The 206787-nt window shown below is 46.1% G+C and overlaps 4 protein-coding genes and 1 long non-coding RNA gene across 16 annotated transcripts in view; 2 read left to right on the top strand and 3 right to left on the bottom strand.

The window, feature by feature from the left end:
• Positions 1-1354: 1354 nt before the first annotated feature.
• Positions 1355-4049, top strand: LOC134758215 (uncharacterized). The gene is made up of 3 exons (XR_010133146.1): positions 1355-1548; positions 3499-3564; positions 3808-4049. It is a non-coding gene; the product is annotated as an uncharacterized lncRNA (long non-coding RNA).
• A 65375-nt stretch (positions 4050-69424) lies between these two features.
• Positions 69425-88640, bottom strand: RIBC2 (RIB43A domain with coiled-coils 2). 2 transcript variants are annotated; one of them, XM_019017945.4, is made up of 7 exons: positions 88506-88640; positions 88119-88200; positions 84599-84943; positions 79420-79538; positions 75665-75892; positions 70786-70952; positions 69425-69557 (listed from the first exon to the last, which is right to left on the bottom strand). In XM_019017945.4, the coding sequence occupies exons 1-7, from the start codon at positions 88632-88634 to the stop codon at positions 69479-69481; spliced, it is 1149 nt and encodes a 382-aa protein (XP_018873490.1). In that variant the 5' UTR covers positions 88635-88640; the 3' UTR covers positions 69425-69478. The 2 variants fall into 2 exon arrangements, with proteins under 2 accessions (XP_018873490.1, XP_063560856.1); XM_063704786.1 differs by having other exon boundaries at positions 84599-84790.
• Positions 88641-88885: 245 nt separating this feature from the next.
• SMC1B (structural maintenance of chromosomes 1B) lies at positions 88886-158493 on the top strand. Of its 2 annotated transcripts, XM_019018720.3 has the most exons (25): positions 88886-89062; positions 93614-93802; positions 95656-95768; positions 95858-96061; positions 99946-100184; positions 103169-103427; positions 106035-106175; positions 107757-107839; positions 108700-108907; positions 112623-112808; positions 115480-115659; positions 118922-119068; positions 130279-130416; positions 130984-131100; positions 132509-132615; positions 139527-139668; positions 140569-140714; positions 142592-142745; positions 143755-143853; positions 147430-147586; positions 148389-148543; positions 149918-150069; positions 152728-152797; positions 156917-157027; positions 157900-158493. In XM_019018720.3, the coding sequence occupies exons 1-25, from the start codon at positions 88954-88956 to the stop codon at positions 157999-158001; spliced, it is 3708 nt and encodes a 1235-aa protein (XP_018874265.1). In that variant the 5' UTR covers positions 88886-88953; the 3' UTR covers positions 158002-158493. The 2 variants fall into 2 exon arrangements, with proteins under 2 accessions (XP_018874265.1, XP_055231351.1); XM_055375376.1 differs by lacking the exons at positions 152728-152797; positions 157900-158493 and having other exon boundaries at positions 88891-89062.
• A 2108-nt stretch (positions 158494-160601) lies between these two features.
• On the bottom strand, positions 160602-192416 carry FAM118A (family with sequence similarity 118 member A). 10 transcript variants are annotated; one of them, XM_055375378.2, is made up of 11 exons: positions 192003-192326; positions 180452-180643; positions 180030-180203; positions 179819-179874; positions 178812-179064; positions 174188-174409; positions 171849-171977; positions 169869-170154; positions 167207-167239; positions 166178-166261; positions 160602-162157 (listed from the first exon to the last, which is right to left on the bottom strand). In XM_055375378.2, exons 3-11 carry the CDS (start codon positions 180060-180062, stop codon positions 162138-162140), a joined length of 1116 nt encoding a protein of 371 aa, XP_055231353.1. In that variant the 5' UTR covers positions 180063-180203; positions 180452-180643; positions 192003-192326; the 3' UTR covers positions 160602-162137. The 10 variants fall into 10 exon arrangements, with proteins under 10 accessions (XP_055231353.1, XP_018874257.1, XP_055231352.1 ...); XM_019018712.4 differs by lacking the exon at positions 180452-180643 and having other exon boundaries at positions 192003-192416; XM_055375377.1 differs by lacking the exon at positions 180452-180643 and having other exon boundaries at positions 178812-179067; positions 192003-192378.
• A 13852-nt stretch (positions 192417-206268) lies between these two features.
• Positions 206269-206787, bottom strand: part of UPK3A (uroplakin 3A) — a 12043-nt gene continuing 11524 nt past the window's right edge. Inside the window, exon 6 of the mRNA XM_031005552.2 lies at positions 206269-206583. Within this exon, the coding sequence (XP_030861412.2) occupies positions 206424-206583 (160 nt within the window). The 3' untranslated portion in view covers positions 206269-206423. The remainder of the gene's footprint in view (positions 206584-206787) is intronic.

The following is a 206787-nucleotide window of genomic DNA, read 5'->3' as shown; positions in this document are numbered from 1 at the left end:
GACACCAGGGCCGGAGGGAGAGACCCGGGAAGTCACCGAGGCTGCAGGGGAGGCAGCTTTGGCGCTGGGCCTGCGGGAGCCTCTTGTATAGGAATTCATGGCTACGGGGTTACTGAGGATGAATTAGTCTTTGGAACCACAAGTAGATTTATTTTCCAAAGAAGAAAAATAAAATGGTGCAGGTGAAGATGCGGAGGAACTGGATGAGACGCATAGGAACGCCACTGAGCAGCTCAAAGCGGTGTCCCTGTGAGTTCACCATGGACCCCTTGAGCCACCAACGCCCCGCCCAGCCTTACACTCAGCAGAAACGCATACAACATGTGCTCCAAAAGCCAGAAAGACATGTAGGAGAACGCCCATAGCCGCACATTCATAATTCCTCCAATTGGGAAGCCCAGCGTCATCAAGGCAGATGAATATCGTGGAGTATTCGGGCTTAGGAGCACGACAAACGGAACAGGAATGAATGATCCGCAACTCACATAACGGGTAAATCTCACAGACATAAGTCAGAGTAATAGAGTCAGCCACAAAGGAACACTCGCTGCATGATTCCATTTACATAAAAGGCAAGAACAGGCCGGTGGCGGTGGCTCACACCTGTAATCCCAGCACTTTGGGAGGATGAAATGGGCGGATTGCCTGAGGTCAGGAGTTCGAAACCAGCCTGGCCAACATGGTGAAACCCTGTCTCTACTAAAAATAAAAATAAAAATAAATTAGCCAGGCATGGTGGTGCACACCTGTAGTCCCAGCTACTCGGGAGGCTGAGGCAGGAGAATCGCTTGAATCCGGGAGACGGAGGTTGCAGTGAGCCGAGATCTCACCACTGCACTCCAGCCTGGGCGGCGGAGTGAGACTCCGTCTCAAAAAAAAAAAAAAAAAAAGGCAAGAACAGTTCAGAGGTCAGGAGAGTGGTGATCCTGGAGTGGGAGCGTGCTGGGCTTTCGGGGGCTGGTTAGGTTCAGCTTTCTTACTCTGGGTATTGGTTACAAGGTTGGGCTCAGTTTGTGAGAATTTATTGAGCTGTTCATTTATGGTACGTGCCCTTTTCTGAATACATGTTGTTTCTTTCTGTTTTTTTGAGATGGTGTTTTACTTTTGTTGCCCAGGCTGGAGTGCAGTGGCACAATCTCAGCCCACTGCAACCTCCACCTCCCGGGTTCAAGCGATTCTCCTGCCTCAGCCTCCTGAGTAGCTGGGACTACAGGCATGCACCACCACGCCTGGCAAATTTTGTATTTTTAGTAGAGACGGGGTTTCTCCATGTTGGTCAGGCTGGTCTTGAACTCCCGGCCTCAGGTGATCCACCCGTCTTGTCCTCCCAAAGTGCTGAGATTACAGGCGTGAGTCACTGTGCCCGGCCACATGTTAAATTTTAAAATGAAAAACAAAAGGACAAGAACTCATCTCCCCACAGGGTGTCTTACAAGTTTGAAGTTTGCAGAGAGCCCAGGAAAGCTTACCAAGGGGACCAGCATGCTCACGCCTCTGAGGTTAAGGAGGCCCCTCAGGAAGAGGTGACATACGACTGGCCAGTGAAAGGTGAGCAGAGGTGGGAAGGGTTTCCTTGGTGTTGCCAGCTTTCCTGATGTCTCTGCAAAGGTTTGGAGGCACCAGAGATCCTGGTCCGTTTTGACTTTGGATGGGGTGGGGTGCGGAAACACAGCACATCAGCAGATGGCCCGAGGGAGGCATTTCTGAGTTGGAACAGGTTGGGAACTCATTACTACTTTGGTATTAACTTAATTCGTTTAAGCCATCGGAGAATGGGGTGCCCTAGAAGGAGTCTAGATGACTAAGGGAAGGTGGTGGAGGGCGAAGGGGGAACCAGAGGACCTGGGGGATCCAGAAAGAAGATGTAGAAACAGGCAGAGAGGTAGAAGGAAACCAGGAGAAGGCAATATCCAAGAAGGAATCAAAAAGTGATTCTGGGCAGGGCGTGGTGGCTCATGCCTGTAATCCCAACACTATGGGAGGCCGAGGTGGGTGGATCACTTGAGGTCAGGGGTTCGAGACCAACCTGGCCAATATGATGAAACCCCATCTCCACTAAAAATACAAAAATTAGCCGGGCATGGTGGTGCATGCCTGTAGTCCCAGCTACTTGGGAGACTGAGGCAGGAGAGTTGCTTGAACCCTGAAAGCGGAGGTTGCAGTGAGCCAAGATTGTACCACTGCACTCCAGCCTGGGTGATAGCAAAAGAAAGTGATTCTGGCTGGGACTGCCCAGTGTGGCCCAGTGCTCAGTGAAGCCAGGACTGAGAAGTCCCAATGGGGTTGGAGCAGGTGGCCGCTGGTGATGTGACCGGGGCCCTTTCTGGGGATGGGGAGGGAGTGGCTGAGAAGGGGGTGGGGATGAGGAAACAGGGACAGTAGGAGGAGGTGACTCCTTCATTCAGCTAGGCACTGACACTGCCCTAGGCAGGCAGAGGGACTGCTAGGAGGAGGAGGGCTGAGCCAAGCCTGCAACAGCTGGGGAGGGAGGCCGGAGCCAGGAGAGAGGACATGGAAACCTGGCCTCTCCCGGCCTTTCCTGAAGCTTCAAGAGCTTACTCCTGTTCTGAGGCGCACCCCCAACCATTTTTTTTTTTTTTTTTTTTTTGAGGCAAGTCTCACACTGTCACCCAGGCTGGAGTGCAATGCCACGATCTTGGCTCACTGCAACCTCTGCCTGCCGGGTTCACGCAATTGTCCTGCCTCAGGCTCAGGGGTAGCTGGGATTACAGGCACACACCATCACACCCAGCTAATTTTTTGTATTTTTAGTAGAGACGGGGTTTCACTATGTTGGTCAAACTGGTCTCGAACTCCTGACCTTGTGATCCGCCTGCCTCAGCCTCCCAAAGTGGTAGGATTACAGGCGTGAGCCATGGCGCCCAGCCAAGGCGCCCCCTTTTTAGGCACTCACTCTGGTCCTCATCCCAGGCCTGTCCTCCATGGCCTCTCCACATCCTCTTGTCCGTGTGGCTGGTGACTTGGAAAGTCAGGCACTGGGTGTCAGGAAAGTAGGCACCACCATGGACCCCTATCCCCCAGGACCAGCTAGAGGTCCTGACAGCCTGGGACAGGGTCTGAGGCCAGACCACCTGGGTTCCAATCCAAGCTCGCTACTCTCTGGCTCTGTGGCATTGAGCATTTGACTTCTTGGTACCTTGTTTCCTCATCTGTCACGTGGGGCAAGGATTAGGACTTTGCACTTTGCACGGTCGTGAGAATTGAAGGAGATGCTGACTCTCATCACATGAGCCCCACAGAGAAAACTCTGTAATGTAATCACTGTCAGCTGCTGTGCTGGTGGTGACAGTGATGTGCCTTCAGGACCACACAGGGGAGTACCAGTCCTGACCCCCTCCTCATTCACTGTCTGGCTCTGGGCAAGTCCCTTTCTGGGCCTCAGTTTCCCTATCTGCAAAATGCAGGAGACGGACTAGGATGCTTCTAAGCATGCTTCAGACCCCAAAACCCAGGCTGACTCTCGGCCCCCTTCTCTAGTTCTCAGCACATCCAGCTTCCAGAGGCCCACTGGAAGATCATAGGCCTGAGATTCTTGCAGTCCAGGTGAGCCACACCCAGGTGCTGGGAGAAGAACCCATCATGGGCACGGGCATTCCTGCACATTCTTGCTGAGTATGCCCCAAATGCAAAGCCCTGGTCACTCTGTACCCATGTCTCAGGGTCGTGTTTGCAACAAGCAACCTCAAAGGAGGAGGTACCATCTCCCTCTGGACGAGTTTACCGTAAAATCGGTAAATTCCCCAAACTCAGTGTTCTCCTGTGTAATGCAGCCCATTGTGTGTGCAGGCATCCACCATCCGTGATGGGCCCTTGACCTCGCCCACTCCACACCGACCCTAGGACTTGGAAGACACAAGGAACTCATGTGAACACCATGCTGAAACTGCAGCTATTATTTTACTGCAACTAATAAAGTCCCTGTCTCTGACCCAGGAGTCTCAGAACTAGATACTGGCAGTGCCTCTAATTGAATGGAGGTCATCTGACTCCCTTTGTATCTTGGGTTCTGTTTTTCAATAAAAATTATAGCGTTGTAACATTTCCCTGTCTTATTAGAAATCTCCATTACATATCCAGTGAGTGGATATGTTTAGAAGTCGCATACACATTTACTTAACCACTCACTCTCCTATTAGGGGACATTTTCGTCATTTAAACTTTGCAGCATTAGAAATTATGCTGCCGTGAAACCTCTGCGCTCCAGGTTCAGCTGTACCTCTGTGGCTCCCAGCAGGAATGGCCTAGAAGAGTAAGTGCTGCACCAAGAAACTGACAAATTCACAATCCAGAGAGAGACACAGCAGCTGTGAGTCTCTCCGCTTCCAGCCAGCATTGTGTCACTTCGTTGTTTAATCTGAGCTATTTCCACAGGGAAAAGAAACTCTTATCTTCTTTCAAAGTATGTTTTTAATCATCAGAGAGGTTGAACCCTTCTCATATGCTTATTAGCTGTTTCTATTTCTCTTTGGATGGCTCCCTTCATAACCTTTAAGTGTTTATTTTTGTAATAGAATTATTTAAAACAGTGAAAATCTAGGGAAAAATACAGAGTTCAACAATAGCCCATTTATGGTATGTACAGTTGGATTCAACCCTATCAATATTTCATGATTCAGTGGGATATCTGTGCCATTGTTGAGAAGACAGAATAGGATACATAAATAGAAATATGGTATTTGTGAACTAATATTCTGTGAAAAAATAGAAAACCAAATTGAGTGTGAGTGTGGAGCAAGGACCACGTAAAAGCTGTATTCATGTGGCTAAAGACTAAAAGGAAACTGAAAGAAAGTGGATGGTGTGTTTGACGAGTGAAAAATTTTTGTTGTTGTTTTTTGTTTCAGGAAACAGTTGAGTCAGGGAGGAATAATTGTGCCAAAAACCTAGAGACATATATAGTCACTGCACTTCAACCTGACCCCGAGTTTCTTGGCAACCAAAGCAAAATTCAAATTATGATCAAATTATGATTATACTGTTCTTGTTTCCTGACCAAAGACAGTCCACCATTAGGAGAGACATGGTTGTTTCTGGCATTAAATTATCATCATTTTTCTCCTGAGTCTTTTTTTTTTTTTTTTTTTTTGAGATGGAGTTTCGCTCTTGCCTACCAGGCTGGAGTGCCACGGTGCAATCTCAGCTCACCGCAACCTCCACCTCCTAGGTTCAAGCGATTCTCCTGCCTCAGCCTCCTGAGTAGCTGGGATTACAGGTGTGCGCCACCACGCCCGGCAAATTTTTGTATTTTTAGTAGAAACGGGGTTTCACCATGTTGGCCAGGCTGGTCTTGAACTCCTGATCTCAGGTGATCCACCTGCCTCGGCCTCCTAAAGTGCTGGAATTACAGGCGTGAGCCACCTTGCCCAGCCCCCCTCAGTCTTTATGTAAGAGTCAAGAGACTTGATGAGCAGCAAATTTGCTTGTAGTTTGCAAAAAATGAAACTGGTCTTTGGAAAAGTTCCATTAGGGGATGTAGGGGCCAGGGAGGCCCCCCACCCTTTGATCCCTGGGTCCTGGGCAAGATGACACACACCCCAAGGAATCTACTCCAAGCAGGAAGTCATTCATTATGTCCCGCTGTGACAGTCCAGCTTTTTTCCATCCCAGAGGAGCAGAACAACAGGTCACTCTCCCCTGATAACAAATAGCCCTCCAAATGTTTGAAAGATCATTATTGGCATGCATGGACTGTTTTTCCCTGAATTAGGACACAGACAGCTTTGACGCTGCCTAACCTCTGGAACACAAGTCTCCATCGGTTTTTGCACGTGGTGCTGCTGCTGCTACGCCCCGTCCGCTCCCTCTCTTAGCTTTTGGAGAGCAGCAGCTGCCCTGGTCTCTGCTCACCCCTCCAGGTGCACCTCAGCCTCACGTCCCTTGCACACATGCAGCAGCCCCCCAGCCCTTGCAGGGCTCCTAGAGCACCCAAGCTCCAGCCTCCCTTCCTTGCATCTTTGCTCAACCAGGCTCCTTCCTGTCCTGCAAGTCTCAGCCAAGATGCCACCTCTGCAGAGAGCCTTTCCTGCCCATCATCCTGACCAAGTCCCTGCACCTTGGTACCCTACACCCACCCCCCTCTTTATGACACATATCCCCCTTCATATTCCTTTATTTCTTTGTTAATGTATTGATTTTTTTTCTTCTGCCCACTAGTCTATGGGCTCCCTGAAGGCAGGGACAGTGTCAGCCCCGTTTTGCTGCTATGCCCTGGGTTACTGAGCAGGTCTCTGATGCTCAGTACATTTTTGTTGGTGCATGAATGGAGAGGGCAATGCCTAGCAGCTGGCGATGCCGTGTGTTTTGAGACAGAGCCATGTGTAACATGACAGCCACTGCTGAGATAGCCACTCTCTCCATATTACAGCAGAGGAGACTGGCTTAGAGAGGTGGCAGAGTCCCTGTACCCGGTGTGGCTTTCCAGATACTGCCCTCTGCCAGCATGGGAGCTGTGGTCCACTCACCTCCACACCTCCACTCCTGGGTCCATTTCTTTTCTTTTTTTTTTTTTTTTTTTTGAGACAGAGTTTCACTTTTGTCACCCAGGCTGGAGTGCAACGGCGCGATCTTGACTCACCACAACCTCCGCCTTCCGGGTTCAAGTGCTTCTCCTGCCTCAGCCTCCCGAGTAGCTGGGATTATAGGCATGCGCCACTACGCCCGGATAATTTTGTGTTTTTGTAGTAGAGACGGGTTTCAGCATGTTGGTCAGGCTGGTCTCAAACTCCCAACCTCAGGTGATTCGCCTGCCTCGGCCTCCCAAAGTGCTGGGAATATTGGCGTGAGCCACCACGCCCAGTCACTCCTGGGCCCATTTCTGAGTCCCTCCTCCACTAGGGGCTTTTTTCCTCACTGGGAAGGTCCCGGGGCAATGGCTTGATGAGCAATAAATGCAACAAGAGCTCCATGCTTTTAAGTGGGCTGCCAAAAAATTAGAGATTTCAAGTTATTCCACACACATAAAATTTGGAGAACCACGGGCTCTGCCAAGCCTCCAGTAGATGCCTCCCACACAGCACAACACCCAATTCAAGGCTGATATGGTCAGGATTTGTGTCCCCACACAAACCTCATCTTGAATTGTGACCCACAGGGATTTACGAAGAGACCAGGTGGAGGCAATTGAATCATTGGGGTGGATCCCTGCTGCTGTTCTCATGATAGTGAGTTCTCATAAGATCTGACTATTTCATTTTGTTTTATTTTTTATTTTTATTTTTACTTATTTTATTTTTTTTGAGATGGAGTCCTGCTCTGTCGCCCAGGCTGGAGGGCGGTGGAGTGCATCTCAGCTCACTACAGCCTCTGCCTCCCGGGTTCAAGCAATTATCATGCCTCAGCCTCCCAAGTAGCTGGAATTACAGGAGCAAGCCACCACACCCAGCTAATTTTTGTATTTTTAGTAGAGACAAGGTTTCACCATGTTGGCCAGGCTGGTCTCGAACTCTTGACCTCAAGTGATCCACCTGCCTCTGCCTCCCAAAGTGCTGGGATTACAGGCATGAGGCACTGCACCCGGCAAGATCTGATGATTTTATAAGGGAGGGGCTCTTCCCACTTCACTTGGCACTTCTTCCTGCAGCCTTGTGAAGAAGGTGCCTGTCTTCTCTCTCACCTTCCACCATGGTTGTAGGTTTCCTGAGGCCTCCCCAGACAGGCAGAACTGTGAGTCAATTAAACCTCTTTCCTTTATAAATTACAGTCTTGGTATGTCTTTATCGTGGTATGAAAATGGACTAATACAAAGGCGTTCCAGAATGCCGTGTACTGTCTTCATGGGACTCCTCCTGCAGTGACAACCCCATGTCCTCAGGCCAGGCGGTGATGGGGGAATCCCTGGAGGCTGAGGAAGCACCAAGGAAGTGGTCAAAGAAGGCTTCCTGGCCGGGCACGGTGGCTCACACCTGTAATCCCAGCACTTTGGGAGGCTGAGGTGGGTGGATCACTTGAGGTCAGGAGTTTGACACCAGCCTGGACAACATGGTGAAACCCCGTGTCTATTAAAAATACAAAAATATTAACTGAGCATGGTGGCGCATGCCTGTAATCCTAGCTACTCAGGAGGCTGAGGTGGGAGGATCACCTGAACCCGAGAGGCAGAGGTTGCAGTGAGCCGAGATCGTGCCACTGCACTCCAGCTTGGGCAGCAGAGTGAGGTTCTGTCTCAAAAAAAAAAAAAAAAAAAAAGCTTGTTGGAGGAGGTGACCCAACACTGGCACTTTCACAGTCTATAGGATGAGAGTAGGAGTTAAAGAGGTTCAGGACCAGAAGTGGCCTCGGGGAGGGTGACAAACATCCCAGATAAGGGAGCAGGCTGTGTACAGGTCTAGAGGAAGGATGTTGGGTTCAAGTAGTGGGTGTAGTTCAGCAGAGGTTGGGGATAGGGGTGATCAGAGGAGGGGCTGAAAGGTGGGTGGGGCCGCCACAGGAAGGGTGGACAGTAGGGAGTGGTCCTATACCAAACACCTCAAAGAGGGTTAAGAATTTAGTCCAGGCACCGTGACTCACACCACTTTGGGAGGCCAAAGCAGGCAGAACACGAGGTCAGGGGTTCGAGACCAGCCTGACCAACATAGTGAAACCCTGTCTCTATTAAAAATACAAAAAATTAGTTTGGCGTGTTGGCGCGTGCCTGTATTCCCAGCTACTCGGGAGGCTGAGGCAAGAGAATCACTTGAACTGGAGAGGCGGAGGTTGCAGTGAGCCGAGATTGCATCATTGCACTCCAGCCTGGATGACAGAGTGAGACTGCATCTCAAAAAAACAGAAAAAAAAATAAAAATAAAAAAGAAATTTGGCAGAAGCCAGCTGCCCTCCCAGCTCCCTGCTGGAGGCCCGTCTTGCACTTCTATCTAAGGATGTTAATTTCCATGTGTCGTTCGCCCCAGCATGTGCCAGGCCTTTGGTCTCATTTTACTTACACAGTCAGCCGTGAGAGACGCACGCTCTCCTGTCTCACAGCAAGGGAGGCAGGATCATAAAGGAACCAGTCAGCTTCACGAGGACCCATGGCAGGGCCAGGATGCAACCCAGGCATGCCTGGGACCTGAGCCATTTCTCACCACCACACCGCGCCCACACAGCACACTGCCAAATGATTGCTTAGTGTTAGGAGCTGAACTGTGTCCCCCGCAAATTCATCTGTTAAAATCCTAACCCTAGTCCTTCAGAATGTGCCTGTATTTGGAGGTAGGGTCTCTGCAGAGGTCATATGAGTGGGCCCTCCCTAATCCAATAGGAAGAGGATTATAAGAAGAGGGGGTTGGGACACAGACACACACACACCCAGAGTAGACCATGTGATAACCAGGGAGAAGACAGACAGCCCTCTGCAAACTAAGGAGAGAGGCCTCAGGAGAAACCAACCCTGCCGACCCATTGATTTTGGACTTCTGGCCTCTACAATACATTTCTATTGTTTAATCATCCAGTCTGTGGTCCTTCATTATGGCAGCCCGAGCAAACTAGTACAGCTGGAGACTTGAGGGAGAGGAATTATGTGTCTATGATCTGGGACATGATAGCTCTTTTCTTTTGTTTTTTGTTTGTTTGTTTATTTGAGATGGAGTCTTGCTCTGTCACCTAGGCTGGAGTGCAGTGGTGCAGTCTTGGCTCACTGCAGCCTCTACCTCCCAGGTTCAAGTGATTCTTCTGCCTCAGGCATGTGCTACCACACCCAGCTCATTTTTGTATTTTTAGTAGAGTCGGTGTTTCACCATGTTGGCCAGGCTGGAAACTCAGGTGATCCGCCCGCCTCGGCCTCCCAAAGTGCTGGGATCACAGGCGTGAACCACCTCACCCAGCCTGATCTGGGACATTGTAAATAGGTGTGAACCAGGGAAGGAAGGAGCAGGAGAGCACAACATTCCAGGACGTTCCAGAACCTCCACTATCCTGGGACACCAGTTCAAACAAAATGAACGTCATTTATCTTTATGTTAAAACATAGTTCCTGGGAGCTTATATCCAGGGCAACTTGAATCTATACTCCCATGTTGTAGTCCTCGAATGGAACCCAAATAAACTCTCTACTGGAAGAAAAATAAATAAATCAACCCCATAGTTCCTGAGTTCCATACTTCTACTCCGCTTTGAAGACTGAAGTTCCTATGCCACAGGAACAAAAGTCCAGAAACAGAAAAGCTGGTAGGATCCTAACACCGGGGGCAGGGAGAGTGCCGTTCTGGCTCTCTAATAGTAGTTGGTGGAGCTGGAAAAAGTGAATGTCCAAAAGATTAAAGCATGGGTGCTCACGTGGAAGAAACAGAACAAAACAAACCCGTTACGTGGCTGAAGCAAATGCAATTTTGTTTGTCTCTCATTTTGACAAAACGAGAGAACACGCACCAAAGGAGTTCTGGAAAGACTGCCCCATAGCCTGGGGGCAGCAGTGGCAATCGGGACAGTTGTTTCGTGTGAGTTTTTGTTTGTTTCAGGGAAGATTTGCATTTCTTCCATATGAGCCATAACTATTGCTTAGAAGTGGTGATCTTTAAATTTCCTGTTGGTCCAGGTTGCAGAACAGTGAAGTGGGATTCTAAAGGATGTCTTTCTTTTTCTTCCTGTGTTTGAGGAATTCCCACTTAAGAGCTCCATTAGGAGACCCGGCTTTCTTTCCACTACAGGAACAAAACTCTCACTTCTCCCCCATCAGCTTCCCTTAAATCTGGGGTGCTGGCCCAGGACCGAGGCCAAGCCATCAAATGTGGCCACCCCGGGCTTTGTCATGGGGGCCAGTGGCGGGAAGGAGCAGGGTGTCATGGGTAGCAATTAGCTAGGCCCAGTGTCTCAGGTGGTAAATGAATTTATCAAGACAGTCGTAAATAAAGAAAAGCAGATTTATAAGAGAAGATATGAAACTACGTTGCGTGGCCGGGTGTGATGGTTCATGCCTGTAATCCCAGGACTTTGGGAGGCCGAGGTGGGCAGGTCACAAGATAAAGAGGTTGACACCATCCTGGCCAACATGGTGAAACCCCATCTCTACTGAAAATACAAAAATTAGCTGGGCGTGGTGGCGGGTGCCTGTAGTCCCAGCTACTCAGGAGGCTGAGGCAGGAGAATCACTTGAAACCGGGGCATGGGGGTTGCAGTTAGCCAAGATTGCACCACTACACTCCAGCCTGGAGAAAGAGCGAGACTCCGTCTTAAAAAAAAAAGAAAGAAAGAAAATAGAAAAGAAAATATGTTAAAAGATTGCAATGGGCAGTGCAGCAGAGAAGGGGGTGCCTGCAAAAAGGCAGGGGCTGGAGGGAAGTTTCATAGGGTTGTGCTGGAGGCGGCTACTTGCAGAAGAGGTCATTGTGCCATGAGGTCGTTGTGCCCTCAGGTTGTTTGATTAGCCACCTCTCAGAACAATTGTTCATTGTTCTTCCCCACCTGGGGCCCCTTCCTCCTTGTTGCTTACTTATAGGAACTCCACATGTCCCCTCTGACAAAATAACAATGACAAATCTTTGGCATTGTGGCAGAGGTCTCATCTTTCAACTGATTCCTGCTGACCAGGGGCATAGGGTTACCCCTACCTAGGATTATCTATCTGTCAAGAGACCCTATGGGTCCTTGTCCCAGACTGCAGGACCTAGGATATTGGATCTTGCTGGATGGAAGAAGGGACTCAGAGAGGGGGAGCAAACTGATGTCCAGGCCGGGTGAGGTGGCTCACACCTGTAATCCCAACACTTTGAGGGGCCAAGGCAGGTGGATCACAAGGTCAGGAGTTCAAGACCAGCCTGGCCAAGATGGTGAAACCCTGTCTCTACTAAACATACAAAAATTGGCCGGGTGTGGTGGCAGGCACCTGTAATCCCAGTTACTCGGGAGGCTGAGGCAGAGAATTGCTTGAACCCAGGAGGCGGAGGTTGCAGTGAGCTGAGATGGCACCACTGCATTCCAGCCTGGGTGACAGAGTGAGACTCCATCTCAAACAAAACAAAACAAAACAAAACAAAGCAAAACAAAAAAAACCCCTGATGTCTAGCTGCATTCAGTGGAGACTTATAAAGGTAGCAGACATCACTGGGGAGAGACCAATATTCCCTTTGCAGCATCATTTGAAGTTGAAACTGCTGAATTCTAGAAGATAAAATGTTGTGTCTTATTTATTTATTTATGTAATATTTTGAGACAGAGTCTTTTTCTATTGCCCAGGCTGGAGTGCAATGGCACAATCTCGACTCACTGCAACCTTCACCTCCCAGGTTCAAGCATTTCTCATCCCTCAGCCTTCCAAGTAGCTGGGATTCCAGGCATGTGCCACCATGCCCAGCTACTTTTTGTATTTTTAGTAGAGATAGGGTTTCGCCATGTTGGTCAGGCTGGTCTTGAACTCCTGCCCTCAAGTGATCTGCCTGCCTCAGCTTCCCAAAGTGCTGGGATTACAGGCATGAGCCACCATGCCCAGCCAATAAAATTTTGTTTCTTAAGCCAGTTGCCAAAAAGGCAAAGAAAAAAACCCTTTTGCAGTGTGACTGTTTTTCCTTATTGGAAGCCCATTTAGATAACCTGGAAGTTAAGCTCAATGAAAAAGTGTTTGAATTTAATTAGACAAAAGAAGAGTGTGTTCAGGGTTATGAATGTAGGAGGGGAATACATGACTCTTAGGAGCAGTATGAGAAGTTTTCGTGTTTTTTTTTTTACATTGAGAATTCAGATATATTAAGAAAAGTTAAGGGTACAGAATTAAGTTACTTTAGAGGAAAACAGTGCTTACGTTTTTGACCTTCAAGTTGAAACATTTTAGCATTAGGTCATAACAGAACTGGAGGAAAAAGTTACAGGAGCTGATAAAAACTGAAGGAAAGAGATGTCTGGATGCAGTGGCTCACACCTGTAATCCCAGCATTTTGGGAGGCCAAGGCGGGTGGATCACCTGAGGTCAGGAGTTTGAGAGCAGCCTGGCCAACATTATGAAACCCCCATCTCCACTAAAAATACAAAAAAAAAAAAAAAAAAAAAGCCGGGCAGCGCATGCCTATAATCCCAGCTACTTGGGAGGCTGGTGCAGAAGAATTGTTTGAACCTGGGAGGCAGAGGTTGCAGTGAGCCGAGATTGCACCGCTGCACTCCACCCTGGGTGACGGAGCGAGACTCTTCTTAAAACAAACAAACAAACAAACAAAAAACTGAAGGAAAGAGTTATTATCATAGGCCTTCTCCAGGAGAGAAAATGGTGAAAGCAGTGGGACACAGCAAACAATGAATTTCTGAGATATGATTCTGAGAAGTTTTTTAAAAGAAACATTAAAAGTAAAACTTCTTGCAATTTTATTAAGAGCAGATTAATACCTTAAGAAAACCTTGTTTTAACATAGGGGACCATTGTAAGAAAGATCGTCCTAAATAATTCCCTTTCAATTATAATCATCTTAATCCCGTATAAAATTCCTTTCATAAATTCCCCTTTATGAACCTTTTAATGACTTACACAAACCATCTACCACATGCCTAGAGTTTCTGACTTGTCCTAAACATCCCTCTTTCTTAAACAACCAGTCATTTTCCTTTAGGACAAGAGTTTACCATACAAGATCTTTTCTCATATAAAATCTCTTTCTTTATAACCTTCCTTACCAAAAATACCTCCTTACCTTTATGATCATTTTATGTCTCTCTTATTTCCTGGTTCCTTTTACCTTGTTTTGTATGTAACTTTTAAATAAACTTTGAATTATTCCTCTTTACCTTGTTTTGTATGTAACCTTAAATAAACGTTGAATTAGACATAAATTATTTTCCTTTTATTAGGAAATTAAGGTTTGTACAGCATGTTGCTGTGTGATTTCTGTGTGAAGGGGCAACAGATTAAGGAAGTTATCTACACACTGTAGATGTTCTCACCCCTCAAGAGATTGCTCAGTTAGATTTCTTCCTAGGGGTTCTCTGAATAAATGTGGGCTATTTTTAACCCTTGGGGCAGGACTATCTAGGTTGAAGTTATTCGTTCAAGATTTAGGTAGCTTTCTTGGGAGAAACAGGGCTATTAGAGGGAAAGATGAATTCAGAGGCTGTGTAAATATGAAGTAGGCGTCTATCTTGGAAAGTATATTTTTGGCCCAAAGGGGTGTGAGGTATTTAGATATTACCAGGGACTGGTGGGACAATGGCATTGGTCCCTTAAATAATATAAAGATGTATAAATTTTTTCTTTTGGAGTCAGGGAATGCCACTCGTTCCCATTACCCAACAGGATTTGGAGGAGAGTTGCTCAGAAAAGGAGAGTATTGGAGAATCACTATAAGTCATTTCTTTAAAGAAAATGATAACTCCAAAATTTTTTAAATGCAAAAATCTTTACTTGCTGATAGAGGGGACGCACAACTTTCCAAACAGGGTGCAATAAAGACAGCATGAGGCCAACTGAATCTGTCTCCTCTCCCCTCCCTTTTTTGTTGTTTATTAAAAGGTAAACAAGAATCTTTCATTATTTTTTAATCTTACATAAAAGTCTTGTTTAAAAGAGAAAACCTGATTTCACCTTTGCATTACTATATTATTAATGTTAAATCCAATTATTAATAGAACCTTATCAACAAATCTGTACAGTCTTAATTAGTTTGACCATAAGGTAACATTTCCATAAACCTCTTATAACTCTTTACAATTTTCTGTTAAACAGATCAATTTCCTAGGAAAACTGTTATTCAGACACATGGGCCCAGATTCCGGCTCTACATCAGTATGCTTTTATTTCAATGTTCAACCTATGGAAAAACTAATCTCTTTATATCTTAGCCAACTTCCTTATACGCACAGAACTTCTTACAAAATTAGCCCTTTACAAACCCTTTTCAACTTGCTTAAACCTTCAGTTTTGTCTCATGACTCTTTTAGGTTAGGCCAATCCTTAAAACCCTCTGAGCTAGACAAGATTACATTCCCTTTAACACCAGGTCCCAACCTCCAGGCCAAGGACCAGTACTGGTCCGTGGCCTGTTAGGAACCAGGCAACACAGCAGGAGGTGAGTGGCGGACAAGTGAGCATTACTGCCTGAGCTCTGCCTCTTGTGAGATCAGCGGCAGCAGCAGATTCTCATAGGAGCCTGAGCCCTATCATGAACTGTGCATGTGGGGGACCTAGGTTGTGCACTCCTTATGAGAATCTAATGCCTGATAATCTGTGGTGGAACAGTTTCATCCCAAAAACATTCCCCTAACCCCCTGTCTATGGAAAAATGGTCTTCTACACAACCAGCCCCTGGTGCCAAAAAGGTGAGGGGACCACTGCTTTAATAAAAACTGTATTCCCATGCCTTCTTCTAACCTCCCACCAAAAACACGTTCAACTTTCCTTGTATACTTTGCACCTAAACTCTTCCTCCAGTAGTGATACATTTGGCTGTGTCCCCACCTAAATCTCATCTTGAATTGTAGCTCCCATAATTCCCATGTGTTGTGGGAGGGACCCGGTGGGAGATAATTGAATCATGGGAGCAGTTTCCCCCATACTGTTCTTGTGGTAGTGAATAAGTCTCACGAGATCTGATGGTTTTAATAAGGGGTTTCTGCTTTTGCTTGGCTCTCTTTCTCTCTTTCCTGCTGCCATGTAAGATGTACCTTTGCTCCTCCTTCACGGCCTCCCCAGCCATGTGGAACTGTGAGTCCAGTAAACCTCTTTCCTTTATAAATTACCCAATCTTGGGTGTGTCTTTATTAGCAGCTTGAGGACAGACTAATACAAGTAGTCTCAAGCACATGCTACAATGTTAACTCTTAGCAACTTTTATTTTTGGTGAAAAACCTGGTGAGCAAGCAGTTTTAACCGTGTCAGAATTGCAGAGCTCAGGACAAGGATGGAGCTGCAGATCACATCTGACTCTTCTCAGCCTAGCCAGGGAACCAGACTAACTCCATATTTCTCCAGGCCTTACCTGGAATCTAATGGCCATAAACGGCTGGATGCGGTGGCTCGCACCTGTAATCCCAGCACTTTGGGAGGCCCAGGCAGGCAGATCACGACATCAGGAGGTCGAGACCATCCTGGCTAACACGGTGAAACCCTGTCTCTACTAAAAATACAAAAAAATTAGCCAGGCATGGTGGCGGGTGCCTGTAGTCCCAGCTACTTGGGAGGTTGAGGCAGGAGAATGGCATGAACCCAGGAGGCAGAGCTTGCAGTGAGCTGAGATCGCAACACTGCACTCCAGCCTGGGCGACAGAGCGAGACTCTGTCTCAGAAAAAAAAAAAAAAAGACTCTAATGGCTGTAAGCAGACAAGTCAAACAATTATTATTAATAGAAGTTGCAGAGGCAGTTTATGGCCTTAAAGTATCTGGCAAACAGTACCTGACCTGCTGAATTTAGTTCAAATGTGTGAACTTTGAAGACATTTTTGTTTTACTTTACCAACAATCTTCAGACTGTCTTTATTTATTTATTTATCTTTTTTTTATTTTGAGATGGAGTCTCACTCTGTCGCTCAGGTTGGAGTGCAGTGGCGCAATCTCAGCTCACTGCAACCTCCGCCTCCTGGGTTCAAGCAATTCTCCTGCCTCAGCCTCCTGAGTGGCTGGGACTACAGGAGCCCACCACAGTGCCTGGCTAATTTTTAAATTTTTAGTAGAGACAGGATTTCACCATGTTGGCCAGGCTGGTCTCGAACTGTTGACCTCAGGTGATCCACCCACCTCAGCTTCCCAAAGTGCTGGGATTACAGGTGTGAGCCACCGCACTGGCCCAGACTGTCTTTATTTTTTAAAGATAAGAGTCATGTGACCTAAAAGGCATTAAAGTTTCTATTTTTCTGGGCCATGACAAGACAGAAGCTGTCCATGGAGGGGGAAAAGAATCAATAAATGGCAAAAATACCACAAGTATTAAACCTCAAAGGACTCACTTCCAAAGCCAGGAATTTCCAGGCCACCACTGTGAAAAGGGCAAAGCCTTAACAACTGACCTCCAGCACAAGGTGATGGCTGTTGTTTTTTCCAGAAGGACTTTAGGGCATTTTCAAGCTTGCGAAAGATTTTAACTGCTCAAGAGAATTTTCTAAGACTAGCCATGTTATTATTATGCATCCTTCTTTTAACTTAACCTTTTTCATTCAATGATGTATGCAGTTCCAAGAGTGACTTAATCTAAAAGCCTAAGTCTAGACAGTAATTTTCCAGGTTTTTACCATATATTTGTTAAGAGGTATACATTTGCAGAAAGGGGTAGAGGAGGCATCTTTATGATAAGCAGCTCTTGAATGCAAAAGGGAAATTTATAATTTTACTTGCTGCCTCCAGAGTTTCCCTTGGCTTCATTTTGTTGATGATGATGTTTGATTTGGAAGCCAGCCGGGGCAGAGAGCCCCCATCAGTTTAAGGCCATCAATAGTTGGGATTCTGTCCTGGGGACCCTTCGGCCCTCAGGGCAGTCCCATTTCCAATGGCCGGGCTTGTAGCAGAGGGGGCGAGCTATGTGGGTTTGTTTCCCATGTGTCCCATTGGGGCAGTTTGCCTTCCAGTGGCCTGGCCTTCTGCACTGATGCCAGTTACCTGGAGGAGTGTCCTTGGGGCAACCTGGAGCCGGGTTGGGGCTTGTAAAGCAGCCAACAGTTGAGCCTGCCTCTTGTCCCTGCATTTTTCTTTCTCCTTAGCCCTGTCCTCCAGATTATGCTCTCAGTTATAAAAGACTGAGGAAGCTAATTTGAGGATTTCCTGCATAGGGGCCATGCTGTATTACACAGGAAAATTAGGTGTTTCTTTTTGAGAGTCTGAGGGTTAAATTTGTCTGTGTTCTAGGATGCAACCCAGAGGTGAATCTGAAGGAATAGATGGGTTTTGTCCCATGGTAGGGCTGGAAAAGGAGCTGCCAGCAAGTCACATCTGCTGGGACATGAATTGCACTTTCTTTTGGGGTATACCACTGAGGAAGAGGGTTCCACTCATGCCCACTGAGGGACTCGGGTACACCTTCTAAAGGGGTGTCCCACCTATCTGAAAGGACACTTTGCCACAGGTCACTTTGCCATCAGTGCTCAGCTCTGGGGCCTTGTCACACTGGGTGATCAGCCCAGGAATGAGGAAAAAAGGGTAAAGGATGAACTCAGCTTGGTGCCAGCCCAGGAGAGGGGGCAGGAATGTGGAAACTCTGAGGCCACGTGAGATCACCTGATTTGGAGACGTCCAGAGCAGGAGGTGTGGCTGTCTTCATGGAATAATTTAGAAACAGAAAGAGGGGGAGAAAACATGTGTGTCAATTGCTACACACAGAGGGATCAGGGACCTTTGACCAGAAAGGACAGGAGAGGCCCTTCCTTCCTTCTGTACAAGGCAGTCAAACCTGTTGACCTGCTGGCCTTCAGGCCATACCAGGGAGTGGCCCTGGCCAGTTGCAGTCAATCACCAGAGGGATACTAGAGTTTGTCCACTGGGAGACTGAAAAGGAAAGTAAACTCTGAACTCTCATCCAATCAAGCAGCAGCGGTCAGAGGCTTCCACATGGACACCTTTCAGTCTCACCAGAGTGCAGCCTTGGCTACAGACTTTCAGTTGTGTCCGTGTTTTGACACACTCCATTGAGGGTCCTGAGTTGGGAAATAAAAGAAATAGAGAGAGGGGAGAGGGTTCCCTGTAAGAAGAGAGAGTCCCCATGCTGGCCAACAAAATGTTGCAAGTGTCCACTAGCTAGGACTGATTTCGCAGGCAGTAAGGGAATTTATGAAGACAGTAGTAAGTAAAGAAAGGCAGATTTATGAGAGAAGATACGAAAATACATTGCAAAGTTGCAACGGGCAGTACAGCAGAGAAGGGGCTGTCCGCAAAGAGGCAGGGGCTGAAGGGAAGTTTTATAGAGTCCTGCTGGAGGGGGCTACATGCAGACAGAGGTCATTGTGTTCACTGAAGTCATTGTACCCTCAGGTTGTTTGTGATTAGCCATTTCTCAGAACAGTTGTTCATTGTGCTTCCCCACCTGGAGCCCTCCCTGACCTGGGGCCCTTTCCTCCTTTTTGCTTACTTATCTTATGAGGGCTCCTTACTGGGCTGGTAGCCAGACCATTTTGTTGGTCACCAGATGTAGCAGCAGTAGTGGGAAGGTGGGTTTCAGGACCAGCACTGATGGCAAAGTGACCTGTGGCATCCAGCATGGAGTGACAGTGGCATGGTGGTATGGTGGTCATGCCATCATCTGACTGGCTTTATGGCCCTGTCTGTATTCCAGATGTCCCTGTGTAAGCCCAGCTTCTAGGCTCAATCTGCAGTATTCCTGATGATTTTATGAGCTACCAAATATCATGTCAATAAATTCTTCCTATTTACAGCAGTCAGAGTGGGTTTCCATTGCTTGCAACTAAGAGTCATGATTGGCCAGGCACAGTGGCTCACACCTGTAATCCCAGCACTCTGGGAGGCTGAGGCAGGTGGATCACCTGAAGCCAAGAGTTTGAGACCAGCCTGATCAACATGGAGAAACCCTTGTCTCTACTAAAAATACAAAATTAGCCAGGCGTGGTGGCGCATGCCTGTAATCCCAGCTACTCCAGAGGCTAAGGCAGGAGAATCACTTAAATCCTGGAGGTGGAGGTTGCTGTGAGCTGAGATTGTGCCATTGCACTCCAGCCTGGGCAACACGAGTGAAATTCCATCTCAAAAAAAAAAAAAAAAAGAGTCATCATTGATGCTAGGATTGTTACAGAATTAGAGGAGGGGTGGATACCCCCAAAGATGGTGGACACTGAGAAAAGTGGTCCCAATTTCATTACCTCTGGAGGGAACAGCTGGACATGACTTTGGTTGCCTCTGGTAAGGGGAAAGTTAAGAACTTGGAAGGTGTGTGTGAGATGGTTGGGTTGAATTAAACCAAGGCAAGTTTGTGCATACAGGGAAAAGAGTGTTTGTGTGCACTGGGTAGCCAAGGGATGGAAAGTGGTGGGCACCTTTGGGGACTTGTGCCCAGCCCATGACTTCCTTTTGTTTGAGAACTGCACCCTTCTCACTGACCACAGGGTTGGTCCCTGGAAGAGTGTTTCTCTTACATGACCCTCTGTGACCCCTATCCCCACCCCTGGACCCAGCTAATCTGATTATTGGACTCTGTGAGATTCCTGACCATAGTGCACATTGTTCTAAGGGGCTTTAGGGAGCTGTAGAAATCCTGATACTTAGGCCACAGCCTGACCAATTAAGTCAGAATCTCCAGGGGTGGCTGTCAGGCATCCCCAGGTAATCTTGGGATGTGGGCAAGTTTGAGACTCCTGCTCTATAAAATCCTTCCATCAATCTCCCTTGATGTTTAAGGTAGTGCCTCCTGTTCGTTGCAAAGATATTTGACTGAAATAGCACCTTTTCTTTCCTTTTTTTTTTTTTTTTTTTTTGAGACAGTCTCACTCTGTCATCCAGGCTGGAGTACAGTGGTGTGATCTTGGCTTACTGCAACCTCTGCCTCCTGGGTTCAAACAGCTTTCCTGCCTCAGCCTCCTCGGTAGCTGGGATTACAGGCACCTGACACCATGCCTCGATAATTTTTGTATTACTATTTTTTTTTTTTAGTAGAGGCACAGTTTCACCATGTTGGCCAGGCTGGTCTCAAATTCCTGACCTCAAGTGATCCGCCCACCTGGGCCTCCCAAAGTGCTCGTATTACAGGAATGAACCATCGCACCCAGCCACGTCTTTTCAATATTGATTCTTTCTATCAGTGACAAAGTTGTCACTCTAGTTATTCACATCTTCTTTTATATGTGTTGATTAAAATCTTGCAGTTTTTTAAAGTGTAGATCTTGCACCTTTTTTCTTTATTTTTTGTTGTATATATTTAGATCTTGCACCTTTTTAATTTTTTATAGTATATATTTAAGGTGTATGACATGATGTTTTGATATACCTATACATAGTGAAATGGCTGCTATAGTCAAGCAAATCAACATAGCCATCATCTCACACAGTTTTCCTTTGTGTGTGTGTGGTAAGAGCTCCCAAAATCTACTCCCTAGAACAGTGGTCCCCAACCTTTTTGGCACCAGAGACTGGTTTCATGGAAGACAATTTTTCCACAGACAAGGGGCAGTGGTAGTGGGGAGATGGTTTCAGGATTACTCAAGTGCATTACACTTATCATTAGATTCTCATAAGGAGCATGCAACCTAGACCCCTCGCATGCACAGTTCACAACATGGTTCATAGTCCTGTGAGACTCTAATGCTGCCACTGATCTGACAGGAGGTAGAGGTCAGGTGGTAATGTTAGCTCACCTCCCGCTCAGGTTCCTGCCGTATATGACCTGGTTCCTAACAGACCACGGACCAGTACAATGTGAGAACAGACTAATACAAGGGGTCCCCAACGCCTGTATTGCTATAAACAACTACCTGAGACTACGTAATTTGCAAAGAAAACAGGTTTTATCTGCTCACAGTTCCACAGGCTGTATAGGACGCATGGCTGGGGAGCCTCAGGAAACTTACAATCGTGGAGGAAGGGCAAAGGGGAAGCAAGCACATCTTTACAAGGGAGCAGGAGAGAGAGAGTGAAGGCAGAAGTTCTACACACTTTTAAACAACCAGATCTCGTGAGAACTGACTCACTATCACGAGAACAGCAAGGGGAAGTCCAGCCCTGTGATTCAATCATCTCCCACCAAGCCCCTCCTCCAACACAGTTGATGCATGGTTACAATTCACCATGAGATTTGGGTGGGAACACAGAGCCAAACTATATCCCCCTGCTCTAGAAAAACTCTGAATTTAGTTCAATATTATTAACTATAATCCTCACATTGTACATTAGATCTTGCAACTTTGTATCCATCGACCTACATCTCCCCATTTCCTGCCTGCCCTATCTGCCCCTGATAAGCACGGTTTTGTTCTCTGTTTCTATGTATGCAACTTCTTTGAGTTCCATATATAAGTGAGATCATGCAATATTTTTCTTTCTGTGTCTGGCTTACTGCACTTAGCATAATATCCTCAAGGTTCATCCATGTTGTGGGTGCCTTCTTTAGTTCTAAGCACTTAATATTTTTATTGTCATTCTGATTGGAGTATTTTTTTCTATCGTGTTTTCTAATTTGTTATTGTTAATATAAAGAAAAAATCTTATTTTTCATATTACGTATGAATTTTATGTATTAATTATGCACAACTATATATGCATTGAGTACAACCATATGTATTTCCATGAGATATATAAAGGAAACATAATCATAACAACTAATATATCAAAGATCAGTGAAATAAATGTATTTCTACTATGGAGTATCCTATAACTCTTTAAATTTATAAATATAAAGATTGTTGCAACCAAGTTATTTGTTTTTTATATAAAGTAAAAATTAAACTTAAAAAAATTTTTTTGAGACAAGGTCTCGTTCTGTGGCCCAGGCTGGAGTGCAGGGGTGCCATCGCAGCTCACTGCAGCCTCGACCTCCCAGGCTCAAGCAGTCCTCCTACCTCAGCCTCCCAAGTAGTTGGGACTACGGACGCATGCCACAATGCCCAGCTTTTTTTTTTTTTCTTTTCTTTTCTATTTTTTAGAGACAGGGTCTCATTATGTTGCCTAGGCTGGTCTCGAACTCCTGGGCTCAAGTGATCCTCCCACCTTGTCCTCCCAAAGTGCTGGGATTACAGGCATGAGCCACCATGCCCAGCCAGAATTTTGAATTGTATGTACACTAGACTTTGTTAAAGTATATACAAATATAGATAAAATATTGGAAGGAAAAGGCAGTTTCATTAGGATAGTGGTGTTTGTATATCTTTCACACAGAATATTTTTTACCCTGTACATGTGTTACTTTTTCATTAAAGAAAAAAAATCTAAAACAGGCCATATGAACGATTCTCCAGAGCACATTTTTACAACGTCAGGTTTTACCTCTACCCTTGGAAAACTAGCCCTTTGTTTCTTTTTTATTTTTAATTATTTTTTATTTTTTGTTTTGTCTTGATTTTACTTTAGAGACAGTCTATGTTTTTGATATTTAAAAATTTATAATAAACTTTTTTTTTTTGAGACGGAGTTTCACTCTTGTCGCCCAGGCTGGAGTACAATGGCGCCATCTCAGCTCACCACAACCTCCGCCTCCCAGGTTCAAACGATTCTCTTGCCTCAGCCTCCCGAGCAGCTGGGACAGGTCTGTGTTCAGTGTTGGCTGAATGAATGAATCCAGTCCACCATGAATTTTTTTTTAGATGGAGTCTCACTCTGTCGCCCAGGCTGGAGTGCAGTGGCACGATCTCAGCTCACTGCAACCTCTGCCTCCCGGGATCAAGTGATTCTCCTGCCTCAGCCTCCCGAGTAGCTGGGACTACAGGCGTCTGTCACCACACCTGGCTAATTTTTGTATTTTTAGTAGAGACGGGGCTTCACCATGTTAGTCAGGCTGGTCTCAAACTCCTGACCTCGTGATCCACCCGCTTTGGCCTCGCAAAGTGCTGGGATGACAGGCAAGAGCCACCGCACCCAGCCTATTTCTGATATTTATATGCATAGTTTGCATAGTTCATCTCAGGGTACATAGTTTTGTAACCTGATTTGTTTACTTAACATTCTATCATAAACATACTTTATGTTGCGCCAAAGCCTTCCCAGCCATTTCTTCTCAATGAGTAATAAAGTCCCATCCAGTTGAGGAAACATCACCAACTTATTCCCCATTGGATATTCCGGTTGATTCCAGTTTCTCTGCTGTTACAAGAAATACTCCAAAGATGGTGTATTTGTTCATAAGCCTTTCCATATTTGGGATTATTTCTTTAGGACAGAGTCCCAGCAGTCAGACGGATGGATCAAAGGGCACATACTGCTCTAATGAGCATCTCTTTCTAAGTTGGCCCAGCCACCTGCCGTTCATTGGAAGGACAAATGGTTCTAATTAAAGGCCCAAAGTTTCTTCATGGGTTCCAGCTGCAGGTATGGAGGAGTTCCCTGGGGCGTGTATAGCCAGAGCAAACTTGCTCAGCTAAATTGTCAGTGCAGGGAGTCTCCGTTACAGTGTTTTTCTAAAGGAACTCAACAACTTTTGTATTGACACATGTTTTAGGAAAATCTGCGATAGCTGTGAGCCTTTAAAATTGCATGCTTTGTTTAGCAAGGAGCAAGTGCCAAAGTCTTTCCCTGGAGCTTGGGCTTGGGAACCTCCATCATCTCACCTCACAACTATGCAGCAACTCGGTTTATGAAGTGCTTCAACCTCTGTCTTCCTCAAATCATCCCCATTCTACAGATGAGAAAACTGAGGCCCAAATCGGTGAAGGGACTTGTCTGAGATCCCATAGTTAATAAGTTGCAAAATCAATAGTCTAGTCCCTCCAACTCTAGGTCCACTTCAGGATCAATTCATGGCGGACTGGATTCATTCATTCAGCCAACACTGAACACAGAGCTGTGCCAGGTCCTGGGCTGGGCCCTGGAGACATGGAGGTGTCAGTCCCAGCTTCCTTGAGGAGCTCATGGTCTCAGGGAGACGGATTCTTACACCAGCCATTTCAGTGCCGTGGAAAACTGCGGGATCCCTGAGAAGAGGTGGCCTGCAAGGAGCAGGGAGGGCCCTTGGAGGAGCTTGTGTTTGCCTGGAGCCCAGCAGATTTGCCAGGTGGGCAGGGAAGGGAGGGAAGGGCAGCATGGGTGAGGGCTGGGAACAAGAGAGGAGAGCATGCGGCAATTGGGTCAAGGTCTTGGCTCTCAAGAGACTCAGCTCCTGGTCTCCCGGGTGGAGACAACTATATAAAACAAACCTTAAAAGAAAAAGATCAACAGAGAGCTCCAAGGGACAATGTTGGGGGCCATGTCCACTGTCTCATGGGTAGCAAGGGGTCCTAATGCTTAAGAACGGGCTTTGCCCTCGGAGACCTGTATTTGAACATGGCCTCTGTATCTCACCGGCTGGATGACCTTGGGGAAGCCACTTACCTGTTCTGAGCTGCAGTGGATTCTGTGTACAAAAGGATGATGACACCATTCTCATACTGGTATTGGGAGCATTAAATTAGATAAAACATATAAAGCTTCTAGCCCCGCCCTTGGCAATGTCAGATAAGCGTTGGCTATGATAGAGGAGGAGGAGGATGCGGCAGGAAGAGGTGACCTTGGCAAACTTCATGGAGATTGTGAAACTTGAGCTGGGAAGAGTATGATGAGTTCTGTGGGCAGAGATGGGAGGGGAGAGGCATCTGAGGCAGAGAGAAGAGCAAAGGTTTGGAGACAGGCCTTAGCCTCTGTAGGCGGAGTGGGTGTCTCCATCACTGTTTCAGCCACATGCTGGTATGTCTTCTTCTTTTAGACAGAATCTCACTCTGTCGCCCAGGCTGGAGTGCAATCATGGTGCAATCAAGGCTCACTGCAGCCTTGACCTCCCAATCTCCGGCGATCCTCCCACCTCAGTCTCCCAAGTAGCTGGGACTGCAGGCACGCACCATCATGCTTGGCTAATTTTCCTAGTTTTTGTAGAGACAGGAGTCTCACTATGTAGCCCAGGCTGGTCTCAAACTCCTGGGCTCAAGTGATCCTCCTGCCTCAGCCTCCCAAAGCACTGGGATTACAGGCGTGAGCCAGTCCCACCCATTCCATGCCAGCATGTCTTTATGGAGCTCTAACCAAGGCCTGGCCCCATGCTGCCTGTTGGTTCCCATTTAACCCCGAGGCCTGGGAATCTGCTTTCTACAGAGGGAAGTGTGGGGTGTTCCGTGTCTCCTCAGCACCACCAGGGAGTCTGTCCCCCCTGTCCCCCTGCCACGCTGTGCCCAGGGCACCACAGTGGCTTCCTCTCGATGTCACAAACCTTGTCTGCTGGGCTTGGCTTCTGCTGGGGCTTGCTCCTGGCCTTCCTTCTGGCCACTTGGCTCGGCTCCTGTTTGTCTCCCGCACCCTCTGGCTGCATGGCCTTGTGGGTGGGTATAGCCAGAGTAGGCCCTGCAGACCCCACAAGCTTTACAACAAGACACTCTGCCAAGCGCCTGGGCTGTCCAGGAAGGCTATGATATCTCTGGCGATGCCCAAGGCCCAGCCATCCCCACGCCCGCCCCTCCCTCCTGCAGCACCGGGACTGTTAGGCAACAGCAGAAGGATCCTACCACACGCCCTGACTCCCCAGTGTCTGCAGGACTCAGTCCAGCCTCCCAAACTGCCACGTTTGGCCCTAGGGACACTCTACTCTGTCTGTTTTCTTCAGCTGCATCTTCAGCCTCCTCTCTCTGCATGCTCAGTGAACGGCTTCTTTATTCATTCATGCACTCGCTCACCAAGGATTTCGTTGAGTGTGACCATGCGCCGAGCACTGTCCTGGGAGCGGAATCGAACCAAACAGACAAAAACTATCTCAGCATTGCAGTCCCCCTCCCTGATCACAGACAGAAGCTTCTTGGTCTGAGAGGTACACCTGATACCAGGTGGTGATCTCACCACAGAACGGGGCTCTAACTTTATCTCTGGTCTTAGTTTCCTTCTGAATGTAAAATCTGCGGTGTTTATTCGGAAACAGGAAAAAGTCAGCCCACTTCTTGGATTTCACACTTTATAAGGCTGACTTCATTTATGACCATGTTGTATGCGCTCTCATGTTTCAGGCCACCAGATGCCTTTAACTCCCCCTGGGGTTTCAGGGTTTGATGGTGCAATATGCACCAGTGTGTAGATGTGGGGTGCAGGGTGGGTGGTCTGTGGGGCCGTGTGGGATGTGTGTTTCCTCTGCTCTCTGCCCTTCTCTGGGTCCCCACTGGTCCTTCCCACCTGTAAGCTCATGCTGGCATTGACGGTTTACCAATCTCTCTCACCATGGGTTGGGGCTGGCACCACACACAGCATGGCCCTGAGTCCTCCAACAACCTTGAGAGGCAGGTGTATTGTGCCCACTTTAGAGATGGAGAGACTGAGGCTGGAAAGGGCAGTGGCTTTCTAGTTGGCACGCAGCCTGTGAGAGGCTCAGCCTGGTTCTCTTCTCTCCCCAGCTCCAAGTTTAGAGCTCAATCCACAAAAGCACCAGACAACAAGAGACTTAAATGGATTGATGTGGTTGATTCTCCCAGACCTTAACCTTTGTAAGACTCTTAATGACAGGGGCAAGATGAGGTGGGGGCTTCTTCAAAAGAGCAGGGAATTGGCCCGGTGTGGTGGCTCATGCCTGTAGTACCAGCACTTTGGGAGGCCAAAGCGAGTAGATCACTTGAGTTCAGGAGTTCGAGACCAGCCTGGTCAGCATGGCAAAACCCCGTCTCTACTAAAAATACAAAAATTAGCTGGGCATGGTGGCAGATGCCTGTAATCCCAGCTACTCAGGAGGCTGAGGCACAAGAATCACTTGAACCCAGGAGGTAGAGGTTGCAGTGAGCTGAGATCGCACCACTACACTCCAGCCTGGGCGATACAGTGAGACTCCATCTCAAAAAAAAAAAAAAAAAGAAAGAAAGAAAGAAAGAAAGAAAGAAAAGAAAAAGAGCAGGGAATCACCTGGGGTGACTCACAACAGGTAGAGTGGGTGGGCATTGGTCCATTCAAGAACCCAGGACAAAAGCTTCAAGCAGACCTTATGTGGAACCACAGAGCCAAGCCCGGATTTTCAATATGATACGTTGGAAAATTCCATAAACCTCATTTGAGTCATTTAAGTCATATTAAAGGAAATCAAAAGCACAGAAAAACAGGGGCCCAGAATCCAACCACCCAGCCCACCAAGCTTCATTTTTTTTCTTTTTCTTTTTTTTTGGAGATGGAGTCTCGCTGTCTCCCAGGCTGCAGTGCAGCCTCCGCTCACTGCAACCTCTGCCACCAGGGTTCAAGTGATTCTCCTGCCTCAGCCTCCCAAATAGCTGGGATTATAGGTGTGAGCCACCTCGCCCGGCCCAGCAGGCTTCATTTGTCCACGTTTCCCTCTAGCTCTGGTTTGCTTGCATGGAGGCTTTCTGTAGCTGCAATCCTAGTGTCCGTGCAATTGTGCTTTTAGTGCTTTCACTTAAGCATGATTTTTTTTTAAAAAGCAAGTACGTGGATAAGCTATTAAGAGACATTCTTTTTCTACTTTTTAAATCGGAACACTTAGTAGATCATCACAGGCCAAAGTTCCCACTGCCACAATTAGAAAAAGCTGAATAAATAGCAAAAAACATACTCTGAAAGACATCAAAGAGCTGTGGAGGCAATGCGGCTTAGGTTAGATAAGACTCTAGTGCTGGGAGGCCCTGAGGTGAGTGGTAGGTCTCCAGCTGTTTTTTTGTTTTGTTTTGTTTTTTATTTTTCCTGAGGGCTGAGGATTGGGCTTCTCAAGGCAGAAAGCTTTGCAGGGTTAGGGAAGCAGCAGATATTTGAGTGGTCACATGGGAAAGTGTGCTAAGGACACTTGTGGGAATCTGGCCTGTTCTCCCTGGAGGTACATTTGCTGGGTTCTGGTGCCGGAAGCTGGGGAGTGGGGAGGAAAATTTTCTAAAGGGCAGAATTGTGCTTAGGGAACAAAAGATCAGCCTGGGAGGAGACCTGTCTCAAACACACTGCCAATGTCTCCTCTCCAGACACTTGCCAGATTTTAAGGCTACTTGGGAAGAGTGGGGAGAGCTAGGCTGGAACCTCTGACGGACAGAGCTTTTGTCTTGTCATCTTTTAGGGCTGAGGAGACAAAGTCCCAGGGGGTTCTCAATAAAGAGACTATGGGCCAGGCATGGTGGCTCAAGCCTGTAATCCCAGCACTTTGGGAGGCCGAGGCGAGCCGATCACCTGAGGTCAGGAGTTCGAGGCCAGCCTGGCCAACATGGTGAAACCCCGTTTCTACTAAAAATATAAAAATTAGCTGTGCGTGGTGGTGTGCAACTGTAATCCCAGTTGCTCAGGAGGCTGAGGTACGAGAATAGCTTGAACCTGGGAGGCAGAGGCTGCAGTGAGCCAAGATGGCACCATTGCACTTCAGCCTGGGTAACAAGGTGAGATTCTATCTCAAAAAAAAAAAAAGAGAGACCATGAAGGCATGGTCTGGAAACAAGGACACCCTGGACATAGGTTGAGTATGATGAGAACTGCAGCCCCGCCCCTTTACTGCTCAGTTTCTGATTAGAATGAGGTGAAAAGCCCCTTCATACTAGTTATCCAATAGGGATAGTTTGTATACAGCTTTTTTCACTTAAGCATGAATATTTTTAGGAGGTGAAGAGGACCCATCTCTGGAGCGAATGACATCACCTAGAGCCTTCTTCCTTCTTATATACAATGTTCAGCACCTCATTAAAATCACTAGACATGAAGAGTCAGATGCAGATATTAAAGTTAGTAGACAAGGACTTTAAAATAATAATGAGGCTGAACACGATGGCTCACGCCTCTAATCCCAGCACTTACGGAGGCCAAGGTGGGAGGATCACTTGAGCACAGGAGTTTGAGACTACTCTGGGTAAGACCCCATCTCCACAAAATTTTTTTTTAATTAGCTGGACATGGTGGTTTGTGCCTATGGTCCCAGCTACTAGGGAGGCTGAGGTGGGAGAATCCCTTGAGCCCAGGAGTTTGAGGCTGCAGTGAGTCATGATCCTGTCACTGCACTCAAGCGTGGGGGACAGAGTGAGACATTGTCTCTAGAAATAAATAAACAAAAAGTCAATAAAAGTAATAATGATTAATGTGTCAAATAGAGGAAATACAGATAAAATAATAAAAGTTAGATTTTTCAATGAGAAATTGGCATCTTTGAAGAAAAAGAATGAAATTAAAATTCTAGAACTAAACAATTAAGAACTTAAGGGGACCAGGCATGGTGGCTCATGCCTGTAATCCCAGCACTTTGGGAGGCTGAGACGGGTGGATCAATTGAGGTCAGGAGTTTGAGACCAACCTGGCCAACATGGTGAAACCCCATCTCTACAAAAAAATACAAAAATTAGCCGGGCATGGTGGCTAATTCCATGATGTAATTCCAGCTACTTGGGAGGCTGAGGCCCGAGAATCACTGGAACCCAGGAGGTGGAGGTTGCAGTGAGCCGAGATTGCACCACTGCACTCCAGCCTGGACAACAGAGTGAGACCCTGTCTCAAAAATTAATAAATAAATAAATAAAAATAAAAAAGTACTGCCTGAGACTGGGTATTTTATGAAGAAAAGAGGTTGAGTTGACTCACAGTTCTGCAGGCTTAACAGGAAGCACGACCGGGAGGCCTCAAGAAACTTACACTCATGGTGGAAGGAGAAGGGGAAGCTGGCACGTCTTACCATGGCAGAGTAGGAGCTGTGGAGATGGGGAGAGTGCCACACATTTTTTTTTGTTTTTGAGACAGAGTGTCCCTTTGCCACCCAGGCTGGAGTGTAGTGGCATGATCTCAGCTCACTGCAGCCTCCGCCTCTCAGGTTCAAGCGATTCTCCTGCCTCAGCTTCCCAAGTAGCTGGGATTACAGGCACATGCCACCTCGCCCAGCTACTTTTTGTATTTTTAGTAGATACTGGGTTTCACCATGTTGGCCAGGCTGTGGTCTCAAACTCCTGACCTCAGGTGATCCACCCGCTGCCTCCCAAAGTGCTGGTATTACAGGTGTGAGCCACTGTGCCTGGCCAAGTGCCACACTTTTAAACCATCAGATCTTGTGAGAACTCACTCACTATCACCAGAACAGCAAGGGGGAAATCCACCCCTATGATCCAATCACCTCCCACCAGGCTCCTCCTTCAACTGTGGGGATTACAATTCCACATGAGATTTGGGTGGGGACACAGAGCCAAACCGTATCACCCCTTCAAGTAAGCATAGCCCCAGAATAAGAGGAGAGAGAGAGAGGAACGGGAGCAGAGAAAGGAGTAGAGGAAGGAACAGATTATGGCCAAGAATTTCCAGAAAATAATAAAAGATAGCAATCCACAGAATAAAGCAGCTCTACTTAGCCCCAGCAGGATAAACATACAGAAAACCACATTCTAGGGACAGCACAGTCAAAGTGCTGGAAGGCAAGCACAAGGAAAAAGCAGCTGGGGGTGGCGGTGGGCAGGGGAGGACAAAGCACCTTCAAAAGAACGTTGATGAATTGGGGTGGGCAGAGGGAGGGCTAGTGGGGAACGTAGGAGCATCCTTTGCTGGTCACAGAGACACAAAGATGCACCACACGTGGTCCCCTCCCAAAGGAGCTGACAGGCCAGGAGGGAAACAGGATGGCAATGCCTTGGGCTTAGCTTGTGACAGGCAGACACAGGGAGGACCCGGAGAGCGCAGGAGAGGAGACAGGTAACCCAGACTGGGCCTCAAAGTAGTCTCCGCAGAGTGGGAGCTTCTCACCAGAGTTTTGAAGAACGGGTAAGAATGACTTAGGGATGAAGAAGCTTATTCCAGGGAAGAGTGGGGAGGGATAGCATTAGGAGATATACCTAATGCTAAATGACGAGTTAATGGGTGCAGCACACCAGCATGGCACATGTATACATATGTAACTAACCTGCACATTGTGCACATGTACCCTAAAACTTAAAGTATAATAATAATAAAAAAAATTAAAAAATTTAAAAAAAGAAAAAAAAAAGAAGCTTATTCCAGACAGAAGCCACCAGCAGGTCCTGTCTGCACCAGCCCTCACCCCACCCGGGTGCAGGCCCTACTATTCTAAAGGAGGAGTGTGGGCCGGGCGTGATAGCTCATGCCTTTAATCCCTGCACTTTGGGAGGCTGAGGTGGGCAGATCACTTAAGGTCAGGAATTCGAGACCAGCCTGGCCAACATGGTAAAAACCCATCTCTACTAAAAATACAAAAATTAGCCAGGCGTGGGGGTGATTGCGTGTAATTCCAGCTACTCAGGAGGCTGAGGCAGGAGAACTGCTTGAACCCAGGAGGCAGAGGTTGCAGTGAGCCAAGATCGTGACATTGCACACCACCCTGGGTGACAGAGCAAGACTCCATCTCAAACAAAAAGAAATAAAAAAAAATAAAGGAGAGTGTGGAGCATGGCACGGCACAGCCCTACCCAGGAACACAGCGGTGCCAGCATTCTCTTCCGCCCCTCTCAGAAACCTTTCCCTCCAGGCCAAGCAGCTTCTTGGATTTCAGAGCGACATCTCAGTTTGAAAGTCCACTTTGGAAGTGAAAAGCAGTACAACATCCTTTGCCCTGAGGCGTGGATCTTACTTCTGGGGACTGTTCATTTAACACACCTCTTAAAGGCAAATATTTTCAAATAACCTGTCTGGTTGGCAGCAATTAACCACCTCACACTGCTGGGCACTGAGCTAAAGGCTGAAAATTAAGGAACAAACAAGTCCAGGCCTGCCCTTGGGGAGGGAAGATTCTTAATGAGAAACATTTGAGGGCCAACCTTTGGGTACATTGCTTTTGAGCCAATGTGCTGTAATGTGATGTTTTTTTTTCTTCCCCTAATGGGGTTAGCTTTAGAAGTATGTTTGGCAAGCACTTTTAACAACCCGCACTGCATCTCAGCACATGTTCATTATTGGCATAAAACAACATTGGAATTGAGACTATCCAAAATGCATGAAAAAATTTGGAGGTATGTGTAATTTCGTAATGTTATGCCTAATCTCTAATGCCAGTTTTTCAGGTTTAAGTTTTGGCAAGTTAGAGTCACAATGGGGACATAGGCCAAACAAACAAAAAATAAGCCCAAACTAAAAAAGAAAAGAAATATGCATATGTTAAAGACTATCATTATCTCGCCGAGACTGAACCCTGAAATCAAAACTGAGACATTCCCCAGAGAACGTGTGTGCTTTTTATGGCAGGCTTTATTCGTGCCTAATCTCTTTTTGCACATGAAAATCACTTTAATAAAACTTCCCCACACATTTGCATTCTAGAAAGAGAGCGTTTGCTGGTGATTCTGAGGTCTTATAACTTCATTTTGATGCCAGGGGATATTTGAAATATGTTTTTAAAACTTTAATGGAAAATTAAACAGATCATAAAGATAGGAGATCTACTTTAGAGGGTCAAGTAAGAATTTGTTCATAGTTAAACAGAATTCATAATGCTTTAGAACTGAACCAAAAACAATTGTTTCTAAACGCTGAAGTCACCACCGAGACTCAAAACCTGGAGCTGGGCTGCCTGGATCCTTCTCTGCTGCAGCAATAGAATATTTCAACTGCTTTTTAAAAACACCACACAGTAATGACTCATTGATCAAATGAGTTGGAATGAATCTGGAAAATGCCAGTTTCCCCTGAGCAATTGCCCTCCCCAACCCCCCCCGCAATACTGAAGCTTACCACTTCCAGTGACAAGCCTTTGTTCATTTTGTCAATTTCGAATGGAAAGATTTCCAAAATATAGAAATATCCTTGCTGATACAGTTGGGATATTTGTCCCCACCCGTATCTCATGTTGAATTGTAATCCCCAATGTTGGAGGTGGGGCCTGGTGGGAGGTGTTTGGATCATGGCGGCCAATTCCTCGTGAATGGCTTGGGCTATCCCCTTGCTGATAAGTGAGTTCTAACCCCGAGTTCATACAAGATCTGGTCATTTAAAAGTGTGTGGCACCTCCCCTTTTTTTCTCTCTCTTTCTCTCTCACCTTTCTGCTTTTGCCATGTGACGTGCCTGCTCCCCTTCACCTTCTGCCATTATTTTAAGCTTTCTGAGCTTCCTGCATATGATGTACATTGGTTCGGTCCTGTAAGGTGGGACAACTCGAAGTGGGGGCTTCCAGGTTAAAGGTAGACAAGAGACAAAAGGTTGCATTCTTTTGAGTCCTTGACCAGCCTTCCACTGAATACACAATTTAGTCCATTCAGTAAATCTGCATTTTTACATAAACGATAGGGAAGAGGAAGCAATCAGATAGGCATTTGTCTCAGGTGAGCCTCAGAGGGATGACTTTGAATAGAATGGGAGGCAGCTTTGTCCTAAGCAGTTCCCAGCTTGACTTTTTCCTTTAGTTTAGTGATTTGGGGGTCCCAAGATTTTATTTTCCTTTCACACACAGAAATCCTTAATGTGATATGATCAAATCAAATCCAGAAATATACAAAAAGGACAATCCATCATGACCAAGTCAGACTGATCACAGAAATTCAAGGTTGGTTTAACACTTGAAAATCAATCAGTGTAAGTCACCACATTGCCATAAATCATGTAATCATTTCAATATATGCAGATGATATGGTTTGGCTCTATGTTCCCACTCAAATCTCATCTCCAATCGTAATCCCTACATGTTGAGGGAGGGACCTGTAATTCCCACATGTGGAGGGAGGAAGGTGAATGGATCATGGGGCCGGTTTCCCTCATGCTGTTCTCGTGATAATGAGGGAGTTTTCACGAGATCTGATGGTTTTATAAGTGTTTGGAAGCTCGTCCTTCATCCTCCTCTCTCCTGATGCCTTGTGAAGAAAGTACTTGCTTCCCTGTCACCTTCCGCCATAATGTTAAGTTTCCAGAGGCCTCCCCAGCCAGGTTGAACTGTGAGTCAATTAAACCTCTTTCCTTTATAATTTACCCACTCTCAGGTAAGTTCTTTATGGCAGTGTGAAAACGAACTAATACAGCAGAAAAAACACTTGACAAAAATTCAACAATCATTGATGCTTAGAAAGTCTCCATAGGCCGGGTGCGGTTGCTCATGCCTGTAATCCCAGCACTTTGGGAGGCCGAGGCCAGTGGATCACCTGAGGTCAGGAGTTCAAGATCAGCCTGGAAAATGTGGTGAGACCCCATTTCTACTAAAAATACAGGCTGGCATGCTGGCTCACTCCTGTAATCCCATCACTTTGGGAGGCCAAGGCAAGTGGATTGCCTGAGGTCAGAAATTCAAGACCAGCCTGGCTAACGTGGTGAAATCCCATCTCTACTAAAAATACAAAAATTAGCCAGGCATGCTGGCAGGCACCTGTAATCCCAGCTACTCGGGAGGCTGAGGCAGGAGAATCGCTTGGATCCGGGAGGCAGATGTTGCAGTGAGCCAAGATCGTGCCATTGCCCTCCAGGCTGGGTGACAAGATCGAGACTTAGTATCAAACAAAACAAAACAAAACAAAACAAAACCCAAAAATTAGCCGGGGTTAATGGCGGGTGGCTGTCATCCCAGCTACTCAGGAGGCTGAGGCTGGAGAATCGCTTGAATCCAGGAGGTGGAGGTTGCAGTGAGCTGAGATTGCACTATTGCACATCAGCCTGGGCAACAAGAGCAAAACTCCGACTCAAAAGAAAAAAAGTCTCAATAAACTGGAATGAAAAGGAACTCTTGAACCTGGTCAAGGTGGTCCATATAGACTGACAGTGAACATGCTCAATGAATGCAGGAAACAGCTGAGTTGTCGGTTCTGTATTTTTAGTAGAGACAGGGTTTCACCATGTTGTCCAGGCTGGTCTTGAACTCTTGACCTCAGGTGATCCGCCCACCTCAGCCTCCCAGAGTGCTGGGATTACAGGCGTGAGCCACCATGCCTGGCCTCTTTTTCTTTTTAAATTATACAGATAAAATTTAAAATAGAGATGGGGTCTCACTATGTTGCCCAGGCTGGAGGCTTTTTTTTCTAATATGTGCATTTATTGCTATAAATTTCCCTCATGATATTGCTTTAGCTGTGTCTCACAAATTTTAATATGTTGCATTTTCATTTGTATTCAATTTAATGTGTTTTTCTTACTTCCCTTGAGACTTCCTGTTTGACCCATAGATTGTCCAGAAGTGTGTTGTTGAGTTTCTAAGTATGTGGAGGTTTTCCTGTTATCTTTTTGCTATGAATTTCTTGTTGGATTCTATGTGATTAGAGAGCATACCCTCATGATCTCTCAATTCTTGAAAATTTGTTAAAGTTTGTTTTATGGTCCAAGATACGGTCTATCTTGGTGTATGTTCCCCAGCAGCAGTTGCTGAAAAGATACCTGAAATGTGAAAGCGGCTTTGGAACTGGGTAACAGGCAGAGATTGGAACAGTTTGGAGGGATCAGAAGAAGACAGAAAAATGTGGGAAAGTTTGGAACTTTCTAGGGACTTGTTGAGAAGCTTTGCCCCAAATGCTGACAGCGATATGGACAATAAAGTCCAGGCTGAGGTGGTCTCAGATAGAGATGAGGAACTTGTTGGGAACTGGAGCAAAGGTGACTCTTGTTATGTTTTAGCAAAGAGACTGGCAGCATTTTGCCCCTGCCCTAGAGGTTTGTGGAACTTTGAACTTGAGGGAGATGACTTAGGGTATCTAGCAGAAGAAATTTCTAAGCAGCAAAGCATTCAAGATGTGACTTGGATGCTGTTAAAAGCATTTGATTTTAAAAGTGAAACAGAGCATCAAAGTTTAGAAAATGTGCAGCCTGACAATGCAATAGAAAAGAAAATCCCATTTTCTGAGGAGAAATTCAAGCAGGCTGCAGACATTTGCATAAGTAATGAGGAGCCAATTGTTAATCCCCAAGACAATGAGGAAAATATGAAAAGAACATATGTTCTGCTCTTGTTGGGTGGAGTGTTCTATAAATATTGTTGAGATACTGTTGGTTGATGTTTCTGTTGAGTTTTCTTTTTCTATATCTTTGTTGATATTCTGCCTAATTAGTCTATAATTTATTGAGAGAGGGGTGTTAAAGTCTCCAAGTATAACTCTTGATTTATCTATTTGTCCTTTCAGTTTTTTTTTGTTTTTTTTTTTTGAGGGAGAATCTCGCTCTGTCACCCAGGCTGGAGAGGAGTAGCATGATCTCGGCTCACTACAACCTCCGCCGCCTGGGTGCAAGTGATTCTCCTGCCTCAGCCTTCTGAGTAGCTGAGATTACAGGCACTCGCCACCATGCTCGGCAAATTTTTTTTTTTTTTTTTGAGATGGAATCTTGCTCTGTTGCCAGACTGGAGTGCAATGGCACGATCTTGGCTCACTGCAACCTCTGCCTCCCGGGTTCAAGCGATTCTCCTGCCTCAGCCTCCCGAGTGGCTGGGATTACAGGCGTGCGCTGCCACGCCTGGCTAATTTTTTGTATTTTTAGTAGAAATGGGGTTTCACCATGTAGGCCAGGCTGGTCTCGAACTCCTGACCTCAGGCGATCCGCCCAGCTTGGCCTCCCAAAGTGCTGGGATTACAGGCGTGAGCCACTGCACCTGGCCCCAGCTTTTGATTCTCATATTTTGCAGCTCTATTCTTTGATGTTTACACATTTAGGATTGCTATGTCTTCTTGTGGACTGGCTCTTTTATCATTATATAATGTCCTCTCTGTCTCTGGTAATTTTCTTTGCTCTGAAGTCCACTTTATCTGGTATTAATATAGCCACCTGCTTTCCTTTGATTAACATTTGCATGATATAACTTTTTCCATCTGATATGGTTTGGCTCTGTTTCCCCACCCAAATCTCATCTGGAATTGTACTCCCATAATTCCCATGTGTTGCGGGAGGGACCTGGTGAGAGATAATTGAATCACGGGGGCAGTTTCCCCCATGCTGTTCTCATGGTAGTGAATAAGTCTCACGAGATCTGATGGTTTTATCAGGGGTTTCCACTTTTTCGTCTTCCTCATTCTCTCTTTGCCTGCTGCCATCCATGTAAGATGGGAATTGCTCCCCTTGCCTTCTGCCATGATTGTGAGGCTTCTGCAGCCATGTGGAACTGTAAGTCCAATTAAACCTCCTTCTTTTATAAATTGCCCCATCTTGGGTATGTCTTTATCAGCAGCATGAAAATGGACTAATATAGTAAGTTAGTATCAATTGCTGAAAAGATACCTGAAAATGTGAAAGTGGCTTTGGAACTGGGTAACAGGCAGAGGTTGGAACAGTTTGGAGGGATCAGAAGAAGACAGGAAAATGTGGGAAAGTTTGGAACTTTCTAGGGACTTGTTGAAAAGCTTTGCCCCAAATGCTGACAGCGATATGGACAATAAAGTCCAGGCTGAGGTGGTCTCAGATAGAGATGAGGAACTTGTTGGGAACTGGAGCAAAGGTGACTCTTGTTGTGTTTTAGCAAAGAGACTGGCAGCATTTTGCCCCTGCCCTAGAGATTTGTGGAACTTTGAACTTGAGGGAGATGACTTAGGGTATCTAGCAGAAGAAATTTCTAAGCAGCAAAGCATTCAAGATGTGACTTGGATGCTGTTAAAAGCATTTGATTTTAAAAGTGAAACAGAGCATCAAAGTTTAGAAAATGTGCAGCCTGACAATGCAATAGAAAAGAAAATCCTATTTGCTGAGAAATTCAAGCAGGCTGCAGACATTTGCATAAGTAACGAGGAGCCAATTGTTAATCCCCAAGACAATGGGGAAAATGTCTCCAGGGGATGTCAGAGACCTTTGCAGCAGCCCCTCCTACAACAGGCCTAGAGGCCTAGGAGGAAAAAGTGGTTTCGTGGGCCTGGCCTAGGGTCCCTGAGCTGTGTGCAGCCTAGGGACTTGGTGCCCTGTGTCCCAGCAGCTCCAGCTGTAGCTGGGACCACAGGCTTATGCCACCATGCCTGGATAATTTTTGTATTTTTATAGAGATAGGTTTTTGCCATGTTGCCCAGGCTGGTCTTGAACTCCTGGGCTCAAGGGATCTGCTCACCTTGGCCTCCCAAAGTGCTGGCATTATAGGTGTGAGCCACCAGGCCCAGCCAGTTTTCTTTTTTTCTTTTTTTTTTTTGAGACAGAATTTCACTCTTGTTGCCCAAGCTGGAGTGCAATGACACAATCTCAGCTCACTACAACCTCCACCTCCCAGGTTCAAGCAATTCTCCTGTCTCAGCCTCCCGAGTAGCTGGGATTATAGGCACACACTACTACGCCTGGCTAAATTTTTGTATTTTTAGTAGAAACGAGGTTTCACCATGTTAGCCAGGCTGGTCTCAAACTCCTGACCTCAGGTGATCTGCTCACCTCAGCCTCCCAAAGTGCTGGGATTATAAGCATGAGCCACTGCACCCAGCCCAGTTTTCAATTTTTTAAATTTGTTTTAAGCAAATTGCTTGCTGACACTTTTATCATGGCTGCTTTGAAATATTTGTCAAATAATCTTACATCTTTGTCATCTTGGGGTTGATATCTATTGCCTTTTTTCATTCAGTTTGAGATCTTTTTGGTTCTTGGTATAATGAGGGATTTTCAGTTGTAACCTGGATATTCTTTTCTTTTCTTTTTTTTTTTTTGAGACGGAGTCTCGCTCTGTTGCCCAGGCTGGAGTGCAGTGGTGCAATCTTGGCTTACTGCAAGCTCCGCCTCCTGGGTTCATGCCATTCTCCTGCCTCAGCCTCCTGAGTAGCTGAGACTATAGGCGCTCACCACCATGCCCAGCTAATTTCTTTTTGCATTTTTAGTAGAGACAGGGTTTCACTGTGTTAGCAATAACCTGGATATTCTTATATAACGTACAAGATTCCAGGCCAGGTGTGGTGGCTCACACCTGTAATCCCAGCACTTTGGGTGGCTGAGGTGGGTGGATCTCCTGAGATCAGGAGTTCGAAACCAGCCTGGCCAACATGGTGAAACCCTGTCTCTACTAAAAATACAAAATTAGCTGGGCGTGGTGGCCCATACCTATAATCCCAGCTCCTTAGGAGGCTGAGGCAGGAGAATCGCTTGAACCGGGGAGGCGGAGGTTGCAATGAGCTGAGATCATGCTGTTGCACTCCAGCTTGGGCAACAAAGTGAGACTCTGTTTCAAAACAAAACAAACAAAACAAACAAGATTCTGGATATTACTTAAACCTTCTGTTTCAGCTGACTTTCTCTGACACTGTTCAGGCAGGGGAACCTAGGGGCACTGCCTTATTACTGCCAGATGGCGGCAGAAGTCCAAGTTTCTCACTTAGCCTTTGTTGACACCTGAATGTTGAGGGTGCTGCGCTCCTCATTGCTGCTGGATCAGGGAGGGAGTTCAGGCTCCCTGCTAACCTCCACTGATACTTTCCTGGTGGGTGAAATGAAAATGCCTTATCACTTCTTCCCATCTGAAGCCTTGGGATGGCGGGAAGGAGTGGCCTCGTTACCGCTGAGCCATCGTAAAGAGTCCTGGCTCTCTGCTAGGCCTCCTAGGGTACCGCCCCATTGCAGATGAGGAGGGATGCCTTGCTAATGCCAGGTGGGGGTGGAAGCCCAGACTCTCTGTGTGTCTCCACTGACACCATGAGTTGGGGGAGCCTCATCACTAGCTGGCAGGGATGAAAGACCTGGCTCTCCACCTGACCTTCTCCAGTTCCAGCTCACTGAGGATGGTGGGGCACCTCATTACAGCCTCTCGTGGGTGTGGGTGGGGTGATGTTTTCTTTCTGTGGTGTTTAGCTAGAGCAGTTAGTCTAAGTTTTCTGTCTTGCTGGACTGCCCCTCTGCTAGTCCTTCGGTGAGAGAGAACAGGCTTTTGGTGGGACTGTTTTTGTCCGGGCCTCTTGGCATTTCTAGATGCCAGCTCCCCTAGCTCCAACTTTATAATATATATACAAGGCAGAAGGAAGACCCAGAGAGCCCACCATCATGCTGGCTCCCTGGGTCCTGTGGTCCCTAGTCGATTTGCCTTCTTAGGATTTTCTTCTTTTTTTTTTTTTTTAGATGGAGTCTCCCTCTGTCACCCATGCTGGAGTGCAGCGGCATGATCTCAGCTCACTGCAACCTCCGCCTTCTGGGTTCAAGCAATTCTCTTGCTTCAGCCTCCTGAGGAGCCGAGATTACAGGCATGCGCTACCATGTCTGGATAATTTTTTGGTATTTTTAGTAGAGACAGGATTTCACCATGTTGGCCAGGTTGGTCTCGAACTCCTGACCTCAAATGATCCACCCACCTTGGCCTCCCAAAGTGCTGGGATTATAGGCATGAGCCACTTCACCCGGCCTTCTCTCAGAATATTCTTATGTTTGTTTCATATTTAATGTCTGGGGTTTGGGATTGTACCTAGCGGGAGAAATAGGGAAAAGTATATCTTCTCCATCTTTCCAGAAACAGAAGTCTCTGTGCTATTTTTTGCAACTTCCTCTGAATGCATAATTCTTCTCTGTTGCCCAGGCTGGAGTACAGTGGCGCGATCTCGGCTCATTGCAGCCTCCATCTCCCAGGTTCAAGTGATTCCCGTGCTTCAGCCTCCTGAGAAGCTGGGATTACAGGTGTGCATCCCCACAACTGGCTAATTTTTGTATTTTTAGTAGAGACTGAGTTTCACCATGTTGGACATGCTGGTCTCTCTCGAACTCCTGAACTCATGTAACCCATCCTCCTTGGCCTCCCAAAGTGTTGGGATTACAGGCGTGAGCCACTGCACCCAGCCAGAAAGATATTTATTCTAAGAGAAGAAAGCTATCTATTGATTCAAGCCAGTGTGCGATGAATGCCAAGGGGTGGAGGAGCCCCAGGACAGCAGCTCAGCGGCACAGCAAGCATGGGACGCATGTCACCAGCAGTGGGTTTATCAAGGCAGTAGGAGCAGGACCTGTGCTCAAGGAGGTGGGGCCAGGCAGGCAGCTTGGGACAGATGTGGAAGGGGTGTCCCTGAGGATTGTGAAGCACTTTTCAAATAAAAGGCATCATGACTGCTAACCCCCTGGGGGTCCTCCAATGCCTGACTTTGATTCTGAGGCACCATAAGCCCAGGAAGCACACAGCTGTAGAATGTTAGAGCCAGAAGGGTCCATGGGGACCATGGGCCCAGGCCTCCTCTACTCAGGAAGCAAGGCTGCAGCCACACTGCTGAAGGGAGGAGGGATGGAAGCTGGGCCCGGGGAAGGCCGCCTGGCTGCACAGGAGGCTGGACTGAAGGAGAGGCCCACAGTGGGGGCCCAGCTGGCCAGCTGGACTCCAGGCTGGAGGAGATGGAAGCATCTGGAAAACATCATTCACTTCGACCAATCAGTGTTTAAAAGCCAAAGAAAGCCAGCCACAGCGAGCACAGGCTTGGTTGGGTCTTTTTCTTTCTTTTTTTTTTTTTTTAACCTTCCAAGTAGAACAGCCTGTCTGGGTGTTTCACTTTAGCTCAGAACCATTTGCTGGGCAGGGCATAAGCCTCTTATGATCAAAGTCTATGTCTACCCATCTTTAACTCTCAGAAAAGAGGCTGACTTTATTAAGGTAGAAATTCATACCTGATTAAGGAAAACTGTAAGTGAATTTTTTTGTTTTTTAGATGGAGTTTCACTCTTGTTGCTCAGGCTGGAGTGCAATGGCGCAACCTCGGCTCACTGCAACCTCCACCTCCCGGGTTCAAGCGATTCTCCTGCCTCAGCTTCCGGAGTAGCTAGGATTACAGGCGCCTGCCACCATGCCTGGCTAATTTTTTGTATTTTTAGTAGAAACACGATTTCACCATCTTAGCCAGGCTGGTCTTGAACTCCTGACCTCAGGTGATCCACCTGCCTCCCAAAGTGCCGGGATTACAAGGCATGAGCCACCACGCCCGGCCTATGGATATTTTTATACTTCAATTTTTATTCCTTTCCTGAGCCAAGCCCCTGGGGTGAGTGCTGGGGACTTGGATAAAACCAAATTCCTGTCTCAAGATGTCCCCATCTTGGGGAAGACATGAAATAGAATGAGGGCCAGGGGGAAAGAGGCCTGCCCCAACAAGACCAGTTCAGCATGGCCACACTTCCTCTTCCTTGAAGCAGTCCCTTCTGTGGGTCCCTCCTGTGACTCCACTGTCCTCTGGGTCTCCTGTGTCCCATCAGTCACAGCTGCCATCCCCCTTTTCCCCGTGGGTTTCCTGTGTGTTTAGTCCTGGCTCCTTCTCCCTCCACCCTCCATCCTGGCTCAACGCTCCCTCCTCTGTGGCTCTAGGCACCATCGTTTTCCCAGCCCCAGCCCCGCCCTCCCTCTGAACCTAGACACATACCTCCACCACCACCTGTTGGACATCTCAGAGGTTCTCAGAACTTGGCCTGTTCAGAACTGCACACATGCTGTTCCAGGAGGAATCATGTCCCTGAGAAATCCACACGTTGAAGTCTGTCATCACCAGAACCTCAGAATGTGGCTGTGCATGGAGACAGGGTGTTCAATGGGGTCATTAGGGTAAGATGAGTCTATTAGGGTGAGTTCTTATAAGAATGTGACTGGTTGTCTTCCCATTTAACAGATGAGGGCTGAGGTTGCCTTATTCTTTTTTTTTTTTTGGAGGGGGGGGATGGAGTCTTGCCCTGTCATCCAGGCTGGAGTGTAATGGTGCAATCTTGGCTCACCGCAACCCCCACCTCCTGGGTTCAAACAATTCTCCTGCCTCAGCCTCCCAAGTAGCTGGGATTACAGGCACCCGCCACCACACCCAGCTAATTTTTGTATGCTTAGTAGAGACGGGGTTTCACCATGTTGGCCAGGCTGGTCTCAAACTCCTGACCTTGTGATCCGTCCGCCTCGGCCTCCCAAAGTACTGGGATTACAGGCGTGAGCCACCGTGCCCAGCCCACCTTATTCTTCTTTTAAGCAGAGATTAGGACACACACACACACACAGAGATGCCCACGTGAAGACATAAGGAGGAGGAGGCATCTACAGGTCAAGGCGGGGGACCTCTGAAGAAACCAGCCCTGCCGACACCTTTGTCTCGGACTTCCAGCCTCCAGAACTATGAGGAAAGAAGCCCAGGATCTAAGCTGGGTGCGGTGGCTCACGTCTGTAATCCCAACACTTTGGGAGGCCGAGGTGGGTGGATCACCTGAGGTCAGGAGTTCGACACCTGGCCAACATGGTGAAACCTCATCTCTACTAAAAACACAATAATTAGCTGGTGTGATGGTGCATGCCTGTAGTCCCAGCTACTCGGGAGGCTGAGGCAGGAGAATCACTTCAACCCAGGAGGTGGAGGTTGCAGTGAGCCGAGATCGCGCCACTGCATTCCAGCCTGGGTGACAAAAGCAAAACTCAGTCTCCAAAAAAAAAAGAAGTCTGGGGTCTAAGCTGCCAGTCTGTGGGGCTTTGTCATGGCAGCCCTAGGATGCTGATTACATGTTTCCACCCCAACCCTGGCTTGCCTCCTGTGTTTCCTGCCTCTGTGAAAGAGACTCCCACCTAGCCAGCTGCCCAAGTCAGAAAGAGGCTTGAGATTCACGCTGCCTCCTCCTCTCTCACCACCACCATCCGCGTTCCTCAGGACCTGTCATCCCAGTGCACACAGCCAGGTAGGGCACCAATGGGCCATCATTTCAAGGAGACAGGGGGCCCGCATGTGGGTGCCGCCCAGACATTACTACAAAGCCCCAATAGTGCGGGGCTGTAGGATGGAGAAAATGCCCCAGGAATTTGGGCATGAGGCCTGGCCAACACGGCTTACTCCAGGCCCTTTTATAGCCATGCAAACCATTATGCTGCAATTTCTAAGTAAGGTATTTAGTGGTGCAAGAGGTCTGTACTGAGGGCTTCTCTCAATTCAGAAAGCCCTTACCCTGGACGATCTGAATACTATCACCATGAATTTGAGCACATCTCCCTTGAGGAGCTGGGAGTCTGAGGACCCATGTTCACCATGCATGCCTAGCCCAGTGTTTCCTAGGGTGCTTTGCTAAGAACATGGCCTCAGGTTCACTGAAATGAGTAGCAATGTCCATAAGATTTCTACATCTGTTTGCTTTCTCCCCAGGCCTCTACCAGACTGTTTCACAGATGCTCAAGACACCAGCAAACCAGTGCCACCGAACAAGTATGAGAAAAGAACAGGCTAGATTATGTTATCCAGAACTTCACAACCATCAGATCTAGACAGAAGGTATTTTGGTTTCAGCAAATATTAAGTGTGGTTTAGATCATCCCTGAGGAGCCTAACATGGGTGCCATGGGGATCGGGTGGGGGCACACTCATTGAACAAGGCTGGCCTGGGCTGGGGGTTGGCAGAAGGGCAGGGCCCTTCCCAAGCACTAAGCAGTTAGCCTGGGCCAGCCTGCAGGATGCCTAGGGCACAAGATCCCTACAGTGGCCTGGCGCCTGTCCTCCCAGGACCCACTGTCGATCGCAGGAGGTGGACAGTGAACACAGAAAAGCTGTAAGGTGTCCTGTGACAGATGTATGTGGTGGACACAGCAGGATCCAGAGGAAGGAAGAAAGCAGCTGCTCTTGAAAAGACCCTCAAAGCACGATGCTCAAGGAAGTGTTGAGAGATGAAGGAGAGGTGTTTGCCAGGCAGACCAGGTGGGGAAGGATAATCTGAGGAGGATAGATAGCCAGTGCAAAGGCTCAGAGCACTTTTGGAGTGCTGCCAGACCAGGGTGGGTGCGGGGCCCTGGAGGGGGCGAGGCAGGAACCTGACTGAGGGGGCTTTGGAGGTCATGTCCATCTTCTGTGATGTTACAGTGAGGGCTGCCCAGAAGGGTTCAGGAGAGTCACATGGTAGAGTTTGTCCTATAAAATAACCCTGGGGCCAGGTGTGGTGGCCCATGCCTGTAATACCAGCAGTTTGAGAGGCTGAAGTGAGAGAATCGCTCGAGCCCAGGAGTTCAAAACCAGCCTGGGCTGGTGGCTGGTAGTGAGACATCACCTCTATAAAAAATACAAAAATTAGCTGGGTATGATGGTGTACGCCTGTGGTCCAAGCTACTCAGGAGGCTGAGGTGGGAAGATTGCTTGAACCTGGGAAACTGAGGCTGCAGTGAGCTGTGATCGCACCATTGCACTCCAGCCTGTGTGACTGGGACACACTGAGATCCTGTCTGAAAAAAAAAACCCAAAAAAACAAAGAAAGCCTTGGCCCATGGTTCCTATATTCTCAAATGACAACCTCAACTTCCTCATCTGTTTTTTTCTTTGCTTGTTTGTTTTTTGAGATAGAGCCTTGCTCTGTTGCCCAGGCTGGAGTGTAGTAGCGTGATCTTGGCTTACCACAACCTCTGCCTCCTGGGTTCAAGCGATTCTCCTGCCCTAGCCTCCTGAGTAGTTAGGATTACAGGTGCACGCCACCACGCCTAGCTAATTTATCTTGTATTTTTTTTTTAGTAGAGACAAGGTTTCGCCATGTTGGTCAGGCTGGTCTCAAACTCCTAACCTCAAGTAATCCACCCGCCTCAGCCTCCCAAAGTGCTGGGATTATAGGTGTGAGCCACCGCGCCCGACCAGCTTCCTCATCTGTGAAATGGCAATAGTAATAGAACCTACCTCATATGACGGTTGTGCAGATTAAATGAGTTAATATAACTAAACGTGTTTAGAATGGTGTCTGCACGCACTTCCCTCAATATGATCCATATGACCCATTTTCTTGTGACCGTGTGGTTGTCAGTTGTTGGGATAAAGGCTGTGCCCTGGATGTCACCCACTGGAAGCTGGCCTAGCCATGTGTCTGGACAAGGGACCACACCCACCCAGAGAGCCCTGCATGGGGGCGGGGGTGGTTTTTCCTAATTCATACCTAAAATACCTAAAATGCTGGGGCCTCTGGGAGCAATAAAGAAGGCCTCACTTGTCACCTTCATCTTGGGGAGAGGTCTGGAAGCTAAAAGCTGACTTCTCGGGTAGTGCTGATGGACGGTGGTGTATTCGGAGGGAGGTCTGCCCCCCTCGAGTCCCTAGGTCAGGGTCCCTTTGATGGAACACGCTTCAGGCAGGATCAATTAGTCACACGCCGGTGGAATTCTAAGTTAAAATAAAATCTGCCGAACCTCAGAAGTGGATGTCCCAAATATGTCTCACTTCCGGCTCTGACCTGAGCGCCACACCGAGGGCAGCTGTTTAGCATCGTGTTGGACACAGATGAGAGTCAAGCAAATCTGGATTCCGATCTCCAACTCCCCGAGCCCCCGTGGCTGTGGAATTGAAGTGGCGTGACCTCCCTAGGGCACAGCGTTCTCTCTGTGACGTGGTATGAGGATCACAGTTCCCACAACGCAGCGGACAAGAGCCTGAACTCGGCGAATGTGGGTAGGGCAACCAGCAGTGCCTGGCACAGAGCAGGTGCCCATAAATACCAGCGACCAGCTCTCCGAGGTGGGGGAAACATGCACACATATTTTCCACTGACACCTAAATTAGGTTAGATGGCCGTGATCTGGCCAGAGATTTATTTTAATTAGCAAGCGGCAGGAAAACTTGATTCATGGATGTGAGTGTTTGATGATTTCTCCAGGTGGTAGGAAAAAAATGTTAAATGACAAAAACAAACTGAGAAACATTCTTGAGGGGGAGCAAAAAGAGAGAGAGGCCTGCTAATAGCACTGCCTAAATATAGCGAAGTGTATTTCTGTAGACGGCAAAAATGGTACCCAAGCCCTGGAAGAAAATACTGCTTCTTCCCAAATTTCCACCTGGCTCTTTCTTGAATCCAGGTGGCCAGCAATGGCTGGAAGCATTGGCTGGAGGAGTGTCAGCCCTGTAAACCTGTTGCTGGACTTAGCCTGGTGCAGAAGGACAAGGGTTAATAATATCCCAACCCTTCCCGGCCGCACGGTCTTGCTGTTTCTCACCTCCACTTTTTTAGCCTGCATTTTAAAAAGGAAACACGGCTCCAAAAAGGGCCCTCAGAGGCTGAATTTGGTTAAAGAGCTTTGCAAACAAACTCCAGGTCCTGAGCCCCACAAACCTCTAATTGGGAACAGGTTAGTAGAGACGCAGTAGGGAGTCAACCATGTGGTCTCTGACAACCTCCCCACCAAGTTCTTTCTTTCTGATTTCAACATAAACCATAACAAACACCATGCAGAACCAATTACGCGCACCCAGGGCCCAGGAGGCAGTGACTGCAGTCAGAATGGCTGGAAGTGGCCCCTTTAGGATGGGCTCCTCTGCAGGGAGGTGGGGACAGGGTACTCCACTGTCACTTCCGTGACCCTCTTGTACCCAAAGTCCATGCCTTCCTTCCCAAAGGAAAACCACACATTGATTTATGATGGATTCACCAAAACGTTTGACCATTCTGTGGGTGTTCAGTGAATCTTTTTGACCACGGAGCTGACTGCTCATAGGACCAGCCATTTGGAAAGGACAGATGGATCCATTTATATCAACTGGATTGAGGGGTTAGGACTTCCCCTCCCAGATATCAATTTACAGCTGCCCAAGAGCCTTTAGTGTTGGGATCCAAAAGAGGTGCTGGTCCCGGGCAAGGCAGGGTCCTGCAGCGGTGGGGGCTGTTGACTGTCTTATTAGGGAAGGCACCCGTCACTCTTTCCTCAGACATCTGCTGAGTACTGACTGTTCCGAGTTTGTCCCACATTCTGTGCAATACAGTTCTTGGTTTTTGTTGTTACTGTTGTTTGTTTTTTTGAGACAGAGTCTTGCTCCGTCACCCAGGCTAGGACTGGAGTACAGTGGCGCGGTCTCAGCTCACTGCAACCTCCACCTCCCAGTTTCACATGATTCTCCTGCCTCAGCCTCCTGAGTATCTGGGATTACAGGCATGGCATGCGCCACCATACACAGCTAATTTTTGTATTTTTGTTAGAGACGGGCTTTCATGATGTTGGCCAGGCTGGTCTCGAACTCCTGACCTCAAGTGATCCACCCACCCTCCTTGGCCTCCCAAAGTGCTGGGATTACAGGTGTGAGCCACCTCATCCGGCCTCAATATGGTTCTTTAGACTCTGTGCACCCACTGATCATAGGCTTGGAGGGTGGCTGGCTCAGGTCTGTGCTCTAGCAGGAAGAAGGGGGTGAAAGAGAATGTGCCACAGGAAGGGGCTTTGCTGGATCTTGGGGCCAGGGTAGCCCAGCACCATGCATCACAGTGGGCTTTCTGGAGTGAGACCACCTGGGTCCAGATCCTCACTGACTGGGTGACTTTGCACAGGTGGCTTAGCCCACGACAGCCTCAATTTCTCATCTGCAAATGGGAGTAATCAGAGCATGGAGCTCACAGATTGTTGTCAGCGTGACATGAAGTCATCCAAATAAAATGCTGAGAACATGATAGGGGCCCAGCAGGCATTAGCCATGATTACTGTTGTGCTAGAGATGCCCCCATCATTGACAAAACCACATCGAGCTCTTGTTAGCTCTGCCCTTTGGGTGTCTCAGGGCAGACTGGGAGGGGAGTTATGTTAGAGAAATGGGGACTGTTCATTCACTGAGCAAATATTTATTTCCTTGAGGCCCTCTAAAAAAGCAAAATGAATCAAATGCACATAAATCTGTTATTAATCAGAAACTCTCAGGCTGCAACAGGAAGGCCTCCCAGCACTGCGGAGATGCTGGCCTAGGCCTAAGAAGCAGTTCTAGCTGAGGGATGGTGGGGCCCAGGGTGGTCTCTGTCCTTCAGCCTGATTCCCAAGTGCAAAACCCAAGCCACAGGCTAAGATTTGGAAAGGGGTATAGGTGAGCTTGTGGCCTTCAGCCGGATTGCTCGAAAGCCCAGCACCACCCATTCCCTGTCCTGCTAATGCTTTGCCATCACCCCCAGCCCACGGGCATGGATCCAGCTCTTGGCCTGCCATCCAAGGTGCTTCTCAAGCTGGCTCTGCCCCTGTCTGGCCCCTCCCCTTTCAGTCATTCTCAACGACCCATCCTCAGAGCCCCTAACTGCAGGGACTGCCTCTGAGTCATCTCTATGTCCTGGGCCCTGCCCAGCACAGGTACCAGATCCTGCCACCAGACCATCAGTTCCATTGTTCAGGACATAGTGGACAGAAGGAAGGGGGACCGTCTGCACCCTGAGTGTCCTGGTCTCAGGGCAGTTCCTGGAAGTTCCCTACCACCTTTTCCTAAATCCTATATCTGAGTTTCTATGGATGTCATTTATGTTTTCATGTGAAGGTGGAGTTCAAGTGGAGAAAACTGATGCATTCAGGTTCCAATTTAGTTCTTAAGAAGAGCCATGGCCAAGTGGGAGCTGGGTTTTTCCAAAGATTACTTTGGCTGGAGGTGAGATTGGAGGAGTGGGAGGCCGACTGCTGGCGGCTGGCAAGAGGAGGCTGAAGCAATGGCCCAAGCTCTGCAGGAGGACCCTAAACCAGGACCGGTGCCAAGGGGGAGCCAAGTGAGAGAGAGAAGGGCCAGGATTTGATTGATGTGGGGGCAGCACGGTGGGGAGGATCAGGAATGGTTCCCAGGTTTCTCTCCCAGGGCCAGGTGGTGTCTTTCATCAATGTGGAGTCTGCAGGTTTGGGGGAAATGATGAGTTCATTTTGGACGTGCCTGTGGGACAGCCAGGTGAAGCTTTCTAGCAGCAGAAAAAGAAGGAACTGGATGGGCACAGTGGCTCGTGCCTGTAATGCCAGCACTTTGGGAGGCCGAGGTGGGTGGATCACCTGAGGACAGGAGTTCGAGACCAGCCTGACCAATATGCTGAAACCCCATCTCTATTTAAAAAATACAAAAAATAGCCAGGCGTGGTGGCATGCACCTGTAGTCCCAGCTACTCAGGAGGCTGAGACAGGAGAATTGCTTGAACCTGGGAGGCGGAGGCTGTAGTGAGCTGAGAACGCGCCACTGCACTCAGCCTAGGCAACAGAGTGAGACTCTGTCTCAAAAAAATAAGAAAGAATTTAGAGGGGAGATGGGAACTGGAGGTTTAATTTGAGCTATGGGATATTTACTACTGACCAGTGGACGCCTTCGCCCAGGGTGCTCCATCCCAGGCTTCCTGATGCCCGGAGAGAGGAGCAGGCAGGAGCCTCGAGTGTTGCAACATCCTGAGTGATTTATAGGGAAAATGTCCCTTGTGTTTGTTTCTCAGCACTGCCTTCCAAGAGGGAATCTAAAACCCCACATTCTGATCCTAAGTGTAATTTCCAGTCATTTCCACCGACAACATTTGGTTCTTATTATCAAAAGATACTCACACAGATGTAGCATTAAAATCTTGGCTTCCACAGATCAAGAAAACAAGATAATCTGAAGTATTGCAGCAGCCCTCAGACATTTACAATTCCAAGAAATGGTTGTTGGAGAACTCTTCTAGAATATCCATTTCCCAATGTGTTTCTGGGTGGAAGAAAGCCAGCCACTTGGTCAATTTCAGGGTGTTCATCTGAACTTTCAACCAGGAGGGCAGAACAGCCTCAAAGGGTGAACCCCTTAGGGATGAGGACCCGGGATCATTTCCTGGGGCTTCCCCGGGCCCCTTACCTCGGGGCACACAGACGGTGCTTAGTGACGGTTCGTTGGCTGTGAAAAGAAACAGGCGAATGCCACAAGCCAGCACATGCGAGGTCTTCCCATTTGACATCTCTTTCTGGAGGTTCCAAGGGCTGGTGACGGGAGAGGTGTGGCTTCTCTGACACAGAAGTGGAAAAATATACGAAACTCATGTTTGGAACTTTAATGGAGAACTTTTATCCTTCTCCCTGTTAAATTCTGTTTTAGTGATTCTGGATCCTTCAAAATAACATCCCCAGCATGGCATTCTCCACTCACAGGCCTTACATATTCCCAGAGTGTATCGTTACGTAATAATTTATTAAGTTCATCCTATGCATCAAGTACTTTAATGAAGTATCTCATTTAATTCTCAGAATAATACTGGGACAACCATATGTGGATCATCCTCATTTTACAGATGTGGAAACACAGACTTAGGAAACGTAGGTCATTTTTCCAAGAGAACACAGCCAGTGAGAGGCAAAGCTGGTATGTGAGCCCAGGGAAGGTGACCCACGCCCCATGACGTACTGTTCCTGAGTCCCTGTGAACACCAGCAGTGCCCAGGCTGGGTGGAAGGGGCCTTCTTGTACATTCGCCTACTTCCTCCTCTTGGGGATCCTGAGAGGTAGGTTGGTGTTATGATCCCCATTTTACAGCTGGGGAAACAGACTCACAGAGGTAAAGCGACTTGTCTGAAGTCACACGAACCAGAGGGGCCAGAACCCGGGTCTGAGGGACACCAGCAGGGTCCTTTGTCTCCCCCAGAGCTCCAGGACTTCACCCCTCCTCTGCAGCCTCCGCCTCCACCATTGCTCAGGATGAAACAGGCTCCTTCAGAGCCCACCGGGGCACGGAGGCTGAGAGGTAATGGCTTAGCCCGAGAAACCCCCAAGAGGGCCGGCACGGTGGCTCACGCCTGTAATCCCAGCATTCTGGGAGACTGATGCAGGTAGATCTCTTGAGCCCAGGAGTTCAAGACCAACCTGGGCAATCTGGTGAGACCCGGTCTCTACAAAAATACAAAAATTAGCCAAGTGTGGTGGTGCACAACTGTAGACCCAGCTACTTGGGAGGCTGAGGTGGGAGGATTGCTGGAGCCCAGGAGGTGGAGACTGCTGTGAGCCAAGATCAAGATCGCACCACTGCACTCTAGCCTGGGCGGCAGAGCGAGACTCTACATCAAAAATAAATAAATAGGGCCAGGTGCAGCAGCTCACGCCTGTCTTCCCAGCACTTTGGAAGGCCAAGGCAGGAGGATCACTTGAGGTCAGGAGTTCGAGACTAGCCTGGCCAACATGGTGAAACCCCATCTCTACTAAAATACAAAAATTAGCCAGGCGTGGTGGCACATGCCTGTAGTCCCAGCTACTCAGGAGGCTGAGACAAAAGAAGTGCCTGAACCTGAAAGGCAGAGTTTGCAGTGAGTCAAGATTGCGCCACTGTATTCCAGCCTAGGCAACAGAGTGAGACTCTGTCTTAGAAAATAATAATAAATAAACAAATACATACATACATAAATAGGCTAGGTGCAATGGCTCACACCTGTAATCCCAACACTTTGGGAGGACGAGGCGGGTGGATCACTTGAGGCCAGGAGATCGAGACCAGCCTGGCCAACATGGCAAAACACTATCTCTACTAAAAATACAAAAATTACCGGGCATGGTGGTGCCCATAATCCCAGCTACTCCAGAGGCTGAGGCACAAGAATCACTTGAACCTGGGAGTTAGCCGAGATCATGCCACTGCACTCCCAACCTGGGAGACAGAGCAAGACTCTGTCTCAAAAAAAAAAAAAAAAAATAGAGGCGGGGCGCGGTGGCTCACGCCTGTAATCCCAGCACTTTGGGAGGCCGAGGCGGGCGGATCACAAGGTCAGGAGATCGAGACCATCCTGGCGAATACGGTGAAACCCTGTCTCCACTAAAAAATACAAAAAAAATTAGCTGGGTGTGGTGGCGGGTGCCTGTAGTCCCAGCTACTTGGGAGGCTGAGGCAGGAGAATGGCATGAACCTGGGAGGCAGAGCTTGCAGTGAGCCGAGATTGCGCCACTGCACTCCAGCCTGGGTGACAAAGTGAGATTCCCACTTTAATAATAATAAATAATAATTAATAAAGAACCCCCCCCCCCCAAGGAGGTTCCAGGGGCCTCAGTGCAATTGTGACTGCACCAGGTGTGACTTGGGAACCCTGGCGAGGAGGCAAGAGAGCGGGGAGCCTGTGCAGCTAATTCCACAGGAAGGGAGACCACCCAGATCCAGAGGCCGAGGCCTTCCTCCTGACAGCTCCCCGGCCATTCATCTTGTGCACATGGCCACATAAAAGGAGTCGAGAGATCGAGTCCATTCTTTCCCTCCTCTGGGGCTTGCTTGCAAGGCGGGGTTGGGTCAAGGTTGGGGGAGCCTCTCTCTTCCTCCCTGCTTGGTGCCTCAGTGACCAGCCAGCTCCCTGCCCCACCCAGCTGGCCCCAGGCCACCGGCCGGGCCTGGGACTCAACTTGCCAACTTACAGCCTGAGGGAGGGCTGGGCTCTTCAAAAACAGCCTCAAATCATCCAGGCCGCTGACAGCCACAGGGCAAGCGCCCAGAGCCCATTCTTTCTGTCTGGCCTCCATCTCATCCGGCTATCCCAGGATCCCAGGAGTGGCTGTTGATGGAGCCCTTCCCATGGACTGGGCCTTTGCACACACATTGCACCAAATTCTCACAGCAGCCGAGCCAGGTAAGCCGGGTGATCTCCAGTTTACAGATGGAGGGCAGGAGTCTGAAGTGGGCTTTGTGGCCACGCAGCCTGGATTCCCATCCAGCTCAGGACTACAAGGTCTTGAGCTAGTCTCTTCACCTACCTGAGCCTCGTTTTATTCAACTCATCAGCAAAATGGGTGTAATTCAGGGTTCCTTTTTTTTTAATATTTGAAAAAAAAATTTTTTTTTTTTAGATGGAGTCTCACTCTGTCGCCCAGGTGAGAGGGCAGTAGTAGTGCAATCTCGGCTCACTGCAACATCTGCCTCCCAGGTTCAAGCGATTCTCCTGCCTCAGCCTCCCGAGTAGCTGGGAGTACAGGCACACGCCACCACAGCCGGCTATATTTTGTATTTTTTAGTAGAGATGGGAGTTCACCATATTGGCCAGGCTGGTCTCAAACTCCTGACCTCAGGTGATCTGAGCACCTCGGCCTCCCAAAGTGCTGAGATTACAGGCATGAGCCACTGCACCTGGCTAATTTGTCTATTTTAGTAGAGACAGGGTTTCACCATGTTGGCCAGGCTGGTCTTGAACTTCTGATCTTGTGATCTTCCCACCTCAGCCTCCCAAATTGCTGGGATTACAGGCATGAGCCACCATGCCTGGCTTGACAAAAATTTTTTTAAGTGTTGGAATTACAGGCATGAACCACTGCCCCAGCCAATACAGGATTTCTTGAGCTGAGTCCACAGATTCCCAAGAGATCCATGGAGAAGCCAGAGGAGAAGGGAACCCATGAAATAGAATGGGGGAAACTTGCTTTTTTTTTGAGACAGAGTCTTGCTCTGTCTCCCACGCTGGAATGCAGTGGCCTGATCTCGGCTCACTACAACCTCCGCCTCCTGGGTTCAAGCGATTCTCCTGCCTCAGCCTCCCGAGTAGCTGGGACTACAGGCATCCGCCACCACGCCTGGCTAATTTTTTTTTTTTTGTATTTTTAGTAGAGACAGGGTTTCACCATATTGGCCAGGCTGGTCTTGAACTCCTGACGTTGTAATCCGCGTGAGCCACCGTGCCCGGCCAGTGGAAACTTGCTCCTTTATTCCAACCAGCCTGTCCCTGAATGCAGTACTTCTTCCCATGATGAAGGTACAGAACATTCCAGGGGAAGATTAGCAGCACCTGTGACCATTTCCTCACTAAATAATGGCCAGCTATACTTCAAAATTAGGGTAGTTATTAGACTTATCACTGGATCTTTATTTATTTATTTATTTTTTGAGACAGAGTCTCACTCTGTCACCCAGGCTGGAGTGCACTGATACGATCTCGGTTCACTGCAACCTGTGACCCCCGGGTTCAAGAGATTCTCCTGCCTCAGCCTCCCAAGTAGCTGGGATTATAGGCGCACACCACCACGTCTGGCTAAATTTTTTTTTCTTTTGTATTTTAGGAGAGACAGGGTTTCACTGTGTTGCCCAAGGTGGTCTCTAACTCCTGACCTCAGGCAATCCACCTGCATCGGCCTCCCAAAGTACTAGGGTTACATGCGTGAGCCACTGCGCCTGGCCCTGGATCTTATTTAATGCATCAATGTGTCAACGTCCTTCCTAAAATGTGTCCCAGAAGAAGAAACAAGGCCACAGGTGCAGTCTATTTCCGCTCCTCACTTCCACCAGGTCTCTCTGTCCTTACAGCCCTGCCCCACCTGATTGGTTAAACCACCTGCTGCCTGGTGTCTCCTCCACTGGATGACCAGGACCGAAGGGGCTGGAGAAGGATTAACTCCAATGTCCAGTGCCTGTCCCTGCTTGGTGAGCTCAGCCCAAGAGATCCTTTTGAAATAAGACATCTATTTTTGTAACCACAACTCTATTTAAATAACTGCCAAGTCCAAAAACCTTGGAATCATCCTTGACCCATGTTCACACCCCACGTCTGATCTGTCGGCAGGTTTCTTTGCTACATCTTTACATTTGTGCAGTAGCGAATCACTTCTCACCATCTCTGCTGCCCATCCGGGTCTGAGCCACTGCTGTCTCCTACCTGGATAATTACCACGGCCCTGTCCTCTCTGGTCTCTTTCATCCTCCTTGCCTTCTTACACTCTCGTCTCATCCCAGAAGCCAGACAGGTCATTCCAGCATGGAAGTCCAATCACTCTTTGCTCAAAACCCTCCAAAGGTGTCAATCTTTTTTTCTTTTTCTTTTTTGAAGCAGAGTCTCACTCTGTTGCCTCTCGGCTGGAGTGCAGTGGCGTGTGTCGGCTCACTGCAACCTCCACCTCCCGGGTTCAAGCGATTCTCCTGCCTCAGCCTCCTGAGTAGCTGGGACTACAGGCACCCACCACCATGCCCGGCTAATTTTTGTATTTTTAGTAGAGATGGAGTTTCGCCATGTTGGCCAGGCTGGTCTCGAACTCCTGACCTTGTGATCTGCCTGCCTTGGCCTCCCAAAGTGCTGAGATTCCAGGCATGAGCCGCCGTGCATAGCCAGGACTTCTTCATTGCTGCAGAAGCCCAGGATCAGAACTTTGGGAATATTGCTGTGGGCTCTTGATAAACACACATTTTACATGTTCATTTGTTTTTTTTGTTTTGTTTTTTAAGACAGGTTCTCGCTCTGTTGCCCAGGTTGGAGTGCAGTGGTGCCGTCACAGCTCACGGCAGCCTTGACTTCCAGAGCATGAGTTCTCTGCAGCAGAAGCCATGTCCTCTCACCTCTGAACCCAGGGAAGAGAGGGATGCAGCACTAATGCATTGCTTAGAAGTGCTGCACTATGAGCATGAGGTTGGGTGTGATTCAGGCCATGTTGTTCCGGCCTCTTGACATGGCCTCTCCACCGCCGGGAGGTGGTGCCACTTTCCTGGCGTCCAGGCTTGGCTGATCACGCTCTCCGACAGCTTGGGCCATGATTCGGGCGCCACTGTGGGGTCACGCTGCCTGTGCCCCCTAGGGCTCACAGAGATACTAGGCTTTGGATTCCAGTGCCCTCCCCCAGACCTCCAACAGACCCCACGGAGCTGAGCCCCAGCTCTCTTCATTATCAATCACTCCATTATAACTGGGACACATACGTCTGTGTGCCTGGACTGTCACTGCCCCTAGGATGAGATTTTCCGGGCAGCTCCTCCATCATCACACAAAGAGGTATCTGGAGGATCCACATTCCTTGCTGTCTAGACCTGTCCTCAGTATGCCTGAACCCTGGGTGTTCAGGCTCAGGCTGTGAAACTCACGCCCACAGTTCACCAATTCATGCAACAAATATGGCATGGTCTCGGCTCACTGCAACCTCTGTCTCCCAGGTTCAAGCAATTCTCCTGGCTCAGCCTCCCGGGTAGTTGGGATTACAGGTGCCAGCCACCATGCCCAGCTAATTTTTTTTTTTTTTTTTTGTATTTTTAGTAGAGATGGGGTTTCACTATGTTGGCCAGGCTGGTCTCGAACTCCTGACCTTAGATGATCCACCCACCTCGGCCTCCCAAAGTGTTGGGATTACAGGCGTGAGCCACCGTGGCTGGCCAGATTTGTTTTATATTTTGAAGTCTTACCAACAGGATTTGCTGATGGATTGAGACAGAGAGAGCCCAACGATGGATCCAAACTCTCTGGCCTGAGCAATTGGAAGCATTGGGGTTTCCATAGCCTAAGACAGGGAAGACTTTGGAGGGACAGGTGTGGGTAGAGGGAAACCAGTTCTGTTCAGATGCCTTCATGTTGACTGCCTGCTTGTTAGACATCCCAGTAAAGCTATCAAGTCGACATTTGGGTACCGAGCCTGGAACTCACAGCAGAGGTCAAGCTAGAGAAATACACTAGAGTGTTGTCACCTGTCTTCCCCTCCTGGAGCTCTGCTGACTGTCTCCTTGCAGGCATTCTGTCAGAGGTAGCTGGGACTTTAGAACTGGGCACAATTCCTGGCTCCATCTTGAACTGGCTCTGGGACCTTAGGAAAGTGAGTTCCCCTCTCTAGCCCTTAGTTCTTGTGAAAGGAAAATCGCAGGACTCCAAAATCGCAAAGTCAAGGGGAAAAGTCAAGCTGGGAACTGCATCAGGCAAACTTGCCTCCCATTTTCTTCCTAGATAAGATAGCTACAAAGATAAACAAGCTGCATACCTCCCTCCCAATTTGCCCACAAGGAAATTCCTTGTGGGCCTCAGGATCTTTACCCTAAAACAGTTCTGCTGAATTTCACCCTGGCAATGTAAATTGATAGCTTATCTTCACAGATGTGGGACAAAGGACAGAACTCACCATCAGGCCTCTGCCCACCTGAGACAAATGCATATATGATTGCTTGATTGCTTCCTCTGCCCTATTGTTTATGTGAAAATGCAGATTCGCTGAGCCAGACTAGGGCACACAGGACTACTCCTCTACCCTCTGCTTCCGTGGAAATTGTGTATTCAGTGAAAGGCTGATCAAAGACTCAAAAGGATGCACCCATTTATCTTTTATATGCCTATGACCTGGAAATCCCTGCTTCCAGTTGTCCTGCGTTTCCAAACTGAAGCAATGTACATCTTACACATATTGATTCATGCCTCATGTCTCCCAAAAATGTGTAAAAGCAAGCTATACCACAACCTCCTTGGGCACATGTCAGCAGGACCTCCTGAGGCTGTGTCACAGACAAGTCCTTAACCTTGGCAAAATAAACTTTCTTTCCCTTTTTTTTTGGGAGACAGAGTTTCGCTCTTGTTGCCCAGGCTGGAGTGCAGTGGCATGATCTTGGCTCACTGCAACCTCTGCCTCCCAGGTTCAAGTGATTCTCCTGCCTCAGCCTCCGAAGTAGCTGGGACTACAGGCACCTGCCACCATGCCCAGCTAATTTTGTCTTTTTAGTAGAGACGAGGTTTCACCATGTTGTCCAGGCTGGTCTTGAATTCCTAACCTCAGGTGATCTGCCTGCCTCAGCCTCCCAAAGTGCTGGGATTACAGGCACGAGCCACCAAGCCCAGGTACAAAATAAACTTTCTAAATGGATTGAGACTTGTCTTAGGTACTTTGTGTTCACATTCCTCATCCTCATCGGGGATATGAAACTGGTAACACTTCTTGTAGCCTCCTGCAGGTTTGTTTTTTTTTTTTTTTGAGACGGAGTTTTGCTCTTGTTGCCCACGCTGGAGTGCAAAGGTGCAATCTCAGCTTACCGCAACCTCCGCCTTCTGGGTTCAAGCAATTCTCCTGCCTCAGCCTCCTGAGTAGCTGGAATTACAGGCATGCTCCACTACACCTGGCTAATTTTGTATTTTTAGTAGAGATGAGGTTTCTCTATGTTGGTCAGGCTGGTCTCGAACTCCTGACCTCAGGTGATCTACCCGCCTCGGCCTCCCAAAAGTGCTGGGATCACAGGTGTGAGCCATCGCGCCCGGCCGCCTCCTGCAGATTTTAAGAAGATAAGCTCTGTGGCATCAGCACACGCGGGCTCAGCAAGCAGCAGCCATGTACACCATCAGCATATTTTGCTGGACATGTTTATTGGTGCTGCAAGCCCACCGCCCTTTTTGCCTCTGAATATACTCTGAGCCGACTCTCCCCATGCGAGGATGGGGCCAGGGAGTGGGCTTTGACCTAGGGACTGTCCATCTGAAAAGACGATCAGGTCCCATAGGCCCCCTGGTCACGAATTTGAGCTGGGAATGAGGAGGCTGGGCCAGTGGGGCTGGGAGGGGTGGCAGTGCTGGAACTGAAAGGCCGTTTTAGGGCCAGTTACCAGATGGGCAGCCGAGGACACTGAGTGGCTTTGGGTGAGAGACTCTGTGGCTGTGAGTCCTGTCCTCAGGCTCTGCCAGGTTCCAAGGGATATCCAGGTAATAAAGTCGCATTTGTCAGCTCCAGAGCCCCGGGGAAAACCTTCAGGGGCGATTAATTCACAGATCAGCCTGGTGTGGAGGAGATGGCCCTACCCACTTTTTTCTTCAATAGGCTCTGGAATGTTCTATCCCCAACAATTGTGGACAATGAGGCTGGAGTCTTTTCTGACACTGTTAGAACAAGTGTGTTTGGAGAGCTTTCTGGAACGTCTGGTGAAAAGAAAAGACCCACTGACTCGCAGACATTCCATCTGCCCTCATTCCCATTCCTGTTTACTTCTGGGGGCCATGCTAGGGGTTGGCCCCAGGGACTTTGGATTCATCTTTCATTCGCTGGAAGAAGAAAGGAAGGCAGACCTTCCAGACTCAGTAGATGAAACTGACTTTGCCAGGTCTGGGCAGAGAGCAAGTGAGGTTCGAAGATGGGGGAGCATGAATCTGGGGGTGGGCTGGATGAGGTGGTGGGTGGGGGAGGATCAAGGCCTTTACTTGGTCGGGGCAAGCACAGATGAAGCCCCACCTGGCAACTACCTACTCTGTGTCACTCACAGCCTCGTTCTCACTCGGCTTCCTCCAGCTTCTTTTCACCACTCTCTTAACATCACGTGGGCACAATCCATATGGTTGAAAAGATGCCTCTTGCTGGGCGCGGTGGCTCATGCCTGTAATCCCAGCACTTTGGGAGGCCGAGTCAGGTGGATCACGAGGTCAGGAGATCAAGACCATTGTGGCTAACGCGGTGAAACCCCGTCTGTACTAAAAATACAAAAAATTAGCTGGGCGTGGTGGTACACGCCTGTAGTCCCAGCTACTTGGGAGGCTGAGGCAGGAGTATCGCTTGAACCCGGGAGGCGGAGGTTGCAGTGAGCCGAGATCGCACCACTGCACTCCAGCCTGGGTGGTGACAGAGCAAGACTCTGTCCCAAAAAAAAAAAAAAAAAAGAAAAGAAAAGAAAAGGAAACATGGCTGTTTGGAAAAGGTGCTCTAGAGGCCCCTGCTCCATCCCCAACCTTCACCCCATGATCCCTCCTGTAACCAGGCTCAGGACGCTGCTTCACCCAGGAGCGTGGGGACCTGTCACCTCATTGCACCAACATTCCAAAGTGGCTGTCGCTTCTGCAGAGGGAAACCCAGTGCAGGTGGAAACCAGATGGCCAGAGGCTATGCTGGGAGCAGGCGAGATAGATATGCCACCTGCTGGTGGACAGCTCTCCGGTAGACAGCAACAGCTCACTGCACATGAGAGAAGAGAGACAGACCCTCTCATATTGTTTTATCTTGTTTTATACTCAGAAAAGGAAAGAAAAGCGAAACGAAATGCAGGTAGCCCGGCGCCTAGGAACCAGACCCGAAACCAGGCCTGGGCCTGCCTGACCTAATCCTGGTAGTTAAAGATCGACCCTGACCTAACCGGTTATGTTATCTATAGATTCCAGACTTTGTATGGAAAGGCATTGCAAAAATCCCTGTCCTGTTCTGTTTCCTTCTGATTACCGGTGCATGCAGCCCCCAGTCATGTACCCCCTGCTTGCTCAATCGATCACGACCCTCTCACGCGGACCCCCTTAGAGTTGTGAGCCCTTAAAAGGGACAGGAATTGCTCACTGGGGGAGCTCGGCTCTTGAGACAGGAGTCTTACCTGATGCTCCCGGCCGAAAGAACCACTTCCTTCTTTAACTCAGTGTCTGAGGAGTTTTGTCTGCGGCTCGTCCTGCTGCATGCATACAGATGGTACCCGGTTTCTTAGGGGTCCTCCCTTTGCAGTCCTGTCAGGGGTAGGAGTGTGGTTGGTTTTTCTTTTTCTGTCCATTTCCATCACTCCAAAAAGTAGCCTCATGCCTATTTGCCATCAAGCCCCCTCACCCTGTCCCAGGCAAGCACTGATGGAATAGTTATCCCGATTCTGGAACTCCCCATAGATAGAAATGTAAATTGTGAACTCCTTTGTATCTGTTACAATGTTTCTGATTATGATTTTTTTTTTTTTTTGAGACAGAATTTCGCTCTTGTCACCCAGGCTGGAGGGTAGTGGTGCGATCTTGGCTCACTGTAACCTCTGCCTCCCGGGTTCAAGCAATTCTCCTGCCTCAGCCTCCCAAGTAGCTGGTATTACAGGAACACCCCCACCCCACCCCTCACCACCATGCCCAGCTAATTTTTTATTTTTATTTTTTATTTCATTTATTTATTTTTTTGAGATGGAGTCTTGCTCTGTTGCCCAGGCTGTAGCGCAGTGGTGTAATCTTGGCTCACTGCAACCTCCGCCTCCTGGGTTCAAGCAATTCTCATGCCTCAGCCTCCTGAGTAGCTGGGAGTACAGGCACATGCCACCACGCCCGGCTAATTTTTTGTGTTTTTAGTAGCGATGAGGTTTCACCATGTTAGCCAGGTTGGTCTTGATCTCCTGACCTCGTGATCCGCCCCCTTGGCCTCCCAAAGTGCTGGGATTACAGGCCTGAGCCACTGTGCCCCGCCCTGATTATGATTTCTGATTCTGCTGTTTTGACGGGTATATCAGCAGTTTGTTTCTTTTAAGCTGTGAGTGACAGGAATATAACTTTTGTTTATCTGATCACCTGTTGAGAGATATTTTGGTTGATCCAAGTTTGGTGCTATGATGAATAAAGATGCTATAAACATTTCTGTAAAGGTCTTTTTGTGATTTTTTGTTTTTTGAGACAGAGTCTCACTCTGTACCCGAGGCTGGAATGAAGTGGCGTGATCTCAGCTCACTGCAACATCTGCCTTCCTGGTTCAAGTGATTCTCATGCCTCTGCCTCCTGAGTAGCTAGGACTACAGGTGTGCGCCTCCACACCCGGCTAATTTTTGTATTTTTAGTAGAGACAGGGTTTCACCATGTTGGCCAGGCTGGTCTCAAACTCCTGACCTCAGGTAATCCACCTGCCTCAGCCTCCCAAAGTTCTGAGATTACAGGCGTGAGCCACTGTACCCGGCCTAAAATTTTTTAAATTTTTTGTAGAGACGAGGTCTCGCTATGTTGGCCAGGCTGGTCCTGAACTCCTGACCTCGTGATCCGCCTGCTTCGGTGTCCCAAAGTGCTGGGATTACAGGCGTGAGCTACCGCACCTGGCCTTATTTTTATGTTATTTATTTATTTTTATTTTTTATTTTTTGAGATGGAGTCTCGCTCTGTTGCCCAGGCTGGAGTGCAGTGGCATGATTTCGGCTCACTGCAGTCTCTACCTCCCAGGTTCATGCCATTCTCCTGCCTTAGCCCCCTGAGTAGCTGGGACAATAGGCACCCGGCACCATGCCCGGCTAATTTTTTTGTATTTGTAGTAGAGACGGGCTTTCACCGTGTTAGCCAGGATGGTCTCAATCTCCTGACCTCGTGATCTGCCCACCTCGGCCTCCCAAAGTGCTGGGATTACAGGCGCGAGCCACAGCATCTGGCCTTATTTTTATTTTTGTAGACAGAGTCTTGCTCTGTTGCCCAGGTTGGAGTACAGTGGTGTGACCTCAGCTCACTGCAACCTCAGCTCACTGCAACCTCCGCTTCCCGGGCTCAAGAGATTCTCCTGCCTCAGCCTCCTGAGTAGCTGGGATTACAGGTGCGCACCATCATGCCTGGCTAGTTTGTATTTTTAGTAGAGACAGGGTTTCACCATGTTGGCCAGGCTGGTCTCAAACTCCTGACCTCAGGTCATCTTCCCACTTCGACCTCCCAAAGTGCTGGGATTACAGGCATGAGCCACCGTGCCTGGCCCCCTTCCCATTATTCTAAACATAAGAACTTGAACACAGAATAAAGAACCATGTGCAAATGACTATTTTTCTTCCTGTTTATCTTATGGCTTCATTTTAAAATGAATAGGCTATCTTTTAGAACAGTGTTAGGTTTACAAGAAAATTGAGTAACAAGTATAGAAGGTTCCCATATGCTCCCTTCCCATAGACCCCTAGTTCCCCTATTATTAACGTCTCATGTTAGTGTGGTACATTTGTTACAACTGACTAGCCAACATTGACACATCATCATCACCCAGAGTTTATAATTTACATTAGGGGTCACCCTGTGTACATTCTGCGGATTTTGACAAATGTATAACGACATGTACCCAAGGTTACAGCATCACACAGCAAAGTTTCACTGCCCTAAAAATCCTTGTGCTCTCTCTGCCTATTCATCCCTCCCTCCCCCCAGTCCCTGGCAACCACTGATGTTTTTACTGTTTCTATAGCTTTGCCTTTTTTGAAAAGTCAGGCTGGGTGCGGTGGCTCATGCCTGTAATCCCAACACTTTGGGAGGCCAAGGTGGGTGGATCATCTGAGGTCAGGAGTTCAAGACCAGCCTGGCCAACACAGTGAAACCCCATCTCTACTAAAAATAACAAAAATTAGACGGGCGCGGTGGTACTTGCCTGTAGTCCCAGCTACTTGGGAGGCTGAAGCAGGAGAATCGCTTGAACCTGGGAGGCGGAGGTTGCAGTGAGCCGAGATGGTGCCACTGCGCTCCAGGCTAGGCAACAGAGTGAGACTCCTCAAAAAAAAAAAAAAAAAAGTCATATGATTGGACTCATACAGTAGATAACCTTTGCAGATTGACTTCTTTCACCAAGCAATATGCATTTAAGGTTCTTCCACATTTTCTTGTGGCTTGATAGCTCTTTTCTTATTATTATATCTTATATTAATAAGACTCCATTGTCTGGAGGTACCACAGTGTTTTTATCCATTAACTTATTGAAGAACACGTTGCTTGCTTCCCGGTTTTGACAATTATGAATACAGCTCCTGTAGACACCCATGTGCCAGACACAAGTGTGGACATAAGTCATTTGGGCAAATACAAATGGCTCTTGAACGCTATTATTTTAATTTTTCTGTGCTGTTTTGTTTTAGATGTGTCTTTTGTAAGTGGCGTATATATAACTAGAACTTTTAAAAGCCAGTCTGTGGAGAGCTAGTGTGTCCAGAACTGGTGGGTTCTTGGACTCCAAGAATGAAGCCGCGAACCCTCGCGGTGAATGTTACAGCTCTTAAGGTGGCGCGTCTGGAGTTTGTTCCTTCTGATGTTCGGATGTGTTCGGAGTTTCTTCCTTCTGGTGGGTTCGTGGTCTCGCTTGCTCAGGAGTGAAGCTGCAGATCTTCGCGGTGAGTGTTACAGCTCATAAAAGCAGTGTGGACCCAAAGAGTGAGCAGTAGCAAGAGTTATTGCAAAGAGCAAAAGAACAAAGCCCCCACAGAGCGGAAGGGGACCGGAGCGGGTTACCACTGCTGGCTTGGGCAGCCTGCTTTTATTCTCTTATCTGGCCCCACCCACATCCTGCTGATTGGTAGAGCCCAGTGGCCTGTTTTGACAGGGCGCTAATTGGTGCGTTTACAATCCCTGAGCTAGATACAAAGGTTCTCCACGTCCCCATCAGACTCAGGAGCCCAGCTGGCTTCACCCAGTGGATCCCGCACCGGGGCTGCAGGTGGAGCTGCCTGCCAGTCCTGCGCCATGCGCTGCCACTCCTCAGCCCTTGGGCGGTCAATGGGACTGGGCGCCGTGGAGCAGGGGACGGCGCTCGTCAGGGAGGCTGTGGCCGCACAGGAGCCCATGGAGGGGGTGGGAGACTCAGGCATGGCGGGCTGCAGGTCCCGAGCCCTGCCCCGCGGGAAGGCAGCTAAGGCCCGGTGAGAAATGGAGCGCAGCGCCAGTGGGCCGGCACTGCTGGGGGACCCAGTACACTCTCCGCAGCCACTGGCCCGGGTGCTAAGCCCCTCACTGCCCGGGGCCGGCAGGGCTGGCCGGCTGCTCCGAGTGCTCGGCCCGCCAAGCCCACGCCCACCCGGAACTCCAGCTGGCCCGCAAGCGCCACGCGCAGCCCGGGTTCCCGCTCGCGCCTCTCCCTCCACACCTCCCTGCAAGCTGAGGGAGCCGGCTCTGGCCTCGGCCAGCCCAGAAACGGGATCCCACAGTGCAGCGGTGGGCTGAAGGGCTCCTCAAGTGCCACCAAAGTGGGAGCCCAAGCAGAGGAGGCGCCCAGAGCGAGCGAGGGCTGTGAGGACTGCCAGCACGCTGTCACCTCTCACTAGGAGACAAATATAGCAAAATATTAATTGTAGAATCTAGGTGGTGGGTGTATGTGTACATTCTGTACAATTCCTTCAGTTTTTCTATATGCTTGAAATAAAATGTAGCAGGGAGGGCTGGGTGCAGTGGCTCAGGCCCGTAATCCCAGCACTTTGGGAGGCCAAGGTGGACGGATCACTTGAGGTCAGGAGTCTGAGACCATCCTGGCCAACATGGAGAAACCCTGTGTCTACTAAAAATACAAAAATTAGCCAGGCGTGGTAGTGCACTCCTGTAATCCCAGCTACTCGGGAGGCTGAGGCAGGAGACTCGCTTGAACCCAGGAAGCAGAGGTTGCAGTAAATCAAGATTGTGCCACTCCAGCTTGGGCGACAAAGTGAGACCCCCTCTCAAAAAAAAAATTAGGGGGGAAATGTAACAAAAACCCTTTGGATTTATGAAATCACAATGGGCCTTTCAGGGGAGAGTAACTCCCCATGTCTGGCCTCGGCTCTGCCTTCCACCCAGGGGCAACACACGGAACGTCTTTCATCCTGTGGACGGGAATCACAACATCCAGCAGTGTCGGGGCTGTTGCAAGAAACTGCCCAGCACAGGACCTGGGCCTTCGCAGTTTAATCACCTCGTTCCTCTTCCTGCCTGGAGAACTGCAGGGACTGTGTTGTGCTGCTGGTCACCAGCAGAGGGCGCACGGAAAGCAAGTCTGCGTCCAAAGTTCTCACGCCTGCCCTTCCTTCCTTCAGGAGTATTTTTTACAACGTTGCAGTCTTCAGAGTTAAAGCAAGCCTCTCCACGTTGGGGCGTGATTCCAGGCATATAAACGAAGTGGTGATGGCTGCGGCGGCCTCCTAGCGCTGTCTCCCTTTTCTCCTCTGCCTTCTTCCCAAGGATTTCCTTCCCTGTCCCTGTCTCCCATTAGACGTGGCGATCCTGGCCCAGGGCCTAGCCTGATCCAGGACAGGAAGAGTGCTCAGTGCTCATTGAATGAACCGACATTATTTCCCATTTCTCCCTTTATCTCCCCACTTGAAAGCAGGAGGATGAATGACAGTATTGGCTGTCACTCGCCCATCACTGGGGCCCTCCCAGAGCCTGGCTTGTTCAGCCTGGACACAAATGTTCCTAATGGAGTTATCCTGGGAGGCAACGGAACCAGGTGCCCTCCTGCCTTTCCCCTTGTTGTGGGTTGAATTGGGTCCTCCCACAAAAGATATGTTGGAGTCCCAATCCCAGGTACCTCAGAATAGAACCTTATTTGGAAATAGGTTAATTGTAAATGAAATAAGTTAATATGAGGTCATTAGGTTAGGCTCTAACCCAACGTGGCTGTTGTCCTTATGAAAAGGGGAAATTTGGACACATACACGCACACAGGGAAGACCACAGGAAGAGGAAGGCACAGATCAGAGTGATGCGTGTACAAGCCAAGGAACACCAGAGATCACCAGCAAACTACCAGGAGCTGGGGCAGAGGCCCGGAACAGATCCTTCTTCGCAGCCTCAGAGGGAAGCAACACAGCCTACACCTCAATTTGGACTTCTGGCCTCCAGCGCCTCGAGGAACTCTAAGTTTCTCCTGGTTAAGCCACTCGGTCTGCAGGCATTTGTTAATGGCAGCCTGGGAAATGAGTACACCCCCAACCCCTTTCCCTACAGGGAGTGTCCGTGTTACCGTCAGTCACTCTGAAAATACGCAGCTCCAGTTCAGGAAACAAGGGGTGAGCAGCTGGCTGAGAGTTTTGAAGCCCTGGGATCCGCATGGTGGCCCTGCCTGGTGCAGTGAGAACAGTGAGGTCCTTCATTTTGTGGATGCAAAACGAGGCTAAGCAGCTGCTTTCCAGCGGTGCGACGGGGGCAGTTTAAAGAGACCATCTGCCCAAGAGGCCCAGTGGGAGCCTGGTACACAGGGCGTGCTAACAAACCAACTCTCACCCTCCCCTCTCTGGCTTTACATCACAATCCACACTCTAGTTACAGGTCCTGAGGCAGTCCCCTGGGTCCCACCCGTGGTCCCACACCAGCCTGGGGGTGGCAGCATTACTTGATCGACTGAATTTGAACCATGTCTTCAGTGTGGTCATTTGTTCAAATGCTTTGCCTGGGAGCCCGTGTGGGCCTGGATCCAGAGGGAGGCATAAAGTCTGTCTGCAAAGCCTTGCCTCCCTTTTGGCAGCCCCTGGGTGGCCTGAGCCTGCTGGGCTGCTAGAGCACACCCAGCCCTCTCTGCCTGGCCGACAACTCTCTCCAAGCTCCCCTTTTACCTTCAGGATAAAGTGTGCAGCCTTCCTTGTGGGCCCTGCCTGCTCCTCACACCTTGGCCACACGCCTCTTCCTTCCACCCCCACCCCACACCGGCCCCCAGGCCCTCTACACACCCACCTCAGCAGATACTGCCCTGCCACTTCTCTCCTGGACACCACAGTGCCTTTGTTTATGCCTGCTAGCAAGTCCAGCCCCACTCTGTCCACCTAAAAACCCTACCGACCCTGAGGCTCAGGTGGAACGTCAGCCAGTGAAGGGTCTGAGCATGGGAAGAACCAGAGGGGCATGTAGACGGAGGGTAAGGTGAGCTAAGCTGTCTGCACTGGAGTATCCAGCTCTATCTCAGCTAAGGATAACATGCCAAGAGCTGCCATCTGTCAATGGCCCTGGGTATATGGCCCCACAAGAAACCCATGTGGAGGAGGAAGAGGTAACTGGGGTGGGGGGAACCCAGTCATTTCTGGGCCTTGGGGCCAGAAATCCCGTCCTTGAGGTCAAGGACAGGGCTGGACTTAGTCCCCACTCTCAGTGGAAAATGCCTCCCCACACCTCCTGCCTGGCAATTTCCAAGTCACTCTTCAAGTGTGGCCTGCAGCAGATAGCTAGTTGTCCCCTAATATATTACTTCATTTGTATACAATTGTAGAATGATGGTCTGGTCACACGGTCAGCCAGCTAAGCTTCCCAGCCTCCATTCACCTAGGTGTGGTCACATGACTGAATTCTGGTCCACGCGATACAAGCGGAGGTGAAATGCACTTTCCATGCCATGTCGTCATGGAGAAGTAGCATGCCGACCCCCTTCTTTTTTGCCTTTCCTCCTCGCTGCTGGCCAGAGCGTGGCAGGATGGTGGAGGCCGGAGCAGCATCCTGGACCACAAGACAGGAGCTGCGTGTGGCGGCGGAGAGGACAGAGCCACAAGCTGGAAGGAGCCTCAGCAGAGCCACCATATGAGCTTGCACTTCTATGAGAGCAGAAATCAGCCTCTGGTTTTGTTTTTGTTTGTTTTTTTGACAGAGTCTTGCTCTGTCGCTAGGCTGGAGTGCAGTGGCGCAATCTTGGCTCACTGCAACCTCCACCTCCCGGGTTCAAGCAATTCTCCTGCCTCAGACTCCCAACTAGCTGGGACTACAGGCGCACACCACCACGTCAGGCTAATTTTTGTATTTTTAGTAGAGACGGGGTTTCACCATGTTGGCCAGGATGGTCTTGAACTCCTGACCTCATGATCCGCCCACCTCAGCCTCCCAAAGTGCTGGGATTACAGGCGTAAGCCATAGTGCCCAGCCGAGCCTCTGTTGTTTCAAGGCCACTGCTGTTTCAGGTCAGCTGTAGGAGCCGGCCGAGTGAAGTGCCTGAGAGCCAGTTCTCCTTGGGTTCAATCCCAAGCGCCCACACTTCCTGGGGGTATGACCTCGCCAAGTCACTTAACGTGTCTGTAACTCAGGTTATTCAACTAGAGAATGTGAGTAGTAAAAATACGCACCACCAGCTGTTGTGAGAATCACATTAGTGAATTCTACATGAAGTGTTTGGATTTGCACAGAGCTTGGATTTGGCAGCAGTAACGATTACTGCAGCTGAACCTAGAGTCTGTGCAGAACACAGGCCCACCTTAAATACCACCTCTCTCTAGGGTGGCCCTGAGCAGGCCCGTGTGGAGCTACTTCCCAGAGCCCCACCCAAGACCTTCGCTGAGCTGAGTTGAACAGAAACGAATATTCCTCACAGAAATAGAAGGGAGAGGTTAGATAAATGTTTTGTCCATAGTGGACGATTACAGCTGAAGGGTACTTGTGGCCCAAGGAGTGTATCTTTAAAAAAGAAACGTGACTCTTTAAGGTAGCCACTCTTTATACGTGAATGATGGGAACAAGGGTGTGTTCCTCATTATCGACTTCCTGTATTAAATTGTGTGAAATAGTCTCCCGTGGGTTGATTTGTATAGACTTCATTCATATATTTTTTCCTGATAACAAAATGAGAAAAAAAAAAAAGGTCAGCAAATGTGTATACTTCCTATTCTTTTTTTTTTTTGAAAAGGCACACAAACTTTTTATTAGTGTGTTATCCCCAAAATACAGAATACGTTTCACACCTAATGAGCCCCCCAAAATGATCCATCTCAACCGCTCCTCAGTGGCGAGGGTCACTTTATAATTACACTGCAGTTAGATTAGGGACTTACACCAGTAACATTTGGGGACATATGAAAATTAAATCTCCGTGGGTGTGACTGTACACTTTGTTCACCCCGTTTGATTTCTCAGATCATTCTTTTCTTGTTTTTAGAGACAACATCTCTCTCTGCCACCCAGGGTGGAGTGCAGTGGTGCGATCATTGCTCACTGCAGCCTCCAGCCCCTGGGCTCAGGCCATCCTCCTGCCTCAGCCTCCCCAGTAGCTGGGATTTCAACTGTGTGCCACCACGCCTGGCTAATTTTTGTCTTTTTAGTTTAGTTTTATTTTAGTTTCACCATGTTGGCCAGTCTGGTCTCAAACTCCTGACCTCATAATCCGCCCGCCTCAGCCTCCCAAAGTGCTGGGATTACAGGCGTGAGCCACTGAGCCCAGCCCTCAGATCACTCTTAATGCTCCTTTTAGGCCTTCAGCAGAAGTGATAACAGATGGACCCACCAGCAACCAGATATCGGATTGGAGAAAATATTCCTGGGTCCCCCCTGAGTTTAAGCCAAGAGCTAGATAAATAAGTAAATAAATACTGTGTTTTTCAGGTGCAAGTTCACCTGTTTGCTTGCATTTGACATCTTCTTGTAGCTGGAGCTCTGAATTCTTGGAGTCCTGTCTATAACCAAGAGACTCCAGGCTTTTTCGGGGCAGCCCAGGAGCCCCTCTCTCTACCTGGAAAGCCGTCCCTGAGTAGGCAGTGCCATCCTCCTCCTGGGTCTCACCAATGAAGCCTCCTCCAGGAAACCTTCCTGACTCCCCCAGCAGACTCAGTGCTCTTCCCTGGGGCTTTCCGGTGCCCTCCACCCATGCACCCCGTGTGGACAGCAGTGACCCGTGGCCCATGGGTCTGTCAACCCAAGCCAGCCCACTTGAGGTCCACAGTGTCCAGATGAGGACCACCAGGGCGGGGTGTTTCCCCTCCTGCCCCCTCCTTGTCCTTGACCTCCACAGCCCCGCGGTCCCTCCACCCGGTCCCCCACCTGGCCCTGGTCCCACCCAGCACTCACTGCAAACGCTGCTCCTTGGCCAGGCTGAGGTTGCTGCTGTCCAGAGCTCTGCGCAGGTCGCGCTGCTGCCGCCACTGCTGCCGCTCAAACAGCAGGGTGGCGCAAGCCCCCTGAATCCTCCGCCGGTCCCAGTCCAGGTCTCGCTGGCGCTTTTCTTCCCGGAGCCTCTGGAAGGAAAAGAGGCGGCTCACCACCACCTTTCCCCAGAGCCAAAGAACCCCAGGGGATTATCTAGGAGGCCTGGCCTCTCATTCTACAGATGGGGAAACTGAGGCTCAGAGGACGAGCAGGTAGGTGACCGATGTCATGCAGGAAGCCAGAGGAGACCCCCAGCCTGCCCTCATTCCATGTGGCCCGGCTGCCCTCTCCCGTCAGGAGGTGCTGGCCGTCCTCCTTCTCCTAAAGGCACAGCAGGGACTCAATTCCTACAGCAGCCTCCACTCCCGGCTCCCGGGTGCAGGGCTCCCAGGTGCAGGGCTCCCAGGTGCAGGCTGGGCCCAGAGTCTTTCTCCTCAGGTCCTCAGGGGGCTCCCTGGCTCAGTCAGCTGTCAGATGCCACCTCCATGAGCCATGGCCGGCTGCCCCACAGCTGAACGCAGATCACCTGCGCAGCTTCCAGAACATGCAGACACCACAGCCTCACCCGGTGACAGGAAAGTTATGGTCCTAGAGGGGCACTCCAACCCCTGAGTTGCTATGTTTCAGCTCATTCCTCACTGCCCTCCTCACTGTGAAAACTCTGGAGCCCTGGAAGAGGAAGCTGGATTTGTGTGGAGGGAGGGGTACTTCCCCGTGTGTTGCCAGCTTTGTTAGGGCTGAAGACGAGTCCCCTTTGCCCAAGTTTGCCATTTTTAGGGCAGAGCCTCCTCCCGCCAAATAAGCAAGGATGTGTCCGGTGAGTGGCACGGGGGTCTGGGCGGCCCCATCCTGGGACTGAAGGCAGGCTGGCGGGCTTTGTCACCCACGAGGCAAGTCACCCTGCTCTCATGAACCTCAGTGTCCCCCACTGTAAAGCCAGGCTGCTCTCAGGAGCCCAGGGTCATCACACAAGCTGCTTGGTGGCAAACAGGGAATGGCATGGGACACACTTACCCGGGCTAAGAGCAAAGCAGACAGCCCAGCTGTTTGAGGTGAGATCTCAACTTTCCCAGTTACCTCCAAGCATAGAAAAGGGGATGGAGGCAAGGACCCAGAAAGGAGGCGGGCAGTATTTCTGAGTGGGGAGGTTTCATGTGTGTGTTTTCCCCCTTTGTGCTTTTCTGTCTTCTTAATTTTCTATAAAAAATGAAAACTAGACAGCAATACTGCTTTCAGGATGGCCGGCCGATCTTCTGTGCCAGACGGTCCAGGCAGAGCGGCAGTCCTGAAGCACAGAGCAGGGCCCTTTCACCTTGGACTACTTCCTGAACTTCACGCCCCCTGCCTGCCCAGGTCCCGGCCCCACTGCAGCCTCCCACACATGTGCACCTCTGGCCTGCAGAGAAGCAGGTGGGCGAGCTGCCCCACCCACTCCTCATGCCCTGGTCCACGCCACCGCCACTGTCCCTCCTCCTCCCCAGACCCACCAAATCAGAAGCTTACACCAACTATGGCACCTGCCACCCCAGCCTGGCCTCTTCCACCCACTCTTTGCAGGTTTGAGACCCTCTCCAGATCTCTCCTGCCAGGATTCTCAGTGGTTTGAGCACACACAGAGACAGCCCTCTCTTGTCCCCAGCTGCTCAGCTCTCCTGCCTCCTCTCCAAAGATCTAGTCCCGGCTTCACCTTCTCACCCCCTGGGCACACCCTACCAGTGGTTCTCAAACTTGAGTAGGCACCAGAATCCCCTGGGGGCTTTCGAAACCACAGACTGCAGGCCCCACCCGGCCGATGCTGCGGGTCCGGAGACCCTCCCTTTGGGACCCTCCACCCTTCCCTTGTCATTACCAATAACAGTCTCACTGCTCTAACCTGTCTCTTCCACTCTCTCTCCAAGTCCCTGATTCCAATGATTATGCCCCCCGCAAAGTGTGACCTCCAGTCTGCTGGCCGCCACTTTTCCAATCTCTCTCTGGCCCCCTGGTTCGTCTCATGGCAGATGCTCCCAGGCCAATACCCTCGGCCCCCTGAGTCCTTCACTTGGTCAGGCAGGTGGTGACCACAATGAATCCGGCTAAGCATGGTGGGGGACACCCTGACAGTGCTCTCTGGGGTGACCCAGACTATGGGGTGACCCAGACCTATGGGGTGACCCAGTCATCTGACTATGACCCCCTAGTGGGCTCTGGGCACTGTCCGACCATCCTGTCCCTTTCCTCCAGGCTGTTCCCTCTCCAGCTCTTCTAGATGACCATTTAGCACTAACTACCCCCGACCCTGCTCAGTTCTACCTCTAAAAGGTAGAAACTGACGGTCACTTCAGTGGTCCTGAGCCACAGCCCCCAGTACACATCAATTCAGGTCTCAATTCTGTTCACCCGCAAGCTCCCGCCCTGATGCCCCTTCCCGTGACTCCAATGATGGCTCTGAGCTCCCAGAGGCCACACCAAGCCCTCAACTAGCACTCCATGTCCCTCGCTCTCCTGCAGCCCAGGGACACAGCTCCAGCAAGTCTCTCCTCTGGCATCAATTTCCCCCTCTACTGCATCACTCCGGCTGAATGACAAGCATGCTGTTATTTCTACAATCAAGACAAACAAAAACTTTCCCTTCACCTCATGGCCCCCACCAGCTCCCACTCCATTTCTCTGCACCCTTTACAGCAAACGCCTTGTAAGTGCTGTCTGCATGTGCCATCTCCATTCGTTTCCTGCCTGTTCTCTCTTGAGCCCATTACGCTGGCAGCCCCACTCCTCTGCCAAACATGCTCCTTCCTGACAGGGTCCCTGGTGACTGCCATGGTGCTGGATCCAGTGTTTAGCCTGAGCCTGGCAGCAGCATTTGACCCAGGGGTTCCCCTCTCCTTCCCTCCCAAACACCTTTCCTCACTTGGCCTCCAGGAAACCACGACTTGCATCTGTCCACCTCCCTGGCGGCCCCTTCTCAGATGCCTTTGCTCTTTATCAACAGTGGTGGTGAGAAGGGGGGTGCTGGGGAGGTGGGAGCAGGACTCAGTCCTCAGCTTTAAATACTCTCTGTAGGGCCGGGCATGGTGGCTCACGCCTGTAATCCCGGCACTATGGGAGGCTGAGGTGGGTGGATCACTTGAGACCAGGAGTTTGAGACCAGCCTGGCCAACATGACGATACCCTACCTCTACAAAAAATACAAAAAGCAGCTGGGTGTGGTGGTGCATGCCTGTAATCCCAACTACTGGGGAGGCTGAGGCAGGAGAATCGCTTGAACTCAGGAGGCAGAGGTTGCAGTGGGCCGAGACTGCATGACTGCACTCCAGCCAGGGTGATAGAGTGAGACTGTCTCAAAATACATGCATACATTCTCTCTGTAGGTGACGACTCACATTTATGCCTCTGGCCCAGACCTTGTTCTGAGCCCTATGTTACATATCCAGCTGCCTCCTGGGCTTTAATTGGAGATTGTGGCAGAAAATACTACTTGTCTCCCAGTAACCATTTTTCGTTCTTCTTTAGTAAAACAATCACCAGCACTTCACTGTCTGGAATAAACACATTTCCTTGACTTCTTTAGAGTTAGGGGCAACCTTGTGACTAAGTGTTGTCCAGTGAAATATAAGTGGAAATCTCCTTAGAGTGTTCTCCCTTCCTCCTTCCTGGTAGCTGGACTATGCATGTGATGGCTGGTGCTCAAGCAGCCATCTTGCACTAAGAAGTGAGAGCCAGGAGCCAAGGATAGCAGGACATCAGTCAATGACCACAGAGCTGCCATACCAGCCCTGGACTGTTTTCCTGAGGATTTAGTCTACTTGCAAGAGAGAAAGTTCTATTTTGTTTAAGATGCTGTTATGTGTGGTTTTCTGCCACATTCAGGCAAATGTAATCCTAATAGATACAGATATCTAACGGACTTTGCACACTTAACGTATCCAAAATTGTAACTTTGATTTCCACCCCTCCCCACCCACCAACCTGCTCCTCCCACCACCTTCCCCGTCTCTGGAAATGCCAATTCCATCCCTCTAGTTGCTCAGGCCACAGGACCTAGAGTCGCCTTTAACTCCTCTCTTTCACACGTCCCCACCCAATCATGCATCCGATCCTGTCGACTCTACCTTCAAAACAGATCCAGAATCTGACCATTGCTCAGCACCCCCACTGCCTGTCCCGTGGTCCCAGCCAGCATCACCTCTCACTGTGAACACTGCAAAGGCCTTCCTGGAGATCTCCTTCCTTCCCCCTCAGCCCCTAGTGTCTGCCCTCAATCCAGGGGGATCACGCTGGGGATCCTGTTCAACCTAAGTCAGATCCTGTCACTCCTCTGTCCAAAACCCTGCAGAGTTCCCCGTCTCAGTCACAGAAGAAGCCAAAGTCCTCCCCAGTGGACTGCCAGGACCTCGACCGTCTGCCTCTGAGGCCTCCGTACCTGCCCCTCTCCTCACTCCACTCTAGTCACCAGGCTCCACGCCCTTCTCTGAGCAGGTCTGGCAGGGTCCTGCGTCAAGGCCTTTGCCCTTGCAGCTCACCCTGCCCGGTCGCCCTTTTCCCAGGTAGACACATGGCTCCCTCCCTACCCTCTTTTGGGTCTTTGCTTCAATGTCTTCCCATTCTACTGTCCTCTACCTTGGCACTCCTACTCCTGATGCCACATCATACGGGTGTGAGACTATCTGGCTCTTGTCTCCCACCGACTAGAAGGGAAACTCCTTGAGGGCAGGTCCTAGGGCAGAGCACAAGGCCTGCTACAACTACATTTGTGCCTGGAAGGCAGTGGGAGCAAAAAGCCTGGCTCTATGGGCTCTGGAAAAAGGGGCAGGGCAGTCACCAGCTTCTCCTGGATTTGCTGCTTCTGGACTAGGCGGATCTGCTCCAGCTGCTCCTGGGTCATGCCCTTCCAGCGGTCAGGGACCACGCGGTGGGGCCCGAAGGAGCTGGCTGCCTGCTGCGGGTTCTCGGAGAGCAGGTCCCCACGCAGGACGCTGGTGATCTCGGCCAAGTTGTCCTCTTGTTCTTGCTTTTTCTCTTGCTTTTTCCTTTCCACTGACTTGATGGCCTAAGCAGGTGAAGACATTAAAGATGGTCCGAGTGATCCCAGGGGCATTCTGACACCCAGGCCAGCAAATCTCACTGGGGGCCCTCGAGGGGAGGATATGCCAAGGGCAGCAGGAGTGGGTGGAGGGGAGACTTGTCAGGCACGGATGTGGGTGGGTCCTTGAACCCCTGGCTGCCTGCGCACTGCTGGGCGGGTGGGCTGGACTCGGGAGATCACCACCTGTTGGGTGTGTGCATAAGAGCTCCGGGTCTTGCACCAACTTGCCAAGGCAGGGAACTCCCTCCTTGAATTAGGCCGACACCCCGCGTGGGCCTGGTCCCACCCAAGGCAGGGCTCTGTGCCCCTGGCAACCCTTGGACATCTGTGGGCTGCAAAGAACGCTCAACAGAGTGATTTACAACAGTGGTAGAAAATGCACTGTCACTTCAGTGGTCCTGAGCCGCAGCCCCCGGTACAAAGTAATTCCAGGTCTCATTTCTGTTTGATTCCCTGGGGGGGGTCCCTGGCTGTGTGGCCTATACCAAGTCACCTCCCCTCTCTGGGCTGCAGTCATTTCTCTGTAAAGTCAGGAGATGGCTTAGGAGACATGTACTTGGGTTTACAGTTGTCCTCAGTAACACATGGACAGGGCAGTTTGCAAGGAGCTGGCCTCCCACATGTGCTCACCAGAGGCCAGCTTGATTGAGTCACACAGTACAAGCTTTGTAGTTAGACAGGCCCAACTTCAATACCGGACTTGCCACTGAGTACGCCCTAAGGAAGTCAGCTCATCCTTCCAAGCCCCTACACCCGTTTTTTTTGTTGTTGTTGTTGTTTTTTGAGACGGAGTCTCGCTCTGTCACCCAGGCTGGAGTGCAGTGGCACAATCTCGGCTCACCGCAACCTCTGCCTCCCAGGTTCAAGTGATTCAACACTGTTCTTACTTTGGGAGGCCAAAGTGGGCAAATCATGAGGTCAGGAGTTCGAGACCAGCCTGGCCAACATGGTGAAACCCCATCTTTACTAAAAATAGAAAAAATTAGCTGGGCGTGGTGGTAGAGGCCTATAATCCCAGCTACTCGGGAGGCTGAGGCAGGAGAATGTTGTGAACCCGGGAGGCAGAGCTTGTAGTGAGCCAAGATCGCGCCACTGCACACTCCAGGCTGGGCAACAGAACAAGACTCCACCTCAAAAAAAAAAAAAAAAAAAAAAGAAATGTGAGCAGAGGTGGCAGTACTGCTCCTGGGAGGAAGCCTGCGGGGACTAGCCACATTCCTTCTCTCCTCCTGCAGGGATCCTCTGGCTGACGGTCGCTCCATCCCAGGGCCTGGGCTCCAAAGTGAGGATGCCAAGGAACAGGCCTCACAGCCCGTCCATGGCGGGCAGGGAGCATGCATGGAACATCAACTTTCTGTTTAAGCCACTGAGACTGCTGCTTCTTACCCCAGCAAGGGTTAGCACATTCTGACCGACACAGGAGGGTGTTGTCGCTTCCTCATTCTGCAGATGATCAAATGGACGCAGTGGGTGGCCTGCCCAAGGCTGCAGGGCAGAGCCTGGTCTTGCACCCGTGTGGTCAGGCTCCAGAGCCTGTGTGCCACACCCTGATGCCACAATGCCTCTCTGACGAAATGAACCCCGACCCGAGAACTGGAGGCCCTCATGTGTGTCCTTTCTGTTGAACTGGACCGGCCTGCTTGGGCTTTGGATTAACATCCCAGGTTAATTTAAAAGCCTAGTTGTAGTTAGGAGCAGAGCTGCAGAAGCCAGAGGGCGGCTTTTCCCAGTGCAGGAGTGTTTGCAATGGTGCTGCCTCGTGGCATCCACATGAGGAGCCGGGGGTCTGAGAAAACCAGGCAGGCTGTGGATGGCCATTAAACATCTTCTAGAATATATGAATTGAATAAATTGATGAATGAGACAATAGGGTTTAGCAAAAGCCACTCCAATGCCCAGCAGGAAGGGCTCAATAAACACTGGTTGAATTGATGAATGAATGAGTGAATTATCATCATCATCATCACCATCGCTTCCATAAATGAATGAGCGGATCACCAGCCAACAGTGGACTAATTGTCAAGGGCCCCACATCCTGCCATTCACTTGCAGTGGGGACTGGAGCGAACAGCCTCCCCTCTTTGGGCGCCCTCTGTAAAATGAAGGGCAGGGATGGATGATCTCTAAGACCTTTGCAGCTCACTGGGTGGTGAGCTCGGACTTCAGGTGTCTTGCGTTGCCTTTTGGTCCTCCCCAGCACCCGCAGTTGGCTCTCCTCATTCCTCTCCCCCGTGTTGAAAACCCACATTCTCTGGTGTCTGGTCCAGCCTCTCTGGGATTTTTGACTGCCTGCCTCCACCAGGACAGTTTTGAGCTTGTATCTCCAATATATTTAGTTCACAGCGTGGTACTACTATACCTTAATGATAGCACATGCTTATAACTACACATGTACATGGAAATCAAAAGTGATGAGGTTAAAAATGAATATGAAGCAGGGCTCTGGTATCTGCTCTCCCACAGATCCTGCACAGCCTTCTTTGGGGACCATAGCTCTAGTTGACGAGCGAACCTGATCAACGAACCCAGGCAAAGTCCCCACCCACCAGAAAACAGAATTGCATTTGAAAAGAAAACCTTGTGGGGGGAGGGAGAGGCAGGGGGGCGAGCTCTAATTTCCAAAACGAAAAGAGGGCCAGATGTGGTAATCCCAGCACTTTGGGAGGCTGAGGCAGGAGGACTGCTTGAGCTCAGGAGTTTGAGACCAGACTGGGCAACATGGCAAAACCCTGTGTCTACAAAAAAATACAAAAATTAGCTGGGCATGGTGGCGCGTGACTGTAGTCCCAGCTACTTGGATGGCTCAGGTGGGGGGATCATCTGAGCCCGGGAGGTCGAGGCTGCGGTGAGCCATGATCGTGCCACTACACTTCAGCCTGGGTGATGGAGTGAGACCCTGTCTCAAAAACAAACAAACAAAAAAACCAAAGAAACAAAAAGAAGAACCTATTTCAGCAATTTCAGCATCAGGTTGGAGGGGAGGGGAGTGTGTGGGAGGAGGGGGGCCAGAGTTTAGAGAGGAGGCGGGAGGTCTCAGGAGGCCCCAGTGTTCGAGCTCATTATGATCTTCATCATCCCTGCCATCGGTGAGCAACCAAGTAGCTGTTCTCAGTAAAGGGGAAGTCTGAGAGGTGGGAAGAATGGAAACCAGTACCAGGCAGTGGAGCAGAGCTAGGCGGTAACAGTCTAGGTGGATGTCACCATCCTCATGTTACAGAAGAAGAAACTGAGGTGTAGAAAGGTGAGCTGACTTCCCCAGGTTACATGGCTAGTTTGGCAGGTTTCCCTCCAAGATTCAGAGCTAAGGGACAGGACTGGATCTCATCCATCTCTGTCATCAGGCAGCCCATCAGGGTCTCTGTCAGGGCCGGTCATGTGACCAGGGAGCAGGCTGAGACTGGGATCCCAGGGAGGCCGGAGAGCCTTGGGAAGCCGTAGTGGGCTCATCCTCCCCTCCAGGTGTGGAGCCCGAAGTCTCAGAGTACCTATACCTGGCTCTTGTTGAAGTCTTTCACAGATGCACAAACTGCCTTTCTGGTGGTGCTTTCCAGCTTCTGGAGGTGCTTGGCTGTCTCATCAAACTGCAGCCTTGTCTCTGTGTAGAGGGCCTCTGAAAGGAGGCAAGAAGCAATCAGATCGACCTGGCCACAGGAGCACCTTCCCACGTGTGGCCGTTCGTGCCTTTGCCTCCTACCACGTCCTTAGCCATGAGCATGAGGACGGGAACAATAATGACAGGACCTGCCTCTGAAGGCTGTGGGAGAGTCAAGCTCCCAGATGAGTGCTAGTGATCACTACTATGCTGGGGTCCTGGGACAGGCTGGTGGTGTGCCCCTTGCTGTCCTGCTCTATCCTGAGGCAGCTACATCCTTACAGTGGGCAAGAGATACTCTACAGCCCCAAGAAATGACGTTTGAGACCTGCAGGACAAAAGAAGTGGGTTGGGAGCAGGTGCAGAGGTTTTGGGAAAGGATTCAGCGAAATCCAGAAGTGAAAGAGCAAGAAACCAGACAGGACTCTATGGAGGAAGTGGGGCCAGATGACAGATACTGTGGAGTGGCAGGAGGACTTGGTCAGGCCAATGAGTAAGAGAAAGAGGAGGAGCAGGAGGTGAAGGGGTCAAGGTAGAAGGTCCAAAAGCAAAATGTGAAGATTTGGAGTCAAACAGAGGAGGCTCACATCCCAGCCCAGACATTTCCGAACTCTGTTAATCTCAACTATTACTTAGCCTTGCTGAGCCTGTGTCCTTACCTGTGAAGCAGGACACACCTCCTTTGCAGAATAATAACATTATTAGTAATAATACTATTATTATTAATACTTAATAATAACATTATTAATAATTAATAATAATAGTAGTATTAATAATTAATAATAATAGTAGTATTAATAATAATATTATTATTATTTGACACGGAGTCTCGCTCTGTTGCCCAGGCTGGAGTGCAGTGGTGCATCTTGGCTCACTGCAACCTCTGCCTCCTGGGTTCCAGCAATTCTCCTGCCTCAGCCTCCGGGGTAGCTGAGATTACAGGCGCGCACCACCACGCCCAGCTAATTTTGTATTTTCACTAGAGACAGGGTTTCACCATGTTGGCCAGGCTGGTCTTGAACTCCTGACCTCAGGTGATCCACCCACCTTGGCCTCCCAAAGTGCTGCGATTACAGGCGTGAGCCACCATGCCCGGCTTGCAGAATTATTACGTTAAGAAAAAGTCATCGATCAGAAGTTTCTTCATTCAAGTATTTGTGCCCTGTGGGTCTCCTCACTGTCTCCAAAAGCAGAGACCAAACTCTTTCATCTTCAATTTCTGGCCTCTGCACAGTCAGCCTCACCTCTCACCGTTCATTTGTTCATTCATCCATTTAACACAGAGCCATGGAGAGCCTAGCATGGGGGTCCCACTTTGCTGGGCACATGATACATAATGGGGAGTAAGACAGAAAGGGCTTTTCCTGCCTTCCTGGAACTTGCTGCCTAGGAGAGGAGACATCAACCAACACATGAACTCAGAATAAATGTATTAACACCAACTGTAGCAGTGACAGGGAGGAAAGGACGGAGAGACCAAGAGGAGATATGCTGGGGGCTCCCGGCTGAGGCAGCTGAGGTTCACGGGGAGGGTAGGGGATTGCTCCTCTGGGAGCAAATGATGTTTGAGACCTGCAGGACAAAAGTGGGTTGGGAGCAGGTGCAGAGGTTCTGGGGTGGGAAAGGATTCAGTGGAATCCGGAAGTGAAAGAGGAAGATGGCAGGAACACAGCAAGTGGAGGGGGCGGAGTTGACAGTGGAGAGGTGGGCAGAGGCCCAGCATGCAGAGCCTGTGGGCTGCAGGAGTATTCTCCATCTCTTTCCAAGTGCGTGGGAAGCCATTAGCGGGCTTGAAGCTGGGATCGAAGGGGTAGGGTGATGCTGTCCAACCCCGCATTTTTTTTTTTTTTTGAGACGAGTTTCGCTCTTGTTGCCCAGGCTAGAGTGCAGTGGCACAGTCTCGGCTCACTGCAACCTCCACCTCCTGGGTTCAAGTGATTCTCCTGCCTCAGCCCCCCAAGTAGCTGGGATTACAGGCACATGCCACCACGCCCGGCTAATTTTTGTATTTTTAGTAGAGACGGGGTTTCACCGTGTTGGCCAGGCTGGTCTCAAACTCCTGACCTCAGGGGATCCACCCACCTCGGACTCCCAAAGTGCTGGGATTACAGGTGTGAGCCACCGCACCTGGCCAAACCCCACATTGTTTAAAAGTATCACTGACTGCTGTTTTGGGAATGGACCAGAGAGGGGCAAGAAAGGAAGTGGAGGCCATCAGAAAGATCTTGGCAGAGGTCTGTTCAGCTGAGATGGTGGCTTGCATCACAAGGGTGACAGCAGGAATGGGGACAAGCAGACAGTTCAAAATATATGCAGGAGGTAGAAGGGACAAGAGTCAGAGATGGCCTGGAGTCAGGGGTGGGTCATGGACGATTCCCTAGACTTCTGGTTTAAGGGCAGGAGGTACCAGTTAGTAGGAGGAGAAAGATGGAAAAAGGAGCAGATGCAGAAGAGGATCCAGGGCTGCTCTCCGATATGTTGTGAGGGTTCCTGTGAGATGTCAAGAAGACTGCTGAAGAACCAAGTCCACAGCTGAAACAAAGCCTTCTGGCCAGAGGTGGACATTTAGACCACTTGGGAGATGGATGAACCATACAACATGTCAGTGATCAAGGCTATGGAGAAAAATAAAGCAACGGGATACGGAATGTGGGGTGGGAGGAGGGTACAGGGTTTAAAATAGGGGGGTCAGGGGAAGCCTCACTGATAAGATAGCACTTTAGCACAGCCCTGGAGGAGAGTGGTGATCCCTACAGATATCCGGGGAAAGACATTTCTAAGCAGAGGGAACAGCACATGCAAAGGCCCTGAAGCAGAAGTGAGCCTGATATACTCACGTCTGAAAACAGCAAGATAGTGTGGAAAGAATGGAGTGAGAGGGCAGCATAGCAGGAGATAAGGCCAGACTGTGAAGGCATTGTAGGTCTCTGAAAAAAATCGTTTACTCTGAGTGAAATGTTTACTCTGTAGGATAAGGGGAGAGACCCAAAGAGCAGCTGAGAGATGCTTTTTGTTTGTTTGTTTGTTTGAGATGGAGTCTCACTCTGTCGCCCAGGGTGGAGTGCAGTGGCGCAATCTCAGCTCACTGCAAGCTCCGCCTCCTGGGTTCACGCCATTTTCCTGCCTCAGCCTCCCGAGTAGCTGGGACTACAGGCACCCGCCACCACTCCCAGCTAATTTTTTGTATTTTTAGTAGAGGTGGGGTTTCACCGTGTTAGCCAGGATGGTCTCAATCTCCTGACCTCGTGATCTGCCCGCCTCAGCCTCCCAAAGTGCTGGGATTACAGGCATGAGCCACTGTGCCCGGTCTTTTTTTTTTTTTTGAGACAGGGTCTCACTCTGCTGCCCAGGCTGGAGAGCGGTGGCACAATCACGGCTCACTGCAGCCTTGACCTTCCAGGCTCAGTGATCCTCCTGCCTCAGCCTCCTGAGTAGCTGGGACTACATGGGCATGACACCATGCCCAGCTAACTTTTTAATTTTTTGTAGAGATGAGGTCTCACTTTGTTGCCCAGGCTGGCCTTGATCTCTTGGCTTCAAGTGATCTTTCCTCCTCGGCCTCCCAAAATGCTGAGATTACAGGCATGAGCCACTACGCCCAGCCGCCGAGAGATGCTGATAGCCTTAGTTCAGAATGGGAATGTTGGAGGGTGTGGAAAGTAGTTGAAAAATGGAGAGAAAGGAAGGAGTCAAGATTACTTGGGCTGGGGCCTGGGCAGCTAGAAGAAAGGAGCTGTCACGGATGTGGGTAGGTCAGGTCTGCAGGAAAGAACAGAGTTATTGGACTTGTGCTGATCTTGACAAGTGCATTAGACATCCAAGAGAAGTTAGATGAATTTATGAGTCTGGATTCAGGGAAGAGTCCAGGCTGGAGGTATAAACCTGGGAAATGATGGCCTATAGGTGGCATTTAAAGCCATGAGACCGGACAAGATCACTCGGGTGAGTTTAGCTGGTAGAGGAGAGCACCGGTGTGAACAACATCCAGAGGATGAGCAGATGAGAAACCAACAAAGGACCTGGATGGGAAGGGAGCTAATGTGACAGTGGTGTTCTGAAAGCTGAATTGCATGCGGATTTCCAGGAGCAGGAGGTGATCGACTGTTAGGTCAAGATGAAGGTCAAAAACCGACCTTGGATTGGGCGACATGGAGGTCACTGGTGAGGTTGGCCAGGGCAGTTCCAGTGGAGCAGGGAGGGCATAAATCTGGTAGGAGTCGGAGAAGAATGGGAGAAGATGATCTGGGGAGACATCACTCATGGAGAGTAGACTGGGGAGAGAAGAGGCGGGGAGGAGGATGAGCCGAGCAAGGAGACTGCAAACTAACAGGCAGAGAGGAGGGGCTCAAGAAGGCGGAGTGCATTCCTCTCTGTGCCTGGTCCCTGTTTTGTCTTCCTCATAGCTCCCCACTATTCCATCACCTGCTGACACACCCCAAGAGAGCAGGGATGTTGTTGTCTTCATTACCTGGTCTTTCCGGCACAGAAGTGGCTGGGAGGGTCAGTGCTGCTCGAGTGCAGGCATGAAGAGGAGCTGGGAGAGCAGAATACTGCTGACCTCAGTGAGGACGCATGGGGCTTTCTGCAGTTCCCTCAATGAGAGGCTGTTTCATGCCTTGGAGCCTTTGCCCAAGAGGTTCCCTGGGCTTGGGGAGTCCTGGTGAGGGCATGTGACCACCACGTCTGCAACTACACCCCCAAAGTCCCCTGTAGGAATTTCTACCACAGCACCCAAGAGACTCAGGAAGACCTGCATCTTTCCCATTCACCTTCCCCGCAGACTGGGAGGGCAGGGACCGATTCTGAGTTACCTCTGCACACTGGCATCCAACTGGGACCCCGACACGGAAAGTGTTTTCCACATGACTGAGGCGTGATTGCAGGTGTTTCCCTCCCGGAGCGCAGGCTCTGACTTTTCTTTCCCCACAGGGCCAAAGTAGCATGTGGCTGTCTGTGCACATTAGTAGGACTTTAAACAAATCCCACAAAAACTGTGGGGTTGCTTAAAAAAAAAAAAACTGTAGGATTGGTTTGTTGAAGAGAGCGTTGAGACCAGCTCATCTCTTCTGTTTCATTACCTGCGCATTTTTGTTCAGCACGGGCATTCTTCCATTCCCTTTGCTGCTGCAAAGACCATTCTCTGTTTTGTTCCTCTTGGAATTTCTTCCTCTCATGGAAGTTTAAATCCTCTCCCATGAATTTCTGCATTCCTGATACCGTATTCCGAACATCATTATCTGACTGCCGGGCTGGAAGATCTTTCTTAAGGGCTAGGGGGTCGGACAGATCAAATTCACGGCGAGTTTCTGGCTTCTGAAAGCTCTGTTGGAAGTCATTGATAGCCCTACAGAGATTTTTCCTATCCCTCTTTTTCCGGTTTTCCAATATGCACATGATTTTGTCATTTTGCCTCATTTCAGCAGCTGGAAGAGATACAGCATATCCATAAGCTTAGGATTCAGAGGAAAAAATAAATTTGAATCCATTTTATTTTTTATTATTTAGTTTTTTAGAGATAGGGCCTCATTATGTTGCCTGGGCTGGTCTCCTGGCCTCCAACCATCTTTCTGCCTCAGCCTCCCCAGTCACTGGGATTACAGAAGTGAGCCACTGAACCCAGCCCATGAATCTACTTTAAAAACTAATTTTTTCAGTGATTGCAAAAGTAATACAACCCTCCAAAAAAGTAACACAGCCATTAAAGGATTAGTATCCTGAATATACAAAGAGTATCTACAAATCAATTAAAAAAACCCCAAAACCCCAACCCAATAAATGGGCAAAGTGTAGGAACGGCCAGACAAATCACTATAAAGAAACCTGAGGCTGGGTGTGGTGGCTCACGCCTGTAATCCCAACACTTTGGGAGGCCGAGGTGGGTGGATCACCTGAGGTTGGGAGCTCGAGACCAGCCTGACCAACATGGTGAAACCCTGTCTCTACTAAAAATACAAAATTAGCCGGGCGTGGTGGCAGGAGCCTGTAGTCCCAGCTACTCGGGAGGCTGAGGCAAAAGAATTGCTTGAACCCAGGAGGCAGAGGTTGCTATGAGCCAAGATCATGCCACTGCATTCCAGGCTGGGTTACAGAATGAGACTCTGTCTCAAAAAAAAAAAAAAAAAAAAAAACCTGAGTAATCAATACAATTATGAAAGGATGATCACCCATACAAGGTGGGAAACATCCAATGAATCGAAGGCAAAATATTTAAAATGCTAATAATGGCACACATTAGTAAGGATGTGGGGAAACAAGATCTCTCATTTGCGGCCGGGCATGGTGGCTCACGCCTGTAATCCCAGCACTTCGGGAGGCCGAGGCGGGCGGATCACGAGGTCAAGAGATCGAGCTTATCCTGGCCAAGATGGTGAAACCCCGTCTCTACTAAAAATACAAAAATTAGCTGGGCTTGGTGGCACGTGCCTATAGTCACAGCTACTTGGGAGGCTGAGGCAGGAGAATCGCTTGAACCCGGGAGGCAGAGGTTGCAGTGAGCCGAGATCGCTCCACTGAACTCCAGCCTGGTGACAGAGCAAGACTCCATCTCAAAAACAAAACAAAACAAAACAAAAACCTCTCATTTGCTGCTTGTAGGAGTGTAACTTGGTACACTTACAACAAAACAATTTTTCAATATCCCATAAAACTACCTTTGATCCATCAATTCCACTTCTAGGTATCCCTTTCACATGTGCTAGGGACACAATTCATGGACAGTCATTGCAGCAGTGTCCACAATGACAAAACAACTGAAAAAAAAAAAATCTAAACCAGCCATCAGTATGGGAATGGATGAAGAAACTGTAGTTAATTCATATAACAAAATGCCATAAAACAATTAAAATGAATACTCTCTATATGTAAATCACTGATTAATTTCAAAAATACAAGCCTGGATGAAAGAAAAGCATACTGCAAATGGATCTATTCAATAGGATACCATTTACATAAATTTTAAAAACACATAAAAACAATTTTATACTGTTATGAATACATACATAAATAGTACAAGCATAAATAGTGCGTGGGGGCTGGGCCTGGTGGCTCATGCCTGTAATCCCAACACTTTGGGAGGCAGAGGCGGGAAGATCACCTGAGGTCAGGAGTTCGAGACCAGCCTGGCCAACATGGTGAAACCTCGTCTCTACTAAAAATACAAAAATCAGCCCAGCATGGTGGTGTGCACCTGTAATCCCAGCTACTCGGGAAGCTGAGACAGGAGAATCGCTTGAACCCAGGAGGCGGAGGTTGCGGGGAGCTGAGATCGCACCACAGCTCTCCAGCCTGGAAGACAGAGCAAGACTCCATCTCAAAAGAAAAAAGAAAAAAAAGCATGGGAATGATAAACACTTCTGAGGAGAAAGGAGGGGAAAATTAAGAGGTAGGGGGCAGGGCGGTGTTGTTATATACACATATATAAAAAACACAATTCTCAAAAAACACTGAAGATATCTGAAGCCAATTTGGCAAAATGTTAACATCTAGTCTGATGGTGGGTACATATGTACCTGTCACATTGTTTTTGTAAGATTGAATTACCTCATAACTAAAAATATTAATAAAAAAGATAAAATGTTTAGAACATACAGAACAGTATAAAGGAGAAAACAAAGTTTACTCATAATTCTATCCCTCCAACATTACCCTGCTAACATTTTGGCATATTTCCTCTCTTCTTCTTCTGAGCATATTTTAAAATATTTTAAAAACATAACAGCCCATTGTATGTACAATTTTGTATCCTGCTTTTTTTCTATTATAAAAATCTTTATGGTGTTTAAATACACTGAAATTTCTTTTTTTTTTTTTTTTAATTTATTTTTTGTAGAGATAGGGTCTCGCTTTGTTGCCCAGGCAAGTCTGGAGCTCCTGGTCTCAAGTGATCCTCTAGTTTTAGCCTCTCAAAGTGTGAAATTTCAACAATTGTTGAAATTGGTGGACACGATAGGGGAAAATGAGTTGTATTTGAAGTGGAATAATAATACCTTGAATAACAGTATTCAAGGTACTTGAGTACTATGATTTGAATCATGTCTATCTCTGAGTCAGCTTGAGGGCGTGAGCCTGGACATATGTGTTGTCTGGTATAAACAGCTGTCCTTCATAGACGGTCTTAAACTTTTGAGCAGAGCAAGTTAGTGTGTGTGTGTGTCTTTCTGTGTTTAAGGCTTTTCCTACCCAGTTTTTTAAGAAAATGAAGGAAAACATACATTTACCCTTAAAATCTATTTCTTATAATCCACATTCGAATTCAATAGCTGTTTTTAAGAGAAGAATCAGTGCATTAAGTTAACTGGGCACAAGAAATTGTGAAATTTAAAAGGAGGAAGAGTGTGAAAATGACAACTTTTTATATATGTGAAGAAAGGAGGGCTGGGTACCGTGGCTCATGCCTGTAGTTCCAGCACTTTGGGAGACTGACGTGGGAGGATCACTTGCACGCAGGAGTTCCAGACCAGCCTGGGCAACATAGTGAGACCCTATCTCTATTAAATTAAAAAAAAAAAAAAAAAGGCGGGGCAGGGGGGCGGTGGGGAAGACTGGAGTCTAAAGCCACACAATCCTAAACCAATAGATAAGCATTCAGGAAATGCTCACCAAAGGTTTCATGTCTAGCTTTTTCAGTAGCTTCTTTTATCTTCTGGTCATGAACTTGAACATCCCAGGCTTCAGTGTCTCCCTATAAATGGAAAAACAGAGGAGAAGGGTTAGAGCCAGATCATTTTATTCAGTAATAACAATCCTACTTATCATTATTTTTAATCTCTGCCCCACTGTAAACGAGTTGTAGAAAATCTGGCTCAGGGGAGGAGAACCGTTGGTGACTCCAGGCCAGCTCGAGAAGGAGCATTATTGGCCCTGCAGGAGGCCGTTTGCAGCCTCCTGGCTCAGATGTTTCATCCTAGAACTCATCTGCTTTCCCCTCCACGCAGCCCCTCGCCCGCATCTGCCGCTCTAAGCCCGTCCCGGCCCCTGCCCTTTCACCCCAATTATCCTGTTTCTGGCGTTGAAGACCCGCTTCTGCCTGCACAGCTCCGCGTGCCTCCTCTTTGCCAGGCTGGCGTCCTGCCGCAAGTCCCTGGGCAGCGCCACCGCCATGGTCTGGGAACCCATGGAAAGCCTAAGGGGTTTTTAGAACACGCAGGATCAGGAGAACAGGCGACGAAAATAAGCGAGCTGTAGCGCAGGCAAGGTTGGCTCCCTCGGTCGGGCAAGGGAAGGACAAGCCTTCAGCGCAGTTTTCCGTCGGGCTCCCAGTGACGCCGCAGAGGTACAGACGCTCCCGCTCTCTCGGAAACGTCCACAACTCGTTGCTAAGGAACGGCTCCGCGCTTGCCGCGTCTCGCTCTCTTCTCGCGACACTTGGCGAATCCCTTCCCGCGCTTTTTCCGCCGGCGCTTGATAACGCGGGTGAAGCGTGGAGGGTGGCGCCATGGCCCACCTGGAGCTGCTGCTTGTGGAAAATTTCAAGTCGTGGCGGGGCCGCCAGGCCATTGGCCCCTTCCGGAGGTTCACCTGCATCATCGGCCCCAACGGCTCTGGTAACTGAGCAGCTCAGGGCGCCACCGGGGCGCCTCCGCCGTCCCAGGCGTCCAGGCCACACGTGGCCTGTGGGGTGTGGGCGTCTGCCGCGGGCGCCTGGCCGGCCTTCCCCTTCCAGTCCTGGACCCTGACCCCGACTGGATCCCGGCCTGGCCCTGGCCCAGCCCCTGCCCATCACCCCACCTCAGCCCCGGTCCTCGCCCTCCACCTCGGGGGTCCTGACCCTTGTTCCTCCGCCCCACCTCAGAGGTCCGGACCCTTCCACTCGGCCCCGCCTCGGGCCCCGCTCTCGCCCTCCACCTCCTGGCTCCCGACCCTCCTCCGACACCCTGAGGGACCCCACCCCACCTCAGCTCCGGCCCTCGCCCTTCATCTCAGGGGCTCCCAACCCTCGCCCCCCACCCTGGGGCGCCCACCCTCGCCCTCCACCCCGGGGGTCCTGACGCTTCCTCTCCGCCCCGGTCCCGCCCTGGGCCCTGTTCTCTGCCCTCACTCCCGCTTCGGGGACTGCTCTGGCCCTTGGCCCTGGTCACTCCCGTCCCTTTTCCCTTCTCATCCCAAGTTGAAGTGAGAGGGAGCTGTCGAGGAGGTAATGGGTTCCAAGCAGCCAGAACCACCATTTGGATCCAAGGGAGCTTTGACCCAGGAATGTAGTGATGATGACCCAGTTTACTGAGCTTTTGCTAAGTTCCTGGCGACACCGTCTTTGGTTAGCCGTGGCACATGGCTGCTCTCCCCCATTTTATAGTTGGGGAAACTGAGGTCTGGAGAGGCCAGAGGACCTGCGAAGGTCTCTACTAATAATACCAAAATTAGCTGGGTGTGGTGGCACGTGCCTGTAATCCCAACTACTCTGGAGGCTGAGGCAGGAGGATCGCTTGAACCTGGGAGGTGGAAGTTGCAGTGAGCCAAGATCACGCCATTGCACTCCAGCCTGGCAACACAGTGCGACTCTCGTCTCAAAAGAAAAAAAAAAAAAAAAAGGCTGGGCGCGGTGGCTCACACCTGTAATTCCAGCACTTTAGGAGGCCGAGGCGGGTGGATCATGAGATCAGGAGTTCGAGACCAGCCTGACCAACATGGTGAAGCCCTGTCTCTACTAAAAATACAAAAATTAATCGGGTGTGGTGACATGCACCTGTAATCCCGGCTACTGAAGAGGCAGAGGCAGGAGAATCGCTTGAACCCGGGAGGCAGAGGTTGCAGTGAGCCAAGATAGCACCACCGCACTCCAGCCTGGGTAACAAGAGCGAGACTTCGACTCTAAAATAAAAAAAATAAAATAAGATAAATATAAAATAAAATTGGCCGGGCGCCGTGGCTCATGCCTATAATCCCAGCACTTTGAGAGGCCGAGGCGGGCGGATCACCTTAGGTCAGGAGTTAGAGACCAGCCTGGCCAACATAGTGAAACCCCCGTCTGTACTAAAAATACAAAAATTAGCTGGGGGTGGTGTCACATGCCTGTAATACCAGCTACTTGGGAGACTGAGGCAGGAGAATCACTTGAACCCGGGAGGCGGAGGTTGCAGTGAGCCAAGACTGTGCCACTGCATTCCAGCCTGGGCGACAGAGCAAGACTCTGTCTCAACAAAAAAATAAGGCCTGGCATGGTGGCCCACACCTGTAATTCCATCACTTTGGGAGGCTGAGGCAGGCAGATCACTGGAGGTAGGGGTTCAAGACCAGCCTGGCCAACATGATGAAACCCCATCTGTACTAAAAATACGAAAAAGCCTGGCGTGGTGGCGCACGCCTGTAGTCCCAGCTACTCAGGGGACTGAGGCAGGAGAATCGCATGAACCTGGGAGGCAGAGGTTGCAGTGAGCTGAGATCGCGCCACTGCACTCCAGCCTGGGCAACAACAGAACAAGACTGCATCTCAAAAATAAATAAATAAATAAAATGCACCGTTCAGTGGTTTTTAGTATATTCAAAAGTTGTGCAACCATCATCACCATCTACTTCCAAAACATTTTCATTGCGCCCAAAGAAACCTTGTACTCATTAGCAATCACTCCCTGTTATTTCCTCTCCACCTAGCCCCTGGTATCTACTAATTCACTTTCTGTCTCTATGGATTTACCTATTTGGGACATTTCATATAAATAGAATCAGACAATATATGGCCTTTTGTGTCTGACTTCTTTCACTTAATGTTTTTCAGATTCATCTATGTTACTCCTTGTATTAGTACTTATTTCCTTCTTATTTTCAAATAATATTTCACTGTATAGATATACTACATTTTGTTTATCCATTCATCAGTTGATAGTTTGGGTTGTTGCCACTTTGTGGTATGTCATGCTGCCTTGACTCTTGACAGACTATAACCTTTATTAGGCAGGGACAATATTAATGAAATTTAATGGAATAAATGGATTTGGATGAGAAGTATTTATTTTAGGCAGATTTAAATAAGGATTGACTTATTGATTTTAAAAGTTTATGTTTAGTTTTGTTACTTAATACTTAAATTACTTAATAATTTAATTCAGTGAATGTTTATCTTGTCCATATGCACTGTCTTACAATAGCCCTCAATGTGCAGATTATCCATTAACCCAAAAAAGCCGTTTCATACCTGTTAGTTGACTGAGACTCAGCTAAATAAATTTGCAGCAATTTATTTCTAGTTCTTTTTAGAAAGACCCTAAACCTCTAAAACTAAGCCATATTTCTGGTGGCTGATAGTATTCCTTTGCTTTGTTTATGTTACCTTCCTAGTTTTGGCATTGAAAATTAATTAATTATTTCTTTTGTCTTGAGATGGAGTCTTGCTCTCTTGCCCAGGCTGGAGTACAGTGGTGTAATATCAGCTCACTGCAACCTCTGCCTTCTGGATCCAAGTGATTCTCCTGCCTCAGCCTCCCGAGTAGCTGGGATTACAGGTGCACGCCACCACAGCTGGCTAATTTTTTGTATTTTAGTAGAGACGGGGTTTCACCATGTTGGTCAGGCTGGTCTCGAACCCCTGACCTTGGGTGATCTTCCTGCCTCGGCCTCCCAAAGTGCTGGGATTACAGGTGTGAGCTGCTGCGCCCAGCCTGAAAATTTAAACTGCTTTGTGGATATAGGGGAAGGGATGTGAAAAGGAGAAATAATAGTGATGGTGACAGCTGCATTGACATTGCACCTTGGAAATTGTCTTAGAGAAAATTATGGGCCAATGATTGGGTAACAGATTTAACACTGGGGTTAGGAATGCCCACAACTACCCTTAGGTTCAGTAATTTGTTGGGAAAACTCACAGGATTCTACATATAGTTTGACTCAATACTATTATTTATTACAGTGAAAAAATACAAAGCGAACTCAGCAAAGGGAAAGGGTATATGAGGCAAAGTCTTAGGAAACCAGTTGCAAGATTCCAAGTCCTTACCCATTGGTGTCACTCAGTGCTTCATTCCTCCAGCAGCTAGTGCACACATGTGAAATGTTGCCCACCAGGGAACCTCACTAAAGACTCAATGTGCAGCGTTTTTATCGGGAGATTGTCACATAGGCACCGTTTGCCTATCATGTACCCAAGTTCCAGAATCTTCTTAGGCCAGACCTTCCTCAGAAGAAATTATAAAATAATATTCCAGAATCCTAGAAAGAAAGCATATGTTCAGATTAAATCATATTGTTTGTACAGATAGTTTAGGCACTGTGAGCCATTCTTAATAGGGAATGTTAGAAACCCTCCCAACATCCAAATCCAAATCCCTGTAAGCCAGCCAACCTTGTAAGTAGGACTTTCAAAAGATAACAGTATCAAGCCTGCTATATAAATGTTGTGTAGCACCATCTCATACCAATCAAACAATTTTAATCTAGCCCTTGATCCTGGATTTAGTTAGCTTCTCTTGTTTTATTTATTTATTTATTTATTTATTTAGAGTTGGAGTCTCTCCTCGTTGCCCAGGCTGGAGTGCAGTGGTGCAATCTCGGCTCACTGCAACCACCGCCTCCTAGGTTCAAGCAATTCCCTTGCCTCAGCTTCCTGAGTAGCTGGGACTACAGGTGCGTGCCACCAAGCTCGGCTATTTTTTATATTTTTTGGTAGAGAGGGGGCTTCACCGTGTTGGCCAGGCTAGTCTCGAATTCTTGACCTCAGGTGATCTGCTCACCTTGGCCTGCCAAAGTGCTAGGATTATAGGTGTGAACCACCGCGTCCAGCCTTAGCCTCTCTTTTTTAGAGTATAAGAGGATTTGGTGCTGCACCAATGCTTTAGGTAGTTTCCATATTTATAAAATGAGGATAATTGAAACTCAGTGAAGTTAAATGATTTGCCATGGTGTGATACCTAACAATGGAAGAGAGCTGGGATTTAGATAGGTGTATTTCAGTCCTTAAATTTAGACCTCTTAATAGTCTACAATAGATGCATAGAAGAAATGAGTTATCTACATCAAATATTTCAGTCATGCATTTTGAACATTGATTAAAAAGGACATGTCTTTTGGCTATATTTCACTTCGATTGGTGGCCTGATTTCTTCAGCTCTGGGTAGGGCTTTTTATCATTAAGAATGAATAATGTTTTATCTCTTTTTCTTCCCCAGGAAAATCTAATGTAATGGATGCACTTAGTTTTGTAATGGGAGAGAAAATAGCTAATTTAAGAGTGAAAAATATTCAAGAACTCATTCATGGAGCACATATTGGAAAACCTATTTCTTCTTCTGCAAGTGTAAAAATTATATATGTGGAGGAAAGTGGCGAAGAGAAAACATTTGCAAGGATTATCCGAGGTAGTTTTTTATAATTTTTTTTCATTTTATTTTTCAAGAGTCAAGTAAGATTGCCCATTTTTTCTTTCTTTGGAGGGTATGGTTTATTATTCTACTGGTGTAATGAACTAGAGTTCTTTTTTCTCTTGCATAGCATATCTCAGAAGCAAGTAACAGAACCTGTTTGATTCGCCACATATTTCTCCAATTATGTCTGCTTTTCCTTAACTGACATAATTGTTCAAATCCCCCTACTGTCAAATAACATTTTAAAATCTGGATATTTAGTTAAGATGAAGGAGGGAGGGTCGGGTATGGTGGCTCACGCCTGTAATCCCAGCACTTTGGGAGGCCGAGGCGGGCGGATCACGAGGTCAGGTGATTGAGACCATCCTGGCTAACACGATGAAACCCTGTCTCTACTAAAAATACAAAAAATTAGTTGGGCATGGTGGCGGGCACCTGTAGTCCCAGCTACTCGGGAGGCTGAGGCAGGAGAATGGCATGAACCCGGGAGGCAGAGCTTGCAGTGAGCCGAGATCGCGCCACTGCCCTCCAGCCTAGGCGACAGATCAAGACTCCGTCTCAAAAAAATAATAATAAGATGAAGGAAGGAGTACCTTGAAGACAGAGAAATCATAAAATTTATTCTTGAGGTTCTTTATGTTTATCAGTTTTTCTTAGTGATGAACAAATTGTATGCATGTTTTTGGCTTTATTATAGACAGTTTTTTCTACCACCAAAAAGCAACTTGAGTGAAATGTTTGAATTTGTGTGTGTGTGTGTATATACATTTACGGGAAAAGAGCGGGGATTTGGGAAAGAGGAAGAAATTTTTTTTAAAGGTGTGGATAGATAAGAGACCAGTGGTTGCATTCTTTTGAGCCTTTGATCAATTGTTCACATGTGACAGGGGTAGAGGCATAGTCACTTCTGCATTAGGCTAGCTCAGTGAATCTGCATTTTTATATAAGATAATATAGGCTGGGCATGGGGCTCATGCCTGTAATCCCAGCACTTTGGGAGGCCACAGCAGGACGATTGCTTGAACTCGGGAGTTTGAGACCAGCCTGGGCAACATGGTGAGACCCTGTCTCTACAAACAATTAGCTGTGTGTGGTAGCGTGAGCCTATAGTCCCAGTACTTAGGAGGCTGAGGTGGGAAGATGACTTGAGTCCGGGAGGTCTAGGATACAGTGAGCCAAGATTGCGCCACTGCACTCCAACCTGGTCAACAGAGCAAGACCCTGTCTCAGAAAAAAAAAAGATAAAGATAGGGCAGAGGAGACAATCAGATATGCATTTATCTCAGGTGAGCAGAGGGATGACTTTTGAGTTCTGTCCTTTGTCCTGTACATGTGAAGATAAGCTATCAATTTATATTGTCAGGTTGAAATTCAACAGAACTGTTTTAGGGTAAAGATCTTGGGGCCCACAAGGAATTTCCCTGTGGGTAAATTGTGAGGGAGGCATGCAGTTTTTGTTGCTGTTGTTGTTGTTTTTTAATCTTTACAGCTACCTTATTTAGTAACAAAATAGGAGGCAAGTTTGCATGACCTAGTTCCCAGGTTGACTTTTCCCTTTGGCTTAGTGAGTTAGGGGTTCTGAGATTTATTTTCCTTTTACATCCTGACTAGGATATATGCTCTTCAGATAAGAGACTTTCATGTGTTTTGTTCACCACTGTAAAAGAGACCTTGACATGTAATAGACACTCAATATTTGTTGACTCATTAAATGCATTTATTCCCATGTATATTATTATATAACTGGCCATTTCAATAAGAAAAATAATTTTATTAAACTTTCGGTGGATTTTGAGGTATATCTGGTATTTATATATTTTTTAACAGGGTTTATTTTTTTATTTTAGGGGGATGCTCAGAATTTCGCTTTAATGATAATCTTGTGAGTCGTTCTGTTTACATTGCAGAGTTGGAAAAGATAGGCATAATAGTCAAAGCACAAAATTGTTTGGTTTTTCAGGTAAGTAGCTATAGTAGTTTATTTGATTCAGAGTTTTGAAAATACATCACTATATTTTATATGTTGATGTGCATTACTGTTTTTAAAAGGGAACTGTAGAGTCAATTTCAGTGAAGAAACCCAAAGAAAGGACCCAGTTTTTTGAGGAAATCAGCACTTCAAGAGAGCTTATAGGAGAATACGAAGAAAAGAAAAGAAAGTTACAAAAAGCCGAAGAGGATGCACAGTTTAATTTTAATAAGAAAAAAAATATAGCGGCAGAGCGCAGACAAGTAAAATTAGAGAAGGAAGAGGTAAGATGTCATGAAGATGTAACCATTAGTTGTTGGATATAAAACTTTCTATGTTAGAATCACTAGGTATGGGCTTGGGCTTACCAAGAAGATTAATTTAATAGTATAAGACAATTAAAGCCCAATATTCATTAAGATAAACTTTTTGATATATTTCCCACTATTTGGGTTTTTCTTTCCGAATAGGCAGGACAGCCTGAACTAGAAAAGTGTCTGATTTTCCCAACTAAAAACAAGCTTGAGGGGTTTATGTCTTATGTGGCAAAGGCTCTCAGATGTTTGGATATTAAACCCCTTATGCTCTTAAAAATTATTGAGGACCCCAAAGAGTTTTTGTTCATATGGGTTATATCTATTAATATTTATTGTATGTGAAATTAACACTGGAAGTTAAAAAATTTTTTAATGATCCCTGTAAAAATAGCAGTAAACTAATTACATGTTAATATAAATAGCATTTTTGTGAAAGATAACTGTATTTTCCACAACCAATTAGAAGAGAGACATTGTTTTACCACTTTTATAATTTCCTTAATGTCTAGCTTGATAAAAGACAGCTGGATTCTCATAAACACTTCTGTGTTAAATCTTACTTATGCTAAGGCCTAGCAATTTTGTCCACACTGTTAGTGCAAGTGTCGACACATTGAAATAGACAAAGTCTTAGTATTATTATGAAAATAATTTTGTTTTCAGGGACTCCCTAAAAGGGTCTTGGGAACCTCCTAGGAGGCCATGACCACATTACATGCAAATGTACTTCTGTACATTTCTTAGGCCCCTTCACAATGCCTAATATAGTACCTTATCTTCAGTTGTAGTTAAAGTGATATTTTTGAAACTCAAATCAGATCCTAACTTTCCATGCATAAAACCTTCCAGTGCAGTGCTTCTCACTGCACTGAGAATCTTGTCTCTTTTTTTCCCCAGGCTGGAGTGCAGTGGCATGATCTTGGCTCACTGCAAGCTCCACCTCCTGGGTTCACGCCATTTTCCTGCCTCAGCCTCCTGAGTAGCTGGGACTACAGGTGCCCGCCACCGTTCCTGGCTAATTTTTTTTTGTATTTTTAGTAGAGACGGGGTTTCACCGTGGTCTCATTCTCCTGACCTCGTGATCTGCCTGCCTCGGCCTCCCAAAGTGCTGGGATTACAGGCGTGAGCCACTGCGCCTGGCCAAGAATCTTGTCTCTTATAAGGCATACTAGCCTTGTCTCTGTTTACCTCTTGAGCTTTAACTTCCTATGCTTTGCTGCCACCTTGACCTTTATTATGTGTTGAACACACCAAACTCCTTTCTATTCTGGGGCTTTTGCTATTTCCTCTGCCTAGATAGCTGTATGCCTGATTTTACATACCTGGTAGTTTCTCATTCATGTTTTTATTAAAAAACCATTTTCTCAGGTAGGCATTTACTGTTCATTCCTCCAATCTAAATTAGCACCCACTCCCTTGTACTAGCACATTACCCTATTTTGTTTCTTTTGTAGCGTTTATTGCTCCATAAAATTATCTTGTTTATTATTTGTTTGCTTGTCTGTCAACAAAGAGTCAAACTCTGTAAAATATTTGAAGAGATTTATTCTGTGCCAAATATGAGTGACCATGGCCTGTGACACAGCTCTAAGGAGATCCTGAGAACATGTGCCCAAGGTGGTTGGGCCACAGCTAGGTTTTATACATTTTAGGGGAACATAAGACATCAGTCAATACTTGTAAGATGTATGTTGCTTCATTCTGGAAAGGAGGGGGAGCCAGGGCTTCCAGGTTATAGGTGGATTCAAAGATTTTCTGATTGGCAATTGATTGAAAGAGTTTTAGCTAAAGACCTGGAATCAATAGAAAGGAAATGTCTGGATTAAGATAACGGATTGTAGAGACCAATGTTCTTGTTATGCACAGGAAGCCTCCAGGTAGCAGGCTTCAGAGAGAATACATTGTAAATGTTTCTTATCAGACCTAAAAAGGTATCGGACTCTTAGTTGGTTGTCTCCTGGTTCAGGAAAAAAGGTTTGGAAAAAGGAAAGGGGATTCTCTACAGAATGTAGATTTTTTTTCCCCACAAGAGACAACTTTGCACGGCTATTTCAAGATATGGCAAAGAAACATATTTGCAGTTAAAATATTTTAATTTCCTTCCTTATCTGTCATGTGATACTATGCCAGCATCAGGTTGGAAAGTAAGCTATATGATATAGGGTTGAATAAAACCCCTCTGGCCAGGCATGGCGCCTCATGCCTATAATCCCAACACTTTGGGAGACCGAGGCAGGTGGATTACTTGAGGTCAGGAGTTTGAGACCAGCCTGGCCAACATGGAGAAACCCTGTCTTTACTAAAAATACAAAAATTAGCTGGGCGTGGTGGCACATGCCTGTAATCCCAGCTACTCAGGAGGCTGAGGCAGGAGAATCACTTGAAGCTAAGGGGCAGAAGTTGCAGTGAGCCGAGATCGCACCACTGCACTTTAGCCTGGGCGACAGAGTGAGACTCTGTCTCAAAACAGACAAACAAACAAACAAACAAAAAACACCCTCTGATGAAACTTTGTAGAGCAGACTCCCCAGGCTCCTTAGATAGAAATTTGGGCAAGAGAAGAAAAAAGATCAGAGTTTAGTCCTCGTGTTTATTCTCTGACTTTTCTTCCTCTCTTCTCCCCATTAGAATAACTGTAATATAAATTGCACAAGAGCAAGGTTGGGCTGGGTATGGTGGCTCACATCTTTAATCCCAGTACTTTGGGAGGCCAAGGTGGGAGCATCCCTTGAGCCCAGGAGTTCGAGACTAGCCTGGGCAACATAGTGAGACCTCATCTCTACCAAAATAAAAATAAAAAACTTTGCCTGGTGTGGTGGCACACGCCTGTCTTTCCAGCCACTCAGGAGGCTGACACAGAAGGATCTCTTGGGCCCAGGAGGTCGAAGCTACAGTGAGCTGTGATCGTGCCATTGCATTCCAGCCTGGGTGAGAGAGCAAAACTCTGTCTCAAACAAACGAACAAACAAACAGGATCAGGGATAGTCTGTCTTATTTTCTGCTATATTCTCAATGCATAGACCAGCGCCTGGCACATAGTAGATACTCAATACATATTTGAAGAAGTAAATGAAAAGTGGATGTTTCTTATTAGTGATGTTTCTCTGTGTCTTCATGTTTTCTAATATGTATACATGTCCTTGGTTTTGTTAGTGGAAAGGAGTGGCAGCAGTGGAAGTCAGACTATAATAATCACAATATACTGAACTGCAAAATTTAAACATTTTAAGGACAGTTAGAACGAAACAACTTCCTAATTGTTTTTTACAACATCCTAGTGGATAGCCTGTTACTTTGAATACTTCCAATATTGATTAGGAGCTCCTCTTGAGGTAGCCTGTTCCTTTATTTCTTTAATAGCACAAATGTTAAGGAAATTATTATTTTTCACATATAATTTAGCACTGTAAGAGTCCTGTTTTATCGGTAGAAAAACTACTTCCTGTAGTAGGAATTTTTCCTGGAGTCATTGAATTTAAAGTTACTAGCACCTTATAAGTCATATCACACTCTTCTTTCAGTTTACAAAGGAGGAAGCTGATGCCAGAAATACTGATTGAGTTGTGAAACTCACAGGTCCAGACAAAAGGGACCCAGGCTAATGCATGCCACTTCGTTGTTCTCATCATCATACCACTGAGCGCAAGAACACAAAATCATTTGCTGGTGTATTGGGTTATTTAAAAAGTATATTCAGAAACCCTCGCCAAATTATGCTACTTTTGGCAAGAACATTATGTCCTAATAAATAAACATTCATTAGTTAATTTGTTGGTATAGTAGTTGAGTTTATGAAAGGCCAACTTAAATATACTCCCTTTTAACTGCTGTTGAATTATACTCTTTTATAGGCAGAACGTTACCAGAGTCTCCTTGAAGAACTGAAAATGAACAAGATACAACTGCAGCTTTTTCAACTATACCATAATGAGAAAAAGATTCATCTCCTGAACACCAAGTTAGAGCATGTGAATAGGGATTTGAGTGTCAAAAGAGAGTCTTTGTCTCATCATGAAAACATAGTTAAAGCCAGGAAAAAGGAACATGGAATGCTAACTAGACAACTACAACAAACAGAAAAAGAATTAAAGTGAGTTTTTAGAAGTAGATATTAACAGTTGGGTTATATGTAGCTTGATAGAGGGAATAATATAAGTGACACTTTGAAAATTGATTTTAAAAATAAGCTTTTTACTTTGAAATACTTTTAGATATACAGAAAAATTATAAAGATAGTATAGGCCAGGTGTGGTGGCTCATGCCTGTAATCCCAGCACTTTGGGAGGCTGAGGCAGGTGGATCACGAGGTAAGGAGATCGAGACCATCCTGGCTAACACGGTGAAACCCCGTCTCTACTAAAAATACAAAAAATTAGCTGGGCATGGTGGCAGGCACCTGTAGTCCCACCTACTCGGGAGGCTGAGGCAGGAGAATGGCATGAATCTGGGAGGTGGAGCTTGCAGTGAGCCGAGATCACGCCACTGCACTCCAGCCTGGGCAACAGCGTGAGACTCCGTCTCAAAAAAAAAAAGGTAGTGTAGAATGGTCCTGAAGTGGTGGTGTTTGTCTGGGGTAATACCCGAGGTTCATTGCCTCACAGCAAGGAAATCAAGGACGCAGACACACAAGGAGTGAGGTTAAGAGTGGGTTTAATAGGTGAAAGAAAGAGAAAAGCTTTCTCATGCAGAGAGAGGGGCTCCCAATTGGGTATTCTGGTCCACAGTGAAGTACAGGCGGTTTTATAGATGAGCTTGAGGAGGCAGTGTCTGATTTAGGGCATGAAGGGTTGGTCAGATCAGGTATTCCATTTGCATAGCACGTGAAGAACTGCTTAGGACTAGATGTGCCATTTGCATAGTGCACAAAGAAGCTGGCCACCCCACCCTAATTTTTTATTATGCAGATTCTGTACCTGGCTGGCGCCATGTTTGCCAGCTTTTCTACTGTACACGTGGTGACAAAGAAAAGGGAAGATGGAGCCTTCATGTTGAACATAGCTGGCTTCTGAGTACCCCTTTTCTATTGGCTCAGCTGCCGGCATTCACTCGTGCAAGCTTCCAGCTTGCTTATGTACCCCGTTTGTAGCCTAATTTTTCAGGCTCCTCTTTGTTAGAAAAGAAATGATTTTGGGGCTGCTTTTCGTTAAAAGGGAAGCTCTGCTGAGGACTCTCTTAACCTTCACTATCTGCCTAAATAATTTATTTTTAGCTCCTGTATCAGTCCCATATTCCCAACACTCAGTTTCTCCTATTATTAACATCTTACATTATTATGATACATTGTCAGAATTAATAAACTAATATTGATACATTAACTAAAGTCCATACTTTATACATATTTTCTCAGCTTTTGCCTAATGTCCTTTTTATGATCCAGAATACCATATTACATTTAGTTATATGTCTCCTTAGGCACCTTTTAGCTGTGACAGTTCTTGTTTTTGATGAACTTGACAATTTTGAGGAATATTGGTCAGTTTTTTTATAGAACATCTTTCAATCCGGATTTGTCTGATGGTTTTCTCATAATTAGACTGAAGATACAGACTGTGGGGAGGAAGCCCACAGAAGTAAAATGTCCTTCTCATTATATTCTATCAGAGTGTCAGTGTATTATATATGTTACATGACATTTATCATGTACTATATCATATGTCATATCAACATGGTATCACTGTTGATGTTGACCTTGATCACCTGACTGAAGTAGTGTTTGTCATGTTTCTCCTCTGTGAGGTTATTTTTTCTCCCTTTTCATACTATAATCTTTGAGAGGAAGTCACTATGCTTAGCCCACACTTAAGGAGTAAGGAGAGTTATGTTTTACCTTGAGGGCAAAGTATCTACATGATTTTTTTGGAATTCTGCACAGATTTGTCTCTACTTAATTATTTTAAAATTAAATTAATTGTTATTTGTTTACATCAGTATAGATTTGTAGATATTTTACATTTAGAGTTATAATCCAATATTACATTGTTGATTTTGTTGCTTAGATCGTTCCTGCTGTGGCCACTGAGAACTCTTTGAGTTGGCTCCTGTGTCCCTTTGAAATATTCTCATTACTGTGATTTTTTTTTTGGAGCTCTTCCTTACTTTCTAGAAGATAAGTATCTTCTACTGTCATCTTGTATAAGCCAGTCCAAGCATCAGCTTGCCCCAGCTTGTATGAGCCTGCCCCAGGCTCTCCAAGGAACCCTGGTTCCTTTTATCAGAGAACGGTGTTAGGAACCAACATCTAGGTGGTAGGTGTGTTCGTTGCTACTGGAGTGTCCTTGCTTCTAGGCTTTCTCAGCTGTTGGAACTAGGAAATACCTGTGTATACTATTTATACACATAGCTATAAATATTTTCATATGTGACCATCTATATTAAGCTAAACATGAGTTCATATTGATGTCTCCCAATTCTAAGCCATTACCACATTAATCATTCTAGCCTTCTCTTGCTTATCTGTAACCTCCCACTTCAACAATGGGAAATCTGGCTTCTACCATCTGCCATCCATTTGCTTAATTGTGCATTTCCAGTAATCACGTGTAATAGCGTCAGAATTGTTAACCCGTACCCCCATGGAAAGCATCTTTGTAACTACAGTATAGTACTTATGTACAATTCTTTTGTTTTTAGTCTTACAGACTCCACTCATTTCTAGAATTAGGTCAGCATGTTTTCCTTCCACCCCTTCAGTAAGGCTGTTTCTACATTTATAATAAAGTTAGATTTTTTATTGCATTCTACATTCCATCTAGGATCCCTTAGCCTCCTGAGTGATTCTTTTTTAATTTGCTTACATTAAAGTTCATCCTTGGTGCTGTAAAGTAATACAGGTTTTGGCAAATTCATAGTGTCAAGTGTCTACCACTACAGTACCACTCTCAAAAGTGACCGTGTGCTTTATTCATCCCTCCCCCTGACCTTGCTCAACCTTTGGCAACCATTGATCTGCTTACAGTCTCTGAAAAGTTGATTTTTAGGATTTCTTTTTTAAAGTGGTTTGATCAAAACAACTTCTTCCCTTTATATATTAAAGAAATGAAATTTTCTTTAAAGCAAACATTTTTCCCTTTTCAGATCGGTTGAAACCCTTTTAAATCAGAAGAGGCCTCAGTACATTAAAGCCAAAGAAAACACTTCTCACCACCTTAAGAAATTAGATGTGGCTAAGAAATCAATAAAGGACAGCGAAAAACAATGTTCTAAACAGGAAGATGATATAAAAGCCCTGGAGACAGAGCTGGCTGATTTAGATGCTGCATGGAGAAGTTTTGAAAAGCAGATTGAGGAAGAAATTTTACATAAAAAGCGAGACATTGAACTGGAAGCCAGTCAGGTAAAAAAGGACAACTTAGGGGAAATCTTATGTTTCTATTATTTCAGCTTCTTTGAATTAGAAAAAAATTTAAAAGATGACCTCTCTGATATTTTAAGAGATTATCCTCAATGTAAATTGTGGGGATTTAAATTTTTCAGCCTGTATACAGAACTAGATTTATTTATTTTTAATTTTAATTTTGTAGAGAGAGGGTCTCGCTCTGTCACTCAGGCTGGAGTGCAGTGGCATAATCATGATGCAGGATTTTTTTTGTTTGTTTTTGAGATGGAGTTTCGCTCTTATTGCCCAGGTTGGAGTGTAATGGTGTGGTCTTGGCTCACTGCAACCTCCGCCTTATGGGTTCAAGCGATTCTCCTGCCTCAGCCTCCTGAGTAGCTGGGATTACAGGCATGCGCCACCATGCCTGGCTAATTTTGTATTTTTAGTAGAGACGGGGTTTCTCCATGTTGGTCAGGCTGGTCTCAAACTCCCGACCTCTGGTGATCCACCTGCCTTGGCCTCCCAAAGTACGGGGATTATAGGCGTGAGCCACCATGCCCGGCCGATGCAGGATTTTTCTCAGTCACTTTGTCAGCCAGAGACCCTCAGTTGGTGACGCCCTTGCCCAGGCCTTGCTTGGTCCCACGTTCACTGCAGGAGACACCCTGTCAGCCTGCCAGGCCGCACCTGGCCTGCACTCTGGCGCGAATCCCACAGCTGCCACGACTGCTCACTCAGCCCCCAGCAGAAGAGGGTGTGTGAGCGAGCAAGTTTAGTTTCCAGCCAGCTGTTCCAAGTACCGGCACAGAAGCAGGCTTCATGTGGTGCTTGGAGCTGGACCAGGTGTGTTGCAAGCCACTTCCACAGTGGGCTCTGGCGCCCAGATGAGGGGAACACAGTGGCACCCAGGCAAGGGTGCTCGTGACCCCAAAGCCCCAGAGGGGGTGTTACAGTGTGCTAATCAGCTCTTTAGTCCTTTCTGCAGCCTGAAGGATGCACGTCCGAAGGCATGTTAACAGCTCTGTCAGCCTCTTGACCCACTCTGGCCCTCAGCTCCGGGGCTTGCTCGGCCCCACCACTGCTTCCTGTCATGTGGGGCAGCTGCCCTCTGCCAGCAGAGGGCAGAGGGCCACAGTGTTTCAGCCTTCTGTGTACCCACGTTCAGTGGGTCCTCAGTTCTTGTCCTGTGTCTAAGAAGAATGAAGCTACACTGGCAATCGAAGAGTGAGGAAGGCAAAGAAGAATTTTATTGAGCTATGAAACAGCTCTCAGCAGAGAGGGGGTGCAAGAGGTCATCCACTACCTGAAGTCAGGTGGTTTCTCCCCCAGTGTAGCTGGGTCTGGGGCTTTTATGGACTCAGAATGGAGGAATGTGTGCTGATTGGTTTGTGAGTATGCAAAAAAAGGCTAAAACAACGGCACCACCCTAAAGTGGGTACAACAATGTGAAAAACCAATTAGGGAAGGGTAGGTGTATGTAAAATAGGTGAAGGGTAGGGATCAGTCAGAGGTAAGCACACCAAACAGCAAGAGAGTTTCTCAGTCTTGTCTGTGGATTTACCCAGCACTTGTAGCTAGGCTTTAAACTGTCTTTGGCTTGAAGGTCAGGTTTCACTGGGGACCCACCCCTGTCTGTCTAGGATTTGTCTGTCTCCTGCTGCTATCAATCATAGTTCACTGCAGTGTCACTCCTGGGCTCAATTGATCCTCCCGTCTACAGGCGCATGCTACCACACCTGTCTAATTTTTAAATTTTTTGTAGAGATGAGGTCACACTGTGTTGCCTAGGCTGGTCTCAAACTCCTGGGCTCAAGTGATCCTCTTGCCTCGGCTTCCCAAAGTGCTGGGATTACAGGCATGATCCACTGTGCCTGGCTTAAAAGACTGTTTAAAATAGAGCAACAAAAACCTCTATACTAAGGTCTCTGTCCAAAAATCTTAAAAGAGAAAGGAGAATCCAGAGAAAATGATATATTTTTTTCTACTCATATAGTCATAATTATTTTGGTATATATAGTCATAATTATTTTGGTATTTGGTATATTTGTGATATAAGATTATCATAAAATTGATAAAAGAGATAAATCATAAAAATGTGGTTGTTTGTCGATTACATGTTTTTGCCATCTAGTGATTTATTATAATTAAATCTTGTATAATAAGTTAGAGATAAATTCATCACTGAACATTTTAAAGCACCTTAAGTAATCAGTTTCCTTCTTGTCAATTAAGTGATCATGTCTCCTCAAAGCCACATGTATCTTTAAGTGTTTATGAGAGGAAAAAATGATTACCTTATGAATAATAAGATAAACACTTGAGCCCAGGAGGCCAAAGCTGCAGTGAGCCGTGATTGTGCCACTGTACTCCAGCCTGGGCAAAATAAAAATAAATAAATAAATAAGTTTCAAATATAAATAAATAAATAAATAATAAACAGTTTTTTTAAAGGAAGCTTTCATGCTCACATTATTTTACCGGGGGAAGGTGGTCGATTATGATTTAATTTATATAAAGCAAGCTTTTGGGAAGATTAATTATCTTCTAGTACAGGATTTCATACAAAGAAATTTGCTCTCATGCTTCTTAAGGTGAATTAGCAATTTTTCAATACTGTTTATGCAGCTGGATCGTTATAAAGAACTTAAGGAACAAGTAAGAAAGAAAGTAGCTACAATGACTCAACAACTGGAAAAACTGCAGTGGGAACAGAAGACAGATGAAGAAAGACTGGCATTTGAAAAGAGGAGGCATGGAGAAGTTCAGGTATCTTGGGTTGTATAGTAATGATTTAGAATCATTCTTAATGAAATTTTATTTCCTTTTTGTACCTGTCTCCAGAATGAATCTCCTTAACCTTACACTATACTGTCTCATTTCATTTATTTCATGATTTGGCAGATGAAGATACAAATATAATAGCCATAATCTGTGATAGTTCTGTGAGTAGAAGAGGCATTTTGTGCAAGGAGAAAAACAAAGGTGGTAACATAGCAGGAATTACTTTTAAAACATTTGTATAATTGTGTAATTGATATGTTATAAAATTATACACTGATTTATGAAAATACACATTGGACATTTTTGCCTTTGTACATGCTAGTTTCTTTTTGGAATAACCTATTCATCTTTACATGTTAAAATCTAGAGTTACCAACACCGCAAAGCCTTCCCTGGCCCTCCTTTTCTTTATATCCCAGCTCCTAAAAAAGCCAAAAATAATTTCTTCCTCATATAACTACCTATTATTATTTGATACGGAGTTTCGGTCTTGTTGCCCAGACTAGAGTGCAATGACGCGATCTCGATTCACTACAACCTCCGCCTCCCAGGTTCAGGCAATTCTCCTGTCTCAGCCTCCTGAGTAGTTGGGATTACAGGCATGTGCCACCATGCTTGGCTAAATTTGTATTTTTAGTAGAGACAGGGTTTCTCCATGTTGGTCAGGCTGGTCTTGAACTCCTGACCTCAGGTGATCCATCCTCCTCAGCCTTGCAAAGTGCTGGGATTACAGGCCTGAGCCACCGTGCCCAGTCAATTTTTTATCTATATCTAAGGGCTTTTGTCAGATCGCATAAAAATTAAAATTAATTGGTACCTCTCTACTGGACTGGAAGCTTATTAAAGGCAGGATTCTAATTGTGTCCATTGTAAACCTTGCACTTAGTAGATGTCAATAAGTGTTGGTTGAATTGCTGTTGTCTTTTGAATACAAAAAAACAATAAGAAGAACACATGTAGTTGCAGACAGATGGAGAAGACTTGTGGTAGTCTCCAGTTGGATTTAATGATAAAGTGAATAGAACAAAACTTTCCCGAAATCCTCATCCACAAGGCTATTAGTTGCCCTACAGGTGCATATATTATTATAACACAAAACCACTCTACTATAATTACTTATTTAATTGTCTGTCTCTCCTACCAGACATTAGTTCTTTGAGGGCAGGGACTCTTTCCTGCTTATTTCTGTACCTCTAGTTCCTATCACATGGTAGCCAGTGAATATATTTAGATTGTTGCAAAAGTAATTGCAGTACTTTTGTACCAACCTAATATATTTGTTCAGTACATTAGTTAAGGGGTAAGAACTATATAGATATTTGAAAATAATCTCCTTGAGGTTTGAAGTTACAGAGAGAAATCGCTAGAGATCAAATATCTAGCAAATGGTAAAGATTCCGGAGTTGAACCCTGATCTGTAATTTGCTCTGATAAGTGTTTTCATATAATTATATTTGATATCTTTCAATTTTATAACAGCTTATAATATTATAGTAAGTTCTAGGCATGTAATTTTGTTGGTTTGGAATTGCAGTAATTGATTTTAGATTTTATTTCCTCTTTTAGGGAAATCTAAAACAAATAAAAGAACAAATAGAAGATCATAAAAAACGAATAGAGAAGTTAGAGGAGTATACAAAGACATGCATGTAGGTAGAGTAAAAAAAATTTCTTGCAGCAATTTTCTTTTATTTTTTGAGAGAGGGTCTCACTCCCATCGCCCAGGCCAGAGTGCAGTGGCGCAATCATGGCTTACGGTAGCCTCAGCTTCCGGGGCTCACATGACGCTCCTACTGAGACTACAGTAGTAGTAGTAGTCCTAGCTGAGACTACAGGCACATGCCACCACACCCAGCTAATTTTTTCTATTTCTGGTAAAGATGGGGTTTCACCGTGTTGCCCAGGCTGATCTTGAACTCCTGGACCAAGCAATCCACCCTCCTCGGACTCCCAAAGTGCTGGGATTACAGGTGTGAGCCATCGCACCCCTTGCAGCTTTCTTATTTATGTATTTCTTCCTTTTTTTTTGAGACAAGGTCTCACTCTCACCCAGACTGGAGTGCAGTTGCGTGATCATGGCTTACTGCAGCCTGCACCCACTGGGCTCAAGTGATCCACCTACCTCAGCCCCCTGAATAGCTGGTACTACAGGTGTGTGCCACCACACCTGGCTAATTTTTTTTTTTTGTATTTTGTAGAGACAGGGTTTTGCCATGTTGCCAGGCTGGTCTCAAATTCCTAGACTCGAGCCAGCCACCCACTCAACCTCTCAAAGTACTGGGATTACAGGAGTGAGCCACCTGGCCCAGCCACATTTTTCAAATCAACAAAGAATGAGCAAAATCTTTTTTGCCCATGTTTGGTGTCAGGTTTATTGCATTTTTTACCCTTTAAAAATTGATAGAGCACTGCTATATTCCCCTGCAATGCCAGACAAGAGTATGTTGTACCTGGTAATTCCTAAATTTTGGTTTATCATTTTGCTGTATAATTTGTTGTTATTTTGCAGGGATTGCTTGAAAGAGAAAAAACAGCAAGAGGAAACCCTAGTGGATGAAATTGAAAAAACAAAATCAAGAATGTCTGAAGTTAATGAAGAATTGAATCTTATTAGAAGTGAATTGCAGAATGCTGGGATTGATACCCATGAGGGAAAACGTCAGCAAAAGAGAGCAGAGGTTCTGGAACACCTTAAAAGACTGTACCCAGATTCTGTGGTAATGAGAATGAATAGTTAATTTAAACAAAAAAAACTAAGCTTTCCTGTTTGCTTTCAACAGTATCTTCTCATTTGGGATTAGAAATATTACCATTATTACAAAGCAATATTATTTCAGACATCTTTAAGTTTTGTGTTTGACTCTTTATATTTAAAATGTGACAGTAAATAATTAGGGTAAAACTTCCAGTAGTAGCTGTAGATACGTAATTATTGGAGAGAAGCTTGACATGAACATAGTACCCAGAAAGTTCAAATTGTGGCCAGTATCCCCAAAAGGACCTGGATGCTGTGAAGTACTCTGAGCCACCCAGACACATAGCCTCAAACCTCATGTTTTTCATGGTTTTATTTGTTTTTGAAATATTTTTTCAGCAGACATCATTGGCATATTTTTATTCTGTAAGTATGACTGTGCATCTGGTATTGCTAGTGTATTTCATTAGCCAAAATACAGTATCACTTGTTGCTTGGGGTGCCAGCATCACAAGATTATTTCCTTTTGTATCAGGGTGGCATCTGATCCTCTTGTCCCTAACATCAGTGTATACTGTGCAGTCCTTATTTTATGATATGGCCTATTTTCAGCATTTGAGACTGGTAACCACTGCTCTATTTTGAAACACCTACCGGCCAGGGCAGTGTCTCACGTCTATAATCCTAGCACTCTAGGGGGCTGAGGCTGGTGGATCACCTGAGGTCAGGAGTTTGAGACCAGCCTGGCCAACATGGTGAAACCCCGTCTCTACTAAAAATGCAAAAAATAGCCGCACATTGTGGCAGGCGCCTATAATACCAGCTCCTCAGGAGGGTGAGGTGGGAGAATCGCTTGAACCCAGGAGGCAGAGTTTGCAGTGAGCTGAGATCACACCATTGCACTCCAGCCTAGGCCACAGAGTGAGACTCTGTCTCCAAAAAAAAGGAAACATCTACCATTGGCCTCCATATCCACACTTTCATGGTTTTCCTCCTATGTCTCTGGCCACCCATCTTCATCTCCTTTATAGCATCTGTTTTGACTTTCTGACTCCTAAATGTTGGTTTCGACTTCTGGGTAATGATGGAGGAGTAAATCTAGGTCACAAAATCTAGATCCCCCAATTCCTATCCAAGTGACAAAAACTAGTGAAACACACACACACACACACACACACACACACACACACAACTAGTTAAAAAAAAATCGACCTGATGCCATAAACTTTAGAAAATGGTGATAATCTAGGATTTAAAAAAAAAAAAAAGTATTGAAGTATAGCATTGCTTTTTCTCAACTCCACAGAAGCTGAACTGATAAATTGACTAATTCCTGAGAATTCTCACCTAGTATTCCTTGATCTAGCAAGAAGCAAACTCACATGTATGTGTTTCCTTTTCCTCTTCTAACTGGAGAGAGATTTAAAAACTGGTGAACTGGGTGCCTGTAATCCCAGCGCTTTGGGAGGCCGAAGTGGATGGATCACTTGAGGTCAGGAGTTTGAGACCAGCCTGGCCAACACGGTGAAACACTGTCTCTACTAAAAATACAAAAAATTCAGCTGGGCGTGGTGGTGCATGCCTATAATCCCAGCTACTTGGGAGGCTGAGGCAGGAGAATTGCTTGAACCCGGGAGGCAGAGGTTGCAGTGAGCACCACTGCGCTCCAGCCTGGGTGACAGAGTGAGACTCTGTTTCAAAAAAACAAAAATAAAAAAACACTGGTGAATTGGGGAACGTGAAGCTCATATGCTCTCTAATGGAAGTGAAGACCCAAGTTCTCACTTACTAGGGCTTTAAAATTGAGAGGCCATTTTGAAGCCCTCTCTTCAAGATGGGATTTGTCCTCCTCCCTCAAAGTAGAAGAACCTTGGTATGGGATATTAATTAAAAACTCAGACGAGAGAATTCAGGTACTTAAATGAAGTATGTTCTTTAAAAGTCTTAGGTGAGTTCTCACTTGCCCCTACCATCCAATCCCTTACAAGAAAGTAAACAGAATAGGAAATACTTATTCTATCAACTGTTGCTCAGAGGAGGTAATTGTCTCACTTCTGTGAGAAAGGGAATTAATAAAGTTATCCACCATAGCAAATCAAAGATCTGAACAGAGTTACTCACATTAAACATAAGCAAAGTGAAAAGAATCACTGTGGCAGCTATAGGTACATATAATAACAACAAAGAGAAAGAAACTATTTTAAAACATTTAGAAGTCAAAGAGCCCAGTCTAGAAGGTTACAGAACAAAATCCCCATAAATGTTTTGCACTATGGGCAATTTAATAAGAACTTGAATTTATAAAACTAGATTCAAATATGAGGTAAAACAATAAGATAAAAAGGAAAATATAAGCTGTGAAAACAAATCAAGAATAGGCATTATTACTGAATAATTATAGTTAGCATGTAAGTAATAAATAACATAGACAAATTAACAAATTAGAAGCATTAATAGCAAGAAATACTAATAAATTAGAAGTAGCTGCCAGGCGTGATGGTGTGCGCCTATAGTTTCAGCTACTCGGAGGCTGAGGCAGGAGAATACTTGAGTTTGAGACCAGCCTGGGCAACATAGCAAGACCTCATCTCTTTAAAAAAAAAAAAAAAGGTAGCAAATAATGGATTACACAGCTGAAAATCAAATTATTGACCCTGAAGAAAGGCCTGAGATAATCACAAATTAATGGAGAAGAAAAAGTCAAAGATATTTAAACAGCAAAGACAGTGATGGTTTATCATAGGAAAATGGTATTCTTGAAGTAGAACCTAACAAACGGAGGAAAGAGTCCAAAGATACAAAATTAAACCTTCAGATATTCTAGAGACCACTGATACATGATGCTTGACATTCAAACATTTTCTAGTAAAGTTTTTGAACTTCAGTCTAATTAATTCTTGACCATTCTTCAGGTCTCAGCTCAAGTAACACTTCATGGAAATCCTTCCTAGACTTTTTTTTTTTTTTTTAAGATGGAGTCTTGCTCTGTTGCCAGGCTGGAGTGCAGTGGCATGATCTCGGCTCACTGCAACCTCTGCCTCCCGAGTTCAAGCGATTCTCCTGCCTCAGCCTCCCAAGCAGCTGGAACTGCAGGCGTGCGCCACCAAGCCCAGTAATTTTTGTATTTTTAGTAGAGACAAGGTTTCACCATGTTGACCAGGATGGTCTCGACCTCTTGACCCCATGATCTGCCCGCCTCGGCCTCCCAAAGTGCTGGGATTACAGGCGTGAGCCACCACGCCCAGCTGGAAATCCTTCCTAGACTTCTTATACCAACCTGGTCCCTGTTAAATATTTTCAGAGCACTCTCTGTCAGTGTCTAGCTCCATTTTGTACATACATGTGATTATTGATTATTTATGTCTTCCTCACTAGACTGAAAATTCTGTGAGGTCAGAAAGTATCTGCTTTGTTCATTTATGTTTTATCCAGTATCTAGCTCAGTATCAATAGGTCAGGGAATAAATGAATATTATTTAATTGTGTAGTTTTAGAAAATATTTTAATATTTTGGTAAGGCTAGTCCCTCTTTGTTACTCTTTTTTTAAATGAAGTGTTACATAGCTAGATGGACATTGCATAATGAAACTTAGGTCTATTTGAATAAAACTCTTAATTATGATGTAATTTTATAAAATTAGTTTTTGTCTGCGCTACTTTGTTACATTAGAAAACAATGAATTATATATTTCACTCTAATATATCTGTTTTTCTCTCCTTTTTTGAAACCTGCTAAGTTTGGAAGACTATTTGACCTGTGTCATCCTATTCATAAGAAATACCAGCTGGCTGTTACTAAGGTTTTTGGCCGGTTCATCACTGCCATTGTTGTAGCCTCTGAAAAGGTAGCAAAAGATTGTATTCGATTTCTGAAGGAGGAAAGAGCTGAACCTGAGACATTCCTCGCTCTAGATTACCTTGATGTAAGAACTTTGTAATGCCTGGTATTTATAGTGATAAAAATCTTGTCTTTTAAAGAATGATCTTATTGCCTAAAACTATGATAGTGATAGAGAAAAATTGTAGCTTGGATGCCAGTTAGGCAATCATTTAAATGGCTGGTGTTAAATATATTGACAAGCAAAGAATAATATCAAGTGGCTACTCTCTTTCTTGACATCATACCATTTCTTCCCTATCTAGTTTTTACAGAATTCTACCTTTGATTTCATTGCACTAGCAGTGCACCACTCTACCTATTAGCCAGCAATATATTCTGTCCTATATAGCAAAGTATAGGAAATGGATAAGACGTATGGTCTGTTGGAAATGCCAACTCAGCCTCAATTGTAAATGTTTGACCCAGTGTGTTAGCTCTTTGTGGAAAAGGCTAAATTTTGAGCCTTGAGGTATGTATTGAGATACCTTAACATATCCTGAGTCTAAATTCATGAAGCAGGAACTCTGTCATATCATGATTGATATCCTTCAGTGATTTTTCATTGACTACTCAAGAAAATATTCTCTTTGGTTCACCAGTCAAGACCCTGAATTGCAGGCAGTCTGCATAATAGTTAAGAGCACATGCCTTAGAGCTGGACTGCTCTGAGTTTGAATCTCAGCCCTACTTCTAATTAGCTGTTACTTAATATAATGTTAATTTTTCTTTTTTTTTTTTCTTTTTTCTTTTTCTTTTTTTTTTTTTTTGAGGCAGAGTCTTGCTCTTTCGCCCAGTCTGGAGTGCAGTGGCGCGATCTTGGTTCACTGCAGCCTCCGCCTTCCGGGTTCAAGCAATTCTCCTGCCTCAGCCTCCCAAGTAGCTGGGTTACAGGTATGTGCCAGCACGCCCGGCTGATTTTTTTTTTTTTTTTTTTTTTTTGTATTTTTAGTAGAGACGGGGTTTCTCCACATTGGTCAGGCTGGTCTCAAATTCCCGACTCAGGTGATCCGCCCGCCTCGGTCTCCCAAAGTGCTGAGATTACAGGCGTGAGCCACCACGCCTGTCCTATTCTTAATTTTTCTGAGCATCAGTTTTCCATGTGTGGAAATGGAAGAATTAATTCTTACCTTATTGGATTGCTACAAGGAATTGTTACATGTAAAGCACCTGGCATAGGACCTGCACAGAGGAGGGGCTCAGCAAATGCTGGCTGGTGTTACTCATGGTCCAGACCTCCCTTTTGTACTTCCACACTGTTGTTACCTTCTGCTCACTAAAACTCTTTACCCCATCTCATCTGTCTGTTAGAATCCTGTTTTATTTCTCACTTGAGGTTTTTTCCAAGACAAACTCATTTTTTAAAAAATCTTACACAGAAGTGTATCAAATATAAAGGCAATACTCCTACCCCTTCATAATGCCTGATTCCTTAGTAGTAACTACTTTAGATTGCTTCCATACACTCAATTTACATAACTACATATTCCCAAATGTATATACACACACATACACACACACATTTTAGTTGTATATAAGTTTTCTGCTTTGTTTTGTTTTGTTTTATTAAAAAGTGAGATCATACTTGCTGGGTTTTGGTAATATATTGCAGACACTTTGTGATCTGTTGTAAACCCAAACTAAAGGTCATGACTAAGAAGCTCTGAAGGCTTTCCTGATCATTTAAGTCAAAAGTGTTTTGTTTGTGGGTTTTTTTTTGTTGTTTTTTTTTTTTGACAGAGGTTCACCCTTGTTACCTAGGCTGGAGTGCAATGGCGTGATCTCGGCTCACTGCAACCTCCGCCTCCCGGGTTTAAGCAATTCTGCCTCAGCCTCCTGAGTAGCTGGGATTACAGGCACCTGCCACCACACCCGGTTAATTTTTGTGTTTTTAGTAGAGACAGGGTTTCACCATGTTGGCCCGGCTGGTCTTGAACTCCTGACCTCAGGTGATCCACCTGCCTCAGCCTCCCAAAGTGCTGGGATTACAGGCGTAAGCTACACGCCTGGCCCAAAAGTGGTTTTTTAAATTCGATAGTGTTTTTCTGCTCTCTTGACACATATCTAAAATGGGCATTATTTTTCACTAGATTTTATGATTTTGAAAGTGTTTTGTGGAACACTTCCTATGCATTGTTTTATCCTGACTAGTTAATGACAGAGTTGAAACTGGAAATTACGTCTTGTGGCTTTTGATGAAGTTTTGTTTTTAAAAAATATTACCCAAACCAATGATGGGATGTAGTTCATCATGTTCTTATCAATCTTTTATGGTATGTAATAACATACTGTTTTTTTGTTTTGTTTTGTTTTTGAGACGGAGTCTCACTCTGTCGCCTAGGCTGGAGTGCAGTAGCGCGATCTCAGCTCACTACAACTACTGTCTCCCAAGTTCAAGCGAGTCTCCTGCCTCAGCCTCCTGAGTAGCTGGGATTACAGGCATGTGCCACCATGCCTGGCTAATTTTTCTGTATTTTTAGTAGAGGCAGGGTTTCACCATGTTGGCCAGGCTGGTCTCGAACTCCTGACCTCAAGTGATCTGCCCACCTCGGCCTCCCAAAATTCTGGGATTACAGGCGTGAGCATCACGCCTGGCTGGGTACATACTGTTGATCTTTTGCTGCCATGCGTATATATGTTTTGTGAGAAAGAATATAATGAACATTTGGTTTTTATTTCAGTGTATGTAACATGTTAAATATTTTAAAACCCTTTAGATCAAGCCAATCAATGAAAGACTAAGGGAGCTTAAAGGCTGTAAAATGGTGATTGATGTCATAAAGACTCAGTTTCCTCAGCTGAAGAAAGTGATTCAGTTTGTGTGTGGAAATGGTCTTGTTTGTGAGACTATGGAAGAAGCAAGGCATATTGCACTCAGTGGACCTGAAAGACAGAAAGTAAGAAAAGAGGCTTGGATCACACCTTTGGATAAGTTGAAGTAGTATTTATAAGACTAGCATACACAAACACACACAAATATTTACATATGCGTTTTATATGTTCTTTTTTCTAAAGAGAACCAACATAGAACCTAAGGTGGTTATGGCTTCAGTGGTTTTTATGATGTTCTGTTGAATTTAGGAAAAAAACTCTTATAGCATTTCTCAACATCATAAATTCTAATTTTGGAAATTAGATTTCTTTTAATAATATCTTAAAGCAGTTAGTTGTTGTTGTTGTTGTTGTTGTTTTAAACCTTATATGGACCCTGGATATGGTACCTGTGGTTTTGAATACCAGGAAAGATTTTGGGTATTTATTTTACAATGTGGGGTAATTCTTCCATACTTTAGTGGAGATACTAACTGTCCTTTTGCATATTCAAGGTTTAACATATTTGAATTTCTAGAAAACACAATTGAAATGAGATTACTAAATACAAGTATCTTGAGGGAATAATTTTGGTCTTAAAAATAAGTACTATTTTACTCTCAGTGGAATAGAGAGTATTTAGTTATATTTGTATTTAGTTGAGCAATGTTAAACTCAAATAATCTGACATAGTTTTTTTTTTTAAAACTACATTTATGATGAAGTATCACATAATGCTTAAGGGTATAAGCTATAAAGTAAGACCAGTGATGCTACTTACTAACTAATTATGTGACTTTAGGGAAGTTTCTAAACCTCTAGTTTTAGTTTTCTCATCTAAAATTGGGGAAATAATATTACCTATTTTATAGGGTTATGAGAATTAAATTAAGTAATAACATGAAAAATGCTATTATAGTGCCTGGCAAATAGCTCTCAAAAACTGGTAGTAATTTTATTACCTTCTAGTCAATTAACACACTTAATCTGGAATGTCCAGAATTGCAAATTAACAAAAAGCAGGCACTTCTTAATGAGACATGAAGATTTCCAGTGTTAAATTTATTGACTTATCTAACATGATTAATTTTTCATACATTTTGGTGTTTCTGATCAATAATCTTAAGCATAATGTGATCACTGTCATTGAGTTCTACACGTTAAATTTAAGCTAGGGTAGTAAGTTATTAAGTGTTTTTCTTATTTTGCTGCCTAATTAACTGCACTAACATTGACTTTTGTATATTTGTATATTTCATAGAATTGCTATTTGAAGATTTGTATAGTCAAATTAAAGAAGTCACATGAAGATATGATTGCTTATTCCTTCATATAACAAATATTTATGGTTTCTATCTTGTTCACAGTAACATCTTTACCCCTTCAGATTGTATCTTATTTTTATCAGTATTTCAAAATTTTAATCAGATGTATCTTATTTGTATCTTAATTATATCTCAGGAACTTTGAAAGAATTTTCTCTGTGTTTTAGATTGGGTCAAACAATTGGATAGATGTCACATTTTCACAGAAATCATCTGGTGAATCATCTGCAATTTGTGCTTTTGGTTTTCTATATACTTGATACCATGTTATAGAATTTTCTTTAGTCAAACATTGCAAGTAGTATTAAATATTTTGGTTTACTTGTTTACTTATAAACTATAGTATGTATAAACTACATACAGTATCTGTAAACTACAAATATGAATTACATCAATTCTGCTAGCTATAGTTTGGGCACCATATTTTAGTGATAACTCAGTTTTTACATATTTAAAAAATTTATGTACCAAAATTTAAAAATCCTGAATCTCTTTACATGCATGTAATTATTCTATCTGTTCCACTTAACCAGAGATACAATTATTTATTTTCTTCTCCTATAGACTGGTTGGTTGTTACTCTAAAACATATATATTATAGAAAGATCTATTTATACTGTGCTCTTTTAATATGGTGAAGCAAAAAACAGACCCAGAAAAATGTCAGTAAGTAGCTGGAAAATTTGTGAAAAGATTATTTTTTCCAAAATTGCACATATTAAACAATAGTGAATAAAGTGCAGGGTACCACTTTGCTGATTACCACCTGGAATAAAATATAGTTAATCTAAAACTCTTCCTTGTATCAGGATAAATTCCAGATGAATTAGAAGTATTAATTTAAAAAGTAAAACCATAAAATTTCTAAGAGAAACCATGGGAAATTTTTTCTTTTCTTTTTCTTTTTTTTTTTTTCTGAAATGGAGTCTTGCTCTGTCACCCAGGCTGGAGTGCAGTGGTGTGATATCTGCTTACTGCAACCTCTGCCTCCCAGGTTCGAGAGATTCTCGTGCCTCAGCCTCCTGAGCAGCTGGGATTACAGGTGCCCACCACCACGCCTGGCTAATTTTTTTATTTTCAGTAGAGATGAGGTTTCACCATGTTGGCCAGGCTCGTCTCAAACTCCTGACCTCAAGTGATCTGCCTCCCAAAGTGCCAGGGTTACAGGCATGAGCCACCACTCCTGGCCTGGGAAATTTTTTCTTAATCTCAGAGACAGGAAGCCTTTTCCAATATGACAAAAAACCCGAAAGCTATAAAAGATGAATGAATTCACCTAATAAAGAGTTTCTGCATGGCAAAGACTACCATAGGAAAAATCAAAAGAAAAATGGCAAACTGGGGAAAATATTTGTAGCTCATAGTAAAGAGCAGATGTTCTTACAAATCACTATGGAAAAGAACAATAATATAGTGGGAAAATGGGCAAGGATATGAACAAACTTGTTTTCATAAAAGGAAATATAATAATTCTTAAACATGAAAATGCAACCTCACTCATATGGGAAATACCCATTAAAATTACACTGAGGTACTATTTTCACCTGTCAGATTGACCAACATCAAAATGTTTAGTAACACTTTATGGGGAAAGAGATTCTTCTGTTCACTGCTGTGGGAACCTAAATTTATACCAGTTCTGTGAAGGGCAGTTATCTCACTTGTACATTTGAGGAACTTAGCATGTAGATTAGCTTGCATGTATATGAAATGATATGTGTACAAGCTTTTTTCACTGAACCATTGTGTATAATAGGAAAAATTGGAACCAACCCGGATATTGATATAAGACTAAATCAATAATTTATTGCCTAGAATTGCTTTGGGCCTTAGTAAAATGGGTTTTATATTTGTGGTTTATTTATTGTTTGGGGTCTCTTCATAAACTAGATATTTTGTTAGTAAAGTTCAGTAAGTGCCTTTTCTCATATGTTTTATTCTTAGCTTTAAAAATTGACACATTATGTCTTTATTTGTATCTTTATGTACATTTCTCCAGGGCAAAATGTTTTTACTTTTACAGACAGTAGCTCTTGATGGAACATTATTTTTAAAATCTGGAGTGATCTCTGGAGGGTCAAGTGACTTAAAATACAAGGCTAGATGCTGGGATGAGAAAGAGTTAAAGAATCTAAGAGACAGACGAAGCCAGAAAATCCAAGAGCTAAAGGTAAATCCATGCCATAAAAGTTGTAATATACTAAGTAGAATAATTGTGTTTTTAAACTAGGTGGGTTTTTTATAATAACAGTGCCAATTCTATAGTTTAAGAGTTCAAATAATGCAGAATGAAATAAAAATAAAAAATAAAAATCTTTCCCTTACTCTCTTCCTTATATCTCAGAGGTATTTACTAAACACAGTTTGATACACAGCTTCCAGAAATTTTCTTTGTGTGTGCAAATGTATGTATTATTTTTCCTATTTTCTTTGTTTTATGATAGACTGTTGCTATAAATAGTGTTTGCAGCAAGTTTTTTGTTTGTTTGTTTTTTGTTTTTTGTTTTTTTTTGAGACAGAGTTTCGCTCTTGTTGCCCAGGCTGGAGTGCCATGGTGCGATCTTGGCTCACCACAACCTCCGCCTCCTGGGTTCAAGTGATTCTCCTGCCTCAGCCTCCTGAGTAGCTGGGATTACAGGCATGTGCCACCATGCCCAGCTAATTTTGTATTTTTAGTAGAGATGGGGTTTCTCCATGTTGGTCAGGCTGGTCTTGAACTCCTGACCTCAGTTGATCTGCCTGCCTTGGCCTCCCAAAGTGCTGGGATTACAGTTGTGAGCCACTGTGCCCGGCCTGATAGGCATTTCTTAAAGTATAACTGAGGTTGGGCATTTCCTCATGAATTTAATGGTCCTCTGTAATTTTTCCTTCTGTGAACTTCTTATTTTCTCTGCACATTTTTCTAGTACATTGTTTCTTATTTCATTACTATTTTAAGAATTATTTGTATTAAGTAAATTAGTTCTTAGTCATATGTGTTGTAAACATTTTTTCATTTGACTTTTTAGTCAGCTTCAGTTGGAATATAATTTATATACAATAGCAGTCACCCATTGTAAGTATAATTTAGTAAGTTTTGACAAATGTATGTAGTCATGTAACCATCACTGCACTCATGACATAGAACATTTTCTTCACCTCGCAAAATTCCTTTGGGTTCCTTTTACTCAGTCCCCTCTTCTGGACCCCTTGGGGCCTCACAACCCAATCTACTTTCTGTCATTATAGTTTTTCCTCTTCTAGACTTTCATATAAATGGATTCATACAGTCAGTAGTCTTTTGTGTTATGTTTTCTTCACTTAGCTTAGTATTTTTGAGATTCATGTTGTATGTATCAAAAGTTTATTCCTTTTTAATTGCTGAGTATTTCTTTCACATTGACTTTGTTCTTTTTGTCATACATGCGTTTTTAATCTTTATGTAGCCAAATTTAATCGTTTATAACTTCTGGATTTTAGGATGTGTTATGCTTAGAAAGACCAAATTCTTTCTGAAGATCACAAAAGAAGTTCAATAATGCTTCCTTCTAGTGCTTTTGTGTTTTTAACATTTATATTTTTTATTCATCTGGAATTTATTTTGATGACTGGGGATCCAGCTTTATTTTTACCAACTGACTTACCATTTTACAAAAGTATCATTTGTTGAATATTGTAATTCCCTCATTTATTGAAGCCAAATTTTACAGATGCTAAATCAATATAGAATGCTTTCAGATTATTTATTTATTGGTTCTATTTAGTTTTCTTCCTTGGTTGATTCAAGCATATATTTTGGCAAGGTTACTTGACTAATTTTCATCTTTTTCTGAAGCATAAGACTACATTTTATGTTTTAATCTAAGGTTTAGAAATATTCAGCTTTTAAAGATTTTAACAAATTTAGGCCTAGGCACAGAAAAAGTTCTGGGAAGATGCCAACTTAAAGCGAATCTTGCTTCCCATCCATGTCCATGCTAAGGTTCCATCTCTGTGTCACGACCTGAACCAGGTGGCAGCTAGGAGGGAATGATGTCTTGGGTTCTGAGGGAGGCTGCTGGGAAAAGCTGATATAGGGCTTCGTCTCTTTTGATGTGAAAAGTGCTTGGGTAAGAATCAGGACATAGCGGAATCTGGGGGTAAGTTAAACATTTGTCCCATGTGAAGATGCCTGGTCTTGAACCCCACGAAGCTAAATATTAGCTTAGCAGGAAGTTTGTGGCCTCCCTATTCCTGAGTTTGGAAGAGTCCAGGGATACCAGAGAGGTGTCTTTTCTTCTGCCTCAGGGTGGTCTCTGTCTCAGGGTGGTACTGACAGTCTTCTCTTGTAATTACTGACCCTCAGGTATAGAAAATCCTTGTGGGGTGCTGTGATTTAGGGTACTTTAATACTCAGACATGATCCTCAGTGGGCAAAGAAATACATAAACGTATCTGAGGTGTTCTAGGAGCCAGGCAATAACTTGAACAAAAAAAGTAACGGAGCATTAAGGAAATTTAGTATAGTGTCATCCTTCCCCTGCCAATCCCCAGCGCACAAAAAGATTTCCTAGGACTAAAAAACGTACTTCTGGCCAGGCATGGTAGCTCACGCCTGTAATCCCAGCATTTTGGGAGGCCAAGGCGGGTGGATCACCTGAGGTCAGGAGTTCGAGACCAGCCTGGCCAACAGGATGAAACTCCATCTCAAAAAAAAAAAAAAAAAAAGTACTTCTTTTATTGTTTGTTTGTTTGTTTTTTAAAGAGACAGTTCTTGCTCCATCACCCAGGCTAGAGGGCAGTGGTGCCATCATAGCTCAGTGTAACCTTGAACTCCTGGGTTCAAGGGATCCTTCTACCTCAGCTACCCAAGTAGCTGGGACTACAGGGGTGTACCACCAGGCCCTGCTAATTTTTTTTTATTTTAATTTTTTGTAGCGACAGGGCCTTGTTATATTGACCAGGCTGGTCTTGAACTCCTGGCCTTAAGCAGTCCTTCCACTTTGGCTTCCCAAAGTGCTGGAATTATAGGTATAAGCCACCACCTCTGGCCAAAAACATATTTCTTAACTGTAAAATGTAGTAGATGAATTGAAGGAAAGCATGTCATTGCTGAGAACCAAATTTGTAACCTGGCAGACTAAGTGGAAGAAGCTTCTCAATTAGGGTAATAAAATTACAAATATGAAGTAGGAGGAAAATAGAGACTTAGTAGATAGACTCAGGAAACTTGATGTGAGACTAATAAATTCTTGAAAGGAGGAAAAGAACACAGAGAAGGAGAAAATTAAAAACAAGAAAATTTCTCTAAGGATCAACTTTAATTGACCAGTTGAAAGGACACACAGAGTTTCATGTACGTTTGGTGGGAAAGGGCCCACAATAACACAGATCTGGGTGTAACTCCTTAACCTATAGGTTATAGAAGCAATGCTAAGCTACCTGCCCTTCAAGAAAAATTCTAAGGAATTTTTAAACGTATAAGTACGTTTAAACAAAAAAAAGGCTCTTATCAGACTGCAAAACCGGATGGGACTATGGAATAATAGCTAAAAGGAAGAGGACTACAACCAAGATATTGTTTACCTTTCGAGGATCTGCCAATAAGCAAATTCAGATTGTCATCCACGTACTCCATGTGACAAAAATACTAGAGAAAGTACTCTTAAGTGGTTGGGAGCAATAGCTCATACCTGTAATCCTCAGCACTTTGGGAGGCTGAGGCTGGTGGATCACTTGAGGCCAGGAAGGAGTTTAAGTCCAGCCTGGCCAACATGGTGAAACCCTGTCTCTACTAAAAATACAAAAATTAGCTGGGCGTGGTGGCCTGCACCTGTGAACCCAGCTACTTGGGAGGCTGGGGCAGGAGACTCGCTTGCACCCAGGAGGTGGAGGTTGCAGGGAGCCCAGATTGCGCCACTGCACTCCAGCCAAGAATTCACTCCAGAGCAAGAATCTGTCTCAAAAAAAAAAAAAAAAAGTAAAAAGAAAAAGGAAAGTACTCTAAGCAACACATGAATTAGAATAGACCTAATTATAATAAACGAATAGTGCTAAACTAACTCAGCAAAGTCAAGGAATTAGAAGTGGAGAAAAAGGTCAATGTGTTCCAAAAGTCTCATCTGTGAGGAGAGGAAGTTAGAATATTCTAAAGACCGTATGTATATTGGACGCAGGGGGACAGGAGGGACTAGAGTGTTAAAAAGTATACCAAGCTAACACAGGGACAAATAGAAAACCAATAAAAATGAGTGAAAAGAATAAAACAAAAGCAAGATGGAAGAAATGAAATTTTTGTATGTCAGTGATTACGGTAAACATGAGTAGATTTAAGTCTCCCATTAAAAGATCAAGACTCATAGATTTAAAAAGTGAGTGTTATTTACAAGAAGTCATTTTAAAACTGAATGTTGAGGCTGGGCATGGTGGCTCACGCCTGTAATCCCAACACTTTGGGAGGCCAAGGTGGGTGGATCACTTGAGGCCAGGGGTTCAAGGGATCGAGACCAGCCTGGCCAACATAGTGAAACCCTGTCTCTACTAAAAATACAAAAATTAGCTGGGCTTGGTGGCATGCACCTGCAGTCCCAGCTACTCAGGAGGCTGAGGCAGGAGAATTGCTTGAACTGGGAGGCAGAGGTTGCAGTGAGCCAAGATCATGCTGCTTCACTCCAGCCTGGGCAACAAGGCAAGACTGTCTCAGAAGAAAAGAAAAAAGAAAAAAACCTGAATGTTGAAAAATAATGGGATGCTTACCTGACAAATGCAAACAAAAAGAAAACAAAAGTAATAATATCAGACAATGTGAACTTTAAGGTTAAAAATCCTTGTGTGTAGTAAGCTTTCAGTAAGTACTTACAATTTAATTGAATAAAGAAGATTATATGTAACATAAGACAAAGATTTCCATTATAAATCTGTTTGCAGCACATAGCATCTAAATATTAATATTTAGAGTGAGACTAATTTTTTTTAATAGAATGGAAAAGATAACTCAGGAGTTGGAAAATCACTCTTAGAAGGAAAGGTTAAGTGTTTAGTTTGGTTGAATTAGGGAAGAGAATGCTTGAAACTACTTCTTAATAAAAATAAAAATATAGTGGAACATTTCAGCAGAGTGACTTCTAAGTTACACACTTTTATGCTTTAGTTTCCTCATCAGTATAATGGGGATAATAATAACATCTATTTCGTAGCATTAAGAGGATTAAGTTGGTTAATAAATGTAAATTGCATAGAACAGTAAGTGCTCAATAAATGTGAGATACTGTTAAAAATATCTGTTAAACATTTATGAAAATTGATCATATGCTCGGCCACAATGGAAACCTCAATAGTTTTTTAAAAGTAGAGCTTTTTATAGGTCAGCTAGATGATAATTTAATGAAATAAGAAATAGTGACCAAAATAATATTTGTCTCTATAGAAATTAAGAAGTGTACTTGTAGATAGTTTTGGGATTAAGGAAGCAATCCAGAGGCAAATTACAAAATATTTCAAAAATGATGAATAGGAATATACTTCCTACCATTATCTTTGAGACACAGTAAAAGCTACATCAAGAGGAAAATGTCTACATTACTAAAGAAGAGAGAAAATATAAGGGAACTTATTAGTCACTTTAAAAAAAAATAGAGGAATCACAGACTGGGCAACATAGTGAGACCTCTTCTCTACAAAAAATAAAAAATTAAGAAATTAGCCGGGAGTGGTGGCATGCACCTGTAGTCCCAGCTACTTGGCAGGAGGAACACTTAAGCCTGGGAGGTCAAGGCTGCAGTGAGCAGTGATCATGCCACTGCACTTTAGCCTGGGTGACAGAAGGAGACCCTGTCTCAAAAAAAAAAAAAAAAGGAAAGCAATTAGAACAACTGGCCAGGCGTGGTGGCTTTTGCCTGTAATCTCAGCACTTTGGGAAGCCAAGGCAGGAGGATCACTTGAGCCCAGGAGTTCGAGACCAGCCTGGACAACATGGTAAGACTCCATCTCTATTTAAAAATAAACAAAAATAAAAGAAATTAGAATACCCACAAAATAACAAAAGTTATACAAGGAAAATTTTTTTTTTTGAGACGGAGTCTCACTCTGTTGCCCAGGCTAGAGTACAGTGGGTGATCTTGGCTCACTGCAACCTCTGCCTCCCGGGTTCAAGCAATTCTCCTGCCTCAGCCTGCCGAGTAGCTGGGATTACAGGCACACACCACCATGCCCAGCTAATTTTTTGTATTTTTAGTAGAGACGGGGTTTCACCATGCTGGCCAGGCTGGTCTGGAACTCCTGACCTTGTGATCTGCCTGCCTTGGCCTCCCAAAGTGCTGGGATTACAGGCATGAGCCACCATGCCCAGGCTAGGAAATTTTGTTAAAGCTGACATTAATTTCGTAGAAAACAAATCAAAATAGAAAAGGGGCAAATCTAAAAGCTAGTGCTTTTGAAAGACTAGATAAACTCTGCAATCCTAATGAAGGAAAAAAAAGCTAGAAGCAAACATACGTGATCAGGAATGAAAACATTAAAATAATTTTAAAAGAATCCTACATGCAAATAACTGTATAATTTTAAAAATTGATAATCTGGAAGAAATGGATATTTTTTAGAAAATATAAATTACCAAGATTGAACAAAAAAAAGTGAAATGTTTGAAAAGATAGGCAGTGGTGTGGTTTGCTGGCCTAATCCCCATCCACAGTTTCCTTCCTTTCTAGACTCTATTACAAGATTGTGAAAAACAAAAACAACTTAATTTCACAAGTTGCCTTGTAGCTAGGGCTGGCCATGTGACAAGTTTTGGCCAGTGAGATATAAATGAAAGTTTTGGTGTTCTGCATTTCTTCCTCCTGACTGGAACGCAGTCAAGATGCAGCAGCAATATTGCACCAAGGGAAAAGCAAACATGAGGATCAAAGCCATTGTACTAAGGAGCTGAAAATTAGATCCATTATTGAGTCATGGCATCAGTCTAACTAGTTTTGTGTGAGGAAAAAAAAAAACTATATTTAATGCCACTGTGATCTACACTGAAAAAAGACTTCAGGAATATAAAATGGTGTATCATATCATGGAAAATGGTATGATGGCTTCTCAAAAAATCAAAAATAGAATTACCATATGATCCAGCAATTCTTTTTTTTGTCACCCCAGAAACCTGTGAATATGTTGGGCATATACCCAAAACAAGAAAGTAGGGTCTTAAAAAGAGATTTATACACCCATGTTCATAGCAGCATTATTCACAATAGCCAAAAGGTAGAAGCAATCCAGGTGTCAATCAACAGATGTATGGATAAACAGAATGTGGTATATACATACAATGGAATATTATTCAGCATTAAAAAGGGAGGAAATTGTGGCATATGCTACAACATAGATGAAACTTGAAGACAAATACTGTCTGATTCCACTAACATGAGGTACCTAGAGTAGTCAAATTCATAGAGACAGAAAGGAGACCAGTGGTTGCCAGTGGCTGGAGAAGGGGAGAGAATGAGTTGTTGTTTAAGTGAGACAGAGTTTCAGTTTTGGAAGATGAAGAGATCTGGAGATTGCTTGCACACAATGTGGATATATTTAAACACTACTGAACTGTACACTTAGAAATGGTAAAGCTCTCACAACTATGCTTGACTAGCCAAATAAAAATGGTAACGATGGTAAATTTTATGTTATGTATATTTTACCACAAGTAAAAACCAAAAATAACCTCTGGGACCAGATGAGCTTACAGCTCAGTTCTATGTAATATATAAAAAAGATGGAAACTTTCCAGCTTATTTTATAAAGGTAGTATAACTTTAATATAAAATATATAGTACAAAAAATAAAACTAAAAACTGACTTCCCTTATGAGTATAAATATATAATATCTAAATGTCAGTATTAGAGAATCGAACACTGTAGTAAAATAATACATCTGACTAGATAGAATTTATTTCACAAATACATGGGTGTTTAAGTGATCATCATAATCTATTAATGAATTAAAGGCAGGAGAAAAGTCGTGTCATCATATGTAGAAAAGGCATTTGATAAAATTCAGCAGCCAGACCTAGTTTAAATACTACTAAGTAAAAGACTAATTAGTGGAAATTATTTAAATAAAATAAATAGCTCTTACTTGAACAGAAATAATTGCTTAAATGGTGAAAACACTGAAATCATTTCAGTTAAAATCAAGAAATAGTTATCTGTTATCACTATTCAGTGTAGTCTTGGAAGTGTGAACCCTGAATATCTGAGACAGGTCTCAGTTAATTTAGAAAGTTTATTTTGCCAAGGTTGAGGACGCACATCCATGACACAGTCTCAGGAGGTCCTGACAGCATGTGCCCAAGGTGGTCAGAGCACAGTTTGGTTTTATACATTTTAGAGAGAAATGAGACATCGATCAACATATGTAAGATGACTATTGGTTCGCTCTGGAAAAGGCAAGACAACTGGAAGCAAAGGCAGGATAACTCGAAACAGAGAGGGGGCTTCCAGGTCATAGGTAGATAAGAGACAAATGGTTGCATTATTTTAAGTTTCTGATTAAGCCTCTCCAAAGGAGGCAGTCAGATATGCATTTATCTTGGTGAACAGAGCGGGGACTCTGAATAGAATAGGAGGCAGGTTTCCTCTAAGCAGTTCCCAGCTTGACTTTTCCCTTTAGCTTAGTGATTTTGGAGCCTCAAGATTTATTTTCCTTTCACATTTCCCCCCTTTTCTTTTTAAAAATATTTTGGAGAAAGCATTTTAGAGGAAAATGATTCTCTGGTCTCAGGTTTCATGTGATCTCTCATGGCTAGGATGGTTTATTTCTAGATGAGTAGGTTCCAAGTTACTAGGAAAGCTGATTTTCTCATGTCCTGTGAAAATAGGGGAAGGAAGGAAGAACAACAAAAAACAAAAGAACAATCCTGGAAAATTGATATAGGCCACATTACTCTGAAGTCCATACATTAGTAGGCAGGTATGAAAGTGGCTTATGTATATAAATAGGTTGCTGTTATTTTCTTCTGAAGTTTAAGTTGTGTAGCTTCAGTTCGTAGGGCTTTACGAAAAGCACAGCTTAGTTTTCAGCAACTCCAAATTAGGAAAAATGGGGAAAAAAGAAGGAAAAAAATTGAAAACATTATTTTGAAGACTTGTAACCAAGAAAAATTAGAATTTGGTCCAAACTGTAAAAATTCAAAAACATTAGGCAAGACTAGACTGTAACAACAGGTGTACTAGTTTTTGAAACATAATTTTTCTCTCTCCAGTTTTCCATTTTTACTAAAGACAAGTCATGGTAGGACTGAATTGCTGTATTATACTGGGCCTGATTATTTGTACACATGTTGCAAGAATAATTTTTTTACATCAAGCCCAATCTCTAGAAAGACCATTATAATTTCCCTTTAATTAGAGACAACTTGATCATCTAAAAGTTTTTTGTTTTTTTTTTCTATAAATCCTTTTGTGACTTACACAGACCACTCATGATATGCTTGAACTTTCTGGTTTGTCCTGAGCATCCCTTTTTCTTAAACAACCAGTCATTTTATTCTAGGACTAAATTTACTACACAAGATTCTTTCTCATATAAAATTATTTCTCTTTAAGCTTTCTTACCAAAAAAAAAAAAAAAAAACCCTCTTTGTTTTTATAACTTTCTTTACTTCTCTCTTATTTTCCGGTTCCTTTTACCTTGTTTTATACATAACCTTTAAATAAGCTTTGAATTAGACAAAAATTGTTCACCTTTTTGAAATGGACACCCTTTTTTTAGAATGTTTTCCTACAATATATTTTTATTGGAAAATACCCAAATAATGAAATATCTATTATTAAATGTAACTTTAGATTCCAAATTATGAGTTTGTCTACAAGTATTTATCCCATCACATTTGCCTAATTATTTTAATCATTTACCTAGATTATTTATGAAAACTGCAATAGTCATCATTTAAAGTTATGGAACCGGCATTGCAAAATTATAACTGAGGCAGTGAAAAACATCTGACTTAACTGACCCTACCTCGCTTCTAACCTCCAAGTTGTCCTTGTTCATTCCTGGGCCTAGGCCAAACTAACTTTGGGAGGAAGTTAGGTTATAGTTTAGCTTTGAAACAAAGACAGTAACAGCCCTTTCCCAAAACAAACCTTACTGCCTGTGGACTAGACTGCCTAAAGCCTCAAATTAGAAGTTATGGTAATCTTACTAAATTTAAGATATAGCTATTTACAGGTACCTTACAGGTTAATGAAACAACAGGAATTCCAGAAATAGAGCCCAGTATGCTTAACAATTAATGTTCAGCCAAGATGATGTTTTAGTTCAGTGAGAAAAGGATAGATTATTTAATAAATGGTATCGGCACATCTGGAGAAAGTAATTTTGTGCCCCATCTTATTGTAAACCGAAGGTATCTTGAGACAGGTCTCAATCAATTTAGAAATTTATTTTGCCAAGGTTAAGGACATGCCTGTGACACCACCTCAAGAGGTCCTGAGAACGTGTGCCCCAGGTCACCAGGCTGCAGCTTGGTTGTATATGTTTTAGGAGACTTAAGACATCAATCAATACATGTCAGATGTACCTTGGTTAAGTCCAGAAAGGCAGAAGAACTGGGAGCTGGGGGTTGGAGAAAGCACTTCCAAGTTATAGGTAGATTCAGAGTTTCTGCTTGGCAGTTGGTTGAAAGAGTTTATCTGAAGACCTGGAGTCAGCCGCGTGCGGTGGCTCACGCCTGTAATCCCAGCACTGTGGGAGGCTGAGGCGGGTGGATCACAAGATCAGGAGATCGAGATGATCCTGGCTAACACGATGAAACCCCCGTCTCTACTAATAATACAAAAAATTAGCTGGGCGTGCTGGCGGGTGCCTGTAGTCCCAGCTACTCGGGAGGCTGAGGCAGGAGAATGGTGTGAACCCGGGAGGCGGAGCTTGCAGTGAGCCAAGATTGTGCCACTGCACTCCAGTCTAGGCGACAGAGCGAGACTCTGTCTCAAAAAAAAAAAAAAAAAAAAAAAAAAAAGACCTGGAGTCAATGGGAGGGAGTGTCTGAGGGAGTTAATTTGGTTGAGTAATAAGGTGAGTGAAAGAAGAAGGGAGTGAGAGAGGCAAGCCAAAACATAAAGATGCACTAAAAACAAGGCAATTACATGATCCTATTTATGTCATTAATGTGCGTTGGATGGAATATATACACCCCTCTTCATTTTCCATTCCCAATTCTTTCCTATTAAGCAGTGTTAGTTTTTTTGAGGAAGCTGTATGGCATTTTGGTTACTCCAGATCACTAATGTACTTAATTGCCCAGTCTCTTATCAGAGGAAAGGGAGGTAAGGTGCAGGTGTGGTGGTATGTAAAAATCAGTGAATTATTACATATGAAAGCACTTTGAAAAGTGAAAGTGCTTTTCTATCATAAAATATTCTCATGTTTTTCTTTCTTTTTAGGGTTTAATGAAGACACTCCGCAAAGAAACAGATTTGAAACAAATACAGACCCTGATACAGGGAACTCAAACACGACTCAAATATTCACAAAATGAACTAGAGATGATTAAAAAGAAGCACCTTGTTGCTTTTTACCAGGTAATATAGACTTACATAAAATATGATAGGCATTTGACCCAGAACATAGAATTTCAGGAATTACATTTATATAGCTCCATGTAATTTTTAGATACTTTTTTTTTTTCCTGAGACAGAGTCTCTCACTCTGTCAACCAGGCTGGAGTGCAGTGGCTTTATTTCTTTTCGCTGCAACCTCCATCTCCCAGGTTCAAGTGATCCTCCTGCCTCAGCCTCCCGAGTAGCTGGGATTACAGGCATGTAATTTTTGTATTTTTTTTAGTAGAGATGCGGTTTCACCATGTTGGCCAGGCTGGTCTCAAACTCCTGACTTCAGGTGATATGCCCACCTTGGCTTCCCAAAGATTACAGCCACCATGCCCGGCCAATTTTTAGATACTTTATCCCATGATTGAGATTATATTATAGTCCCTTAATTATTTATGTAGTATTTAATCTTTTATCCAGGTGAATTCATCTTATCTCATAGATTCTTCTTTTATTCTAAAAGATACCTATCACATTTTTGGCTTCACTATATAAAGCTAAAACAGCCATGTTAAAAAAATTTTTCTCTTTTGTTATTAGGAACAATCTCAGCTACAAAGTGAACTACTAAATATTGAGTCTCAATGTATTATGTTGAGTGAAGGAATCAAGGAACGACAACGAAGAATTAAAGAATTTCAAGAAAAGATAGATAAGGTCATGAATGTTATATTTATTCCTAAATGGTATATGTAGTTCTAGACCAGATACTAGATTTAGGGCTTCTTAAATATATGCTAAAGCAAAGGTTGATAGGTAACAGTGCCCTATCAGAAACAACAATGTTGTAAGCTAAGTTTTATTGGTTTGCCAAATTTTCCTTGTGTTTTTTGAGAACCTCTGTTGCTCACCTCAAGAGACAATGACCTGTGCCTACTCTCCTCTGCACTCCAACCTCTCCTTGCCCACTGTGAAAATTATAGTCTCATTCTTTTCTCCCACTTCCCTAATACCATGAGGGAAAGAACTGTCATTCAGCTTATCTTTTAAGGTTATTTATTCACTCAGGAGTTTTTTTTAAAACACCTATTCTGTGTCAGGCACAGTACTTGGCTCTAGGACAATAAAAATTTGGTCACCTAGATTCTGCTTGTAAAGGGATAGAAACTTTCTGATTTAATCCATTCCACCGTGGGGTATCTCTGATCCTTACAAAGTGATTTGTTACACCACCCATTGATTAATTCCACCCATTGCTTTTAGGCCTGACGTTTACCACGATTTGGAACCACACTTACGTTACTTCCTAATTAGTTATCTCTTTTCCAGGTTAAATATCCGTAGTTTCTTTATTCATTTCACATTACCATGGATTTAAGACCAGCTCTGGTAACCATCCTCTGGATGTTATCAATGCCCCTGAACAGAGCATGGTGTCAAAATATTGTCTGTACAGCATATTGTGGGTCTGTATGTTTATAACTAACTTTCCATGACTTGGATTATCTAGTCATGCTAACTGTAGCTTACTACTGCATCAGTCATACCACATTCATATTTAATGTATATTCAACTAAAATCTGAAAGTTTTTAAAAATGTCCTGTTCTTAAAATAGTTCTTTCTTGTCCTATAATTATACATAAAATGAGAGCTTTAAAACATTGAGGTTAAATTTTACTTTGTTGAATTTCCCCATTCTAGCTTTTCCAAGTCTTTTTCATTCTTAATTCTATGCCCCATTCCACTTGTTATTATACTGGCAAAGGTGCTATTGTATTACTCATACATAAAGAATCTTTCATTTATTTATGTAGAATGTAATATTTTTGTGGGTCTAAAGTAAAAGGAATTCTTCCAGTTTTATACTAAACATTCATAAAGCCAAAGCACTTAATAAGGCCAATTATGATCTTTCTTAGTTTTTTTGAATAAGAAATTTGAAAGTAGATGGCATAATTTATGGAATTAAAGGAAAAAAAAGTACTGGCTTCTCAGAATACAGTAATGCTTGGTGGGATTAGTTTTTGGCCTAATTCAGGAAAATCTTGGAGGGAAAAACGTATTTAACATTATATGTTTCTTAAAATTGCTTATTAAATCAATTGTTTTAAAATAATTTAAAAGGTAGAAGATGATATCTTCCAACACTTCTGTGAAGAAATTGGCGTGGAAAATATTCGTGAATTTGAGAACAAACATGTTAAACGGCAACAAGAAATTGATCAAAAAAGGTATCTTTATAAAAAGATGTTGGTAAGGAGCTTACATATTTATAAAAATAGTTATTATTTCATAATTTAGAGGAATTATGCCTGAGTTTCATTTCATCAAGAAACAGCTAGGCCGGGCACGGTGGCTTACGCTTGTAATCCCAGCACTTTGGGAAGCCAAGGCAGGCGGATCACGAGGTCAGGAGATCGAGACCATCCTGGCTAACATGGTGAAACCCCGTCTCTACTAAAAATACAATAAAAATTAGCCAGGCGTGGTGGCAGGTGCCTGTAGTCCCAGCTACTCGGGAGGCTGAGGCAGGAGAATGGTGTGAACCCAGGAGGCGGAGCTTGCAGTGAGCGGAGATTGCGCCACTGCACTCCAGCCTGGACGATGGAGCGAGACTCCATCTCAAAAAAAAAAAAAAAAAGAAACAGCTAGTAAAAATTTATATTCTTACAAAGAGATCTAACTTTTTTTTTCCATAATTTTTTTAAAGAGAGAAAGCATAAATACACAAAATGAGAGAATAGGGGCATAATTACACGTATACTGGTTATTAAAAGAATAAGACAATAGGCCAGGTGCAGTGGCTCACGCCTGTAATTCCAGCACTTTGGGAGGCCGAGGCAGGCGTTCATGAGGTCAGGAGATAGAGACCATCCTGGCTACCACGGTGAAACCCCGTCTCTACTAAAAATACAAAAAATTAGCTGGGCATGGTGGCAGGCGCCTGTAGTCCCAGCTACTCGGAAGGCTGAGGCAGGAGAATGGCGTGAACCTGGGAGGTGGAGCTTGCAGTGAGCCGAGATCGTGCCACTGCACTTAGCCTGGGCGACAGAGCAAGATTCCGTCTCAAAAAAAAAAAACAACAAAAGAATGAGACAATAATTTGCTTGTCTGTAAATATTCATATATGTAGATAGTAAGTGGTAATTTTCAAGAAATAATATATTACCAAAAATTATCTCAAGATAGAAAAATCTAAGATGGCCAGTTACAATAGGAAGAGAAAGTAAAAAGGCTTCCTACCCACCCCATTGCCAAATACACCAGGTACAGATAGCTTCACAGGTGAATTATCTCAGCAGACTTTAAAGGCACATGTAACTTCAGTGTTTAATGTCTAAACAGATGTTCAATATTAAAACTGTTTCAGCCCATGTGTGGTGGCTCACACCTGTAATCCCAACACTTTGGGAGGCCGACCGAGGCAGGTGGGTCATGAGGTCAGGAGTTCAAGACCAGCCTGGCCAAGATGGTAAAACCCCATCACTACTAAAAATACAAAAATTAGCCAGGCGTGGTGGTGGGTGCCTGTAATCCCAGCTCCTTTGGAGGCTGAGGCAGAGAATTGCTTGAACCCAGGAGGCAGAAATTGCAGTGAGCCGAGATCATGCCAGTGCACTCCAGCCTGGGTGACAGAGCGAGACTCGGTCTCAGAAAAAAAAAAAAAAAAAAAACTGTTTCAGAATGTAGAAGAGGAAAAAATGCATCTTTTTATGAAAGGAACATAATACTGATTCCAAAATTCAAAAAAGTATACATACAATAAGAAACTGTAAATCAATCTCACCTATAAATAACCAAGTAAAGCAAGGTTAAATACAAATCAGCAGTACAACAACAAAATAATGTACCATTATCTAGTGGGCTTTATATCAGAACTATAAGGATGGTTCTGTATCAGGAAATCTATTGTTTAATTCACCATATTAAGAAAAAATCATATGATCAACTCTAAGGATGATGAAAAAACACTTAACAAAATTCAGCATTTATTCTTGGTTGAATATTCTTAAGATGTGAATAGTTAAGATACCTATGATATGAAAAAATACATCTCAGAAATCAGCATTGTGGTTTCATGGTTTCACTTCCTAGTAATGTCAGAAATTAGAGATACTCAGTATCACTATTATCTAATATTATTCTAGAGATACTAGTCAATAAAGTTAGACAAGAAAAATAAAGTATACAAATTTGGCAGTGACATCACCAAAATGTCAGAATAGAATCAAGCTGGCTTCACTGCTTCCCAGAGAAAACCATAAACAAATATACAGTGCTGAGATTGTCACCAGCAATATCCCAGAATTCAAAAACAAGAATGAGACAGTTCCTGAAGCCACAGAGAAGTGAAAAATCTTGCAGACAATAAGAGAATTGGACTTACATCTGTGGTGCCCTTCTCCCAATATGTCAGGCACCAAGTGTGCAGAAAAATTTCCCCTGACTCGTGGTTACTACCCTGGAAAGAGTGAGATCAAGGTGGACAACCAGCTTCCTCACCATCTTGGGTTCCCTGGCAAGGGGCCTGTCCCTGCCTCAGCCCATAGGAAGTATCACTGAAGGGAGAAAAGTTCCTGAGGACCGACAGACAAAGCAGTGAAGCAGGACTAGCATCCCCAGTCCAGGAAACTCTGCTGTGTAACTTGGTCAAAGGAGACGCCAAATTAGAGTGGCTGTTCAGCAGCACCACACAGCAACACCACACAGAGGTAGGTTCCATAGGTCCCCTGGGCACCAGCCTGTAGCCAGCCTTCTCAAACTGTCAGGGTATCCCCTTTCGGACCTCCCCCATGCAAGATAGGCAACGCTCCAAAGTTTGCTGGAGCTGAAGCAAACCTGAGCTTAAGGCATCACCTGGTGCCAAAAAGCAGGCAGTGAGCCTATCAGCGGGGAAAAAAGAAAAGGTACCCAACAGGTATATTGCAAATTTCTAAGCAAACATACCAAATAAAAAAACAAAAACAAGCCAGACAGAGATAATCCTTTAATGTGAAGAGATAGATGTACATCCACAAGAAACAATAGCAAACGGGGAACCATGACCTCCCAAAACAGACAAAGCAAGGAGCCAGTAACTGAGCCTAGTGAGACTAGTAGGCAAGCTCTCTGATCAAGAACTTAAAATAGAAGTTTTAAGGAAACTTGGTGATCTCCAAAATAACAGAAAAGCAACTCAGAAATTTATCAGAGAAGCTTAACAAAGAGATTGAAATGCTGGAACTGATAAATAACATTTGCTGAACTGGAAAATTCCTTAGAGGCTGTCAACAGCAGAATGGATCAAGCAGAGGAAAGAATCAGTAAGCTGAAGATAGGCTACAGGAAAAGACAGAAGAGAAAAAAAGAATGAAAGGAATGAAGAATGCCTACAAGATATAGAAAATTATCTCAAGAGCAAATCTAAGAATTATCTGTGGCTGAGTGCAGTGGCTTATGCATGTAATCCCAGCACTTAGTTTTTTGGAGTTTTGCCACGTTGGCCAGGCTAGTCTCAAACTCCTGACCTCAGGTGATCCATGCACCTCGGCCTCCCAAAGTGCTGGGATTACAGGTGTGAGCCACCACACCCAGCCAGATTTTACTTAATGTATTTTCAAGCCTTGTTATTAGGTGCATACATATTTGGGATCACTGTCTTTTTGATGAATTAATTCATCATCATAAAATGCCCCCTCTTTAACCTTGTCATATTTCTTCTTCTGAGGTAAACTTTGAACTTGTCTAGTTATATGACTTTAAGTAACATTTATATACTGACATTCCCAAAATTTGTACCTTTAGCCTGGACCTCTTATTTAGACTTGCTTTCTAAATAATTCTGCCTATTACAATGTTTATTGAGGTTCTCACAAAAATCCAGCTGGAGGCTGGACACGGTAGCTGACACCTGTAATCCTAACAATCTGGGAGCTCGAGGCAGGTGGATCACCTGAGCTCAGGAGTTTGAGACCAGCCTGGGCAACATGGCGAAACATCATCTCTACTAAAAATACAAAAATTAGCTGGGCGTGGTGGCACATGCCTGTAGTCCCAGCTACTCAGGAGGTTGGGGCAAGAGAATTGCTTGAACCTGGGAGGCAGAAGTTGCAGTGAGCCAAGATCGTTCCACCAGATTCCAGCCTAGGTGACAGAGGGAGACTCTGTCTCAAAAACAAACAAACAAACAAACCCAAAAAACAACCAAAATGGAATTCTAATTGAGATTGCATTGGATTGATAGATTTGTGGAGAATTGATACCTTCAAAATATTGTCATCCCATCTAAAAACATAGAATGTCTCTCCATTTATTCTAATCATCTATATCCTTTATTAGAATTTTGGAGTTTTTTCCCATAGAGACCTATGTTTTCTTATTAATTTCTAGATAATTATAGGGTTTATTTTTTTCTTGTGAATAGTATGTTTTTATGATGCTTTTGCTAGTTGGTTTCTACTAGTGTAGAAAAATAATCTCAAATTTTATTTTATCTTTATTAATTCAGGGTCTCACTCTGTCACCCAGGCTGGAGTGCAGTGGCAGAATCTTGGCTCACTGCTACCTCTGCCTCCTGGGCTCAAGTGATCTTCCTACCTCAGCCTCCCAAGTAGCTGGGACCACAGGTGTGTGCCAACATGCCCAGCTAATTTTTGTATTTTTTGTAGAGATGGGGTTTTGCCATGTTGCCCAGGCTGGTCTTCAATTCCTGGGATCAAGCGATCTGCCAACCTCAGCCTTCCAAAGTGCCCGGGATTACAGGTGTGAGCCACCATGCTCGGCCTAATCTCAAATTTTAGATTGATCTAACATCTAGTAACTTTGCTAAATCCTCTGTTACTTCTAGTGGCTTATTCACTGTGTATTCTAGGTACTGAGTTTGTGATGTCTGTGATATCCAGTTAGAGGTATAGAATGGGTAGCTGAATACACAAGTTAGGAGTTCAAAGGCGAGGCCCAGGCTAGAGGTATAAATTTTGGGAATGTCCGTATATAAATGGCACTTGAAGTCATGTAACTACACAAGAGCAACAACGGAATGAATGTGGATAGAAAGGAGAAGAGATCCGGCCGGGTGCGGTGGCTCATGCCTGTAATCCCAGCACTTTGGGAGGCTGAGGTGGGCGGATCACGAGGTCAGGCGATCGAGACCATCCTGGCTAACCCGGTGAAACCATGTCTCTACTAAAAATACAAAAAATTAGCCAGGCGTGGTGGCAGGTGCCTGTAGTCCTAGCTACTTGGGAGGCTGAGGCAGCAGAATGGCATGAACCCGGGAAGCGGAGCTTGCAGTGAGCCGAGATTGTGCCACTGCACTCCAGCCTGGGCAACAGAGCGAGACTCCATCTCAAAAAAAAAAAAAAAAAAGGAAAAGAGATCCTACAAGATGTTAGCAAGTTGAAGAGATGAGAAAGAACCATTAAAAGAGCAGCAGTTGGGGGAAAGGAAAGCCAGGATAATGTGACACCCCAAAGCCAAGTGAAGAAGCGTTCCACTTCTACATCATCTGTATGTCTGCCTCCTGCAGCACAAATAAATTTCTTAACCTCTCCTACAGGCAGTGTGGTCACGGATTAAGAGCAGGGATTCTGTTGTCCCCCTGTCTGAGTGTGTCATCCCTGGCTCTACCACTAAGTGGGTAGCCTTGGGCAAGTTGCTTAACTCTCTGTTCCTTGGTCTTCTCATCTGTTAAATAAAGATGATAATATTACTGACCTAGTAGAGTTTTACAACTTGTAAGTTAATTCATGTAAAAACTTTTATAACAGTGTCAGGTATATAGTAACCTCTCATTAAATAGTTATTAATGTTTTAATTGTTATAGTTTTTATATTAGCAGCATCTAGCACAATAGCTGTTAGTACTTAAAAATGTTTCTTGAACAAATGATTCTGTTAGCAGGGTGTGGTGGGGGGGCAGGGTGAGCATGGAAAGGATGAGCTACAGTTGACAATGGAATTCTTTATGAGGAGTTTATGAAGCTGGCAAAGTAGGAATGAACGTTCCCAAGTTTGGTGTTTATATAAGAATAGTTATTTGGGCCAGGCGCGGTGGCTCACGCCTGTAATTCCAGCACTTTGGGAGGCAGAGGCAGGTGGATCACTTGAGGTCAGGAGTTTGAGACCAGCCTGGCCAACATGGCGAAACCCTGTCTCTATTAAAAATACAAAAATTAGCCGGGCATGGTAGCACACACCTGTAATCCCAGCTACTAGGAAGGCTGAGGCAGGAGAATTGTTTGAACCCAGGGGGCGGAGGTTGCAGTGAGCTGAGATCGCATCACTGCATTCCAGCCTGAGGAACAGAGTGAGACTCCATCTCAAAAAAAAAAGTTATTTGAAAAGACTAAATAATAAGAATAAACACATAAAGAAAAAGAGGAGAGGAAATCTGTAGATTATAAAAGATTTAAGAAACATCATCTATATGCAATGTGTGGATACTGATTCAAACAACCAATTTTTCTTTTTTTAAAAAAGAATTTTTTTTGTATCTGCTTTTGTTTTTTTGAGATGAAGTCTCACTTTGTCACCCAGGCTGGAGTGCAGTGGTGTGATCTCAACTCACTGCAACCTCCCAGGTTCAAGCAGTTCTCACCACCTTAGCTTACTGAGTAGCTGGGACTGTAGGTACATGCCACCAAGCCTGGATAATTGTTGTATTTTTAGTACAGGTGGGGTTTCACCATGTTGGCCAGGCTGGTCTCGAACTCCTGACCTCAAGTGATGTGCCACCTTGGCCTCCCAAAGTGCCGGGATTACAGGCATGAGCCACTGCGCCCAGAATAAAAGAAAATTTTTAAAAAGGAAATTTGGCAATGACAGCAATTTGATATTAATGAATTATATTTTAGCCATAATACTTTATGGTTATGAGTTAAGTCATTTCACTTCTAGAGATACATACAAAAATACTTACAGGTGAAATTACATCATGTCTAGAACTTGCTTCAAATAAGCCAGTGGTGAGAGGGTCAATTAGTGGAGTTATCAATGAAACAAGAATGACCATGAATTGATAATTATTAAGTTGGGTGACAGCTACTTGGTGGTTCATTATAGTATTCCTTTTACTTTTATATTTGTTTGAAATTTCCCATAAGAAAAAAGAAGGAATCAAAGTTTTCTGTTTACACTTGTAATGCTTGACTTTATTATACTAGATTAGAATTTGAAAAACAAAAAACTCGGCTTAATGTTCAACTTGAGTATAGTCGCAGTCACCTTAAGAAGAAACTGAATAAGATCAACACATTAAAAGAAACTATCCAGAAAGGTAGTGAAGATATTGATCACCTAAAGAAGGTAATTAATAATGGGTAGCTGAAGTGCCTCTTCATTGAAATTATGACTTCCTTCATGTGGTAAACCTTTTGTGCGCTCCTGAAGGGTCCTGTTAGTGAAGGGGTTGGGGACAGATTTAGGAAATACTTAAAGTAAAATCAGCAGAGCTTTATGAATTACTGGATGTCAACATGGGAGGAAGGGCAAGGGGATGTCACAGATGACTCCTTAGTTCTAACTGGGGTGATTGGTGAATGGGAGCAGCAGGTTAAGGAGAGAAAATTCTGGACCTGTGGAGCTTGAGTTGCCTATGTAATGTCTAGATGGCAATTTCCAGCAGGCTGTTAAAGAGTAGATAATGGGAAAAGTCTAGGCTGAAGATACAGATTTGGGAGTTGCTGGTTTATGGGAGTAAACTGAAACCACATGAGAATGGTTGAGACTCCCTAGCAGGGAGGTAGGCAGTGAAGAGCAGTGGAGCAGCGATGGGGTCTGGAAGGTGGTCACTTAGCTTATGAGGAGAGTCAAAAGAGGTGGTATCACAGAAGCCCCAGAGTTTCAGGAAGGAGGAAATGATCAAGGCTGTCAACAACGTAAAAGTCTGGAAAATGTTTAATTGACAGAGATCATGATAGCAGACACACTCTCATTGGAGAATGGGAACAGAAGTCAGTGAGCTGAGGAATGAATCCAAAATAAGGACAAAAAAAAAAAAACAAAATGAAGGATAAAGGCAGGTAATGATCACCAGTTTCTAAAAAGTATAGAACGTGAGTCACAGTCCACGATGGAAGGTCAAGTAGCACATAGGGTGAGAAGGTTCATCTCGGGATAACTGGTTTGGTGTTATTGATAAGAACATAGAAGTACCTTATTAATATAAAAGATAGTAAATCTACAATGCAGATCCTCTCTGTTCAGGCTGAAGAAAACTGTCTGCAGACAGTGAATGAACTCATGGCAAAGCAGCAGCAACTTAAGGACATACGTGTCACTCAGAACTCCAGTGCCGAGAAAGTTCAAACTCAAATTGAAGAGGAACGGAAGAAGTTTCTGGCTGTTGATAGGTAATTAAGACTTCATCAGTTTGAAAGACCTAGTCAGAGTTTTGAACATGGACACCAACTATGTGAAATGTACGAAATGAGTTGCATTTGAATATGTGCCCTTTGTTGCTCTTGTTCTCACATCACACCCTTCAAACATTCTAATTTTTTTCAAACATTCTCAACCAGGAGAAGTGGTTAGTTGTTTAGAGCAAATAGTGTTTTGTTTTTTCTTCAGACGGAGTCTCCCTTTGTTGCCCAGGCTGGATAGTGGCATGATCTCAGCTTACTGCAACCTTTGCTTCCTGGGTTCAAATGATTCTCCTGCCTTAGTCTCCCCCAAGTGGCTGGGACTACAGGAGCACACCACCATGCCCAGCTAGTGTGTGTGTGTGTGTGTGTATGTTTCTCTTTTAGTAGAGACAGGGTTTTACCATATTGGCCAGGTTGGTCTCGAACTCCTGACCTTAAGTGATCTGCTCGCCTCAGCCTCCCAAAGTGCTGGGATTATAGGCGTGAGCCACTGCTCCTGGCCTAGAGCAAATAGTTCTTTTTGTTGGATGAAAACATGAACCTGTATAGAGTCCCTTACCCTAATTCTACCTTGACATTGGTGTGTTCCTGTTGTACAGAGATTCCCTCTAGTCTGTGCAAGATAGCACAGAGGGTAAGGAGATAGAATTTGGAGCCACAATTTCTGGTTTCATATCCCAGCTCTGCTGTTGACATATGATACCTTAATTTCCTCATCAGTAATAGTGCCTACCTCACAGAATCGTTGTAAGTATTACATATGTTAATATTCATACGCACTTAGAGTGCCATTGCACTCCAGCCTGGGCAACAAGAGTGAAACTCTGTCTCAAAAAAAAAAAAAAAAGTACCTGGCACAAGATTAGCTTGTGTGTCTGCCATGATGATGGCAATGACAATTTGAATTGACTGGCCTGTACCAAAATGACACCTGCTTTCCTGTCATGCATCATGATTTACATAACCATGAGTGATTAGACAAAGTTAATTCTCTGTTTTTGCTCAGCCTTTTGGCATTTCACAGTTTTTCTCACTGTTCGAAGACCTTCAGTGTTTCAAGATACAGCCAGAAAGTTCTTTGTCTAAGATTTTGGAGTGGAATTAAAGTCCGTTTACTCTTGCTTTTTTAAAACTCTTGTTTTTTGTGTAAATAGAACACATTCTTCCATTTTTTTTTTTTAAGAGATGAGGTCTCATTATGCTGGTCTCAAACTTCTGGGCTTAAATGATCCTGTTCCCTTGGCCTTCCAAAGTGCTGGATTACAGGCGTGAGCCACCACACTCAGCCCAAACAGAATACTTTCTTTTTCCCTTCATATTCTTGAAAAACACATAGTTCTTACTTTCTTCTTTCTTTCTTTCTTTTTTTTTCCACTTTCTTTTGGTCCTTTTTCCAGGTTCCTTTAAAAATCTCACATCATTTCGATTAGTAAAACCCTAGCCCTCATTTTCAGATAGAAGGCGTTACTACATTAGTGGTGGTGGTAGCAAGGAAAACAGATTATTAAGTGTATGTGACTTACTGGCAAGGGATTTCTTTTGCTAAGAGACTGTTTATCTTGGTTTGGGGTCTAAAATGTAGAGCTTATATTTGAGTGAGGAAAGCACTGTTTTTGGTAACCTTGATTAAATCAGTAACATTTATTAGTGGAAAATGCTCCCTTAGATTAACTGAGTATATTCGTGACCTTTCTCAGGAGTGTTAACAATTAAATTATAAGCATCAATGAGAGGATTCTAGAACTTACAGCACTCACAGGAATAAATAATTCTTTTTTCATAAAAGTTTATAGCATACATTTTTCTTCCTTGGTGCAGTGTTACATAATGAGTAAAATTACTTTTTCATATCTGTGTAATTACAGGGAAGTGGGGAAATTGCAAAAAGAAGTTGTAAGTATTCAAACTTCTCTGGAACAGAAACGATTAGAGAAGCATAACTTGCTGCTTGATTGCAAAGTGCAAGACATTGAGATAATCCTTTTGTCGGGGTCACTGGATGACATCATTGAAGTGGAGGTATTCTAGCAAATGACTGTAAAATATGTGCCGTTGTGTGGAACTTAATGCATTGCCCTTTGCTTATTCTTTCTCTTGTTCTGTAGCCCCTTTAGGGGTGGTGAAGACATCTCATAGGAGGGAAAAAGGGCAAAATGACTGTCATTTCAGAGGACTAGGGCCACGGGATGAACCCATGTTTCTTACCTACATATTAGATACCCAAGAGAAATCAGAGAATTAAAGTTGTTGGAGTTAAGAATGTTTTTGCACAATGAGCCACAGGCAGTATGCAGCAGTTCCCTGCACTCTCATAACATTTTACATCATGTGCGGGGGTGGTTCTTGCTCTGCACCTTCTCCAACAGTTGTATTGAGGTCCTTCTCAGAAGAAACGTGCCCTACTGAGTATCTCCAGGTGGTGACGGAACAGGAGGAGGCAAGAATGGACACCAAAGAAATCACAGGATAAAACCAAGGCTCACTAACATTTCCCTGTTGGCCTTTTTTCTTTCTTTTTCACCACGTTTGGATTATACAGGACACTTTAGATTGGCTGGAAGTACAATCATTCCTTGATATCCACAGGGATGGATCCAGGATCCCCCATGTATATCAAAATCCGAGGATGCTGAAATCTCTTATCTAAAATGGCATAGTTTTGGTATATGACCTATGCGCATCCTCCCATATACATGCATGCCTCGTTTTATTCTACTTCACAGATATTGCAGGGGTTTTTTTGTTTTTGTTTTTGTTTTACAGATTGAAGGTTTGTGGTAAGCCCATGCTGAGAAAGTCTGTTGGTACCATTTTTCCAACAGCATGTGCTCACTTTTCTGTGTCTCTGTGTCACATTTTGATAATTCTCGAAATCTTTCAAACTTTTTTATTATTATATGTCTGTTAAGGTGATCTATATAACTGATCTTTGATGTTACTATTGTAATTGTTTTTGGAATGCCATGAACCACTCCCATATAAGACAACAAACTTAATCAACAAATGTATGTGTTCACATATTTTTCAGATGGGAACTGAAGCAGAAAGTACCCAGGCAACAATTGATATCTATGAAAAAGAAGAAGCCTTTGAAATAGACTACAGCTCTCTAAAAGAGGATTTGAAGGTAATGGAAAGCTTTCTGTTGTTTATCACTCACAGTAATATGGAATATTTAAATCTTACAGAATCATTTTTGGATGGTAGAATTAAGTTTGTTTGTTTTTTTTAAAGATTTCCTAATGGTTTTGGAAGAAATATACAAAGGAAAAACACTGTAATCATGAAACTTCTGACACAAATTGTGGGTCTCTCCCACACCAAGCAATTCTCTAATTCTTTGAATACCAAGTGGGTGTTCTACAATTAAGTTCAATTCTGACACTGTCTACCTGGAGTTAGCATCAGATCCCACAAAGTAATGGCTCAGTCCCACAAGACTGGCCACTCTTCAGATACCAATCACAAGTCCAGGCCTCCCAGACTCATGGCCAGTTGGCTGTAAATCAGGAGTTTTCACAGCTCCTTCCACAGATTTGATAATATGCTAGAATGGCTCATAGAACTCAGGGGAATACTTTATTTACATTAACCAGTTCATTTTTAAAGGCTACAACTCATGGAACAGCCAAATGGATGAGATGCATAGGACTAGGTATGAGAAAGGGTCCATGCCTTCTCTCACACCTTCTCCGGGCATGTCACCCTCCCAGCATCTCTTGTGTGGTCACCAACCTGGAAGCTCTTCACAACCCACTGTTTAGGGATTCTTATGGGAGGTTCATTACATACATGATTGATAAATCATGGGCAATTGGTGATCCAGACTCAATCTTCAGCCTTTGTCTCCCACCTCCTTAGAGAAGAGGGGCTGAAGGTTCCAGCCCTCCAATCACCTGGTTGGTTCCTCTTGCAATAGTCCCCATCCTCCAACAGTCAGCTCATTAGGTATGATTGACGGGGGCTTATCATGAATAATAAAAGATGCCCCTCTCACTCCTACCACTCAGGAAATTGCAAAGGTTTTAGGTATGCTGTGCCTAGAACTGGGATGAAAACCAAATATATATTTATTGTATCATGTTATCACAAAATAGCTAGTAAATATATTGGTTACTTTAAAAAATGTTTATGTCAGCATTTCTGACTGTGTTGTGTAGAACACTGGTATCATGAAATGTCTAGCCAAAGAAGAAAAGTTTCTGTGGTTACTTTTTGAGAAAGTCTTTTCCCTTCTTGGGAAGGGAAGAGAAGAGATTCACAATGGATATTAAAGTTTTTGAGAAGTCCTTCAATAAACAAAAGTAACCAACTACTTACTCCAGCATCCCAAATTTGCTCACTGGCATCCCACTGCAGTACCCTTAGTAGACACAGGCCTCTCTCAGGATTGTAGGTGATGGTGTGGCACACCCTTCACAGCTGCAGAGCACAGACCTGGAATCCAGCTTTAATTTAACTTAATTTAGTGCCTTTAATTGAGCAGCTCTGGCTCTATTTCCCAGTCATCCCTGTAGCCATACATTTCTTTGGGTGTTGGCTTCATTCTGAAGCTGCTTCTCTCCTGAATGCAACATGAGCGCAGCTATTCTTGGCTTTACAGCCACACAGCTACAACCTTCAGAGATGAAAGAAGCTGTCTTTTGTAGTGGTGCTAGTGAAAGGAAAATGAAAACTTGGACCCCAATTCACTGTACCAAGAGGAAGAAATTAGGCTGAAAGCTGAGTCATGCAAAAAACTGCCTTTCCTTTTGTTCCTAAGCAGAGAGCTACATATAAAAAATTAAGTATCAGGCCGGGCGTGGTGGCTCACGCCTGTAATCCCAGCACTTTGGGAGGCTGACATGGGCAGATCACCTGAGGTCAGGAGTTCGAGACCAGCCTGGCCAACATGATGAAACCCTGTCTCCACTAAAAACACACAAAAAATTAGCCGGGCACAGTGGCACGTGCCTGTAATCCCAGCTACTCAGGAGGCTGAGGCAGGAGAATTGCTTGAGCCTGGGATGTGGAGGTTGCAGTGAGCCAAGATTGTGCCACTGCACTCCAGCCAGGGTGACAGAGAAAGACTCTGTCTCAAAAAAAAAAAAAAATTAAGTATTTCCCCAGGTAGCAACTCCGTGGGGAGATATTTATGGTTTCTCATCTTATGGTAAAGTGCTGATTTACTGAGCATGAGATGAATCCATAATTGACTGTTTCCTGCCTACTCCTTTTCTCTTGCGATATATGGATTCAGTGATGTGACCATATACTTCCTCTTGCTCCTGCCTGCTTTTCCCCTTTGAATATCAAAGCCCTCAAAATCATCTTTGGAGAAAGGCACAGACTTCTCTCTGGGGCAAGTCCTTAACCTTGGTAAAATAAACTAAATTGATTGAGACCTGTCTCAGATACTCTTTGGTTTACATGCTGTTCTAAAATTGAAGAAAGGTTTTACCTACAAAGCCCCAGCAATTGTCCCCTCATCACAGTTGCCTGAATGGGGTCACATATTCATTGCTGAACCAATCACTGTAGAGGGAGGAGGATGGTGGACTTTACCTTAGACCAAGCAGGCCCTGCCTCTAAGTCTAAGTACATGTGGTCCAGGATGGAGAAGTGGATCTACCTGGTCAAAAGCATGTGCTGCATTACAAAACAAATGGAGAACAGATGCTGAGTAGCAATATCCACCACATCTTTTCAGTTTATATGCTGTTAATATATTTTGTTAGACTTTTTTTTGTTTTGTTTTTGAGACGGAGTCTTGCTCTGTCGCCTAGGCTGGAGTGCAATGGTGCAATCTCGGCTCACTGCAACCTCCACCTCCCGGGTTCAAGCGATTGTCCTGCCTCAGCCTCCCAAGTAGCTGGAACTACAGGCGTCCGCCACCATGCCTGGCTAATTTTTGTATTTTTAGTAGAGATGGCGTTTCACCATGTTGGTCAGGCTGGTCTTGAACTCTTGACCTCAGGTGATCCACATGCTTTGGCCTCCCAAAGTGCTGGGATTACAGGCATGAGCCACCACACACGGCCTACTTTTTGTACTCTGTATTTGTGGCAAAAAAAGCTTCTGGAAGGGCGTGGCCACTTTTTCTCTTCTATTCATCACTTGTGTCAGGTTTAAGTGTTAACCTGTCTAGCTGGATTGGATCCCCTCTCCCTGCCCCGTAGTACCTATGCTTGCCCTATTAGAAGTCTTTTCACTTCGCTGTAAAAGCTGATTTAAATCCCAGCTACTCGGGAGGCTGAAGTGGGAGGATTGCTTGAGGTCAGGAGCTCAAGACCAGCCTGAGCAACAGAATGAGACCTGTCTCTTACAAAAAATTTTTAATCCAGTTTATATGTCTGACTTCCCTGTAAGTCTTTAAAGGCAAAGACTGAATAGCTTCCATCATTGAATCCTCAGTGTAATACATAGTAGATTATGAATATTTTTAAATAAATGAAGGTGAAGTATAAATTGTTGCTTTTTACCCAGATTAAAAAATGAGCTGAAATGTGTTCAAAGAAAAGAGCACTGCCGACTCAGGAAGCTACAAATATTGCAGCAGGACTGCACCTCCAGGCTCAGAGAGGGCTTTGGGGAGAGAAGGAGTGGATGCACAGGGACCTGGGGGGTCCAGATGGTGAAGTGCCCCACACAACGCAACGCACCCTACCTTGCTGGATGTAAAAGACATGCCATGCCAGTCAGTGTTGTTCTTTGCCCATAATAGGCTCTACAGTCTGATCAAGAAATCGAGGCCCACCTTAGGCTCTTATTGCAGCAAGTAGCATCCCAGGAAGCTATCTTACTGAAAACAGCAGCCCCAAACCTACGAGCACTGGAGAACTTAAAGACTGTCAGAGACAAGTTTCAAGAATCCACAGATGGTAAAATTGAGTGTAGTCACTAACAAGATTATATTCATGGGTGTTTTGATTGCTATAACATTTGCCAACAATCTCCCCTCTGTTGTCCCTTTTTGTTATAGATTTTTTCCTCTGTGGTCTTATATTAATGTGTGCTTTTAATACTGAATCATTAATTGTTTCCTTTTTGAAATGTTTTGCTTTAATTTAAAACCAGGTTTATTGGTGATTTTAAAACACATGTATTTTTTTCATACCAAAAAAATTGACATAATAAATACTCTTATCAGGCTGGGCGCAGTAGCTCACGCCTGTAATCCCAGCACTTTGGGAGGCTGAGGTGGGCGGATCACCTGAGGTCAGGAGTTCAAGACCAGCCTGGTCAACATGGTAAAACCCCATGTCTACTAAAAATACAAAAATTAGTTGGGTGTGGTGGCACACACCTGTAGTCCCAGCTACTCGGGAGGCTGAGGCAGGAGAATCGCTTGAACCTGGGAGGTGGAGGTTGCAGTGAGCCGAGATCACGCCACTGAGCTCCAGCCTGAGCAACAGAGCAAGACTTCGTCTCTAAATAAATACATACATACATACCCTATCAGAACTTGTCAATATTATTTAGCAATTAGCCCTACTAGAAAAGAGGCTCATGAATTCTAAGAGCTATTTTCTTGGAATTAATAATAGTTTAGGTATTTTGAAGGTACATTTACTCAAGAGATCCAAACTCAAATCCAATTTTAAAAATATTTTATGCTTTACAGTTTAAGTAAAAGAACCTCCTCAGTGGTCTCTAAAATAAAGAACATTGATTCTCTCTTAGCTTTTGAGGCCAGCAGAAAGGAAGCCAGAATGTGTAGGCAAGAGTTCGAGCAAGTGAAAAAAAGGAGATACGATCTTTTCACCCAGTGTTTTGAGCATGTCTCAATCTCAATTGATCAAATCTACAAGAAGCTCTGCAGAAACAACAGCGCCCAAGTACGTATCTTTCATCCTCAAATACTAGTGAGAATTCTGTGTTACTGGTGGTGGTTTTTTTGTTTTTTTTTTTTTTTTTTTTTTTGGTGGGAAATAACCACTGCCACATTATTTGAGCAACTCACTCATGGGGCAAAGTCAGTTCATGAAGAGTGGTTATCTAATGACCTGCATTGTAGATCCCATTCACTCCACACTGTTCAGTGTGGACAAGTCAAAACCTCTCTGGGTCTGTTTCTTCATCTGAAAAATAAATGGACTAAATCATTTTGTTTCCAAATTCTCTTTTAGTTCCAAAATTCTGTAGTCTGGTATTAATTTGATTTTATAGAACTGTTGGTTTCTGTGGTAAATGTGGAATAATAGAGGATCCTGGGAAGATGGGTCATCTGTGGAGTTGACCAGAGTAACAAAAGAGAGGAAAATAACTAAAGGCAGGGTTCAAATTCAGATATGAGCCTTTTAATGATAAGCACTCCCATTCCATTATCAGTATCCATAGCAAATACTTGTGGAATTGAATGTGAAATGAAGATGTAGGTCGGGACTTACGTACCTGCTCTGCTTTTGTTTTCTCATTTTCTTTTATGACTAAAAGGTGATCCTGGATCAGATATTTAGAACTTCAACTGAAAATAACTTATTTTCAGTAAAGTAAGACTAAAACCCATTAACTCTTTTTTCTTTCTTTCTTTCTTTCTTTTTTTTTTTTTTTTTGAGACAGTTTCCCTCTGTTGCCCAGGCTGGAATGCAGTGGTGCAATCTCGGCTCACTGAAACCTCCACCTCCCGGGTTCAAGTGTCTCAGCTTCCCAAGTAGCTGGGATTACAGGCGCATACCAACAAGCCTGGCTAATTTTTGTATTTTTTGTAGAGACAGGGTTTCACCACGTTGGCCAGACTGGTCTCAAACTCCTGACCTCAAGTGATCTGCCTGCCTTGGCCTCCCAACGTGCTGGGATTACAGGCATGAGTCACCATGCCTAACTCTTTGAGAACAAGATTAATCTCTGTTTATCTACAGTACCTGGCCCATAATAGGTATTCAGTACATGTTTGATGAACGTATCAGTGAGTGAACTGCATGAAGACTGTTTTGTAAGACTGTGGCATGTGCCTCTGAGGTTTGACTGGCAGTCTGGTGGAAAGGGCTGATCCCTGGGTATGTTAGGAGAGTGTTTTCCCTCTACCGCCTACCCAGACAACCCTGTTGTCTGTGATTACATGTAGAACTAAATACATTATTTATAGGCATTGGTAGTTTTCCATCAAAATTGAAGAAAAGCTAACCAATAGAATATTTTGCAGTTAAACTCCAAGTTGAACTTTATCAGTTGGTTTTCTGATATTGCTAAATAAATAACATGTGTTTCAGGCATTTCTTAGCCCAGAGAACCCTGAAGAACCTTACTTGGAGGGAATTAGCTATAACTGTGTGGCCCCAGGCAAACGGTTTATGCCAATGGACAATTTGTCAGGGGGAGAAAAGTGTGTGGCAGCCTTGGCTCTCCTGTTTGCCGTGCACAGGTAAGGTCACAAAAGCTATTCAGTTTTCATATCAGGGCAGAAGCCAAGGGGACCTTCCTACAGAAGATATATTAACTATTGTCTTTATTAATATTTAGCAAATGGGATACAAAACTATCTTCTTCAGCCAGACAATTCAGATTATGTTTTAGGCCTACAACAATTTAGACTTTACACAGCAAATCGAAGACAGAATTCTTAGATTTTTAGTGGGGTTTTTTTTTTTTGGAGACAGAGTCTCACTATGTTGCTTAGGCTAGGCTCAAACTCCCAGGTCAAGTGATCCTTCTGCCTGAGTCACCTGAGTAGGCAGGACCACAGGCATGTGCTACCATGCCCAGCTAGTTAGTGACAGATTTTTATTCAATTTCTGTTATTATCAATAGCTACTACTATTCCATTTTAGAAAAGAAAAAATACTTGGAATGGCCAGAGGTGACATCAGGATTGACAAAAATCCCAATTTGTGTATTATTTTCTTAGTCAATAGTCAGAGATCTGCTACTTAGTAAAGAATGTTGAAGTATTTCTTCTATAAAAGTATTTAATCTCCTTATTTCCACTGATGGTGGTGGAACTGTTTCTTTGTAAAACAAATCAAGAAACAAAAAGTTATCTACAATTAAGGCAATTAACCTCTTTCAACATTCAGAACATTAGATGAAGATCTAAAGTACAGATGCTGAACCTGGGCAACATAGTGAGACCCTGTCTGTGTCTACAGAAAATAGAAAAAAGTTAGCCAGATGTGGTGACACATGTCTGTAGGCCCAGCTACCCAGAGGCTGAGGTGGGAGGATTGCTGGAGCCCAGGAGTTCGAGGCTGCAATAAACCGTGATGACACCACTGCACACTAGCCTAGGTGAAAGAACAAAACTCTGTCTCAAAAAATATATGCATAATACAATTAGTAAAATATAGATACTGCTGCTTCTCTATTTCCATGACCAGGAACAAAAACATACAAGAGTTTGAAAACTTTTTACTGGTCTCTAGAAGGAAAAGGAATAGGCCGCCACAGGAAAAGAAAAGAGAAAACCATAAAAGCTGGAGGCCTGCTTTGAACAAGTTATCTGAGCAGAATCAGACAGGTGGCACCCGCATCCATTTAGTCAACAGATATTTACTAGTTACTGTGTATCAGGTGCTGTTGCAGGCACTGGGGAGACAGCTGTGAACAAAACAAAATGCCTGCCTCGAAGATACTTCATTTTAGTTGGGGAAGGCAGATAATAAATAAGGTAAATTAGTAAACTAATTATCCAATATAGAGAATATTAGAAAGTAACAAGTTCTATAGAGAAAAAAAGCAGGGAATGGAGATGGTGAGTAGCAGGGAAGTGGTTAGCAATATTAAAGAGTCATCTGGGAAGGTCTATTTGAGAAGGTAACATTTGAGCAAAGATTTGAAGGAATAAATGGAGCAGGTCATGTGGACAGCTAAGGGAAGAATATTCTTAGACATCAGCAACAGCAAGTGCAAAAGGCCCCGAGGCCAGAGTGAGCCCAGCATGGATGGAGAATAGACTGTATGCAGCAGTGGCAGGCACAGGGCTAGGAGACTGGTCACAATCAAGGTGAAAGACGGCGATGGTGATTGGGCCAAGGTGAGAGGATATGGTTGTGCAGACGGAATTTGCTGACAGGTACGGGTGTGAAGGAAGTGATGTGAAGGGGATGGCTCTGTGGGTTTTGACCTAATCAACTAGAGTAATAAGAGCTGCCATTAACTGAGATGGAGAAGACCACAGGAGGGAACATGTTTGGAGGGCAGGGGAGAAGTTTGCTTTGAGATGAGTTTGAGATATGTATTAGTCACCCACATGGAATTGTAGAGAAAGTAGTTGGACATTTGAGGTTAGAACTCAGGAGACAGGGCCCGGCGCGGTGGCTCACGCCTGTAATCCCAGCACTTTGGGAGGCCGAGGCGGGCGGATCACAAGGTCAGGAGATCAAGACCATCCTGGCCAACATGATGAAACCCCATCTCTATTAAAAGTACAAAAATTAGCTGGGCGTAGTGGCGCACGCCTGTAATCCCAGCTACTCGGGAGGCTGAGGCAGGAGAATCACTTGAACCCAGGAGGCAGAGGTTGCAGTGAGCCGGGATTGTGCCACTGCACTCCAGCCTGGTGACAGAGCGGGACTCCATCTCAAAAAATAAAAAAATTAAAAAAAAATTAAAAAAAAAAAAAAGGAACTCAGGAGACAGGTTAGAATTATTGGTAAGAGGGCGGGAGCCATCAGTATTTGGGTGGTATTTAAAACCCTGAGGCCAGATTTAATCACCAAGGGAGTTGATTAGATAAGCACAGAGCCCTGAGGGCACTGCAGCCATCCAAAGTTGGAGAGATGAAGAGTTCTCAGCAGACTCAGAAAAAGCAGGGGCTGAGGGGAAGTAGACTGTGTCCCCTTACAAGTCACAAAGCAGTATTTCAAGGAGGAGGGAGTGACCAATCCCAAATACTCCTTGCATAGGTCACATACATGTGGACTGATAACTGAGCACTGGATTTAGTAACACAGAGGTCACCGATTACTTAGAAATATCCAAAAGAATGTGTTTTATTTATTCTGAATACTGTTAATCTTTTCCTCCAAGTCTTTTGTAAAACAAATAGAAAATTGTAACTTACTTGATTGTAATTTTTTTCTAGTTTTCGTCCTGCCCCATTCTTTGTTTTAGATGAAGTGGATGCAGCCCTAGACAATACTAACATAGGCAAAGTAAGTTTCTGCTTTTCATTTTCAATAGACTGTCTACAATTCAAGGATCATGTGAGACAAGCAATGGAAAATGCTCATTAAAAATCAGTCCTTGGTCTAGGCACGGTGGCTCACGCCTGTAATTCCAGCACTTTGGGAAGCCGAGGCAGGCAGATCACAAGGTCAGGAGTTTAAGACCAGCCTGACCAACACGGTGAATCTCCGTCTCTACTAAAAATACAAAAATTAGCCAGGTGTGGTGGTGTGCGCCTGTAATCCCAGCTACTCAGGAGGCTGAGGCAGGAGAATCACTTGAACCCGGGAGGTGAAGGTTGCAGTGAGCCGAGATTGCACCACTGCACTCCAGCCTAAGCGACAGAGTGAGACTCTGTCTCAAAAAAAACAAAACAAAATAAAAAATTCAGTCCTTGGCCAGGCACCCGTGGCTCACGCCTGTAATCCCAGCACTTTGGGAGGCTGAGGCAGGTGGATTACTTGAGATCAGGAGTTCGAGACCAGCCTGGTCAACATGGTGAAACCTCGTCTCTGCTAAAAATACAAAAATTAGCTAGGCGTGGTGGTGGGTGCCTGTAATCCCAGCTACTTGGGAGGCTGAGGCATGACAATCGGCTGAACCCAGGAGGTGGAGTTTGCAGTGAGCTGAGTTTGTGCCACTGCACTCCAGCCTGAGTGACAGAGACTCTGTCTCAAAAAAAAAAAAAAAAAAAATCAGTCCTTGTAGGCTGGGCTTGGTGGCTCATGCCTGTAATCCCAGCACTTCGGGAGGCTGAGGCGGGTGGATTGCTTGAGTCCAAGAGTTTGAGACCAGCCTGGGCAACATAAGGAGACCTTGTCCCTACAAAAAATTTAAAAAAATAATTATCTGAGCACGGTGGCACACATCTGTGGTCCCAGCTACTCAAGAGGCTGAGGTGGGAGGATCACCTGAGCCTGAGAGACAGAGATTGCAGTGAGCCGAGACCGTGCCACTGCACTCCAGGAAAAAAAAACACAAAAAACAGTCCTTTTGAAATCTAAGCTAAATATCTAAAACAAGTTGATTCAGGGTAGTTTTCATTCAAGGCTTAGAGGACCTTCCAGAGTTGATGAGAAATCAAAATGGGGGTCAAATGAGGATCACTGTACTTGATCAACAATGTTACTGCTGGCATAACAGGTTTCTCACCAAATCTAGATATTGGGAATTAGAGAACCCCTAATAACAGGCCCCAAGAGTACCATCTCTAAATTCCAAAAGAATTAAAGTTTAAAATCCTACCTTCCCAGTTTTTATATCTATTTATTTATTTGAGACCAGGTTATGAGACTGGCTAATTTTTGTGTTTTTGGTAGAGATGGGGTTTCACCATGTTACCAAGGCTGGTCTCAAACTCTTGGGCTCAAGAGATCTACCCGCTTCAACCTCCCAAAGTGCTGGGATTACAGGCGTCAGCCACCACACCAGCCCTACTTCCCAGTTCTATCACAATGTATCCAATAATTTACTGTACTTGAGCATGATCCTGTTTTCAGTCTTTGAGAGAATGAGAGAACTAAGGAACAGTTTCACACTTAGGAGTTGAATTTTAGTCAGTACTCAAGGATCAGTGGGTAGATACTCAGAGCCCACCTAAAAGAGCTGGGCTCTCAGCCCAAACAAATTGACAGTGACTAGACTGAATTTTGGACATGAGAGTGGGGTCTGCTATGGAACATGAACAAAGGATGGAGGCAAATCCTGGCAGTGCCTGACACTGCCCAGGGAAAGGGTAGCACCAGCCTGCAGAGTTCCCAGTATCATGGTTCTGCTACTGGGGCCATTCATTCTTGGAGATGGGTGAATTAGTTTCTCCTGGTTCTGATTCCAGGCCCATCCATCTTCTAGAAATGACCAGGCTTTGCATTAACGGCTGCTTACAGGGTGGCTGCTCTGGTCATGCTGAGAGATGTATTTCTCATCATTTACTTATAAATTGGCATTCTGGGCCAGGCACGGTGGCTCATGCCTGTAATTCCAACACTTTGAGAGGCTGAGGCGGGAGGATCACTTGAGCTCAGGAGTTCGAGACCAGCCTGAGCAACATAGTGAGACCTTGTCTCTATTATAAATAAATTAAAAAAAAAAAAGAAAGAAATTGGCATTCTGGTTTATAACCTAGTCTTGTGAGTGATGTTAAGGAGCCCATGGCTGAGAGATGTTTTCAGTCTCGGGGTACCACCCAGTAGGTTCTGCACCTCTGAAGCTGACCTCCTTGATTTCTTACTCTGTTGAGTCTCATGTGAATTGCCTGGGTAGCTGCAACCTGAGGTACCTTCTGATGGCATGAATGTAGTCTTTGAGCATTTCTCAAATTGTATTCATCTGAGAAAATCTCTTGAAGGCCCTGCATTTTTAACATGGCACAGGGATACACAAGAGTATCACATCAACTCCATACCCCCAAAAAGTCTCTGCCAGAAGCTTCATGGCAGCTGGGAAAGGAAACAGGACATGGTAGCTGGGAAGGAAACAGGAAAGAAGAGCATCTTGAGTTGTCTCCTGAATGCCAGCCAGTGTGCATCAAATGACTGGACTCCATGGTGGACTCATCTGGGAGAAATCTCCCCTTAGGAGGAGAATTTTGGCACTTTATATCCCACATTCTGTGAGGGGAAATCTTGGTGGCTATCTTTTTCTTGGCTGTATTGAAGGTATTTGTTTGAGGAAAAATTAGATGTTTGCATTGGTGGCATCTCCAGGTACTAGGTCTTACTTCAGACTCCTACTAGTACCCATCCTATGTATTAAAAGCTCTTAATTGCATTATCCCTTTTGAGATGTATTTTTCTGACACTCCGTTGCTGAATTGAGTATGAGCAGTTATGTAGTATGAAGAACTATGCAGCACCCTCCACTCCCTCTTGTGATCAGGGTGCCCAACAGGTAACTCTCCAGGAAAAACGCATGCCCTGCATCTTCACATCCTATCTCTTCTTTTCCTATTATGGGCCCAAGACCTTTTTTCAGCCCTGTCATAGTGGCTACTACCATTGCCTCTAATGCTGGAAGTTCCTTCTATGAATTCAGCCTCTTAGAGCAGTTTCTTTCCTTTCTCACGTAAAACATGGCCACTCATTCCTCAATGGAAGCTACCATTCCTACTTCCAGAGCTTGTGTCCACAGGATCTTTGGTGCACACGGAGAAAACCCATTCTAGGCCCTCAGAGAAATCCAGGAGTTGGTATTACCTTTGTTAGACTGTTGGTAGTTTTTCTCTTCTTGGGGTTTATCACCATCCAAGTTCTGAGTGGTTTGTTCACCAAGACTCATCTCTATTGAGTCCATTTTGCACTTCTCATTTCCTTGGAATTGAGCTTCCTTAGGGAACCAGAGTTCACCTCTAACCAAATGACTTGATTATGGATTACGAATACATATATAGTTGCCCTGTTTTTCCTTTCAGGCTTTGAGTTGGCAAAATAGGAAGGTGGAAATTATTTTGGATTTTTGCTCTTCTTGTTGTTAGATGGAGTCTTTCACTCTGTTGCCCAGCCTGGAGTGCAGTGGCACAATCTCGGCTCACTGCAACCTCTACCTCCCGGGTTCAAGCGATTTTCCTGCCTCAGCCTCCCGAGTAGCTGGGATTACAGGCACCTGCCACCATGCCTGCCTAATTTTTTTGTAATTTTAGTAGAGACGGGGTTCACCGTGTTGGCCAGGCTGGTTTTGAACTCCTGACCTCTGGTGATCCACCTGCCTCAGCCTCCCAAAGTGCTGGGATTACAGGTGTGAGCCACTGCGCCTGGCCTGGAGGTTATACATTTAAATACCAGCCCTTTTTCACCCTCAAAAAATACTCTGAGTGGTAGTTTTTTTCTTGTTATAAAGGCTGATTACCTATTCACATCACAGTATCTTAAGTTGGAGCTTTATTCTTTAAAATATTCTTAAAGTTTTAGATCATAGGTTTAATGAAGTTTATCTCATTTTAGAATCTATTTCCATTTCTGCAGTTGTTGAGGATTTATTGAATTATTGGAAAGGTGGATAAGTCCTTGTCACCTAAACTGACCAGACTCAGAGACATGCAGAATTACTGTCTCCAGAGCCCAGACAAGGCCTTTCCTTCCTAGTGAAATGTGTGTTTTTATTTCTTCCAGGTGTCAAGTTACATCAAAGAGCAAACTCAAGACCAGTTTCAGATGATAGTCATCTCCCTAAAAGAAGAGTTCTATTCCAGAGCCGACGCGCTGATCGGCATCTATCCTGAGGTAAAGACAAATCAGAGGGGAGCGTACCCAAGTTCTATTCCAGAGCTGGTGCACTAATCGGCATCTATCCTGAGGTAAAGACAAATCAGAGGCGAGAGGAGTGTACCCAATGCCAACTTCCCTTAGTACCCTGACAGCCACCGGGCTTTCCTAATTAAAACTTCCAAATGGAGTCTAATGCTGAAATGACTTTTTAATCAAATAAGATTAAAAATAACTACTGGTGCTTTCCTAGACAATACATAGAGATTGAAGATATATTTTAAGTGAAAAAAGCAAATGGAAAATTGCAGAACAGTAAGTAGGACAGTTTTGTTTCGTGAAATAAGTCCATGTTAATTTACACGAACTGTTAACATTATACTTATTTCTGTAGTGTTTCAGTGTTTTAAGCAAAAACAAATGCACTATGGTAGAGCAAGGAACCATTTATCCTCCAAAAGTATCAGAGGACAAAACAAAGAAATACATTAGAAGTTCCAAGTTGTATAGTAACTTCTAAAATGTGAACACACCTTTCTCAAGCCATTGAAAATACTAACCTGAACTCATGAAGTAGAGCCACTAGTTCAGGTCATTTGGTTTTGGACAGTTAGGATTTACTTCCTGAATTTTCCTTTAAGCAAAGATAAAAATTTACCTTCCTGTGCCTACAGAATGTTAGGGGACCACCTGGAAATATAATGCATGAGTAATGGAAATTCTCATACCAGATAATACCAAAAAAACCCACAACCGATATAAATGCAGGTATCTTACTAGGTTGAAGAAGATTCCTTTTGAATGCAATTCTAGACTCACTAATGGCTCTTACTTTAATAATACTTTTTCCCTAATTAGGGGAACTTTTAACTGTCTTCTCTCCATTTTAGTACGATGACTGCATGTTCAGCCGAGTTTTGACCCTAGATCTTTCTCAGTATCCAGACACTGAAGGCCAAGAAAGCAGCAAGAGACACGGAGAGTCCCGCTAGGGGCAGTCCTGCAGCAGTCACCTGATCACTGTTCAGTTCCCACTCTAATACTCACACAGCTCCTCCACGGGAGACTTCTGGAGCAAGCAGGACCAGCCTGGTGCACCCTTTAAGAGAAACCTTAGTCGTTCTAGCCAAAGAGGCTGTGGCTCACTTTAGTTGAGTGTTCAGACCTCATTCTAGTAGGGAAAGTTTTCAGTGAGAGCTGTGTTAAATGAGTTTTTAAAAAACAAACAAAAGGTACAATTTTGTACTATAATTCTAACTTCTATTTTGAAATAAGCTAGTCTGGTTGGAAAAATTTTGAATTCAGCTTCATCTTCACTCTGATCTTGCCTTGCACCCAAGTAATCTTGAAGGGAACTTCTCTTGGTTTTTAAACATACTAGTTACAAGATTGTTAATAAACTGTTGAACCTGGCTTTTGGGAAATTGTTTCAGAGAAACTATGTTAGTATTGAAAATATCAATAAAAAATGTTCTAATTTCAAATGTCTCCAATGTAGAATTTTAGAAGCCAAAAATATTTTAATGGTGAAATTGAATTATGTCTGTTTCAATGCAATCTGAATTTTTATAAATAGAATCTCTGTTACGGAAATATTGAAGAATACAGAGTTTCTCAAGTGACAACTGACTTCTCCACTTACAAACGTTATTATGTGCAGAAAGCCGCACTTTCACCACTTCATTTCCACTTCAAAATGGAACAAGACAGGCCTGGAGCGGCAGCTCACACGCTGGTAATCCCAGCACTTCGGGAGGCTGAGGCGGGTGGATCACTTGAGCTCAGGAGTTCGAGACCAGCCTGGCCAATGTGGTGAAACCCTGTCTCTACTAAAAATATAAAAATTAGCCAGGTGTGATGGGGTGCACCTGTAATCCCAACTACTCGGGAGGCTGAGGCAGGAGAATCGCTTGAACCCAGGAGGTGGAGGTTGCAGTGAGCTGAAATTGCGCCACTGTGCTCCAGCCTGGGTGACAAAGACTGTCTCAACAAAAAAAAAAAAAAAAAAAAAAAAAGGGACAAGAAAATTCTGAGGTGGGCTTCCACTTCAGACTGCTTTGGGCCCAAGTGCTAACCAAGGAGTAGCCTCCTGAGTAAATGTATCCGTTTTAACAACACTGTTTCATGGGATAACAGAATGCACTCTGTGAGGAAGAAATCAAATCTCAAAAAGATTTGGTTCCTTCCTGGAAGGGACTTCCAGTATGGTGAGATAGCTGACCTCTATGAACTGCAGACAGCAGAAGCCACTCTATTTGTCCTCCTTTTTCTTTTTTTGACATGGAGTCTCGTTCTGTTGCCCAGGCTGCAGTGCGGTGGCGCGATCTCTGCTCACTGCAACCTCCACCTCCTGGGTTCAAGCGATGCTCCTGCCTCAGCCTCCCAGGTATCTGGGACTATAGGCATCTGCCACCGTGCCCGGCTGATTTTTGTATTTTTAGTAGAGACAGGGTTTCACTACATTGGCCAGGCTGGTCTCGAACTCCTGGCCTTAAGTGATCCACCCGTCTCAGCCTCTCAAAGTGCTGGGATTACAGGCGTGAGCCACTGCGTTTGGCTGTTCTCTTTCATAACTTTGACTTATAGACTGTCAGTGATCCCACCAAGTTCAGTCATTTCTGATATAACAGAGCATGCCCAGTAACCTATTTAAGGGCCACAGCACATATTCAGGCTTTGTTGAGATAGTAAGGAGGTTCTTAGCAGGTACTTGTATAACTATTTAAAATGTAACCATTTTATTTTTATTTTTTTTTAGATGGAATTCCCTCTGTCGCCCAGGCTGGAGTGCAGTGGTGCAATCTTGGTTCACTGCAACCTCTGCCTCCTAAAGGTTCAAGTGATTCTCCTGCCTCAGTCTCCCAAGTAGCTGGAATTACAGGCACACGCCACCACGCCAGGCTAATTTTTGTATTTTTAGTAGAGACAGGGTTTCACCATGTTGGCCAGGCTGGTCTCAAACTCCTGGCCTCAAGTGATCCGCCCCCCTCAGCCTCCCAAAGTGCTGGGATTACAGGTTTGAGCCACCTGCCCTGTCTTAAAATATAACCATTTTAAAATGTAATAGCTACTCTAGCTTGAGGCAGTAAACAGCAGGGCCAACTTTGTTACCTCCTGATGTGATGTTTCTCACGGACTAAACTATACACAAGCAAGTGCACTATGCTGGAGTTGCCTTTAATCTATCAATCGGATTGGAATAAACTTTACATTCTACAACGAGCGTACAACAGAACTGACTAGATACATCCATGTGGTACAGCAACATGGCTGTGTCCTCCAGCAGAGCACACAAAGCTTTTCTTAAAAATGGGCTGTAATGAGCTTTACATCCTACTGCATAGCATCCTCTATGCTTGTAATTCTGCTATACCCTGTGTCTGGCCAGCTCTTAGATTCAGATATTCCCTGACTGCACTTACTAAATGACATTAAAGAAAAATTTATAATGTTTGCTTTTTAAAACATTTAAATACATTCAAGTAATCATTTAGTTGATTTCACAGTTGGGTGGCAACTCAAGCTAAAAATTCTCACTAAATAACATTCTAGCAAGCCTTGGCATAACTAAAGAAACACTGAGCACACAGGGTTGAAGTTAAAATTTTATTTATGGCTGGAGTGGCATAAAAGATTTGTTTTCCATGCTTCAAAAAGAAAAAAAAAGTTTTCAGGGCTTCTCTCCCTCCCTATGCATCCTACCCTTCTGTTTCCTGTTCTTAACTTTATCTGTACCTATGGGAGTCATCAATGGGGAGTGTCACAGGGCTTGGCAAGAAATGTCACATTGAAGATAAGTGGCCTCAAACTGAAACCAAGCAGGGCTGTTTGTTTCCAAAGAGAACCCTCCACTGTAGGGCCGCTCATGCACCGCCACAGAAGCCTCTGCCGGCTCACAGTCAGAGAAGCTCCCCGGGCACCGGCAGCACACTCAGCACAGCCGTTTCATGTGGGTGAACCTGAGAAGGTTTAAAGTGTTGCAGGCCCTCCCTCACTCTCTGCAAACTCCCTTAATGTGGGCCATGGAAGAGAATTTTAAGAGACAATAACAGAAAGACTGGATCTTACCCCAGAGAATAAAGACTTGCAAAGCCTGGAACTTATAATGTTTGAAACCTGGTCTTTCGAACTTGAGCTATCCTGGTTGTCAGTCCCACAGTGGCCATGCACAATGCTGGCCTGGACTGAAAAGGGCCTCTGGCTCCTCCGATTTCAGTTCTTAGCAATATCAGACCTGTGTTTCTTTGGAACAGAAGTTACTAAAACAACCTAATTCCAAAGAAGCCCTTTTGATTCAGCTGTTCTCTCTAAAAACATTTTCGCTAGCGGATTCATTCTTTACTATTTAACAGTGGACCTTTAAAACGTACCTTTAAAATGCTTTCTATAGTAACATGTTTCCACATACAAACTATAAAATGTGTTTATTTTGCTGGGCGCAGTGGCTTATGCCTATAATCCTAGCACTTTGGGAGGCCAAGGCGGGCGGATCACCTGAGGTCAAGAGTTCGAGACCATCCTGGCCAACATGGTGAAACCCCAACTCTACTAAAAATAAAAAAATTAGCTGGGCATGGTGGTGGACGCCTGTAATCCCAGCTACTCGGGAGGCTGAGGCAGGAGAATCACTTGAGCCCAGGAGGTGGCGGCTGCAGTGAGCTTGAGATCGTACCACTGCACTCTGTCCTGGGTGACAGAGTGAGACTCTGACTCAAAAAAAAAAAAGTGTCTATTTCGTATTTTCTCTTTGGCAACTACTGTTGCTTGGACAGTCTTTACTCTTCCCCTTTTATTACGAAAAATACCACCTTGATAAAAGAGAGCCTGTCAGATGGGAATGGGAACACCAGGTCCATCCCTTCCCACGGATTCTGGTCCCTGAGGTAGCTATCCATCAGTCCTTGCAAAGTCCACCTGAAGTGTGTCCGCGTCACCCTCCTGCATAGTTCAACACACAGGGGAGCCCTCTCACCCAGCCTTGAGGGCCACATGCCCACGTGGCTCTCTTGGTGTATGTGACGGTTTTGCAATCAGAGATCCACGTGGAGTTCTCCATACATTCCTCTTCGTTTGGGCACTGTGGTTACAGAAGGCTAGTTTTCAAGTTGCAGGTTTTACTGTAAAGATTTCAAGACCCTCCAGCATCATCTGTTTAAATAAAAGAACGAAATGCCCAAGGGTTAAAGTCCAGCTAAAAGAAGTTATTTGCAATAGATTTCTATTTCAGAAACTGCTTTACAATTGTTCTTATGTACGGAAGATTTTGAAAACCCCTCCACAATGGAAACAGTAGCCACTGTCTGGAAATGACCTTGTATAATTATCAATACTATCAGGGGATCAAGCAAATGATGACATTACATTTGCAACGATCTGTGGGAATCTCAATCCATGAACATGGATGCTCTTTTATTTCTTAGTGGACTGAGGATGGGGCAATTTCAACAAACATACAGTGAGAGCCTGTTGGAGGCATGGAGAAGAATAAGCCTGTCGATTCCTCTGGGATCCCCAGGCTTGGCTTCTCTCACCCACATGCAGGACAGGCCAAGGCTTTCTGTACAACAGAGGCCAGGAGCTTCGCCCTAAGGAGACATGACTGGGTGGGGAGAGCCGGGGCTGCAGGTGCAGGTGATGGCGTCTAGGAGCACAGATCTCACAGGTATTGAAGAAAACCCCTGCCCAATGCTCCATAGCAAGGTCTACCAGGCAGTAGGCCCTACCCGCGATGTGCACACCAGTCAGAGGTAGGCCACGGGGGAACAAAATCTATGTACACACAACAGCAGCAACAGCAGAAGAAAGCCAATCTATTGAGAATAATCGCCCGGGCCTTCGTTCTTGTCAGCAGGCACTGGAGGAGCCCAGATATGCAGAAAACAAAACAATGAAGATGAAAGAAAGTAGTGGAAAAAAACCACCTACCCCGGAGGAAACAGTTCACAGAACACCAGTTTTGTGTTTTGTTTTTACTTATACGATGGTTCTACTAGCTGAACTCACAATCCAAATATTTGCAAAAAGATTTCAAACAGTTTGATCCAAAACAATATCAAAATCGAATTCTCTAAAACGTGTGTGCCCCCAAGTGCATTTGAAGTTGTATAAAACTATTATTATTATCTTTTTTGAAACGGAGTCTTGCTCTGTCGCCCAGGCTGGAGTACAATGGTGTGGTCTCGGCTCACTGCAACCTCCGCCTCCTGGGTTCAAGCAATTCTCCTGCCTCAGCCTCCTGAGTAGCTGGGATTACAGGTGTGCGCCACCACACCCGGCTAATTTTTGTATTTTTAGTAGAGACGGGGTTTCGCCATGTTGGCCAGGCTGGTCTCGAACTCCTGACCTCAGGTGATTCACCTGCCTCAGCCTCCCAAAGTGCTGGTAATACAGGCGTGAACCACTAAGCCCAGCCAAAGTTGTATAAAACTAAATGAGAGGATGTCGCGTCTGTGACAGCTGCCCCTCACAGCTCTCCCACAAGGACCGCCACATCAGCTCACTCTCATCTTCCCTGCCCCTGGACGGCAGGACGCTAGGGCGCCCCCACCCCCTGCCGCCAGCCCTCGCTTGTGCTATAATTCACTCTGCAGGTGGCCCTTTTAGAACTGCCTTATTTTACTTGACTAAATTTGCACTCACTAAGAATCTTTATTACATGGACTATTGCACATGGTCCCTGTGGTGTTGAAGGAACGTGCAGGGACATAATACTGCTCCAGCATACCCACTGAAGGATTTAAATGTTAAATGAAGAGGTAACTGATAAGCTGGATGCTTCGTAGCTCTCAGAAATTTTGGGTGGACTGCTATATAGGTATTTAAGAGTGTTTTACTTTGGTTTACTTATATAAAGTACTAAATATAAACTCCTATTATATGAAAATCCTCTCTCAATGTTTTCAGGAATGTAGTAGAGTCAGATAACCAGGTTGACTTCTGTCTCCAGAGTTCTCGCAGACTTACAACAGCAGATGCTCTAAGAAAAGGTAACTAAGAAAACAAGAGCTTGGCCGGGCGCAGTGGCTCACGCCTATAATCCCAGCAGTTTGGGAAGCCAAAGTGGGTGGATCACAAGGTCAGGAGTTTGAGACCAGCCTGGCCAAAATAGTGAAACCCCATCTCTACTAAAAATACAAAATTAGTCGGGCATGGTGGTGTGCGACTGTAGTCCCAGCTGCTCAGGAGGCTGAGGCAGGAAAATAGCTTGAACCCAAGAAGCGGAGGTTGTGGTGAGCCGAGATCGCACCACTGCACTCCAGCCTGGGCAACAAAGCAAGACTCTGTCTCAAAAAAATTAAAAAAAAGACATCAGAGAAAACTTAAAAGATGGTGGAAATCAATCCAGGCAATCCCAACTAGTATGACTTCCAGAAAGGGAGAACAGAGAAGATGGAAAGAAGAAATAAAGAGAATCACAGACCATTCCAGAACTGGAGAAATGGAAGAGGAAAAAGAACATGTGAGTAAGGCAGGTAAAAAAGTTTTCCACCTAAATACATCCTCATTGAATTTCTAATCAAGGGAAAAGAGGATCCTAAAAACTCCCAGGAAAAAAAGCAACGGGTACCTTCAAATCACTGGGAACAGGTTCCCATCAGACACTCTTAATAGGAAACCTGGTCTTCTGACAGTGGAGTCTGGGGAATCACAACGGAGAATCCCATGCCAAAACTCCCACGAGCATGAGGATGGCACAGACACCTGCAGACACATGGCCCTCAGGAGGCGACCCCACACTGGGGTCTGCAGAAGCGGCCTCAGGAGGTACTAGCAGGATGGATGGGGGGCCAGAACAAGGGAGACCTGGGCCTCCATCTCAGAGAGAAGGAGGGGAGCTCAGGAGGCAGCAGTCCCCAGCGGAGCCAACCAGGAGAAGGTGTCCTGGGAGATGTGGGGTGGCAGGATGAAGAGAATGCATACTTTTTAAAAAAAAAAATTTCTTATTCAGTTCTGAAAGCTGAGGGAGTGCATACATTTAAGAATATTGGGAAACGTTAGTTTTTGGAACACAAAGGGGAAAGAAGAACATAAAAACTCCTCAAAAAGTAAGAAGTAACACAAATGTCTTCAAGCCCCAATAAAAAATGGGAGAATGGAATATAAGAACAAGCCACATTTGACCCTGACATTGAGGACACATCCGCAGCTGGCACAGGCGGCGTGGCACTGGGCCCACGGACACAACACACATGCTGCAGCTGGCACAGGCGCCGTGGCACTGGGCCCACGGCCACGGCCACAAGCTGGCTAAGCAGGAAAGAACACTGACGCTGTTTTCATCAAGTAAATGCTTTTGTTTGCCAACTTTTACAATCAACCTACAGACAGACTGGGGGTCTCATTTCCTTTCTGTCCTGTCACCACGGAGACCGACAAAACGGGGAAGCCAGCGGCTAGGGGGTGGGATACGCAAGTGGAGGCCCATCCAGCCCAGGCTTCGTGTTGGGAAGTCTGGCTTAAGTATGTTATTTAAAGAATGAGAAATAACACACAGCACTACGCAAACCCGGGAGGAGGAGGAGAAGGGGAGGAGAGGGAGGGACCGGCACGAACAAGCGAGATCGCCCTTCATAGTGTCAACAGAGAGGCCTATTCAAACACACTGTTTAGATAAATAGTTCAATCACTTAAATAAATCTTAGTCTGTAACAGAGGCAACAAAGCTCAAATGAGTTAAAGTGCTTTTCTCCAGAGACTCAGGTGACATGCATCAGGCTAGTGGTCACCCTTGGGGGCTGGAGGAGGCTGGACAGTGACAAGGGGTGTCCTGGCAATGCTGCTTCCTCAACTGCGTGTGATTAGATGGGAGCGTTCACTTTGCAAAAATGCACTGAGCTGACCTTATGTAACTTGTGCACTTTTTATTCATCTTTTTAACTTTTCTTTTTGGAGAGAGCACCTTCTGCCTGCTGCACCTTCTTAGTGTATGTTTTCTCCGTAACATTTTTCTAAAGAGGTACCAGTAGCTCTGGGCAGTCGGAATTGGGTTGGGGTGAGAGGTCAGGGTCTCTGCTAAGTAAGCCTCCTGTGCTCTCTGGCCCTCACAGAACGTATGCACCGTCCTCCCACCATAGGGCCCGGGGCATTAAAGCACGGCACGGTCCCTGAAGATGCCTGCCAACAAGAGAGACCTGAGGCAGCTCCCCACAAAAAGAACAGACACAATACCAGTATCTGATTGTGTGCGTTTTTTTGAAACTTCAATTCCATTCTCTTCTAACTTCCTCTTTGCACAGTCCTGGCATGCATTACCTGAAAGAGAAGAATTTATTAAGAAGCTTGTTTATTCAGAATCCACTCGCCAAGGCACAGTTCATAATGTGACCTCACTGAAGCACTGGCCAAGCAGACCCTGCCATCCGCCACAGATGACAGCAGCCACGCTACGGCTTCTCTCCAGAGACAGCCATGCTTCCTGGAGTCGCATCTCAGTGAGAAAGCAACTGTAATGAAGATGTCCTTTCGCATGGGAATAGGTGGCAACGGGGAGCCGACTGCGGCGGTTTCATACTTCCTGCACCACTAACATGGATGTGAGGCGAGCAGCTCCCACATCGATGCGCGTTTTCCCATCTGTGAACGCACTGGGCCAAACAGCCAGGGAAAACAGGGCTGTGCACAGAGGCCTCCGCGCCACTCACCAGAGTCCCTTTTACCCAAATGATTCGGCAAGGGGAGGCACCTGGTGCCCAGCGCACACACAGGAGGACGCTCATGGCCACCGAGTCTTGTTAAATTTATAAACAGGCAGAATTGAGCCCAGCAAGAAGAGCGTTCACATTTCAAAACAAGTATTAAATAGGAAGCTTCGGTGTGCAAGCTCAGACCCGTGCAACGAACATTTCGGAAGAGCTGGGTCATTCTAAGGCACTGCATCTGGCACCACATGGTATCACACAAATAGAACCTGTTCCAAGTCCCGTCACTCTTGGTTCTAGGGCAAGAAATTATTCTCAGGTGCCAGCTGGCCCACGTGTGATTCGGCTGTGCTTCCTCGTCAAAGGGATGGCTTTTAGTCTCTTGGTGTGGCAGGGACCATGCTAAGGCATGGCTATTTATCATCTTCAGTGGGGCTGTTTTAATACAAGCTAATTATTTAAGGTGAAAAACAAACGTTTATGATTTTACAGTTAGTGACAGAAGACAATGGAATGTGTAGGCAAAAAACAGGCTGGCAAGAAGAAAGATCTGCTTTACCCAATAATGTGGTGCTGTCCACGCGATCAGCATCTGAAGGAGAAAGAAAAGCAGTCAGTGGAGCCGAGACACCAAGAGCTCGTCCTCCTTGGCCACCCTGAGGCAGTGACTGGGAACGGCAGGGACTGGGAACAGGCTTCTGGGCAGGTCAGCCCGCGCGGGCTGCGGACTCCTGCGCTGCTCGCTGCCCTCACCTCTACCTCCCAGGCTTGGCGCGAGGACTCGCTGAAGGAGCCAGCTGGCAAAGGCAGCATGGTGTGGTGTCCGCGATCACTAGCATGACTGTCACTGTCATGGGCCTCCTCTCCCATCAGGAGTGGCACTCCATGAATTTGAGTACAAATGTCCTTCATGACACAGTCACAGATTAAAACTCCCAATGACCTTGCAGTCTTCTGGCAGCCTGTCGAATCCACTTGCCTGCCCCAACCTGGAAAGGGAGGCTCAGTGGGACAGAAAGCTGCTCAGCCCCACTCTAGGAGCCCGAGCACATGCAGGGTTACTCTGGGTCCTGTTCTTCCAGGGAGTGTGGGGGTGGAATGAGAAGCAGGAGACGGGGGCAGAGATGAGAAAAGCCCGCTGCCTCTCTGCAGAGCCACACATGTGGGCCGGTGCCAGGATGCACCAAATGGTGTATTTTGCTCTGCAGTCAGGCCAGGATCCCAATCCCAGCTTCAAAATGTCTGGGCACGTTATGTGCCTGTGCCAGCTCAGCTCGTCTCGTCTATGAAATCATCTACTTACTAGCACTGCATGCTGCCATGAAAAACCAACTCAGGTGAGAATATGGAACTCCGAGCAGAAGGTGACACACGGCAAGCAGGAGCTCTTTTCTTCTGCCCTTAATAAGAAGCTGTTGCCCTAATTATACTTTTATTTATGGAAATGGAACTTACATTGGTCCATTTTGCTAATTATTAGCAATTCTGAAAAGAAATGATAGTGGTTAAAAAAACAACAAAAACTTTAGCGATTGGATTATCTGTGCATTCTCTGGTCTCCAAGTTCACAGCTGGTCACATATACCTGCCTCTGTGGCTAACCTCATTCTAGTGTGTGGTGAGTGTGCCTGGGTTTCCTGTTACAATTAAACGAGCTAGCACAGGCCTTTCCAAGCTTGCCATCATCAATGTTTTATGATGCCAAACTCGCAGCTATTAATTCCCTTATGTCAAGGTGACCAAGTTTAAGAATTTCTCACTTACCCTGGTCATTCCTGATAGATGAGCAATTTCTCAAAAGGGCCAAGGAGCACTACTTAAAAGAGGTGTTGCATTCAGAACAGGGACAATACATTACGTGAAAAAAGAAGTGAAGTGTTCATGAAATCATTCTGTGCTTGTGAAGTTGTAACTTTTCAACTGCAGTAACAGGACACAAATATGAGATACCTGCGTCTTTCAAGTGTTAAGTATCACAACTGATAAAGCTAGCCTGGTAGTTTTCCTTCTTGGTTAAGGAAACCTGAAACAGGAATAAATGTGTCCAGCTATACATGTGTGCACAGCTGTAAACTTCAAAGTTACTGTATTTTTTATTTTTAGAGACAGGGTCTTCCTCCGACGTCCAGACCGGAATAAGTGGCCTGATCACAGCTTACTGCAGTCTCTAACTCCTGGGCTCAAGCGATCCCCCCACCTGAGCCTCCAGAGTAGCTGGTATCACAGATGTCCACCACCAAACCCAGCTTTTTTTTTTTTTTTTTTGGAAACAGAGTCTTGCTCTGTCACCCAGGCTGGAGTGCAGTGGCGCGATCTCGGCTCACTGCAAGCTCTGCCTCCCGGGTTCATGCCATTCTCCTGCCTCAGCCTCCTGAGTAGCTGGGACTACAGGTGCCCGCCACCATGCCCGGCTAATTTTTTGTATTTTTAGTAGAGACGGGGTTTCACCGTGTTAGCCAGGATGGTCTCGATCTCCTGACCTCGTGATCCACCCACCTCAGCCTCCCAAAGTGCTGGGATTACAGGCATGAGCTATCGCGCCCGCTCCAAACCCAGCTAATTTTTAAAAACATTTTTGTAGAGACCAGGTCTCCCTATGTTGCCCAGGCTGGTCTTAAACTCCTGGGCTCAAGCAATCCTCCTGCCTTGGCCTCCCAAAAAACTGGGATGACAGGCGTGAGCCACGGCGCCCAGCCTGAAGTTACTTTAAAGTTCTAGTTACAGACTGTCACTAGGACACCAATTACTCCAATCTTCTAATTTTAAATTACAGACGCAGTTTTAAAAAATAATAACGAAGACTGGTGAATTTTAGGGGTATGTGGGTTCCATCAAAAAAAGAGAGAGAGAAACAACTGGAAGAGCCCTGTGAGTTTTGTACTTGAAAAGTGAAGACAGGCCGGGCGCGGTGGTTCTCGCCTGTAATCCCAGCACTTCAGGAGGCCAAGGCAGGTGGGTCACCTGAGGTCAGGAGTTCGAGACCAGCCTGACCAACATGGTGAAACCCTATCTCTACTAAAAATACAAAATTAGCCAGGCATGGTGGCGCATGCCTGTAATGCCAGCTACTCGGAAGGCTGAGGCAGAATCCCTTGAACCTGGGAGGCGGAGGTTGTGGTGAGCCAAGATGGTGCCATTGCACTCCAGCCTGGGCAACAAGAGCAAAACTCCGTCTCAAAAAAAAAAAAAAAGAAAAAGGAAAGTGAAGCCAGATCCCATACCTGGGCTTTGCTGTTTGCAGATCTGAGTGGCAAGGTCTTGCACATATCCTGGAAAGTGGTCAAAACAGTCCCCGTAGGATACAACTTTGATTCCGTGCAGAAGCATATCTGCCTGATGCTTAAAGAAATGGTCTTCATTCTCCTTCAGCACAAGCATGTAGTGCTCCAAATCCACCTTATTCGGCACGGAGTAAAGAAAGAGGGCCTGGAATATCTGATCACGAAGGGTCTCCCCACAGCCCACAAACAGAAAGGACTTGGTGCGGTATAAGTTCTGGAGGACTTCCTAGAAAAGGCCAATGAAGAAATTGAGTGCTCATTTGAAAGACAGCAAGAGCTTACAACTAACCAAGTCACGTGTGTGTGCTTTTACATCACTGCTCCCTGACAGGCGTTCCCAGGGCCACGCTGAGGAGCACAGTTAGAAGGACAGTATCCTTCCCGACATGGCACTCAGGCCACCCCACAGCAGCAGCCTGTGGCAGCAAAGACCAAAGCTGGGCTGAGCCTGCCTGTCCCCACCTAAGCCAGGGTAACTGGTCTTTGGCCGAGGTGGGTGGCAGTGCACACGCCCCTAACAGCAAGGCCAGCCCATCGCCCACTCCACACACTCACCAGTGCAGTCACCCAACTCAAATCTTCTCAATTTGGGTACAATTTTAAATTATTAAAACATAAAATGAGGACAGTAAATGTTTTCAGTTCAGAATTATGCACATAAAACACCCTGAAATTAACGTTGATCTCAGTGGGCCATATGTGGGAATTCTTGCAGGGGTGGTTTTGCGAATGAGGGCAAGAGAGCTGAGGAGGGGATCAGTGACCATGACTAACGGGGTCGGGTGGGCACAGGGAAAGCAGATTGCATGGGGTCACTCAGGCAGGCAGGAGGGAATCGCCAATTCAGCTAACCAAATATCTCAGAGAGGCTCAGTCTCAGCCCAGGTATTTCTTATCACCAAGCAGTATTAATGATGCAACTGAAAAGCATCTGCCCAGTCACTCATCTGCTGACACCTGTCACGGCATGACACCGGCCCAGGGATGAGCACTGAGGAACAGGGCGCCTAGCTGTGTGCTTGAGGGTAAATCCACAGACACCGAGTTTCTCAGTGCTTACCAGAAGCACAGCTTTTCCACACTGCATTCTAGGGCATCAGGAAGACCTCACAGCCGGGAGTAGGGGCACACACCTGCAGTCCCAGCTACTCGGGAGACTAAGGCAGGAGGATCCTTGGGCCCAGGAGTTCAAGGAAGCAGTGAGCTTTGATCATGCCACTGCACTTCAGCCTGGGCCACAGAGCAAGACCCTGTCTATTTAAGAAGAAGAAAAACAAAAACCTCACAGAGAATGAAGTTTTATTTACTTTTATTTATTTATTTTTTTAGAAATGAGGTATCGCTCTGTTGCCCAGGCTGGAGTGCAGTGGTGCGATCCCAGTTCACCATAGCCTCTCCCTCCTGGACTCAAGCAATCCTCCTGCCTTGGCCTGCCAAAGCACTGAGATTACAGGCATGAGCCACTATACCAGGCCAAAAATGAAGCTTTACAACTACAGGAAGGAGAGCAGAGAATTTCAGACCAGAAGAAGCCTGGAAGAACAAGGACAACATTCTAGACTGCACGGGGCCTATATGTCATGCTGAGGAGTTTCACTGTATACCTGGGCAGGTGAGAACCACCAAACGGCCAGGGCTCCTAGAGAGGGTACAGGCAGATCTCTGCTTTCAAAGGAATCATGAATTCCTTCCTCCAACAAATGTTCGCCAAGCATCTACTCAACATGGAGGCACCATGCGGGACCCCAGAGACACAGACGAGGACAAGAGACGTGGCCCCTCCCTCAGCAACTGTGTGCAGGGCCGACCTGAAGGGCACGGATGCCTGGAGCCTGGGAAGCCACTCAACTGCAGCCAATGGCCAGTGGCCACCAGTAATCCCTGAGAGGACGCACCGATGCTAATTAGGACGGGCCGTACCATGACTTCTGCGTCTTGAGTGACGTCTTTATACCCCGATGGGTCCAGCACAACCCCGCAGGGGTCCGTGTAGAGGCCGTGAATGTGGAGGACGCCGTACTTCATGTGCCCTCTTGCCCATTCAAGGACCTACCAAACATCAAGCCAAGAAAAAGAAACACATCCTCAAACTGTTTCAAACAGAGAGAAGAAAATACTGAAAGTGGATTCATAGTTTTTAAACCTATCTTGGAAAGAATCATCGAGAGATGCTTCACTTTACACTTACACCTTCAAAACCTAAGAGAAACTCGGTTGTGAGCCCTAGTTATTCCCGTCCTACGATGGTACAGTCACACCTGTAAAACCTGAGAGAGGATCGGCTGTTAGCGCCAGTCATCCTGGTCCCATGATAGCAAAAGAGCTTCTGGGTGGCTCATACCTATAATCCCAGCTACTCAGGCCAAGGCCAAGACTTGAAGCTCAGGAGTTCGAGACCAGCCTGGGCAACAAAGTGAGACCCTGTCTCAGGGTGGAAAAAAAAGGACTTATTTAAAGACAGACAGTTACATAGAAAATGTCTTTAACACTTGAGGTTACAGCAAACTGTGAAGAGTGATTACTTTAGGTGGGCTATGGGGACTTTCACTTCTAAGTTATATGTTATATTTTAATTACTGCTATTTCTGTATTACTTCTACACACCCAGAAAAAATATATACATATGTATGTGGAGACAAGTATTTATCAAATGGCTAAGTGCATTCCTTTCAGTTCAAGATACAGAACGCAGGACCTTATCAAGATACAGAACACGGGACCTTATAAAGATGCCCATCGGGTCACTGTCAAGTCATCTTCACCCCGGAGCCCGCACAGCAGCAGGTGGAATGGACACAAACACCAACAGCCCTGCTGCCATCACTGGGCGGTGAGCCAGCTGGCAGTTCTGTTTATGCAACTGGCTGTCTGTTTCCAACAGCAAGCCCCAGCAGTGGGGACCGTGTGGCTCAGACGCAGAGAGCAGATGTCTACCCCATGACACTACCGGCAGGAGTGGGTGCCTTGGCCCTGCCCGCTCCCCTCAGGCGGCCCTGCCCCCGTGTACACTGCCCCGTGCCCCGTAATTCAGTTTCTTTGTACACAGAGTGGGGCCAGGGCCTTCCCTCACAAGGCAGCCTCTCACACAGGCAGCAGTGTTAGTTATGAATAACATAAGCAGACACACAAAGGTCACAAGTGTGTCAGAAAAGAAATATCAAGAGTCACATGAAACTACGCTCAACCTTTAGTAACACAAGAAATCAACGTTGAAAATTTCAGCTATCAAATGGACAAGGTGTATTTCATTTTGTTTTTTAATAACACCATGTGTTGGCAAGATACAGGAAATGGATACTCCCACACTCAGCCACTACCAGGAGTGTAACTGGTGCTCCTTCTGGAAAACAATTTGGTAATTTACATCATCAGTCTTTAAAACATTCATACCTTTTGACCATAAAACTCTTCTAGGAATTCATCTTGAAAACAGGACATAAAAGTATGAGGACCCTGTAGTGTTATTTATAACTGTAAATATATGCTAACTGATATAGTTTGGACATTTGTCCCCACGCAAATCTCATGCTGAATTGTGATCCCCAGTGCTGGAGGTGGGGCCTGGTGGGAGGTGCTTGGATCACGGGGCAGGATCATCCCTCATGGCTTCGTGCCATCTTCGTGACAGTGACTTCTTGAGAAATCTGGTCATTTAAAAGCATGTGGCACCACCCCCCTGCCACTCTCTCTGTTGCCATGTTGCATGCCTGCTCCCACTCTGCCTTCTGCCACTATTGGAAACTTCCTGAGGCCTCCCTGGAAGCAGATGCTGCTATGCTTTCTAGACAGCTGTGGAACCGTGAGCCAATTACAGCTCTTTTCTTTATATATTACCCAGTCTCAGGTATTTCTTTTTTTTTTCTTTTGTTTTTTGAGACAGGGTCTCACTCTCTTGCCCAGGCTGGAGTACAGTGATCTCAGCTCACTGCAACCATCTCCCTCCCAGTTCCAGCTATTCTCCTGCCTCAGCCTCCCAAGTTGCCAGTGTGCCACTTTCCATTATTACTTTTTTTTTTTTAAGAGAAAGGGTCTTACTCTGTCACCCAGGCTGGAATAAGTGGCATGATCATAGCTCATTTCAGTCTGGAACTCCTGGGCTCTAGCAATCCTCCCACCTCGGCCTCCCCAGTAGCTGGGACTGCAGGCAGGCACCACCATGCCTGGCTACTTTATTAGTAATTCACTGCTACAAAGTGAAAGCAGCTCCCAGGGCACAGAACTCCCCACACCTGCAGGCTGCCCGCACCCCCAGCCCATACCTTGGTCTTGTCCTTCAAGTCCAGAGACTCCATGGGCTTGTTCTGCTGCTGGCCAAAGATCTCCAGCAGGTTGTCATAGTTGGTGGTCAGGACCATGGTGCCCCTGTCCATCAGGCTGAGGATCGACTGCAGCACCAGAGGACTCTGGATGTGCTGCTCCAGGTCGTCAAACACCTCCATCAGGCAGTCCTGGAAGAAGCTGGGCTTGGCATCGCCTGTGCGCTACAAAAAGGTGGAATGACAGTTACAAAAACATCAGCTCTTAACAACTACTGAGCACCTAAGCAGGCCATGTTCTGGGTGCCAGAGATACAGCAGCTGAAAACAAAAGAAAATCTGGCTTCACAGCGTGCGCTGCAACTCCAGAGCAGGGGGACAGGGGATGCTCACGCGTAGCACGCCACCGGTGACGCTGCCACGAGAAAGCACGGCAGAGACGGGGGCAGGCGCTGTCAGGGGAGGTGGACAGGACCAAGACACTAGGCAAGCCTCTCTGAGAAGAGGGCATCTGAACAGGGGCCTGAGGAGGTGAGGGCTCGTGGAGAATGTTCTAAGCAGAGGGAAGAGCAAGGGCCACAGCACTGAGGTCACGGCTCAGGTACGTCCCAGGTCAGCAAGAGGCCACTGAGGCAGGAGAGGAGTGAGGGGAAGAGTCGGCAGCAGAAGCAGATGACCTGGGCCTTGAGGACCACAGTAAAGACTCTGGCTTTCCCTGAGCGCTGCACAGTCCCAGTTTTCTCTTTCTCGGTGGTAATGAAACAGCGTGTCTTCGTGGCACCTTCAATGAGGCGGGAGGCAGTGTTTCTTTTTTCTTTTTCTTTTTCTTTTTTTGAGATAGGGCCTTGCTCTGTCATCCAGGCTGGAGCACAGTGGTGCCAGGATAGCTCACTGCAGCCTCCAACTCCTGGGCCCAAGCGAGCTTGCCACCTCAGCCTCCCAAGTAGCTAGGGCTACAGGTGCCACCACCACACCCAACTCATTATATTTTTTGAAAATTTTTTTAATTTAATTTTTTATATTATTTTATTTCATTTTTCATTTTATTATTTTATTTTTTGAGACAGAGTCTCACTCTGTCACCCAGGCTGGAGTGCAGTGAGTGGCACGATCATGGCCCTCTGCAGCCTTGATCTCCCAGGCTCAAGTGATTCTCCCACCTCAGCCTCCCAAGTAGCTGGGACTATAGGTGCACACCATAACACCTAGTTAATTTTTTAATTTTTTTTTTTTTTTGAGACAGAGTCTTGCTCTGTCACCCAGGATGAAATGCAGTGGCGTGATCTTGGCTCACTGCAACCTCCCCTCCTGGTTCAAGCGATTCTCCTGCCTCAGCTCCCAAGTTGCTGGGACTACAGGTGCGCACCACCACACCCAGCTAATTTTTGTATTTTTAGTAGAGATGGGGTTTCACCATATTGGCCAGGCTGGTCTCCAACTCCTGACCTCAGGTGATCCACCTGCCTCAGCCTCCCAAAGTGCTGGGATTACAGGCGTGAGCCACTATACCCGGCCTAAATTTTTTTTTATTTTTTGTAGAGACGAGGTCTCGCTATGTTGCCCAGGCTTATCTTGAACTCCTGCCCTCAAGTGATCTCCCCACCTTGGCCTCCCAAAGTGCTGGGATTACAGGCATGAGCCAGCACACCTGGCCCGTAGTGCCGCATATACTCTGAGAGACACAAGAGGATCAGGACTGAGGCCTGGCCTCCGGAAGCAGCCTCAGTGTTTCACCGGTGGCCTTGACAGGAGCTGCCTCCAAGGGGCCTTGACAGCCAAAGCCTGGCTGGGATGGCTTCAAGAGAAAAAGGAAGGGCTGGTGACAGCAGATGCAGCAACCATGCTGCAGAGCTTTGCTGGGAGGGGACAGAGAGGCGGGGTGGGGGTGGGTTCGGGAGGACACAGGGTCCCCTCTGCCCGGCTCCCAGCCTCATTGTCACCCTCTGCCTCAGCACCTGGGTATCAAAATACCTCCCCTCGCCCTCTGTGCCTGTTCGTGTTGCTTGGCCCGCACAAGAAAACCAAGACTCACAGGTTCCCACTCATCGCCACAGCTCTTCTGACTCTCCCACCACCCAAACCCTCCCACTGCTCCCAGGGGGTCTGCCATCAGCCAACCCCCACATCTCCATCATCTCCTGGGAATGCTCACCTTCTCCCCGACCTGAGACCTGGCTCTATGCATCCCTGAGACCCTTCCTGGGGGCTCCCCCGCACTCCCTGCACCGATGAAGGTGAGGGCTGAGTCTCTCCAGCTGTGCCGTCATAATTTGGGGTGATTCTCATGTCCGCTTGGATGATTCTCCCTGGGATCATGGCCTCTAAATTCCACCCATCACTCTCCTCCAATAGTCCTGCTCCATCTCAGCCATCCACACATACAGCCCCCAAGGCCTTATCATTACCAAGACCTGGATCCTTTCCAGAACCTCTGGGCCAGCTTCCCCTGTCCAACCACTCCCTCCCATCTGCCCACCTCTCTAGCACCCTGGCTCCCAGGGAAACTTCAAGCCCATTGAGGCCCGTGAGCTACTGACCCCACTATCACCGACCAGTCACTCACTGCCCTGCTGTCCTGCCTTCTTCCATCAAGCAGCTTAGAGTCTACAATGGATCACTACAACTTCCCCCAACACACTTGCAAGCCCCTCGCCCTTCTCTGGTGTTGCTGGAATTCCTGATGCAACCAACTCTCAGCTTCCCCCGTGCCTGTTCTCCAACTCTCAACACAGCTGTGTCAACGGCCTCACCTCAACGCTTCCTGATGGAGGTTTTCAAAAACACGCAAAAGTGAACAGAAGAGTTGAATGATGCTCAACTACTTGTTTTCAAGACAAACGATTCTCATTCTAGACAAACAGTCTCTCTTCACCTGAAGGACAACAAGGGCCCTCAGTGCTGCCCAGCGACCCCACTACCCTTCCCTGGCCTTCCTTCGACTCCTCCCTTCTTCTTCCTATGACGGGTGAGCAAATGTTGTCTACAAGGGCCAGAGAGAAAATATTTTGAGATGGAGTTTCACTTTTGTTGCCCAGGATAGAGTGCAATGGCACAATCTTGGTTCATTGCAACCTCTGCCTCCCAGGTTCAAGCGATTCTCCTGCCTCAGCCTCCTGAGTAGCTGGGATTACAGGCGCCTGCCACCACGCCAGGTTAATTTTTGTATTTTTAGTAGAGACGGAGTTTCATCGCATTGGCCAGGCTGGTCTCAAACTCCTGACCTCAGGTGATCTGCCTGCCTCGGCCTCCCAAAGTGCTGGGATTACGGGCGTGAGCCACCGCGCCCCTGCCTCAGAGAGGAAATATTTCAGGCCTTGTGGGCCATAAAGTCTCTGTTCCAACTACTCACCTGGGCCTGGAGGCATGAAAGCAGCCACGTACTATACGTAAATGAATGGGTGTGGCTGCCTGTCAGAACCTCATTTGCAAAAGCAGGCCCAAGGCTGTGCATTTCCAGCCCCTGGCCTGTGATGAGAGCTGTCCCTTATTAATAGGACACCCAGGTGTGGCAGACTCACCTGACTAAAAACATTTCCCAAGCTCTGCTAGGTGCAGCCCTAGCTAAAACTCTGGCCAATGAGATGAAACAGAAGCGGTGTATGTGACTTCAGTGGTGGCCCTTGAAGCCCCCCACTTCCTCCCCTCCCCGCACTTCCCTCCTCCACGCACTCCCTGCGCACGCACATCATTTACAGCTGCCCGCAGGGCACCTGACGGAAGCTGCCTGTTGAGGGTGGCAGAGCCAGCAAAGAGGGGCCCTGCCCGGCCACCATGTTCCCCTTGGGCTGCCCACCCGGGTCTCTAGGTGGGGATTATAAAGGTGCTCACATGAAGCCATGTGGTTTAAGGTCTCCTTTCACAGCCAACCTCAACTCTCCCACTCTCCTTGGTGACGAGCTCACTTTTTTTCGTGCTCTCTCCTCTGTTCAAACGTCCAACATCTCCTCCCGTCCTGACTCTCAGATGCTGACTGTGCCTCTTCAGTAAATACAAGAGCAGAAGAAGACAATGACTGCCAAGAGCCCCAGCCATAGGGTCCAGCTTCCCAGCCTTTATGGCCACACGCCATAGCTGACGGGGACAACAATGGCCTGCCACGCACCTTCCCCTGCACCAGACCCATCGGCCCCAGGGCCTCGCTCAGGAATAGCTCCTGAATCATCAGTGCTTCTCCTCTCAACTAGATCATCTAGATCATCTCTGCAGCAGACAAAGAAGCTGGACCTTCTCCCATTTTCAGATGTTTTCTAGGAAGCACCTGTCATCTGAAGAAATACGGCCGGCCTGCTTACACCAAACACGCCTAAGGGATATCCCTTCACTAAGTGAATATACAATCACAAAGTTCATACTGAGTGCAGCTGGACAATCTGCCTGAGACGATCTCACACAGTCAGGCTCCATTTAATAGGAGCTACTTTAGGAGCCCCACGCTGCACTGTGGCTGGCATCCCCTCAATTTTAAAAGACGACACCCCGATGGACTCAAGGATTTCTGGCTCATCAGCCCGACTCTGCTGAGCACTGAACACAAGTTAGGCCTGCAGAGTTTAACATTAGGTTCACAGACTCATCCAACCCGCTGCAGAACCAAGCTGTCCCCAAGAGGTACTTGTCTGACACTTACAGGTGACATCTTCCGGATCAGATCATGGGCGACAACCAACAGGTCCCGGTCCTTCGTCACTTTCCTCCGGAACTCGGCGACGTCTCCGGGGTGCAGCACCTCCAGCTGCTCTGCAGCCTCGATGACGGCCTCGATGCAGCTTCTCCACGAGCAAAGGGCAGGGATTCCGGGGGCCACTGCTGCACTGACGCCAGTCCCGATAACCAGGAGCAGTTCCTGGGGCTGTTTCCGGATGAGGCTTTTTAAAAACTTTCTACTTGAAAACAAGGGAGCGAGAGAATGAAAGTCAAAGCGGAAACATTGCAAACACAAAGTCTGGAACTGTCTGCGAGTTCAGGCCTTGTGCTGTGTACACACACACACACACACACACACACACACACACACACACAGTCCCCTCTTACGCTGTGGGGAGACGGCCTGTGTATCCTTCTTTGCGTATTTATTTCACATGTTCTACCCTTATTCCTTAAAGGACGTGGGACAGCTGTGTCTCATGCATTTTAAGTTGCCCAGTGTTAAGCTCAATTTAAGTGATACATATCATTCCTTTGAAGCTGCACACAGGTTATGAATACAAACGATGATGACAAAATGACCCCTGCTTGCAGTGACGGATAAGACAGTTACTGGCAAATGCTGGTTTCCTGCCACCCACCAATCCCAACGGTAAGTACCTCTTTATCGCGCTTCACTTTATAGCAAACACAAGCTGCTGTCCATCTGTAGTCAAAGAATTCTTTCTTAGGAAGCCTGACACTCCCAGTTCTAGACATGACCCCTCTAATGACATGTTGCTTGGTTTGGAGACTGGGCAGAAAGCTGCCTTCTGGAACGTTCCTTACATTGAAGCCAAGGGTGGAAAATGGCCCTCGAGGTTCTCTCATGCCCCAGTGATTCCATTTCACTTTCGCCCTTGCAGGTACTAAAGAACAAGTGCGCACACTCACGACAGACGCTAGATGAAGTCAATGAAGCTGCTTGAAGGTATAGTTGCCTTTAATTACCTGGATTTTTGTTCACTTCTATTTGTTGTCTTTTCCACTGAATCCATCTGTGAATTCTAAAGAGAAAAATTGGTCAGAAGTGACTTCTGTCTCCCAGGTAAAAGTTTTTATTTGCACCCTGGAAGATAGTTAAGGCTAGAATTAAAATCAAAGGTCCTCAATCTTTACTTAAATTATAATATCTGAAAAATGTCATACGCAAATGACGTACATCCAAAATGCTTCCTAAGCCACCATTCCTCATCTCATGTGACTCATCAGGCTGGTCGGACTCTCGCTGTTCTACACGGGACAGCACAGAAGGAAAACGCACACACAGGAGCAGATGAAGGATGGGCTCTGTGGGCTCCGAGCTGGGGTTTTCGCTGTCTCTTGGGACACTGCTCTAGAAGAATTTCCAGTGCACATGAACACAGATGACTTATCAGAGAAGCAAAACACAGCAAGCGGCACAACAAAGCGAAGCCAGAGGCGGTTTTGCAGAGGAAGCCAACGAGTGCTCTAAGGTGCAGAGCACTGGACTGGAGCATGGCCATCCTCAGCATTGGCACCAGCTCCAAGGCACCAGCCCTCCCCTCGGCCTTACTGAAATCCACTCTAAAGAAGTCATCCAAGTAAAAAGCCAATTCTTACCTTATATAAAAACAGAAATCCCAAACCATCTGGGTCTCTTTCCCCAAGCTATCTCCATATTCTTTAATTTTTCCAAAATCAGACCAGGCGTGGTGGCTCATGCTTGTAATCCCAGCATTCTGGGAGGCCAAAGTGGACTGCTTGAACTCAGGAGTTCAAGACCGGCCTGGGCAATACAGCAAGATCCTGTCTCTACAAAGAATAAAAAAATTTGCCAGGCATGGTGGTGCATGCCTGTAGTCCCATCTACTAGGAAGGCTGAGGTGGGAGGGTCGCCTGAGCCTGGGAGGTTGAGACTGCAATGAGCCGTGGCCACGTCATACCACTCCACTCCAGCCTGGGCAACAGGGTGAGACCTTGTTTCAAAAATAAAAAATAAATAAAAAATAAAAATTTTCCAAAATCGCGTTTCCCCCCAATTCTAGAAATAATATCTACTGTAAGCAAGGAAAAATACAGAAAAATAAGGTTTTGCCTATAATCCTATGACCTGTGAGCAATAACTGTTAACATTTATATATTCCCTCTACTCTCTCTTAAAAATGTTTACAAGGGAGGCTGAGGCAGGAGAATCACTTGAACCCAGGAGGTGGAGGTTGCAGTGAGCTGAGATCGCACCACTGCACTCCAGCCTAGGCAAGAAAGCAAGACTCCGTCTCAAAAATAAACAAACAAACAAAAGTATTGACATAATTTGAGAACACAGTGCATATCCTACTTTTTCATGCATTAAAATAAATACATCTCCTTTATGTTATTAAAAACTATTCGTAAATGTAAGTGTAATGTATATATATGGAATTCTCTCTTACTGACACATGTCTGATGCAGAATGTTAGTATAACACCCTGACCACCGACTTAGTGCACAAAGCCTGTATATTGTGAAATTATTTATTTAGGAGAGATTTCTGAGAAGAACTGCTGAGTTAGAGAGTATGAACACCGTAAAATATCTTAGCACACACCACCAAACCGCTTTCCAGAAAAGTGGTCAGCAGAACATGTCAGTGCTCGCTTTGCCACATCCAAACCAGCACTGACTGAAAATGACTTTGGCAGAGGACGGTGGCTCACATCTGTAATCCCAGCACTTCGGGAGGCTGAGGTGGGAGGATCCCTTGAGCCCAGAATTTCAAGACCAGCCTGGGCAACATCATGGGGAAACCCCATCTCTACAAAAAATACAAAAATTAGCCAACGTGGTGGTGCTCATCTGTAGTCCCAGCTACTTGGAAGGCTGAATGGTAAAATCACCTGAGCCCAGGAGGTTGAGGCTGCAGTGAACCACGACTGTGCCACTGCACTCCAGCCTGGGTCGCAGAGTGAGACCCTGTCTTAAAAAGAAAAAAAAGAAGAAGAAGAAGAAGAAAGGAAGAAAAGAAAAAGAAAAATTACGTGTTTTTTTTTTTTTTTTTGATGGAGTCTCGCTTTGTCACCAGGCTGGAGTGCAGTGGCACAGGCCTGCGCCACCACATCCGGCTAATTTTTGTATTTTTCATAGAGAACGGGATTTCACCATGTTAGCCAGGATGGTCTCGATCTTTGACCTTGTGATCCGCCTGCATCGGCCTCCCAAAGTGCTGGGATTACAGGCATGAGCCACAGCGACTGGCTGAAAAATCACTTTTTCACATGTGTAATCTTCACTCACACACACACACCCCGCCACTAGAATCAGGTCATCAAAAGTAATTTTCCAGGGTAAGGAAACAAGGCTTAATCAGTCCATAAGCATCATTAGATCGCAGAGCTAAATGGGATCCCCGTTATCCTTTGAAAATGTAAACAACCACCTAAGTCCATGCATATATTTTCCTAGGGAGAGTTCACAGCTTCCATCAACTCCCAAACATGTCTGCGACCTTACCCCAAATGCTAAGAAATCACAGTCCACAAGCAAAGAAAACAAGGCTCACAGATGCCTGTAACCTGCCCCAGGGAAAGACTGGCAGAGTCCGGGCTGGGGCTTGGCCCTAACACATCCTTCTTCCCATTGAGGAGTTAACATCAGTCATCAAACTAATCTTTTGTTTTTTTAATCTACTAGATACTTTCTAAGGAAAGTAACAAATGTTGAGTTTCTCCACTGTATAATATAATCCCTCCACCATCTATTAATAATATAAGCAACTCTGGACCCCACCCCTGAGATTTCAATGACTGATTTAACTGTTCACCAATCCTCAGTTTTATCAACCATAAAACATGGATTCTTGCCAATGGGCCGAGTTTTGAAAGCTCAGGCCTCTGTATGAAAGTGCTCTGGCAGCTGGAACTGCTGAGTCCAACAGCTCAGGCTCTGGCCTGTGGATGAGGCGGCCTGCACACTGCCCTTCCCGGCCTCCTGCTGTGGGGCAGGACTTGGGAGCCACTCCTGTTCAATCCTATTTGGAAGGGGACGATAAGAGGGCTCATCAGCTGGCTAATTCAAGTGCCCCCTACTCCCGCCCCCCAAAATAATCCACATCACTTCCAAATAGTTACTCCTCCCTGTCTATGAGAAGGGCTTGTTTAGTTCAGCCGTCTGTACACGACATTTTAGACTATTTTTTAAACACGCACTGGTCAACCAGTGACGTAAAAAAACCACATGCCTAAAACTGTTACCACAGTAAAGAACTTTCAAAATCTACCTCTAGTTCTTTCAACTACTGTTCAATTGCTTTCGATTCTCCACATATACGTGATTATGGTTACAAATTCAAATCCTAAATACTGCATTTACACATCTTCAAAAACAGTATGAACAAATTAAACTTTTGCAGGCTATACTTAACTCCGAAATTAAGCGATTTCAAAGTTTCTCAAAAGAACGAGGTATCACTATTCCTAACACTTAGGTAACAGGCCACAGCTCGCACTCCTGGGTGGTCTGTGGCTCGCTTAAGTGCTCAAAACCTCTTTCTCAGCCTGAACTGCAGGTCTGGTGCTGGCTCCTCAGACAGTATTTCAAACACAACCACACGGAGTCCAACCTCAATAGGCAGATGGGCCTCTAGACTTTAATACTGATGCATACCTTTAAGGATCAAAGGAGCCAACACGGAAAGTACCCAATTATATAAAAACTCAACACAGCAACTCTGCAACCTGAACTGCACAGTTGCCCATATTTAGACATTTACAGTTCATTATCACACTACATGTTTAAAGACATTACCTCATTTCCTGTTTTACAGCAGCCTAAACACCAGAGTCAAATCTCACAATAATCTAGAAATTACCCTAAATCTCCCCCTTGTTTTTAAACCAAAATCCAAGTAAGGTGATCTCCAAAGCACTCAGCACCAGGTCCTAGAAGTTTCAGCAGGACAGCAAGCTCCAAGCGTTCTGCTCCCATCCAAACACCGTCTAAGCCCATCAGATCCCAGAAAACAGTAACAAAACCCTTCGGAGGCCTTTCAGACGCTGCATCTCTCGGTTTCCTTAGTGACTACGTCGTCACCACGGTGTGTGGGCCCAGAGCCAAGTCATCATAGCAACCCTTCTTTTTTTTCAAGGACCTATCAGCATTTCTGAAAGCAAAATCTGGCCCCAGCAGAGATTCTTATAAGCAGTTCCTGTCTTTTTTAATCCAAAGCCAAACTCTTACCAGGATGCTGTCTGCTTAGAACTTAAGATCACTAGCATTTTATAAACTAGCATAGAGTAGCTAGAGACTGTCTTATTCTTCAAACCCTGGCATCCAGCACTACGTAAACGTTCATCAAACGGAGTTCAATGCAAAATACAAGCTACCAAAATCGAACTTGTTATTTACAGGTAGTAAAACAAAGTACCTCACAACCCTACCGTGGTAGGATGTTAATGGCCCTGCCCCCTCATGCCTGCTGGCAGCCACACCCTTCTACAGCCCCTCACAGACTCCAGGCTTAGCCATGTGACTTTTTGGCCACTGAGATATCGGCAAATGGGATAATGGGAAGCAAGTACAAGTCCGACACACCCTTTACGACAGAGCCTGTCCCGGTGGAATTCTGCCCTGCAGAGCTCTGGCCTGCCACTTGGTGGGCAGCCGAGGTACCATCCACCCACACAAGAGCAAGGCTGCCTTGGGCCGCAACTGCATGAGTGGCCCCAGCGAGCCTGGCAGAAGAACCTGCTGGGCCGGGACCTGGGCCTGGCGCTGAGCTAGCAAATAGGCTGTGGCTGTTTAAACCATGGCGGGACAGGGAGAAGCCCAGAGTGCCAAGGAAAACAGAGCAGATGGACGAATGAACGAACATCACGAGGCTCTGTGGGGAGAGGGGAATGTGTGTCAAGAACTGTAATGATTAAAAGTGGTGTAACAAAAAAACCTTAAATTACTCGCTTTCCATTACAAGCTATATGTTCACTTAACAAGCACAAACCATCAATTGGAAGTGTCCAGACTCTGGGATCCTCAAAAGTATCCTTTAAGAAAACCTTTTCTGTGTGTTTTGAGACTAAGTTTCACTCTTGATGCCTAGGCTAGAGTGCAATGGCGCAATCTCGGCTTGGTGCAACCTCCGCCTCCCGGGTTCAAGCAATTCTCCTGCCTCAGCCTTCCAAGTAGCTGGGATTACAGGCACACGCCACTAAACCTGGATAAGTTTGTGGTTTTTCAGTAGAGACAGGTTTCACCATGTTGGTCAGAGGCTGGTCTCGAACTCCTGACCTCAAGCGATCCACTTGCCTCAGCCTCCCAAAGTGCTGGGATTACAGGTGTGAGCCACTGTGCCCAACTTTCTTAATTTCTTTCTATAAATAGATGATCACATGGGCTTTGAGCAGTTTCAAAAAGCAGGGAGATAAGGGTGTCCAAGCAGCATCTGATTACAATGAAGCAAGAGGGACTCAGAGTAAACATAAGCTCAAACTACATCCATCTCACACAGGAGTGAGTGGTGTCACATTTACTCGGCAAAGTTTCCGAATGCTCACCTTTAACTCACCTGTAGTCAATCCACAGTGATCATAAAATGACCCCAGAATTTGCAAAGAAAGTCAGACAAGGTCACTGTGACTACAAAGGAGTTGATTTATGTTGAGCCCTTAGAGCAAAGCCCGGCAACACAGTAGGCTATTAGTACCAATATTACCACTGCCACTGTGACAAAAGCACCTCCCACTAAGAAACCATTTATAAATGTGCTACTGACAGGAGACAAGAGGCTGGGAAATACTAAATTTAATCAGTGTAGCCAGGGTGGATCTTAAGGACTGGAATGTCCTTAGAGGAGGCCAGAATCTATCCACTGCATTCTGACTACACCAAGGCAGCTCTGGAAGACCGGGAGCCTTCAAGCAAGCCCTTCCCAGCATGACCCTCAGCAAGACAGATGACTGCATGCTATGGAAGCTCAACGGCCAGACCCTGCTCATTAATATCCTCCTCTCCCTTCATTCTAGATGTGATTCCCACAAACTTCCTTTTTCACAGCCATCAGGTTCCCACGTAGGCTTGGGAGAGGAGAAGAGTGTGGCTGCAGAAATCACTGAGCAAGGCTGGATGTGGAGGCTCACACCTGTAATCCCAGCACTTTGGGAGGCCGAGGCGGCCGGATCACCTAAAGTAAGGAGGTCGAGACCAGCCTGGCCAACATGGTGAAACCGTGTCTCTAATAAAAATACAAAAATAAGCCAGGTGTGGTGGTGCGCACCTGTAATCCCAGCTACTCTGGAGGCTAAGACAGGAGAATCGCTTGAACCCGGGAGGCAGAGGTTGCAGTGAGCCGAGATCATGCCACCGCACTCCGCACTGAGTGACAGAGCAAGACTCCATCTCAAAAATAAAATCAAATCAAATCACTGAGCAACAGTCTTCAAGCACATGTGACAGTCATATTTCTAACCACAAATGAACCATCTGCGATCTAGCTGATAGGTTTCTGGTGAGTTTGATTAGCATGACTAGGGTCACCTGAACTGGAAACAAGGCACAAATGGGCAAAAAATTAAGCTTCTGGAACTGCAAAGGAGAGGCTTAGCCTTGAAACCACAACACCCCCACCTGAAGCAGCATTAGGACTAAGGTGGAGAAAACACAGGATCTGGAGACAAGGAAACACCACCCTTTCCCCAGCCAGGTAGACCTCTCTAAACCTGTTTCCCCCAGCCAGGTAGACCTCTCTAAACCTGTTTCTCCATCTCCCAAATGGGGATCCCAACATGCACATCACCGACGGGGCTGCTGCAGACGTTCAAGGGAGACGCGTATCTGAAAGGCACTTAATAAAGTGCACAGTGTCTGTTACTCTCAACCGCCTCACACCAGCACCACTCTTCCAAGGCAGTCACCACAACTACATTTCAGTGTAATCATGGTTCTGGTAAAACTTAATCTCAGCCATTACTAATAATAAGGGATCTTCAGGATGAGTTATTTTCTTCAATTTACAGAAAATATGAACCCTTAATTTGAACGCACTCCACTTAACCAATTACTTTTTATTCTGTTGAACTTAATTATAATGGGAAAAATGCCTTATTTTGTAATGATGGAAATAAGTTAATTGGATTCCTGAAACCAGTCCCACCAAACAGAGCTGCTTGGACGTATACACCCAAACCAGGAAAACAGCAAAACCCACCACTAGAAAAAGAATCTAATTCAAATTTAGTTTAATTTGGTCACAAATTAATTCAAAGAGCAACATTAATTACTGCCACTTTTTCAGCCCTTAATAGAGATTCAAGGGAAAATGCTAAGCGTTTTACACGCACTATCTCAGTTAACCTCAATAACCCGATGAGGTGGCGACTCCTATGACCCACAGCCTGGCCAAGGCTGATACTGAACCCTTCTAACAGGCCAGCCCCAAGTTGTGTCTTATATATTCTTGCGCCTTTCTTCCTAACATCAGTGCAGCTTGAAATGGCAAACAAATATACCTGATATTTTACTGGGAACTCTGCCATCCACTAAAGCATTCAGCATTTTACATACAGTTTGTCCACCAGATGTGACACATTAACTCAAATAAATGTGTTACTTAACAAGCCAATGTTAAAACACGCCAAGACAGAGGCCAGGGGCTTGTGGACCCACCTGCCTTTACCCCACCTCAACAGGATACGTAAGACATGTTCTAGAAGGTAAACCTCCAACAAAATGTAAAATGACAGAATTTCAGAGCGGGCAGGATCTTAAAGGTTACATGAAACCAAATGCCCTAATTTTTCAGAAGTGAAAATTGAGACTAAGAGACAGTGACTTTGTCAACTTCCCCCACGGGGCTGGGAACAAGCTATAAAGTAACTCCTGGCTCATGTCCCATACCCTTCCCACCGGCCTGGGCATTGTCTGGTCCACTGTGACCCCAACACTTTAAGGCACTCATTTCTACCTCTTTACCACCAAATCGTTACAAATAAGGCACACATTTAGTTTTCTACAGTTTCTCCTTCCCCGGAAATGTTGAAAGAGTTGCCATTAGGCAGATAGAAGAGGCGGCAGGCAGAGCAGCTCCAGGAAAAAGACCAGCCCCTGCACAGTGTGCTTATCATTCAACTGTCCATGTTAGCTTGGAGGGGGTGGGAACAGCTAAGGAGGGCCACATGGAGGAACAATGCTACCAACTCAAGAGGACGGCATTTTCCTGACAAGGAGATGCTGCAGGCTCCTTGGGGGGAAGGAGGTAGGATACAGGAGCAACAGCCTGGCCAACAAATCAGTACTGGCTGAACTCCTTACTACCCGGGCAAGGACTCATTCCTGAGCCTATTTACTTTTTCTACAAAGGAAAGAATATCTTATACCTCCTAAGGTTGCTGGAAGCATTAAATGGAATAAAAGAACAAAGCCTGGAACAGTGTGCTTCCTACTACACCCTAGATGTGTGATAGGGAATCCTTCCTAGATTTAATTAAAATTAAAGCTAAATAAAATTAAACAGCTGCGTCACATTAGTCATATTTTCAGTGTTCGGCGGCCACAAGCGGCCAGTGTGTACTGGACAACAGTCATTACATTTTGGTTACCACAGGAAGTTCCATTGTGCAGTTATCCCTGAGTCTGTCTCTCCCTCACCTAAGTCCAGACTTCAACAAACAAGTCCTGTAGATTTTTCTTCCTAAATCTGTTTAATCCATACCGTCTGCCACAGTCTTAAAGCCCTCACAACTTGGCTGGGAGCGGTGGCTCACACCTGTAATCCCAGCACTTTGGGAGGCCGAGGCGAATGGATCACCTGAGGTTGGGAGTTTAAGACCAGCCTGGCCAACATAGTGAAACCCCGTCTCTACCAAAAATACAAAAAGTAGCTGGGCAAGGTGGCAGGCGCCTGTAATCCCAGCTACTTGGGAGGCTGAGGCAGGAGAATCACTTGAATCTGGGAGGCAGAGGCTGCAGTGAGCCGAGATCGCACCATTGCACTCCAGCCCTGGCAACAAGAGCAAAACTCCATCTCAAAAAAAAAAAAAAACAAAAAACCCTCACGACGTGTCTGACACTGAAAGGCACCTGCTTCCAGTTCCAGCCCCTCTAGTCCTCCAGTCCCACAGTCACCAGAGGGAAATTTCTGACACATCTGAACTTGTCTCCCCTCCAACAGCTTTGCATTTTGTTGAAATCTCTACTTGGTCTGCATCCTGTTTCCCGTCTTACTACTCCTAGAATCCCCGGAATCTCCAAAGTGCTGTCATTTTGTATGCTAATGAGCTGATTGACGCAGATAGGCCCTGGGCAGCTTCAGAAGGGGGCTTATCACCAGAAAGACCAAGGCAGGATTAGATCCTTGGAACTTTCAGCCCCACCCACTAAACTGGGGAAGAGAGGGCTAAAGATTACGTTGATCACCAAAGGCCAATGGTTTAATTAAGCATGCCTACATGCTTAAGTCGTCTCCATAAAAGGCCCAAAAAGGCTGGGTTCTGAGAGCTTCCTGAGAGATAAATACAAACATGCGGAAGTTTTTGGAGAATGGTACACCCCGGGGAGGGCACAGAAGCTCTGCACAGCATCCCCCACGCCTCACCCTATGCATCTTCTCATCTGTGTCCTTTGCGATATCTTTTGTAACAAACCAGTAAACCTGAGCGTTTCCCTGAGTTCTGTGAGCTGTTCCATAGCAATTTTGAGACTGTCTTGCTCTGTCTCCCAGGCTGGAATGCAGTGTCAAAATCTCAGCTCATTGCAACCTCAGCCTTCCGGGTTCAAGGGATTCTCGTGCCTCAGCCTCCTGAGTAGCTGAGATTACAGGTGCACACCACCATGCCCAGCTAATTTTTTGTATTTTTAGTAGAGATGGGGTTCTGCTATGTTGGCCAGGCTGGTCTCGAACTGCTGACCTCAGATGATCTACCCTCCTCGGCCTACCAAAGTGCTAGGATTACAGGCGTGAGCCACCGCGACTGGCAAATTAATCAAACCTAAGGAAGAGTCAAGGGAACCCCAACTTGAAGCTGATCGATCAGAAGTTCCAGAGGCTCAGGCTTGTGGCTGGTGTCCGAAGGGGTGGAGGGCAGTCTTGGGGGACTGAGCCCTCAACTTGCGAGATTTGATGCTATCTCCAGGTAGTGTCAGAACTGAATTGGAAGATACCCAGTTGGCGTCTCTTGCACAAATGACTGCCCGCTTGGTGGCAGGGAGAAACCTCTCCCCACATTTGGTCACAGAAGACATCTCTGTTGATTGTCGTTGAGTGAGAGAATAGAAAAAGCACGATGGCTGGTTTTTCCACACACAGGTTCTCTTCAGGACCCCTAGCCCAGCATGGTCCTGGCCCACCTCTGAGACTCAGCGTCTCCCCACCCTGCCCCACTGCGTCCTGTGTGGTCATTAGACTACGGTGAAGCACACACACACAGTCACCATGAAGCACTAAGGCGACCACAGACCCTACGGTAATAGGACAAAAACCTCACTTAAAGTTCAGACCCCAGGCTCAGACAGGAAAGAGCGGGAACCAGTCTTCTGGGCCTGGGCTTTCAGAAGCTTAGCCCCGTTCCAGAAAGCCACAGTCCCCCACTACCACCGCCTTGGTCCAGGTCACCCCCATCTCTCATAGGGTCTTGCTTCCTCCAAAAAAGTCTCCCCACCACAGCCACATGGATGGTTCAAAAACACACCAACTCCCGCCCCTCTCCTCCCAAAGCCCTTCAATGGCCACCCACTCCCTTGAAGTACCAAACCCTCCACTCAGCTTAAACTGGGCATGCTTTGGTCCTGACTGGCTCTCAGAATCACACCCTCTTTCTTGTCACTCCCACCTCAAACCCAGTACTCTGCAAAAGTCCCAGCTTCTCCCATACCAGGTCTCTAGCAAGACACTTCCCTCACTTCTCCCCCCAACCACCTCCCACCTTCCTTCAGCTCAGCTGGATCATTTCTCAGGACAATGGCAGGTGCAGTCGTTCAAGAAAGGGCCAAGGGCACGGCGGGCCTCCGGGAGCAAAGCTGGGTTCTCCGCAGTTAGCATTCACTCCCACGCCACCTTCATTAGGTGTGCTCCAGCCACACCTCCCGCCTTCCAACACTGTGTGCCGTGGCAGCCTCTCTGCCTTTTGACATACTGGCTGTCCCCTGGAACTCTGCCTGGAATGACCCTGGCAAACTTCTCCTCTAGCTCAACCTTCAAGAATCAGCTCACCTGCTGCTTAGCATCTCCTCCCCACGACTCCTAAGACGCCCTCCTTAACACCCACCCCTTCCCTAGAATCCCACCCCTTCCCAGAATCCCATGCCCACCCAGATGGGTTCCCTGCCAGCGACGACACAGCTTCCTCCAGATAAAAACGACCTACTTGTCTTATGCCCCAGGTCCCTAGGCCCTGACAGCAGGGACCGTCTCATCTCTATTTCCAGTGTCAATTCCTGGAGCCTATCAGGCATTCAAAAAAAAACATGTTAGTTCCTTGAATGAAAAAATTAAGGAGGAGACAACCTAAAAGCGTCCCCATGTGCCCTAACTCGCTCCCCCCCCCGGTTCGGCCGCCCTCGGCCACCTCAGGTCTCCTGCTCTATAGACTGTCCTGTGGGGCCACCTGAGTCTCAGCAGAACATTAAAACTTAAACCCGGCCCTGCACCTGCAGGCGCGGGGACCACAGCTTAGGAGGTGGTCGTCGGGCGCGCTGTTACCGTCTTAAGTTATCACCAGCCCTGGGAACACTTCCACCCACGCCCCGCAGGTCCAGGGACCTCAAGTTGGAGAAACCTAGCCCTGAGATCAGGTAGGAGAGGGAGCCTCAGGGTGGGCGGCACGGGGGCCCGGGGTCTCGCGGGGCTAAGGACACTGGGAACCACGGCTCCCCCTAGGAAGATGCCCCTGGCCTGGGGGCTTCTGAGGAGGTTGCTAGAAGCAAGTCCCAAGGGAACCTCGAGAGTTTCCGGAACCAACAGTTCTCAGGGCCCACTAGCGGCCGGGGTCCTCAGGGGGTCTTGGAGTCCAGAGAAAATCTTGGAGTTTCGGGGTTCGCGGGCCTGGAGGGGCAGGGCGGATCCTGAGGGGGTCTCGGGGACAGGGGCTCCAGGGGAAGAGCTGAGAGGGAGTCCTGGGGTGGCCCCGGGGCCGGGGCGGATCCTGAGGATCTCGGGGTCCCCAGGGGCTCCGGATGCAGGGACCGCGGGCCCGCCCCGCCCCCTCACCTGCGGCGCCTCCGAGACGCTGGTCCCAGCTCGCGCTCCCACCTCTTCGCCTCCGCAGCCGGCTACGCCTCCGGGGTCTCTCGGCGGCCGCGCACCCCTGACGCTGGGCGGGGCAAGGGGATGGTTCTCGGGGAGGGGACTGCGCAGGCACGCGGGCTAGAAGCGAGAGCGACAGCCGGAGCCGGAGTCGGAGCCCGAGCGGACGCCACGCCGCCTCCAGGCGCCCCTCCGCGTTAGCCGGCAGCGGCGCTGCCGCAAACCCTTCCCCCTCGCGCCCGCCCCAGCCGCCTGAACGTTCCGTCCCGAAACCAACGGCCCCGCGGTCCCCGGAGGCCCCGCCCCGGGGAAGGGCGAAGACAGGACGCGCGCCCCGCCCCGCCGCCAGATCCTCTGGCACCGCCCACCTCGGTGACCACGGTCCCGCCCACCGGGGAGGCCACGCCCCCCGGGGGGTCTCCAGCGCAGGCGCGGTCGGAGGTGCCGGGGAGGGCTTGCGCTGGGGAGCGCTTGGGCCCAGAGTCCGCGTCCCAGCCCTACCTGGCCCGGCGAGCCGCGCGTCCCGTTTCCTCATTTGCAGAATGGGGGCGGGAGCACTTTGCAGGGACGTGGCGAGCATCAAGTGCGATAGGAAGCGCTCCTTTGCAGCTGCATCCTGCACCACACTTAGGCACAGCTTCTGTCCCCAACCCAGACCTGAGGCTGGTCTCCGTCCCCCAGCAGACTCCTGCCCGCTTAAATTGGCCAGTCACCAGCCCTACCTTCTTTCTTTTTCAGAGTACTTGTCACTCTCCGAAATTAGGTACGCTTGTGACTGGCTCCCACTTCCCATGAGAGCCGGTACCTTGTCCATCTTGTCCATTGGGGGTTCCCAGAAGCCAGCACGGCGCTGGGCACACCATGGCCGCCCACATGTTTGTGCGTGAGTGAGTGTCTTCCCCGCGCTCTTCCCTCATCAAGAAATACTCTTCCCCGAGGCTGACAATTTCTCCTAAAAATACAAGAAATACTCTTCCCCAGCTTAGGTTCGATCCGGCGAGGCCCCCTGACTCCTCGCGCATCCCTGTCCCAGGTGCCGCGTCCGTAAAGGGTGTGATCCTAGCACCTACCTTGGGGGTATTGCGAGGACTAAGTGAGATTGTGCGTGGGTGGGCTGGGCACGGGCCCCCTAGCGATCTTATTACTCCTCCTTTGTCTGCCACTGAAGTCTTTTACCTAAACAAGACCCAATCCACTTCCTCTTCCCAGCCTGCCCTGCCCAACCTGGAGTCAATTATTACTTCCTCTGTCCTTGGCACCTTTTTTTCCTGCCTGATTTTAAAGTTGGCTGTTAATATCTCCCCCTACCCTAGCCCACCAGAAAGCTCTCATTTTGTGACAGAAGGTAGTGTTGTGTTAGCGGCCTGTGAAATTTTAGGGGGGGCCAGAGCCCAGAAAACAGTGGGAGCAGTGACTCTGGGATGAAGAGGGCAGCCCCTGGGTGCTCTGTATGTGGGGTCAGGCACTCCCTGAGCACCTTGCATGCGTTCCTTCATGGTGTTCTTGGAACAACCCTATGAGGAAGGCGTCTTCATTGTTATTCCAATTTAACAAGGGGAAGCTCAGGCCCAAGAGGTTGTGTAGTTCCATGCCTCAGCCCACACATGTAACCACCACTGCATACAGCTCCCCAACCCCTGGAGGTGCGACTTAAATGCAAAAAAAGGCCGGTGGCTCACGCCTGTAATCTCAGCACTTTGGGAGGCTGAGGCAGGTGGATCACCTGAAGTCAGCAGTTCCAGACCAGCCTGGGCAACATGGCAAAACCTCATCTCTACTGAAAATACAAAAATTAGCCGGGCGTGGTGGCGGACACCTGTAATCCCAGCTACTCGGGAGGCTGAGGCAGGAGAATCACTTGAACCCGGGTGGCAGAGGCAGCAGTGAGCTGAGATCATGCCACTTCACTCCAGCCTGGGCAACAGAGCGAGACTCTGTCTCAAAAAAAATTTTTTTAATGCAAAAAATATATAATTCAGTTCATGAACACCTGCTCCTGTACTGGGTGCTGAAGCCCGAGACCTGTGGGAGATGTGGCCCCTTCCCTCATGGAGCTCCCAGGCCCCAGCAAGGATTTTGATTAACAGGACCTTATGGGCTGGGTGCTGCCGAGGTCAGTCAGACCCAAGGCTCTGCGCAGGGCATCCTCTGAGGGGTGGTGGGACCAAAGCAATCGTAACCTCCAGCCAGGTTCAGCACCATCTGAGATAGGCTGGGAGCCTCAGCCCCTCCACCCAAAAACTCAGCCAGTCAGCCTTACAAGAGCAAGGACAGCAGGAAGGATGCCTCAGGAACAAGGGCTCCCCTTTTCCCCACATCTGAGAGAAACACAGCTTTTTCTCAGGTTGTGGAAAATTACTGAGAGACACTGTCCCCTGGGTACCTTGACCAGTCTGAGTAGATAAGGGGGCAGATATGGCAGGTTGGCAAGAGGTCGGCGTGGTGCTGATGTGTGGGTGTGACACATCACTGGGCACTGTGGGGTGTCCGTGTCTGTCCCAGCCTCCACGCAGCCGACGTGAGCACAGCTCACACTAATGAAAATGTGTATGCACAGCAAGCCTTGTCGTCAGGCCAGCGACCAGACCCAGTCCATATCTTTCCTTTTTAAAAGTTTTCAAATTAAAATATATTTTTTAAATTTTTAATTATTTTTCATGGAGACAGAGTCTCACCATGTCTCCACCAGTCCAGGCTGGTCTTGAACTCCTGGGCTCAAGTGATCCTCCCACCTCAGCCTCCCAAAGTGCTGGGATTACAGGCATGAGCCACCGCATCCAGCCCAGACTCAATCTATTTGTGTATTGAGGGTATCTTGAGGAGCGTTGGTGCATTTGGAATGTACATACCTGTGTGTGGGCATATACACTACTGTGAATTGAGCACCTACTGTGTGTCAGGCACTATTCTAAGCTCTTCATAGGCATACCTTTCCTCACTGTCGCTGCCACCCTGCGTGGTAGGTGTTATTAATCTCCTTTAACAGACCAAAAAACAGGCTCAGAGGCTTTAGAGCAACTAGTCCGAGCTGGTAAGTGGGCATCTGCTTGGAATTGCTGCCAGGGTCTGTCTGGCTGCAGAAGGAGCTTTGTTTTGCACTGTCGGAAAAGAGAGAGCCAACAGATTCACAGGCAGGGTCCCTGGTGGGATGCTCTAAAGAATGGACAGAAAGGACACCAGAGACCACATAACAGTCCTCCCATCCTGGAGAGGAAGTTGTTGCTTTATTCTCTGGACAAACCCACATCATAACACATATATGCCCTGCACCGGTGTACAAGAACACGCCCCACAGAGATAACACGCACCATGCAGTATACACCCTCACACTGTGTGTGTCATTACACATACATGCTGTAAACACACTCATGGTAAAGGAGCTAATCAAGCCTTTTAGAGCCTCCCCACCTGCCACCCATGCCCATGTCTATTTCCTGTAGAAACTCTCCTGCTGCTCCCTGCATCCAGGCAGGCTGGCAGGAGGGGCTGTGATGCCATTGCTGAGCAGCAGGCGGGGTGTGTATGGCAGGCAGGGGAAGGGAAGAGGGGAGCCTGCACCTTGGAAAAGTCTCTCTGGCCCTCCTTCTCCGTCAGCTCGTCTCCTTTCCCCAGACCCCACCAGTGCCCCAGCTCAGGACCCCTTACTGCTGGCCTGGAAGTTTTGCAACAGGCTGCTCTGAGGTCTCCACTCACCAATCCATGTCACCTGCCACCAAGACACGCCATGTCCGGGAGGACTGGCAGGAGCACTGAACAATATCTGCTGAACACCCACTGTGTAAGGAGCCGAGGACATAGCGGGAAAACCATCCCTGCCCTTGTGGAGCTGACAACATGGTGCGCCAGGCCCCTATTGACTCCAATAAGAATGGCACCATGTCCAAGAGGCTGAAGAAGAGACCCAGAGCCAGTGAATGAGACATGGGGTTTATTGAGGACTTAGATACAAAAGTGATTCAGTGGCAGTGGGCTGGACAGGAGAAACACTATCATTTGTAAAAAGCATGCAATTTATATAGCAATTTTTGTGGAGCCCTCTCCACCTAGCAACCTCCATTCAAGCCACAACAAAAGGCCTGGATCCCCTGTACGGCCTGCATTCCAAGGGACCAACAGGCCAGGGGTTCAGATCTCTTCATAGAAAAGAAGTGAACCTCCTAGTTGGCCACTCCCAGATTCCTTAGCTCAGGACTCCAAACACACTTTCTTCTTAGACCAAAGGGTCATTTTCAGGGTATGCTTAAGTTACTGCTGTCAGGTCCATCTGCCATTCACAGCGTAGTGGGTGGGGAAATGGACAATGAACCCGGGTGTCAGGGCGTGATGAGGCTATGAAGACAAATGAAGTTGAGTAAGGGACAGATGTTGCTACAAAATTTAAAGGGCAAGACATAGACTGAAGACATTTGCAAAATATATGTCAGACCAAGGACCTAATCTAGAATATAACAAGAACACTCACAGTTCAATAAGAAGGGGCCAGGCACGGTGGCCCAAGCCTGTATTCCCAGCACTTTGGGAGGCCGAGGTGGGAGGATTGCTTGAAGCTGGGAGTCTCAACTAAAAAAATTTAAAAATTAGCCAGACATGATGGTACACCTCTGTAGTCCCAGCTACTTGGGAAGCTGAGACAGCAGGAGTGCTTGAGTGAAGCAGTTGGGAGGTTTCAGTGAGGTATGATTGTGCCACTGTGCTCCCGCCTAGGTGACAGAGCGAGACCCTGTCTCTAAAACAATAAATAAGAAGAAGGTCAACAACTCAATCTTAAAAATCTGTGTAAGGCTGGGCACAGTGGCTTACACCTACAATCCCAGCACTTTGGGAGGCCGAGGCTGGCAAATTGCTTGAGCTCAGGAGTTCAAGACCAGCCTCAGCAACATGACGAAACTGCGTCTCTACAAAAAATACAAAAATTAGCTGGGTGTGGTGGTGCATTCCTGTGGTCCCAGCTACTCGGGAGTCTGAGATGAAAGGATCACTTGAGCACAGGAGGCAGAGGTTGCAGTGAGCTGAGATCGCGCCACTTCACTCCAGCCTGCATGACAGGGCAAGACCCTGTCTCAAAAAAAAACAAAAAAACAAAAAACAAAAACACACTGGGCAAAATATTTGAACACATACTTCCCCAAAGATATATGGATGGCAAATAAGTACCTGAAAGCATCCTCAACATTATTATTCATTAGGGAAATGCACATCAAAAACACAATGAGATACCACTATACACCTACCAGAATGGCTAGAATAGGCTGGGCACGGTGGCTCACGCCTGTAATCCCAGCACCTTGGGAGGCCGAGGCGGGTGGATCACGAGGTCAGGAGATGGAGACCATCCTGGCTAACACGGTGAAACCCCGTCTCTACTAAAAATACAAAAAATTAGCCGGGCGTGGTGGCGGGCACCTGTAGTCCCAGCTACTCGGGAGACTGAGGCAGGAGAATGGCATGAACCTGGGAGGTGGAGCTTGCAGTGAGCCGAGATCGCGCCACTGCACTCCAGCCTGGGCAACAGAGCGAGACTCCATCTCAAAAAAAAAGAAAAACCAGAATGGCTAGAATAAAAAAGAGAGATGATGCCAATTGCAGTTGCTGGTGAGAATGCAGAGAAACTGGACCATCCATACATTGCAGGTGAGAGTGTAAAATGGTACAGTCACTCTGGAAAATAGTTTGGCAGTTTCTTTTAAAAGTAATTTGCGCCGGGCACGGTGGCTCACGTCTGTAATCCCAGCACTTTGGGAGGCCGAGGCGGGCGGATCACAAGTTTGGGAGATGGAGACCATCCTGGCTAACACGGTGAAACCCCGTCTCTACTAAAAATACAAAAAATTAGCCGGGCGTGGTGGCATGTGCCTGTGGTCCCAGCTGCTCGTGAGGCTGAGGCAGGAGAATGGCATGAACCCGGGAGGCAGAGCTTGCCGTGAGCCGAGTTTGCGCCACTGCACTCCAGCCTGGGCGACAGAGCAAGACTCTGTCTCAAAAAAACAAACAAAAAAAAACCATAAAAGTAATTTACACTTACCAAAACATCCAGCAATTGTGCTCTTCGGTATTTATCCCACAGAAATGAAAACTTTATTGATATAATAGCCAAAAACGGGAAACAACCCAAATGTCCTTCAGTGGGTGAGTGGTTACACAAACTGTGGCACATTTATATTGTGGAATACTACTCAGCGATAAGTAAGAGGCCAGGCACCGTGGCTCACGCCTGTAATCCCAGCACTTTGAGAGGCTGAGGGGGGAAGATTGCCTAAGGCCAGGAGTTCAAGACCAGCCGGGGCAACATGTTGAGACCCTGTTTCTACAAAAACTAAAAAAAGGAATGGACTCTTTTTTTTTTTTTTTTTTTGAGACTGTATCTTGCTCTGTCTCCCAGGCTGGAGTGCAATGGCGCGATCTCGGCTCACTGCATCCTCTGCCTCCCAGCTTCAAGCAATTCTCCTGCCTCAGCCTCCCAAATAGCTGGGATTACAGGCGCCCGCCACCACGCCCGGCTAATTTTTGTATTTTTAGTAGAGATGGGGTTTCATGATGTTGCCCAGGCTGGTCTTGAGCTCCTGTCCTCAGGTGGTCCACCGGCCTCAGCCTTCCAAGCTGCTGGGATTACAGGCATGAGTCACCACGTACGGCCAGAATGCACTCTTGATATATGCAATCATTTGAATGGATCACAAGGAAATTATGCTGCATGAAGAAAAGGCAATCTTTTAAAGTTACATAAACTCTATGATTCATTTCTAGAACTGTTTCTATTTTATTTTTGTTTTCATTTTTAATTTTGTTTTTATCATCCAGCTCAAAATGTCATATAAAACAGTTTTTAAATGACAATATTGTCAAGATGGAGAACAGATTAGTGATTCCCAGGGTTTAGGGGCTGGGGAAGCGGTGCGTGTGACTGTGCAGGGGTGCAGGAGCCTTGTGGACATGAAGCAGTTCTGTATCTTGATTTTGTTGATGGTAACCCAAAGCTACATATTTGATAAAATTACATAGAACTACACACACACACACACGAGCACTTGTGGCTGGTGAAAGCTGAATAAGCTCTGTGTATCGTACCAGTTTGAATTTCCTGGTTTTTGACATAACTCTGTTGTAGTTATATGAGGCATTAACACGGGGAGAGGCTGGGTGAAGGTGCTCAGGACTTCCTTGTACATTTCTTTTTTACAACTTCCTGTGAACCATTTCAAAATAAAAAGGTTTTCTCTAAAAAATGTACAAACGCTTTTGAAAACAGTTTGGCAGTTTCTTTAAAAATTCATCATACCCCGCGGCCAGGAGCGGTGGCTCACGCCTGTAATCCCAGCACTTTAAGAGGGTGAGGTGGGCGAATCACCTGAGGTCAGGAGTTCGAGACCAGCCTGGCCAACATGGTGACACCCCGTCTCTACTAAAAATACAAAAATTAGCCAGGTGTAGTGGTGCACACCTGTAATCCCAGCTACTCGGGAGGCTGAGGCAGGAGAATTGCTTGAACTCGGGAGGCGGAGGTTGCAGTGAGCCGAGACCATGCTACTGCACTCCAGCCTGGGCAACAGAGTGAGACTCTTGTCTCCAAAAAAAAAAAAAAAAAGAGAGGCTGAGGTGGGGGTGGGCAGATTATTTGAGGCCAGGAGTTTGAGACCAGCCTGGCCAACATGGCGAAACCACGTCTCTACTAAAAATACAAAAAATTAGCTGGGCGTGGTGGGGCACACCTGTAGTGCCTCCTACTTGGGAGGCTGAGGCAGGAGAACCACTTGAACCTGGGAGGCAGAGGTTGCAATGAGCCAAGATCGCGTTCTAGCCTGAGACTGTCTCAAAAAAAATTTTTTTTTCATCATACCCCCATGATATGACTCAGCCATTCCACTCTCCAGTATTTACCCAAGAGAAGTGAAAGCAGATGTCCACAAAGAGACTTGCACATGAGTGCTCACAGCAGCTTTATGTGTGATAGCCCCACACTGGAAACAAAACAGGTCAATGATGGATCCACACATTGTAGAATATCCACACAGTGGGGTACTTCTCAGCAAGGAAAAGGAGCAAAGTGTTGATACACGCAGCAGGATGGTGAATCTCAAAATAGTTATGCTGAGTGAAAGAAGCCAGACACAAAAGAGAACATACCATGTGGTTCCATTTATATAAAAATTATGGAAACTGCAAACTAATCTTTAGTGATGGAAAGAAGATCAGGCTGGGTGCGGTGACTCATGCTTGTAATCCCAGCACTTTGGGAGGCCGAGGCAGGCATATCACTTGAGGTCAGGAGTTTGAGACCAGCCTGGTCAACATGACGAAACCCTGTCTCTACTAAAAATACAAAAAATAGCCTGGTATGGTGGTTCAAGCCTGTAATCCCAGGTACTCGGGAGGCTGAGGCAGGAGAATCACTTGAACCTGGGAGGTGGAGGTTGCAGTGAGCCAAGATTGTGCCATTGCACTCCAGCCTGGGCAACACAGTGAGACTGTCAAAAAAAAAAAAAAAAAGATCACTGCAGTACAGGGTGGGCAGGGGTGGGATGGAGGGATTACCAAGAAGCCCAAGGAAGTTTTTGACGAGATGGATGTTATCACCATTGCAGTGGAGCTTTCACAGGTGTATACAGTTGTTAAACTGTATACACAGTGGCTGGGCCAGGCGCAGTGGCTCATGCCTGTAATCCCAGCACTTTGGGAGGCCGAGGTGGGCGGATCACAAGGTCAGGACTTCAAGACCGGCCTGGCCAATATGGTGAAACCCCATCTCTACTAAAAATACAAAAATTAGCCAGTCATGGTGGCAGGTGCCTCTAGTCCCAGCTACTCAGGACGCTGAGGCAGGAGAATCGCTTGAACCCGGTAGGCGGAGGTTGCAGTGAGCTGAGATTGCGCCACTGCACTGCAGCCTGGGCGACAGAGAGAAACTCCCTCTCAAAACAAAACAAAACAAAACAAACAAACGAAAAGACTCATCAGATATGTTCTAAATAGGTGCATCTTATTATACATCAGTGATGCCCCAATAAAGTGGGAAAATCAAGCTGGGTGAGTTGACAGAGGGTGACGAGGAACAGGTGCCCTTTTATTTAGGGTGCCAATTCTGTCCAAGATTCTGCTCTGACAATTCCTTGGGGATTTCCATTCTTCTGACCGGATGGATGGCTCCCAGGTTTCCTAAGCCTGGGGATCAGGGCTCCGGGCTCCGTTGGATCAAACTGAATGGCATCCCTTGTGATTGGCCTGAACTCAGAAGAAATTACCCATTTGGGAGCAGCCTTCCTAAGCATCTGACCCTTTTTGCACAGATGAGGTCAGGGGAGCCCAGAGAGGTTACCTCCTTGCCCCAGATCACACAGCTCACCTAGGGTGAGTAGCTAACCCATGAACCACGGCTGGAGTGGGAGGAAGGTGAAGCCGCCTCTGTGTAGAAGTAGGAAGCTCAGCTGTGAAGTCCCTGCCATCCTGGCCATGGCAGATGAGTCCTACAGACTTGGAGAAGCAAGCTAATAAAACTGCTTCTGCATGGATTTATAATTAGCAGTTTCTATGAAGCCTGAGTCCAGCCCAGAGCTCAGGAGCCAAGCGCAGCAACTCCCTCTCACCCCCACCACCAGCTTGGGCTATTCAGCTCAGGGGGATTGGGGAGAGCTGACTGGAAGCTGGCAAGGACTTGTCCTACCCCTCGGAATCCAAACTTACTGCCTCTCCCCTGGTGCTGCCTAGGAGGGGCCTGGGATCCACATTCTGCAAGGACCCATCCAAAGAGGAGGAGCTGTTTTGTTTGCAGAAGTGGGGGTGGAGGGCCGAGTGTGGTGGCTCACACCTGTAATCCCAGCACTTTGGGAGGCCGAGGCAGGCGGATTACCCAAGGTCAGCAGTTCAAGGCCAGCCTGGCCAACATGGTGAAACCCCGTCTCTACTAAAAATACAAAAATTAGCCTGGGCATGGTGGTGGGTGCCTGTAGTCCCAGCTACTCGGAAGGCTGAAGCAGGAGAATCACTTGAACCCGGGAGGCAGAGGTTGCAGTGAGCTGAGATCACGCCACTGCACTGCAGCCTGGGCAACAGAGCGAGACTCTGTCTCAAAAAAAAAAAAAAAAAAGTGCGGGTGGAGTGGCCGGTAGAGTAGCACCATTGCTTTCTCAGTGACAGGGCTGTCAGGAGACAGAGCAGGGTCCGGCTTTCCCATCAGTTCTCTCCTGGCCTCCGTGGTGTCCCTCCGTCCCCACCCAAATACTACCGCAGCTCTGTCCCTCACCTTGGCTGCCTCTCTGGTCCTTAGCCTTTCGTGATCTCAGCAGTCCTGGAGCTTCAAGTACTATCATTCATTGCTTGGTGTATCAGAAAGCTTGCCATAGGTTCTTTTTGCTTTAATATGACAGACAAAGTAAGGCTAATGGATTCAGCTGGCCAAAAAAAAAAAAAAAAAAAAAGCAAAAACAGAGTCCTCATGAGACTCAGACAGCAAAAGATCAAAGATGCCTGCCCCCTGCTCCCTGCATCCTCATCCCACAGGATGACACTGAAATAAGAGGGGCCCAATAAGGACAGCGTGAGCAGGAGGCGCCCTGTTGCTGAGCTGCAGCTGTACCCTGAGGAGGACGAGGAAGGAGCCTCAAACCTCATCAGAGCCGAGGGCCACGAGAAATTCTCATAAAGGCCCCCAGGAAGATGGGAGGTGGGGACAGGGCCATGTGGCAGCAACTCACAAACCTCCCATGCTCTCATGTTCTGGGAGGACCACGGGGAGTTCTGCCAAGGCTTAGACCAGCAGCGGGGAAGCTGGGCCTCTGTGGCCTCTGTGGATACGGGCAAGGGCTGCGGGACATCGGCTGTGCTCCGAGCGGTTCCCCTACAGTGAGTGACAACCACCCCTAATGTCTCAGTGGTTTACAATACAAAGGTGAATTTCCTGTCTGGGATCCCTGTTGGCTGTGAGCAGGCTGTGACTCGGCTCCATGCGTCTTCCTCATTCAGGACCCAGGTACACATAGCAGTCCCGCTTGGGCTATGCTGTTCTCCCGGCAGAGGCTGAGCAATGGTGGAACCATCCAAAGGCTCTTCAAACCTCTGCTCAGAGTGGCCCCTGCCTGTCCCACGGCCAGACCTGACAATGAGGGGCGGGAGGGAGTATAATCCTTTCTAATCCAGGCAGCGAGTATCTGGGAGCAACCATTTGCTCTAACTCCTCTGACAACTCTGACAACTCCAACACGGATATCTGCAGCCCCTTCCTCCCCTGGGGCGCCAGACCTGGCCACCCCATAGCCTGCTACTCAGCCCTACTGATGCATCCCATGCAGTTTGCATTGAGCCCACCCCGCATTCTGGATTGCCTCTAGCTGAAACTTCGTGTCCCATTCTGGTTGAGGGCACCACCGTGTGTTCAGTGGCCCTGGTCCCCAACCCAGAGGTCATGCCAGATCCCGTTTCTCCCTCCTTCCCCACAGCCAGTTCATCAGCAAGTTCTTCCGTGTCCCCATCAGAGTTACACTGCCACCCCTCAGCTTCCTGCCCCCCAAATCCATCCTGTGCACAGCTGTGAAGTGGGCTTTACGAAGACCGTTCTCTGTGCGAAACTGTTCAGAGCTTCCCATTAGCCCTGGAATAAAATCCAGCCTCCCCATGGTGGCCTCAAGCCTCTCCCACCCTTGGCTACCTCTCCTCTTGCTGGCCTTGAATATTCCAACATTGGCAAAATATTGCTCCTGGCCGGGTGCTGTGGCTCAGGCCTGTAATCCCCGCACTTTGGGAGGCTGAGGAGGGCAGATCACCTGAGGTCGGGAGTTCGAGACCAGCCTGGTCAACATGATGAAACCTCGTCTCTACTAAAAATACAAAAAGTAGCCAGGCGTGGTGGCGGGCACCTGTAATCCCAGCTATTTGGGAGGCTGAGGGAGGAGAATCACTTGAACCCGGGAGGCGGAGGTTGCAGTGAGCTGAGATGGCAACACTGCACTCCAGCCTGGGTGACAAGAGTGAGGCACTGTCTCTAAAAAAAAAAAATAAAATAAAATATATATATATATATATTTATATATATATATATATTATATATATAGCTCCTTAAAGTGGATGCCTCATTCCTTCCATGAACACGGAGCACAAAACACATGTCCAATAAATAACGACGCGAGTGATTATTATGATGACCAAACTCCTTCCCCTCCTTGCTGTGTGCTGAGTGGGGTAGGGGTCACAAAAATGGATCCAACCTTTACCAGCCCTCCAGTAGCTCAGTCTAGACGCTGCAGAGACACTCACCAGCGGGAACATGGAGGCTGTAATGTAGCGGGGAGCAGGGATACCAGTGGACATGCACTGTTCCACTTCACCCTCACCCCCACCATGTGCGGCACCCATTGACCAATGAGGAAATGGAGGCTGCAGGAGGTGGGGTAGCTCCTCCAGAAGCACTTGCTGAAAGGTCACCTGGCTGAAAGGTCAAGTCAGACCCCTTTGACTTCAGAGTGACTGCACTTTACTGCCTCGGCAGCCTCTCCCAACAGTCTCTTTGGGGACAGAAGCGGGAGGAATTAATACTCTCTGGGGAGGCCGGGTGCGGTGGCTCATGCCTGTAATCCCAGCACTTTGGGAGGGTGAGGCGGGTGGATCACGAGGTCAGGAGATCGAGACCATCCTGGCTAACACGGTGAAACCCCATCTCTACTAAAAATACAAAAAATTAGCCAGGCATGGTGGCGCATGCCTGTAGTACCAGCTACTCGGGAGGCTGAGGCAGGAGAATCACTTGAACCCTGGAGGTGGAGGTTGCTGTGAGCCAAGATTGTGCCATTGCACTCCAGCCTCATCGACAGAGCGAGACTCCATCTCAAAAAAAAAAAAAACACTGCAGACTGGGTGGTTTGTAAACAACAGAAATTTCTCTCTCACAGGTCTGGAAGCTGGACACCTAGGGTCGGGTTGCCCGCGTGGTGGGGTTCTGACGAGGGCTGCCTTCTGTGTCACATGCTGCAGCCTTCTCACTGTATCCTCACATGTGGAAAGAGGGCTCCACCCTCATGCCTCATCTCCTTCCAAAAGTCCCACCTCCAGATGCCATCACAGTGAGTGTTAGGATTTCAACCCATGAATGTCGAGGGACACAAATATTTATTGCTTAACAGTGGCCCTGGGGTAAGTATCTGGTCCACCTGGGGCACCCGCCAGCCTGCCTGGGCTGTTGTATTTGTAACACTTGGGTAGCATCCACTCTGTAACCAACCCTGCTCTGACAAACCACATCTTCCTTCAGCAACAGGAAGACGGACTGTGATTTTGTCTTGCACATCCAATGGGGAAGCAGTCTTTCTGCCTGGCTCAGAAGAGAGAGTTGAAGCTTTTGAATGGAGACCCTAGACTGGGACAGCCCCTTCACCCCCCAGGCTGACCTGATGCCCCCTCCGGGGCATCCGGCAGCCTCAGCCCAGAAGTGATAGCTTCTGTCGCTGTGCCTCATTCACCATCCTCTGGTCTTCCTGCTGGAGTGGGAGTGTACTGAGGCCTGGAGCAGGGGGGCTGGGCAGCTCTTCTCTTTTGCTAGCCAGGTATGCATGGCCTCAGAAATCCACCATTTCCACCAGCCCATGTTACAGATGAGAAGACTGAGACTAGGGGCTTAGAGGGTAAGGGAGGGTCAACCAACTTGTTGTTTGTTTGTTTGTTTGTTTGTTTTTTGAGGCAGAGTTTTGTTCTTGTCACCCCGGCTGGAGTGCAATGGCACGATCTCAGCTCACTGCAAACTCTGCCTCCTGGGTTCAAGATATTCTCCTGCCTCAGCTTCCCGAGTAGCTGGGATTACAGGCATGCGCCACCACACCCGGCTAATTTTGTATTTTTAGTAGAGACAGGGTTTCACCATGTTTGTCAGGCTGGTCTTATACTCCTGATCTCAGGTGATCTGCCCACCTCGGGCTCCCAAAGTGCTGGGATTGCAAGCATGAGCCACCGCGCCCAGCCAGTTTGTTTTTTGAGACAGTATCTTGCTGTGTTGCCCAGGCTGGAGTGCAATGGCACGATCATAGCACATTGCAGCCCTGCCTTCCTGGCCTCAAGCGACCCTCCCACTTCGGCCTCCTGAGTCCCTGGCACTACAGGCATGTGCCACTGCCTGGCAATTCACATGCCGTAGCCTTGACTAAAAATTAGTCCCCTGCTCCCACCCACCCTGTAGAGAAACAATTCAAGCCCTCAGTTTGGCATTGATTCATTCATTCACCTTCTCACTCATTCATTCTGTAAGTAGTTACTGAACTAGAACTCATCAGAAGATTTTATTAAGGGTTTTCCTGCAGTTGGAGGGACAAGCCCTGTCTCACCTTCCCTGAAGTCAGGGTGTGACAACCACCGCTGCAGGGCACGGGGCAAGGCCAGAGAGGAGGATGCTGCTGCCCAGGGGTGGTGCTGGGCTCAGTCCTGGAGCTTGCTGGAATACACCTCAGCCCTGTCCAGTGGCGGCCCCTGGTTCACGGACGTGTAGGAAGACTCCGAGGCCCCCAGCGACTTGGGAACAGCCTCCTGAGTGATCTGGGAGTCGTGAGTCGTTTCCCCATCAGAACTCCCCATGTCCCTGTCCAAGGGGATGGAAAGACCCAGGATTAGGGGACCAGAGCAAACCCAAATGCCTTTAGCTGCTTGGGGACCTTCATACTCAGACATAGCTTTCACAGATATCGTCTTCGTAGACATGAATTCAATCAACCCATCTTTCTGGAGCACTGACCCTGTGCCAGGCCCTGGGAATAAGGAGAGGTCCACCTTTTGGAATGATGTG

This window comes from Gorilla gorilla, chromosome 23, assembly GCF_029281585.2.
Source record: "Gorilla gorilla gorilla isolate KB3781 chromosome 23, NHGRI_mGorGor1-v2.1_pri, whole genome shotgun sequence".
Taxonomy (NCBI): domain Eukaryota; kingdom Metazoa; phylum Chordata; class Mammalia; order Primates; family Hominidae; genus Gorilla; species Gorilla gorilla.
Note: the sequence above shows the minus strand (reverse complement) of the source record. Positions and strands in the feature narration are given on the sequence as shown.

Coding starts and splice junctions, on each gene's coding strand:
- RIBC2 (XM_019017945.4), bottom strand. CDS start 88,634: ATGGGTTCCCAGACCATGGCGGTGGCGCTGCCCAGGGACTTGCGGCAG. Junction 84,944..88,118: donor AGCTAGACATGAAACCTTTG/GTGAGCATTTCC, acceptor TATCTCTTCCAG/CTGCTGAAATGAGGCAAAAT. Junction 69,558..70,785: donor GCCAAGGAGCAGCGTTTGCA/GTGAGTGCTGGG, acceptor TTTTGTTATCAG/GAAAAAATATATGAATGAAG.
- SMC1B (XM_019018720.3), top strand. CDS start 88,954: ATGGCCCACCTGGAGCTGCTGCTTGTGGAAAATTTCAAGTCGTGGCGG. Junction 100,185..103,168: donor CAAACAGAAAAAGAATTAAA/GTGAGTTTTTAG, acceptor TTCCCTTTTCAG/ATCGGTTGAAACCCTTTTAA. Junction 157,028..157,899: donor TGATCGGCATCTATCCTGAG/GTAAAGACAAAT, acceptor TCTCCATTTTAG/TACGATGACTGCATGTTCAG.
- FAM118A (XM_055375377.1), bottom strand. CDS start 180,062: ATGAGGAATGGTGGCTTAGGAAGCATTTTGGAT. Junction 179,875..180,029: donor GCTTAGGAAGCATTTTGGAT/GTACGTCATTTG, acceptor TTTTCTCTTTAG/AATTCACAGATGGATTCAGT. Junction 162,158..166,177: donor ACGCACACAATCAGATACTG/GTATTGTGTCTG, acceptor TTATTTAAACAG/ATGATGCTGGAGGGTCTTGA.